The sequence below is a fragment of the Rutilus rutilus genome, assembly GCF_951802725.1.
Source record: "Rutilus rutilus genome assembly, chromosome: 22".
In the NCBI taxonomy this organism is placed as follows: Eukaryota; Metazoa; Chordata; class Actinopteri; order Cypriniformes; family Leuciscidae; genus Rutilus; species Rutilus rutilus.
The window spans coordinates 17,383,437-17,596,449 of NC_140227.1; the positions used below are offsets into that span (position 1 = coordinate 17,383,437).

At 37.8% G+C, this 213,013-nt stretch overlaps 5 protein-coding genes across 19 annotated transcripts; 2 read left to right on the forward strand and 3 right to left on the reverse strand.

The window, feature by feature from the left end:
• Positions 1 to 3,783: 3,783 nt before the first annotated feature.
• On the reverse strand, positions 3,784 to 17,370 carry pfkfb2b (6-phosphofructo-2-kinase/fructose-2,6-biphosphatase 2b). 4 transcript variants are annotated; one of them, XM_084396127.1, is made up of 16 exons: positions 16,569 to 17,370; positions 14,356 to 14,370; positions 14,109 to 14,234; positions 12,678 to 12,774; positions 12,253 to 12,319; positions 11,999 to 12,073; positions 11,841 to 11,897; positions 11,593 to 11,717; positions 10,810 to 11,017; positions 10,582 to 10,731; positions 10,391 to 10,495; positions 10,150 to 10,279; positions 9,805 to 9,867; positions 9,658 to 9,722; positions 5,735 to 5,757; positions 3,784 to 5,331 (listed from the first exon to the last, which is right to left on the reverse strand). In XM_084396127.1, the coding sequence occupies exons 1-16, from the start codon at positions 16,654 to 16,656 to the stop codon at positions 5,262 to 5,264; spliced, it is 1,464 nt and encodes a 487-aa protein (XP_084252253.1). In that variant the 5' UTR covers positions 16,657 to 17,370; the 3' UTR covers positions 3,784 to 5,261. The 4 variants fall into 4 exon arrangements, with proteins under 4 accessions (XP_084252253.1, XP_084252252.1, XP_084252254.1 ...); XM_084396126.1 differs by lacking the exon at positions 5,735 to 5,757 and adding an exon at positions 6,722 to 6,916; XM_084396128.1 differs by lacking the exon at positions 14,356 to 14,370 and having other exon boundaries at positions 16,569 to 16,715; positions 17,111 to 17,366.
• A 519-nt stretch (positions 17,371 to 17,889) lies between these two features.
• Positions 17,890 to 35,305, reverse strand: phtf1 (putative homeodomain transcription factor 1). Of its 3 annotated transcripts, XM_084396124.1 has the most exons (18): positions 34,935 to 35,284; positions 34,700 to 34,791; positions 34,558 to 34,614; positions 34,386 to 34,455; positions 32,042 to 32,200; positions 31,677 to 31,857; positions 29,344 to 29,467; positions 29,079 to 29,258; positions 28,751 to 28,999; positions 26,631 to 26,759; positions 26,121 to 26,390; positions 24,680 to 24,811; positions 24,011 to 24,097; positions 22,664 to 22,714; positions 19,615 to 19,770; positions 19,372 to 19,467; positions 19,164 to 19,289; positions 17,890 to 18,866 (listed from the first exon to the last, which is right to left on the reverse strand). In XM_084396124.1, exons 2-18 carry the CDS (start codon positions 34,727 to 34,729, stop codon positions 18,846 to 18,848), a joined length of 2,118 nt encoding a protein of 705 aa, XP_084252250.1. In that variant the 5' UTR covers positions 34,730 to 34,791; positions 34,935 to 35,284; the 3' UTR covers positions 17,890 to 18,845. The 3 variants fall into 3 exon arrangements, 2 of the variants coding, with proteins under 2 accessions (XP_084252250.1, XP_084252251.1); XM_084396125.1 differs by lacking the exon at positions 22,664 to 22,714 and having other exon boundaries at positions 34,935 to 35,305; XR_014625933.1 differs by lacking the exons at positions 17,890 to 18,866; positions 19,164 to 19,289; positions 19,372 to 19,467 and having other exon boundaries at positions 19,637 to 19,770; positions 21,758 to 22,714.
• Positions 35,306 to 50,335: 15,030 nt separating this feature from the next.
• Positions 50,336 to 187,702, forward strand: magi1b (membrane associated guanylate kinase, WW and PDZ domain containing 1b; the record flags this gene model as incomplete). 10 transcript variants are annotated; one of them, XR_014625932.1, is made up of 23 exons in its annotated part: positions 50,336 to 51,158; positions 115,056 to 115,172; positions 141,644 to 141,763; positions 144,205 to 144,411; positions 146,532 to 146,748; positions 147,706 to 147,788; positions 148,465 to 148,500; positions 151,723 to 151,780; positions 152,550 to 152,653; positions 154,241 to 154,357; positions 156,082 to 156,267; positions 156,350 to 156,985; positions 166,401 to 166,432; positions 168,219 to 168,462; positions 171,394 to 171,485; positions 173,007 to 173,199; positions 174,940 to 175,242; positions 177,977 to 178,180; positions 181,363 to 181,456; positions 182,882 to 182,969; positions 183,385 to 183,528; positions 184,507 to 186,094; positions 187,660 to 187,702. XR_014625932.1 is itself a non-coding variant. In XM_084396112.1 (23 exons), the coding sequence occupies exons 1-23, from the start codon at positions 50,861 to 50,863 to the stop codon at positions 186,236 to 186,238; spliced, it is 3,936 nt and encodes a 1,311-aa protein (XP_084252238.1). In that variant the 5' UTR covers positions 50,336 to 50,860. The 10 variants fall into 10 exon arrangements, 9 of the variants coding, with proteins under 9 accessions (XP_084252238.1, XP_084252240.1, XP_084252244.1 ...); XM_084396112.1 differs by lacking the exon at positions 187,660 to 187,702 and having other exon boundaries at positions 184,507 to 184,645; positions 186,015 to 186,238; XM_084396114.1 differs by lacking the exon at positions 187,660 to 187,702 and having other exon boundaries at positions 184,507 to 186,148.
• LOC311282388 (uncharacterized protein) lies at positions 187,510 to 189,505 on the forward strand. Its single transcript, XM_084396130.1, has one exon. It carries the CDS (start codon positions 187,524 to 187,526, stop codon positions 188,838 to 188,840), a length of 1,317 nt encoding a protein of 438 aa, XP_084252256.1. The 5' UTR covers positions 187,510 to 187,523; the 3' UTR covers positions 188,841 to 189,505.
• Positions 189,506 to 191,056: 1,551 nt separating this feature from the next.
• Positions 191,057 to 194,222, reverse strand: rhol (rhodopsin, like). Its single transcript, XM_084396131.1, has one exon. It carries the CDS (start codon positions 194,173 to 194,175, stop codon positions 193,108 to 193,110), a length of 1,068 nt encoding a protein of 355 aa, XP_084252257.1. The 5' UTR covers positions 194,176 to 194,222; the 3' UTR covers positions 191,057 to 193,107.
• Positions 194,223 to 213,013: the final 18,791 nt, after the last annotated feature.

The following is a 213,013-nucleotide window of genomic DNA, read 5'->3' on the forward strand; positions in this document are numbered from 1 at the left end:
ACATACAAGATCCATTAAACTAACCCAGTGTGAGTCAAAGGTCACGTAAGAAAGTGTTTGACCAATCAGAATCAAGTATCCCAGAGAGCTGTGCAATAATAATAATTATTAGCGCCTTCTCTGAGGGTTGTGGCAATTCAGGTTCTTTCCCACCCTGCTTGCTTTCTCTTTCTTTGCTTTTTCTTTCAGTCTGACACACTGTGAGTGAAGGATATCAAATTCCCCAGAAAGCTCTCGGACAGGTGAGCGCTGCTTTGGGTGACCTCCATCTCTCACATTACGGTGCTAAACTGCAACTCCCTGGTGTTCTCGATTACATGCGTGCACACACACACACACGCACACAGGTGTGATCCTTACACATCATTCTGTTTTTGTTGTCACAGAGTATCATACATCACTAAGGTCAAGAGTATTAAATTCCAGTGCCTTATCATACAAAAGTGTTTATATATATCATGCCCGCCAAGTTAGCATTTATTTGATCATTAAAATACAGTAAAAACAGTAATATTGTGAAGAATTATTACAATTTAAAGGACCTGTTTTCTATTTTAATTTATTTTAAAATGTAATTTATTCCTGAATGACGGTAAAGCTGAATTTTCAGCATCATTACTCCAGTCTTCAGTGTCACATGATCCTTCAGAAATCACTCTAATATGATTTGCTGCTTTTCTAATAAGAAATAAGAAAAAAAAAACATTTCTTATTATTAGTGTTGTAAACAGTTGTGCTGAATAATATATAGATTTTTTTTGTGGAAACTTCTTTCTTAGGTGTATTTGATGGATAGAAAGTTTGAAAGAACACCATTAACCCCATGTAACCAATTTAATGCATACTTGCTAAACAAAAGTAGCCTACTAATTAATTTTAAACAAATCTGTATAATCTAAGCACTTTTGTAATATTATGTGTAAAAAAATTGTCAATGTTGTCACTCTCTGCGCATTTTATATTATTAATATAAAACTTAAAGACCTCGTGTTGCCAATATTTTGATCAATAATATTAAATATTTTCACTGACAATATCTTCACTCCTTATGCTTTTGTAGGAATTTGATACTTCATTGTGAGCCAATGTAAAGAGGTATTGCTATAATAATATTATTTTTATATCACATTAAAGGGATACTCCACTTTTTTGGGAAATAGGCTCATTTTACAACTCCCCCAGAGTTAAACAGTTGAGTTTTACCGTTTTCGAATCCATTCAGCCGAACTCCGGGTCTGGCAGTACCAAGCGGGAAGGAAGTCGACCGGAAGTTGAAGCCGGCCGCGTGCCACCATCTTGTAACAGAACTTCACCTGCTGTTAGCATTCCATCGACTCCCATTCATTTTGGCGTCACTTTGACAGCGAATAACTTTGCATCTGAGGTGTTTGAAGACTCCATTTGTCCATTATTTATTTCTAAAGAAACACGACAATGTATAAAATGCTCCATTACCTTGTATCTTACGTTACGGCCCCGTAGAAGCAGTTTTTGTAAAAGTAGGCTAAAGATTGCGTCATAACCACGTGACTCTCTGTCGCACAGTAGAGAGATTACCGTATGGACGGGAGGAGAAGCTCGTGGGCAATCGGGAAGACGTGGAGGCAAAATGACAAAATAATTAATCAGAATACCTAGCAACAGTTTCTCCTGCTCCTAGCTCATGGACACCTCCTACTCACACTCTCCGTCTCTGCAAGTTTCGTAAGGGAGTGATTCAGCCACTAGAAGACAGATGGGTTGCTCACGTCACATCTACGTCGTCAAGCTCTGTTTGAGTCGGTTTGAGTCTGCGCGTCTGGAACGGAAGTCCTAAAAAAAAAATGGGCTAAAAATGGGCTTCACTTGTCTCAATTGAGTTCCAATGAGATGGCTCTGTCCACTTCTTATACTGTCTATGGGCAGTACCACTTTTAGCATAGCTTAGCATAGATCATTGAATCGGACATGATCATTAGCATCTCTCTCAAAAAAATGACCAAAGAGTTTCGATATTTTTCCTATTTAAAACTTGACTCTTCTGTAGTTACATCGTGTACTAAGACCGACGGAAAATGAAAAGTTGCGATTTTCTAGGCTGATATGGCTAGGAACTATACTCTCATTCCTGCGTAATAATCAAGAAACTTTGCTGCCGTACCATGAGTCCAGCAGGCGTAATGATATGACGCAGCGCCTGAAAATAGTCCCCAGCTCGGTAACTTCCAACGTGACCGGGACTAAGTTTGTCTAACCTATTAGACCAATTTTCAGGCGCTGCATCATATCATTACGCCTGTTGGACAAGCAAAGTTTCTTGATTATTACGCAGGAATGAGAGTATAGTTCCTAGCCATATCAGCCTAGAAAATCGCAACTTTACATTTTCCGTCGGTCTTAGTACACGATGTAACTACAGAAGAGTCAAGTTTTAAATAGGAAAAATACTCGAATACTCGAAACTCTTTGGTCATTTTTTTGAGAGAGATGCTAATGGTCTTGTCCGATTCAATGATCTATGCTAAGCTATGCTAAAAGTGGTACCGCCAGACCCGGAGATCGGCTGAATGGATTTGAAAACGGTAAAACTCAACTGTTTAACTCTGGGGGAGTTGTAAAATGAGCCTATTTCCAAAAAAGTGGAGTATCCCTTTAATCTAATAGACACATTGAGCAAAACCAGTCCTGTTGGACTCTCGGTGGGTAGTTACTACACACAAAATACCAACAAAAGATTCTAATGTGCACCTCAAGGAGCCAGTATATAATTACCTGTCTGCAACAACCACACATTTGAAAGACAACAGCAGCTTTACAAAGTGATGGAAAAACAAATCAGAAGGAAAGCAGAGAAAGAGTAAGTGGGGGAAAAGAGAGGAAAAATAAATAACAGAAAGTTGATCTATGTAATCATCCCTAGATAGGACAACCGTGCTATTGTGGTCAGACTGGAACACTAGTGCTGAAGTGAAACCTCAAACAGTTTTCATGGGCTTTTTAACATGCTCTTATGAAGCACCTGCACTTTTCAGCTCTCACTGATGCATGAAATGAAACTGACACATTCATTTTAAAGAGAGACTAAGGATTTTTTTTTTTCAACACATTCAAAAGACAATACGTTTAGCATATAAACAGACAAATAAGAGGAAGAGTGTGTTGCATTCAGAAAAGGTGGCATTGTAATCATAGCACTTTTAGATATCAGAGATTAGATATTTCTTCCTTTACCTGCAGTGACTCAGAAGTTAATACTTCTCTTGTGGTTCTCCTCTATCAGGGTTATGTAACACCAAGAGGTCAGTGTGTGTGTGTGTGTGTTCCAGGTGCAAGCAACCATTCATTTCTGTCAGTCACACTATTGTGATAGGTGGAGTGCAATGGCCAGGCTGGATATCACTGGCAAATGTTATTTAGGACAGATAATTCACGACAAAAAAATTTAGTATAAAGGAACAACATTGTATTATGAACCGTGATGATAAAAATATTCGTCTATAATACAAAAGTTCCGGTCCTGGCTTCTGATTGTTCGTCACCTGTTTACATCGTTTAGCAACTTATTGCATAGATAATTGTGTAGTAGCGCCCTGGCCAGGGATTTGACTTGAAGGAGAATTCATTTTCTTCACAATATAGCACAGTTTCTAGTAGCCTAGCCTATCTCATTGCTTTAATATAAAGTAACACATCCTTATCCGTTTTTCATCAAGAGACCTCGTAAGTGAAGTGTTTTGGCGCCATCTGGAGGCTATGATGCAACACGCACGCACACAAAATAAGACTTGCACAACAATAGAAGTCTGACATAACAGGAGCTGTTTAATTGTGTGTATTTGAGAAAAGCATTGTTACAGGCAACATTCTAAGGTCTGAATATAATATATTGTTCTGTATATTGTGTGGCAATGCCATTGTAACAGCATGTATAATTTATAATCGTTGAGTCACACTGTGTGCAATACGTACCATGCCATCACAACAGCCATTAAGGGTAATGCATGCTTGGATACCTTAACTGCACCTTGATTTTTGCAAGTTTTATGCAGCAGCGTTGAACAAACATAACGGACATAAACAAGTGCTGATGGTGTAAATCTTCTGGACACTGATCATGGGTAGTTGACATGAAATTGAAAAGTTGACGTGAAGTTGTGACATGCTATGCTCCATTCTAACCATTTTGCTAATGTATTTGTAATTATTGTGCATGGATGCAGCATTTATAACCTTATTTCAGACCACATGGGATTAATTTTGAAAATACATTAGTCACACCTTCATTTCAAATGATGTAGTCAGGCAAAAATGTAATTAAACATGTAAAATAAAAATGGAAAGTAGTAGTGAACAGTACCATGACATTTTTTTGCCTCAACATTAAACCACCAAAAGTCTATAGGGATTTTATGCATCAATCAACTATTTTATCCAGTGTCATTGGTTGATGACATGCTGTTGAGAATAGTGCAGCTCCTCACACGGAAATATAAAACGACTTGTCAAGCTAGTGATTCCAGTTTTAACAAACGCATAACCAGAGAAAACATTCCTATCTTAAAGAGCACATATTACATTCAAAACCTTAATAAAAACAACTGTATTTGCTAGCATCATCAGCGGTGACCTTCCCTATAAAATATACCCATTTTACATACAGAATCCTACAAATCCCTGTCATTTTGACAATGCGCCACACAAATACATTTCTATAAAAATATCACACAAGTAGCTAACTTTGTACAATATCCCATAAATATCATTCTTATTAAGAAAATGTACAAGACTAAAGAATATTTCATTGTACTCTCAGTTAGTGCATTCCTTGAAGCCACAAAACAATCTGTCTTCCATTAATTCCCTGAATAAGGCTTGTTTTCTTTCTGATGACTGACTATGGTATATATGTTGTAATAGTTATGATTGTGAAAATGCTTTATTGCAAACAACATCGTGTTGCAACACAGACTCTGTGGGTCAGCATCAGTTGCACAACCCACGTTGTGTTCAAGTTCTATCAGAGAACATTCAAGAGGATCATTAGAGAGGATTCTTCCTTTGTTCAATCTTCAATAAGGCATCATCACTTAAAATAAATATTCTTTGTTGGGTCATAAATATATATATGTATATCATTCATATACATTCCATTATTCAGTGGGGATGTGTCATGCAGGGGGGTTGATGGGAAATGTAGTCCTAGCACTGATAAAGCAAGCAGGAGGTTGGGAATCTAAAAGCAAAGTTTCAGTGTCATGCAGGATTTTGGAAATTCTCCCATCTCATTCAGAAGCGGAAACAGTCATTAGCTTCGTCTGGGCAGTCAAAGTTGATTCCTTCACACAAGGAGTCCTCAAAAAAAAAGTGAGAGAGAGATAGAGGTAAAGTTAAACTTCAATATAAGGAGTATCAGTATCAGTATCGTTAAGTATTAAGTATCGTAAAAAATACTGTCACTGTCTTGAGAAAATATATAGGCCCCTTTAGATTTCCATTTAAAAGACAATTCAAACTACTTTTTTTATAAATAAAAAAAAGAAATGTGCTTGCATTGTAACTTATTTAAGCATTTGAAAAGGTAAACAGAATTCTCTACAAAGACATTGACCTGATATAACAAACACGCATATAAAAACATGATTGTGATTGAATCTTCCAACATAAATGCAGGTTATAAGAAAGCTGGTAGAAAAGACAACCAAGAATCAACATAAATGTTTGTGACATCACGCATATATCGATTAAATTTACTTACAGATGACTGCCAACCACACGAGACTGTGAGAACAGAGAGAAGGATGAAGGATGAAGGGGGAAGAGGAGAGACAAATATGGAGAAGACAACTGAAGCGCAAGGACAAATTTGCATGTTCAGAGTAAAACATGGACATGGAGGCACAACATCAGTTTGAAGAGACCGTTCACCCAAAAATGAAAATTAGGTCATCATTTACTCACCCTCATGTCATTCCAAACCCATAAGACTTTTGTTTTTCTGCATGAAATAAAACGTGTTGCTCCGCTCGCTTCCATACAATGAAAGCTAATGAGTAAGAATCCTATCTTTTTATTAAGCATGGTAATTTCACACGCAAATAGAACTTGAGAAGTAGAGAATTAAGGAAGTTTCTGTAATACAGCCTCAAATCTTTTTTGCAATTTGAATATGCAGTACTGTATGATTTAAAAATGACTTTTTACTCATGTCATTTTTGGTCACCATTCACTTTCATTGTGTGGAAAAGAGCAGCTAAAATTCTCATTTTTTGATGACAAAGGATGAGTAAATGATGACACAATTTCTAATTTTGGGAAAACTATTCCTGTAAGCACATTAAATATATTGGCAACAACTGACTGATTTTCTTAGGGAGAAATAATCCGGAAAAAGAACACAATATTTTGTTGTTGCTATAAAGATATGTAGGATAATGCCAATTAGAACTGTTAGCTGGTAAGTTATGGATATTGTATGGCCTGTGGCATTTACCCATACAGCAAAACAAAAAAAAGAAGCTCAAGCTGAACAAGGAGTTAAGAACATGCTCTTACATAAAAAAACAAGGAACAAAATAGAGGAGACTGCCAAACTGAAATTATTGCATGCATTTAGCACAATCAGTACTGGGTGTGACATTCACAGGTGATTCAGAACACCAGGGTGAGGGTGGGTTCATGTCAGGACATCACTGGGTCAACCGAGTCCATTTAATATCCCAGGGCTTCAGATTCTGACACTAACTTGGCTTTGCTGAAGCAGCAGCGCCCCGTCTGGTGTGTCAGGGAAGTGCAGGGCGGTGGGGGAGGGGGTGAGGGGCAGCCAGGACCGGTTGCCAGCGCTGTAGAGACGGGGCCGCTTAACCTGGTCATGACTGGAAAGTGGGGTGTAACTATTCCGCCTTAGCAGCAGAGGGGCAGAGTCTCGTCTGACTTTCCCCTGGTTTGAGATGGGAGAGACTGGCTGGGTTAAAAAGAGAGACCGCCTACACCAGGGGTGTCCAATCCTGCTCCTGGAGGGCCACTGTCCTGAAGAGCTCAGCTCCAACCCCAATTAAACACACCCGAGTCTTACTAGGCAGACTAGAAGCTTCCAGGCAGGTGTGTTGAGGCAAGTTGGAGCTAAACTCTGCGGGACAGCGTCCCTCCAGGTCCGAGTGTGGACATCGCTGGCCTACACATATAGCTCATCTTTAAAGACCTTTAGCACACATCTCAATAGCGTCTTCACATCTTCAGTCTCCACAGCTCCAAGTATTCCCAAAGATAATCCACATTAATCAATATATACAGACTAAAAAGTATGATAAATTACTTCAGGTTACTATTCTAAAACATCAAACGTGTCTACAGCGATGAAGAATACATCACTAAAGCACAATGTGGTTCAATGGAGCGCCGTTCGACACATGGATAAGCATTTAACTCACAACACAAACGCAGAGTTACATTACATCCACAGGCTGCTGAGACATCATAACTGTGATGTACACACAAAACTCTAGGCTATATCACAACTGTTCAAATAATCTTGTTAATCAACAACATACACAGGGGAAGGCTGAACCTCACTCTGATGAGGTGAATAAGCACGAGAGGAAGAAGATTTTTAATCAAACTATTTGACTGACAGTTTGATTAAACAACAGAGAACATAGCTTAAAGAGTGTTATGGGTTAACAAGTTACCACAGACAACAATTTTGACCCATCATTCAGTTAGAAATAACAAAAAATACAGTGTTTTTACAGTGACGCACTTAGAATCATTGTCCTTTAAAGGGGTCATATAATGGTACATGCACTTTTACAAGTTGATTGTACTGAAGTGTGTGTTGGCAGTGCCTGTACACAACCATCATTTTATGATAAAAATCCATCCAGTGTTTTTTTTTAAATCTCCTTATATGTTTTCCCGTCTCAAATCGAGCCGTCTGACCGTGTGACGTCACACGGTCGGACGCCCCTCCCACGATTGTTAATTGACAGCAGCGTTTCAACACAGCCCCGCCCTGAGCGAGCTGTCATCATAGTCTGCACGGACATTGTTGATACGCTGGAGCAGAATGGCGTCTAAGCGATTGTGGTGTTCTGTTCTTGGGTGTAATAACGAACACAGCAGTCATTTTGATGTTCCTAAATCCGAACCACTGAAGACGCAGTGGCTGAGTTTTGTTTTCAATGCTTTCATGTTTGCGCGAATCATTTCTTACCAGACTGCTTTATAAATGAGGGTCAGTATAAAGCTGGTTTTGCTAAGAAACATTCCTGCTGTGACCTCATGTCAGTGCTTCAGCCCTGACAGTAACAATGCATAGATAACGTTACGCATCACTGGCAAGCCTACATTTACCGAAAAAAAGTTTTTCATGACCATTAGCTGTAACATCAATCTGTCAATGAACTAACGTATACATCAGTAAACACATAGCGTTCGTACCTCACTACTCTACCCTGCCAGTACATACAAAGATAGATCAAAGTTACATTACGTTAACCAACCATTCAGAAACGTCCTGTTCGAGCCTTAATTGTCGAACTTTTTCGGGGCCGTCATTTTGTTCCGGGTCCGACTCCGGTTCAAATTGATACGGTTGCACAGATGTGTCCTCAGAGACTCCCGCTGCCATTCTTTCTCCAAAATATACCCTCAACTGTTGTCAAGGCAACACTCCACGTGTGTTGTGTCAGGTCAAAACGCCCACAGAACAGAGGGGCGGGGTGAGCAAAGCTCATTATCATTTAAAGACACATGCACTTAAACGGCCTGCTGAAAACAGAGCTGTTTTTGACCAGGTAAAATGAGTGTTTTCTTACAATACTAATGAGAATTTTTTATTAAAGTATATTACAAACTTTTCATTTAGACCCTAAAGAATCATATTAACTTGTACAAAAATGGCATTATATGACCCCTTTAAGTATTCATATTTTGAATCAACTTTTTTAATATATATTTTCAGTCTTCAATCTGATTTTAGTTTAAGTAATTTTGCCATGTGCTTTTGTCATTTTAATAGTTTATAGATAATATTTATAATTCAATAATGTTTGTTATTTTAGCATCTTATTTCAGTTAATTGCAGAGGCAATTCATATGATATTTAATTTTATTTCAGCTTTTTTATTTTTTTTAAATGAACGAAAACAATTTTTTTTAAAATGTACACTGCTTAGAGTAGAAGTCTATTATACATGGTTAAAAACACATGTGTTGTTAAAGAACTTGTAGTAGTTTTTCTACAAACATATTATTTGAGCTGTAAAGTTGGAGTAGAGGTGGGACTATTGCTCCAGGAGGATAAATTAGTGTTTGAAATGAGTCAAAATTATTTCCGTTGGTAATTGACAGCACATCACAGATGCTGTAGATAGAGATTAAGTTATATTGAACCCAGAAAAATGCTTTAACCAAGGTTCTCTAAGAAAAACAAGCATCAAAGACAGCACACATGCAGTGATGAAATTGTAATTCCCAATCAATAGAAAGCCTATAAGATATCAAAAGCTGTACCATAAGAAACATAGCATGTTTGTTTTGAAGTTTCAAAAACATTACTGAAGAAAAATTCTAATCTGAGAGATAAATGTGGCACCAATTATTTTAAAATGAATATTTAATAACCTCCATTAATATTTCATACTGAAAGAGAGAACACCACAGAGACAGATGTGGACTCACCAGTGGTCGGTCCCGATGTGTATTCACTGCCTCCACATTCAGATAAAACATTTCCACTTTGCAACCTAAAACATCATCCAAATTCGTTTGTGAACAGAATTTCCATGTGTATGTTTGTAAAAGTGAAGAAACAACTGTCCAACCCACCATAGGCAACAGGAGTGAGCTTCATGACAGTGTGAAGGGGACATTTCAAATAGGGGAGATCATCTGAGACAAAATATAAAAATAGGTTTCAGTTGATGTACATTTCTGTGATGCTGTTGTTGCATATTATGATATATATGGTCTTGAATAAATGTATATATATAATGGTCTTATTGAAATTATATGGTCTTGTTGAAATTGTGGTTTAAGGTGAGATAAAAATATAACTATGTGTTTGTATGTATATATATATATATATGTATGTATAAAGCCAGGGACACTTGCAAAGATTAGGCAGTTTTTGGAGTGTTTTAGTATTCTTTTCAAAATGCAAATGCATCTTGCCTGCACTCTTGTCCAAGAAATAAGCTAGTAGGCAGCGCATAACCGCCTGATGGCAGACAACTAGTACATTGCCTTGTCTCTCAAGCTCCATAATCACAGGTTCCAGTCGCTGAACCAGGTCCATATATGACTACAAGAAAAGAGAGCATTTTGATACACTCTGAAATACTTTTGAAATATGTCTCAGAGAGACATACTCTGAAGAACTTTAACAAAGTGAGAAGTTCATGACATGCTGTACCTCTCCTCCTGGATATCTGTAGTGGTACTTGTCCTGATCCCTTAAAGCAAACTCTTCTGGGAATGTGTTCTGGATCATTTCATAGGTCATCTCCTCACATACACCCTGTTTCAGAGAAAAAATTGATAATGAATGAACATACAATACATCTAAACTGCATGTAATCTCCACTGGGACCTGGGCATACTAACGGCATCTATCTCATTGAGGATTTTCCACTGCTCATAGGGAACTCCCAGCTCCTCAGCTGTCTGGATGGTTCTCCTTAACTGGCTGGTCCAAACCTTCAAGTCAGAGAGCTTAATATGCTCCTTAATGAACCCACGCAGGGCACTCGCAAACTACACGCAAAGGAGAGAGAAAGTTAAGCATCTTCTGATGAATAACTACTATAAAGGCAGCAATGGAAGAGTTCAGACCTGTCTCCCCCGGGAGGAGAGTTCAGCGTCTCCTCCGATGCGGCCCTGGACGTTGTGCTCGCTTTCTCCGTGCCTGCAGAGGTAGATGGAGTGGGAGTGTACGTGGATGTTCATGAGGTAGTAGACAATCTTGCTCTGGATGTAGTCCTGAACACGGTTTACCAGGAACCGACGGCCCACGTTCATCACCTTAATGAAGGACAGGTCTCTGGAGAAAAAAAAAGTACATTTTAAGATCGTCTTTTCCTGATCATAACGTTCAAAGTGCCCCTGTTATGCTTTTTTGGATATTACCTTCCATTTAGTGTGTAATACAGCTGTTTGTGAATGTAAAAGGTCTGCAAAGTTTCAAACATCTAAGTGTTTTTTTGTTTCCCAAACGAAAGAACCGATTCTGAACTGCCTGAAATGAGTCGTCAGTAACTCCAGTCTTACTTCCTGCACAAACCTATGTAGGTTTGTAACAAATTTGCATACTGCCAGCCTATGGTCTTCATTGGCTGCCCACAAACAACATCTACTTGACCTAGAGGAGACCTGGAAGAGTTTGGTTTGTGTTGTCGACATGTCGAGAAGACGCTGTTTTCTGCTATGCGAAAGCAAATCCACTTTGCATGCACTTCCAAAGGATGAGGACTCGTATTGATACGGTAAAGACCTCCAAAAACAAAATTAGGAACCTTTAAAATAGCGAAATTGTGGCAATTTGAAGGAAAAATAGATAGAAAATGTATGTACATTCAGATATGCCAAAATAATGTTTGATTTTCAAATCATTCTTACTTCTCATATTCATCAGGATCTAGTTGTTGGTAAGTGACTTTATAACATTCGATGCGTTTCAGGAAATCATCCATGACCCTCTCTCTGTGTCTTTCTGGATAATCTGGACTTGAAACCTTGACTTCCTGAAGATACAAAAGGCACATAAGAGACAACTGTTGAGAAGATAATGAACAATAATACTGCTATGTTGCTGTACTCATTATACCATCAGTTTAACGAAATGCAAACCAAACCAAACAACATACCAGGATGTTTGCAGCAATAACCTCTGGATCATCACATACTGACTCCACAAAAAACACCTGCAAATGTAAACACACAGAAATAGGAAAATGATAATCACATATCACTTCCACAAAAAGATAACTTATCTTATGAACGTTTAAATTGCGCATTTGGCTACCTTGAATGCATTTTCCTGTACAAAATTTAATATAAGATCCCGCCTCTCCCGGGTTGTGTTTGTGGCATCAAATACCTAAAAAAAAAGAAAGAAAAAAAGATTGATGACCATGTAACATGATTATCTATGTATTAATCAAACATATATATTTAAAAAAAAAATCTGAATCTTATTAATATTCTTAAAATTAATAACACTCCACACTACATTATAGTAAATAATTGATGTGAACACAGAAAAAGGTAAAACCTTACAGCTATTTGTCCACCTTCCTCATTAAAGTAGGTCTTGACATCTTGCAGGGCCACCAAGGCACATTGTCTATTGGGGATGCAAATATAGTCATGACTTTTTTTTTTTTAAATTCACAAACTGTCCTGTCGAAAATGCACTGATGTAACCTTCAGGAAATGTCTTAATCCTTCTGCCATCATATTAGTCTAACAGGCTTACTTTAGTCACATTAGTTTCTTGGTTTACTGAAAAAATATATATTATTATTACATATACACTATTAACACACAGGACATTGTATGAAAGTCTCTTCTCTTTTCATGTTCCACAGAAGAAAGAAAGTCTAACAGGTTCGGAACAACATGAGGGTGAGTAAACAGTGACACAACTTTCATTTGTGGGGGGAACTCTTTCATTAAATCACACACAAAAGATATAATCCTACTTCCGTATCTTCATGGCTTCCTCATTGTCATGTCTGAAGAAATCATATGACTTGTATGCTTTAACTGCTTCCCTCCGGTACACACCAAGGTTAAACACTGCACAATAAACCAATAAACAAGGAATGATGGTTAATCTCCACATTGTCACATTCTTGACCAGTTTTAGCACAACTGTAATGCATCATGGTGATATCACTCTGTATGTAAAGATGTAAAGTAAGTTACAGAGTGACACTGAGTCATGATGCACTTGAGAGATTGAGTTGAAAGAAGCCATATTATGCCCTTTTTACCATGTCTTGGTTTTGTTTTTGGGGTCTACTAGAATAGGTTTTCACGATTGAATGTTCAAAAAACACATTGTTATTTATATATATTACATTGTTACAGCACCCCTCCTCCCAGTCTGTCATTAACGCTGTTTATTTCCCGTCTCTATGAAGCCCTCCTACCAAAAAGCACAATGTGCTCTGATTGGTCGGCTGGACAAGTTTATTGTGATTGGTCAACCGCTTCGAGTGTGTTTTGGAAATGTCACGCCCTTTAACATAACCGCAAGTTTCAGCTTCTCGGGTGTAAGCACTAACACTTGGGCTGAATCCTAAATCGCATACTTCCCTACTATGTAGAAGGCGAAAAAACAGTATGTGACAAAAGTAGTATGTCCGAATTCACAGTACTCATAAAAGAGTAGGCAAAAAGTACCTGGATAACCTACTCTTCCGACGAGATTCTGAAGTGTGCATACGATGGACCCCATGAGGCCACGGGAGAGAATTTGTGAATGGCAATGAAGCGACGTAACTGACGCTGGTAGGTCACATGATAATGACAACATGGCGAATGTAGTATGTCCAGATTACATTCATACTACACCAGACATACTATATAAAACATACGTTTTAGCGGTCGTGGAGTAATTCAAAATAAGTACCTACTCAAGAGATAATGTGATTTCGGACGCAGCCCTGGACATAGCGAAAACACACTATTAAAGCAACTCAACCAGGCCTCGCCCTTTTTTGCGTATGCCTTGGATGGGAACTATTTAAATGAGGGATAAATTGTGATGTGTACATTCCTAGAAGTAACCTCAAGATTACAATCGAGGCGTTTCAGGGAGGTCAGAATCACTGCTTACTGATCTGAGAATAACTCCTTTTGCAGTGACTTTGTAACTTTGCAGACCTTATTCATGCTCAAACAGCAACATTACACACTAAAGAAAGTTTAAAATGTAAAAAAAGCATAATAGGTCCTCTTAAAATGTGTTGGTTGCCAATGCAAGTTCAAATTTAACCTCTTAATAGACTATTGATAGAAATGATCAGCTGAGAGCTAAATGGAGCATTTAAAATAGGAGACAGATGATATTTATAGTGAGTGTCATTTGACATGTTGCAACTGTCTAAATCCAGCTGCCCGCTCACCCTTTGTGGGAACTCCTATCCAGTTGAGGTAGCGTGTGAGCTTCTTCGACATGTACGTTTTGCCTCTGGCAGGGAGGCCGATCATGACAATTAATGTGGGGGAGTTTGTCATGTAAGACGCCCATGCTGTGGTCAGACAAAAAACAGACAGACATTGTCAACAGCACATCATGGACTGGAGGAAGTTATGGTCTTCAGTACTATCAATTATAATCTGCCAAATATAAAATACTAAAATTTCACATACCAACACCAACTGCATCTGCACCAAAAATTACATAAAATCAAACAACACAATTACTTTATGCCTGATGCATGTCAGAATGTATGAGTTTATGTTTGCACGTTTGTGGTTTATGGTACTTTCCACTACTTATAGGACCTGAATCTCTGAGACTTTTGACACCTTGTATCAAGGTCGTAATTTGTTTCTTGGCTGTTTTTTTATTTATTGTTAAATATACAGTAAAAACAAAAATATAATGTAAAATAATATTACAATTTGAAAAATTAATATTTTAATATTTTATTTAAACTGTAACTTATTCCTGTAATGGCAAAGCTGATTTTTCAGCATCATTACTCCAGTCTTCAGTGTCACATGATCCTTCAGAAATTATTTTAATATGCTGATTTGCTGCACAAGAAACATTTCTTATTATTACCAATGTTGAAAACAGTTGTGCTGCTTAATATTTTTGTGGAAACTGTGACAGATTACATTTTTCAGAATTATTTGGTGAATAGAAAGTTCAATAAAATGGCAATTATTGGAAATAGAAATCTTTTGTAACATTTTAAATGTCTTTACTGTCACATTTGATCAATTTGAATGGGTCCTTTTTTTAAGAATATAGAATATATATCTTCTGCCAAGATCTAGGTATGTTTTTTTCTTTCTCAAAGGATAAAAAAAAAAAGAATACCACATGCAAATAAAATCCCTGGATTTTTTGTTTAATAATGAACATATTAGGTATGAAGAAAACATTACCAGTGTTGGGGAAAGTTACTTTTAAAAGTAATGCATTACAATACTGCATTACTCCCAAAAAAGTAACAAATTCCGTTACTTAGTTACTTTTTATGAAAAGTAATGCGTTACATTACTTTTGCGTTACTTTTTCTCACCTGGGCTGGGCTTGCTTGTTTAATAACAACAAAATATTTTATATTAAATAATAAACAACAAAAATTTATATTTTTGGCAAGATGTTAAAGGTGCATTGTGTAATACTTAGGAGGATCGGTTGACAGAAATGCAATATCATGTACATAACTATGTTTTCAGTGGTGTATAAATACCTTCCTTAATGAACCGTTATGTTTTAATTACCTTAGAATGAGCCATTTCTATCTACATACTTACACTGAAATGTGCCGACATGTTTCTATAGTAGCCCTAAACGGACAAACGCGTTTCCTTACCATGTTGTTCTTCATGCAAAGAAGCTTTCTAAAGTCAGCGAATAAAAACACTGACACAATGATGAACAAGTAACAATAATATTCGCAATAACATATCGTTTTGCTGAATAATAAAGTAAACAAAATGTCTTAATTTATCTTTATAGAAAAACCTCATTGCTGAACTGGCTACTCTCTACTGTCTCAGACGACGACATCTTTTCCTGTCGGCAACCGTAACTTTTGTTGGTTAATAAAGTGAGATTAAATACATAAAGTATATTTGTGTAATTTAATATAGTTAATTGTAAAAGTTTTGCATACAATTCTGAGATTGCATTTTACTGTTTTTACTCGTTTTGAGGAATACTGAAGTTCTACAAGTATGCATGTTAATTTAGTCTAGAACTAAAATAACCATCATATTTACACAGCGCACACAACACCTCACTTTATTTCTCTCAACATGGGGACAGTAGAGCTGTCAGTCAATAAATGTGAAAGTAACTAGTGTTACTTATTTGAAAAAGTAACAGATATTTTGTTGTAAATTGAAAAAGTAATGAAGTACTTTAATAGTTACATGAAAAAGTAATCTGATTATGTAACTCAAGTTACTTGTAATGAGTTACCCCCAACAATGAACATTACTACCTCATGTCAGCAGTTTGATGACTGGGAAAAAAAAAAACCCTAAACGAATGTGCACCTTGATCTGCAATTTGAAACCAACATAACAGAGAATGCATATCTAAATAAAGGGAAGCACATCAGGTATTTTTCTAATCTAGACTGACAGTGAACTTCTGTTTTGCAGCCTCAATGACAGCTGCCATTATAAGAAGGGCAACTGTGATATGATTCATGCTGTCGATTACATTTACTGGGCCAGGGACAAAACTGTTATGGGAAACATTCTCATCAGCTGAAAAGTACCTTAAACCCAACTAAAACAGACCAGCCTAACCAGCTGACCACGTTAGGCTGTTTTAAACTGGGATTCAAAACAACATCTTGTGGAATGTGAAAGCATATTCATGTTGTGTAACTTACAGCATTTCTTCTCTTGGCCTCTGGGCTCTGATTTCCTGGCTTCAGCAGAACTGGTTGAACCAGCCTCCTGCTGCAGCCACGCAGACATACTGAATCTGACAGACTCAATCACTCGCTTGCTCTTCCTGCTGTAAAAACACAGTGCACCTGCAGAGAGAAGGGGGGAAAACTGCGAAATAAAGACATTATACGCAACCTACGTTAGTGAAAAACGACGTTAAGGGTTTATTCAAATGAAAACTAATAAAAATTGAAAACATTCCACCTATACAATTATGCTCTACTCAGGGACATGCATTTTTTTTACTCTCGCCACATCGTCATTTTCTCAGTCATCCGCAGCGCAGTAACAACAAATGTCGCGCCATAACAAAGAGGATGCTGAGGACACGTTACGTCATAAACGTAAACAGAGGGTTTGTCAACAATCAGTCACTGATGGTCTAATCCACACGTGTATTACATCGTAGAATCAAAATATTAAACAGACACATTTAAAGCACTATGACTATTCACGTGACACGTAAAACGTGTGACCTTACTGCGTCCTAATAAGTTAGTCACCCCTTCAACCTCGGGGGTCCGTATTTTATCCTGTATCCGCCGGTCCGACCGGCAGGTTCAGTGTCTTTGCGCAGGCCGCAGGGTGTCTTTGCCTCCCAGCCGGTTTCGCACTTGATAACCTTCCATGGCAACCAGCGCCAAGCGCGTGAGTGAAGGTGTGTCTCTACGTCACCTTTTACTTACCGTAATACCTGCAAAAGAATGACAGAACGTCCGTCTATGTGGACTGAAGCTCAGTTGACTTTAAAGGGAAAGTTTACCCAAAAATTAAAATTGTCATCATTTCCTCACCCTTATTTTGTTCCAAACCTGTACGAGTTTCTTTTTTCTGTTGAACACAAAAGAAGATATTTTAAAGAACGTTTGTAACCAGACAGTTGACGACACCCGTTGACTTCCATAGTAGGAAAAAAAAATACTATGGATGTCGATCAATTGTTTGATTACCAACATTCTTTAAAATATCTTCTTTAGTGTTCAACAGAAGAAAGAAACTCGTACATGTTTGGAACAAAATGAGGGTGAGGAAATTATGACAAAATTTTCATTTTAGGGTGAACTATCCCTTTAACCAAACATTACCGCGTGCTCTGATGGTGATTTTGATTCCTCTCAGTGACTCGACTCATTTGAATCACCCATTTGTTCATAGGTGAACTAATTTGTCCAGTCAGTTTCCCCTTTTTCGATACTTTCCTATAACGTTAAAGTCACAAGAGGCTTATAATAATATAGAAAAAGACAGCTTAAATAAATATAAGAATTAAAAATGTTTTAATAACGCTCATTCGTAATTTACATATTAATCATCATTAGTATTGCTTGTATAATTGATTCATTCAAAAGATTCGTTCACAAACGAAATACATAATATACAACGCTTGCCAATGATTGCAGTATAAAAAGTACAGCAGTAAAATCACTGAATCCACACTTTTCCATTAATGATAATTCAATGAAAACAATATAAAACATTATTTTTGGGGGGCATATTTAATGGCCAGGAATCAAGATTTTCTTTGAGTCGTCAGAAACACATTATGATTCAATGGTATTGAAGTTTTATATGTGCCCTCCCCAACCACAAACTCAAATATTTGGTAAAGGATTAATGATTACAGATGACTTTCAGAGAAAGGTTTATTTTAATACAATGCCAATAAAAAGTGCTTCCTCCAAGAGCTTCAGTGTGCAAGTTTTTCAGTACCCTTTTCTAAAAAGTCAAGACTTTCATTTAATTGCCCATTCACAGCAGTTGACAAATCCATGTCTCATAAATAGCTTATCTAAAAGTACTGTTATATGCAACTATCCACAAGGCACATAGTGGTTCTGATTTAAGTGGTTGCTTCCAGACCAGATAATACACTTGCAGAGGATACATTTATGAAAAACAGCGAGCACTGGTTGGAATACAACAGCAAGCTGTTAAGTAGTTACCGTAAGCAAGTGCATCAAGAAAACCCACTGCAGTCCGGCTGTGCTTAATGATTCTACAATTCAAATGAGGAAAACTCAACAACAAGGTTGAGCTGAACACAGGTTTACTCGGTCTGGCCGAAGGCACAGAGTATTGAGGAAATGCATAAGTTTGGTCAGTAGATTTGCACAGTTTTTAATAGATAACTTGGTCATTTAGTAGGTTGTGCACAAGCACACTTAAGAGTCTGTATGGCCCCAGTGTTAAGACGCTGGCAGTGTAAAGGCATCACATCAAGGTTTAATCTTCCAGAGCTGTTAAAAAAAAAACACATGACAGACATTGTTAAACCTGTTAGTTAAAGATTGCTTGTATATTTTGTACTGCTTAAACACCGGTATGATAAAAGTCAAACACTATAAAGAGTGAGCAACTCTAACTGTGTCCTGATAACAGGAAGAAGTACAAATGCATTTATGACTTGAGTCATAAAAAAACAGATCATCAAGTTCAATAATTACAGACATCTGCATTTCAGCGGGGCAATAAAACAGACCCAGGAAAAAGGTGCAGATAACCACTGTACTTAAGAGCGCAAATGTTCCCCTCACCCGGATGTTGAACCCTAGTAAATCGCTGACAGCAGCTGAGATGGCTGACAGGATGACCACTCTTGTGATATTGTAGACGAGCGGATTCACCGTCAGACCCAGCAGGCGAAAAGGAGTGTCCAATTCCTGAAAACAGCAAATGATGGTCAATGCAAAGCAAAGCATGTGTTATTGTTCTCAATGAATGCTGCTTTTCTAATGGTCTCACTTTTAATAATTTCGTGGCCAGCCTCAGTACGTTGTTCACTATGTTCAGCTGGTCCTTTTTGTTTGGTTTCTTCTCCATCTTTAGATACAAGTTTATCTGAAGCAGAAACACACAGCTCAGCCGTAAGCAATGTTGACCGTATTTATTTGCGCCCTGTGAATGGCCTCTCGTACGTGTGAATGGTTCACTTGTTTCTGAACAATACTGCCTCTTTGTTCTGTGCAGCTGAGATTTTTATCTCACCTGTTCAGTCAGAAGCACAGAAGCGTTGCTATATTTTCGGTTGGTCTCTGCTCCGAGGGTAGCGAGGCGTAGGAGGAAGACCGTGAGAGCAGCACACCAGACCATCAACTCCCAGTTGGTCTCAGAGTCCAGAAAAGTGTGATGACTGTGCAAAAGCTGAAACACAACAAGAGTTATCTTCCCGTTTCCTTTGCTATATAAGACAATATAAAACTGTGAGAAGATTTAACAAGCACAGTAATATGATACTTAACCTTTTATAAACACCTGAAATAACTTTTATGTCTCTGAAGATGACTTTATGGCACACAATATATATATATATATATATATATATATATATATATATATATATATATATATATATATATATATATATATATATATATATATATATATACACTCATCTAAAGGATTATTAGGAACACCATACTAATACTGTGTTTGACCCCCTTTCGCCTTCAGAACTGCCTTAATTCTACGTGGCATTGATTCAACAAGGTGCTGAAAGCATTCTTTAGAAATGTTGGCCCATATTGATAGGATAGCATCTTGCAGTTGATGGAGATTTGTGGGATGCACATCCAGAGCACGAAGCTCCCGTTCCACCACATCCCAAAGATGCTCTATTGGGTTGAGATCTGGTGACTGTGGGGGCCATTTTAGTACAGTGAACTCATTGTCATGTTCAAGAAACCAATTTGAAATGATTCGAGCTTTGTGACATGGTGCATTATCCTGCTGGAAGTAGCCATCAGAGGATGGGTACATGGTGGTCATAAAGGGATGGACATGGTCAGAAACAATGCTCAGGTAGGCCGTGGCATTTAAACGATGCCCAATTGGCACTAAGGGGCCTAAAGTGTGCCAAGAAAACATCCCCCACACCATTACACCACCACCACCAGCCTGCACAGTGGTAACAAGGCATGATGGATCCATGTTCTCATTCTGTTTACGCCAAATTCTGACTCTACCATCTGAATGTCTCAACAGAAATCGAGACTCATCAGACCAGGCAACATTTTTCCAGTCTTCAACTGTCCAATTTTGGTGAGCTCGTGCAAATTGTAGCCTCTTTTTCCTATTTGTAGTGGAGATGAGTGGTACCCGGTGGGGTCTTCTGCTGTTGTAGCCCATCCGCCTCAAGGTTGTGCGTGTTGTGGCTTCACAAATGCTTTGCTGCATACCTCGGTTGTAACGAGTGGTTATTTCAGTCAAAGTTGCTCTTCTATCAGCTTGAATCAGTCGGCCCATTCTCCTCTGACCTCTAGCATCAACAAGGCATTTTCGCCCACAGGACTGCCGCATACTGGATGTTTTTCCCTTTTCACACCATTCTTTGTAAACCCTAGAAATGGTTGTGCGTGAAAATCCCAGTAACTGAGCAGATTGTGAAATACTCAGACCGGCCCGTCTGGCACCAACAATCATGCCACACTCAAAATTGCTTAATCACCTTTCTTTCCCATTCTGACATTCAGTTTGGAGTTCAGGAGATTGTCTTGACCAGGACCACACCTCTAAATGCATTGAAGCAACTGCCATGTGATTGGTTGATTAGATAATTGCATTAATGAGAAATTGAACAGGTGTTCCTAATAATCCTTTAGGTGAGTGTATATATATATATATATATATATATATATATATATATATATACTATATATTAAATTTGAGAACCTGAGTGACAGTGTTATATTATTATTTATATACTATTATAGTATTTATAAATATTTTGAGTTAGCTTTTATTTATATATTTTCATTTAAAAACATTTTGTTGTGCTTTTGTCATTAAATATTACTATTTAGCTATCATTTATTTTTATTTCGGGTTTTAGTTTTAGTCATTTTAATACTTCAGCTTAAACTTATTTTAAGTTTTTTTTCCCCATTTAAGTTTTTTTTTTCTTTACATTTTTATATTTTATTTTAACTTTAATCCAATGAACAAAATTAAAATGATTTTTAATAGTTTTAGTTAACAGCCTGAAAACTTCAGATTAGGATGAAGATGTCCAAATTTCTTATTTTAAATTTGATTTTAAATATGATTTATTTTTATTTTTATTATAACTGCCCTTCAGAAGCAACAGAAGATACTTACACATTTCCCGGAAGACAAATAAAGTACAATTTACCTTAATCTTCAAATTCAAGATCGTTTTCAACCCCGGCTCTTAATGAATTGTGTTTTCCTCTGGATCATCAGTGGATGTTTGAACCTTTTTTAATAGTTGTGTTTGAGTCTCTAAATTGTCCTCAGTGTGAAAAGATGGATCACAAATTCATACAGTCACTGTTGGAAAGGGTTCAAATATGCAAAAGATGCTGGAAAACTGAAAAATTTGCTGGACCTGAAGGATTTTTCAGAAGAACACTGGGCAGTTTAACTGCTCAGGACAAACAAGAGACTCAAGAACAACCATCACAAAAAAACAACAACAACCCAAAACAGATGTCGATCATCCATAACGACACACTTTTGAACAGGGTCATTTTTAAAATTCAGCTATTTTTTTGTCTTGTGGACTATATGTAAACATATTTTATCTAAAGTATCTTACTCAGGACAGTACTAAAGAAAAATATATAACATGCATTTTGTATGATCCCTTTTATTTTGTCAAAATAACATTAACTTTCTGCAGATTCTGCAAGGTGTATGTAAACTTATGAGCACGATTGTATGTATAAATTTCACATTTGATGTCAAGGAAAACTTAAGCGACATAATCTCTGGGAAAACACAAAGGGCCTGTTTACACCCGGTCACTTCATGCGTTTTCTCTGGATAGCTATCCGATCGTGAATAGACCAGGTGTAAATGCCCCTCGAAATGCTTCCAAGACGGATTTAAATCCGATCACACAAACCACTTCAGGAGGTTGCCCGAGACACATTCCAAACAAAACTGGACAAGTGTAAATCGCCACAAATGAGTAGCCGAGGCAATGGACAAACTGCCGCAAATGAAACTGAAAGCAAGTCGCAGACGGTCAACACACAATCATCTTCATTAAAGTAGTGAGACTAAATTATCTTACCAGTGCTGATGGCGCTCTCTCTCCTATTGCTGTCTCTGATCTTGAAATTCGCTGATGATAAATAAAATGCAGCTCATATCTGTTACTTTAGATTTGCATGTAGCGAGGGAATTGAACATCGGATTTTGTGGAGACGCAATTTACATGGCCAAGTGTAAATGGAACCGTTTTAACAAATCAGATCATGCTATCCGATCAGTAAAAACACATGAAGTGACCAGGTGTAAACAGGCCCAAAGAAATTTACAATATAATAGAAGGCTCGACAATAAGGGCCCGGGACAGCTTTATCATGCATTTGCACAGGTATTGCCAATTAAAATTTTTAAACTATTTAAGAGCAAGGCGACGCGAAAGAGAACTCAATTCGGGACGGTTTTCATGAAGCGCGCACACCGAAAGCCACCTCTCACAGCATACCAGTGCTGAATTGAGTTCTCTTTCACATGATAGGATAAATACACACAAAAAAATATATCAAACTGCCCCGTTTTGGTGAGTATTAATTTAAACAGTCGGTTATTTCTTGTACACTGAAAGTAAATAGTTGGGAGAAAATCACATTTCGATCCGTGCATTAGTTCTTAAAGTGACAGTAGCCTAAACTTGCTGCTGTCTGAGTCCTTAATGTTAATTCAAACAACAAAAGATACAGAGAAAATCACTGACTGCTCTTGACTGAGTAACTTTAGCAGCTTTAATAAGGGTTTATAAAAGGAAGACGATGCACTGTTATTTTACATTTGATTACTTTATTCAATTTCTGTAGGTGGTATTTCTTACCCAAACACTACTGTTAGACCTCCCTTAACAACTCAAAGCACTTTTTATCTGTGTTCTACTTGAAATGGCCCAGCATTTTATTGCAGAGCAAATACGGTGTGCAAATATTAGTGTCACTGTCTCTTGATGGTGGATCTGGTGAAGAAGCTGCCAGCGATGACAATATTGATTTTGAAGATGTTGAAAATGATAGCTTTGAGAATATGTTTGAGAATACAGTGCTCCAGAGCTCTGCTTGTGACAGTGATGATGGTAACAATTATCTGCTCAAACTGAACTCGTCTTAGTTCCAAAAGCTAATGAAATATGCTTAATTTATTCTTTTTTAATTTGTTATTCAAATATCAGGAGTTTTTTTTATTGCAGCAGTTAGAGAGCCATCTGCAATAGATATAGATCCGGGTCGGTAAAGACCCGAATATGTAATAATGATTGGCGAAACATTCATGCATTAAGGGGTTGAAGGTAGAGATGGAACAGGAATAGTATTTTTTTGAAGGCAAAGCTTAAAAAATATGTCTAAAGGGTGTGTCAAAAACATTGTGGAGTAGAACAATAGCTGACCTGGGCACAGATGATAAAGGCAATAGACAAAGCCAGGAGGAAAATCGATGACACAATGACATCAACAGAGCGCTGAGGGCCTCGTCTCTGTTAAATAGAACAAAGAAATTATTAAATTGATCTTCATATAATGTGAAGTAGGTATCTGTAAACTGTACTACACAAATGTCACAGCCAGCAGAAACACACATTCACTGTCATTTGTGCTTATACAAACAGACTGGTTAAGCAAGTTGGCTTAATATGTAAAAGCAAACAAAAAGCTTTTACCCCTAAGTCTATAAAGGACAAAAATTATTTTCATGTTTTGGCTGAAATAAAAATTCTATACTATTTTGTCTAAATAAATGAAAACTTAAAACACTAACAACTCAAATCAGTCATTTTTAGTCATGTAGGCATAACAACATTATACTGTATACACAAACAAAGATTTTTATTTTGATATTTATTAATAAAAATTACATTTAAAGGGGTTAATACATTATTATTAATAGATTTACATTATGTGAGCATTAGATGACAGGTAAGGTAATGTAAATGTAAAAATGTAACCGTTTCTTCTGTAATATGTTTGATAAATAAAAGAAATATTGCTAATATCAACACATGATATAGTACTGATATACTGAGCATCCCTACATGTAAACTGTAGTAGGAAGAGGATACCTTCAGGAATGATCGAAGTGAAAGCCACATCTTGATATTCTGTACTTTCTTCAGCCGAAAGTGAGGAATCTCAGATTTTTTGGCTTTGCGTGCAGATGTGAGATGGCTGAAAAGTTTCGCAAATAAAAGGCGCTGTGGATGACATCACATTTGTTGAGAACAAAAATCCTGACTGGCGTTATACAGATTTTGTGGCACTAAAGGGGTGTTTACACGACACCATTGTCAACTAAAAATGGAAAACTTTATGTGATTTGGCTGTTCATTTAGGCCACAAAGGTGTTTTTGGGGCCTAAAAATGCAAACTTTGATACCGCTATCGTCTTCGTGCAAACTACAAAAACGCAAATTTGTGAAAGCTGACGCCATGCACAAGCGCGTTACATTTTCAGTCTAAAGGCATGTAGTGTTTATTTACAAAGTGACATCGCCAACTACTGGCCTGTCATGCATATTACAGAATTTGTAGTTGTTTTCACAGATCCGTGTGAACGGGGAACGTTTTGACAACGTTGTCGCTAAAAAAAACGCGAAGAAAAACGTTTCCTTGTTTAGTACATTGCTGTCGTGTAAACATACTAGAGCTGCACAATTAATCGTTAAAAGATTGCAATCTCGATTCAAACACCCACGTGACCTTTTTCCTAATTTACAACGATTCTCCAGTGTCTATTAAAGCTTTGACAAAAGCTCACCAGAACATTCAGATCTACGCGTGGCGCTGCCACTAATCAGAAGTACTGGGATAAAAATGTATAGTTCGCATATAAACACTAATGCCTATGGTTAAAAATAGAGCAAATCGACTTTTAAAAGTAACTTGTCGCTTCAAATAACGGTTCTATCGATTGCATAGTTACGCCACTAGGTGGCGACAAATGAATGAGATTTTCTTTGTTGTCATAAAATCATTCACTCAAGAGATTCGTTCAAAAAAGCTGATTCATTCGGTAATGAAACAAGTGAAGTCTTTATGAGCGAGTAATTGAATCATTCTTTCAAACCGATTCTTTTAAAATAAAAAATAATTAATTAAACATTTTTAAATATACAATTTTAACATTTTGTCAGAACCTCTAGTAAATTACATGTTAGTTGTCTTTTCAGAATTGTGGGAGAATCGTGATCTCTATTTGGAACAAATAAATTGTGATTCTCAATTTATCCAGAATCGTGCAGCTCTAAAACTAAGGCTCAGCACACTTTACAATAAAGTTCAATTTGTTATCATTAGTTAATGCATGTTAGCTCAAAATGCATCAGCTAATGCCCATTTATATAACTTGAAATGTAAAAAATGTATTAGAATATAGACCTGAATATAATGTAACATTACGGAAATTAGCGCTTAAGTCAAATGGTGGCCTCAAACGTAGCATTAATAATGCAAACACTCCAGAGTGCAACATACAAATTGAAGAGAATTCATTTTTATCTTCACCTGTTTATACGTCCTCTCAGCCACACACATCATGAAGAAGAAAAGTCCAGAGAGGAAAACTCTTTCCATTGTGGTGATGATGAAGAACGCATAAGACAAGGCACAAGGCGGCCCGATGGCCACTGCTGGAAGTTCCTCGAGGGAAACATAATTGAGATTGGCAACATCCAGTTTCTGTGCCAGTCTGAAGCAGTATGGCAGCAGAGCCAGCGAGGCCGTGACCAAGCTGCCGAAAATAAGATAACCCATCCCTTGCTCAACCACCTTCACCTGGAAACAGAAATCATTCACCGTAAGTTAACAGCAACACTGACCTGTTACGTCTGAAATGCAAATACCAATGCAAATCTCTAAAACAGTCAGTGTTTAAAGGCTTACATGGAGATGTTTACATTGAATTTGAATAACATGCACTTTAAAAGAGAAAGTCAACAGTTCTCTTCTCGTTCCAGGCAATTTAAACTGCTTAAGAAGAAATAAACAAGGCAGAGAGTTAAAGAAGGACTTTACTCGTGTTAGAATGATACCACTGATCTCCAGGACGGACATATCAGCTTTTTTACACTCTCCTTGCTCCCAGATTATGGCACTGACGCGGTCTTTGGAGGGGTGGCAAGCCTGCAGCCATGAGAACTGGTGCTAAAGGGAGATCCAATTAAGAACAAAATTAATAATGTAGTCAGAGTCCTTTCTATGCCACCTATATGCTGTTCGATGAGGTTGTTAACCCTAGAAAATGAAAGGAATTAAGGCCAGTTATGAATTCCACACTTTAACCCCCGGTTTCACAGACAAGGCTTAAGTCTAGTCCTAGACTAAAATGTAAATCTGAGCTATTTCAACTGAAAGAAACTTGCACTGACTGATCTTAAAACATGTCAGTGCATTTGTTTTGTCTTAAGATGCACACCAGTAATGCCTTTTTCTAAGGCATGTTTATAAAAATTACTTAAACGCCTAATTGAACTATGACCTAATCCTGGCTTAATCTAAGCCCTGTCTGTGAAACCAGGCCTATATGGTTATTCTATGATAAGCATGGTTGTAATTTTTTTTAAATAAAATTCATTTTGACATTTTTTGGGGGACATCAAGTTAAGTATGTCAAGGTGGTGCAATTGTCGTGATATCATAATGAATAATAAAAAAAAAAAATTATTGAAAAACTACAGCAACAGTATACAGTATTTTTTACTGTATATTAATATAAAATAAAAATAAAAAAACGTATAGAGCACCAGTAATGTGGCCCAATCAACATGCAGAAGCAAAAAAAAAAGGAATAAAAAAAGAAAAGGAAATTATATCATGACCTAATGACTGTCAAGTTCAATAAGTTTCTTGAAATATCAGATTATTTGACCTTTTTGTAACATGGCGAGGCCAGTTCAGGTTGTATAATGTCATGTGGCGTGAAAAACTTTTTACCTTGAAAAATATTTATTTTTTGCCCTGGATTAAGCTAATGGGCAGTTAGATTTACAAATTTCACACTATACATTAATAAACCCTGGGTTAACATTATTATTGGCATATTCATGAGGTTGTGCTCATAATTGCTGGTCTATCTATGGAAATTAAATGCACTTGCTGTTGTGGTTCGACATTTGAATCGTTGCCTTCAGACAGACACTAAACTTAAAGATGCATGAAAGTATCTTTACAAACTGTACACAGAACATGAATAATTAATTAGGTAATTATTGTTTAGTATGTGATTTGTTGCCTGTCTAAACAACTTACTTGTATATTCTAAAGGGGTGGTCACACTACACTTCCAGATCCATTGACTTCCATTCATACTCATACGAATGCGGGAGACAGGAAACGCAAGCTCATGCGAAGAAGTTTCACATTCACCATAATCCATACAACCCCAGTGGATAAATGAATGGCTTCTGAAGTGAAGTGATAGGTGTGTGTAAGAAGTTTTTTTTTAATAATAAATCATTGTTTGCAATCTGCTGTCATACGAATGATCACGAGAGGGACGTAACTTGTGACACGTGACATAAGTGTGTTGTGTAGCTCACACAAGAAGTGGCTCTGTGCTTCGGCGTTACTTCTAGCGTGAACTTCACAATGTAAAAATGTATTACCGCTAAACAGTTCACAGCATAATCTTAATTTGCACTGGAGGGGTTAAAAATCCTCTCACGAGGGGTTAAAAAGATGTTAAACCAGGGTTTAAGGAATAGTTCACCCAAAAATGAAAATTCTGTCATCATTTACTCACCCCTTTTTTTCCAAACCCTTAAGATTATCGTTCATCTCCAAAACACAAATTAAGATATTTTTTAATCAAATCTGAGCCAGTTCTGTACTCTCCATTGACAGCTATGCAACTACCACTTTGATGCTTAAAAAAGTTTGTAAAACTAATCCATATGAATCGAGCGGTTTTCTAAAGGGACACAGTCACTTACATGATGAACAGATTTATAGTTTTATTCACAACATTGATCAGCGAACATACCGAACCTGCTTGACGCGCGGGAACAAACCTCACTGGTTCTTGCGGAAGCTCAAACGCGCTGCGTAACACATGAGAATGAACCTCATTGGATAATTTTTGGGTGAACTATTCCTTTAAGCTTTAAACATTTTTTTACAGTAAAACAGCAGCCCACCTGCGGTAAGGCCTCATCCTCATCACTAGTCAGAGTGATGCTGGGCAGAGGGAGGGAGTGGCTATGACTGTGATGCTCCTCCTCCCCACTGTCACTGCTTCCAGTGGAGGCGGAGTCAGGATCATGCAGAAGCTCCTCCCATAACATATCATCTGTGTCGGAGGCTGGACGCGAGCCCTGTGAAGGCCGCAGAAGCTCAACTTCAGGTGGCATAGCTGGGGTATCTTTTGGCATCCCATTACTGTCTCCCTGTATGCAATCACACAATGGTAATGAATATCTGAACTATTTTACAGACTTTTGCTTTTGGTTTTAGTCAGATACCCACCTGAGTCTGTGGTGGCGAATTGTTCTTGGGGACTTTGTGAAGTCTATTCCTGAGCGCTCTGGCATATTTTGGAGGTGCTGATGAGAAGAGTCTCTCTCTTTGCAGCTCTGCTTCATCTGCCTCCTCTTCCTCACTAGAGAGATCTTCAGAAGCCCCATACGGAGGCCTCCTCAGGGAGTTCTGCAAAGCCCACAGGATCTCAATCAACACAAACATGAATGTTCATGACTCTTCAAAAAGTGCAGTTCAAAGGAAAGTGTTTTACCAGTCTCTTCTCTGATCTGTAGAGCTGGTTGTTGTCTTCAAGTTGCTGGGGTTTGAGTTCTACTATCCGTCTCTCTCTGCTGCCCTCATCCTCAGACCTCTTTGCTTTTCTACTCTTCCTCTGTCTATGAATAAACAACAACAAAAATGAAAACACGACACAAATTGAATTAGATCAAAAGAATACAGTATTGACCAAACAGAAGCCAGAATCTGTTTTATAATATATCATATTAATAGTATGATGTATTAAATTTGGTGCCTGTTTTGACACTAGGGTCAATGACATCAGTGCAATTTGTTAGATCAATTAATTTATTCAAAAATAAATAAAAATGTAATCCATTCATACAATGACTTGAGAACTTGTATTATGTGCATGTTTTTATTTTTTTTTAAATGAAAATATTAATTTTTATATATTTTTTGTCCTGATATTACAAAAAACAAACAGAAAAACAAAAACAATTGTTCTTAAAAACAAAAATAGAAAAGTAGTGTTATCTAATCGTTTCACTGTTTATATATATATATATATATTTATATATATATATATATACAGTGCTATGCATAAGTTAATACAACCATGCTAAAGTTGACTAAAAAGAGGAATAAAAAATCATATTTTGGAAATTGAACTTAATGCCTTAATTTAAAAAAATTGGAAAAATCCAACCTTTAAGGACACCAATTTTCTTTGTGAATGAATAATGTATTGTAAATAAATAAATGTTCTTCCTTAAAATACATGGTGCATAAGTCTGGACACCCCTATGTTAAATTCCCATTGAGGGCGGCAGATTTTTATTTTTAAGTATTTAAAAAAAAAATGTTTTAGGATACTATGCATCCTGATAAAGTTCCCTTGGCCTTTGGAATTAAAATAGCCCCACATCATCACATAGCATTCACCATACCTAGAGATTGGCATGGTTTTATTTCAGTTAGCCTAATAGCTAGTTTGATTTGCATTGAGAGATTATCTTATGGAAAGTACCCCATGCCAATCTCTAGGTATGGTGAAGGCTATGTGATGATGTGGGGCTATTTTAATTCCAAAGGCCAAGGGAACTTTATCAGGATGCATAGTATCCTAAAACATTTTTTTTTTAAATACTTAAAAATAAAAATCTGCCGGCCTCAATGGGAATTTAACATAGGGGTGTACACACTTATGCACCATGTATTTTAAGGAAGAACATTTATTTATTTACGATACATTATTCATTCACAAAGACAATTGGTGTCCTTAAAGGTTTAATTTTTCCAAATTTTTTAAATTAAGGCATTAAGTTCAATTTCCAAAATATGATTTTTTATTCCTCTTTTTAGTCAACTTTAGCATGGGTGTATTAACTTATGCATTGCACTGTATATATATATATATATATATATACATTTGTCTGCAAAACTAAAGTCCAACAAACATGCAGAAACAAAGAAAAAACAGGATATGATGTCATAGAGAGGAACCCTGCAGATACTCATGACTGTGTGTCAGGGTCAATGGGTGCTTCTCAATACTCAAATTGATGCTTCCTCGTTTCCTCGCTCCTCCGTCCTCCAGCCCGTGACCCGGAAACAGATCGTCTCTCTGAAGGACATCTCAATTCTCTAATTGCCTCGAGAGGAATGCGAGGAGCGAGGACGGCACAGGTGTATCCTTCCCTCGCATCCTAAGGGGGTGGAGCTAAGATGCAACGAAAGGAAACGAGGATGCAAAAATAAAAAATGAGAAGCGCCCAATAAGTCTCTTAAAATATATGATAATTTGATGACATGAGAGGTTGTAAAATTTAAATTGGTGCAACTCTAAAAAAAAAACTAGTCATATTTATGAATTAATAATTCTTGACACTTATAAAATATAACTTTTTACCTTGAAAAATATATTTCAAATGTATTATATATTTTAAAATATTTTAATATTTTTTTAAATAAAGATTTTAAGCTGTAAGAAAAACGTGTTATTACTTTTTACTTAATGATGACTCCACAACATTTTTTAGAGCAATTAAATGTAACTTTTTCATGAAAATGGTATAAAGTTTTCCAAAACCACATGACATCAACATGAATACAACGAGTACATTTCTAAGAACTTGGCACATGGGTTTTAAACTAGATTTTTTCTTTTCTTTATTGTGGACACTCTTATTTGTCATTGACCCACTAGTGTCAGCTGAACACTGGCACTGCTGATTAAACTGCCAGCCTTGCAGAAGATTAGATGTATTGGCCATTTGATGAGAAAAAACAAAAAAACAAAAAAACACTTGGTCCTTTATGGCTCAGAGTCAGTCTCTCACAAATCTGACACATCAGTAGCTTAACCTTTTCCTGCGAACAGGGCTGGCTGTCCGGCTGGGGACAGGGCTGTTGTCCGGGCTTCTGGAGGTTTCTGTGGATACTATTTGGCAGTGTACTGTACCCAACAACAGCATGAGACATAATGGACCCACAACCTCACTGGCACAGGCTGCTGGTACCTCAAAATACAACACAGCTCCTGCCACTGAAATGAACACAAATCCATCAGATCATGACATCATATTGAGAATTTTAAGTTGAGTTCATTTCCAATTGACTTCGAATGTATTATCATTAACCTACATGTACAGTCTCTCAACGACATCTGAAATATCCAATGAATGATTAAGGAAACGTGATTTTTTTTGCTGAAAAGAAGAACTGCATACCTTGAAGGAAATACAGAACCAAGATGAGGGTGGAGATGCATTTAGATGTGACTTGGATCCACCACTGAAAGAAGAAAGGAAAGAAGAGGACCCTGACCAAGCCTTTACGAGTCAGAGCGGTCCAAGGGCTCTCCGGTTTGGCCTTGCTAAACGTGGAACCTGCAGTTGTAAAGACACTAGTTCAAAAACAGCATCATAACGTAAAAACTGTAGTCATTTTTAATTAGGAAAAGAATGCAACAATGTAAAAGTAAAACCCTATTAATTATTTACCTGTTAGTTGCCGTAATCTATACAGTGACATTTTTTAAACATTCAAAAGTTTGCGGATGGTAGGATTTTTTACGTTTCTGAAAGGCATCGCTTATGCTCACAAAGACAGCGTGTATTTGATAAAAAATACAGTAATATCATTACAATTTAAAATAGATGTTTTCTTTTTGAATATATTTTTTAAAATGTAATTTTCATTTATTCCTGTGATGGCAAAACTGAATTTTCAGCATCATTACTCCAGTCTTCAGTGTCACATGATCTTTCAGAAATTATTCTAATATGCTGATGGAAATCGTGATACTTTTTTAAGGACTGTTTGATAGGATAGAAAGTTCAAAAGAACAGCATTTATTTGAAAAATAATTATTTTGTAACATTATAAATGTATTTTCTGACAGTTTTAATCAATTGAATGTGTTATTGCTGAATAAAAGTATTAATTTCTTCCAAAAAATTCTTCCTGACCCCAAACTTTTAACGGTAGTGTAATTTTACAGTAAATTAAAAAATATATATTCCTTTATAATTTATGGACAATTTATACTTGACATTAATATACAGGGTGGGCCATTTATATGGATACACCGTAATAACATGGGAATGGTTGGTGATATTAAAGTCCTGTTTGTGGCACATTAGTATATGTGAGGGGGCAAACTCCTCAAGATGGGTGGTGACCATGGTGGCCATTTAGAAGTCGGCCATCTTGGATACAACTTTTGTTTTTTCAATAGGAAGAGGGCCATGTGACACATCAAACTTATTGGTAATGTCACAAGAAAAACAATGGTGTGCTTGGTTTCAACGTAACTTTATTCGTTCATGAGTTATTTACAAGTTTCTGACCACTTATAAAATGTGTTCAATGTGCTGCCCATTGTGTTGGATTGTCAATGCAACCCTGTTCTCCCACTCTTCACACACTGATAGCAACACCGCAGGAGAAATGCCAGCACAGGCATCCAGTATCCGTAGTTTCAGGTGCTGCACATTGCTGTTTGGTGTGGTATATGGGGTACAACGATAGTGGGTCCATTCTTCATCAATGGAAACCTCAAGGCCACTGGATATTTGAAATTGCTACATGATGATGTGTTTCCCTCTTTATGCACTGAAGCTGGCACGTTCCCTGAGTTTTTCCAGCAAGATGGTGCACCACCACATTATGGGTGCCAGGTCCGAGCATTCCTAGATGAACAGTTTCCTGGAAAGTGGATTGGTTGTCGTGGGCCAGTTGAATGACCCCCAAGGTCTCCCGATCTGACCCCCTTAGACTTTTATCTTTGGGGTCATCTGAAGGCAATTGTCTATGGTGTGAAGATACGAGATGTGCAGCACCTGAAACTACGGATACTGGATGCCTGTGCTGGCATTTCTCCTGCGGTGTTGCTATCAGTGTGTGAAGAGTGGGAGAACAGGGTTGCATTGACAATCCAACACAATGGGCAGCACATTGAACACATTTTATAAGTGGTCAGAAACTTGTAAATAACTCATGAACGAATAAAGTTACGTTGAAACCAAGCACACCATTGTTTTTCTTGTGACATTACCAATAAGTTTGATGTGTCACATGGCCCTCTTCCTATTGAAAAAACAAAAGTTGTATCCAAGATGGCCGACTTCTAAATGGCCACCATGGTCACCACCCATCTTGAGGAGTTTGCCCCCTCACATATACTAATGTGCCACAAACAGGACTTTAATATCACCAACCATTCCCATGTTATTACGGTATATCCATATAAATGGCCCACCCTGTACTATTAGTTAGTTAAAACTATGTATTTTCAGTGAAAATTGAAACAGGGTGTTCCCAGAAGCCCCTGTATGATACATTACACTTGATTATCTTTAGTTAACCAAGTAGTTGAAATAAGTTGATATTTTAATATTGTATATTTTAATTATAATATCTGGTTTTAAACTGTAAATATCTGTCACTTTTACAGTGAATTTCTGGCAACCATTGCTGCCCGTACATTTTTACAGTAGAGGTATGATCTGACAGCCTATAACAATTATCGATACGTAATATATTCAGATGCAAAACTTGATAGTAATTCACCTCTCACTAAGTCAACATCAATGAGGTCTGGCTTGATATGGCCAGTCTTCTTAGGTTTGCTTCCAAAGCCCTGCTCAAAAAAAGGAACAGAGTTTCACACATCTGATTGCATTACATTTTACACAATATTCAAGAACCACATCTATGCTGCAAACACAAACTGCCACATTACCTTGAGCTCATTCTGTTCCAATGATTTTTCCCAAATCTGCTGATCATATGCCCCAATCTTTGACAGAAGATCATTAGAGAACTTTTAACCACATTCCACTCACAATCTGTATTTACTGTAAGACAGATGTAGAAAGGCTCACCTTTTTCTGATACCATGCTATTCCTGCCATGTTTGAAATACATTAGGTCAGGTCATCTCAGGCAGTAATGTCAATCACAGAATATTTCATTCCTCGAAAGAATCAGATATGCGAATTATGTCATCGCTTACAGTAAAAAAGGAAACTCCTGCTCGCAGTTGAAGGCAAAACAAACATAGGAAGCGACTCAAGTTGCTGGCTAAGTTCAAGGAAAATTATAGAATATTAAACTTACCTGGAGGCCAACATTCGGTATCTGCCTGTGATTCCTCAGCAGCGCGTGTCGAGTCTTGTCAACATTTTCAGATGTTTATGTTGTGTAGATGAAACAAACCTCGCCCCCTACTAACTTAACGTTACAGCAAAACTATCTGACGCTACATCATAAACATCTCATTAAAATGCAAAAACAGCCGTCTAAAGTTGTGAGATAACTTTGTTTACTGTCAAACCACCCTGGCATCAATTCGGTTAAATCTGATCGACGATAGAAATATCTTCTTGAAAAAGAGAAGTGATTGTTAAAGTTCTCACTCTCATCAGCGCCTGAAAGTTTGTGTGAAGCAAGCGACGACAACCAGCGTCACATCAGATGTGAATGGCGGAACTGTATTTTGTACAAAATAAACTTTAGTAATAAGTCTAATAAAATAAAATAAAATAAAATAAAATAAAATAAAATAAAATAAAATAAAATAAAATAAAATAAAATAAAATAAAATAAAATAAAATAAAATAAAATAAAATAAAATAAAATTAAATTAAATTAAATTAAATTAAATTAAATTAAATTAAATTAAATAATTATCAGTGAAAATGCTTCATTTCTGTTTTAAGGTCCAATGTTTTTTTTTTGTTTTTTGTTTTTTTTTTATTATTATTAAACATTACAAAGCATTAAGCAATACAGATAAACATGGAAAAAAACAAAACAAACAAAAAAGATACACAGACACAAATAATTTGCCAGGGTAACAAAAAAACAAAACAAAAACAAGACCAATGCTATGCATTTACCTTAAGAGGACAAAAAGGATGAATATAGAGATACAGTTTTCATTGCTTTGGGATTAACAGAGCTTTGGATAGTTTCCATGTATTTGTCTAGATCAAAGATCTAAGAGAAAAAGAGAAAAGAGAGGTTTAGAGCCAGTAAATTTTTGCTTATGTATGTGAAATTTTAGGAAGCACAAATTAATTATGTAATATTGTCCTGTTTTCTCTTTTGAGTTGTCAAACAAACCAAAGAAAACATCTTTAAAACAGAAAGAAAAGTCACTTACAAAATAAGATTGGATAAAAATGAACAAATCTGACCAAAATTTCTCAGTGTGGGTACATTGCCAAAACAAGTGAGTGACATCTTCCTCAGGAGAGTGACAAAAACAGCAATTCACTTCAATGTCTGACTTATATTTCCTAAGAAAGGCTTTGGATGGGTAACATTTGTGGATTAATTTAAATGTTATTTCTTTTACTTTATTGGTAAGCAGATACTTATGAGGCAAAGACCATACTTTTTCCCATGGTAAATTCTCTACAATATTATTCCAATATGGTATTACATAAGGAATTGTAATTATTTCTTTCTGGAAGAGAGCTCTGATTTTATAATTTCTTTTTTGTTGCTCTACAGAAAAGCATACATTTCCAATCATTGTGTCAGTTAGGTTCAAAGAGTAAGTACATGGCCATGGAAATGTAGAACCTTGCAACAGAAAAGACACTCCAGAGGGAATAGCATTGAAAACAATAGCATATTCATTAGCAGTTATAGGAATTTTATATTTCTGTAAATTTAAGGTCCAATGTTTATAGAACTCATACACAATGTGAACGTGTGAGTCGAATCTTTACCATGAATCAGTCTTAATCGGTCTTAATCGGTCCTCGAGTCATCGAGTCAACATTGAACTAATAATAGCCTGCCCCACTTAATTTTTTTCATGTGAGCATACATAATTTTAAACTTTTTTTTCTTCAAAAAAGTGCTATTGAATTCTTTATGTGTAGTGGGCTACTTGAAAAAAAGAAAAAGAAAATACGGTTTCATCCTTAGCAGAAAGTTACAGATTGTTGGCGACGAGACTACGACGTGCATTTTCAACAATGCAGAGTGTGTTTAACTCTTAACCCTGTGTTATTTTTGGGCCGTTTTTAACGTTAATAAAAAAATAAAAATTATATACAAACATTTAACGACATATAAATGGAAATTCTCGTTAGATGTCTCTGTAAAATAACTAAATAACATGCCTTGTCAGTAATCACAAATGGCTGTGATTGATCCATTGTGATCCGCGCTGAGAACAGTAACAGTAGGCCTACCACTGCCACAATAACAAAGTCTCACGAGAATGTACTGCCAGATTTTCACCATTAGATGTCAGCATTTTAATTAAATTAGATTACATCACAAATGAGAATATTCATTTGGCTTTGTCTATTTTCATCTGAGATCAAGAAGAGTAGATCACTTTTTAAACTTCAACCTGGCTCTTCATTCCCTTTTTATATAATATCTGTTGTCACTTGTCACTATTCAAGCAAAAAACGAACTGAATTCATATATGCTTGCTCCTCTCTGACAAAATAAAATCATCGCAGTAATCAAACGCAATATTTTGACCCTAACTAACAGCATAAATCGTAAGATGGGTGACTTTTATTTGAATAATATTTGTGCATTGACAAAAATTCGAGTCATATGTCTGTAATCAAGACGATCATGCTGTTCACAGGCTTTTCCACTCTGATCTTGAACTTATGAACTTGAATTTTATGATATTATTGTTAGTTACTACTTGCAGTTCCGCGTTACTGTGATGACTGTCTACAGAACTGTTGATATAAATATACTCCTACACCCACATTCTTTTGGATGGGTTATGTCACTTTCCTTGAACAATGCTTTGAATAGTTTCACAGCAACTTATAATGAAGGACATGCAGAATAATCACAGTAATCAGCACAATAACTAGTTTGACACCATGATGTCACATGAACAAAAAGAAATTACATGAAGCAGTTATGACAGAGACAAATTGCTGACAGTGATTATTATCTGGACCATGCTACAAGTCTGCAGTGCCTATATGCTAATGTTTAAGGATTAACCAAATGGGCGAAATACATAAACAGAAATGGCTTTTTCACTTACCAAATCATGGATGTGTGGTTGCATGGAGTCAGTATAACAATAAGAATGGATATTAACTATCTATATGTCTATATATAATCATAGACCCATGTCTGTACATTCTTCAGAAAGTACTTTGCACATTCAGATGTTTTTTATTACCAAGAAAAATGGTTAATATATCAGTTTTTAATCCTTAATTAGTTTAAATTGTACAACATTTGTATGTGGCTTTGATTGATCATTTTGAGACTATTTAATCTTTTAAACATAATCATCACAAACATCTTTTAACATAATATTATAGAGAATTTACAGTTTTATTAGCCTATATTTTATTGTGTTAAATGTTTTGTTATTTTATTTATTAGAATATTAAAACATGCAGTAATAGTAGTAAATGCATGCCATTTATTGGTATTATTATGATTATAAGAATTATTTTATATATAAATATTAATGTTATTTTTTTTTTTATTTATTAGCAGTAGTATTAATACTTTAATTAACCATTTATTGCCATTTATCAGCAGAACCCTCCCCAATATGAAAGACATAAAAACTTACAAGTATGATTATTGTTAAAAAAAATTTTTTTACCATGAATGCAGTATAATGAACTTGATGACATGCGGTTCTTCCATCTGTGTAATTTGAATCGAGCAATGGATGTTTGACCATAAAATTACAGTGAAAGGTCTTAGTGGGAAATCTCGGATTGTTTACATGTGTTTTCTCATTTGAATGCACTAATGGTTTCTTGCCTACAATATGCCCATAGATCACCTGCTATTTTGTCCAGGAGTAATTACCCATTGCTCCGTGGGAGCGTACGTGAGCGCAGTGTATACTGCTTATAGATTTCATTTTGTGAGGTTTCTCTCTGATTTCCCTTGCCTCAGTAAGGTTGTTATTGACTAGTATTATATGAAATGTCTCAGTCGATTTTTCAGTCCACTAATACTGGGACCTGGGGAACTCCATATGTCCTGCGAGACCCCTCTTAATGAGACTCATATGCAAGCCAGATCTCACCTCCAGCAGTTGGAAAAGTTTTGATTTTACTGTATTTCCTAGTTGTCATGTAGGCTATATCTGTCCAGTGCTTAGACCTCATCATACAAAAGGGTTTTTTATTATTCATGGCACGGTGAAGTTAGAGGTGGGAATAGCAATTTTTAAACTCTGTGTTTTTCTTACATTAATTAAACATGACCGTCAGTTGTGGGTCGACCACAGGTCTGGTCATCTCATCAGTGTGTTACATACACACCTAAGCTTTCTTTCATCCCAGTCCAAGCCAAGTAACCGTGTAGCCAAAAATACTGAGGCTGGAGACTGGAGTTTTCATTGAACAGAAATAATGATATGATTTGTTTACATGCTTTTACAAATTTGACAAGCTGGCTATGAATGTTTATTTAGTGCATTTCACCTCCCTAATCTTAGTAGTTTCTACATCTGCTTCTCAGGCACAGCTTGCCTCGGGCACATACATACATACACACATACAGACACCTATTCACAGATGATACAGAGGAGATGACAGGAAAACAGAATATTCTGCCACCCTTTGCTCTCTTTCTCTCTTACACATGATCCAACGCAGAAGAAGCACAGAGTGTTTTGTGCTCTCAACACCCTGGCCCACAAAGTTATATAACTAGAAGTGTGTGCACATGTGTATTTGCACAAAATAATGAATAATAGAATATAATAAAAATATACACAGTTACAAGATTGAGATTAAAGTCACAATGAAATCAAAATGGACAATTCTTGTAGCCTAGAAATCTAGACGCACCCTAGCGGCAGCAAATTTTATTTTGCAGCCAGTGTCGTCTAGCAACTCTCCGTTGGCTTGCGAGCTGGAAAAACCAAACTTTAGTCAGGCCAATCACATCGTGTATAGAGTCGGTGGGCGGGCTTAACATAATGACGGCAGAGTTGTGATGGTTCCGCGTGAATTCCCTGCTACTTGAAAACAAAGAATATGGCTGCTGCTGCTGGCGAACAGCGATCTTTCGAATCGGCTTTGGCCGCGACTCTGGAAGACTTGGAGTTAAGCTTTTCTTTGAGAAAAGAACAAAGAACGGATACGGCAAAAGTTTTAATCTATCAACAAACGCCCCTCGGATTGAGCCCTGCCAATGGTGTGTTCCCAGACCCAACATCTTGATGTGGGTCTGGCTTGTCAGGCTACAATTCTTGTTTTTTTTTAATGGAATATTGCAGTACTTATTACAAATAATTGACTCTTGCACATCATTATTTATTTTTTATTCATGCACTATAGTAATCTTTAAAGGGATACTCCACTTTTTTTGGAAATAGGCTCATTTTACAACTCCCCCAGAGTTAAACAGTTGAGTTTTATCATTTTGGAATCCATTCAGCCGATCTCCGGGTCTGAGGGTCCCACTTTTAGCATAGCTTAGCATAGTGAATTGAACCGGACAAGACCATTAGCATCTCTCTCAAAAAAATGAACAAAGAGTTTCGATATTTTTCCTATTTAAAACTTGACTCTTCTGTAGTTACATCGTGTACTAAGACCGACGGAAAATGTAAAGTTGTGATTTTCTAGGCTGATATGGCTAGGAACTATACTCTCATTCCTGCGTAATAATCAAGAAACTTTGCTGCCGTACCATGAGTCCAGCAGGCGTAATGATATGACGCAGCGCCTGAAAATAGTCCCCAGCTCGGTAGCCTATTATCAGGCGGCATGCGCTGCGTCATATCATTACGCCTGCTTCACCCATGGTACTGCTGCAAAGTTTCTTGATTATTACGCAGGAATGAGAGTATAGTTCCTAGCCATATCAGCCTAGAAAATCGCAACTTTACATTTTCCGGTAAACGGTAAAACTCAACTGTTTAACTCTGGGGGAGTTGTAAAATGAGCCTATTTCCAAAAAAAGTGGAGTATCCCTTTAAAGGCTCACTGAAGTGCCTTGATGATGCGTTGAAGTAATTTCCACTGAAACAGGAAGCTAAATTGAATGGCTCCCCCTCAAATAGCCATTAGCATTTAGTTTACCTCACAGACTGCAAGTCGTACTTGACAGCACCATGGAAGCGAATCCAAGTGCTGATGATATGTTAAATTGGATTTTTCTCTGCCACATTCTCCTGCAGTAACGGATTTAGCAGAATCGTCTACTGATGACGAGGACGAAAATGAACCAACCGTCTTTGGAGCCAGACCGTGTCAGTTTGAGCCAAGTAATTTTGTGGGGCGTCGCCCCAACTTCCATTTCATGCCAACTTTAAAGGTGAAGTCTGTGTTTTATCCGCCACTAGTGGCACCAAACGGAATTGTGCTGGAGCGTTGAAAATCGAGCGAATTCACAACCACAATTTTATTTCCATAATAATACAGTATTTTTTTAAATCCTATTTTTGAGTGAAATAAGATAGTCAATACAAGAAACAGGATTGCACCAATTAATTGTTAACTATAAAACATCAAATAGGTTTATTTTGTTTTCATGTTGACTTTAACTGTCTTCATAAGTAAAAGAACAGGTCCATATGGAAATTTTCCATGTATTATAAAAACGAATGGTGTCCATTTACATTTAGTCTGTGTCTATGCATATTTACAGCCTACATTTCCCCCTTTACTCCTCATCATATCACAGTATGAACAGAAACTGACGTATTGTGGACTAAGAGATGTAATTGAATGTGCCATGTTAAGCCTGAGGTAGAGAGTAAATGTAGCAAAGCAGAGCAAGAGAGGGAGAGAGAGAGAAAGAGAAAGAGCAAGGCTCTAAAAAGACTTCAACAATATTTTCCTTGTGAGTAGGCCTATATAGCCAAATTCCGGTAACACATGCATCTTCTGAAAGTTATTTTGGAAATATGCTGTTTTGAATTATTCTGGTCTTGCACTGACACTTTATACGTTTTGAATTGACCTATATACTCGTAGGCACTGTAACAATTAGCTATATGGCCCCTTTTTCCTGGCATATATGTTTGATACATGCTTACTTTCCTTATTTTCATCTGGATTTCAGCCAACACTGCATTATAGCTCACACATAAAGAAACGTAAAGACTTTCTGCCACACAGAGCCTCAAAGTGCACTTTAACACATGCAAGAGACATTAGCATAAATTATGTGCTAGCGTTAGCCGGCTAATCCTTTATCCGGAATTAGCGCTTATAATGGCTCTGTCTCTGTTGTAGGAAGACCTAATAAATGTGGGCCAGCAATTAGAGGTTATCTCCAAAAGTTACGAAAAAAGTTTAAAGCTTATTCTCTTGAGGAAAACCGAACCTTTAATGGTTTGTGAACAGCGCACCTAGCTCTATTCATCTCTATTTTCATGGTATTTGGTAGGCCATATTCTATTCTATTCTATTCTATTCTATTCTATTCTATTCTATTCTATTCTATTCTATTCTATTCTATTCTATTCTATTCTATTCAAAAGTTTGGTGATTTTTTTAAATGTTTTTGACTGTCTTAGCATTCATTACTCCAGTCTTCTTCAGTGTCACACAATCCGGCAGAAATCATTATGCTGATTTACTGCTAAAGAAACATTTCTTATTATCAAGTTTAAAACATAAATTCTGCTTAGAATTTTTGTGGAAACCGTGATGCATATTTTTCAGGTTTCTATGATAAATAGAACGTTAAAATGAACAGAATTCACTTTTGTAACATTATAAATCTTTTTTTTAATGTCACTTTTGATCAATTTAATGTGTCCTTGCTGAATAAAAATATTAATTTCTTTCAAAAAAATGTATTGACCCAAATTGTTGAACAATATAATATAATATTATATTATATTTAGCGCTGTCAAATCAATTAATCGCGATTAATTGAATCTAACATAAAAGTTTGTATGTGTTTATATTATATATATATTATATATACTGTATGTATATGTGTGTGTGCCTGTCTGTATATATATATATATATATATATATATATATGCATACATATGTGTACACACATACATACGTTAGATGCGATTAATCACGATCAATTAATTTGACAGCATATTATATTATGTTATAAAAAGCACTGCTGAAAAACTACTTTAAACAAACAAACAAATAAATAACAACAACAAAAGAATCATAATTTTGGAAAATAATGACACAGTTTGTAAGTCCGGGGGTCTTTGAAAGCCTGGAATACCGCAGATATCTCAGATATTTTTCCTCTTTCCTTTGCTCCACTATTTATAAAAGCTATCAAACATACTGTCCTGTTTTTTATTTCACTGAGCCTTAAAGCCTGTTCAATCCATTTTGACCTTTAGTTGCTATATACAGTGTGTCAGGAACAATATCATAATTTCAAATGATAAAATCCAGATACAGAATCAATGAGCACGAGCGGAAACCGTTGGTGCACAGTGCAATCTTAAAGGAGGGCTCTGACTTGACAAACTGAACATCAGGGCCACACTTAGAAGATTATTTGTCATCTAATGTTAGTCTACCCTTAACAATTACCTTTTTTTTTTAAACAAATCACCATTGGTGTTTAATGTAGACTAAGGTATCTGCCACTAGAGGCAGCAGTGTGGAGAGGGAGTGATCTGGACCTTGATCAAAGTTACTTTTTCTCTTTTCCACAAATGTGCTTCTTTATAGACACATTTGCTTCAATGATATATAAATATATAAATGTATAAATTGTGTGTGTGTGTGTGTGTGTGTGTGTGTGTGTGTGTGTGTGAAATCTCCCTTTTAAGGTTGCAAAATTTACTTTTAAGGGTACACAGTCCTCATCTTGCATAATCACATTCAGCATATTGTGTCTAACTCATGGGCCAGTCGAGGTTATGTGCTTGCTGTAACTCACTCACCACTCATGCTCCAAAAAAGGAGGAAAGGATAAAAAAGGCAATGTAATTTGTAGGTAACATTGTTATTGAAACTGATCACACCAGAATGAATATCATCCTTCCACATCACTTTCAAAGCATTCCTGCAGTCTCAGAGGAAGCTGAAACTGGAACCATATAAAGAGATACTGGGGCCAAGCAGCATGGTATGTTTTGGAGCTGTTCCAGGGTTCTTCCTAGACACACAGACATACAACACACATAAGAGAGCAGGAGGTGCTCTTACAAAGCTGCGGTTCACTGAATCTGTACAAGCCCCACAAAGTGGGTGGTGAGGAGCAAAAGCCAAAGCTGAATTGAAGCATTGATATAAGCAGATATACACTTAAAGGGACAGTTCACCCCAAAATGTAAAGTTTTTTGGATATTACCTTTCATGGAGTGTAATACAACTGTTTGAAAATCAAGTTTCAAGTATAAAGTTTCAAAGATCATATACTATGATTTTGATTCAAGTGATTCATTACGATTCATAGTGCAAGATAAATGGAGTTATTGTCTCCCAAATGAAAGAACTGATTCGACTCGTCAGTAATTCCAGCCTTAATTCCTGCATGAATCTACATTTGTAACAAATTTGCATAATGCCAGTCTATGGTCTTCATTTGCTGCCTGCAAACAACACCTACTTTGACTCGCCCTCAAACACTGGTTGTAGCTGGGGCCTGGAGGACTTTGGTTCGTGTCGCCGACATTTTAGTTTTTTTGCGCTGCAACAGCAAATCCACTTTACATGCACTTCCAATGGATGAGGACTCAGGCTCGAATTGGTATGGTGAAGCTTAAACCTTCGTTACTGTTTGTTTCGCTGTGTATCAAGTGCTGAGGAAGCCTCTGGAGCTGAAATTCAGAAATGGTAATCAACATTTCATTTCCGCACTGTAAGCTGTAGACCAGTCAACAGATTGGGCCATTTGACCAATCAGAGCAGAGTTGACTCTCGGAAAGACGGGGTTTAGAGAGACATAAACCTTTATCGAACCATTTTAGACACTGAGAAAAGAGGTGATGCTGCAATGTATGAGAAAAAGTGTTTTTGACCTTGGATGCATGTTAACCAACAGACAGAAGAAACACACACAAAAAAAGAAAAACATAATATGAGCACTTTAAATCCTGTCAACATTTACATGCACAGGAACAAATTTCACCTGTTCATTTAATTTGTCATTGATACTGATGACAAAAAGTACAAAGCATGAATAAATGAATACATGAATGACATAAAAACACCTGAGTTGATTATCAAAGAAATATGGTGAACAGAGAATGTCACATGATTGAGTTGTACAGACCCACAAAATATTTTCTCATCTGTGCACATAAACACACTCCCAAGGTCAAAGTCTAAGCAAGGTCACAAAGTTCCCATCCAGGCATTTAACATTCCTCTTCAAACAGTCAACCAGATCAAACATGTTCACAAGGACAGAGGTTCAGTTAAAGCAGAACAAAAGCCTTTTATTCATCTTGTATAAGCCTATCAAGGCTGAATCCAATGTCCATCCTTGCTTCGAGTGACAATTTATTTAGAATACCCAATCGCACATCGCTGTGAAGGGACCATTTGGTTTTAATAGAGAAGTTTTCCACGTGCCTCTTTTCATCCAGTAGCCAATGAATTCCAATACGTTTTTTTTTAGGTTTAACTGTGTTTTGAAAATGACTTTCAAAGAAGGATACAGTGAAACATTTCAAGCTAATCCAAAAATCAAACTGGATTTACAAATAAGATTCTTTTAATCCACCCACTGAAGAGTTTTAAGGGATCATATTCTGACCAAAGGATGTTTGAAGTGTTTTATGGTACTTTCCAGCAATTGGATAGCACTCAGAGTGCATTCATATTAAGCTAATGAACAGGATTGCAGCCACAGAGAAAGAAAGACAAAGGATAAGACAGGAGGAAGAGCAAAGAAAGAGAGATCTGAGCATTCGGTCACAGCTGGTTTAGTTAATAAAGATTATGCAGCAAGAGTGATGCTGACATCACTGAATTAATGCGTTTACTTGGACACTGTAAATACATAATATCACTTTAATGTTCATTTAGCTATATTACTTAAATTCACTGTATTACTTCATGGTTATATATATATAACCACACGAAATAATAACTGACAATAATCATTGTTGCCTGTTTCCGGTAAAAAGTGATTTTCAAAACCTTTGCATTTTTGTTAAAATATGTTGTTAAATTATTTTATTTTATTTGTTGTAACATATGGCACCTAATGGTGTGGATTCTGCCTCATTGAACACGATATCAGTGTCATTGTGTATTAGCAGTCAGCCATTATTCATTTATTCAGTGAGCAAAAGATACTGAGATAAAACAACTTTTCGTAAGGTCGTGTGATCTCAACAAGAGGTGATCCGCTCCATGTAAAATAAAACTTAAATGTTAAATAAACACAAAATAAAGCTATTTAGGGGGTTAAAATCCTTCAGTGTGTCTTTAATAGTAGCAAACATGTGAAAAGAGGCGTAAATTAACAGTCATGATTTCGGCTTTAGCTAAAAAGCTCTACTTTAGTCAAAAATGTGTAATATTTATTTCCTTATTATGAGTATGAGAGATTTACTGAGTCAAGGGAAAAGGTGATTACACAGAATCGGGATGTCTTTATGTTTGTTTTCCCTCTTTATCTCTCTCTCCCTGCAAAAAGAGGTTAATAGGTCACATGGGATTATAGATCAGGACATACTGCTCGCAATGGCAAAAACCTAAGCAATGACTAAACAGCACTGAACTAGTGAAAATCATGGCATGTGCTACAAAATCTGTAAACGCTATATGCAAGTTTCTTGTCTTGAGATTTGTGAAAAGCTTAAATGGATAGTTTGCCCATAAATGAAAATCACTTGTGAAGCAAACACAGTTGAGCTTCTGTTTACCATATTTAATGTACTTTATGTATGCGCGTTTATATATGAATTAAAGCTTGAATTAAATCTGTTGATCATATAAAGTGACTGAGTCTTTTCAGAAGACTTGGATTAAATTGCTCGATTCATATTAATAATTTTCACAATGTCTTTATGAACTTATTGAAGCCTAAACATTTTGGTAGCGTGCACTTTCAAAAAATTATGAGAGAATATTTAAAATTTGTGTTCCGGAGATGAACAAAAGGCAGTGAAGTGAGTAAATGATGAGAGAATTTAGATTTTTGAGTGAATTATTCCTTTAAAGAAGCACATGTACAACCTAAAAATCAAATAAAAACTTTACTTGAAGCATGGAGAGTTGTTTTTACACCTGCCTGCTGGAGTACCCATGATAAACACCAGCGGGAACTCCATTTCCCATAACCCATTGCCTGGGCTGATTACTGCCACCTGTTTTGTCATTATCTCATTTATTTTTGCCTATTTAAACCCTGTGTGTTCATTCACTCATTGCAAAGTGTTTGTGTTATTTATGTTACACTGCATTCTTGGTCTTGGTCTTGGTCTTGGTCTTGGTCTTGGTCTTGGTCTTGGTCTTGGTCTTGGTCTTGGTCTTGGTCTTGGTCTTGGTCTTGGTCTTGGTCTTGGTCTTGGTCTTGGTCTTGGTCTTGGTCTTGGTCTTGGTCTTGGTCTTGGTCTTGGTCTTGGTCTTGGATTTCACTGCTTGCTTGTGCCTGGGACCTTTGTTATTCTCTGGATAGTTTTCTCAGTGGGTTTGACCTTATGCTGTTTTATTACGATTATGGATTCCTCCTAATAAAGCTGCATTTGGATCTTCCACCCGTGTTTCAGCGCAGTACGTAACAGTTGTCTTATTAGGATGACTAATTCATTAACATGCAGTCTATAATGAATTGATCAGGGAAATAAAGAGAGAAATATTTGACAATGATTTCAATGAACATGAAAGATCATTCCTTGTTTTCAATGAACATGAAAGTAAAAGAGACAAGTTTATTGCAAAGCCATAAAGAGATTTATTATGTTGCAGAATTAAAACGCTTGTCACTTTCTAAGCTGCATTACACTGAAATGAAGCTGAATAGTCTTTTTTTCTGAGACAATGACCTTTATCAGTGTCATCTGTTCGGTCAGACAATATATCACACAATATATCCATTAAGTTCAATGTTGACAGCAATGCTTGCCACTAACCAATTGCAACAAGTACAATTACAATTAATAGTCATTTGTCAATTAGAGACTAAAAAGAATAAACAAGCAGAAACCAAAATTGAAAGTTCATCAGAGTCTATTAAAATACAATAGTATTTTGTGGAGAAGTAATGCTGTAATGTAAATTGTATTGTAGGTCAGTTGATAAACGTATTTCTCATGTGTTCATCGACTGAGAGCAACGAGGGGGTTGGGAGAAAAAAATACAGATAGTTCACACAGTGCAATAGGGGCTGCTTGCTGGAAGAAACGGAAAGACAGATGGAATCAAATGAAAAAGGAGAAACAGGGGTCATAGTCACTGTGCATCAGCCTCTGACTTAAATGACGTGTTCTGTCAGGGAGGTTTGTGGTAGAAGGCCAGCGGTGAGAAAGTCCTCTCTCAGGTCATAGGGGATTTGACTGGCAAAATGAGAGAGATGTTGCTTAGTTGCACTCTCAAATATACAAATCTACTTCCACATCAGGTGAATGCCATGTTCCTCACTTCCTTTCAGAATCAGGAAGTCTCAATACGGCATTGAAGCGCTTTTAACATGCGAGCGAATTGAGGTTTAAGTCTCAGCTGGCGCAGGCCGGCGACTTCAATGAGAGGGACATCAGGTTTTAGCTGTGCCTTTGGAGCCAAACATCGTTTAGTTACCACTTCAAATTTGCTCATGATTATTTCAGGAGTGAAATCGGGTTAGACGAGTTACATCATCATTCAAAGATCCCAGATGCAGCAGGCATGAACGCAGCAGCGTGCGTCTGATAGCTCCGCTGATGATTGGAGGAGAAGTTACACGGTTTAAGCTTAAAAGCACTCTGTTTCCTGTCCCATCCAGGCCAATGGTTGGCGTCTCCAGGGAGAAGGAGTACTTTGAATGTTATTTTTAGGATCAGAGAGCTCATTTGCTTTTCCCAAGGTGAACAGCGAAGCCCATCTGATCCCGACGACGGCCCTTCACGTGTCTGGCTGTGACTTGGTGTCAGACAAACACATGCAGGAAAAATATACTGACTGCTGACATATATGAGAAAGGGACAGAGATGAAGAAAATACAGAGTGTGATTTAAAAGGGACTTTCAATATGTGGAAACATAGCCTACATTTACAGATAAAAAGTTAGAGAATGATTCATCAAGGTAATCATTTTGGTACAGGCCAATGACTGGATGGCCACTTTTTCATATCCGATACAAATACCCATATTGCAGCCTTGCAGATAATGATGCCAATCCAATACTGGGTATATTGGTTTTCTTTGATCAGTTTCGAATTTCTATACCCCATTAACTTGCCAGTGCCACCCACTTCTTCGTTATACATAACGAGGACATAAAAACAAAACAGAAAACACATAGAATACACATAGAATATTATAGTTTATAAAATTCATTCACTTATAATATATATATATATTATAAGTGAATGAATTTTATAATCTATATATTAATATTTATCATATATTATGCTAAATAATGTTGTATTGTAAATATATATTATAAATAATATTGTGGATACAGCAAATTTACAGTAATTCCACTGAAAATCTTAAATCCAATAATAATTTGGTAAAACTGACTGCTCTTACTATAATAATCTGGTAAAATCAAATTACTATTTGTGTTACAAGAGTGTCAATGTTCTTAAAATCTTATGATTAATTGTGATTGTGATTTATTAATATGTTTGTGAGTTATTATTATACATGATGCTATTATGTGTTATTTTTAGTACATAGTAGCCTATACAATCAACTTGGTTGTTTAAGTAATTTCAATTTATATTACATTAAACTGACTTAAAAAAATGAGTTGAATGTTGTATAACATAAAAAGTAGAAAATTGCTTAACTCATTTTATTGAATTAAAGAAATGTAAAAACATAAGTTGTCATAATGTATGTATAGATAGATAGATAGATAGATAGATAGATAGATAGATAGACAGACAATTCTTTCAGTACAATAGACATGATAGGCAGGTTGAACCTGATTAAAAAGATTCATGGGATGAACCATTCAATTTCTACACAAACCGACACTTTGGGCAAACCGACAAAACTTGTTGTGCAAGAGTGTAAGCAATAATTAAACAATTCCTGTCTTTATAAACAGCAAGTTTTAAACATAACAAAGACAAAACTACGTTTGAAAATCTTTCATGATTTATGGCTAAGGGCAGGCCCAGTAGGCCTACTTTGATTCTGGAGATGTTATCAATTCATCTCATTAACCAACTTTATATGCTGCTGATTATAGCCTTGAATACAGTCCAGGTACGATTATTTATAAATGTTGATGCTTGTATTTATTTATTGTCGGCACTTGTACGATTTATAATGTGAGAGACATTTAATCAAGAGTTTACAGAAATCGGCATAGGTTCGTAAATATACATTTTTTTCTTAGACGGGCTTTAGGACCTGGTGACGGGCGCAGAGAGGATTCCCTTCAAGAGTCCGAAGGGAAATAGTGCGCACGCGCGCAAGTTACGCTTAGTTACAGGCAGAACAGGACAGGAGAAATGTATGACAACAGACGTCAACGCTGTACCTGTTTAAAGGAGCCGTGAACTAGGAGGAAACGCTCACCAACACAGTCTGTGTACCAAGGAAAGCTGCGGGAATTGTACTTAGAAGTGTTTTAGAATATATTAAACTAAGCGTAAGACTTAAAGAAGTGTAGTTAAAGAGGTTTATGAAATTAAAACACAAGCAGATGAGCGCAACCAAGAGGATTAAAGGGGGAAGGATGTTAAGAAGATGAGGAAAACAATACAGGCTAATTAGGGAAGCGGTCGGACCGGGAATTTCATTTAGTGAACAGCCGGACAATGGCTTGATTTTGTTTTTTTTTCTTTCTTTTTCTTTTTTTGGGCTGCGAGGAAGCTGCATTCATGACCGAGGGGACGGAAAAGAAACTTTACAGCGCGTGCGAGGGATATTTCATTCTATGAAACTATTTCGTTTTCTCGTCTGTCAGCGGAACCACCTGTTTCTGGACGGATTTTGATTGATTCATCATGTCCAAAGTGGTACAGAAAAAGAATCACTGGACCACCAAAGTTAACGAGTGCACGGTTTCTAAGGACGCCCGTGGCGAGCTGAACGTGCAGCTGCTCGGCGGTGCGGAGAATGGGGAGTTCGCCTATATCGGACACGTTAACGGGAATGCCGTACAGTACAGAAATGGGAAAGTGTCCGAGGGGGAATTAGTTCTGGAAGTGGAGACGCTCTCTGTCTCTGGATTGCCTCTATATGATGTGCTGACAGTGATCAAGAACTGCAAGGGACCTATTAGGTTGAAAACTGTGAGGCAAGGTAAGAAGAGTGCTTTGATCTCACTTTTGTTTTTTTCCCATGTGATGCATTTCCTGTAAACAAATCATCAAGGAATCAACCAATCAACGAATTGCTTTCCAATAACCAATGGGTTTATTTCTTTTTTGAAACTATACTAAATAACTACACTGCAACAATTATAATAACTACATTATATATCTTAGTTGTTGCTAAAATTCACTGGTCAAGTCCATTTTTTTTACATTCCTCCCTAAGGAAAGCCCTGAGCTACAGCAACATTAGTAGTAGAAGTGTTTTTATTTATTTATGCCATTACATTTATGCATTTTGCACATTCATTTTCATCTTTGTTTTCGACATTATGTAGCCTAATCTCTATTCTTAAGCATGGTGAAACTTTTTGCCCCAGTTTAAGTTGCAATAAGTGTAACTTGACAAAATCCATTTCACACAAGGTCAGATAATGCTGAACACCCTTTGTAGCTTTGATAAGTTTAAAGCACGACTCATTAAATAAAATCACATGTGATGCAGTTCTTCACATTTCTAAGCCAATTCGTAATTTTTTTTCCACTTGACTCCTTTATGAGGAGTTGATGAGTGAACCGTGATTCCCAGGTAAAGGCACTACAGACTGTCTATTGTGCTGAAGCGGTGGTGACTCCCCACAGGGCTCTGCCTCATCACATGGTTTGAGTTATGCTTCTGCCTATTTCACCAAATGACTTCAGACAATATCAGGAAACCAGCCAATCAACTCGGACTGCATTCCCAGAGCACCACTGGGCCAGGCTCCAGCTCTCTCTCTCACTCTCTCTCATACACATTCTCCTCATATACATTCTGGTGTTGAGTTTCACTGTTTATAATCTATCATGCTGTCTGGGAATTCTTTGTTGTATCCAGCCTTAATTATGAAAATGTTTTTGGCAACAAATGCCATCTGTGTTTCAGTGAGTTTGTGAACAAAAAGTCATTTTTTTTTGTCTCAACAAGCTGATGATCTCAAACTCTCCCATTCTTCAGACTTGCAGGATGAATAATTGATATGAAATGCATTAAGCTGAGCTTGAAGTGCATTTCTTGTGGACCAAGACTCTTGTTCATGTAAGCACCTGTGGGTCTTCATCACGTGGCCTTGTTCATTTGTGTGGGACATTATTATATACAGTGTCTAATCATGAGCACACAGCCCATCTATAACCTTCGGCACAGTTAATGCAGCGCTCAACAAATTCACTCATTAATCTTCATTGATTTTTACATTAAGACTCTCAGTCCTGTGGTGACCTCACTAACGGTCTGTGCCCCGGCAGCTCTCTCTGGAGGTAATATGTAATAGCAATACCTTTCAACGCTGTTGTATTGATTGATGGAACAAGCCTCTTCAGCTGAGAACATAGCAGCGACTCAGTGGAGTTGAGCTGAAAGTTACATGGGATGGCAGTCATGGACGTCTTAAAGTGGGGAAAACGTAAAAAGATTCATGGGTCATTGTATGGGTCATGAAATGCAATTTGTATATACAATGACTTGAATAGATGGGCTCTTCTATGATGGGCGTGTTTTGCTATTCTGAATTAAAATATTTGAAACGGTTTTATCCGCCAAATTAAAGTTATAAGGCAAGGTTAGTTCAGGTTGTAAAATATCATGTAGTGTGACTTCCCAAAAACATAAATAATGCCATATTTTTCACATTCTGAAATGTTTCGAAAAATTTATTTTGAAAATATTAGGGATGCACCCAAATGAAAACTTTGTCCGATACCAATGACCAATAATTCTTTATATTTGAAAGCCGATAACCGATATATTGGCAGATAAATTTAAATCCAATTTTTTAAATAACTTTTGAGAGCCTGAATACAAAAACAAAAGTCTCACCATTAAAAGTCATGTCCCAAGCACACAATTATGATGTTCTCATTATAATTTGATGTAGCTTATGACAGACTTGTGCTGCACATGTTGCGCTTAACTGTATTTTTCTTTTTTTGAAGTGGCAAACAGTGCTCATCTGAAGCGTCTCAGCTGAAGGAAGTAATCCATTATTTATCGGCTTTAATATATCAGTATTATCGGCCAAATTTTCTTATTGGACCGATAACGATAACATTAAAAATTGACATATATCGGACAATACCGATATAAAGCAGATATATCGTGCATCTCTAGAATATATTGATTAAGATGTGTGCATGTGTTCAAGTTTCAAGGAAAACTATAACTTTTTGATGGTTATACTTATACCACATGACATTTTTAGAGTAATTTGAAACTGAAAATAGTATTATCATTTTTCAGGCCATATGAAACAAACATGAATACAAATAGTACATTTATAAGAATAGGCTATGTATTTTAAATTATATTTTCAAATCAAAAGATTTTTCTCTTTCTATTTTTTTTGTGAAAACTCTTACATGGCAAATTTTTGTCGTGCTGTAAATGTGTGCATACAACGTCCGTCCAGACTCCAGACCGTTGACTTGTTATCATGATGCATTTCACAGTAGGACAATTTATCCTGTATCAGATTTCTCCCATGTCTGTTCTCATTGTAAACAAATGCTGATCCTAGATCTGAAGGGGAGAATGACACACTGCTCTACATCCCTCTGTCTGGGTGCTTCTGTGTGGGATTTGACATCGAGCTGGATTAGGCAGTGCCTGGGGAGAAAACGCATGTGTGCGTGTAATGTATTTAGCATGTTCACAGCCTCAGTTTGCACATGGATCATGCTAATCTACCCTGAACCATTAGAAAGAGGACTGTGAAATGCCATTAAGCCAGTGGTCAAGAGGTTACCAGCATGAAGTTATTCAGTATCTGGATCACATCAGGCTGTCGAGGCTGTCGAGGCTGTTGCCCTTACGTTCCGCATCCATTTTTATTGTTTACACAGTCAAATATCAGTCCTGATGCTTTTCACATATATCAAACACAATTCCATTTCATATATACATATTGTAGGTTTTTATATGGCCGGCTGATAGATTTACGGCAGTGTAAATTAGCTTAAGGGAGGGGTGGAGGCCTCAGTGGGTAGATTTCATGTGGAAGTGTTTATTTCCTTTTCCTGAGTTCAGTTTAAACATCTGTGTTCTTCAGGAGAAAGAGAGGAACCCACATGCTTCCTATCGCAGTCGGTGAGCCGGAACAACTTAAAACAATAAGGAAAGCTAGCCATTCTTTCAGTGCCTCAAAAAGAGGAAGGGACAATAAAGGAGTGAATGAATAACCAAATGATCTCAACCGCACGTTTGTGCATCCACCTATGGTTATGCAACAGCAGTTTATGTACATTACGATTAAGGCAGGGTTGCCTAATCCTGTTCCTGGGGATCTACCTTCCTGGAAACCTGATCAAACACAACTGAAACAGTTCTGATATAGTTCAGATCGTGCCACTTTTGAGGAACTGTGAATTTGAGCTCAGGAAGGTGTTTTTGTGTTTCTTATAACAAGACCCTGGACAAGGAGTTGTACACCATGCGTGGATAGGAAAGGACTGCTTTCTTGACGTTGTGGAGCACAAATCTTTATGACCGAGCGTCTTTTTTTTTGCGATGTGCTCGGTTTAAGTTCATTGATGCCAATATCATTGATAAGCACAAGTCCTTACATGAATCAACAGGGGCTTGGGCTTCTTCTCACTCAATCATTGACATTTTTTTAATAATATAAGTTAGTAAGTGGAATTGGTTACACTAGTGTTTGTACAGAATGACCATTCCAGGGTAAAAGTGCTTTTTCCCCCCTCATGTATCCACAGGGAAAACTTCAGTCCAACTGGGCTAATGGGGTCTTGTGACTGACCTGTGGAGGATGCCGTAAAGAATTTCTTATTCACAGATCAAATTGGATTTTACTGTATCAGTATCAGAGAGCTATTTTTATTTTTTTACAAGGGGACACATACTCATGTGAGGTGAGGTGTTTATCTGAGATCTCCCCCTCTGCTCTCAGACTCACAAAACTGTTGCTTTCTCTGTTTGAAAAGACACTCATTGTGTGATGCATGACATGAAGCAAATTGTGTTGTTAATTGTGACTTTCTCAGAATTGTGACTTTATTTCATGCAATTCTAACAGTTTCATTCCGTTTGGACTTTATATCGCACAATTGTGACATTATATTGCACAGTTCTTAATTCTTTTCAAGTTTTTCATAGAATTGCGAATATTTTTTTCCGATATGTGACTTCTGTAGTGCAGCGTAGTTTTTTGTAGTTAACTTTATTTCTTTATATCTTGCAGTTGACTGTTATCTCACAATTACAGCTATATGTCTCACAATTGGGACTTTATATCTCACATTTGTGATGTTTTTTTTTTTTTTTTCTCACATCTGTATCTTTATATCTTTACATTTCACATGTGACACTACCTAAGTTTTGTGTGTGAGTGTTGGAGGTCATAGTGATTACTTCCATTCATCTGAAGCCCCGGTTACCAAAGAGATGAGCAAACATTCAGCAGAATGTCAGATACTTGGGGCTGGTGTGTGCTCAGTGATGTGTCAACAGCTTACCTGTCTCAATAGAGGTTTCTGGGGAAAGCTTGGGGTGGTTCTTAGATAAAACTCTTTCGTCTTTGTTTTGCCTGTCACATTTCTCAAGATATCGCATTTACATACTCAAACATACTGATTCAAAACAACTTAAAACCTATGAAATCTGATATCTTCTTTTTCCTCTCATTCTTATCTGGTCCCTTTCTCTATGTTAGGATGTTGTTTTTTCTTTCAGTTTAATCTGAGCTTAAATAGAACTTTTGTTTATTGTTAAAGCAATCATTGCAATCCTCTTAAAGCTTTTGTCACCTTTCAGTCAGTGATGCTGCCCCACATGTTTCACAACGTCACGGTCGAGGCATCCAGCAAGCCATGCAAGTTTGGTTACTGCTTATGAAAGATTTTGTTTGTTTTTTTGCTCCAATTTTCCATTAGTTAGGCACTTAATTGTCACAGTTGGTCTCTCTTCGGCCAGCGAAGATCTCCTAGTCAGACAAGAACTGAAAGAATGTGATTTCTGAATAAGCAGATAAGCTTGTAGTGAGTGATGGCTGTTAGAACATTACTCTTTTGCTGGATGGCTGAATAAATTCTGATCTGTCAGTTGTTAATCTGGGAATCAAAAGTTTCAAAAGTTTAGTTACTGGAGTAGGATTTTTCTCCATCTCTGGTCCTGTTTGCTTTGGGCTTGAACGGACACATATACATACATACATACAAAAGTCTCTGCAAGTATTCTCCCGGTTATGTCATAAGTGATCAGTTGAGAAAGAAACCGGATGTGTGTCAGTATTCGGTCCGTGCATTCGGCCTTAAAGTGACAGCAGCCTAATATTCCAGCTGTTGTCAGTGTCGTTAATGTAAAAAAAAAAAAAAAAAAACCTTCATCATCATTTACCATGTTCGAGAGAATAAGATAGTGAGGACAGCAGAAAGTGATGACTACAGCTTGTAGGATAAGTGTGCCGCGTAAAGTGGGAGTAACAAGCAGAATCTCTAAGTGCTCCATTGAGAACCAGACCCAGTTATGTGCACCCCTGTTTATAGCTGAAATCCGGCCTATCTTGCAATAATAAAACTCTTGTTTAAGGATGGGAATTATAAGAAATTAATGATTCGGATTCGATGAATGTTTCTTTTTCTAATTTTGAGGAAGAAAAACATTTCCCAACCCTGCTTTTAAATCACACACTACAGACTTGGACATTGATGAAAGTTGGAAAAACCTGGAGAATATATCCTTCAGATAATATTATGTTTAAGTGACGTCTGTGAGAGACTATGGTTAGTGCAGGGAAGCACGATTTGATAGCTTCTCCTGCAGGGAGAAACGTTGCAGAAACATACTTGCGCACATCAGATGTTCTGATCAGCCATGCATAGCCACGGCTCTGCTGTCGTTGCCCTCTTTTCTTGATGATTTTCAGAGCAGTCTCTCACACAGGCACTAAAATGAACTTAACCTCGGGATAGTCCTGTGTGAATAGTCAATCATTCCCTATATCCCAGAAGTCACCAATTACCGTTTTGTGGTTCATGAACACTCATCTTATTAATTCTTTAGAAACTGCCATTGTTTGGAGTATTGGGAGAATGCTATTGCTTTTTACAATAAGTATTCCTACAGTGCACATTGCTTATAGCATACAAGCCATATGGCTACTGAAACTCTGTTAGATTTGATTGTCTGTACTATAAAGAAATGTGTACTGGAACTTTTAAACGAATACCCTGTTATATTCAGTTGGATTATGCTTCATCATCCCAGGGTCTCTGGAGAGGTTGCTGTGTGTGTCCAGCACGATGTGTTTTTACAGCACGGTTCCGTTCAGCCAAAGCCCAGGGGTCTGAATACACAGATCTCATTAAAGAAGAGGCCTTTTCTTTCTCTGCCTCTTCTGGTACGGCCTTATTACTGAAAGAGAGACGGCAAGAAAAAGAGTATGGGGTGTCTGGCAGAGAGTTCGGAGGGGGTCAGACTAGTTCAAGAGGATTTAGACAGGCTTTTGTTGTCAACAATAGCAGACAGACAACACACTGTGCCACTCCGGCGTCCGATATGGTCGGCGGCTGCCCATGGATCCTTCTTTGGTGCCTTCTTTTATTGTGCTTTTCATGTAAGAGAGCCATGCATGAGCTAATCACTTTGCTCCTGCTCTTTTCAAGTACGTTTTCTTCCAAAATGCTCAATTCCAGAGATTTAAAATGTAAATTAATGCAACCTACATGTATGCATTAAGTTTTGTTCTCTGATTTTCTATAGACATTCCCAAAATATATCAAAATATCTCCTCAGGGTCCATCAGAATAGTGTCTTGATGCACATGAATGTCATATAGATTTCAAAAGCTCCCTTTAGCTTCGTACAATCAGTATACTACTCTCAAAATTAGGAACTGCTGTGTCTGGCAGTGTTATTGTTAACTTAAAAAAAATTAAAAACTTGCTTGAAAAGGAGTTTGGTTCGGAGACAGAGACTGATGTTTCAACAGGAGGCACATAAACACCAACCCAACCGCACACACACCCACCCGTGGAAGGATGCACCCCACTTTCGGAAGGGAAAACACATCAAGCTATTGAATATAATAACCATGTGTTAGTATTTACAGAAGGAAGTCGGAATCTCTCCCACAACAAACTCTCCCGGAACATTCCGCCTCCGATATAAATAACCATTTCTGCATTTCAGTTATCAAATCAAAGAAATTTAGCTGTGATCGCTTCTTGTCAGTAATTGTTTTTAATTCACTTCTCACACAGTAACACGCCGTTCTTGATTTCCAAACAAATCAGATCTTCAATTTGAATTGCGAAAGCCTACATCTGCTACGTTTCCAGCGTGATTCGAAACACTTGTGGTGCCGAATGTAATGACTGGAGCGTGTCGATTGTCTAAACCGTCCTGATGCCTTTTGTTAGCATGTTTATGGTGGGACGGAGGAGGGGTGTGTGTGTGTGTGTGTTTGACAGAACGCAGCTGTGGAGGTGAGGCTGCCATATGTTTACATTAGGATTTTTCCTGACAGCCACTGTACAGGGCATCTGTCATTATCCCCATTTGTGTGCAATCTTGTACTAATTTATTGGGTTGGATTCTGTGCAGTATTTTCCTTGTTTGTGTCTTTTATTGCTGTGTAAGTGTGAGAAAGAGACATTGTACCTCTTATCAACACCCTTTTAATTGCTTTCTTTCGCTGTTCATCTTCATTAATTAGACTTTACATGCTCTTCCGTTGTGTCTCTGGCTGTCTCTCTCGCCATGGTAACTGAAGTCATGGTGTTGTGATTTGAGTGGCGTTTATGTGACCGCGTGAGCACAGCGCCGGCCCAATTGACAGGGTCAGAGGCGCGTGCTCACACGCACGCACACATGCACACATTGTCTGTTGAGATCCATCATATTCTGCCTGCAGTAAGTCAGCAGGGTAATTTCTCTCTCTTCTTTGTCATGTACTCATACACTCATTGGTCCGATTTGTCATATCTTATCTCTGTTCATTTAATTTTAATTTAATTTTAAGCCTCGGCATGAGTAATTTTATACTATGTGACGGGATCACAATGCCATTGAATTAACCGTAACCATTTCGAATATTCTGGTGAAATAAATATTTTATTTTGGAACTTAGGAGCTGCAAATTAAAAAATAATATTATTTCTAAAAAATAAACATGTTTGGCAAGGTAACATAATTTTTTTTTTTTTAAACAAAGAATCAAAATGTTAATCTAATGTAATAAAATAGATAATTCTGATGCTAAATTCAGATTAGATATATTTTTTAAAATATATTCTTAAAATGTAGGACATAAATATAAACGATAAACAAACAAATAAATAAATATACAGCAAACTGAAACAAATATCAGCGCAAACATAATCAGGCCGACGTACAAGTCTTAATGTCGAACGAAAACTCAAAATTGCTTCAAATATTGTTGTACCACCAGTCCTTCTGCGTTCTCACTTCTACTTTATCCATCTCTCTTCCTCAAACTTCGTGGCAGAAAAGCGTGAAGACGAGGGTGGTGCATTTAACGTTTGATGCTATTCTTAACCCTTTAATATAGCAGCGTCAGTTTAAATTAGGCTGTATGGCACTGATTTACTGGCATGCCCTGTAATTGCACCGACAGCTTTAAAGGAGGCCATTCCTGGAGTCTGGTAGCCATTTTTTGAATCTGCACCTCTTTTGCTCTCTGTGGATAGTTGGGCGGGAATAATTTATGCTAAGCTAAAGGGCTAAAGTTGCCTTGCGGTGCAGTTTTTTTTTTTTCTTTTTCTGTCTGTTTTTCATTTAGGAAGGTTTTTTTTCCTCTTTAGCGTCATGCTTTAGACCTCTTCTCCTTCATTACAGATGGAAGGAAAACAAAGTTGTCTTCAGCACCTCTGAGAGGAAGGGAGGAAGAGGCATGACGAACCAATTCTCTCCATCTGTCGCTTTTTTGTGGTGGAAAAAATAGTTCAGACTTTGAAGTTTTTTTTCTTCTTAGGTCAATTACAAAGACGGAGACAAGTTCTGATTCTTAGGAGTCACTCGGATTAGGGAGGAGAATTTGAGTAGTTCTTTCTCACATTTGCACATTTCTCAGATCCTTTAGGGGTCATTCTCAAAATAGGTTTTGAGACATGACTTTCAAAATGTGTAATTTTTTTTTTTTTTAAACAGCTGACATTTGACCTTTTTACTAATCAACTGGGTAAGTGCTTCTTCCTATGAACTAGTTCACATATCCGATTAATTCAGCCATGCGATTCTGGTCTGTTTCTCATAAGTTATCGTATAATTTCAGAACACTTGACATTTATAGTTATGTTTTTTTTTGTCCACTTTAGAGCTTCACAAAGGTGATCGTTATGAACTGTATTGTATGTCATTGTAAGGGAAAAGGTAACTGCATACTGTTTTGGAACGACATGAGCAAGAAATGACAGAATATTCATTTTTGAGTAAACTATATTTTCATTTTATGAAGGCTTTCTGCTGCTTATATTTTACCCTCTCTCAGCATGTTTTGTTTGGAGAAGTTTACATTGACCTCATCTCATCGGTGGGCTCATATACACACGCAGACTCTTTCCTACATTACCTAATTGAATAAGTCCTGTTGCCAGGTATTGCAATTAGATGTCTCTGTGGAGCGCATTGTCCTCATTTGAAAAGTGCAGACTGCAGCATCTCTCCTTCACTCTTTCTTTTCAGCGCTTCATTTTCTCTGTCCCCATCGCATATCCTCCTTTTTTCCCTTTTTCATTTAACTTTATCCCTCCATCCCCTCTTGCACACTGGGATCCTATTTTTAGTGTGTCAGTAAACATCCAGTTTCACGCATTACCTCATCTGTTCGTACATAGGCCTCTGTTGGAGCCTAGTGGTTAGCCACATATGTGCTCCAGTCACGTTGAGCCTTGGTGCGCATATGGGAAATTTAGGTTTGAGTCCTGCCGCATATGTGTAAAAAATATAATTCTCTGTTGGAGCTCTGGCCTAGTTGTTTATTACTATAATTAGTATCATTGAGGAGTATCCTTAGTATCATTCTGTGGGGAGTTTGCGTTTTCTTTCCCCACACAGGCCAAAGACATGCAGGCTAGGTGGACTGGATTTAATTTAACTATAAAAATCCTGGTCACGTTGAGCTTTGGTGCTCATATGAGAAATTCTGGTTTGAGTCTGGCCTGCATTGTGTCCAAATCCCATTATTGGTCTCCCCTGTAATTTCCTGTCCCTTAAATAGCGCTAATAATCAATAAATATTAGTGCTGTCAAATCAATTAATCGTGAATAATCGCATCTAACATAAAAATTTGTTCATATAATATATGTGTGTGTATATAATGAAATGTGTGTGTGTGTGTAATATATATATATATATATATATATATATATATATATATATATATATTACACACACACACACACAGACACACACAAACACACACACACAGACGCATATTTGATATAAATTTAATAATATATATACAGACACACATATATTATGTAAACACAAACTTTTTATGGTAGATTCAAATAATCACAACGATTAATCGATTTGACAGCACTAAAATAATAGCTTCATAATTGTTTTTAAAATGTTAGTTATTAATTTATTTATCCATTTATGCTTTTTCCGTCAGTTGATTTCATTTATTTTTCTGTAATATTGTTCTGCAACTCATAAATAACTGTAGATAAATTTTTGATGTGCAAAAATGTAAAAATCCATATATAGAGCATAATGAATAATGTAGAGGCTTTTAGATATTTAAAGGGCTTTAACTAAGTCTCTGATGGTATTGTAAGTCAATTTGTTAGTACTTTGCTGAAATACACCCTGACTAAAGTTCAAGAGCTGAGGTGGGGAAAATGTTTGGCATAAGTTGCATTCAATTTAATACTGTTTGCTGACTCAGATACTGCAGCGCTTGTGAAACACAGATGCTGGGAAAGTTTTAAGTCCAGTCAAAGACAACATGATGAGCCCTTTCTGCTGTTTAGCCCTGACCAATGTCACTTCCTCAGTATCATTTCCTGATTCCATTACTTCCTACCGTTTTGTGTTTGTCATATGGTTTCCTCTTCACTTTTTGCTGTGCGTGTCCTAGACTTTGTTTCTGGAAAAATCTTAGCGTGGTTTATTTCTTTGAGTTGACACCTGATTCTGAAGTTTGGCTTCTTAAAGCAACTAAATGAGAAATGGCTGACTAAAATATCCACAGTGCCAGAAACTTCACCTGTTTGCGTAACACAGTAAAACAGCTCTAGAATGTTCTGTTGGATGTTTATGCGTCTCCATGGCCTCTGTTTGCGCTACGCGCTCTGGAACTTCAGGAATCTCGTCTGACCAGTCTCTTCTGATGTTATCTCTGGTTTTCTGTCCTAGCTTTGTCTCTTGTGCTTAATAGTTCACATATATTGTACTGGAAGCTGCACTCTACAAAATGGCTTTGAAGCAGATACACTTTGCTAAGATGTTGTACTTAAACATTTAAATATAAACCACTGAATTCCACTGGCTCATCCTTTAATCTTAAGCCTCAAATGGAGGTAATGGGGAGTAGATTGTGACGTTGCACTGGCTCTGACCAGCACTACTGTAAATTCAATCCTGAAAACCAGAGATTACAAAACTGTTCCACCAGCAAACTGTGGACTGACTGTGTATGTAACACACCTGCTCTCTGGGCGGGACCTGTCAGACAGGTTGGGGTGAAACCGACACATATCTTCATTCCACCTGTTTACAGGTGCAAGTAAGTTCAGGAAGCGAACCGTTTTTGTTTAAGTGTCATAATGACAGCTTCAATTCAACATATCCGTTGCTGCACAATCTATTGCACCATATGTAGATCTTTGTGGGTTAGATGACCATGTAAGATTGGATGCGATACACTTTGACCTGAAATGTAATTAAATTTTAATAATTAAATTACATTTTAATAATATAAATTGAATTATAATAATTTAATCAAATTTTAATAATTAAATTAAATTAAATTGTAATTTATTTTAATAATTTAATTGTAATAATTGAAATGAATTATTTAATTTGAATAATTTTAATTTCATATTTAATATTAATGATTATTTAATTTCATATTAATACTTTTATTTAATTGTAATAATTACATTTAATTTAAATTTTAAGATTAATTTCAAGTTACATTTTTAAGATCATTTGAAGATTTAAAATCAATAGATAAAATGACATCTAGATAACACTAAATGTGGCTGATTTGAACTCAACTGAATAAAATCATCTTGATGTTATTATTCATTAAAACTACCATAAAACACGAGCATGCGGCCATAGTAGTTTTGTAAATCTTTACACTAGTTTGCATTTGAAGATCTTTTTTATCAAGAAACTTATAGTCCTGCATTTGAATTGCCTAAATGACTATTTCACCCTTTTTAAATCATTAGATTGGAGACTGAAATGTACGCCAGACGAATGTAGTGACTGTATCACATTTATGTGTTTTGTAAGTCACTCCGGTCCCCATAATAGGGTCAAGCGTAATTAAAGGGTCAATTCACCCAAAAATGAAAATTCTGTCATTAATTGCTCACCCTCGTTCCAAACTCGTAAGACCTTAGTTCATCTTCGGAACACAAATTAAGATATTTTTGATGAAATCCGAGAGGTTTCTGAACTACCCACAAAAAGTGTTCTCGTCGCTTCATAATATATACACTGTTCAAAAATATCTTAATTTGTGTTCCGAAGATGAACTAAGGTCTTACGAGTTTGGAACGACATGATGGTAATTAATTAATTAATGACAGAATTTTCATTTCTGGGTGAACTAACCCTTTAAAATCACTGAAATATTAATGAGGGCTTTTGTTAATACTCTAGAGGGGGAGAAGCAGGTTCGGGACATTAGCATATACACTGCATAATTTCTGATAAAGATATTTTTCGTTCTTAATAATTTCTCCTAAGTAATTATATAACAGAAGAACATCTCTACTTCTAGAATCCAGAAGGTTGGAGAAGGTAAAAGACAACGGCGCAACCATTACATCAGCGCACAATTTCTTTGTAAAACCACCCGACTGGAGGCTCATATATTGATGTGAGGAGTCGACAGTCATTGGTCACATGATTTGAGGCTTTATGGCCCACCAGAGGGTCTTAATGGACTCATACACTGATTGATGTCAAACAGCCTTTCCTTTAGTAAGCCTTGGCCAGCGATTCTCAATGTTGTACAATGACTCATGTATTAACACAGAATACAAAGAACATTATGAAAAATTATCATTTTTAGTTATAATAAAATAAAAAATATCTATAAAAGTAAAACAAAATGATATATAAACTGTATATATACTGTATACACATACACTCACCTAAAGGATTATTAGGAACACCTGTTCAATTTCTCATTAATGCAATTATCTAATCAACCAATCACATGGCAGTTGCTTCAATGCATTTAGGGGTGTGGTCCTGGTCAAGACAATCTCCTGAACTCCAAACTGAATGTCAGAATGGGAAAGAAAGGTGATTTAAGCAATTTTGAGCGTGGCATGGTTGTTTGTGCCAGACAGGCCGGTCTGAGTATTTCACAATCTGCTCAGTTACTGGGATTTTCACGCACAACCATTTCTAGGGTTTACAAAGAATGGTGTGAAAAGGGAAAAACATCCAGTATGCGGCAGTCCTGTGGGCGAAAATGCCTTGTTGATGCTAGAGGTCAGAGGAGAATGGGCCGACTGATTCAAGCTGATAGAAGAGCAACTTTGACTGAAATAACCACTCGTTACAACCGAGGTATGCAGCAAAGCATTTGTGAAGCCACAACACGCACAACCTTGAGGCGGATGGGCTACAACAGCAGAAGACCCCACCGGGTACCACTCATCTCCACTACAAATAGGAAAAAGAGGCTACAATTTGCACGAGCTCACCAAAATTGGACAGTTGAAGACTGGAAAAATGTTGCCTGGTCTGATGAGTCTCGATTTCTGTTGAGACATTCAGATGGTAGAGTCAGAATTTGGCGTAAACAGAATGAGAACATGGATCCATCATGCCTTGTTACCACTGTGCAGGCTGGTGGTGGTGGTGTAATGGTGTGGAGGATGTTTTCTTGGCACACTTTAGGCCCCTTAGTGCCAATTGGGCATCGTTTAAATGCCACGGCCTACCTGAGCATTGTTTCTGACCATGTCCATCCCTTTATGACCACCATGTACCCATCCTCTGATGGCTACTTCCAGCAGGATAATGCACCATGTCACAAAGCTCGAATCATTTCAAATTGGTTTCTTGAACATGACAATGAGTTCACTGTACTAAAATGGCCCCCACAGTCACCAGATCTCAACCCAATAGAGCATCTTTGGGATGTGGTGGAACGGGAGCTTCGTGCCCTGGATGTGCATCTCACAAATCTCCATCAACTGCAAGATGCTATCCTATCAATATGGGCCAACATTTCTAAAGAATGCTTTCAGCACCTTGTTGAATCAATGCCACGTAGAATTAAGGCAGTTCTGAAGGCGAAAGGGGGTCAAACACAGTATTAGTATGGTGTTCCTAATTATCCTTTAGGTGAGTGTATATATGCATATACATGGACTACAGCATGGATTTTAATGTGTGGATAGATCAATTTACTTGTTTTGAAACCAAAAATAATGGGCATGCAGGTTTGGAAAGGACACCGCTGGAGGCGTCTTCCATTTTGTGCAGCAACCGCTGCTGTGGATCCAGTGGTGGACTGTGTGATGTCATGCCTTTCAAACACACACAGACAGCCCTATTGTAAAGCAGAGTTGAGAAAATTATATTATGTTGAACTTCCTTTCTCATGTCTCCAGCCATGAATTTGTGGTGCTTTTTAATTGTGAGTTTTGCTTTGTAAGTTCCATGCATGAACATTTTTAATGAGCGAGATGGTCAAGCAGGAACATCTCTGTAGAGGTTTTATTTCATTTTAAATGAAGAACTAGCATCCAAACACACACACTGATTTTTCTGCTATAAGGTATGAGGCCATTGTTTGCAAGACTGTTTTGACCTTTAGATGTTGTTGTAGTATTTACTCAATGCAGATGCCCTCCGGTAGGCCAGTGTAACGCAGACAGCTGAACCGGAGGAGGTGTGTGTTTCGTCTCTCTGATACAACAGCAGGATGTGTGCTGTCTTTTGATCCCTTCACTGGACTCGTCTGTCTCCCTGCCGCCCGCTCTGTCGGCTCTCTGAAGCATGAATCAAATATGTGCAGTCATCGTGTGTGTTGTGAGCCACGCTGGTTGTGAGCCACGCTGGGCGGCTTTTCCCTGGAATACCAGAGGCAGAAACGTTTAGTTTACCTGTCCCACTGTGGTTTCCTTCCCCAAATGTCTGTGTTTATTGACCTGAGTTCATTTAGATCTGTTCTGTGCTTCACTAGAGCTGTGTTTGTTTTCATATGGTGACTTTGTAACAGGAAGACAAGGCTCTTTTCCAGCCTCTGTCTGTAATGAGTCACATGCTGCTGTCTGCCTGGAGATACCCATGTGTCCATCCCCTCATTATACGAGTCTCTCTCTCTCTCTCTCTCTCTCTCTCTCTCTCTCTCTCTCTCTCTCTCTCTCTCTCTCTCTCTCTCTCTCTCTCTCTCTCTCTCTCTCTCTCTCTCTCTCTCTCTCTCGCTGTTGTTTTGCATACATACCCTCTTTCGCTTGTAAATTTGATATTTCTTTCTTTTTTCCTTTTCTTTCGCTCTTTCATTCTTGCACGCTTTTTTCTTTCGCACTTTTCTTTCGCACAGTCTTTATTTCTTTTTCACTTTCTTTCACTTTCTTTTGCAGTTTATTTTTCTCACCCAGCACATGCTGTTTTTCTTTCTCGCTTTCTTTTTTAGTGATTATTTTTTGCGTTTTTTTCGCTCGCCCTTTCTTTCTCTTGGGCATTCTTCCGTGCTTTCTCTTTGTTCTGTCTTTGCACTTTCTTTCCCTCTTTTTTTATTTTTTCCCTCTTTTTCGCTCATTTTCTGTCACTTTTCTCATTTTTTTCATTTCTTTTGGCCTTCCTTTGCTTTTCCTTTCCCTCCTGTTCTTTTGTTTTCTCTCTTTTCCAGTTTACTTATCTTTCACTATTTCTTTTCTTGCTTTTGTCTTGCTTATGTGCTTCGTTTTGCTTCTCTTTGTGCTTTTTTAGGCCTCTTCACATCAAGGACGGAATATTAGCTAGAATATTTTTCGAACTAATATTCAGCTAGAATAGAATATTAATAGAATATTAAACCGTGAAAGGGCTAGTATCCACACAAGCGAACGATATAGTTCTTTTCATTCCTAGTGCACGCTGCCGTTTTATCGTCTTCCACTTTAAATGCTCAAGCTCCGGAAAAAAACTGGAAGTTAGAAACTGGAAAAATCACTCTGAATGTGATTCCAATGATATTGTTTCTCTGTGCTGTTATCATTATAGTTGTGGTGTGGACTCTGCTATTCTTTTATATTTAAAACTATATATTTATTGTTATCGTTATATAGTTAATATAAAATCTTTATATAGTTTTAGAGTTATTATCCTTGGTGTGAACAGGCCAAGATTTTTTCCATTCTTTTCTTTCACCCTTTCTTTCTTTGCTCTTGTCACTCATGTATTTTTAAGTGTGTGTGCTGTGGTGTACAGTAACAGTAGAGTGACTCTTTGTTTTTACTATCGGGCATATGTCATAGAGCTTATTGGAAATGGATACTTTATGAGCGAGGAGGGGATGGCATCACGATTGCTCTTTGTGGTGTGTAGTGTAATTGACGTGTGCGCATGAAATGCAGTGTGTGTGTGTGTGTGTGTGTGTGTGTGTAAAACGTGAGTGGGAGAGATCATTAAGCTGTCAGGCCCTTGAGCAGAAGGCAGTAGATATTGCCGCCATAATTCACTGGGGTTGTGGATTGGTCTACTCTGTAGGTTCCCAGTGGGAATGCCCCTTAAAGCAGCATGCAGGCTCTAGTTTAAGTGTATGTATGGGTTTGTATGGTAAGAGGTTGCGTTCAACAGAAAAGTCATTCATTGCTGTGCTTTGTCTCACTGCTGACATATCAAATGCTGTCCTCTTTCTAGTGTGTTTGGGTGTTTCATCATGGTTTTTGTGTCTGTTAAGTGAGTGTATTCTCTTTCTGGTGTGTTTGGGTGTTTCGTCATGTTGTGCGTGTGTATGAGAGCGTCTGCTGTTGTCGGTGTGCGTGCTGTGTGATTGATGTGCTGCATTCTCAGTAGTGTCTTCTGAAGCTATTTGTCTGTATAATCTTTTCCTCCCGCTGCCTCTCCCTCTCTCTCTCTCTCTCTCTCTCTCTCTCTCTCTCTCTCTCTCTCTCTCTCTCTCTCTCTCTCTGAGACCCAAATAACACTCAACATCAGCATAAGAGTAGGCCTACATCATGCTTTGAGACTGGCTTACCACAACAGTACAGCAGAGTTTATTGTGTTCTGTATGAATGCACAAATGTGTGAAATCTGTGCTTGAAATCCATTCTGCACAATCCTCTTGTTCGTTAACATTGTCAGGGTCTGAATCGGGCTCGAAGTGGTTTAAAGCTGCCGTCGGCAACATTTTTTCGACACTACAATCCGACAGAACAACATAAATAAGGTGGTTTTAGAAAAAAACCCGAGCTTCTAACTCCACCTGGAGTGTGTTATTTGTTTTGCAAAAATCCACCGCTCCCGGATCATCGGGTCCAATCAGCGCAGGGGGGTGTGAGATCTGACTGTCAATCACAGGTCGTGCACACGCCACAGATCCCCCCTCCCTCGCGCACGTTACAATATCACATGCACACGACATCCCTGAAGTTCGCCTGAAGATTGTACGAAGCGTGATGGCGGAGAGAAACTCTACTAACAAGCTTCCAATTCCTCGGTTATTGCTATCTATGGGTAGATTAGCCAGGGCAGCCTACCTCCGAGTCCATGGTGTTGATCGATGCTGAAGAGACGGACGCGTTCACAGAAAATCTGGTGCACACGCACTGACGAGCACGACCTCGATGGGAGGGTGCTCGCTGGTAGTGGGGGAGGGGCTTGAGAGTTGTAAACATTCAAAATTTGGGCTAAGTCACCCCAATCTGCCAGACTTGCCGACTGCAGCTTTAAAATTGACGGCATTGTTAATATTTACATCTGAGTAGAGCTATCGGTTATGAAGGGCCGTGGCATTTTCCGAACACGCACTAATCGCTGCCAATTTACACCGAGCCAGCTAACCAATCTCAGCACATTTAGTTTTTCGGAAGGAGGGGCTTCATCGAAAACGACGCGTTCAACCAGACTGGGGAGAGAGGAGCTGTAATAATGTAAAATATGGGAAAAATAATGTTTTTATATCTTAGTCTCTAATCTTAATTTTTTTTTATAATAATCTTATGTGTGGGAGAAAATCTTTTTTTCTTATTCTTGTTTGTGTGGTTCTTTAACTTTATCTGTTCTTTCTTAAAGTTAAAGTTTCGTATTAACTTCATCTTGCACTTTTTTGTCTTTTTATATACTTTTGTTTTCTTGTCTTGTTCTGTCTCTGTTTTTCTGTCTTTCTCTCAACTGGCCAGTCCAAGAACACATGGGGATCTGAAAACAGGACGAGGTCCGGGGTTTTTTTTTTTTTTTTTTTAAGGTATAATTTTAGAATGTGGGCTGTAAACAACTAATTAGTGGGCACAAACTGGCATCAGAACCTGCCTGTGCCAGATGGGACATACATCCCTCCAGTCGGGACGGTGTGCTTGAGACGGTCACCACCCACTGAGGGATTCTTACCCGCACACCTGTGCTTCCAACAGCAGCGTGAGCTTGATACCTGAAATCAGATTATTTCACGTTTTTTTTTTACATAGTGAATTAAGCTCCACTTAGTCACAAAATGAAGGCAATGTGATATAACATAGTTTCTTAATGGGTAATCTGATCTAAAAAGTATTCAGTATAAATTTTTTCACAAACAAAAGAAGAAAAATGTCTTTAAAAATGACCATAAATTGAAAGTTAATGCTACAAAAAGTCTCCTTTTGTTTCAAGTCATACAGGTTTGGAACAACATAAGAGCGAGTAAATGAAGACATCATTTTCTTTTTTTTGTGTGTGAACTAGATGGCGACTAGATTAGACTGGCGAAATATGCATTGCAAACTCTAAGTAAAAAAAAAAAAGTTATTTATCTTTTTTATTGGATAAATATATAGAGTACAGATAAACTCAACAGAAATTAAATCTGAAGATCCTCCGTATTTTCATTACGCAGACAAAAAACGAACAAAAGTTATAATTCTGCAGTTATTTACTAAATATACATATTATACATATGCATACACAATATACAGATAACTTTACATTCCTATGTATGCACATGCCCTAAGTTTGTTTTTAATGGATATTTCACTCATCTAATCTGCCATCTTGGATTTTGGTTTCATTGAGCTTGTTGCAGTGCATTCTGGGATAGATGTTGGCCACTGGTCATTTTACTTTCTTCTGCCTTTGAAAAAAGGGTGCCGTACTACAGATGCTGTAGATCATACAACCTCAAATGTGCATGTCCTGCTTGCTACGGTTACCTCTAGACAGAGAAATGTAATTATTTTTACTTTTTGATCTTCTGTGTATTATCTCTATTATCTTCCTGCCTGATTGAGAAAGAATGAGAAAGCGAGCGGAAAAACTATCACTCTGAAGGAATGACAAGTTAGAATGGAGGAGAGCAAAATACGTTGCTGAAGGAATGTCAGTGTGTTTTCAGAGCTAATGATCTTCTAGCTGATCTCCTATAGACTTAGCAGACAGTATTGATATTATCTTCTGTTCACAAATGTCATGAGCTTGGGCTTTTTAAATCATTCCGGCTGTGAGGGAATACCAAGTTGCATGCTTGAATATTAATGGGTTATTTAAGACAAAAATGACAATTCTGTTTTTAATATTAAGTATTTATGTTAATTAACTATGAACAATTGTCTGTAACGTTAAAGGCCCTTGCACACTGAGTCTGAAATTCGCATCCGAAATTTTCGCACGTTAAAAAATAAATACGACCTCATGTTTTGTCAATCAAAAAACGAAACTTTCGTCCGTCATAAAAAAATTCAGATCAGGTTCGATTTTATGCGTTTTTCGCATCGCATTTTGAATGGTGTTTTGACAATTCAGAGCCACTGAATCACGTATACGAAAAAACGCATGTGAAAATTTCGTACTCAGTGTGCAAGGACCTTAAGAGTTAAAAAAACACTCTGTGTCCTAACTATATACACTACCATTTAAAAGTTTGGGGTCTGCGAGATTTTTAAAATAATTTTAAAAGAAGCCTCTAATGCTCAGCAAGGCTGCATTTATTTGATAAAAAATACAGTAATATTTTAAAGTAATATTTAACATATAAAGTCTTAGTGATCCCAAACTTTTGAACGGTAGTGCATGATTGTTGTAGTTATAAATCATTCTTCTGTGCTTTCTGATTGGCTGTGATTTTTGTTGCTTCCCGCAGTATTTCGCTTTCAATGTGTTGCGTCATGAAAGTTAAGAAAAAGTGTTATACCTATTTAGTGTAATCTTACTTTAGTCGTTTTCAGTTTTATGCAGATTCAGTCCAGAATCTCCTTCTCAAATTAATAGAAAAGTGAGACTGAGGGAATGAATACTGATAGATTACATGTGACATGCTCTCTTTCTTCACACACTGCCCTTCTCTTCCTACTGTCAATTCTGCTGACCAGGCGTGGCAGATATTTCCCTTTACGATTTGCAAGATATTTTCCTTTTTTTTTTCCTTTTTTTTTTTTTTTTTTTACCGCCAATCCTTGTTATTAAGAGTGTAATGTCTGGCTTTTAGTGGCCTAAAAGCTTTTCCTTTGTCAGGGAATGGGTTTAACTTCCATTTATGGGAAGTTATGGCTTTGTTGGTATTTCAGGTCAGATGTAATGTATATCCTCCGTTTATCTAGCTTGGAAAGCTAGTAAGAGTTTAGGGGGAAGCCCTTTTCAAACCGTATGCCAAATAAACTAAAAAGAGCTTGATACGAGAAACCTTTTAGTATTAGTCTAGTTCCGTGTTATGAAATCCTAACAATATCCATGAGCTGAAAAGACACAAGTCAACATTAAATGGCCTATGCATGAAATTTATTTCCGTGATCTGATGTATTTCCAATTAAAACGAGTTATTCAATGAGATAAAAGTGAAATTAAAAGGTGACAAGCTGAAAAGGAAAGTTGTTTTAGAGGTAGAGGCTGATAAATAAGGTGCCTTGAGTCATGCACAATGTTGAGTTTAAAATCATAAGCAGAAGTGAATTATGAAGGAGGTGTGATGAAGAATGAGTTGGCAAATCCGGTATGGAGAGGGATTAAACCATAAAGAGTTGTTTGCGAGCTTTGATGTGGTGCTACAGTAAGAGTACGAGAGCTAAAGTGAGTGGAGGGAAAGAGAAAAGTGAAAGAATGCCACACATGTCGATGAACCTGCTGCAGGGGAATGTGTGTGTGGTCTGATGTCATGATTCACAAATTCAGTCTGTCAGTTTCTGGCCCGTCTGACTTCTCTACAGCCGGTTTCTGTCTGCGCTCCAGTTTCTACAGTTACGATACATCAGCCTTCAATTTCATCTGACTCTTATCGTTAAATCACTGCAGTTCTCTTCTAATAATAACTCTGTTTTGCTTTATTTTCACGTTCTTTGAAATATTCCGACGTGGTTCAGCAGATTGACTTGTTCTTTTATTCATATTTTCTTTCTGGTTCATGGTCGTGCAGAAACACGTGCTTACTAACAATCCTTATGAAATAAGTAAAACCACTCAGACCGCTGGAGTTTGTTGAACATTTATTGTATTTATATTGCTCTGACATTTTGGAGGGGTGAGGACATAACCCCGGGCTTGCTTATTATCTCTGTGTGTATGTGCAGTACAGGAAATGTGAAGTGAGTCAGAGCTTGTGTTTATCACTGGTTTTGTCTCTCTTTTTTCTAAAAAAAGACAACATAAAATAAACATTTAACTCACACAGCTCTTATGACGCTCAAAAATGTCACCTGTCAAAGCATATGGTGAGCTTACTATATCAGAACGGTGTGTAGTGTGAACAGATGTACATAAAGCTTATGCAAAATAGGATTCATAGTTCAAAGTTAGCTTGAGGATAGTGGACGGAGCTGACAAGCTTCATTATTGTGCTTTGCTTTGGCTCTGCTTTGGATTTGAGGGTTTAAGTCAGAATTCACAATCGTGCCGTTGTCCATGTACCGTAGGTGGTGGGAAACAAAACATAGCCTATTTGTAATGGCTTTTGGAGGGTCACATAAAGGGTGTCCTGAAGGCAAGGAACATTTTCTCTCTTTAACTCTAGGGTCTTTACATGATGCATGAATCATAACTGCTCCCATGTTTTATTATTAGGAGGGTAAAAAAAATTGCTCGTTGTAGATCTTTAGCCTTGTATATGATACTGTTTAAACATTACATTTACATGTGCACCAATAATGTGATTATTTCCAGTAAGGACTTAATAAATTATCACAGTAAGATGTCTACATTACACGAGCAAACCTCTTCACTCCCATTTACATGCAGTATTCTGATTATTCACTAAGAATTATAGTTATTTTTATAGTCATTATTCACATACCCCAATGCACAGGACAAATGATGAACTCGCTTACATTGTGTTACTGGCAACTGTTTTAATCTACTTGCGTCAAATTCAAAACACATTTCTATGGACAGGTAGGATTTTTTTCTGTTATGTGCCTAAAAAATTCTTCATTTCAATGTTTTCGACCATCAATACTGCAATATATTCATGTCGCACAATGTTGTCAACATGAACTCAGTTTCTTCAACATTTACCATTTACTTATTCTTTACTTCTATGTTTATGAATCTGTGGATAACAACGTTGTCACAAGTACATGCACACTTTGGTCGAAGTGAAAGAGATGCTATTATAGATATTCTAGATATTTCAAAGACATGACATTATTGTGACAGACAAGTCAAGCATCGATTAGAAAAATACCATATGTTGTTTATGCCCATATCATTGACAATAAGCATACCACTGGCCTGCACTCTTTCATTTTACAATCAGTTTGTCATTGTCAGTCGTGTTGTCAAAAATTCCTCATTAGTGAATTTACATACGGGTTAAGGGGCATGGTTAATTATGTAAATTTTTATTGCATATTTTTATAAAATAATTAATCGCACCAGATTAAAATGTTAAATTGGCATCCCTAATTAAAATAGGTATTAATATTAATGTTGTATTTGCATATTTCAAGGCTTTGACATTTCATGATATTTGCATCAAAATATGCTCCTAATAAAGACAGTCAGTGAGCTTTTTATTCTCTCATTTGAGTGAAAATTCTGATGGGAAAAAGTTAGTATGGCATTAAAACATTGCAAAAAAGATTTTGGAGTGAGCCATACAGTTTTTGAAAAGAAAACTTAGTCAAGCCTGTAAAAATAGTAATATTGTCAAATTATTTTCTATTGTTTACTGTCTTCAGTGTCACATGATCCTTCAGAAATCATTCCAATATGCTGATTTGTATATAATATAATATAATATAATACTCACATATACGATTTGGTTTGAATAGTTTAACCACAGATTTGCAATATGTATTGTACCCTCTTTTGACCTCTGTATTGTGGGATCCTTGGTAATTCTTAGCCCTTTTAAATAATTCGGTAGCAATGTAAATTCTAAATTGATGGTCAACTTTAATAGTGAGAGAGTGATTTAAACCAGCTGAACGGCTTCCTTGCCCAACAGAGGTGTAGATGGGGCTAAGTGGCCTGCTCCAGATGGGCTTGTGGAGAAAGACTGATGAAGCATCTCCAAATAGTTTATTTTTGGGTTGTAAAAATGATTAACATCCACTTCCTTTAGTGATATAAATGATTGTAGGTGGGGAGGTTTAGGTTGTGCTGTTGTCGGATTGGCTGTTTGTGTGAGTTTGAGAGATGAGGGGGCGGGGCAGTTCGCTCATTTCTCCAAATTCTCCTGGGGGTCTCAGTCAGATCAGCGCCCTGTCCCGTAGCCCCGCCCCCAGAAGTCTGCTGTCGTTATGATACACTTCACTGGGACCGGAATTAATGTTAATGATCTTAAAGGTGTCAAGGCACTTAATTGATCACCATGACAACGTTTGTGTGGCTGGCAGTTCATATCAGCACATGCAAGGTAAAGACAAAGGATATCTGTGAATTTTTATGTCACAGCGCATTGTGAGCACAACAAATCAATTTGCACTCAAGACCCCCTCTGTCATCTCTGAGGGACGGAGTCTTGATTTGTGGGCAAAGTTATTTGCATTTAGTAATGGCTCTGAAAACCCCAAAAAGCAATTAGTGATATATTTAGTCCGCAAATGTCAAGCCAGCTAATAGACCAACCCCGAACAAACAGCGTCAGCCATCCTGGATGTTACATTGGCAATTAATGGGACATTTTTAGCATTGGGTGCATGTCTTTAGGGTGGATTGTGGACATCTGTCCAATAGTAAGTCATTACGGTTGAAATCAGTAATGTGCTTGTTATGAGTGCTGTGCACTTAATTGCAGAAGGTTAAATGTGCTCATCTATTTTTTTCTCTGAAGTTAACGGCTTTTCACTGAACATAGTTATATATACAGTATCTCACAAAAGTGAGTACACCCCTCACATTTCAGCAAATATTTTAGTATAACTTCTCAAGGGACAATACTATAGAAATTAAACTTGGATATATTTTAGAGTAGTCAATGCGCTGCTTGTATAGCAGTATATATTTACTGTCCTCTGAAAATAACTCAACATACAGCCATTATTGTCAAAATAGCTGGCAACAAAAGTGAGTACACCCTAAGTGATAATAGCAGTATGTCGTTTCATTTGTGCTTTGAGTACAATTCTCTCATACTGACCACTGGATGTTCAACATGGCACCTGATGGCAAAGAACTCTCTAAGGATTTGAGAATTAGAATTGTTGCTCTCCACAAAGATGGCCTAGGCTATAAGAAGATTGGTAAACACCCTGAAACTGAGTTACAGTACAGTGGGCAGGGTCATATAGAGGTTTTCCAAGACGGGTTCTACTCGTAACAGGCCTCGCAAGGGTCAGTCAAAGAAGTCGAGTCCTCGTGTTGTGCGTCAGGTGCAGAAGCTGGCTTCAAAAAACAGACGCATGACATCATTGCTTTAGAGGTTGCAGAAGCGGGAGGTCAGCTTGTTAGTGCTCATACGCCGCACTCTGCAACAAGTCAGTTTGCATGGCCGTCGTCCCAGAAGGAAGCCTCTTCTGAAGCTGGCTCGCAAAAAAGCCCGCAAACAGTTTGCTGAAAGCAACCTGTCCAAGAGCAAGAATTACTGGAACCATGTCCTGTGGTCTGATGAGACTAAGGTAAACTTGTTTGGCTCAGTTGGTGTCCAGCATGTGTGGCGACACCCTGGTGAGGAGTACGAAGAAAATTGTATCTTGCCTACAGTCAAGCAATGGTGGTGGTAGCATCATGGTCTGGGGCTGCATCAGTGCTGCTGGTACTGGGGAGCTGAGCTTCATTGAGGGAAACATGGATTCCAACATGTACCGTGACATTCTGAAGCAGAACATGATGCCCTACCTTCAGAAACTGGGCCGAACGGCATGATAACGACCCCAAACACACCGCCAAGATGACAACTGCCTTGCAGAGGAAGCTGAAGGTGATGGAGTGGCCAAGTATTTCTCCAGACCTGAGACCTATTGAGCACCTGTGGGGCGTCCTCAAGCAGAAGGTGGAGAAGAACCATGTGTCTACATCTAGGTGCTCCGTGATGTCATTATGGATGTTGAGTTATTTTCAAAGGACAGTAAATACTGCTATACAAGCAGCACAATGATTACTCTAAAATATATCCAAGTTTCATTTCTATAGTATTGTCCCTTGAGAAGATATAGCCTACTATAATGTTTGCTGAAATGTGAGGGGTGTAAGCTTTTTTACTTTAACTTTAAAATCAAGTGTTCACAGTTTCCAAAAAAAGGGTTTTCATTTTTTTCTCAAAACAGCATTCTCTCTAACTAATTTTAAGCATTTAATACCCCACTTTTACCTCTTGTCCAATGGTGCTCTTTGTTTGTGTCTTGTCTTTTTATATCAAGTTGTTTATCCAGAAGTTTCAGACACTTCCAGGAAATGGCGCTGCAGCTCAGGACAATTTGAATAGTTACCTTAATGATTTGTTTGCCAAGCTGTTTGAATTTTTCACTTATAGCTGATAACTTTCTGTTTATTTAAGGCATTAGAGATTTGTGAAGTCATGGTTAATTAATTGGCAAACATATATAATATACAGTGAGGAAAATAAGTATTTGAACACCCTGCTATTTTGCAAGTTCTCCCACTTAGAAATCATGGAGGGGTCTGAAATTGTCATCGTAGGTGCATGTCCACTGTGAGAGACATAATCTAAAAAAAAAAAATCCAGAAATCACAATGTATGATTTTTTAACTATTTATTTGTATGATACAGCTGCAAATAAGTATTTGAACACCTGAGAAAATCAATGTTAATATTTGGTACAGTAGCCTTTGTTTGCAATTACAGAGGTCAAACGTTTCCTGTAGTTTTTCACCAGGTTGAACACACTGCAGGAGGGATTTTGGCCCACTCCTCCACACAGATCTTCTCTAGATCAGTCAGGTTTCTGGGCTGTCGCTGAGAAACACAGAGTTTGAGCTCCCTCCAAAGATTCTCTATTGGGTTTAGGTCTGGAGACTGGCTAGGCCACGCCAGAACCTTGATATGCTTCTTACAGAGCCACTCCTTGGTTATCCTGGCTGTGTGCTTCGGGTCATTGTCATGTTGGAAGACCCAGCCTCGACCCATCTTCAATGCTCTAACTGAGGGAAGGAGGTTGTTCCCCAAAATCTCGCAATACATGGCCCCGGTCATCCTCTCCTTAATACAGTGCAGTCGCCCTGTCCCATGTGCAGAAAAACACCCCCAAAGCATGATGCTACCACCCCCATGCTTCACAGTAGGGATGGTGTTCTTGGGATGGTACTCATCATTCTTCTTCCTCCAAACACGTTTAGTGGAATTATGACCAAAAAGTTCTATTTTGGTCTCATCTGACCACATGACTTTCTCCCATGACTCCTCTGGATCATCCAAATGGTCATTGGCAAACTTAAGACGGGCCTTGACATGTGCTGGTTTAAGCAGGGGAACCTTCCATGCCATGCATGATTTCAAACCATGACGTCTTAGTGTATTACCAACAGTAACCTTGGAAACGGTGGTCCCAGCTCTTTTCAGGTCATTGACCAGCTCCTCCCGTGTAGTTCTGGGCTGATTTCTCACCTTTCTTAGGATCATTGAGACCCCACGAGGTGAGATCTTGCATGGAGCCCCAGTCCGAGGGAGATGACAGTCATGTTTAGCTTCTTCCATTTTCTAATGATTGCTCCAACAGTGGACCTTTTTTCACCAAGCTGCTTGGCAATTTCCCCGTAGCCCTTTCCAGCCTTGTGGAGGTGTACAATTTTGTCTCTAGTGTCTTTGGACAGCTCTTTGGTCTTGGCCATGTTAGTAGTTGGATTCTTACTGATTGTATGGGGTGGACAGGTGTCTTTATGCAGCTAACGACCTCAAACAGGTGCATCTAATTTAGGATAATAAATGGAGTGGAGGTGGACATTTTAAAGGCAGACTAACAGGTCTTTGAGGGTCAGAATTCTAGCTGATAGACAGGTGTTCAAATACTTATTTGCAGCTGTATCATACAAATAAATAGTTTAAAAAATCATATATTGTGATTTCTGGTTTTTTTTTTTTTTGAGTATGTCTCTCACAGTGGACATGCACCTACGATGACAATTTCAGACCCCTCCATGATTTCCAAGTGGGAGAACTTGCAAAATAGCAGGGTGTTCAAATACTTATTTTCCTCACTGTAATTCTGTGTTCAACAGGTATTTGTTGAAGCTATTTTTCAAGAAATGGTCCATCTGTAACTATATTTGTCTGTCGGCTGGTAAACGCATAGCAGATGATTTTGTTGGGTATTTGGAATGTGTCCTGCAGCTGAAGTATTCCAAAGAATGTCCATCACGAGGTTGCACACACACAAAGACACTCTATCTTTTGTGCCAGGTTTAGGCTTGTAACGGAGAACAGAGTGCTAGCAGGACTCAAATGAACTGAGAGCAGCTGAGATGGAGGAAGATTCATGCTTGACTTCTTTCTCCATTTGTTTGCCTCTTTATTTCATGTCAAGTGACACGAATCTCCACAGTCAGACATGTGATGTGTTCGCTGGAACAGACATGGACAGCAGAGCAGTGTGGGTTTATGCTGAAGGCAGTGACACACATTCACACTTTATTTTGCTCATGTAAATGCTTATACAATGTATTTGCACTGAGACTAAAGCATACAATATGTTAAAGGCCCATTCACACCAAGAACGATTACTATTAGCGTAAACGATTACACACCAGCGGACAATATCATTCTGTTTATTCTAAGTTTTGTTGTCTGTCGCTTTAAATGCTCGAGCTCTTTAAAGCAGGGTGGATAGTGATTAGCTGTAACTTAAATTTTTTAATTTGTATAGCTCAGCTGGAAAAACAACAACTATGTTGTTTCTCTGTGCTATTCTTATATATTTAGAATGCTTTTTAGAACTATATCTTTATTGTTATTATTAAAATTATTGTCCTTGGTGTGAACATGCATTTATGAATGTCTTTCATTCCTTCTATCGGTCAAGTCTTCTTAGAAAATATAAAGTAGAACTTTAGATGGCTTAGAAATACTTCACTAATAATTTCTTATTTTTTGTGTTTTCCCCGAAAACATTGTGTACTCACTCAGGACAGACTATAATGTTTGCAGTTCTGTTTGTAAGCTAAAATATTGATCTTTGATTTAAAATGTCTAATTGTGGAGGGCACACAATTAGAAGTTGTCAGTTAAACTGCTTTTCTTCAAGTGGCTCAAGGTGTAGATGTCATGTTGAATTGATTACAGTATTACAGTCTATTGGATAAAAGGCTTTATTGATCTTTAATCACAGATTGCATCAAATAGCCTGAGATTCATGTTTAGGGGGAAGATTTGCGATGAACCATCTGTGAGATTAGTTGAATGCACCAGTAATTAACTGAGATAATTAAAAATTAAATCCTGAACTCTAGAACTCATTTTGACTGATTTAAGAAAATAAAAGCATCTAAGTCTCTGATAGTTGCATTTTGCTTTCCTCTGGATAATGATTCTGAAAGGATTTGTCCCAGTATCTGTGACAGGTGGCACAATTCTCATAATGAGACTCGCAGTTTAAATATCTAAGCACGGAATAACTTATCCAATTAATTAATGGTTTAATCAATGAAACGTTCAAATGGATACCTAAAGCTGAATGTGTAAAAAAATTAATGTTTTTGTTAACATACTTTCTCCTTTTCTTGGTTAATATTATATAATTACATATAATATAGAGACAATACTGTAATAATAATAATAAAGAGGCAACTAATAAACAAGCTAACCAACACCGCCTCAACCCATGGCATGAGTTTGGGGTGAGGCTATCTATTTGTTTAAGCAATGGTGTGCCATGAGAACACGTTTGCTAACAGTTACGATTTAACAAGCTCTCTTTAGTGATGCCAGTGGTGCAGAAACAAGATACTTCAATTTAAATCTGTAACTAAACTTAAACTGTATATTTGGACCATCCCTGTTGATTTATTGAATCCATCGCATGTTCAGGATTGCACTCTTTGGTCTTTTGTTTCCCAACACAATTAAAACTCTTTTGTCTTTGTTTAAGACTCTGTCTGTCCACTCCCTGGTTGGCGTTTCCATCCAATATTCACTGTTGAAAGAGTTTACAGCCACACAAGCTTAGTCAGCACCGCTAATGGAGAAAGTACATGGAGGACTGCCCAGCCTTATCAGCTCTTGACCAGCGTGATGGTGTTAAGCTCATGCTGCTCCAGTTGTCCGACCACTGGGACGTCTCTCCATGCATCTATCATTAATAACTCTGACTCAGGAACAAGGAAAGCTCCACATGCCTGCTGCGTGACCAGCAGTTGGCCTTCTGTATCCTGCAAGAGCCGCACCAGGCACTGATTGTTGCTTGTGGGATGCTTTATCTCCAGCACACATGGCTAGGGGTTACTTTGACTATCACAGGTTGAAACAAGATCATTCCACATAGACGACACCCTATCTGTAAGTTTTCGTAATTCATACACCCACAAAATCCTTCCTCATGAATTCCCTTGACCTCTTGACATCGCAACTTTAAGCTTCACATTTCGCAAAACTCAATATCCAATTGTACCACAAAAGTTAAAGCACTAATGATTCCTATACAGCCAACATGCTCTTGATGTAAGCCTCCTTCATAATGTTTGATGGCTGATAGAAAGGGCTTTCTGTTAGAAATCTCTCCAAAGTTCTGGATTATGAATTGAATTATGAGTCGAGTAGGAGGAAGCAGCATTTTTCAATCCATTAATGTTTGGTTTGGATACAGAAGAAGGTCAGACTCTGGGCACTGATACCAAGACTGGAAATCTTCCCGTTGACTCAAGATAAACAGCTTATCTCAACTGTACTGTTTCTCATTCCACTTGTCAAGGTTAATGATTTGTAAATGTAGAATACACACCAGGGGCCTCATGTATGAAACCTGATGTGGATTTTATCTGAAATGGTTTCAGGTTTAGAAATCTGTACACATGCCTGAAACTGTGCTGTGTTCCCCTAGATAGCATTTTCTGGTAGTAACAACTAGGAAAATAGGAAATGATACCGATTTAAATTGTATTGAAATTGTCTGAAAAATATTTAAATGTCTTTGAAATTAAATAAATGTGTTCATGAGAATTTTTTTTTTACAAAATGTCCAGCGCTTACTATATGGGACATAACAATACAGGATTATCAGATTTGCTATTGAAAATGCAATAGAAGTATGCTGTCTATTTTGAATTTCGAATTAAATTAATCCACTTGTGGGTAGCGCATGGTTTAGTGCTAACAATCTGGCACAGGAGGGAGAGCTTTAAGCTCTGTTTACTCAACTGGAGCTTTGTCGCTTGCTTCCACAAAAGCTTGAGTGGAAAATTCCTGTTTGAGGGTTTTCACACAAAGCCAGAGCCTCTTGGTTCTCTTAAGTCCAGTGTTAGACACTTCATCAAGGAGTTTAATTCTTCAGAACATGGATCTCAAGTGGTGCAGTCCGGAATATGCAGTTCTGGAGCAGGATGTAGATGCACACATGTAAATTCCCATTATGCGTGGTTTAAAAAAGGGTTTAAGAATAGATAAAGACTTATGTACTCTTTAATTGCCTTTTGCAAAATACACTTCTGTTCAAAAGTTTGGGATTTTTAAAAATGTTTTAGAAAGAAGTCTCTTATGCTCACCAAGGTTGCATTTATTTAATGTAAATAAAATGTATTCTTGTGATCAAAGCTGAATTTACAGCATCATTACTTCAGACTTAAGTATCACATGATCCTTTCGAAATCATTCTAATATGCTGATTTGCTGCTCAAGAAACATTTCTTATTAATGAGAAAACATGGAAACTTTTTCTTTTATGAATAGAACATTCAAAAGAACAGCATTTACTTCTTTTGTAACATCAGAAACGTCTTTACTGTCACTTTTGATCATTTTAATGCGTCCTTGTTGAATAAAAGTAGAAATTTCTTAAAATAAATCACACCGACTCCCACACCTTTTAACGGTAGTGTAGATGTACGTTGTTCATTAAATTAATCCCACAACCTCTAAATGTAGCTTTTAGCATCTGGGCATCTTAAAGGGATTTGGCAGTGGAGCATGTTTACAGTGCAGGAAGTGGATTAGTCAGTGTGTTGTAGTACTCGAGTCCATTCCTGAGACATCTGACTCGAGTCCAGCTCCCTGCGGAGTGATCAGTGTTGTTACTTACCTGCTTTAGCACTATCACTGATAATCCGGTCTGTATACAGTCACACACTGAGAAACAGGCTCAGAGCTGTTCTTTAGTATCTACTCAACCATCACGGCTAGAGCCCCCCCGTCTGCTCTCAGTCTCTTGCTGCCTCTCACTCTTTCCTACGGTAACTGTGCCAGCAGACACACAAAGAGCGGTTATTAACGCGAGTGACAACTGCTTTCAGACCAAATTTACTCAGCGATTTCATCAGTATAGTGTACAGAACCAAAGTGAACAACTGTTAATGCAAAAACAATTGCTGTTGGCTGATTCGTTTTGGTCTCTAACCAAAAAGAGACCACCTAGAACGAACACCCATAATAACTGCATAGCAATATTCACTAACAACACTTTAGCATTGTTTTTTTTTATGCAAGCACTACTCAAAATTCTTTTATAAAATGTAAAAATCTGGGCTTGGATTGGCAGAAGTCTTGACATTCTTAAAGGCACAGTATGTAAGATTTTTGTATTAAAATATCCAAAAACCACTAGAACAGTGTTAAATATATTTAGCTGACTTTAAATTATCCCAAATGTTTCCAACAATGTTTAACCATTGTAACGGCCCGTGTCACTGCGTCGCCTGTCAGTGACATCACATCCGCGTTACCCTCGATTTCCAGTTTTACTTCCACAGAAACCATGGAAGTACCAAAGACGCTTTGATAAATTGTGTTTTATTAGACAGGTGAGCAACTGTTTAAATACCTTTATTGACAGAAAACTAATCATTGTTATATAGCTCAACGCGGTTAGTCTAATTGTTTGAATCTCTTGTTTTCTCAGAGACAGTGGTAATGTCAAATGGCTAACATGGCAAAATCAGAAAGATGGAAAGAAAAGTGCTGAATTACTACAACTACTACTACTACATATATAATATATAACTTCTAAACTATATATTTTGTTTTACTGTTGATACATTTTTCAGGATAACATTTTTGCTCTTGTTTTGCTTACTCGTATTCTGATAATTCTTGAAATCCCCACACAATTTCTGTTATGATTTATTGAGTGCATATGGGTTTGTTAAGGTCTTAATATAATAAAAAAATACATTATAACTGTGGTTTTAATGACTTTATTGCAGCCAGAGAGAGTACAGAACACTAGTGATCATGAAATGGTGCATGGGGGACTCCGTCTGGCCCTCAGTATTGTTCATTTCATTTATCAGGATTCCTAAGGTTTGAGATGTTGGACAGAAGACTGTGAAGAGAAAATATTCTCAGGTTTTCCCCTCACGGCACCTCAAGAGACAAATGTACACAACGCTTGCCTCCGCAGTTTATTTTACTGTTCTTCTGAGAGCAGGCCAGACTGGGGCTTTTGTTTCCATTGACACCTTTGCTGTTATGAGTTCAAACAGAGCCAGAGAGACCGGCACACCCTGGCATTCCTCAAGCTGACTGTTCGCAGACATTTCAGTAAAGGACAGCTCATGGAAATATTCTTTTTTTTATGGAGGCAGTGGAACTTTTGGCTGCGTTTTATTAACCGTTTGAACCTTCTCTTGCTCTTTCTTTTCTTTCTGCTCTTTCTCTCTGGGCCAAGTATATTTAAACACTGCTATCTGTGCCTGAAAATAATTAGCTGAAACGGGTCACAGAAAATAGCCTCTACCGCTTTCAGCAGTTCTGTCACGGTCAAACAGAGGGAACGAATGAACAGATTCTGGGCTGTGCAATGGTTAAAGTGGAGGTTTTGTCATCTGAGGGGTGTTTTCAGTGGTTTTGTGCTTGGACCACCCTCAGGGAACTGGAAGTTTGGTCTAATTTACTAATTGCTATAATGTGCTGCTTTCGGAATGTATGTTCTCTCTTGCTCTCAGCAATATAAAATAGTTCTCATTACATCTTATTAATATCAAACCAATATAATCTCTTCATGTGGTTATACATGACATCACTACATGTAAACAAAGAATACGTGCAAGCATACACAAACGTTTAGAAAAGTTTAGAAACTTTTAGAAATAAGAATCTTTTAATGGCAATGTCACTATGATCACATCAATCAATGTTCTGTAAATAATAATAATAATAATAATAATAATAATTGAACGGTTTACTGAACACTGACAATACTGATGTGCAACCATTTGAAAAAAATGCTTTTTTTTATATAGGCTATATAAATTATTATTATTATTTTTTTTTTTACTGGTTGGAATAATTTATTATTATTATTATTAATAATCATCATCATCATCATCATAATTTAACTATTTAATTATTTACTGATCATTGAAGATAATTTTGGTGTTGCAACTATTTAAATAAAACTTAATTGGTAGTATTTGAAATCTTTATTGTTGTTGTTTTTTTATTATTATATTAATAATAACAATAATTAAAATAATAATAATAATCAATTGACTATTTCATTATTTACTGATCATTGAAGATCATTTTGGTGTTGCAACCATTTGAATAAAACTAGTAATTGGTAGAATTTGAAACCTGTCTTGTTGTGATTATTATTATTATTATTTTTATTTTTTATAATAATAATAATAATAATAATAATAATAATAATAATAATTGAACATTTTACTGAACATGGACAATATTGATGTATGACAATTAAAAAAAAATTACTGTACATTTTTGTTATTAATAATAAATATTATACAGTTTATTAGCTTAACTGTAGGCTATTTACGGGTACTATGTAACTTGCCGCATTAAAATAAAGTGTGTAAAGTGGCTAATTTACATTGCCTTTGAACATGGCTCATCCACTCAGAACTGAGAGTTGGAACCCATGTCTTCTATAATGTTACAATTATAAAGTAAAGATTTAGTGTTTTGAAGGCGCTGGATCTTGTTCTCATGGGATGGGTTAAGGTGGGTCAAGCTGGAGACAATACTAGCACTGAAAGATGTCCCTCAGGCTGTGGCATACTGCCATGTATTGTACCGAAACATCTGCAGTCTCTCTCTCTACCGGATGAGTTGAAGAGTTTCTCAGTGGTTAAAAAGAACGGCAGGCCATGCTTGCTTTTACAGAACAGTGTCTGTATTTTTGACCCTGTTCCCTAAATGCTTTTTATCCTGCTGCCCTCCATATTTATTTGTTTTTCTGTAAGGTTTTAGCTGCAGTCTCTGAGGACGATGTCGGGCATGAACTGGCCCATCCCTGCAGCTCTCCTCTCCAAAATCTTTTTGTCAGTCAGAGTGGATTCACATCTAATGCCCCTCAAAACCTCCTTTAGTTGTACTTCAAGAGAGCTGTTGTCGTTATCCATTTATTTTTATCTGTCAGCTCATGAAGGAAACAGATATATTTATTATATATTTATATATTTATATTTATATAAATAAATAAAATTTTACTGTCAGAAATAGGGGTACAGCAGGAGTCCATTTCTGTCCCCCAAGGTACAATCTACACTAACGTACCCCATAGGGCTTATTATTGGACCTCAAGTACATATATGTACCTTTTTGAGGGTCAAAAAGCATTAAAAGGTACATATATGTACCGTTTCTTTTAAAGGTTTAGGTACAATAATGTACCCTTGAGGGTACAGCCCCAGTGACAAGCCATTGTACCCCTAAAGGTACAATTATGTACTTTATATATATATATATATATATATATATATATATATATATATATACAGTATATATATACAGTATATATATTTATATATATATATATACAGTATATATATATATATATATATATATATATATATATATATACAGTATATATATATATATATAAAACATCTGCCATCTAATGCTAAATTAGTGGTCAGGTTGGCAACAATAACCCGTAAAATATAACGGTCAATTTTACTGCTCCAGTAGCATTTCCAGTTCGAAGAACTTAGTCAGCACTGTGCTAAATTATCTGCTGCCTCTTTAAAAGCCCTCATTGCATATGGTGCTCTAACATAGTTTATGCAAGTCTGATGGGGCAATATTCCCACCCACTACTAATTCATGTGAATTTCAGATACATTGAGTAGTATGTCACTTGTAAAACCATTTTTGCACTCTCAGCACTTCTCAGGAGTCGCGCCTTCATCAAAAAAAAAAAAAAAGAGTCAGTGAAAATGTTGTTGGAAAAGGTCCTTTGATGAATTGCTAATGGCTTCTATTAATGGTGCTCCTGTTCCCTATGTTGATGGTAATTTTAAAGAAAAGCTTTTATATATAATTGTTTTCCTCTCAGCTGTTTAATGTTACTGAAATGAATCAAAAAGTGAAACTAAATTTGCATTTTGAGTGATGACATTTGAAAAAAAGTGAAGGAAAGGAAACAAAACTGCAGAGTCACTGCATTAACTCAAGAAAAGTCTTAATGCTCTGTCACACTACACTGTAAAAAATAAGTCATGGCAACATATTTTTTAACATTAATTTAAGCAATTTCAACTTTTCTTTAAAATAAGTTATATGACATTGAACCTGATTTTTGAAAAGTTGAAATGACTTGGACAGTCATATTGTTCAAGGCAGAAACTGAACTTAAATTTTTAAGTTGAAATAGGTGGAACTTTTCTTCTTTTTTTTTTACAGTGGTGTAGTATTTATTCATATTTTGAATTAGCTTTTATTTTTATACTTTACGTCGTTAAACGTAGTCATTTTGTAATGTGTTTTTGTCATTTTTATTAGTTTTTGATTTTTAATATTTCTATTCAGCTTTAATTTATTTTTATTTCAGTTTTAGACATTGTATTATTTCAACGTAAACTTGTTTTATTTCAGTTAGTCACCAAGGCAACCTTTCTTCAAATGTCTTCAAATTAATTTTTCAACAAAATTTTTTTTTCATTTATTACATTTTTTTTTTATAGGTTTAGTTTTACTTACCCATAGCAACACTGCATGGTCATACAACATAACACATACATTGTAATGCATAAGAATTTTCTTTTTAACTATTGTAAACGTGCTAATGGACAAACTTATATGAAATGTGCTAGTTTTTCCTAAAGGGCTCTGTTTTCCCCTGTGCACCTACTCTACTCAGGAGAATTCTTTGAAACGGATAGCTCATAAGGGTAACATGTTTTTGTAATAACTTTTTTTTGACCCATTTATAGATGTTTCATCTTTATTTTCACAGTACCTGGTTATTTTAACTCTCTGAATTTCTACCTGTAGTGGGCAGTTTCTTTTAAAGTCACCATGAAATCAAAATTGACCATTCTTATGTTTATGGAGTGCAGAATTTATTATGAATGATTTATCCATACACATCATAATCTTTAATCAAAATAACTTCCCGTCCCTCTTGCAGCGACATCTCTTCTCTGAAGCCGTTTCACTCAGATATACGTCACATTAGACCTTATGTAGCCCCGCCCCTTTTCATCGCTGTGCTCTTTGTGTCCCGTCCTCCGGTTTGTATCTCCTCAGTCTTCTGACATTTGTTATGACATACGCTTCAAACATTACAATACTCGTCATAACTTTAGTTAACTTTACAATAAGTCAATCTACTTCAGCTAATTACTCTATGCCATAGAAATATACAGAGCGACCGCAAAAACGGAAGTTCAGACTCAAAATTCTAAAGATGGATATTTCTCTGGTGCATAAGCTCTATGAGACTATTAGAAAAGACTACTGCAACTTCCGCTTAAAACCGACTTTAAAAGTGTGGAAATTTCAGTCTTCATTTGAATTGGTGTGTAAATGCTATAACTCTTCGTTCACTATCTGATGTGATTGGTCCGTTCTTTAGGCCGGACGATCATCCCTGCCGGTCATTACAGCATGCTGTCTTCCTAATCAGACCGAAAGGAAAAAGCTCTCATCTGATTGGGAGATAGATGGCCTTCCAATCAAAACTAAGGGTCATAGTTTTTGTCTCGCTCACTCTCTCTCTTTTAGTCTCTTAGCATAATTAGAAGTGAAGGTTAAGGACATAAGACAGCGCAGGAGATCGGCCCGAGAGATAACCCTCTATTTCCTCCCTCTGCACGTCTGATAGGCGGGGTCGGATCCTGGCATGTGAGGCATGTGTTGTTGGAGAGGGGAGGGCGGTTATATAAACTCAGGATCGCAGCCCTGGGTCTCAGCTGCCCTGCTTGAGCAAATGGGTATGACATTACCACAGCCCCCTTGTCTCTCTGACTTAGAAATGTTTTCGTGTGTGTTTGTGTATGTACGGCCCTCCCGTGCCCTGCTAACACGCCATGCGGAACGTCACCCAGTGTAGTCAGATGGTATACATGACATCACAGAGCAAAAGCTATAGCCCAGAAAATACTCCTCAGAGCATGAGACGGTGATTCTTTTTCTTCATTTGAGATTAATCTCGTTGTATTCCTCATTTGTAAGTCGTTTTGGATGAATGCATCTGCTAAATGAATAAATGTAAATGTAAATATGACCGATGTATTGAAAACATACTGCATCTTCTAGGAAAGAATAAACTTTAAAAAAAATAACTTGACAAAAACAGTTTTCTTTCCTGTGTTGACATATTTCCGACGGCACATATCGAGAGATATAGACAATAGACAGTGATGCTATTTGAGTAGTACTATAATTGTGTATATATGTGTGTGTATATATTTTATAATTATATTTACAATATTATCTTTCTTTTTTAATTTTCTTATAGAATTCTCATTCTAAAAATGTACCCAAGATTTAGGGCTTGAGGTTTGAGTGCCAGCTTGCTATTCCTGTATTGCCTGAATTAAAAACCCTGATTAGGTTATGAGTTTTTCTTGAAATGATTTGGAATGTTGTGACATGTGCGGACAAGCAGGCCATCTATCAGGCCGTTGAATGTTGATTGGTGTGATCCCCCCCCCCCCCTTCATTCTCATGTTGACGAGGAAATATTAATATTATTGTAATGTTCTGACACATGTCCATTCTTGAATAAAGCTAATAGGCTATCTTTCTTTAGGGTTTTTATTGCATTTCGATGGCAGTCCCCCTCCCAGGGTCCCTTCAGGGTGTTTGTTCGGATCATAGGAACGCTGTCAGGCACTGGGGCTCGTTCGCTGTTTGCATGACAGATTCATTTCCTCAGCCTCCGCTCCGCTGCGCTGTCGCCACAGTGATCTTTCCGTGCTTTTTCACATCCGTGTGATCAACCGCCATGTCCCTCACACTTAACGTATTCTGCATGCTGATTAAAAATGAAAAGAACACAATAATATTGTAAAAGTTCATGTTAACAGTGTGCATGAAAGCTTTTGTAAGAGAACAGATGGATGCCATTGGAGAGCCTGGCTAATATTACACCTCTCACTTTAAGTTACATGAAATATTAGACTCTGAGTGTGTGTGCTCTGCTTTGTTTTCTGACGGGACTGTCGGTCTTTCGCTCTATCACACGCAGGCACACATGGTTTCGATTGAAGTTGACATTTCAGGTCATCATTGAGCAAGAATTGTAAATGGAGTTGATAAGCCATGAAATTATCCTCTGTAGAGACCTCACTTCCATGGGATCAAAGAAAACACACTGTCAAACCTCTTTCTCACACACACTCTCTCTCTCTCACTCACTCACTCACTCACTCACTCACTCACTCACTCACTCACTCACTCACTCACTCACTCACTCACTCACTCACTCACACACACACACACACACACACACACACACACACACACACACACACACACACACACACACACACACACACACACACACACACACACACACACACACACACACACACACACAGACACAGACACAGAGACACAGACAGGGTTCACTCTGAGTTCACAGGTACTAGTGTTCAAACGTCACGTCACTTCCCATTGATCTGTGAATCTTTCAGTGATTTTTCTCCTTATGGAATGAATAAACACTTTCTTCTTCTAATTTTAAAGGGGGTCATATCATACTTTTTTCTTCACTAATAATGTTTACCAAGTATATTTTCATTATAAACAGTATTTTTGTTTTGTTGTACATGACAATCTTCCTCTCTCTCTCTCTTTTTCTCTGATTAAATAGGTTTTTTTTTTTTCTGCTGCATGTCCTTTTGGACTTGAGTACAGTAAATGCCCTCTTTGACTATGAGGATTCAAATTCTTCAAATTCTTAAAAGTTTTTAGAGTACAGACAGAGAACTCTAACTCAAAAGATCAAGGAAAAGTCCAGTTATTTTGACATGCCCCTTTAAACAACAGAGCATGGGAGTGTTAGAGCACAGCCAGATGTTTGTGCGTGAGCTTGTGTGAACATACACCATTGTTCAAAAGAATGTAATACTTTTCTTCAGCAAGGATTCTGAATGATTCTAAGCGACAGTAAATAATTTGACATTGTTATAAAAGATTTCTAGTTAAAAAAATGCTCCTCAAACGTCCTGAAAAAAAGTAGCACAGTTTCCACAAAAATATAGCCGTATTATATTTCACAGTATTACAGTTTTTTACTGTATTTTTTATCAAATAAATGCGGCCTTGGTGAGCTACTTAAAAAGAAGAAATGGTAACACTTTACAATAAGGCCCCATTAGTTTTTTTTTGTTTTGTTTTTTAAACAAAGGTGCAACATAATCCAAATGAAACTGTTCAAATTCAAATATATCTTGCAAATATGTCTTGAAGGGTGTTGGTGGTGAGGAGAGGTTGTGGTTCCCGGAGGCTCAAAAAAAGGTATAGAGATCTCAAGTGTGCCAAAGTGCTGACAGTGTGGAATGAGAGAGACCTGGAAAGTTTGTCTTTCCTTCCCTCAGTCCCAGCCCCATCTCCCTGTAATCTCTCTCACAGCTGTGTCAATGCTGTAAAAAAAAATCCCATTCTTCCCAATTAGATCTTTGTCTGGTTTACCAACCCATTTCTTCTGTGTTCACCTCAGATGGCTCTCAGTGGAATTACACGTTCTGTAAGTTTGCCACACAACTGGGGAGGTCTAACTCCATTTTTATCCACAAACACACAGAGGGCTGGGGCGGTGGATGAGATGGAGTGCTGAAAAATATATGTTCTGGCAAGAGAGATTTTATTTGGAACGATCTGGATTGAAAACAAGATTAAAGTTGCACCTGCTTGAGGCTACGGCTACATTTATCCGGATACATTTGAAAACGGCGTTTTTGTATCAAAATGCTCTCTGTGCACACTTAAGTTACTCGTCCATATGGAAATGTCAGAAAACACTAAAATAATCTTACTGTGCATGCATAAAAGAAAAGAAAAGCTCCCTGAGATGAAACAGAGAGATTAGACATAATAAAGTTCTCATGTTGTTCTTCTGGCATGATCATTTTATTAGCAAAATATCTCACCACGTATTGGTGTGTCCAAGTTGCACTCAATCGCCATTCCATGTCTGGTCTGAAACGCAATTGCCCATGTTTGCCACAGGACAGCAAATGTGGGTAATTTTTCTGTCATCTTTGAAGGAGTATAATATGGAGATACAAAGTAACAGTTATATTTAGCAACAGTGTGACAGTGAATAGCACATAACAGCCACATAACGGTTTTAACAGAGATATCTATCGGTATCGGTACATTTATATGTCATATAACTGAAGCGTCAGTTTTCAAATACCTCAATTTTCACAGTCCACACTACAAAAACGGCATTTTAATGTTTATCAACTTGAGAGAACATCTTCAAAAAGCTACAAACGCCATCTCAGGCTACAGCTACTCAAATCCGGATACAATTGCAAACATCTTTTTCTCTACATTGTGGCCTTCCGCCCACCGAGACTGCGTTATTGTCCTGTGAAAACGGAGGATGAACTTCAAAATGGCTTTTTTTCACGTTGTGGCATTGACTGTGAAAACTGAGGTATTTAACGATGACGCATGTTTAGTCATGTGATGCATATTGTACCAATAGATATCTATGTTTATACAATTATGTGCCTGCTATGTGCTATTCACTGTCACAGTTTGCTAAAGATCCATGTTACTTTGTACTATTTTCATATTAAATTCCTGCAGAGATGGCATAAAATGTACCCGCAAATGCTGTCTTGTGGAAAATCATGAGGGTCGATTGAGTGCGACCTGAACGCACCAGGTGAGAGATTTAGTTAATAAAATGATTGTGCCAGACAGGACCGGAGTGGGGCCACTTTTCAGCCCGGGAGTTTCAGGCCCAAGACCGGCCCACTTTTTCCATGGTGGAATTCCAAATGAGCACTTTTTTACAAATTGGATAAATGAAGCAACAGTTCAGCTCTTACTATTGTGTAGTTTGTATTAATACCATGGTTCAACAAATAATGTAAAGGTTAAATAATAATTCACTTAGACTTTATAAGAAGCAATTGCGACTTTATTTCAAGCAATTCTGACTTTATATCTTGCAATTCTGACTTTATAACACGCAATTGTGACTTTATTTCACGCAATTCTGACTTTATAACATGCAATTGCGACTTTATTTCACGCAATTCTGACTTTATATCTCACAATTCTGAGAAATAATGAGTCGCAATTATCTTTTAAAATGTTTTATTCTGTGGCGGAAACAAGCTTCCATACCTCCTGGCCTCTTCCTCCCATCCATCCTCCCTGACGCGTACCGTTACGGTAGGGCCGGCCCAGCTATCGGTAGGCGGTGCCGTGGTAGCCTACCTGAGAAAACGTTTTGGAAAAGATGGGTTATGGACCCAAACAACTCTATAGGAGGGGAGGGGAGAACTCCCTCACATGGTACAACCCATGCAGAGGCTGCACGCTGCGGTGTCAGAATGCGAAACGTGTGTAGCCTAATGTAACTAACGTGACAAATGTGAAAAAATTATAATAATCCTCGACCGGCCCAAAAGTGAAGCGGCCCACCGGGAATTCTCCCGATTCTCCCGATTACCCACCCCGGGCCTGGTGCCAGAAGAAAAGCATGTGAAGAATAGTTAGTATCTCAATGAGCTTTTACTACTTGTTTAGACCATAGACTGTAAAAAAGATGGACTATGCAGCTTCACTCTCTTCCATTGTAGATAAGAGAAGCCGGCAATGTCCTAATATGGCGCTGACATCTTGTGCTGATTCGGGACTTGAGTCTGCGCAGAAGTGAACATGAAGGCCGAGTCTGCGCAGAAGTGAACATGAAGCCCGAGTCTGCGCAGAAGTGAACATGAAGCCCGAGTCTGCGCAGAAGTGAACATGAAGCCCGAGTCTGCGCAGAAGTGAACATGAAGCCCGAGTCTGCGCAGAAGTGAACATGAAGCCCGAGTCTGCGCAGAAGTGAACATGAAGCCCGAGTCTGCGCAGAAGTGAACATGAAGCCCGAGTCTGCGCAGAAGTGAACATGAAGCCCGAGTCTGCGCAGAAGTGAACATGAAGCCCGAGTCTGCGCAGAAGTGAACATGAAGCCCGAGTCTGCGCAGAAGTGAACATGAAGCCCGAGTCTGCGCAGAAGTGAACATGAAGCCCGAGTCTGCGCAGTAGTGAACATGAAGCCCGAGTCTGCGCAGTAGTGAACATGAAGCCCGAGTCTGCGCAGTAGTGAACATGAAGCCCGAGTCTGCGCAGTAGTGAACATGAAGCCCGAGTCTGCGCAGAAGTGAACATGAAGCCCGAGTCTGCGCAGAAGTGAACATGAAGCCCGAGTCTGCGCAGAAGTGAACATGAAGCCCGAGTCTGCGCAGAAGTGAACATGAAGCCCGAGTCTGCGCAGAAGTGAACATGAAGCCCGAGTCTGCGCAGAAGTGAACATGAAGCCCGAGTCTGCGCAGAAGTGAACATGAAGCCCGAGTCTGCGCAGAAGTGAACATGAAGCCCGAGTCTGCGCAGTAGTGAACATGAAGCCCGAGTCTGCGCAGTAGTGAACATGAAGCCCGAGTCTGCGCAGTAGTGAACATGAAGCCCGAGTCTGCGCAGTAGTGAACATGAAGCCCGAGTCTGCGCAGTAGTGAACATGAAGCCCGAGTCTGCGCAGAAGTGAACATGAAGCCCGAGTCTGCGCAGTAGTGAACATGAAGCCCGAGTCTGCGCAGTAGTGAACATGAAGCCCGAGTCTGCGCAGTAGTGAACATGAAGCCCGAGTCTGCGCAGTAGTGAACATGAAGCCCGAGTCTGCGCAGAAGTGAACATGAAGCCCGAGTCTGCGCAGTAGTGAACATGAAGCCCGAGTCTGCGCAGAAGTGAACATGAAGCCCGAGTCTGCGCAGAAGTGAACATGAAGCCCGAGTCTGCGCAGAAGTGAACATGAAGCCCGAGTCTGCACAGTAGTGAACATGAAGTGGAGCCGCGGTATCAAGGCCCTGCCACACTCCCGCAGAATTGTACACTTAGTACAGTTTACTGCAGAACAACTCATGTCGGTGTGAAATCAACAGTTATGGAAATGTAGAAATGAAATCCCCAATCTCTTCCCAAAAATCCTGAAAAAAGTCTGTTGGCGCCTCAGTAACTACTTCCCTCAGAGAAGCTGTGAATCTCAGCTATCAATCATGATGTCACACTCCCATTTTTATAGCATCAAATAACTAACTAGAACCAAACTGATAAAAAAAAAAAAACACTTGAACTTAAAGCAGTGTGATAAAAGCGACCTAAAATGACAGAAACCATCTTTTTTTGAAACCATCAAAAAAAGTGTAATTTGATTGTTTAGTTTGTTTTACGTACCATTAGATTACATAAAGAGGGTTGGGTTTGTGACCTATACTGCATCCAGCCACCTTGGGGAGATCGAAACGTTTTGGCTTCACTTTTCCGGACTTGTGCGGCACTTGGTTTATACGAATGCGCAGCATCTTCTGAAGTTTCAGTGTGGATGATAATCTTTTGGAAAATGCTTTAAATCGCTAGTGTGGATGGAGAGCATTTTAAAACGAAAAAACGCCATTTTCAAATGTATGCTAATTAGTATTGACGTAGCCTCAGAGCGGACGGAAGGCGAAAACGTGTTTTCAAATGTATCTGGATTAGTGTCGATGTAGCCTAAGATGCCTTTTAATCCCAAACCAACTCCCAAAATTGATTCCTAAGCATTTGTGTTGGAAGCCTTGTATAAAGTTCTGCTATTTGGCACTGGTTGGGCATTGTGTGGTGGTTGTAGGTGGTCCGGGGTGGGGGCGAATTGACGGAATAGTCCTTTTTTTTTTTTTACTGATTCAGCACATTGCACGCCTGTGCACATCTGGAGAAAGGGGAGGGGAGGTCTACCTTCTTGTATTCCCTTTTTGGCATCTGGGAAACGCAGTCACTTTGGAAGTACTTGGATGTGTTTAGCGTGTGAGCCTCTGAGAAATGCTGATCTGCTGTGACATGTTAACATAGCATGTGATCACACATGGCGTACGAGCGTACGTGTCAGAGACTCTGCAGGAGGTAAAGTAGTAAGCGACGGTTTAAGATTCAACGTCTTAATGTGGCGTAAAGCACTTCTGCTAAAGAGCTTACAGCTTAGTTAGGATCTCATCTTTATCTGCAGAGAGGGAGAAAGAAGAGGCATTAAAGTGAGGGATGGTTGTAGCTCTTCTCTAGAGGAAGGGAGGGATCTGGTGTTCTTATGTTGCCATGATGTTACCGTGGAACTACAGAGTCATTCGCTGTTATGAAACTGTTTCTCAGAGTTAAGGCCTTATGCATATGTATCTACAGCAATATGTCTGATCACAAATTTATATAAATTACCGTACAAAAGTTTGTGTTCGGTATGTTTGCTTTTACGTTTTTGAAAGAAGTCTCTCTTGCTCACCAAGCCGTTTATTTGATCAGAGAGACAGTAAAAATTGTATTTTTTTGAAACAAATAATTGTTTAATGTATTTTAAAATGTATTCCTGTGATGACGAAGCTGCATTTTCAGCAGTCATGATTTTAGTGTCACATGATCCTTCAGGAATCATAAGAAAACATTTCTTATTATTATCAATGTTGAAAACAGTTGTGCTGCTTAATATTTGGTTGGAAACCATAATGTTCGATTGCTTTAACATTAATAGCAGACTTGAGGCTTCATTTATGTGTATAGAAGATACAGGACAATATCTTACATTTAAGGTTGTGGGTTTATTCTCTGACCCTAAATAAACAGAAGAAATAGTTCTTGCAAAAACGGTTCATCAAACACATATGGTCCTCATGTGTTTATTAATGCTATTCTGCTCTTTATTGTGACCATCTTTTTCCACTGTTTCCTGTAGAAAGCTGTGTTCATTTGAATGTTTAGTCTTTTTTCCATTATCCAATGTGTGGAGGCTCAGACTGCTTTGTGGCTGCAGGGCTAAAGGCATGGAGGGCAGGATGGAGGAGTGACTGAAAAGGTTTTGTTAGCATGTGGGAGGGACAGTGGAGCTTGGGGTTGAGTCTGGATGTTCTGGAGCGCTGCCAGGTGGAGTTGTTGGATAATTGCATCATTATCTCTGGTTCTCTGTGCATGAGCTCCTTCATCTCATTAGACGGCAGTAAAGTGGCTATACAATGGCCCCACCGCATGCTTCCATGACAAAGCTTGTGCTCTTTAGCACTATTAGCTGCGGTATGAAATTAATCATGGATTTATTTGTGTTCCGTACACGTGTTGCCTTTCAGCTGAAGTGTAATCTAACATCACATCAGTGTTGCAATTAGAGGTGGGGGAAATTATTACTGTACTGTGTCAATATAAACATGGCCTTTTTTTTCTTTTCTTTTTTTACAAAAAAGGTTAAGTTCAGGGTTCACTATACTTGTTAAAATAATGTTTTGCTTTGTTTTTTGTTTTGTTTAGTTTGTGTGTTCTGTTTGTTTTATGTTCTGTTTTTTGTTTTGTTTTGTTCTGTTTTTATTTTGTCTTTTATTTTGTTTTAGTAAATTCAGTTGTTCGTTTAGCTTTGTTTTTAATTTAATTTAAATTCTGTTCTGTTTTCTTTTGTTGTGTTTTTTGTTTTCTGATTTTTTTTAAATTATTTTATTATTTTGTTTTAAAATATTTCGTTTTTCTTTGTTTTGTTCAATTTTATTACATTTAATATCATTTAATATAATTTTAAATTTAATTAAGTCTAGTCCCTAGTGATTCCCACATGCTACTTGCATTGTGATGTTACAAGAGCCCCTTTCACACAGCGATTCCGGAAAATACACAGATAATGTGTCCCGGGATTTGTCCCGGGATCGTTTGATTTTGTTTAATTCACACTGCCAGTGATATTCCAGAATCTGTGAGTGCGTTCACACACATCTCGTAAAGATCCCGTAAAGACATGACGTTGGGTGGCCATTTCCATAACACCAAAAAGGAGGACACTTTGCGGCATTTAGTGAGGCAAGAATAATTGCATAGGACTCTGGTTTACTCGCACCTACAATACAATTTTGTCCATCATATCGATGGAGACAGTGATTCTGAAATAGCCTACTCTATTCATTGCCAGACAATTTGATGTAGACCTATGTGTAACAGAAGAGGCAAAAAAGTGTTTGTTCACAGTATTTGTATTTATTCAAGACATTGTGATGTCTGTTTCAAAAACTGACCACTGAGATGAACCTGTCTTGCAAATTGCACAGTGCCTGAAAACACAACATTTCTGGACTTCTGGAAATAACATAAATACATTAATAGACAAATAATGAATGCGAAAAATAAATAAATAAATAAATGCACATTTCAGTTCTTAACAAAGAAGTTCACCCTCTGCAGCAGCTCAGGCGACAACAGCACCTCTAGGGTCATCATGGCCAAATTCGTGCTCTTTTGTCCATTCCGGATTAGGTCTGACGTTTCGGCATGTTAACGTTATGATATGACGTAGCCAGCAAGTGGACTCCACGTTGTGGAGGCTTGTTTACGTTTTTTAACCAATGATATATCAGATATTTATTTGACACCGCTTTCAGCCAATCATCGAAAACGTGGCTCGTTCCCCATATGCTGTAGTATAGGTTGTCATCACATCCCTTACGGCATTGGTCCTGGCTTTTGTTCACACAGGGCGCGTTCCGTGACTGATCCCGGCAATGTTACTAGGTCCCCATCCCGGCATCGATCCCGGCATCAATCCCGGGACGTGTTTGCATTCACACAGAGGGCACTCTAGCAATTTTACGGCAATTTCCTGGGAGGAAAATTGGGATGAAAATTCACAATGCGCCGTGTGAAAGGACCTTATAGTGTGTGTCGATATCTCAGAGTGAGAAGGGCATAATAAAGTGCTGAAGATTAACTAGTATCAATGAAGCCTTTAGATTTAAATTCCATCTCTATTGGTTCATTATGTTCTGGCCCCTCTCTATGCAAACCAGTGCAGAAAGGTCACTGATTGGTTTTGCCTAGTGAAATATGGCCTGCGCTGGCTGGATCACCTCCCACTCAGTGCTTTATTTCCATAGCACTCCCTGAACATGTGAATATTGTTTAGGACAGGTGGGGAAGAGGAAGTGATATTTTCCAGAGAAGAAAAGATAAAACGACGAGGCTCTTGTAATGAGGGGAGATGGGACTGAAATGGAAATGATGTTGTGAGGAACCTATTGTTGCGGGTCCTGCTTTCATAAAGAGGTTGATGACATGTAGCATGAAAGCGTTTAGTCACAGTGCACTGGAAAGAAGGAATGAAGGAGCCTGCACTGCAGAAAGCTGTCACTATACCAGCTTCATGATTAATTCCCTCACAGTACAAGAGAGTCTGCAGCCACTACAGCATAGATAATCCTGTAAACGTCTGCTTTTACTTGCACTATTTTAGAGAATTCGTAGAAACTTCTCAAAATATGCCCTGATGTTGGATATGAAAAAGAACTATGAACTCCAAATGCAGTGTCTGATGTGACGCAGGTGATCAGCGCAGTCATGCATCAGGCCTTTGTTTGTATCAGTGCGGGTTGGTCGGCCTGACAGATTGCGAAGCCCCTCGGGGTGTACATTTACAGACTCTGCACATATGGGCGCTTGATATTTTAAGCATGAAAATTTCGGAACAAAATAAATCTGGAAGGCTAGGCATTAAAATTGCATGTGCTTCACATTCCCTTGGCTACTCAATGAGTATGTTTTGAATGTTTTTGTATGCTAACCAAATTTTAGCTGTTGTTTTTTTTCTAGGGTAACCTTGAATGTGTTTTTATGGAACAATGATGCAATGCTATTTTTTGGTCTGATCTTTTAATTTATGCAAAAATGCATTACAAATGCAATACATCTTTAGTGATGTGCATGTCTCTTAAAATATCAGATCATTTGACTTTTTATGACAAGGCAAGGTTAGTTCATTTATTAATAATTCATGATGTTTTTAAAAAAATACTTGAGGTCAGTAAGATAAATGTTTTTGAAAGAGCTCTCTTATTCTCTTATGTATTTCATTAAAAATACAGTCAAATCAATAATGTGAAATATTCTTTTAATTTGCAGTAACTGTTTTTTGTTTGAATATATTTTCAAATTTATTCATGCAATGGCGAAGCTGAATTTTCAGCAGCCATTTTTGATGCATAGAAAGTTAAATAGAACAGCATTTATTTGGAATAGAAATATTTTGTTACATTATATACGTCTTTACTGTCACTTATGATACATTTAATTTATCCTTGCGGAATGAAAGTATTAATTTCTTTCAATAAAATCTTTGAACAATAGTGTACTCAAAAATATAACTGATTAAGATGTGTACACTAACATGTATTCAAGGTATAAGGAAAAACAAACTAATTACAATTTTTATTTGTTTACACCACACTGCATTGTTATTATAAAATGTATTATTTTTCATTATTAATGCAATTAGATTTGAGCTTTTCCTGAAAATAGTATGAACATTTTTCAAACCTTATCAAACCTAAAAACTTATCTTAATTGTGGAAACTCTTTAGACTGTTTACAACTTTTATTTATGTATGATATTTTACAGTATGCATGTAAAAAGCACTTTACAAGAGCTACCATATTCAAACACACATTAATGTGCCACAGTTCAAGAGAGGCTTAAGACTAGATTTTATACTGATCTAGGATTTGAAGCTCTCTTTTATAGCTCATGCGATTTGGGTTAAATTTGCTTTTGGGATAATTTTGTTTGTTTATGGAGTCATTTATTTCATTTAAAATTCATTTTGCAGCACAACAAAACATAAGTGCAGTGGAATGGTGTAAAAGTTGTGTATGGTCTAGTTAGTATGCAAATCGCCACAGTATGCACTGTTGTAGAGGGTTGGATCAAAGCTGCATTTGGGACACTGTTAGATTAGTGTGCCAAAGACTTGTTTGGGAAGGTGCCTAAGCCTGTGTTTATGATGTACATGTATGTATGCAATCAGTCTCTCTCTCTCCCTCTCTCTCTGAGTGTAGATAAATGTAGTAGACCGGGGCAGTTGAGTGAGTGCGCTTCTGCTGCTAAATATAGATGGAGTCAGTGTGGCGTGTGGAGGGAGGCCCTGATGTGGATAACTTCACCTTGCCTGCCTCTCTGACGTTTGTAACATCCTGCTGGCCTGTGACTCAGCATCACCGCTGCAGAAACTAGGCCATGGCCATCTGCTCAAGGGTCAACGCCAACCCGCGGATGAGAGAATGACAGGAAAAGAGTAGGATGGAGAGAGGAAAAGTCTGGATGTTGAATAAGAGTGATAGTAAAAGGTTGTGGGTTAAATTGTAGCACGGTTAGGGGGAGCCGTAGGGAATGACAACAGTGAGGGTAAAATAAAGTGTTGGGATGAATTAGCTGGTGTCCAGCGTGTTTCACTCACAGGTTATGGTTTATTCGCTTTCCACTGTACAAAGCCTGAAAATGACTTTTGAGCAACATTCCACGTGGAGTTTATTTCTAAATGAATGACCCTTTAAGAAGGCCTTTCATTATCACTTACTGATAATGACCATTAACGTTTTAATTTGATTACATATTAAAAAGCTATAGATTGTAAAAATTAATTTTAGTTAAAAATAAAATAAAATGCTAGCTTAGTATATACCTTATGTAAATAGTCAATTATGCATTTTTTTATACTATATTTATTTTATTATCTGGCATTTCATACAGCTCCCCCTGGGGTCCTATAGGTGGAATCAACTCAAACTGCCGGACAAAATTGTTCATTGATGATAATTCCATCTAAGTTCCATGCCATTTTAATTTATTTTTCAATTTATTCTACATTATTCAGGGGCAAAAGCATCCCTTTTTTATTTTATGTGTAATTTTATACATTTATTTTGATTTTATTTGGTTTTCAATTTTACTTTATTTGTGTTTATTTATTTATTTTCCAGGTGTTGTAGACCTCTTTGTATTGAACACAGATTATTTATATATACTATATAATTATATCAGAATTATTCTCAGAAGAGAATACATTAACTAGCCCTGTTAATAAATAAATTTGCCATTTCAACTTTGGACCATATTCACACACGCCCCCTAGTGCCAATCTTGGAAAGATCTAAGATGGTGTCTGTGGTCTTGGCTCAGCTGGCTGCCGTTTGCTTAGTCACAGAGCTGTTCTCCTTGAGGGCTCCGAGAGGACGCCACGTGCTTTTAGTTATTGTGTTGCATCAGCAAAATGAAAAATCATTGTGACTGAGTGAGAGCGAGACAGGTTGGTAGTGTTCTTGTTATCATGGCTGGCGTGGTGCCTCACCTCTGAAGTCTGTGTTGGTTGCGTGGAGGGGTGCCATATTGATTTATGAGTGCGCCCTGCTGCTGTTGTCCTGGCGTGGGGTGAGAGTGAGTTATATCACAGAGGCTTTAATCAAACCCAGTCGTGCGGCGACACCCAAACTGAGAGACACGGTGTGACGGAAGGTATAAGAAAGTGAGACATGCATCAATGTGATTTAAAAAAGGAAGACAAGGACACAAGAATAGATTGAGGGAACAATTAAAAAGAGGAGAAAGAAAGATGGCATGGGAGTTCAGAGGAAGGAAGGAGAGTGGCAGGAAGCAGGAGAGTGAGGAATAGGCCCTCAGCAGTGCAAACACAACACAATTTCATTAGAAATGGGGCCTGAAGTTTCTGTAAGCGGTATGTTAAAGTCCAGTAATTCTTTGTGCCATAGTTTGGCTGAAGCCTTTGGGTAGAGAAGGTGCAAAACGTGTAGTTTCTAGTCAGTCGCCTAAAGTCGCCTTTAAAATGTGTGACAGGAGCTCATTTAAATGGTAAATATCTATCCATCCATCCATCCTTCCATCTACCTACCTGTCTGTCTGTCTGCTTTCATTTTTCTGACATTTGCATCAGAATTTACTGGAAAGAGAATTTGGGTTAAAGAAGTTCTCAGATGGGCACATTTACTGTAAAATACAACCCAGGTCAATCCATTTCCATCTACTTATCCTGCCTCTCTTATAAATCTCCTTTTGTAATGTCCTGAAAGAGCCAGACTCCTGTAGACTTAAAGCACATGTAAGGTTTGCCCTAATGAGGAAATATTTTGTCGGCAGACAAACAATGATGCTAAGCTGCTTCAAAAGCCGTTCCCATCAAGCATAGAATGCAAGCTAGCCGTGTTAATAGACTGTGCTAATTAATTGTGTTACTTCGCACCGGGTGTTCAGAGTCTTAATGCTTTTCTCTTAATCCTATCAGAAGGGTCTGATTTGTTTGGTGGCGTGAAAGTTTAATTTGGTTGTCTGATGCTTGACTGGATTGAATACGAAAAAAATAAAAAATACACACACACATAATTTATCCCATTTAAATGTAGGTAACTGTTGAGTTAAACTATGTTATAAAGGGCTGAGGTAATTTAATGCCAAAATGCAATACGTAATTTAATTAATATTAAAGGTTAACCAAAGAAATAAAAATCTATAACCTATTTTCCATCATTATTTTAATATTAAAATATAATTAATATTATTTCAATTTCGGATGTTTTTTTGCTATTACATTGCAATGTAAAGAAGAGTGACAAAATTATTGAGATTATTTGAGACTGAAAAATGTACAAAAATAGTATGCATACTTGGTATTCTTGTCATTCCATTTACTATAGCACCCTTTTTTATTGCTACTGAAGACTGACCACTTCAAGAGTAAAACATTTATATAAAGTGTTATGATCTTTGACTTTCATTTCTTTGGATTTGCGCCATTCAGCACCTGCTGCAGAAACTCAGAGCTTTCTGGACAATGAAAGACTCGCATAAAGAAGTATTATCAGCCATGTCAAACTTATGTTACGTGTACGTCTTGTTTTTTTTTTCTTCTGTCGTGCATGCTGCGGTAACACACATCACCTTTCATAAGTTTGGGCATCTTATGCTCACCATGGCTGCATTTGTTAAATCAAAAATGTGTAAAGACTGTGAAATATTATTTCAATTTAAAACAACTGTTTTCTGGTTTAAAGGTGAACTAAGTAAATTTTTTTACCTTAACTGAACAGCTTCGGAGTCATTGGAATGGTTATATTACTTATTTCGGGTTGAATGGTGGTCGTTTCGCACCCCCCTGGTGCCCGTGAGCGGAAAATACGCACTTGCAACTTTGGGGCAGCGGGCCGCTGGCCGCCGCGTCAGGAAGTCTCGCGTGATATCAGGTCTCGCGATGTAAACAATTGCTTTACGGCCAAAAGAAATCTGCTAAAATGCCGTCGTTATTGCGCTCCCTCATGCTGTTCGAACCCGAATGAAGAAGACGTTTTAAAGAATGTCCCATCTCCTTTGATGTCGATGATCTACTAGCCTCTGGTGTCTGAGAATAGCCAACGAGTTTTTACAACAGTGTTGTCAAATATCTATTCCGAAGCTGTGGGGGGAGCTCTAGAGAGAAACCTGTGAGCAAAAAGCGAGAATACAGCGAAGAAATCCCGAAGTTACTGAATGCTGCTTTAATATGTATATTTTTATAGGCAAAGCTGAATTTTCAGCATCATTACACCAGTCTTCAGTGTCACATGATCCTTCATAAATAATTTTAAAATGATTTCTTCTTAGTATCAATGCTGTGTAAACAGTTGTGCTGCTTGATACTGTAATACATTATACATATCTTAAAGGGATACTCCACTTTTTTTGGAAATAGGCTCATTTTACAACTCCTCCAGAGTTAAACAGTTGAGTTTTATCATTTTGGAATCCATTCAGCCAATCTCCGGGTCTGGGGGTCCCACTTTTAGCATAGCTTAGCATAATGAATTGAACCGGACAAGACCATTAGCATCTCTCTCAAAAAAATGAACAAAGAGTTTCGATATTTTTCCTATTTAAAACTTGACTCTTCTGTAGTTACATCGTGTACTAAGACCGACGGAAAATGTAAAGTTGCGATTTTCTAGGCTGATATGGCTAGGAACTATACTCTCATTCCTGCGTAATAATCAAGAAACTTTGCTGCAGTACCGGTGAAGCAGGCGTAATGATATGACGCAGCGCATGCCGCCTGATAATAGGCTACCGAGCTGGGGACTATTATCAGACTACTATCATATCATTACGCCTGCTTCACCCATGGTACTGCAGCAAAGTTTCTTGATTATTACGCAGGAATGAGAGTATAGTTAATTTTTTTGAGAGAGATGCTAATGGTCTTGTCCGGTTCAATTCATTATGCTAAGCTATGCTAAAAGTGGGACCCCCAGACCCGGAGATCGGCTGAATGGATTCGAAAACGGTAAAACTCAACTGTTTAACTCTGGGGGAGTTGTAAAATGAGCCTATTTCCAAAAAAAGTGGAGTATCCCTTTAACTGTCACTTTTGATCAATTTAATGCATCCTTGCTGAATAAAAGTATTAATTTCATTTTTTTTTCATCTTAATACTTAAAACTTGTAATGAGCTGTTGTAATACTTCGGAGTTCAGTGCTTCTGTGTGATGTTAATGCATTTACATACCCATTCACACTCTCACCCAATCACACTGATAACCCCAACAGTAGTCAGACACAACCATAAAGGCCAGTCAAGTTAAAAAGCCTGTCTGATGCGATGCCTGCAGTCAGAGAGGATTAATATAAATGACAGCTCTATCTGATCAACACTGCATGTCTGAGATGAATCATTGGAGGCATATTTTCTGCCCAGAGTGCTGGGAATCAATAAAAGCAATCTGGAATGTGGTAAACAATTTCACTTGCTACTTGAAAGAGATGCGGCTGTAAAGTGTCCCTGTCTTTTTTATCTTTTTTTTTTTTATCTCGTATGGTCATTTAAAATCCTCCGGATGAATGGCGATAGGCTGTGATTGTCATAAATTACAGCGCAAAGCAGTGTGTTCCTCCTCATAAATGTGAGGTTAGTGTGACAATGTGACTGCACTTATATTAAATAGTACTGCTACATAAACACATTAAAGGATTCTTATTTAGTTTTTTCAATAATTAACGTAAAAAAAAAAAAAAAAAACTGGCTATTTTCTTCTTCCAAGTTTGGTATGTCTGGACAATAAGTAATTGCAATAATAGTAATGTTTAACCCAAAAATTCTAATTCTGTACCAAATTTGCCATGTCTTTAATATTAATTGTAATATTGTATGATATATATATATTTGTGAAGTATAATTGGGGTTATTTTGCTCATATATCAAGGGCGTTTTCAGGGTACAATGTCCAGTAAGAGCATCAGTAAGACCTTCTTTTTTTTCCTTAACTTTGGAATGAATCATAGCGCTCATAATTTGCTGTTTATTTTTTGCCTTTTAAGCTGTATGTGGCACCAAAAAGCTGAATGGTAAACCAAAGTTTACCCATCTGTTATTGTGTGTGCTTGTTACCATTAACCACCAGTAGGGGGCGGCACACTTAAACGTCAAGGCTGGATGAGTGCTGCTCTGACCAGCGTTGCCATGGTGACACGGCCCAGTGTGATGCAGGCCAGGCGTGATGGAGGGAAACAGAGAGGGCAGTGTAGAGCTGAGAAAGAAACGAGAGCAGAATACCAAACACACGCCTGTTTACAGACCTCATACCTGTTTTTCCACACAGAATCTTAGAGCAGCAGCACACTCTCTGGTTGTGTTTGTCCCACTGTATTCGTATGTCATCACCACTGGGTTTTTAACCTGTGAGACTCCATATTTTTCGCAATTGCTCAGATTTATGCTGAATATAATGCTTATAACCATACTTTTAATAGTTTAGATAGTGTTGAGTGTGAGTGGTGGGCTGAGGGTGTCAGCAGATTGATCTTGTATAGGGGATGGATGTCTAATAAGAGTAGACTCATTAGACAACACTTTCAGGCCTATGGTGTGACCGCAGGGTGCCTTTGAGCATGTTTTTAAATGATGGTTAACTATGATCAAGTCTCCTCTACAGTGTGGTTTGAATTATATATATATATATATATATATATGTATGTGTGTGTGTGTGTGTGTATATGTATATGTATATGTGTGTGTATATATATATATATATATATATATATATATATATATATATATATATATATGTATGTATATATATGTGTATATATGTATGTATATGTATATATGTATGTATATGTATATACATATGTATATGTATATATATGTATATTTTCATTTTCGTTTCTCCTGCCCCGCCTCCTCAGACTTGACGGCGCTCACACGGGTTGCCAGTTTGAGCACACGCTACAGGACAATGAAAATTGGCAACGTGCAGTATCACAGACCAAAACAATAACAAACATTCCAGCCTGGAAACGCACATTTCAAAGTAAAATAACTGGCTGTAGAAGTGTTTTTCAGAGAAACGAGTATGTGAACTTAATAGGTTTGCATATATTGAGGAAACATGCTATGGTATTTTTTTTTTTTTGCTTTACAGTAAGTTACATACAGCACCTTTAAGTAATGATCCATGCTCCTTTACGCTGAAAACTGTTCAAAAGTTTTATTGTTATTATTATGACAAATTATTAAATATTACACACTGTTATATGTTTTGTTAGTATTTTATTCTAATATACAGTATACAAAAATACAGCAACACATATTACAAAATGTTAGTATAAACATTCAAAAAATATATAGTTGAGTTTCTAAGTTAAACAGAACACTGTTCATGCGGAATTGAAAGTTGGAACATGAATTTACACTGGACCAAAAACACTCAAGTGCCTTTAGGCTTTGCTGGTTAGTCTGAGTGTGTCAGACACTTTCTTCACTTATCTGTCAGGCAGACGTTTTTTTTTTTCTATCCAAGAGCCTTTCTGAACAAAGTTCTATTTCCTGCTTTCATGCACAGGCAGAGGAAAACGTTCAGAAAATAGTTTGACTCCAAAGAAATTTGCAAATCTGACAGTTCTTTCATTTTCCATCTCCACAGCCAAGTGAGTAAAACAAGACTCTGTTCAGTTACTGGATTTCGTTTTTCAGAGAACTTAGGGCTGGCGTCAGCTGGCAGTGATGTTTCTGAGTGGCACCAGGTCCTGTATTCACACGCATGCACACTCGCTCACTCTCTCTCTCATCTCGCCGTTCTTAACGCCGGATGCTTTGTCTGATCCAGTAATCTCTTCTAAACACACCGTGCTTTAGTTTATTCTGATGGGCATTGAGATCCAGCAGGTAGCTGAAGATACACCCTGGCAACTGAGACAGTTGTATTACACACTTTCGTAAATGCAGATACACATAAATTCGATGGAATGAATCCAGCATGCTTTGGCTCTCTGTGTTAAGTGGGTGTTCGCATTGATATCAACACAAGCATTAATATACACAGACTTGTCTTTCCTTCTGAATTGCTAGCTCTTGGCCTGTGTTTGGAGAGTGGTTGAGACAAATACAGACTGTTAAAAAAAATAAAAATAAAGACAGTGCTGCTACTTGGTCATCTTCACACAAGGATTATGGACACACTAAGCAAGAAGAAACCAGTCAGCCTTGTAAGATAAGATGTGCACCATTTGGCTGTTGTATTTTCTGTCTAGAGGGCCTGCATAAATCAGCAGAGAGTCAGCGAAATGAAGCAGAACCGCCGGCCGCACAACAGATATCATACAGCACTTTGAAAGCTGCAAGATGAATTAGGTGCTCCAAAAACTGATTCGCTTAATAAACAATAAATAATCCACTTAGAAAACATCGTTCATTCCTTTATGTTTAGGAGTCAGTTTGTTGGCCTTTTTTTTTTTTTACGTTGATTTTTGTGGTTCTCTCTGTGCTTTTTGTGTGTGAGTAATGTGGTTATTATTGGTTTTAAGATATGCTGCACTCCCCGTTTAAAAAATATGCTGTAATCATATTTTCTTCACAAAACACTTGTTTCCTCGAAAAGGTGCTTTTAGACCCATTCTTTGCCCTGCACTAAAGCCTTTTCCATATCACTCACAATGCACATAATAAGATTATGTCTTGTGTAATCTACTCACTGTCTGTAAAAAGTGCATGGGTCTGTGTAAAAACACACCCTAAACACTTCAGTACACTGCATTATTATTTTTTTTACCCCTTTTGTATTTACCAGACCAAATAATGGCACAGTAATTAAAGGAGGCGATATTCCAGATCAGGGGTCTTTAAAGAGAGACAGTGGGCCTCCTCCTTCCTTACATCATGTTTTTGCTCTTTGGAACAGTTTGCCGATCTTTAACATTCAAATCATACCGAATTGACTTAGTGTTCTTCGAGTAATGGTCAAAAATAAAAATTTCAATTAAATGAATGCACTATAATATGATTTGATAATGTTTTTTCTTTAATATTTTGTATTTTTAGGGGATTTTATGGTACTACATTCTATTTATGCAGTAGTTATAATCCATTTATTCACTTTTTGAGCTGTCATAAATTTTAAGTGTGGTCTCCTTTGAAAGGCAACACTTGGCAGATTTTTGCTGACGTGAAAAAAGTTGAAAAAAGTAAACCTAAAATGTATTTTTATATATATATATATATATATATATATATATATATATATATATATATATATATATATATATATATATATATATATACACATACATACATACACATACATACATACATACATACATACATACATACATATATATATATATACAGGGCGTGCAGAATTATTAGGCACGTTGATTTTCTGATCATATTTTATTCCCAGGAACATTTCGCCAATTCCAAACCATATTCATCTTAATAACTACTATTAATTTTGTATTTAATCATTTATAAGTGATATATAATTGTTCATGAAGGCTGGAAATGAAAAATGTCTTATTTTCAGGTGTGCAGAATTATTAGGCAAGTTTTCTATTACAGATAAAATAAGCCAAAAAAGAGATTTAACAAAGAAGTTTGTATAAGTTTTGGGAGATCATTTTTAGTCCATCTCTGCAAAACGGACTTCAGGGTAGGAGATGGACTAAAAATAAACTCCAAAAACGTATTAAAACGTATTCTAGAAGATGGATTCTTCAAATAGTGGTAGAAGAGGATGTGGTGCTGGTCCTTCAAGAGTCACTCTCAATCTGTCTGTCTATAAAGCCTATAAAAAAACAGTCTTCATGTATTTTACAACACTTCAGCTTGTGATTCTTATTAAGAGGGGGGTAATTTTTTAGGATTCTTTACCTAACCTAAGTCTCTGAGACCCTGACACGTTGCACATCTGGAGACTCCAGGTAGGCTGCAGTTCTGGAAAATGGTGGCGCTGGAGACTAAAGGGTTCCTGATGGTTTCACACTTAATTCTTCACCATAATTCTTAATTATTTTGCAGTTAACATGTGTCTTTTCTTCTCCACCTGTTTTTGTCTGACCCTGCTGACCCAATGAGCATTTCACTGTCCAATGGTCATGCCTTAACTGCAATCTCTAATATTGCATTAGTATTGCATTCTTCTCATGGGGATTTAATAATTTTTGACTTTTCAGTCTTTGTTAAATCTCTTTTTTGGCTTATTTTATCTGTAAAAGAAAACTTGCCTAATAATTCTGCACACCTGAAAATAAGGCATTTTTCATTTCCAGCCTTCATGAACAATTATATATCACTTATAAATGATTAAATACAAAATTAATAGTAGTTATTAAGATTAATATGGTTTGGAATTGGCAAAATATTCCTGGAAATAAAATATGATCAGAAAATCAACGTGCCTAATAATTCTGCACGCACTGTGTATATATATATATATTCCAAAACATGTTTTACTCTTGAACTGTGAGAAAATCATAAAGCCATAAAAGTTGTGTTCCAAATTTAAGCTTAATATCTCAAAAAATGAGCTTTTAGTAATATTTTGTTTGGGCACAGTACAGAAGGTTCCACTAGATGAAATTAGTTTCCCATTCATTTCCAATGCAGTCCTTTTTGACCGTGAGTCCTTTTTTCAGGACCATTTAAGCTTTTCGAATCATGTCTATGATTTTTTTATTTGTGTGTGTGTTCACATAGCAAGTGCCAAAACCTTTACCAAGTTTACATTCCGATGAAGTAAAAAAATCGGTCAAAAATAACAGAGGGTTAAAGTTAACGTTTTATTCTTTATTTGAAGTTTTGTATATGTAAAAATATATCTTTCATAATACATATTGTCTTTATTATTTAATATATTGAAACATTTATTTTATTCCTTATTTATTTCTCTATTATTTCTCTATAGGAATGAATGCCTGTTTAGCTGAGAAATATGTGCCTATTGTAATTTTTCTCTTTGAATAAAACATTTGTATGCATTTGTTATTTATCTCATTTTAGTTTTGACTAACATATTTATGGCGGCCCCTTTTCAATTGGAGAACCACTGCTGTAGATTATAGACATGGGGATTGCGATAAAAAATGTCTCATACTAGTAAAATATTTTGTACTGATTAGTTGTGAATGTCCACTCAAACCAACAGATTTTACTGTCAGATTTTACAACAAAATTACTGTCTTTATAAAAAATTCGTAAAATAAGCCAAGCCTTTGTTTTATTATCCTTCACATCTCTCTGTCTTCACATCTCAGTCCGTGTGTCCTGAAGCTCAGATCTCGTCAGGTTTAACGCTGTTTGGCCAGGAGTCCACTGTTGGCGTTGAGTCAGAGTAAGCAGCTAATTGGAATAAAGTGAGTTTGTGATGATGGATGGGGGGTGGGTGTGTAGTCTGGCTGCCGTAGGTTTGAGTAATGACTCGCAACCTGTTGCAGGGATTAATTCACAGCGGTATGCCGTGGCGCTAACATCAACGCCAGACTGCACACACCAACTCAACAGGAAGTTTCACACTCGCATATAATTCCCGTTTTAGTTCTGAAAAAGCCGTCTTAATGGGTTTCGCATCAAAATGTATTTTTAGACTTGGATGTGGCTAGATTAAGAAACTATCCTCCAGAGGTTCAATTAGAAGAGAAGAGCTCTTTTCTGACCTTCTAGTTTGCACATTGCCTGGCAGAGCTGTTTCTACAGATAATTGTACAGCCTGCTCAACACGGCAATAACACGAGCTGTGTGCTAAAAGTACATTTTTACCTCACTGTGCATTTCAATTGAGAAACCAATGAGAAATGTTTGTGCATTTTACTGAATGATTTTATTAAACGATGTGTAGGCCACAATATTAAATACACTCACACTTAATTACTGAAAGCATTTCTGTGCCAATTAATTATTAAATATTCAATTATTGTAAAAGAAAACAATGCAGGGCAGGGATTTGGTTTTGTCTGTTGGTTGTTGATTGGATGGAGGCAGATCTAAATGCAAGCTTGCAGTCAATTGTAAGAAAGGGGCGGGGTTTAAATTGATAAAATGATTGGAGAAGTCCGGCACCAGAGAAAAAGTATATTGTTTCACTGGAAGATCCAGTTATGACATTTTGAATTAAATATTCGGTCAAAGTTAAAAAGCAAAATGTATGCATGGATGAATCACTCACAATAAGATCAATGACATGCATTTAGCAAACTGATAAGGTGAATTTATAATTCATGCTGACTTTAAAGATCCATAAAGGCTATGGATTTTGTGGGTTTTTTTTTTTTTTTTTTTTTGCAGAAACATTTTTTTGTCGTTATTATTATTTGTTTGAACACACTGATGAGAGTTAAAATGAAAGAGTATCAGTAGACCTAAAACACATCCTCCAATCATAAAATGAGAAAATGGTTTGACGTTTCTGCAAAATTATCTGTTTCAGGAAGGAAATTGCTGTAAGTGCCCATTTGTAAAATCATGTGTATGTTGATTTTGCTTTGTCCACATCGAACAGGCTGTTTTCATCCTGAGATGTAGACTTTTGAGTTGTTAAACTGTTGTGATCTCATAAGTAGTTAATTTGGACTTTTTGTTCCATTTAATTTTTAAATTTTTTAGCCAGAATTCAATCCAGAAGTGCTGCTGTGGTATCAGACTCCTCCGGTCTACACTTATCTTAGTCAGTGGGTTGTACAAAGGTAATCCCGTATTCCCAAAACACCCCACAGGAAGAACCGCATTGGAAATCACAGCGGTTTAGTGACTAGGCGCTGATTCTGAACATGTGTTTAGCTTCACATTTAGAAATTAGTGTGAAAAAATCTCCACATCTTGATCACGGCTTGTAGGTTTAACAAAATCGCAGAGTCTCTGTTCTTTTAGGATGCAAAATGCTGTTCATGAGTATTTGCCTCTTCTATGCACCCTCTATGAGCCCAGACTGGTGGAAACTTCACAGTGGACTATTACCAGACAGTCTATGCTTGTTTGTCATTTAGAACTTGCAGCGCTTAGTATCACCATTGCAATCAATTATGTATGTTCATAAAGTTTTAAAGTTTAAAAATGCAGTTTCGTTTGATCAACGACAGACTACAGAGCTGGCGAGAGAAAACTGAGAAACTGATTACATCATTAGGCCTTAATGAGACTATCCATTCAAAGAAATTCTCCAGAAATGCAATATTCCCATTAATCCGGTAAAGGGAAATCCCTGGAGTCACTTGTACATGTGAGAAATCGAGAGTTTGTCGGAAGGCAATGCCGGCGAGTGATCTGGCATTGGTGCGGGCACCCAGCGGAACCACATTAACACATAAACAGCTTTTGGCTATTGGCATCTCTTTGAAATGGTGCTGGGTAAGCGATCTGTGTCTTCTGAACAGATGGTGGAGCTGAGGGTGGGAAATGTTTCACATGGCCCACTCTATTGCTTGCACTGGGTTGAGGTGGCAGCCAGGTATCCCCATGAGTGTGAATGGAGGTGTGCTACTACGTGTTAATGTCTCACGGATTACAGATTCACACCCATGCTCTTCGATTAAAATGTTTACAAATGTTGTTTTTTTTTGTTACTAATTTATTATATTGAGAAACATACCAGACATACTTGATGCAAACATCCAACAACAATTGTAAACCATTATGGTTTATACACTACCAATCAAAAGTTTTTGAAAGAAGTTTCTTATGCTCACCAAGGCAATTATTTGATCAAAATACAGCAAAAACGGTAATATCGTGAAATATTATTATCATTTAAAATAACTTTTCAATTATAATCTACATTTTTAATTTTCTTTTTTTAATGTATTTTAAAATGTAATTTATTCCAGTGAATTTTCAGCATCATTACTCCAGTCTTCAGTGTCACATGATCCTTCAGAAATCATTCTAATATGCTGATTTGGTGCTCAAGAAAAGTTTCTTATTATTATCAGTGTTTGTAAACTGCTGTTTTTCAGGAATTTTTGATGAATGAAAAATTTAAAACAGCATTTATTGGAATTTGATTTTTTTTTTTTAAAGTCTTTACTTTCACTTTTGATCAATTTAATGCATCGTTACTGAATCTCTTATAGCTGTCCACTTCCTCCATTTTTGCTCTCAAAAACTTCCTAAAGTCCTACTATTTGGGACCATTGACAAGTTACGAGTTTGTTTTTCTCATGACCAATAATATTTTGAACAGAAATCTGTCTTTTTTTTTTGGAATTTCTCCTAAATACAATACAATAAATACAGGATACAAACCTGTGTTCTGAGTGTTGTTAACGCAATACTATAGGAATGCTGAGGAATCCTCTTTCGACAACAAATATGTACCTGCTACGATTATATTAGACAGTTTAGACACTGTTAGCAGCATTAGCCACTAGCAGGAACTTTTATCCAGTGGTAGTGAAACAATGAGTCAGAAGCAAACTGCACTACTACAGATTTCTTCTGAGTTTGCCTATGATTCAGCATCAACGTGTGTTTTCCCCTTTGTTTTGCAGGAAATAAACTCAATAAAGACCTGAAGCACTACCTGAGCCAGAGGTTTCCGAAATCCTCAGCCGACTACGAGCTTCAGCAAACCATACGAGACAACCTATACCGCCATGCTGTGCCTTGTGAGTATTTAAAATTTTCCCTATCTTTCAAAAGACTCAACTTCAGTGGACAGTCTATTCTCTGTACTGTATCCTTCTATATGTTGCTCTATTTCTCTCTATTATATTATTTTGCTAAACATCATATGCAGAAGCTGTGCACACAACAAAGTGATGGCTTGGACTGTTTGTACTGAGGCGGTGGAAATGAGGACGCTATCAATATTCACAGAAATCCTCCTTTCGATCGAGTAGGTGGCAGCCATGTTCTTGGAGAAGTGTGATTAAATAGTGTGTGTTTTTGTATTTGTGTAGAGGAAGAGAGTATTGGATACGTGCAGTCAAGTGGATGTGCTTCAGTTCTATAAAACAGATGTTTCTAGAAGTCCACATAGATTTTTCCCTTGTGCATTTCTGTCTGTTTAAACTGGCAGAGATTTGAATGTATTTTAAACCAGTAAGGGCTGGCTCACACAGAATGCGTTTTGGCTTTGAAAAACCCGAGACGCGGGCAGTGGAATGTGGAAAAAAACCTCAAGGTCTCGTTAAAGTTGAACTGATTTTAACCTGAGCGCTGTGATTTTAGAATGACGTGACATGCGCGAGGTGCTGCAAAAGATGCAAGACTCGAGCACAACGGTTATACACGTCCGTCTAGCACGTTCACAAAGAAAAACAATGGAAAAGTAGGCTAGTGCAATGGAAAAACGCGTTCTATGTGAACGGCCCCTAAAACTGTATCTTTGTGCAATTTACACAATTTGATGAACATGTATGTCTATATACACATTGAGTTTTTCATAAATACATGCTATGCTATCTGTTACATTTAAATGATTTGACACTAAAGCTCTGCTGAAAAACCTAGTGAGTAGCCTACCTAGACTGCATTTTAAGGAATCATAGATGACATTCTCATTAAAAAAAATAAACATTAAAGCTGTTCTAAAAAGTAGGCAGCAACATTGTTCTTTTGTTATTATCATATGTAAATCCCAGAATGCATTGCAAAGAAATACAATTCCAGTACTTTATGTTAACATCAGTTATTGGAACAGCTAACATGAAATAACACCCAATAATAGTTTAACAGCAATTATTATTATGCTTGGTTAATGTTAATTTTTACATAAACTACAGATCAAAAGTTTGGGGTCAGTAAGATTTTTTTATAAAATAAAGAAGTCAGTACTTTTATTCAGCAAGGATGCATTAAACTGATCAAAAGTGACAGTAAATACATTTTTAATGCTTTTAACATTCTATTTCAAATAAATGCTGTTCTTTTGAACTTTCTATTCATCAAAGAGTCCTGAAAAAATGTAGGCCTATCAGTTTTCACAAAAATATTAAGCAGCACAACTGTTTTCATCATTGATAATAATAAGAAATGTTTCAGTGAACGAAAATGTTCTGGAGAGTGATTTTGTGCCTCTCTTTGATGGTACCATGAGCCGTCGCTTATTTACCGATCATAGTCTTCTGGTAGGGATGCAGACTCATAAGAGCGGGTGGATTTGGATGGAGCTGAGACTGTGGTAGATCTGTAAGCAAGCGTCAATGCCTTGAACTTGATGCGAGCATCGAGTGGTAGCCAGTGCAGAGAGATGAAGAGAGGTGTGACGTGGGCCCTTTTGGGCTCATTGAAGACAAGACGTGCTGCAGCGATCTGAATCATTTGTAGAGGTTTGATTGCACATGATAAGTCCAGCTAGAAGAGCATTGCAGTAGTCAAGCCTAGAAATGACCAGGGCCTGGACGAGAAGTTGTGTTTCATGCTCAGTTAGGAAAGGCCTGATCTTCCTGATGTTGTGTAGTGCAAACCTGCATGACTGAGCTGTCTTTGCAATTTGGTCTTTGAAGGTCAGTTGGTCCTCAAAGATTACTCCAAGATTTCTAGCTGACCTTGATGGGGTTATAGATGATGAACCCAGCTGGATGGTGAAATCGTGCTGTAGAGATGGATTGGTGGGGAAGATGAGAACCTGGTTGAGCTGCAAATGATGTTCTTTCATCCATGCCGATATGTCCGCCAGACAGTTTGAGATTTGTACAGCTACTGTTGGATCATGGTTGAAATGAAAGCTGTGTGGTGCAGGGGTCCAATAACTAAACCCTGAGGAACCCCAGTGATCAGTTTATGTGTACTTTGTGTACCAGTTTACTTGGTTTGTACTTTTAATAAGTGCAAACCAAGTAAAATGACTATTTCAGCTATTATTTGTAAATGCTGTGTATATTTTATGTACAAAGTTGCGGCCTATGAGTTTGCTTGGTTAGCTTAGCAACATGCTAATGCCAAACTCTACTGCGCAGGAGACGTGATCATTTATTTCAGTGGAGTTTGATGTTAGCATGTCGCTAAGACAACAAAGCTACAAAGTTGTACGAGTATGCTTGGTTAGCTTAGCAGCAACATGCTAATGCCAAACTTACTCTACTGCGCAGGAGACATGACAATTTATTTCAATGTTTGATGTTAGCATGTCGCTAAGACAACAATACTAAACTCTATCATTGAGTAAGGCAAGAGACAGCAAGGCATCTCACTGGATTTTTGCTACAGCTTTGCTGACATACTTCTCTGTTCTCTGTGATAAGTCGTAATATTTGTAGCAGCACTCTCAATGTTGTCTAGTTGAAAGGAATCCACCGCTTAGCTTTAAACTGTTTGGATGGTGAATTTTGTGTCTTTCTCCATTTAACAAAGCTGTAGTAGACTGTCTCCGATTAAACACTCTGATCCATTAGCTGATGTGACAGAAATTGAGTGTGTGTTTGAGAGTGATTGATAGACATGAGACAGCTGGAGGGACAGATGGGAGGGAAGTACCGATCAAAGTAGTGGGCTCCATGTCTCTTCTCAACTTCATCATTGTTTCATGGATACAAATACACAGACATAGTCTCCCAGAAATCAAAGCCGCACATATGTGTGCAACTTGAAAGAGAAAAATCATTGGTTTAAATGTAAAATGTGACATTTCTGCCACTAGTGGCACCAAACAGAATTGGTTTGGTCGAACAATGGGAGACGGGGTGGGGGTTGAGTTTTGGATTGTTTTAGAAACCGATTGGTTTAGAAATTGCACGCTTCACCTTTAGGCATGCTGTGTAGATGGTTTAGAAATTGCACGCTTCACCTTTAGGCATGCTGTGTAGATTGTGGACATTGAGGACAGATGAGATGTGTGAAAGAGGCCATCTATGTGAAACTGGAGCGGCCACCTCTGAGCGGGGGGATGTGTCCAGATGCTCCAGAATCAACTTCTAAAGCAGTTTAGCATTTGGGACTATTCATATAATGGCAGCTCATGCTGATTTTGGATCAGTATTTATCTGTCGTAAGTTGATAAATAAGATTATAGGAGTGCCTGAAGTTAATTTTAGGTCATTATACTTTTATCTAGATCATGTTTAATGTACAAAATGTGAACAGGGCTTTTGGTCTTTTTACCTTCATATCAACTACTTCAGTGGGAAAACTCATCATAATCAGCTAGTTGCATACTGTATGATTTTACCACAAATTTTGCCTCTCAAGTACACAACTGTTGAAAAGTTTGGAGAATTTATTGAAATAGAAATCTTTTGCAAACATTATAAATTTATTTACTGTCACTTATCAATTAAATACATCCTTTCTGAATAAAATTATTTCTTTCTTTTCCAAAACTTTTATATATCAAGATCTAAAAGTCTGAAGACACTAAAAAGATGCACGTCTCACATGCTTCACGAACCCCAGTTTGGAGCAGTTGGTATCTTGCTGTCAATTACCTGGTAATTTTACATGACGTGGTGCTGGTGAACATGACAGCGAAGAGTCAAGATTGATCAGAACTTGTGAATGTGAGGATGTGTGAGGGTCAGTTGGTGCTTATACATGAGGAATGTGGTGGGGTGCAGCTGTCTCTTTTGTGCACTGATGGCCTGAGCAGCTAGTTGCCTCACCAGGTGGCCAGTGACGGGGAGTGTGTATAATGATGTGTGTGTATGTTTGTGTTGGGGGTGTAATGAACGGCTGGAGAAAAGTGACAATGAAGGCAAGTGACCGTGAGATAGGACTGTGTGCCACTAATACATTTAAAGATACAGAGGCAGATTCAGCTGTCATTATGTGCGTCTAGCCTGACCAAGGTCTATCACCTCACAAAGTTTGTCAGTTACTATGAACTGAATTACAGTGGTGTTGCTGGAGCAGATTATTTGATTCTCAAATAATTAATTAATGAAAATATTTTTGAATGAACATTATATATAATGAAAATATGAAATAATAATATTAATAAAAACAACAACAACAACGACAATAATACTAGTAATTTGTTTTATGTTTTTATTGAAATTTCTGTCTAGCCAATTGATGTATAAATAATGATTATTATTACTTCTTTTTTGATATGTATACAATAAAAATTATATGCCAAATTATTTATTAACAATAATAATAATGAAAAATATCATAATTGTTATTATTGTTTCTTTCATTATATAGGCTGTAATATAACATTCATGTACAAAAATGCAGTGTATTTACAAGCCTACAGACATGGCACCTGTGATAAAACATGAACAAATGTATCTTGTAACATTTCTTTATGAGAAAGCAGACAAATATCCATTTCGCTGAGACAGATGGAAGCAAAATGAACTGCATTTCATTCTGTATCTCAGAGTGTTTGTCTGAAGAAATTGCTGTTTTTCCCCTTTTGTTTTTCTCATATTTATTCCAAACCTTAACTATACAGCTAGAAACAGGTGCATATGAAGTATTTTTTTGTGGCAAATGCGTACATTTTATTTCTCTGATTGTTGTCCTGTGATGTAATAGTAAGGAACAAAAAGCTGTGTCCTTTGTCTTTTCCTCATTTCGCGCTCCAGCTTTTCACATCACTGACACCGTCAACATAACAGATGCCGCTGGAACGGCTCTCCCTCCCTTAGCGTTTTCACATTTCCTTCTCAGTCCCTCTGTTCGCGTCTTCATCTATCAGTCTATTTAAGCCTCCCTGTGGTTAGCCAGCCCCTGCTTGCCCTCTCTCGCTCCCCTCCTCTCTCCTGCATCCCCACACTCCCCCCCTCCACACCCCCTCTTTGGCTCTCTCACTCCCTCCATCCCTCCATTTGTTTTTCTGCTCGGTAGCAGACAGCAGGATTGCAGCTGAGGACAGGTTGCTGCTGCGTTTTCTCGCCAGAAAGAAAGAAAGGATTACCGTCTGGAGGCTGCACTGTGGCGAGGCAAGTCCGTCTTATTTTTCTGCATGCTTTCGGTCGCGTTTCGCGATATCTCCTGAGATGCGGGCAACGGATTAGAGGGTTTGTGGGTGATGTATGGGGCTTAGTGCGTGCGGTGGATGCCTCATATATAGGCTAAAGGGTTGGATTGGGGGTGGGGTTGTTGTGGGGGTGGGGTCGGGGTTGTAGTGGGGTTGAGTCAGGGGAAAGAATACGAAAAAAGAGCGCAAGATTGAACCCTTCAGTCACATCTCGTTCACAGGGACAGATGGCTCCTAGTTGAGGAACTTTCTCATCAATATGATTTATTTGCAAGCCATTGTCTGGAGTCCCTTTGGGGCAAGGAGCAAATTTTGCCTTAGTGAGCGTGTGTACGCGTGTGTACACATGTATATATGTGTGTGTGTGATGGAATGATGATGTGGCAGAGGGAGTACGGTACACTGAAGGGCCATCACCCTTGATGTAATGAGCAATGATCAACTCACCACCTGAACAAAAGCGCCCAGTGTTGAAGCGGTGCAGCGAAATTCAATTTGTCACTGCCCTTCGCACCACAGAGCGTGCTGTGGATCCCTCAAATGCTACCTCAGACAGGTTACTGCCCAGTCATATGCTGTCTTCTTATGTTAGGCATCACAAACATTGTTGCTAGGTAGATCTCTGCATCTAAGAGAATGTATTTATTGATTCTGTGGCTTGTTGCTTTCATTATTTCAATAAAAATCTGATGTTTTTCAGCCTAATATGCAAGAAAACAAACGCAGCTCGAAAATTTGCATCATTCAATTTAGCTAATTGTGTTAACATAGCATTCACAGCCACAGATGTCTGTGGGAGCTAGCTAATTAGCATTTAGCATGTGTACCACTCTGTCTGCAGACAAGCAAAGCGCTTCAACCACAGGCTCGGATACAGGGTAGATCTGAAGAGCGCCCCGGTCGCAAGTCAGCTACGATTAGCAGACAGAAGAGAGATAATACCTGCAGGGAGCCGAGGGCTCTCAGTAGGGAGGATCAACATTCGAGTGAGTTTTAGCAGACTGTCTGTGTCTGGATGGTATGATTTTTGCATAATGTCGCTAAGTTTAACACAAAATCCTTTTTAAAATGGGTTATTTGTAGGTCTAGTCCTCTCTGTTTGGGTTCGTCTTGAGTTTCCAGGCTCCATTTTGATATGTCAGCTCAAGCTTGATATCACTGAGCAAGCATATGTGGGCGGCATACTGAGAAATTTGTCAAAATCTGGGCATGTTCAGAATCTAAATCCCGTTCCACGTTTTCTTTGGCTAACACCTTGTTGAGCGTAGACGAGTCTTGTGAATTGGCTGTTCTTGGCCTGAAATGTCCATTTGCTCACAGCACTTGACATTCTGAATTCGAAAGCATTTTGTGAATTCATTTGCAAGTCAAAAGCACCCTCAGAAAGTGTTGATCACCGTGAGAGTGGACAAACTAGAGACCAGCATCAGGCCTATCCAGGGGGCACTACTATTTAAAAAGAGGTTGGAGGCACAAAAGGAAAAGAATGCCTCTTAAAATACCACTCCATTCATGTGCTGCTTCTGAACAAGAAAGACCAGGACAGAGGGATCTGCAGCAAGTTTCCCAGTTTTTTAGATGTCCTTCAGAATCAAAGGTTGGAATTACTCCAGGAATACTAAAGTATCTTCAACCTAGTGCTCAGTTGTCCCTCATCCACATGGACTAGCAGCGTCTGCACATACTTTCCTTCCTAAACACAATCATTAATACCTATTCTTTTCTAAATTAAAGGGATAGTTCATGTAAAAATGAATGTTCTGTCATCATTTACTCACCCTCATGCCATTTCAAACTCTTTTTTTATTATTCAGTGGAACACAAAAGATATTTTGAATAATGTTACTGTCCATCCATACAATGAAAGTTAGTGATGTCCAAAACAACTCTGAATACCACTGACTTTCATTTAAAGATATTCAAAATATCTTCTATTTTCCACAGATAAAAAAGGGTTTTGAACGACACAAGGGTAAGTAAATGAGGACAGAACATTGATTTTTAGGTAAACTATTCCTTTAATCATGTAGTCAATGCGTAAAAGCTCTAAAGATGGAAGTCTAGATGTAAGGCCTTCACCTCCAATTTTTTACTCAAGGCAATTCCGCTCTTTTTCAGTGGTTGAAAGTTTGATATTATGTAAAAGGTGAGCTTTAAATCCGAATCACTGCTCCACTGAGCTGAGATGATGATTCATGCTGAGCTCCACCCAGAAATAGAAGCTCCCACAGGCTACAAGATACACTATGTTTCTGTCATTACCTCTGGCCTATTTCCTCAGGGTTTTATCTGGAGATGCGTGTTTGTCATTTTGCCACTGTAATCATTCAACTTGAGGGTTAAGAAAGCAAGAGAGGGAGTTTGAGAGACTTGCTTGAGATGTATGGGACTTGTTTGATGGATGAGGGAAGTAATTTCATTGAGTGGCTGTTAGTGGTCAAAAGGCCATTCAAAATTAATTTGTATTTTTTACTTTAATTTAATTTAATTTAATTTCAAATTCACGCAAACATTTTCAGTTCAATTGAAAAATGGGGAACAAAATGTGGATTTTAGTCCAAGCTGATGAGATTCCACATGCCTGTAAAAGACACCAAAAATATTTAAAGGGATAGTTCACCCCAAAATGATCATTTACTAACCCTCATGTAATTACAAACCTGAATGACTTTATTTCTTCTGTGGGACACAACAGTTCAAGTTCGCATGTAAATTTTAAGCTCAAATGAAAGATGGAGAAATATATGTGTATTTTAGTCCAAGGAAAGACCGATATAATTTTTAAATTGGCAGTTCACCCAAAAATAAATTTCTTCTGTGGAACATAAAGATATTTAGATAAATGTCTCAGGCTTTTTGTCCATACAATAAAAGTCAGTCAGGTCCAGTGTTAGTTTCCTCGCCCACATGGCCATGATTACATCATCAGAAAAGTTGTTTTGGCTGCAAAACATTTTACATTTTGAATGCCCTATGAAAATAGGCATATGTTTTTTTTATTTTTTTTTTTATCAAACTGGTAAATTGTTCACATTAACACCAGTAACACCAGTGTAAAAAATCATTCAACTAGTGCTTTAAGACTAAAGAAAGTCCTCTTGTCATTGATCAATAATTTTGTCTGTTTTTTTCCCTTCCTTTTGTGGAGGCTTATTAAAAGGAGGGAATGACTTTGGCCAAAATGTGGTCACACACAAAAGCCCTTGTGGCCTGGCGGAGTTAAACAATGGTATTGTATGCATACACATGGCTGGCCTGACCAGCCTGATTTTTATCTGCTAAATCTCATTCAGCCTCTAATCCCCATCCTAGCCCACCATTTGATTGCCTTAGTCACGTTGTATTTGTGTATGTACTTGTGTGAGCTAGAGAGAGTGTGTCTTGTATGCAGCGGGTGCCATGTGTGTATCTGTCTGCAAGTGTGTGTTGGAGGAGGAGGAGGAGGAAGAGGAGGGGGGATGTGGAGAGAGAGAGAGAGAGAGAGAGAGAGAGAGAGAGGTGGGCGGGCGGAGGTGGATGAGTGTGAGCCTGAAGACGTTTAGCTCAGATGGTGTTTTCTGTGCGAGCCTCTCACATTGGCTGAGCTTCAACGCTGGGCTGGACGACCGCTTTACAGAGAAAGAGATCGCGAGGAAGAGGAGGAGGAGGAGGAACGACAGACTGGGCAGCGCTAGCTGAGATACAAGCACCTGATGTTCACCGGAACAGGATTCTGGGATTTTTCTGCTCTTTTCTATTGGATTTCGTCTGGTTGTGCAAGATCTTGAGTGGATTTCATGCATTGGAAGTAGCGGCAGCAAGGTTCTCCGCTAAGGTAATTTAGCATTTTTTCCCCCCTAAATATCACCTGGACTCTTCAGCTTCCGGGGTTTGACAATGGGGAGGTGGGGAATGAGGGATGGGAAAAGAGTGACAGAAAGCTGGGAGCAGCAACGCAGCGAACGCAGCTGAATATGTGACCGTCTTGAGGGATGTGAGAGGATGTGATTTGTTGAGGACGGTAAAATGGTGCACCAGAGATGCCGCGGTCCGTCTTAGCTGCTGGAGCGCGCGTGTACGTGCCTGTCTGCTTGAGCGAGTGGAGGTTGAATTAAGCTGTGGTCACTTGACGTGTTGGAGGCCATTATGTTTGGAGTTGAGCAGTGTGGCAGTCGTCTCTCTCCCAGCCCCCCTCCCATCCACACCAGCCCCATGTCTGTCTCTCCGCTGCAGCCGCTGTCTTCAGCCGTATTTGTGTCTGAAAGCCTTTCTCATGCTCTTTTTCTCTTGCCTTTTCATGTAAGCTCAGAAACGATGCCTATTTCGAAGGGTTCTCCGTATCTTAGTGGCGTTTATAGGTTAAATAGCTTAATTCTCTGGCTCACAAATGGCAGGCTGGTGCTTTATCGCTCTTATGTAGCTCTAGAATAGATGATTTGAAGATGAAGATTTGAGCCGTGTAAAACTGAAGCCGGGAACAGGCCGTGTGTAAGCTCGGTTTAGTGTGTTTAGACTCCATCAAATCAAATCTACTCAGCTCAGTAAAGCATTGATCAATATTTTCAGCAAAGCATTATTTGGCATGTCTTGATACATTGATCAGTCGTTTCGGCACTGACATCATCGGACTGAGTAGATTTGATTTGATTTGTGTTTTGAAGTGGATCTCCAACTGGAGGTCTTTTAGGGGGGATATGCTTTCAGAAAGCAACTCCATTTTGCTAATTGGAATATGTGGGTTGGAAAATGCTAGAATTTGGGATCTGTGTTGTGGATTAACCCTTTGGTGGGACAGATGGTTCTCTGTCCCACTGAGCCGAAAGGGCTGGCTGTCAACATCAACATGGGCGCACATCCCCAAGCCTTTCCCAATCATGAGTCTTCCTTTTCCCAGTTACTCCCGGTTCCAGATCTCCCAAAAACAGGGAACATGAGATGCCAAGTTTCTCCCTCTCTCACTCTCTTTCTCTCTCTTTTAAACCCTACTTTTCCTTGTAAAAATCATTCTGGCTAAAAATTGTTTACTGACATACTAACAAGATGTATTTTTCTGTGTTTGTTAAGAGGTTACATGTGTATATATATGTTACATAATGCGCCTTGGTCCAAGAAAAAAGAAAAAAAGAAAATGGGGCAGCTTATTACAAGATGAAGAATTTGTGGTTTTGTTCAGCTTTTTGAATTAGAGATGAAACTTTTTCAGTTATTCATGTATTTATTTAAGCATGTTGGGTTTCCGTGTTTTATGGGAGCTTTTCATATATAGTTAATGTATAGTTTGCCTATATATACAGTGCTATGCATAAGTTTAGACACCCATGCTAAAGTTGACTAAAAAGAGGAATAAAAAATCATCTTTTGGAAATTGAACTTAATGCCTTAATTAAATTTTTTTGGGAAAAATCCAACCTTAAAGGACACCAATTTTCTTTGTGAATGAATGATGTATCGTAAATAAATAAATGTTCTTCCTTAAAATACAGGGTGCATAAGTCTGGACACCCCTATGTTAAATTCCCATAGAGGCAGGCCATACCTACCTAGAGATTGGCATGGTTTTATTTCAGTTAGCCTAATAGCTGGTTTGATTTGCATTGAGAGATGATCTTATGGAAAGTACTCCATGTCAATCTCTAGGTATGGTGAAGGCTACAGTATGTGATGATGTGGGGCTATTTTAATTCCAAAGGCCAAGGGAACTTTATCAGGATACATAGTATCCTGGATCCATGAAGTAACTGGCCTTTAAAAATAAAAATCTGCCTGCCTCTATGGGAATTTAACATAGGGGTGTACTAACTTATGCACCCTGTATTTTAAGGAAGAACATTTATTTATTTACGATACATTATTCATTCACAAAGAAAATTGGTGTCCTTAAAGGTTGGATTTTTCCAAAAAATTTTAATTAAGGCATTAAGTTCAATTTCCAAAAGATGATTTTTTTTATTCCTCTTTTTAGTCAACTTTAGCATGGGTGTCTAAACTTATGCATATATATATATATATATATATTATGGTATTTCATATATAGTTCATTAATATAGTTTGTTAGCAGTTGCCATGCTTCTTTTCCAGAACATTTGCCTTGACAAGCTGTTTCGAACTCCCGAAGCAAACTCCAAACAGACTGTGTTTTGGCCTGATTTTGTTCGAAATGACATCACAACAGTTCGTTTTTCGATTTTGCTTTAAGCACACATTGTTGTTTTTTGCACTCTGGTTTGTGTTGTGCCTAAGAACATCCCTTTGCCATGGACAAATCACTGCAATTCAATGTCTCTTATTGCTTTGATATTCCTGATTGCATTGATAGCTTTAATTATGTCTTGGTTGTGCACATATAATTAACCAGTAAATAGTTTGTGTATGAATAATATGAACCGTTATTAGCACTATTGTGCCACTCAGTGTGTTTTGATAAATCTGTAGTGATCTGTCAACACTTTGCGGGCATCAGTCAAACAGAAGAGAAGGTAGAGGCTCTCAAACGCCTCTGCTGTGACAGGACTGTCAATATCTTATATCCCTTTGAACTCTACTGAGTACTGACGTCGCCTCCGGCCTGTACATGCCATTTATTGGTGCTTTGCCTTTTGATTAATGCCTCTGACAAAGTTTTTTTTTTTTTTTTTTGTATTTCAAAAATTCTTTCCTCTTGTCCATGTCAGTCAGGATAGGCTAAAGATGGTGAAAGAACTTTAGGGAGCTTGTCAAAGGTTAAAAATTGTCTCTTTTTTTTGCTTGTTTAGTCTAAGAGTTGTTTGTTATACTATTTTACAGAGAAAATACCACAAGGTATTTGGCGCCCTGCTCGTGGTTTCAGTCTTAGTGGAAACTGTGGCCTTGAAAAAATGCATCATGTAAACATGCTTTCTGCAATGTGAATCCAAAGCCACACTTCATTCTGGTGTGGGGGAAAACTGGTCTAGTCTTTCAGTTTGAACTGAAAGTTAGGTTACAGTGCTAGATGCTATTTATTTATTTTTTAAATTGGTTACACTTTATATTACAGTTCCCAAGTTACACATATTACATGTAAATATAGTTAACTGCGATAACAACAAGGTATGTTGAATTACAAACAGTGGCACATAATAATTTACACATTAAGTACACATTATTCACAAAGTTTACTTATACTTTATTACCCAAATTGGATTGATTTCCTTTCAGAAAGTGGATACAAGTCTCTCTTTGTTCAGAAAGATAGTACCATGGCTTTTGTGTGTGTGTAAAGTGAGTGTACTGTGGTGCAGTGGTTTATGTTGTCCTAAAACCAGAGACCCTTCTTTAGAAAACTGTGATGAAATCACTGGAGATACACCAATGATACATGTTTTACCAGGTGTAAATGACAATTTGTCCCAGCTGACCCCAGTCAGATCAGCTGAGACAGATGTTTATACTAGGTTTGATGTTAATAACATATATTTTACAATAAATAACATGTGTGTATAATTTGATATATGCATGTATGTATGTATGTAATTATTTTATTCTTTCTTTTTTGGAATCTTTTAAATCAAATGGCTCCTCTCCTTTTTTTAATGGCCAATTATTTTATGTCACAGCTGTGAAACATGATTTGCTTATATTGTAAATGTTAATCAAAAGTAAGTGGTGAATGGGGAGAGAAATTCTCATTTTAGAGAGCATTTAATTGGACAAAAATGTTTTATACAATTGTAACTAAGAGTAGTAAATATTGTACAAATATCTGTTTTTCTACAGGAGAAAGAATGTTTTATATTTTTATTGTAATTCTTAAATGTGTATGTCTACTTAAAGACCAACTTTTATCAGTACGCTAGAATATGGTGTACAGTGTTTGATATGGTCTCAAAGCCAACATGCACTGGCAAGTTTGAAGTTTTGCCACTTATTTGATATGTTTAATCTTTTATTTTCATTCATGTCATTGCCTTTTTCATTTATAGATTATAGAGAGAAGCACATGCAGAAAAAAAAGGGATGACAAGTGCGCAAAAAGAAGGAAGAAGGAGAAGAACGACAGAGAAAGAGAGAGAGAGCAGCCTGTATTACTCACTGGGTCAGGCTCATGAAAAATTTAATCAAGCCATGCAGATAACAGCTTCAGCTCAGAACAAATACATCCCAGTGTACAAGAGCATTTTTCAATTAGTTTTTATGTATTTAACTGGGAGGGCATCAGAAAAGGCATGAAATTGCTTCTGTGAGAAGAGCGCTGAAGATTTAGCATCTCAAACGAACCCAGTTTTTGTTGTAGAAATTGTAATCATGCTTTTATTTCAAGCCAAAAACCACAAGGCCCTTTAATAACTTTGGAAATGCGCAAACATCCGAATGCTGGTATAGTGAGAGTCTTGACTATTATTAGAATGATGATAATGAGTCGTTTCCAAATGCTTTAACAACAGCCTACGCTACACCGCTAACTGAATCACGGCGGTGAGGCTCAGAGTCACTTAAAGTGTTGCGTCTGATTGATTGCCTCTCCAGTTACTGCAGTATTGCTCTCCAGGAATGCAATACGTCCACTCGATCCGCTTTATAACTGGACTATATGTTGCTATGTCCGATTTCACAATGCCAGGTAACATTTGTGGTGTTGTGGCTGTGAGAGGTGAAGCTGACCTAGTAAGATAACAAAGAAGCTATGAAACTTCTTTGTGTCTATAAGGGGAAGTAACTTTTGTGGGTAAATAGGGCACCTTGTTATTTAAGAAACAGCATTAACATTTAATCTTTACTGTATATGAATTATTATGTGTTTAGGTTTCTTTTTATTGGTGTGGGATTGGTTTTTGTTGGCCATTTGAACAAATGCAAGATACAGTTAAGAAGTATTTAATGCACCATGGCTTCTGATGTGGTGCTGGTTTTCAATGTGAGGCACACCTTTCCTTGACCTTTAAGGATTTGAATATGGATACATGCTAATTTTATTACTTATTATGCACAAGAGTCATCAGACACTGCTGAATCATACAGGCTTACTATTTTTGTCCACTTTGTAACTGTGATTTTTCTTCATTGAGAGATTAGTATGCGCATACACACATGCAGAGCATTAAGTTGGCTCAGAGACCAGCATCTTGAAGTCAAAGCCTTGTTACACTTAGGTGAAACTAAAGCCGACATCCGGGTTTAAAGCTGCCTGCTTTTTTTGTGTGTGCATTGTGCCATTGTGTCTCTGCCAGTGCTATTTGCCAATGTTTTACACTGAAGCGTTACTATTTCTTTCGCTCATACTCCGGTTTAGAGTTTTGAACAAACTCCTAACAGGGTTTCGAAGTTTTAAAACCATGATTAGCGTTTTGTTCATTCTAATCAGAACTCGTTGGTAAATGGGGAGAGATATTCTTATAGTAGAGGACATTTAATTAGACCATTGTTTATACAGCTGTGAGAGCAAAATATCCAATATATCCGTCAAAATTTGGATCTGTTTTTCCATGAATCTTGCAGCTTGTTGAAGAGAGCTGTGCTCTTACTTTTCTAAGCAATTGGATCTCTGCCTGCTGGACAAAAAAAAAAAAACATGCAGGAATCCCATAGACCAGTGGGACAAGATTACTTAAATTAATACATTTAAATTAATAAATTGTTAGTAATATTATAACTCAAATATAAATTAAAATGTTAAAAACACAAAAATCAAGATGTAACTGAAATCATATTTCTTTTTTCCCCCTTTAATAGTTATTGTTGTTATATTGAACATTGTTATTGTTATATTGGACATTGTTTTGTTTTTATTGGACAACGTACAGTTCTTGAAATTTCTGGAGCCAAAAAATGTATTGGGCTTAATACCAGAAAATATCTACAAGTAACGGAAATTTCTTAGCCTATATGGAGGGCCTTCGAATATTGTGTTGGACAATTAGGGCCTTCGAGTCTAAAAGGTTGAGAAAATCTGCCATAGACTAACATTATTAAAAATGTGTGTTCTTCTCACTACAGGCCCATAAGAAACCAACTAGCAACCACAGAGAACACCCTGGTAATCTCATAAAAACAATGTATTAAAATTAAAAATATTTCAGGACACTTTAGCTATTGCTTGGCAACATTGATGCTCTGACTTTTGCATGGGCAAAAAGTGTTTCCCCCTCAAAAAAAATTCTAGTTTTTTCAAAGGGCAACCTGTTAAGCTATTTGTTTTGCGACAACAAAGCTCAGGGAATGTTTCCTATGTGGGTCAGTGAAGCTGGATGCTTAAAGGGGTCCTATTATGCCCTTTTTACGAAGTCTTGATTTTGTTTTTGGGGTGTACCATAATATATTTTCATGCTTGATTGTTCAAAAAACATTTTACATTACCTCCACAGTCTGGCTCGAACATGCCGATTTTGATGAAGCCCCTCCTTCCAAATACAAAATGTGCTGTGATTGGTTAGCTGGCATTCTGGAAATGTCCTGCCCCTCCATAACTGCGAGTTCTTCTCTAGCGTAAACATTGAGGATGCCGTCAATTTCAAACCAATTTGAGCTAGATTCAGACCCTGACAATGTTAACGAACAAGAAGACTGTGCAGAATGGATTTCATGCTCAGACTTTGCTAGCACAGATTTCGCAGGATTGTTCAGAGTGGTGTTTTTTTCTCTTCTCTTCTTTAATTCTCTTATACATTATAGATACGTTTTTTTTATCCACCATTTAATCTTAATATTTGTCTGAAAACTAAGGTGATACAAACAGTAATCGATCACAAAACCATGGTTAATTTTCCTAAGGAGCGGTGAACCGTCTTACAAAAGCAACAGAAAACAAGCTGTTCTCCATAAACGTTGGGGTTATAATGTTCAGGAACAGTGTTTAGAATAAGTTAATCAGCCTTAGGAAGGTTAAAAAAAAATTGTTTTGGAAATGTTGTGGAGAAACAGTCTCTCTTTGACATAGAGACAACATTCTAATTCAGCTCAACCTGGCCTCGTCCCCTTTTTTGCTATTCTGTGGGCGGGGATTATTTAAATGAGTACCATTGTGACTTCATAAGATCTGGAAAAATCATGTTGTAGTTTAAACGAGCCATTCGTTGTAGTTCTTGGAAAGTGGATTCTGTTAAATAAAATATCTCCCTTTGGAGTGGACTTTGAGCTTTGAAACCTTGCAGATCTTTTTTATGCTCAAACAGCAACATTACACAAAAACTAAAGTTGAAAAAGTGGAAAAGCATAATAGGACACCTTTAAGGGCCGTGACACACCAAGCCGACGGTCGGCCGTCGAGCAACGTCGGGCTATAGGTGAATGTATGTTGGTATAGTTTCTGCTTTGTGTTTCCATGTGTTCCACACCTCGGCTCTAGTCTGGCTTATGTTGGAGGCAGTTTGCCCGATTCAACATGTTGAATTCAGACAGATCGCTCTGATTGGCTGTTGAGTTTAGCAAAGAAATCAAGACGGCACAGACAGAAGGCTGTTCTAATATTTTGTCATTTTACCTGTGCATTCCAATACGTGAATATTTTCACAACATCATGAGCCACCTGGAATGAAGAAATTGATCGGCATGATTGATATTCCAAATGGTAAGCAAGCACTGCTTTGTTTACAGTTTGTTTATCTGCAGTCCTAGTTTCGGTTTCCCTTTTTGAATGACGAAAATAGACTATTGATACCTGCTGATATAGATGGATATTTCCTTACACACTGACACAGAACGCACATGCTAGTTGGCAGTCAGCTGTAGTCTTTGCCGTGTGTTTAAAGCACATCTTTTTGGCCGAGACGCAGCCGAAGCAAGGTGACAACACAGTCAGCTTTCGTTGCCATTAGTTATTTGATGTTGACTTGGTGTGTCACGGCCTTAAGAGATGTTAAAATGAAGTTGAAGCTTGGGTGAGCAGAACTCTTAAGGTTCTTTTCTTGTCGCATTTGTTTTTAGGTTACCCAAAAATGAAAATTTTGTCATCATTCACTCATCCTCATGTCGTTCCAAACCAGTATGATCTCCTTGCTCTCCAGGCAGTGAAGTTCGAATGTAGGTCATATCAGAAACCTGAACTTCAGGAACACCTCGCTGGGTGCATCAGTGCTCTTGCAACCTCAGCCGCGAAAATAAACTGATTTATCAGACACGGCTATTTTTAGAGCCTGTTTGTGTGCTGGATGTGCACATGGCATTGCTGTTTTTCTGATGTATTTTAGAATGTGTGATGTTAAATATGTCTGCCTTTGGTGTTTTCAAGTTCCTTGCTGGCTTTGCACTTCACAATGCAGCTATTTTTTACCCACAGAATGTATTTATGTCATATGCAAAGATGTGTAGAGAGATCAGGCTCCATTTTGTGGAAAATAAGACACAGAGCTGGCATGGAAACAACTGAATTGTAATATTACCCTTTTCAGCAATGTGGCACACCGTGGAATGAATTATATACTTTTTTAAATGTACTTTTTGGGGCATAAAAATCTTGAAACTTTGTCATTTGAGACACTTGAGGAGAAATGCCTTAAAATAGGGACCGGTCTTTCATTAAGAATGAATGCGCCTCTATTTTTGCTGCCAAATCACTGCACTCATTTCTATTCCGTTCACAGCTCTCAGAATCTGTCCTTGTCCTTAACTACATGCTCACTTAAATGATTAAATCACCCCCAAAATTAAAATTCTGTTATGATATACTCACCCTCATGTCGTTCCAAATCCATATGACTTTGGTTCTTCCGTGGAATACATAAGATGTAATTTTAAAGAATGTGCTTGTTCAAAAGCAAAGGCTTTGATGCAAAAGCACCATAAAAGTATTATAAAATTAGTCTAGAATTATATTCCAGGTCTTCTCAAGTCATTTGACAGACTGAACAAGATTTTCAATTAATAATTTTGGTGCATTCAATGAATCAAAGGAATGTTGGACCTGGTTCACAAAACTGGTCTGAGTTATTTGTTCACGAATCATACTGAACCTGTTCGACTCACTTTACAGTAGTTCGTCACAAAAAACTATGGCTTCAGAACACTTGGAATAAAGTGCATGGGAACCACTTTTATGATACTTTAATTATACCTATGTGTCCTTTTTGAAGCTTGAATGATTCAGTCCCCGTCCATTGTAACTAGGAATGCACAAAGCTGTATATTGGTACCTTATGGATTATCTGCCTATTTTAGAGATTCTTTTCTAGTTTATCACTTAATGTGGGTTATATATCAGTCGGTATTGGATAGTTAATTTTCTATGCTTGTTTCCTTTATTTTTGCATGTATATTAACTTTCTTATCATCTAATGCTCACTTAAAGTTTAAAACAATTGATTTTATTTTATTTAGACAAAATAGTATAGAATTTTTGTAAAATATTTCGTAAAAAGTAAATTATTTCGACAAATAATTATAATTTTATCGTATCACCCAGAATTTTAATATGGGTATATCCCCAATTGTAATTGCAAAGCAATATTTTTGTGTCTTCCACAAAAGGGGAAAAAATAGTTGGGGTGAGTAAACAATGAAATTTAAATTTCTACATATTCAAACCGGAGAGAATATTTAATTTTAAGATACCTACTGTTTTGAATCCCCATGCAGACAAAAAGGAAGCTGTATATTTACCCAAATGTCCTTCTGTAGAGAGGACAGACTGATGTTAGCTCAAAGTGAGGTCGAAATGCCATTGAGCATGACAGACCGATCCAGAATCGGTCATAAGCAGAGTCAACAGCCCAGCCAGGTTTAAGCTACATGGAGTCTAAAGGGGATTACTGTCTGACAGACTGATCCAAAATCAGGCCGCATGTCAACATCTCAGCCAGACCTGCCAGACCTTGACACCTAAAACAAGAATAGACTGCCTTTCTTTCTCTGAAAACCACAGAAAAAGAGTTGCAGTTAATTTCATCTTTATTGTATATTATTTGCTCACATCCTCTTATAATGTTAGCCAAAGATTTAGCACCAAAACAGTTTGAATTTTACTTTACCTGCCCAATTTAAACACTCTCTGTGACCTTTAGAATTAAAACAGGCTGTTTTATATAAGACATTTAAATGTAAATGACCTTTGTTATGATTGGCTAACTTCTTTGCATATGAAAACTACTAGCGTAGTTCACACTGCATTCATCAGGACAGGCCATGTTGTTGAATACTGAATAGCCGTTGATGTGTAAATGTGGCGGTAATATGTTAATGCTCTCATAGTTGTTTAATACTGTGACAGTTACAGAATGACCTGTTTTTGCTATTTCGTTTTTGGGGGTTTTGAATGCTTTAGTCTATCGAGGTCTCTTTTTTTGATTAAAAGAGCATGCAGGAAAAATCCTGTTTTCCATGAAATGACCCCTTTGAGGATGCTTTACCATCACCTCTATAAGACAAGAATTTGAAACATGTGAAATCTGAAGGATTGTTAAGATTTCCCTGTTGAAATGTATTCGCAATCACAAAATGTAAAGTTTCAGTAGAGAATCAAGTGCAGATTTGTGTTAGGAGTTAGGTGCAGATTTGTTAGTTGAGCGTGTGTCCATGTATTGCATGTATGCATGTGTTGCATGTTCCCAGGCTGCATTGTGGGAACTCCTGATGCTGATTCATTGTGAGGCACCACTGTTCTTTTCCGGAGAGAGAATGTGCCCAGTCGCACATACACATACACATACTGCTTGGAAATACAGCGACCAGCCAATGTAGTAGCAGCTACAGCCTGTGATGCAGCTGTGTGTGTGTGTGTGTGTGTGTGTGTGTCAGTGAGGGGGTTATCATTTAGCTGAGGGTTGTAAACCCCCATTAGGTAATTGTTTCTCTTTTGGGCCCTGGATCATGCAATTTGGCGACAGTAACCCCTTCTGTTCACAGTCACTGACCCACAACTGATGAGTGTGTGTAGGCCGGGATCGAACAGCTGCAGATTGTGATGTTTGTTGTCAGAGCTCCTCACCTTTGGTTCATTTAGCACTTGGGCACCCAGTGAGCTTTCAGTTGTTTAGCTTAAGTACATTAACAGCAGCATCAAGGTGTGTTGTCGTATTTGTTTAATAAAAAATAAAAAAAGGCTGTAAAGAGAAGTGTACTGGACTCCTTATGTCACATGTACACCCAGGGATATTTAAGGCCATTCACAGCTGAAATCAAGGTTTCCACAGTCATGGAAAATCTGGAAATATCAAGGAATTTACATTTGTGTGCAAGTCATGTAGATAGATATAAAATATTAATAACATGATATAAAATTGTGGAAATTTCTGTAGTAAAAAATGCAGTACCATGCACAAGTTTTGGGGTCAGTAAGATATTAAAATAAATGTATACCTTTATTTAGCAGCGATGCATTCAACTGATGAAAAGTGACAGTGAAGACATAGGGCCCTATTTTAACGATCTGAAACGCAAGTGTCAAAGCGCAAAGCGCAAGTAACTTTGTGGGCGGGTCTCGGCGCTGTTGCTATTTTCCCGGCGGGATAAATGACTCTTGCGCCGGGCGCAAATCTAAAAGGGGTTGGTCTGAAGTAGCTTCATTATTCATAGGTGTGGTTTGGGCGTAACGTGAAATAAACCAATCAGAGCATCATCTCACATTCCCTTTAAGAGCAGACGCACTTTTTCCTTGGCGTATTGCTATTATAACGGCGGATTTGCCAGGCGCGCGTCAAGAGCGGTTCACAGCCGAGGAGAGCAACGCTCTCGTCACGGCCGTAAAAGAGAGAGAAGTGACATTGGGGATGGGAGAAACACACCCAAATTAGCTTCGGCTAAACAGGCATATAATAATGTGGGTAAATGTGTAAGCTAGATGTATGCTTTTATAATAAATTATTATATTTATAATAAATTATCTATCTATCTATCTATCTATCTATCTATCTATCTATCTATCTATCTATCTATCTATCTATCTATCTATCTATCTATCTATCTATCTATCTATCTATCTATCTATCTATCTATCTATCTATCTATCTATCTATCTATCTATCTATCTATCTATCTATCTATCTATCTATCTATCTATCTATCTATCTATCTATCTATCTATCTATCTATCTATCTATCTATCTATCTATCTATCTATCTATCTATCTATCGTTTGTAATAATATGATTTGCAAAAATGAAAACTGCTGCTTCTGTGTAGATTGGAGAATCACAGTGTATGAGCGTTTGTGCACTCTATACATTATGGTCAAGCATGCGCCCTTAAAATAGCATAATGAACAACGCGCAACGCGCCACTGACTTTAGACTAGGTTTTTTCTGGCCAGTGGCGCAATTGTTTTATGGAACAGTAAAATAGCACCAGGGAACGTTTGCGCCAAAACACGCCTCCTTTTTTGCGCTGAACCGCCCAGAGAGCGCAAGTTCATTCCCTAGTTTAGCGACGTGCTTCTGTGGAGGGAAAAGCGCGCTTTGCGCGGGTGCAAAATAGGAATGAAACATGCGTCGGTGTACAAAGTCAATTGCGCTGGGTGCAAGATAGGGCCCACTATGTTATAAAATATTTATATTTCCTGAAAAAAATGCACCGTGGTTTCCACACACACAAAAAAAGAAAAGTTGAGCAGCACAACTGTTTTAAACATTGATAAGATGTTTCTTGAGCACCAAATCTGCATTTTAGAATGATTTCTGAAGGATCATGTGACACTGAAGACTGGAGTAATGATGCTGAAAATTCAGCTTTACCGTCACATGAATATATTCAAATAGAAGACAGCTATTTTAAATTGTAATAATATTTCACAATATTACTGTTTATATTGTAATTTTGATCAAAATTCAGCTTTGGTGAGCATAAGAGACTTTCAAAAACATGGAAAAAAATCTTACCGACCCTAAACTTTTGAACATTAGTGTACATTTTTGTAGTTTTGTTTTTGTAATATAATACATAGTTTTTTTTTTTATTATGTGAGATAGACAACATTGTTTGATTTGTATGAAAAAATGTTTTTTTTTGAGTAGATTCTTTTTTTTTTTTTTTATGTGTCAATTTTATTTAAATGATTGAAAAAATAATAATTACTAGAAAAGTCATGGAACTGAGGTACCAAACAGGATGTCGAATTGATGATATTAAAATTCCACAGAAAAAGCCACATTCTGTCAATATTAGTGAAGTCAAAGTTTTTATTAATTGGCTGGTGTTAGAAATATGGAACTCAGATTTAGCAGAAAATGAAGTGCATTTTGTTTCAATCATGGCATGCAGGGAGATGTACACATTTAAAGGGACAGTTCATCCAAAACATAAAAGATGATACATGTTGTAATGTTCCACTGAAGAGAAAGTCATACATGTTTGGTACGACTTGAGGCAGAGTAAATGATGACAGTTAGGTCCGATCATGATTTTTCATGGCAGATTCCGATCGTAGATTCCGATCACGGTTGCAGATTTTTGTTTCAAAATGTTTTTGTTGTTTATTTGCACTATCATTTTCAACATCTTCAAAATCGCTGACAGCCTCTTTACCATCAAGTGACAGTGACACTAATATTTGCGCACAGTACTTGCTCTGCAGTAAATCACTGAGGCATTTCAAGTTTTGCTGATGATTCTTCCTATTCTTTTGTTTTCTGCCTATGGTAACTATCAGTGAAACATCCCTTCAGGTGAATTGCACTTATTCAGTCATCAAAGATTCAGTTATTGTTGTGCAGAAAAAATATACTTCTTTTATAATATTATTCGTTTTTTCTTGTTATATTGTATATAATGAATCGATTGAGGAATACTAAGATGGTTGATGTCTAACTTTAAAAAAATAAATGATGAGGAGGGTAGTGAAAGACGTCCTGTCACTAAAGAGCTGAGATATGCGTTTAAGGGTTAAAGCAAGTAGCTTTACAGTATCAAACATGAAAAGTTGTCAGTGTCGCTTTTAATTAGAAGTACAACTTCAATTTCTACAATGAATCAACTCTCCAGTGTGTTCATGTTTTTTCTCACGTCTGACCTCAACGGACTGAACACAAGAAATGAACCGAAGAAGATTTCCATAGGCATAGTATGTGATATGAAATTGTTTGATCGGCTCAGAAATCAGAGATGAGGCTCTCAGGGATTGAATCATTCAAGGGTTGTCCCTAGCAACAAGAAAATATATCATCATGTGACACCCATGCTATTTATATATTTGTGGATATATTTTTTTCCCTCCTTGCAGTAGTGACATTGGTTTATGTTTGTGCATGTTGTGTATATACAGTGCTGTGATTCCTGTTTATTGTTCTGAGGAGCAGGGTGTATCATTGCATGCTTCAAATAGTGAAGTGAAGGTTAACATGAATATATATATCATCTATCATCAATACTGTGATTGAGTCATTGCATAAAGGTGATGTGTGATGCTCTAAGCATTTAGCTATAAGTAATCCATTGGTTAGTGCATCTGGCTCAGCCAATAGCACGTAGGATCATCTGTTTGTCATACAAGGGACGGAGGGACTATATTGTATTGTTGGTTCCAAGACACACAGAGTCAATTGGCCCAAGATCGTTCAAAATTTTCAATGACTTTTTAGGTCAGTGTTAGCATTAATATAAATACACACTACCATTCAAAAGCTTGGGGTTGGTAAGATTTTGTAATGTTTTTTTAAAAGTCTCTTATGCTGACCAAGGCTGTATTTATGTCTAAAATACAGTAAAACATTAATATTGTGAAATATTATTACAATATAAAATAATTGTTTTCTATTTTAATATATTTTGAAATGTAATTTATTCCTGTGATGGCTACACTGAATTTTCAGCATCATTACTCCAGTCTTCAGTGTCACATGATCCTTCAGAAATCATTCTAATATTCTGATTTGCTCCTCAAGAAATATTGTTATCAATGTTGAAAACAGTTCTGCTGCTTAACATTTTTATAGAAACTGTGATATTTATTTTTTAGGACTCTTTGATGAATAGGAAGTTCAAAAGAACAGCATTTATGTGAGATTTTTGTATCATTCTAAATGTCTTTACTGTCATTTTTGATCAATTTAAAGTCCACATGAATTCAAAATTGACCATATTTACTTTTTTTGCCTAAATTGTTAGTTTTGTGGTGAACAATTCATCCATGCAAGTCAATCCACATAAAAAATTTTTTTGGCTTTGTAATCTTTAATCAAAATCTGAAAATGCCCCTCCCCTCTGCATTGGAGGACCTTCCCTGATGACGTATGTTTGACGGCTTGGTTTGGGAAACGCTTAACCACTCCCCTCAAACCGTTAGTCTGCTATGAGCGAGAGATGGAGAGGAGGAGCGCTAGAGTAAAACCCTGCCCTCTGTTCAATATTCCTTTTCACTGGGAAATACGTCACAACACTGGAGAAAAGTCGTTTGCAACTTCCGGTTCACGCGGACTTTAATGAATCCTTGCTGAATAAAAGTATTAATTTCTTTTAAAAAAACGTACTAATCCAAACTTTTGAATGGTAGTGTACGTAAATGACATTCTGTGACTGCTGGAGAAATGAAACTGACAAATATACTCAAACATTTATAGGCTGTTTTTGAAGAACTAAGAATCATCTCCGAATTTTTGTGATCCTGTAAATCACACGAAAATACATTTTATTGATGTTTGCATCTAAATGAAATGGCTAAAAAGACCTGCTTCCTTTTTAAAGTGACACACAGGCTTTGAACAGCATCCATTTTCGGGCTTGTGTTTTACTCTATACTCACTGCAGACGCGGCCTGTAAACCAAAGAGAATATTACATAGCAAGGTTGTTAAGAAAACGGAGTTATCATCACATCTTTGATTTATCACCAGTGTCACTAAGATGGCTGCCTAAGAACATCTCCCATCGCGGGGTGCTATTTATATCAGCTATTCATCAGCTCCATCAAGTGATGGGGAGATACAGCACACAGCAGGACGAACGTGCGAGACACGCGTTGACTGTCAGGCCACCGTCTTAACCTTCAGCATCACGAATAGCTGCAGAAGACCCCAGTGTCCAAGTGCAAACAAATACAGTTGTGTTGATAAAGATGTGCTTTATGACAGCTGAGATATTGATTACAGGTTCAATGCAAGGGGCAAATGCACTTCACATCTGTAAAAGCGTTGTGTGTGTGTGTGTGGATGATATTATGATTGATCATGATGTCTAATAAACATGCTCTAAGGTTATCAGAGTCCATTCAAATAGAATGTGTGGAGAAAAATGAAAAGGAAACACGTCTTGCAAGGCCCCGTTTACACTTAGTATTAGGTTCAGTGACATGATGCTCTCTTGTTTTGTACTTGAACATACCTCTTCTATGATGAGCATGTTTTTAATTTCTGTTTTAAAATTCATTTAGATATTTTTGAAATAAATCAGAAATGTTAGGGTGATACAAATGACGTGATATTATGGGTGAAAAAAGCCTCATTAAAAGAATACATTTTTTGAAAAGAAAACCTTAATAATCCTTTATTATTATTTCATACAATAAAAGTACAAAACCTTTTCAAAAAAAAATATTAATAGGCAAAATTAAGAGTCTCTTAAAATACCAGATCGTTTGTCATTTTTATGACATAAATTTGTATGTATTTTTTTTATGCTAGTCCAGGTTGTAAATGGTCATTAAAATAGTAATTTTTTTTAATAGTCATTAAAATGAAACTTTTCTTGAAATTCATAAAATGTTTTTAAATAACATGAAACCAACACGGCGGATACAGCAAGATTACAGTTCAGAAGATCTTGGCACATGTTTTGAAGTTGTTTTTAATTTATGTTTTTTTTTTTTTATGAACATTTCCATTCATAATTGATCCATTAAAATCTGCCTTACTTAAAACTCTTGTTTAAGTGCATGGTTGATTGATAGATCAGTAGCTGGTCGTTTACCATTCTCTGGGATGCATTTGGACCCTATTTACACCTGTATTTATTACTGACCACTTGTGATCGCATTCCCCGAGACGTATTTTAATATGTGTAAACGGGGTCTAAGGGAATGTGGTAGAGGAGGCAGAGCAGCCGTATGGAATCTTTGATCCCTAAAGCTACTTTAATCTAATATGTAGTTAGAGCAATACAGTGGGGGTTGGGGGCACACTTTGCTCTCCTACAACCAATTATCATCAAGGTGTTACAACATCTTCACTTTTAGCTTCTCTCTCACGGTTTAATTCACACCCAGCGATTGGCTTCCAGGAGCCTGTAGACTGTAGCATGTGGTTGTTGTTGGCCCTGATGTAGGTGGTAATCATAGACATGGTGGTATATGTGGTTTTGGGCATAAATTAGCAGTTTCATGTTGTCGGTATCTTATGTGTTATCTTTCCTTTTTTGCTTGTCACAGGTACGACCCGCAGTCCTCGTGACGGAGAGGTGCCAGGAGTAGATTATAATTTTTTGTCAGTGGAGGACTTTCTAAAGCTTGAACAGAGTGGGACACTGTTGGAGATTGGATCTTATGAAGGTAAATGGCAATCTATAGAGTTTTAACACATGCTTTTTGCTTGGCCTTTATATACAATGTTTTTTTTTTATACAAATATCATAATAAAAAAATAACGATATACACTCCTTGAAGTTCTGTTGACAGTGTTTCTGTGATCATGGGAAATCTGGAATTAACATGGAATTAAAAATGTGTGATTTCTGAGCACAGGTCATGGAAATTATATTTAATTTTTTTAAGAAAAGTTTGTTTATTAGTGCACAGAAATGTCATTGACATTAGCCGCTTTCCGCCCGGAGGAACCTTTTCACAGTTCCTGGAACTATTGGCTAAAGTACCCGGATGTCGGCGTGTTCCCACCGCAGGAACTAGGAACGATTTTAGTTCTAGGAACTCCATTTGGAGGAACTAATTTAGGTCCTACTTCAGAGTAGGGTCTAAACCAGCACTATAGGAACTACCCGTGACGTTAGTGTACGCTGATGACCGAACGCACGCGGAGCACCAGCACCCGCCATTTTTAAAACAGCTAGAATGTAAACACACAGATTATAGCCTTTATATTTACTCCAGAAACTAACTATACAAACATGGAAAACAGTGATAGATGGGTCTCTAAACCTTTATGCTGAAGAGAAAATCCAACGCAACTTTGAGGGGACCAAGCCAAACATGATTATGTTTATCTGCCCCGCTAGCAACACTGGACATCAACCACACGGCATAGGCTAATAACCTTTTTTTCATATACTGTCTACTTTCTATAACAGTTCTATCTAATAACATATTAAACAGTACTGTTAGACAGATCGCTAACTAATAAACACAGAGAATGCGAGCATTGTTCGCTCTGGCGTTCTCAGCGCCGCCAAAATAAAGGTCCGTCGCGCCGTCAAAATAAAAGTCACCGTGCCTGCGTCACTCCCTTACTCCTCCTACCAGTTCCTATGGCCGCTTGGCCAGTGCGAACGCAAACAGCAAAACTGAGTTTGGGGGAGAGTAGTTCTTAGAACTGTTTAGAAGTAGACAGTTCCTAGAACTAAGTTTCTGTAACTACTTGGTCGGAAAGCGGCTATTATTATCTTTAATATCTAATCATAGGATTCATTATATCAAAGAAACATTGTTAATATGAATTGTTCTACTTTTACATTGCGCTCAAAAATATAAGTTAGAAATCGCTTTTCATGAGTGGATTTTATTTTATTTTATTTTGTATCCTTACCCAATAAAAGTAAATTATTGGAAAAGATTATGGAATGTCATTGAAGGTGTTGGAAACCTTTGATCAGCAATGCATTATGGGATGCAAATTCTTATTGAGTCCTTCCCATGAAGACAAACACCAAACTGATTTTCTCATTTAAAAACAGAGTAGGAAATTGTATTTATTGCATACATTTTTGGATTTGGTTTTGTAAGTCATACAAATGATATAAAGGTTTAGTCATGTTAAACCAAGGCAGTGCTCATAGATCAAGGTCAGCTCACAATACATGAGGATTGTGGGATGGTAAAAAACTGTCCTTTTTACACAGTCACGTGATCAAATTTACTTATTTGATTAGTGACCTATGAATAGTGTGAATTTATTTTACATCATAACATTTGTTTTACACTTTTTTTTTATTCTAAAACATTATTTATTAACATGTTTAAAAGACATTCAATCAGAATTTTGAATCCCAGATTTTTCAGATTGTTAATGTCACAAATGTATTTGTTTGATCAGTGACTAGCGAAATAGTGCAGAACCTTAATTCTTATTTATTTTACACCATAAATGTATCTATATATACACACACACACACACACACACACACACACACACACACACACACGCACACGCATACCGGTACATACAGAGTATAAAACTGACTTTTTTTATTTTATACATTTTTAATCCTAGATATATTTTCAGATATGTACGTAACAAAATACATTCTTGTTAATAGTTACAAAATGTACCTATTAACTATAATATTTTTAATATTATGAATTTTTAATCCCAGATTTTCAGATATACGTAACATATATGCTATGTTATGTATGTACGTAACAAAATACATTCTTGTTAATAGTTAACATCTTTCTTTTTTTTAATTTCTACTCTGTGCAGCTGTTGTTTATAATCAAAATGAATCTTTTAATTAATATTAAGGTTGATCACTCGTCCTGACGTGAGTGAATTCTAAATTTATCACTCTCATTTAATGATGTGGAGTGCTTTTGTTCAGACAGACAGCTCTGTCCATTGTGCACGCTCATTACCCTTAAACAATACTGCCTGATTGTCCAGACACACTGATACCATTATCTCCCATTAAAGTTGCATCAACTTCATGAAGACAAGCAGTCATTTTCATAATAGAGCATTTGCAAAAAACCCACATCATCATGTCTTGCATTTCCTTTAACCCTCCTGTTCTGAATGCTGGTAATATCCTCTTGTTGCCTAGGTAACTATTATGGAACACCCAAGCCGCCCAGCCAGCCCCCTAGTGGGACAGTGATTACTGGCGATGCTCTGCAAGACAGCCTTCCTGGTTCCCAGCAGTCAACCCCACGACGCACCAAGTCTTACAATGAGATGCAAAATGCTGGAATAGTGCCTACAGAGACTGAGGATGATGATGAGGTTCCTGAAATGAACAGTAGCTTCACAGGTCAGCAGTGAGCCGATGTGTTTGCGTTTCCGTCTGGCACATGGGAGAAGGGAAGAGTGATGCCTCTTTGTTGCTTTCCTCTTCCTTCGCCATCACGATTCAGGGAGGAAGGGGGAAAGAGCGCCATCTGGCTGTGGCAGAGGGGTTTTGTTTGTGTTAGAAAGCACCAAGATGGACTCTCCCTGTCTTTATTTATTGATCCTACAGTTATGCGCTGCCAACTTTCGCACTCTGTATCAGAGTATTGAATGGGTTGCATTTTGTGTTGTTCTTAAAAGCCATCTGTCTATGAAATGGATTGCTGCACGCAATAGCTGCTGCTGGTCGATCAGAGGTATTGATATTCTTGTGATCTGATCACAAGTGGGCAGCATTAAGTACAGGTTTCAACGCTTTTGTGATACGATTCGATTGCTGTAAACATGTTTGGTGATAGTCGGAAATGCAAATGTACACATTGCATTGTATTATAAATGCAGATCTATCCTGTTGTGTACTGGATAACAGTGAGCACCGCCTATTCATCTGTCAATCAACAGTTATGCTAAAACAAGGGTTTAAAACTACTTCAGAGACATTTTCCCACCCAAGTTGGAGGTTTACACATCTAAAGTTCAGTTAATACAGCTGCACAACTACAGTTATATTGTGAATTCCTTTCTAAATGTCATGTTTGCTGTGAGATTGGGAGTATTATGTGGAAGCAGCCGCTTTTGTGCCAACATTTTTTTTTCTTTGTGCTTTATTAACATGCAGTAAGATTCATTTCAAAAGTTTGGGTTCTGTAATTTTTTTTAAAAGAAGTCTCTGCTCACTGCATTTGTTTGATCAAAAATACATTAAAATCAGTAGTAGATCAGACACATTTTATTGCAATTTAATGAACTGTTTTCTATTGTAATATATTTTAAAATGTAATTTATTGCTGTGATAGCAAAGCTGAATTTTCAGCATGATTACTCCAGTCTTCAGTGTCACATGATCCTTCAGAAATCATTCTAATATGCTGTAAAAAAAAAAAGAAAAGAAAAAAAAGTTGCTGGCTTAAATTCTTTAAGTACAATCAACTTGGATGTTTAAGTCATTTCAACTTAAATTACATTAAACTGACTTAAAAAAAAGCAATGTAAATGTAAAAAGAGTTATTGATCATATACATTTTTACATTGTATGCTTATTTGGTGCTCATGAAACATTTCTGATTATTTGTTGAAACCAAATAATATTTTTGTGGAATCCATAAACCATTTCTTTCAGGATTCTACAGGATTCTTTCAGGATTAAACACGTTTATTTGAATTCAATAAATGTCTTTACTGTCGTTAAATTATAAATCATATAAATTAATTTATTAATTTATTAGCAAATAATTAAAAAATCTTACTGACCCCAAACTTTTTGAAAGATTGTGTAGTCGCATAATCGCAGCACATAGTTTGAGACGCGTTACAACCAGGTGTAAACAGCAGACGGTCTGGTCTGTGATCGAATCACTCTAGATGAATGTAAAAACCATTACGTTTCTGCTCCTGATCCCACAAGCTGGTTTGTGTAAGCATTATGACATTTTTCCAATCCACACTTCAGGCTGTAATCACATATTTTACTTCAAGGGAATTATAATATTTTATATTGCATGTTTTGTTCAATATCTAAGTTAATTCTAGGGCACTTCATTTAAAATAGGCAATAAGCTGTCCTATTCATACAGGTTCACGCCTTTAAATTTGGAAGAGTGGTTTAATTTAAAGCAGCTATTTCAGTCAGGCGGGCCATGCAATTTAGCTGAGAGTCGTTTTGTTAAGAAGGTTAAGTGTTTAATTGTTTACACTCTTACTGATTTGAGGGGATGTTTGTGATGTTCATTTTTTGGTGTGGGTGGGAAAGTGTCAGACAACCATGTGTCGGTATGTGTATTTGTGTATAGTATAGTGTGAATGGTGTTTGATCACTGCAGAGTTTACAGGAAGTGAGAGGGAGGGGGCCTGGTGCCACTCTCCAAAGCATTAGCATTAGCAAAAGTACATTGCCACATTTATTTGGGATGCATTTCTCATCCAGAGCCTCATGTTGAATTGAGTGGGTCTGTCTTTGTGTACTAATTTTATGTGTGCATGCAGGAGACTCGAGTGAACCGGACGACCACCCCTCCGTGCGGCCCTACGCCCGCGATCACGTTCAACCCTACGGGCTCAACAACACCTCGGCGTCAACCACGGAGAGCTCTCAGAATACACACACACACCCCGGCTATCCCACGGAAGAGGACCCTCTGGGGCCTCTGCCTGGAAACTGGGAGATGGCCTACACTGAGAACGGAGAGGTCTACTTTATAGAGTAAGAACCAACTACTATCTTCATGACACTTTTATTTTTACAGTGGCCTTGAAAAGTTTTTGGACGCTGCACACATTAAAAATGCACGAATGCTTGCTTTATATAACAAAATATCAAGTAGCAATGATATTTTATATGTCCTCCTGAAAGGCAATTATATTGGCATAATATTAATGAATAAATAATTTAAAAAAATAGTAAAATCAATTTTAAAATCAATTAAAAACATAAATGAATAAGAAAAAGACAAAAATAAATGAGAAAAAAAGTTTAAATTAAAAATGCATTAAACCAATTCAAATTATTGGTTTAAATTCATTTTAAAAAATCATTAATAGAGAAATGTATCTTAATTTAAAAAAATTTGACTAACTATATTTTAATTTTTTTATCATTATTTCTACATTAATAATTAGTGAACGTATTATTATTATTTTTTAAGCTGTGAGTTCTTTAATATATTTATCAGAATTTTTATAATTGATTGCTTGATAGTTTATCAGTTGATTTTTTAACATAGATTTACTGATTTATTAAATGAGTGTCACATTTTGGCCTCCATACAGAAGTGAAATTAGATCTGAGAAAAGTTTGAAGATCAGTTGTTTGCAGATGCCACATCTAATGCAATGAAATACATACATTTTTAAGTGTAACCTAATTGTCTTTTTCAAATACTTCTTGGGACCATTTTTAGTATATTTAGATAGGTTTATGTATAGACAAAGGTTGCACTATAAATATCTTAGGTTGCAGTGGTTTTATGTTTCTTATTTTAAGTTTAGAAATTGCTTCTGGCGGTTTTTCAGATATCAAGGCAGGAAGTATCAAACATTGTGATATCTTTAGTATATGTTTTCCTGCCTTCTGGGATGCAGAAAAGAGGCCACAGGATGTTGTTCTGAAGGCATCTCTTAGAACAATGCCTCACTGTCTGCGTTCTGCATCTATTCTTAGCCACAACACAAAGACAACATCCTGGATAGACCCCCGATGCCTGGACAAACCTCAAAAGCCCCTGGAGGAATGTGAAGATGATGGTACGGACGTGTGGTTGAGTTTTTGTCCGGTTTGCTTGTGCAAATATCAGTTTCATGGTGTGCTTTTTAGATTATGCATTCATAACGCTTGCTTGTGAGGGTTTTTCGGGTGTTGTTCATATGCTTTTAATGTAGAAAATCTAACATTTTAAATAATATCTGTCACATTCAGTTTTATTAATCAGGCTCATGCACAAAAGTGCCTCATATTGTCCATTGTAATCTCGTGATGGCCTGTAGATGGCGTTCTTGAGCTGTCATATGTCTTACAGACACTCTCACCATGTGACAGGCAGCTGATATAATACAAGGAGTGTCTGTCTGGATTGTGTTGAATCTCCTCACACAAACAAATAACCTCTAAAGCCAATTTCCCTGTGTGGTGGAATCTGGAATGATTTCCAGAGCGGTTTTATGATTATGCCAAATAAGATTTCAGATCTCACACAATAATTCACAATGATTCTCACACAATCCAGATCAGTTTGCTATTAATAAATGGCACTAATGAAACATTTCCACTGCTTATGTAATATGGTGGCTTAATTGTAAGACTTTGAGCTGTAATTTTGCTTTGTATTATCAACTAACCCTCTCTGCCTCTCTGACACCCTTCCCCTCTTTCTCTCGCCCCACTTTGTGCACACCTGCTCCCCTTTTACTCCCTCTCGTGCAGAAGGGGTACATACAGAGGAGCTGGACAATGAGCTAGGTAGGCCACAATTCCATAGGGAACATTTCTTTTTAAACCTGTAGACATATGCATGTTGCAAGACATATGCAAGCTGCATGGTCGTGGGGTAGATCGATCCTTCTGTGCTGCTTTGGGACGAGGTTTTTTTTCCGCTCAAATCCTGGAACTGATTATGAAAACGGACCTCACAGTTGATCAGTGCAAAGGGCAACGTTTACCCACAATGCACCACCATGTTTAAGTACTGCTGTCATCTAGTTCTTTGGTATTCATTTTGGAATGACCGTAAAAAAACATTTCATTACTTTTTAAACAAGGTTCATTTGTGTTGTCATTGGCACTGCATGATATGAAATATTCATTGTTACTATTTCTACCGTTGAAGCGTTTGGAGTTTAACTCAGGACTCTCGCAGCTGGGAGTGGTTCCGTTTTCATTATGCATGCAAAATAGCTCAAGAGATCCGAAACTATTATGTCGAGCTAACAGTGGCAGTCAAATCATTGAATAATTTGTTGCTTTAATCAGTTTTACCATCGCCAGAGCACGCAGCACGCAGAGCTCTCTCTGCTGTTCAGTGTGCCTTTGTAATTGAAGGGCTGATTCATCATTAGTAACGGATTGGGTGATGCAGGCAGTGGCCTTGAGGAGGTCTGTGTTTGTGTCCGGGCTGATTGGAAGAGCACGGTCAATAGCTATTGATTTGAGAAATCGGAGCCATTAAATTGATGCCTTGACTGCGGGATGTGGGCAGTAGGTACGAGAGTATCCAGTCACACAGTAGAGACTTGATCCTGTAGAGAGGGACGATGGGATGCAAACAGATTAATGGCCAATTTGTCAGTAGAGTCGCAGTAATGATGTGGGGGAAGGACAGGACGCACCATTGAGCAGTTGCTATTGGTAGGCGTTTAGGCTTTCTTCTTCACAAAAAAAAAAAAAAAAAAAAAAAATATATATATATATATATATATATATATATATATATATATATAGTAATAATTTGTAAATTATGTATTGTTGGGTGAAATTTAAATTTCTCATAACAAATTATATAAAAAAGTAACACTTTACAATAAGGTTTCATTTGTTAACATTGGTTAACCACATTAGTTACCTTTTGTATCTGTTAATATTATTTAATGAACTTGAGCTAACATGAATTAACAGTTACCTTTAATAAATGTACTGCTCATTGTTTGTTAATTCATTAACTAACGTTAAGTAACGGGACCTTATTTTAAAGTCTAGTTGCAAAAATAATAATGGTTTCAAACAGGTTTCCACAAACACACCCCCTTGCTGCTATTGGCCAGACAAACACATAACCACGCCCCCAAATCATACCATTGGTTGCCTCTGTTGTTATGCTAGTCTGGTCTGAACCTCCAAATGATCAGATCAATAGGCGTGTCCCAGTTTGCATATTTACACACTATTCTATGCCGTTTTGTAGTAAAAAATAGTGAGTAGTTAGTTAACACTGCAAATTTTGCAATGTTGGATGACAAATATAAACTTTTAACATTTATACACTAGATAATAGAGTACATAGTGCGTAGTGTGTAGTATGTCATTCAGGACAAAGCTAATGTTTTGAAAGCACCAGAGAATCCCAGTGCTTACACATTTTGGGTAAATCAAGCTACAAAATAGATTAGTTATATTCATTTTCTAAGCCTTTTCAATTATTTTGACAATGGAAAAATTGCACGCTTCACCTTTATCCAGCATAGCAATGATTTTGTGACAGCTTGTCTATTACACAGCTGCACAAAATGGCGTAAATTTCACCCAACACCCAAAAACACTCGTTGATTAATTATGGGAAACTCATGAAGATATATGAGACAGAGGCTGCTGAGAGAATCGCTCACCGTTAGATCGTTATTTGTAAGTAATTAGTGTTTGTTGACATTTATAATTTCATTAGGACAGTACAGGAGACAGTCTTATTTGCTGCTGCTGCTTGGGAAAGATAATGAGTTCTTGCTTTGTTGCGCACACACACACACGCACAATATAGAACTTTTCTATGGTGGGTGTGATGACGAGTTTCCTGTGTGCTGCAGGCACTATGCTAATACAGCTCTGTGTCCCTGGTACTTCGACATTTCTGCCTAAATAGGGGTTGCTATGGTAAAAAAAGCAATATTTTCAAATGCATGAAAGCACATTTCAATGTCAAATGCAACAGAGCCTTTTTATGATTATTCCGTTATTCTAGAGAAGACATGGAGTGTATCTTTTAACAGCGTCACGATCAAATCTCTGAATATCTTCTGTTGTTTTTGTACACTTGTCAACCTTTGCCTGAAATTTCCAGAGCTGTTCGCATTTTTGTTGTTTGCAGGGCAAGAGATTTGGAAATGATGGGGAATGCATTGCTTTTTATGTAAATATCACAGGGAATATTTTTGTCAGGGCCTGTGCCTGAAGACAAATGGCAGACCTGTATACAAACTTCATCCTGTTAACAGCGTATTCTGCGTCTTTAGTCTGATGTTTCAGTTAATACGGATTCTCGGATATGAAGCAATGTTTTTATTACATTGAGATTGGAATCATCTCTTTTGAATTATTGAAAATGGTGGTAGTGCTTCCGCAGCAAGCAGAATGTGCATTACTTTCAAAAAGTATGTGTTCCATTTATCAATTATTCTTCATTTTACCATGGATTTCCTCATGTACATGTGCTTCTTAAACATTTTTTTTATGCAAAATCCTTTAATGCATTTGAGTGTAGAACACTGATTCAGCATCAAGCCATTATTACTAGTTTGAATGAGTCAACCAAGTCTCTTACTGATTCAGAAGCATCACTTTAACAGCGGGGGGTTGTTCTCAAGCCATTATTGGAAACAGAGACAGAGAAATCGTTTTTTATAGTTCTTTTATATTGTTGTGGTAGACAATACGGCTCTTTTACATCGCTGAAATTGTTCAGTGTATGACAGTAACCAATAACTTAGAACATCTGGCAACCAATCAGAATCATACATTTTGTAGTGCAGTTGTGTAAATGTAAAAAAAAACAACAACAGACAAATAATGCAGTTAAGATTAAATTTGCATGCTATAATGATATAATCTGCTCGACATGGTCATTATAGTTTTAAAATATCCGGCTTGTTAGTTTGGTCGAAAAATCAAGACATCAAATGACAAAGTATTTGATAAAAGCCTTATTAAATGAGTTATAATGAGCTGAACATTTCTTCTGTTTTGCTCCGTTTCCAGAGCTGCCAACAGGCTGGGAGAAGATCGATGATCCAGTGTATGGGGTGTATTATGTTGAGTAAGTGACTCATCAATATTACCTTCAAATCATCTTTAATATATGACATCACCCTGAAGCATAAAAGAGACTGCTGCCATCCCTCCGATTGTGCCTGTTCCATTTCGGCTGTACACACCCTTTGTTACTGTTACCATTTTGAAATCTTGTTCTCTCTCTCTCTCTCTGTCTCTCTCTCCCTCTCTCTATCGCTCCCTCCCCTTCAGGGGGACCCTTGGGTTTGTAGTGCATAAATATGAATGCATTCATATGTTTTGATGTTGTTTCAAAGCAATACCTCCGAGGCAGGAAACCTTTCGGTTTTTGTCTTTGGAAATGTTTATGTATGTTTTGAGCAGTATTTGCCTAGTAAATTGCACAGGCCTTTTGGAAAGTAGCCTGGATCGCAGCTGGGTGCGATCTGTATTTTTTTTGGTAAATGTGGTGATGGGGTTTTATTTTTGGCTTTTGATTCATGTTTGTTGAGCTTGCCTAGTGTAGTAGACAGATTTTGCTCTTAAGCACATAAGATGAGAGAGAATAGCATACTTTTTTGCTCAATTTTAAATGAATGCAGAGGCCTTCAGCCATAGTTTAAGCCATCTTTATTGCCTTTTCTCTGAATTAATTCACTTTATTTCTCGTCCACTTACCTGCTCTCCTTCTGCTCAACCTTTACCTGCCCTCTCATTCTAATTCCTATTTCTCCCTCTGGCTCTGTTATTGACTGTGTCCTCTGCTAACTCATCTACATCACCTCTCTCTACCTCTCTCTCTCTCTACCTCCCAGCCATATTAACAGGAAGACGCAGTATGAGAACCCAATTCTGGAGGCTAAAAGGAAGAAGCAACTGGAGCAGTCTCAGCCCGCTGAAGGTGAGCGGTATATCCAAGGTTCGTTTAAGGCCCAACATGCCGCCATTTCTTTCTTTTCCTATAAGTTTGTGATTGTCCATGTTTGTCATTTAGAGTTTTGTTGATGCTTTGGTTTTGGAACTGTTAATCATCACATGACTTAAGTTTTTAATGTTTTCAATTTAGCTATTTCACAGATTCATTACTGCTGAAATAACTGCTTTAGTTTTTTTTTTGTAAAAAGATTTTTTTTTGAAGAGAAGTCGACAAATGACTATTTGTTGTGGTCCTTTTTGTAATATATATATATATCTTGTTTTGTATTTTGTATATAAATCAGGATTTTCCCAGTTAATTACCAGGAGCAAATGGTATTAAAGTCAATATGAAATGCTAATTGCAACCCATTTTACTTCCATAATATGACATTTTTCGATTGAAACTGAATTTTCTCAAAAAGAAAAGAAAAAAAGAAGTAGCCTTTAAAGTCAACATGAACTCATAATCAACCCCACATTGTAAAAAATGATAAGATCAATAAGTTATGACATATGTTTTTACATTGCTTTCACTCATCAAAATAAGTTAAGCAACTTATTTTAATATTTTTTTTATATATCTTTATACGTTATACAAGATAACGGCTCATTTGTTTAAGTCAGTTTAATGTAATTTAAGTTGAAAAGACTTAAACATCCAAGTTGATTGAACTTAAAATGTTTTCCTTTCTTTCTTTCTTTTTCTTTCTTTCTTTCTTTCTTATTTAAAGGGATAGTTCACCCAATGTTTTTTAATTCTGTCTTCATTTACTTATTACCCTCATGTCTTTCCAAACAAAAAGAAGATATTTTGAAGAATATTGGTAACCATACAGTTTTGGTGACCATTGACTTCCACAAAAGGAAAATAAGGAAAAAAATCGGTTACACTTTATTTTAAGGTGTCATTGTGTTACAGTGTAATTATATATTTAAGTACTGAGTAATATTAGGCAACTACGTGTAATTACTATAGGATTAGGGTAGGGTCAATTATGCATGATTTACTGTTATTACTATGGTAAGTACATGTAACATACGTAACAAGGACACTGTAAAATAAAGTGTTACCAAAAAATCTTCTTTAATGTTCCACAGAAGAAAGACATTTCCTCTACCCCAACAAATTCCTTGTGTGCGTGCACGTAACACTTGGCCAATAAACTGATTCTGATTCTGAAAATCATACAGGTTTGTTGCTTTCTCTTTATGAAAGGGAATAGGGTTGACTATGAGCTCATGTTGACTTTCAAGGCTGCTTGAGTCTCACCTCATTCTATAAACGGTCTAGAAAGTTCTACTGAAATGCAGGTTGCCTTGGTCTTGTTCCCAGCCAACTCAGCTGAAAATTGCTTTCTTGATTACCTAATAACTTCTTCACCCTCAAGTTCAAGTATCTCATTCTGCCACTGATTGTGATACAGTACTGACAATATGCAAGTTTTACACAGAGAAAGTTAGGACACCGTAGGGGGCTGTAAAGGTCTAAAGCTGGTGGTTGCACAGCCTCAGTATTAGTCTGAATAGGCAGGAAGTGCGACTGACTTGAGAAACACACAAAAAGGAAGTGCATCCTTCACTCTTTCAGAATGGATAGAGGAGCATTCTTCAGGACCACCGCTAGCGAGCTATGCTGCTAACCACCAAGAGACTTACAGAGACCCCGGCACCGCCCCTCCACTGCCACCCCAACTGGTGGCTAAACGTATGTGTTGCCTCCTTTTTTGTTTGTAACACAAACACATACACACCCGTACGTGGCGTATTCCTCTGTGGACATTCACTATTCACTCACTTTTTCCAAATCTTCCTTCCCTCAGCTCTATGTCTTTTCCGTCCCTGTATTGTTTGAACACCCAATGATAGGCTACTTGTTTAAAGATTAGCAAACACTCTTTTTAAGTGAAGAATTTTGCGTTATCCCTCACACCATTTGCCATGTCTCTTGCGTCTTAATGTGGGCACTCATTCAATTTCTGTGGTGCTTTCTAGGATCACATACAAAATATGCTTTATGGTCAAAGTCAAGGATGTGTTGAATTAATGAAGAGAAATGGTGTCGTTTCAAAATATTCTGAATGATTTGACGCATTAAATTCCAACCAAGGCTTATGTACTAAAGAACAAGTATGTTGGGAAAAAAATGATCTTGGATCAAATATGTTTAGGATACATATGGATACGTTCAGGATTAAATACTGTGGGGTTATAAAAGTCCATTTTGAAAGTGTGGGATTCAAAATTGAAATCTTTTGCATTTTTTCTGTTCTAAGACTTTCTGAAATTAGTGTTATTTGTTCTGTTCTTTTCACTCAATATTTATGTTAATATAATTTGTAATGAAAATTTTCAACAAATAGAAATATGTGCATTTTCACTAGTGGTCTCAGACTTTTGGACCCCATTGCATATGCAGTTTTGTGTGCTTGTGTGCATTTAGATTTTACTGTTATGGACAGCTCTGTTGCTCTGTCTATCATTTATTCCCTCTCTCATATATATCTTTATCATGTCCAGCCATTTGCATTCAGTGTGCAGTGTGTCTCTCCTCAGGGTATCTCTGCAGCTTTCTCTGATCCTTCTGACATGACAGACCATCATGAACAGATCACACATCATCTCTCTAGCCGATCACACCATTCTTCTCTGCTCACTCCTCTATTCTCTCCTCTCATTCTCTCTTGTATCTTGTACTAACGCCACTTTTGCTCTGATCTAGGACTGATAACCAGCTGATCCATCTACTAACATTCATTTGACCATTTACCTGAATAACTATAATAATGCACAACGTGATTATTTAACAAAAATATCCTGAGAAGTACACACTGTTAATTTCTTTTCTGACAGAGCAATGCTAAAATGTAAAAAAAGGAAGGTTTGTCAACACAAACTTGGATGTTGGCTTGACAGATAAACATTTTAAAAGGTGGTTTAGACCCTGTGTAGTTAAGGCCTATAAAGCGTTAAGATGGATAGACAGTTAGTTAGTTGACTGACAAAGAACGATGGATGGATGGATAGACAGACAGACAGATAGATAGATAGATAGATAGATAGATAGATAGATAGACAGACAGACAGACAGACAGACAGACAGACAGACAGATAGATAGATAGATAGATAGATAGATAGATAGATAGATAGATAGATAGATAGATAGATAGATAGATAGATAGATAGATAGATAGATAGACAGACAATCCGAGTTTGTACAACAACAGTATCTTGCTTTTTTTTAGCCTACTTAATTACCCTATGGTTGGTAAGTTAACTTTGTAGTGCAGCTTCTTCTTGAAACTTAAAATGTTCTTGAGATTTGCTGTTTTAACACACAGAGGTATAATCATCTCATGCCGAGGGGCCAACAGATTTACCTTCACCTTTTCCCATAGCTCACAAATTGTGCAATGCTTTTCTTATTGCAGGAGGGAAGCCATTTTTCACAAGGAACCCTGCAGAACTGAAGGGAACATTCATTAACACCAAGCTGAAGAAGAGCAGACGTGGCTTCGGCTTCACCGTAGTAGGAGGAGATGAACCGGATGAGTTCCTGCAGATTAAGAGTCTGGTGCTCGATGGACCAGCTGCCCTGGACGGAAAGATGGAAACAGGTAAATCTGAAACTGTGGTCTCATAACACATCTTTGTGCTGTAATCTTTGTTCTTAGGCCAACACGTGTTTTGCTTTTTCAGGTGACGTTATCGTGAGTGTGAACGACACCTGCGTGTTGGGTTACACACACGCCCAGGTTGTGAAGATCTTCCAGTCCATCCCTATCGGCTCTATGGTCGACCTTGAACTCTGCCGTGGCTACCCATTACCCTTTGACCCTGATGACCCCAACACTAGCCTGGTGACTTCTGTGGCCATTCTGGACAAGGAACCCATCATCGTCAATGGAAAAGAAAGCTATGACTCGCCCTCCAGCCACGGGAGCGAAACTACAGGTGGCGGTGGTAGTTTGAACGGCTCCAGCGACCCACCTCGCCCCCATAGCCCTTCAGCGGAGGTGGCTTCCAATGGCTCTCACGGTTATTCCAGTGACGTGGTGACATTGGCATCTTCGATTGCAACCCAGCCCGAGCTTATTACTGTCCATATGGAGAAGGGCGATAAAGGATTTGGCTTCACAATAGCGGACAGCCCTTCTGGGGGAGGCCAGCGAGTGAAGCAGATAGTGGATTACCCACGATGCAGAGGCCTGAGGGAGGGGGACATCATCATGGAGGTGAACAAGAGGAACGTGCAGAACCTGACTCACAATCAGGTGGTCGATTTGCTCAGCAAGTGCCCCAAAGGCAGTGAGGTGACCATGCTGGTACAAAGAGGTGAGCTCACAAGTTTTTTTTTATTGTTTTAATTTAATTTTGTTTAGTTTTAGTTTAGTTTAATTCTATTTGTCGAAGTCAACAGGGTTTATGGCTTCATTAAAGGTTTACTATCAAAAAAATAATCCATACGACTCCAGGGGATAATAAAGGCCTTCTTAAGTGAAGCGATGCATTTTTGTACAAAAAATATCCATATTGCACACTATAATCACTTGCTTTCGGGGATCAGCCGTATGCGAGTCGAGTTCGGACCGAAGAGTGAACTCTGACCCGAGCTGTATGGATTATGATGGATGGATGCGCTTTTTTGGGCTTCAAAATCTCAGTTACTATTCACTCCCAGAATATTTTTTAAATATATCTCCAATTGTGTTTGGCTGACAGAAGAAAGTCATGTACACCCAGGATGGCTTGAGGGTGAGTAAATTATGGGATAATTTTCTTTTTGGGCAAACTAACCCTTTAAGGTTGCACCGATAATACAATTCTGACCAGTACAATTAAATGATCATAATGACTGATAACCCACAAATAGCTGATATTAAAATGTAATGCTATTTCGTTAAATGGATTGAAAATAAAAATAAAAAAATAACAAAAAAGATCAAAATCCAATCTGGTACTGATATACTAGTGTTCAAAAGTTTGGGGTCGAAAAAGGTTTTGTAATGTTTTTGAAAGAAGTCTCTCTCTTATGCTCACTGAGGCTGCATTTATTAGATAAACTAATATTTGATCAATGTAATGTGTCTTTGCTGATTAAAACTATTAGTTTATTTAAAAAACAAAATAACAATTGTACTGACCCCAAACCTTTGAATGGTATAGTATATATTAAGCAGCGTCCCTATCAAGAAAACTGTCTATTCCTCGAGATGTATTCCATTTTAAATTCTCTCACTCCTAAATGTAAAATAATGAACTGTGATTGGTTGGTTTAAAAGTCAGCCAGATGGTTGTATCCTGTTTAAGTGGGTGCTTTTTGGCCCTTTTTGATTACATATTTCTGCTTTTATAAATCTAGTACACTTTCTTTCTCACTTTTTCTTACTGTGGTACTGGTTTCTTTTGGTGTTCCAAGCCTGGGAATGTGAAAAGGGTCTTGCAATGTGGACCTGACTTTATGGAGATTGTTAAAGGGGTCATATAATGCCATTTTTGTACAAGCTAATATGATTCTTTAGAGTCTAAATTAAAAGTTTGTAATATACTTTAATTAAAAATTCTCATTAGTATTGTAAGAAAACACTCATTTTACTCAGTTCAGATTTAGGAACATCAAAATGACTGCTGTGTTCCTTATTGCACCCAAGAACAGAACACCACAATCGCTTAGACGCCATTCTGCTCATAGACAGTGCTCCAGCGTATCAACAATGACCGCGCCGGCGGGTCTGTGTTGAAACGCTGCTGTCAATCAACAATCGTGGGAGGGGCGTCCGACCGTGTGACGTCACAAGATCGAACGGCTTGATTTGAAATGGGGGAAAACATATAAGAAGATTTAATAAAAAACACTGGATGGATTTTTATAATTTTATGATGGTTGTGTACAGGCACTGCCAACACACATTTCAGTACAATCAACTTGTAAAAGTGCATGTACCATTATATGACCCCTTTAAAAGTCTTACTACTTGAGTGTAAAGCAAGGGAAGAGTGAGAGAATAGGCTGTTCAGTCAGTGTTCCTGAATGAGAGCTTGTGCACTTGAGATGAAGAGAGAATGACAGGAATGTGTCCAGACAGAGACAGTCTCGGGTGAGAGGTCTGTGTCGATCATGAATATGAAGTCTGTGACATCTGCTTTTCCCTCAAGGGCCACCAAAATCAGCTGTCTGTTAACCCTCATCTGACACTTCCACTCAGCTTTTTCTCTCTGTCTTGAATTTTGGAAGAGGAAGTTGAGATAGAAATGTCAAGGTTACCTGCTTTTGGTGGAAAACCGCTGTCTCTACAGTCCAGAGACAGCAAAAGTGAATGAAAGAAACAAAGAGAGACAGACTTAAGAGGAATGGAGAGACTCGCGTGTGTGCATGTGTGAAATGAGAGAAAGCATTAAATACCAGCCTATGACTGTTAAAGAAAGAAGTTCCTCCTCATAGAAAGTTACAGTTTGAGAGAGTTTTGCACACAAATCCCTTTCAGAACCTCAGAGCTTCAAATTCCGGTTTTGCCTGTACACAGGGCATTCAGTCAGAGCCTAGCACTCGGATTATTAATTTGATGAATTGAAAGCGCTTTTATCTGTCTTGTGTAAATGCTTTTAACAGGGCCATGAAATTGCTGCATGCCAATTGCAAGGCCAGAGCCTGTTGTATTAAAAATGTCCCCATTTGTCATTTGGGACAGTTACCAGCAGGTAAACAAAAGAGTATGCACTGCTTATTTGTTTATGACTCATCAATAGAACTGCCGCCTAGCTGTTTTCAGTAAAGCAAAAAAAGTTGTCCGCTAGGATTTGATGGCCTACTGAACTGACGTCACATAACTTATATGCGCAAACTGCAGGAAGCAAAATAAGATGGCAGGACAGAAATGGCCTGTTTTATATCTGGCTTATATGTGGCTTAGGCCTACTGCAATGCATTTTTAAAGCACAACCAGAGATCAATAGTAAGTATTTTATTCTGCTATAGTTCAGATTTTTACTTGCCCTGCCAACATTTATATTTACAGAAAAAACTGCATGTTTAATTCTAAGGTTCAAAGAAAGGGTGGGAAATGAACACTTAATGCTAAACTTTGACTGTTTTTTGGTGCAAAATACCTTGACTAACATTATATGGTGGTAAGGGTAAAAAGATTTAAAAAAAAAAACATTTAAAACCGCTTTAATTATCATTGGAGTAATCCAAGTTCAGTGGTTCATGCTGGTGCACACCAAAGACATTCTCTAATGCCTGTGAAATGTGTCTGGAATGTTTTAAGTATTCTCTGTGCTCACACCTCACCTTTAATTGCTGGCCTTGATGTCAGGCAACAAATCCCACCACACACACACACCATTCCTTTTCATCAGCACTCACCCATCACTGGCCTACTAATTAGAGTAGAGTCCGAAGAAAGATCTAATGGGTAGAATTAAACATGATATACATTTCTTCATTCCTTTAAAACATATATACTGTACGCACACATACTCACATCTTAAAATTGCAGAATGTTTGGCCTATTAAAACACATTTCTTATTGCAGGAGATGCACTGCTGGCTCTACTGGTTTTCTGGAAAATTGATGTGTATGTGTATATATATGTGTATATATATCACAACTTGATTTTTTGTGGTAAATTATATAAAAAAAAAATTTATATATATAAAAAAAAATATATATATATATATATATATATATATATATATATATAAATAATAATAATAATAATAATAATTATTATTATTATTTTATCTATATATATATATATATATATATATATATATATATATATAATTTTTTTTTTTTTTACAAATAATTTACCACAAAAAGTCACGTTGAGACTCCTTTAAGAACCAAACGTAATGAAATTATCTGATGCTCGAGAGAGAATAAAACCTGTGGTTGTCATCGTTTTTCCCCCCATGAGGCTTGACCAATATCTGTTTTTTCTCTAGATGCTTCTCAGCTGTTCAGGTCTAAATGTCACGTTCGCAAACACTCAGTATAAAGTAGATTCATGCATCTGTAATGCTTGGAGTAATCAATTCAACACAATGTGCGTTTGCAAGCTGAATAGATCATGGCTTTGAGTTAGTGGCCAAAAGGTCCATTCTGTCTCCCTGAAGTGTGTGTGTGTGTTTATGTATTTACGTCAGTGTGGAATTACTAGCGCTGCGACATATAGAAGGCCATTTCTTGCCTCATTGCAATTCTTCCTGATGGTATTTATTAGAATCTGAAGCTTTGAGAAAGAAAGTGAGGGATGCTCCAGCTATGGATTGCGTGATGAAATGAAAAGGTGCGTTCTACTATCTGATCCGCTCCCTTTATGAGACATCAATCATGACAGCACACATCTTGATTTCCCCAGCAGTAATGAAACCGCTTCTACACAGGCATCAACTAGTCTGGTCTCATTAGCTGCTATACTCTAAGAATCCAAATAAGTGTGTTAAGGCTTAATTACACACTAAGATAAGAAAATACCAAAATATGTTGTGTTTTGGATGCTGATTCCCAACTGTCATCTTAACTAGCTTAACCAGTAGGACATTATTGGTCAGCTTCTTAAGAAATCTCATGCTTGCACCCTAAGATAACTATAACCATAACTTTATTACGCTGTAAAAAAAAAAAAAAAAAAGGCATAAAAACAATTTTTACTCAGAAATTGCTAGTACATTTCACAATTACAATGAAACGGCAAGTAACACATTTATTTAAACATGTAATTTTGAAGTATAAAGACTGAAATGGTATGTTCTTGTAAAATGTTCTCCAATAATTTTTGTTTTATTTTCAACTTCAAAAAATCATTTATTACAGTGTCCACACCACTGACGATAACGTTCTGTTTAATATATGTGCATGCTGTGTTCACGGTGCATGTCGTTTTAAATGCTTGAGCTCTTTAAAATCAGTGGCTTTCAAAGTTTTTTATCATTCATCATCTGGAAAAGATCATTCTGAAAGTGATTCCAACAATATATTTTCTCTTTCGTTATTGTTATAGTTGTGGTGTGGACTGCCCTATTCCTACAGAATTAGAGCGATTATTAAAACTTTACAGTTATTGTTGGCGTTATATTTATCGTTCTTGATGTGAACGGCCCTTAAATCAGCAGGGAAATGAATCGAAGCTTGTCTTTTCAGCATGGAACAGCATTGCAGTCTCGTTTCTCTTTTCTGGCTGGACAAATACATAGAGAGAAAGATAAACAACCATGATTGGTGGTGTGCGCCAAAGTAACTTGATTTAATGTTTTAAAAGGAAGGATTCCAGCAAAGTTTCTTTTTTGCACTTTTTGCATTATTTTTTTGATGATTTGTCCAACAGCAAAAATGAATGGTGTTGCAGACAAATACTCGGGATAGCAACAGTCCAAAAGAAGTGGTTGTCTGGCTCTAAATCAAACCAAGAGATTTTTTGTGAAAAATATGTTTAGGTAATGGTTGTGGGGAGCGTTTTCTCCCTGACTGCTCACCCTTTGGTTTGCTAAAAGGGGGAAGCATAGAACCCACCAATCGCATGATTTCACACCTTGTTTCCATGACGATGCTCTGCTGCACTTTGCGGTGGGGTTTCCTGTTAAAATGATGAAGCGGAGGGGTCTGTCTTGCACACAACATGCAGGCGCATCACATTCTGGAACAAATGCCAGCAGGCAGTGAGGACAGACAGACAGACAGACAGACAGGTGTTTTCAAGTCCACTCTGCATCTTATTCTTTCATTATGTGTTACCCTTGAATGATTTTTGATTGACATGTTTGTGTGGACCTTCTGAATCCACACAAGCAATGGAGGGGAAGTTGTGCAATAGCCATCAGAGCTGTGTGTGTGTGTGTGCGCGTGTGCATCGGTGTATGCACAGGGCTATTTTAACATCACTCCATGGCCTGTCACCTCCAATTGAAGGCCATGTCATGTTAAGACTATTCCAGTGTACACACAACAACCGTACACACATAAGCTGTGTTCTCTAGTGAGCAGCCTACATAGGCAGCTGTAATAGTCCATTTTGTAAAACACAAGGAATGTCATGAGAACAATTTGAAACGCTCTATATTGGCAGCAACTGCACACAAATAACGCTTCACATTGGAGGCTGAACTAACAATTGATCAGAATTTATTTCTTTTCAGTAACGAGTGCAGTATAGTTATTGTAAGTTAACCAAAATGTATCTTGGTCCACCGTCTTACACTTTTATTACTGCTACTTAACAGTATTTTTTAACATCTCTCTTAACATCTTAACTTAACATCTCTCTCACTTTCTTCCATCTTGGATTTATCTCAAAGTGTGTCAAAATACAATATTGGATAAAATAATATATTTTAATTATACTTGAAGGTTTTTTATTGATACTTTTCAGTACTGAATTAAGTTTAAGTGTATTTATAATCAACATCTACATAAATATAAAGTTCCACCGGTGGTGTGGACACTAATATAATTATCGTTGTTAACTTTATAGTTAACATTCTTGGTGTGAATGGGCCTTTACACTGAACAATTTTTATTGATATTTTTCAGTATTGACGAAAGTGTGGTTATAATCTCTCACGCTTTGTCCGCCATCTTGAAATGATGACAGAACTTGTTAAAGTTCACCCAAAAATGAAAATTCTGTCATCATTTACTCACCCTCATGTTGTTACAAACATGACTTTCTTTCCGCTGTCGAACACAAAATATATTTTGAAGAATGTTGGTAATCAAACAGTTGTGAGACACCATTGACTTCCATAGTATTTTTCTTAATATGGAAGTCAATGGGGACCAGAAACTGTTTAGTTACCCATATTCTCCAAAATATCTTCTTTTGTGTTCAACATAGGGAAGAAATTCATACAGGTTTGGAACAACTCAAGGGTGATTAAATTATGACAGAATTTTCATTTCTGGGTGAATTATCCCTTCTCCATAAATGTAATGCTGCAATTTTGCAGCAGGCAGCTTAATTAAATTGCCTACCTTTTTTAACAGACTTCACTGTTTGTGATGCCCTAGAATGCTGCCAAATAGGGATCTGACGAGTTTTTGGAACTGCACAATAGTCTTGCATGAAAATGGTTTTGTGTCTGCTGTCACACTCTCCGCACTAGATTCATCCTGCGGCCGCTCCTGGGAGACTGTCTCTCATTCCTCTGTGTGTCAGACTACATCATTGACAGATGGTCCTGACCGTCAGAATCTGTTCCTATCATCCTGGCAGAGGAAAATGGTTCCAGTACAAACCCTTCGCTCTCTTCATGCCCTTATGCACATGCATGTGCGCATGCAGTGCACCATAATCTTCTCCTGCTAAACCTTCTTATTAGCCTCCTCTGTGCCTGACGTGATTCCCACTGACCTGTCACCTCTAGTCCTGCTGATTAACTCCTGCATGTTCAACATACAGTAGTTATGGAGGGAGCTCACATGCCACTTGGGTTTTATTAACTGGCTTAGTTTCTCACACCAACAATAATGTTCATTTGAGTTTGATTTTGGACATGAGCTGAATTACTTAACCCAGTTTTCTTGACGACTTTGTGCAGAACTGAAATATAGCTAATCTCAGTCAGTTGTCGTTTCTTTGATGTTCTGCTCAAACCTCTAAATAAATGATGAATTGGTGGAGATGTTGAGCTGATATGGTATCAGTCCTGCACAAAGGAAGGAGGAGCGAAATGGCAAGGGTCTTGAAACTACCTCAAAGTGCTTGACTAGGATTTGAAACAGGTTTAAGAGTTAAGCAGCAATCACAATAAGAGTCATCCACTTTTAATGCATTGGTCACTTTGTTTGCTTTTCATTCAGCAAGCAGCACTGGTTTATGGGATTCAGATAAAGCCATTATGTGCCCGGTAAAGCGAAATGGATTGATTGATTACAAGGTATTAGGCAGCATCTCTCCTCTATAAGCAACGACCTCCAGACACTCAACTGGGTTATAAAATAAGACCAGCACAGATCTACTCTTAATCTCATAAAATAGCATAGATTCATTCGTTTTCTTTAATGCATTCTTGTTGCTGTGCCACTGTGGAATAGTTTGTCTGAGCAGGGAGAATATTATAGAAATTACACTTGAGGTCATCATAAGAATTATCAACGTTTAGCCAAATCAATATTACAATTACCATTGTCAGAAGTTTCAGAAAAATTGCTCTACCAAACAAACCATTGTGTGAGATTTAAAGTGAATACATACAGAGAAAAATGAAGAGAGTGTGTTAGCAAAGAGGGAGTGTAGCAATGCTGCAGAAACTTTTAACAATTAATGGAGTGTAGTGGAGACTGGCATAGAGAAGAGAGGGAGGCGGAAGACTGCAGAGGACGATTGTGTTTGTTTTGGGGATAATGAGTCAGGTTGGGGGCAAGGCTTTATGGGGCAGGTCAATTTGCAATGGAAAGGACGATTGAATACCTGAAGTTGTATCAGAATAAAGAGTAGAAGCGTTTTGTTGAAAGAGAGAACTATGTGCTCAGGACAGACTGGACGCTTAAATGGCGCAAGTGCGCATGTGTGTTATCGTGGGCGCGCTCACACGCAGACGACTTGCTCTCAAGGGAACGGCTTCATAGTAAGCAGCCTTATTTCCAGGCCAGACTGGAATCAGAGGACCGATCAGGATCCCAGGTGCGAAATCACAACTTATGATCACACTAATGAATCTTACCGACATTAGTTTTTCATCTATTTCCTTTTTTTTTTTTTTTATGCAATAAATGACGTTCACATCTATTTATGTATGAATGCATAATTTATGCATGGCCTGTCATACCCAGCGTTTCTGATGGAGGCGTGGGAGGGGGCGATGGCACATCAGCGCATGTAGAAGTGGGAGGGAATCAGTGTTCGGAGGAGGGAGTACGATGGTAAAGCGAGCACGAGAACGGTCGTATCGGGGAGAGAGTAGCAGAGAGAAGCAGCAAACACATGAAGACGGAGCGAGGGTGATGCACATCGAAACAAGGAGGGGGAGGGCAAAAAAGAAGGAAGGAGAGAGAGAGGGAGAGAAAAAAGAGAAGCTCAAAAGACAGGAGAATCAAGGACTGGCTCTAGATGCAGGATCCTTCGGCAACAACATCGCGAGGGGCAGGGACGCTGGAAAATGGTTTCAGTAAGAGGGGAACTGACCGTTGCCTATAATTTAATGTTCAGTATCTTGGACTCCTTCTCCATGGGTAATAGCTTAGCACCTGTCTGGGCATAAGCCCCTCTCTGTTTCTCTTCCTGTGTCTCATTCGTTCTCTCTATCTTTCGCTCTCCTCTTTTTCTGTCTTCATCTCTCGCGCAGTGTCTGGTAGGTTTGAAGGGATTTTTCTCCCTGGATTGAAATGTCTGGAATCATGTCATTCCAAATCTTTCGTAGACATAAAAGGAAATATTTTGCAGAATGCCCATACAATGGAAGTGACTTTCATGATATGGAAAATGGCAGCTGGGACATTCTGTTAGATATCTTCTTTTGTGTTTTACATAAGAAAGACCAAACTGTTCCTTTAAGTTCATGGGGTCTGCTTAGCATTTAATCAGGGTAATGGGGGTCGGTCCTCTGATGCGGATAGTCCGCGCTGCCCTCTTTATGGTTTGTGCTGTCGGAGTAAAGGAACGAGAGAAGAAACGGAAAGAGAGACGGGGCTACGCGCCCTGATTGGAGTCATCCATCTGTCTTGGGATTACTTTCAGATTTGTGCCTGTGGGGAAGGTGAAATCTTTGTGTGCGTACAATTAATATTTCTGTCTCTTTCGCTTTCTGTAGGGGTGGCACCTGCGAAGAAGAGCCCCAAACTGGTGAGTACAGATGTTTCATTCTCAGTCTGTTCTTTCCTCTTCACCACCTTTTTTTTTTTTAATTATTAATCTTCTCCACATTGTTTCTGATTGCTTTTGCTCATTGTCTGTGGCATTGGTCTAGTGTTCAAAAGAGGTTTTACAATGTCACTGCTCAGGCAGAGAGAATCTGATATGCACTTCAATGCAAACACTCTGTCAGTGGACGGTGAAACCATGTGGTCGGGGTTGGGAGGATGGTGTTCACCCCTGGGAGGAGGGCTGATTTTATTGGTCACATGGGCATCCTGTAATAGCCCTCTAATGATTTACAGAAAACAGCGAAACCAGCAGGTCCATCCTTGGAGCTTCAGGGGCAGAATAGCAAAAAAATGTGCTTAATGTTTTGTGTTCACCAGCCTGTTGATGGTCTGAGGGTTTGAGCTCGAGTTTGTGGACAGTAGAAACAATAATCAGTGTTCTTCTGTTAAAATGGCAGCCTTGTTTTTTTGGTTTTTTTTTTTCAAGTCCATGCTTGTATGAGTCCTCAATGCCAGACAAGCGTCTCTCAAATCTCAAATGGCCTCTGTTTTATTTGGATGGATTTATTAGCTACTTATTGAATTGTGGTTTGAATATTTTTTTTATTTTTTTTATTATTGCTGAATTTCTGGTTGTCTGCTGTACAGATTCATAGGTTGTGCTGGGATGCAAAAGGATGTAGAGCTGTATGCGTGGGTTTAAAAAAGAAGACTTAGTGGAGGAGAGAACATTAAAAAACCCAACCCTTCTGGAAGCATGTCATTGTTAAATAATGATTTATTACTTGGAATAAACATTTTAAATTAAAACATGGTTTGAAAATATTTATAGAATAATTAGTATATACAATGGGGTGAAAATGCTTCTATTTTGCATTTTATCATTTAATTGTGCAGATTTTACAAATTAAACTGTCAGCATGACAGTTTGGGTGACAACTATCACAGCACTCAAGCTGTAAGTTTGTGTAAAACACGATAATCATGTTATCCAGCTTAATTTGACCATGATTCAAAGAGCATCTGACCATCTGTACAAAGGAGTCACATGATCAGACACTGTCATTTGCTTATTCGATTAGTGACCTAGTAACAGTGCAGAATTATATTTCTTATTCATTTTAATGTTGTATTGTTGACAGTTTTCTAAGTATGGTTACTAAGTATGGTCACTAAAATATGGTTGATTTGCATATGCATAGTTTTAGTGTCTGAGACTTTTAGACCCCACTTTTTAATATGTGTATTATAGTCATTTCAGTGTTAATTTTCATTTTGAAGCCTATTATATTAATATTATTGAAAAGAATTGTATGCGCTCAAAAAAAGAAGAGCCAGTGAGTTCTCAGGTGCATAGAACAAAAGATGTTATGTCAATCAAGCAGCTGAAGTTGCCTGCACACTGAAAAAATGCAATCAGACCAAGAAAGGTCTATACAAAATGTATAAAAGTAAAAAGCTTAAAATGTGATAACTGAAGCAAAAATACTGAGTTGAGTTGCTTGGAGGGTATTTGTTGAGAGGGTGAGGTTGAATGATAGTTGAATGCGTTGATTTAATTCTTGGCTTGAATGAATCCTGACAGAATTGTTATAGAGAGTTTTGCGTCATTCTGTCCTTCAACTCTTCTACTCGTTTCTTTTTTTTTTTTTTACTTGCCTTCTCCCCATTTATTCAATTCTTGCACTCCATCTTAAAGACGATGTTGTGGTGCTTTTGTTTTCTTCTCTATTCATGTTTCCTCTCATTTTTTTCCCCCCACACAGCAACAGTTGGAGCGCAAGGACAGTCAGGGCAGCTCCCAGCACAGCGTGTCCAGTCAGCGCAGCATCCACACCGACTCTCCCCTCCACGCCTCCCAGGCCCTGCTCAACGAGTCAGCCGCACCACCTCCACCCTCCCAGCCCCTGCCAAGCCTGCCCCAGGACCCTCCAGTAGACGGAACTCTCCAGAAGAAACCAGATCCCTTTAAAATCTGGGCCCAATCCAGGAGCATGTATGAAAGTAGGCGTAAGTAATATGGGATTCTGGTGGCGGGTGCATTGGCAGCGGATCACTGGGTTTATGTTTGGTTGGTATTGGGATATCAAGTTTGGTTAGTTGGTTGGGAACAGGCTGTATTTCTTGTTTGATTGTTCTGCTTTGCCATTAAGCTAAATATTAACATCTAGATCAACATTTTGGGGATTGAAAATGTTTGTTGGTGAAAAAATTATCTAACCTTGGTGTAAACAAAAATAATGCATGGTTGGTTTGGTCTAAAATTAAGGCAGTTGTCTTTATATATCAATGTGATTTTAACAGTTGATGCAAATTTTAACAGTCAATCTATACACCAACAAAATTCACATTTTTATCCAAACATTATATTAATGGTTTCTCAATATTAAGTATATTAAATAGTGACGTTAGGTAATTTGTGCGTTTCAAATGTGGCGAGACCGCTAAAAATTCCATTTACATCAAACATCCTTTTGAACACGGCTGTAGTCTTTCAGGATCCAAATAGCTGTCCAAGCCTAATGTAAAGCATTAGCCGTCAGTTCGAATCCCCTGTGTTTGTTGTGATCAGAGAGCTGTGTTCAGATGAACCTGTCATCTGTATTTCCAAAGCTATTCATTAGCCTTTCCCATTCCTTCTTTCCTTCACTTTGCTTTTGCCTACTCACTCACCGCCAGTGAGAAGCCAACATGAACACTGAGGCACTTCTGACCAATTACACTTCTCCCTGCCATCAGTGCGTTCACACGCTCCAGCGCGCTCTAGAACACATCTTTTTGACAAATGTGCATATAATTGGTAGTGGTGGAAGACAGTGAATCCAATACTACTTTCATGTGCGCCAGAGAGCAGAGGGGCTAATTAACAAGAATATCTTTCAGCGGATGTTAAGAGGCTGTGGAATGGAGCACTCCAATGTTTGGGTTGGAAAAATTGTGCTAACTTGGAGTGTCTTCATTATCTCTGTTTTTGTTAGGGTTTCTCATTATTAAGTCTCTTAAGGAGGAGGATGTAGGGACTATATGGATGGGAATCATTCAGAATTGGGTTCGGACATCTCTTAACTATTACAGTTCTTTAAAGGGGTCATCGGATGCAAAATTCACTTTTATATGGTGTCTGCATATAAATTGTGTATTTGCAGTGTGTGGACACAAAATTGAGGATTTTTTTAATCCTCAAAAAGCCTAAACACACTCAATAATCAGGCCGTTTGAATTTTCTGAGCACTATGATGTCATTATGCTCATGCTTCGCCCTCGACCACTGACGGACTGTCCCGTATTAGCATATTTCTGCCCTCAGCCATTCGACACCCCCATGGAAGAAAGGGGTGGGTTGAGCAATTGCTCATTATCATTTAAAGAGACATGCACCGAAACAGGTCACTGTGAACAAAGCTTTTTTTGAGGAGTTAAAAAGGGTGTTGTTTTACACAACCATTGAGGAATTTTAACCAAAGTATATTACAAACTTTACATGAACACCCTAAAGAATCATACCAACTTGTGGAAAATGGGTATCCGAATGACCCCTTTAAGTGTTCCATTAACAATTATTTTAACTACTCTTCCTTAATGGGAAATTTTTTTATTTAGTAGACAAAAGATATAATTTCAATAATAAAGTTAAAACTATAATATACTAAAAATAATTTACTCTTTAGAGTCATTCATTTGGGAATTGGTCTAATTCGCCATATGTTTTTTTGATTCTCTAAAAACTCATTGAAATAATTAATTTGGGAGTTGATTGACTAAAAAGAACCAAATCATTAGAATCATTTGTTTGAAAATCAGGCTTCACTGGTTGAAGTGTATGTTTTTGAGTCACTTTACAGAACCGGCTAATGGGAGCCCGTTCCATAATCAGACTGTTGCGGTCCTTGAACGGATTGAGAAATAAATCATTGACGTTTGATTGGGTTTTTTGGACCAGCTTGAAAACATTCAGTTCAATAAACTCAATGAGCAGCTGCATTGAGAGGCTTTAACACAAATGAATGTAAGGTCTATGCCATAATGCACAATTTGCAGAGTCTGACACAACCGTCCTTGCTTCTTAATGGAGATCGAACGGTGTGGGAAAATTGCCCATGCAAGCAGCCATTTTGAATGGCTCTGGAGCCATTCTACTTCCTGTCTCTGTTACAGTAAATTGCTGTACATCTGGTTAGACTGGAGACGGAGGTCATTGTGTCTGGCAGCTGCTCCACACGTCCAGTTGCATTTCAATAGCTTTGCAGCAGAATCACGAATCCAGAGCATTTGTTGTTAGCTTACGTTAACCGAAGCCCATTCTTAAAGGTAAGCACATTTAAAAAAAGATCTCCGGTAAAAGCTGCCTAGAGCCACGGTTTCCAGCTCTCTCTGCTTAACAGGCATAAGCGTCCCCTGACAGAACATCATGTGATGCATTGGAGAGCTACAGGGTCAATAATGTAAAACCTGACAGATTGCTGATGTCTGCAGGACTTTAAGTCTAAATGAGGGGGAAGCTCTGCTGGTGCTTGTCCTGACTGATTTGACATGGAAGTGCTGTGGTGGAGACGGCACACAGGCGTTGGTGTAAGCTCAAGGGCACATCTGCTTCAAAAGACCTCTGGATTCTCTCTTCTGCTTCACTTGATCTGTAATATAGATTTAAGCACGTGTGTCAGTGCTTATAATTTTCTCAGATGGAAATTCCTGATAAACGGATTGTAATATGTGAATTAATTGGAGCTGAGTAGTCTTCATATTACATCTTCATTGGTGTGAACCAATTAGAAAAAAATCCAGATGTGTGAGAACTAGATGCAATCATGAAAGCGACATTGTTCGCTTTTCCTTGAACCAGCAGCCATTCTTGAAAGAGGCAGGATCGGGATAATCAAAAGCTTGTGCGTCATTCTGCAGGTGAATTGATCTCGGTCTCAAGCTATTTTTCTTCCTTTTCAGTACCTGATTACCAGGAGCAGGATATTTTCCTGTGGAGAAAAGATACCGGCTTTGGATTCAGGATCCTGGGAGGCAATGAACCTGGCGAGCCGGTAAGTTCAAAGAAATGAGTGCAGGCCTCATTTGTGCAGTTCTGCTGTGGTTATGGGTAGATGACATAAAGTTATTTCCTGTGGTTTGACGTTGTAGGCCATCTAAACCAATTTTAAATATAATTTAGCTAAATATTTTATAATTATTTTACATGCTGCTGTCACACTGCCTACATGGATTTTTTTTAAACACATTTGTCTTACCGCAGGGCCATTTAAAATGAAATGATGAAGGCAAACAGTTTTAAAATTGGTTAAAAAAAAAAACACGTACCACTTACAGGACCTAAAATATATATTATATTATATTATATTATATTATATTATATTATATTATATTATATTATATTATATTATATTATATTATATTATATTATATTATATTATATTATTCTAACTCAACACCATTATTTGTTTAAATTAAAAAAACATTACTACTACTATTTATTGTCTTGTATGGATTTGTCCATTTGTCATAAATATAGTATAGTATTAATAATAAATATACAATAAATATAGTATTTATATTATTTAAAAAAAACTATTTTATTTTTATATTTTTAGTTTTCATTTTAGTTTTCGTAATTTTGTTGTACTTTTGCCATTATTTGATTTTATTAGATTTTTGAATATTTAATTTAGCTTTATTTATTTTTATTTCAGTTTTAGTAATTTTAATACTTCAACTTATTTCAGTTAGTTGTCAAGGCTGTTGTTAGTTGTCGTCTTATTTAATCAAATATTCATCTTTTTAAGGTTATTTCAATTAATTAAAACAATTTTAATAGTTACTTTTCAAAAATATTTTATAAAAACGTAACAACATTAATTATTAATTGGTTTATATTAATTAGTTATAATACCAGACAGATTCTTTTTTATTTTTTTTAATGCCTGTGTATAAAAACACTCACACTCTTTGACTTTTCCAAAGTCACCCAACAAATATAGACCCTTTGAAGATTTTCCAAATGTAATAGTCCAAGCATAACCAAGATCTCACAATCAGTCTTCACATCTTGTGCATGATACCCATTCCTATGTGAAATGTGCACATTACAAACACTCCGCTTTTGGCAAAACTTGTTCCCAGTGAAAGCATCTGCCCTGTGTGTGTAGGTTGACAAAGGCTTTGATGTGTGCAGCACAGCCTCGATCAGTCAGAATATATCTCAGACCACCAGTTCTTCCCTTTAATGAGGCCACGTTGCATCTTTGAACTGATGAGCCGGTTTCTCGGACTCTAGTCCTTGTAGAATGAAAAACGAGCTGTCCACAATACTGCTCCTTTCGGCTGGCATAAGGGATGAAAAAAATTCCATAGAGGTTTTACTATTTGGAGAACATTTCACAAACATTAGACTTAAAATAATCAACATTTCAGTGTTTCAGTGAAGTTAAACCCCTTGACACGACACTGACACAGACCTCGAAAAGTGGTCAAGGGTTGAAGTTCAGTTTGGCCAAGGCAGATTTGTTTCAGAACTCTTGTTAACTCTCTTTTTGTGTCTGTTTGTACAGATTTATATTGGCCACATTGTGAAATATGGAGCTGCCGATGAAGATGGGCGTCTGCGATCAGGAGATGAGCTAATTTGTGTGGATGGAACGGCTGTTGTGGGAAAATCCCATCAGCTAGTCGTTCAACTCATGCAACAAGCCGCAAAACAGGGTCACGTCAACCTGACTGTGAGACGCAAGACTGGATATGGATGTAAGCAGGCTCCAAAATAATATTATTGTTGAGACAAATTACGGGCCATAAATATTTATTACTAGTCATGAAACTGCATTTTACATTTTTATTGAAAAATATATTTTGTCCCTGTGACAACAGAATTATGTTAGCTGTTTTTCTTTATTTTATACTTCATTATTTTGCAAAACCGGTCAATGGGTCACCTGCAGAGATGATGATAAGCCAGTGTCAGTCACTGTCACAAAAACGTTAAACCACATTTAGTTGCTCATATTTCCGTTTCGATGGCTTAATGCAGGAAATCTGCAACGTGTGTTAAACGTGGAGAAATGCATTTGAACCGTAGATGTCACTTACATTTGCAAAGTTTAAACTATTATTCTTGGATGTAATCTAACCATACATTCCTTATAAAGTTACTGACTGACTATTTGTTCATTTATTTTGTTTTATACACTACTGTTCAAAAGTTTATTTTTTTTTCAGCATCATTACTCCAGTCTTCAGTGTCACACGATCCTTAAGAAATCATTCTAATATGCTGATTTGGTGCTCAAGAAACATTTCGTATTATTATTAGTATTACAGCTGAAATAGAAATCCTTTGTAACATTCTTCGCGAATAACAGTATTTAAAAAAATAAATAAAAATCTCTTACTGACCCCGAACCTTTGAACAACATTGTACATTTTATGTATTAATAATTCAGAGTCATTGCCCCCCAGAGTCATTGCAGTATTTCATGACCAGAAAAGATAATCTGTACCTGAAGTACAGTATAATATGTCATTCATATCAGTATGTTAATTCCAGAGGAAGTGTTAATTCCAGCTTACATGTTGCACTCTACATCCCTTACGTAATGACCAGCATGACTAGTGGAATTGTGAATTATGCAGGATTTTGCGGCCTGATTATCCATTCCTATCAGACAGAGTTTATTTAAATGAGAGTTCATGGCATTAATGAGGGTACGCCTGCTGACTCTGGCTAATTAATCTATGCGGGGCTCTGAGTCCCATATGTCAGGTTTCAAAGTATAAGTTAACCTTGTTCACTTATCCAGGATCACCTACCTAAATACAAGAGCAGAGCAAAGATATTTTATACATCCAGGGAAATTTTGCTTTTATCTAATTACATGTCCTAATTACTGTAGCTTGTTTCCACCATGGAATAAAAAATAAATACGATAATTGCAACTTTTTAGCTCACAGGTCTCATTTTTTTTCTGGCAACTGCGAGATTATACATCACAATTCAGACTTTGTTTCAAGTTTATATCTCGCAATCCAGACTTTAAAACTCCAATTCGGACTTTATATCTCCAGTATTCGGAGAAAAAGTCACAATTGCGAGAAATAAAGTCAGAATTGTGAGATATAAACTTGTAATTGCGCGAAAAAAATTCGCCACCTCTCACCTTCTCACCTGAATTGAGTTTATATTCAGATTTTCTCACAATTGTGTGATATAAACTCGCAATTACAATTATAGATCTCACAATTGCACGAAAAAGTCAGAATTGCGAGATAAAAAGTCACAATTACCTTTATAAAAATATAATTATGTGGCAAAAATAAGTTTACATATTTAACCAACTTATGCCGTTCAGAAGCATGTTTGGTGCATAGATTATAAACGTGATTGAGTTCCAGCCTTTGCCTGTCCTGAAGTGGTTTCTCCTTGACTTGCAGAACATAAATCTCTCAGATTGACCTTCCTAACCCTCCCCCAACCCTCTTCCTCCTCAGTGGCAAAGGTGGATGGTGAGATGCCTCCTTCTCCAGCCTCCTCTCACCACAGCAGCACACAAGCCCCGTCTCTAACCGAGGAGAAGCGCACGCCACAGGGCAGCCAGAACTCCCTCAACACGGTCAGCTCCGGGTCGGGCTCCACTAGCGGCATCGGCAGCGGAGGTGGAGGCGGCAGCAACAATACGGTGGTCCCCAATGCCATCCAGCCCTACGATGTGGAGATCCAACGAGGAGAGAACGAAGGATTCGGATTTGTTATTGTGTCGTCAGTGTCGAGGCCTGAAGCGGGAACCACTTTCGGTAAGTTTGTTGAATTGTTAAACTCTCATTAATGTATTTGGTTACACTTTATTTTAAGGTGTCCGTGTTACAGTGTAATTATATATTTAAGTACTGGGTAATAATAATTAACTACATGTGCTTACTATAGGGTTAGGGTAGGATTAGGTTTTGGTTGAGGGTTAATTGAATGTAATTATGCATAATTTACTCTTATTGCTATGGTAAATACATGTAACATATGTAACAAGGACACTGTAAAATAAAGTGTTACCATGTATTTTTTTTTAAATTAAATATCCAGACAGAATACATTTAATCTGCCTATAATTTTAGTTAACAAAAAACTAGTGTTCCTGTTGCTCAGCTGATGGGACCATGGTGCTAGCAATGCCGATGTCTTGAGTTTGATTCCCAGAAAGCACTAAAATGACTAAATGAATAGCTTGAATACACTGTGCATCACTTTGGATAAAATCGCCTGCCAAATGCATAAATGGGAACAAGCAATCACATATTTACATATTTGCATATTCGAGAGGAAAGGAGAGAAAGAGATTCACATTCTTCTGGGAGCTTTTTGCCTCTGAATGGTGCTTTGGTTGTGGTTTTCACTTTTTTTCACTTTTTGGTGGGTGTGGGTTCTTCGTATTTTCCTTACGCCAATCTGCATGTCCTGTGATTTTCTTATTTCGAAAGGCAGTGTGTTCGCAATGAAGCGGGGCCGATATCCACCCTCTCTTCTTGAGGCTGTATTTCCGCTCTACTTCCCAAAGCCAGACAAGTCTCCATTACACAAGATGGCTGTAGAGTTAGTGAAACAGCATTTACATTGTCCAAATCTCACTATTTAATCACAGCAGTTGCCAACAGCATTTGCCATCATTTTTCTTAACAATTGTAATTGATAGAGAGATCAAGTTAGTGAAAAGGCAAATGAAGTACGACATCCCATGTTTACAAACTCAGATCCTCCTTCGTCGTATTCACTCTTTAAACTCACAATAGCGCCGTTGGCAGCCTTCACGTAAGTGTACACTGGATCCAGCAGGCTCGATGATGACTCCACGTGGGAGTTTTGTTCAGAGCGTTGTGATGGAAGAGAGGAATGACAGATCCATGTTTGAGAGGAATAAAAGAGAGGGAGCAGTGCTTGGCACTCGTTTGCTACAGTAATGAAACGAGTTCCTAAGCCAAAGTCACTGTGAACGAGAACCTCAGAGCAAGCCTAGTTCCAGTCATTAGTATTACAATCAAACTACGAATCATCTTCATAGCAGTGTGACAAGCGTGACAGGCTCAATTTGATAGTTGTACTAAAAATCCTCTCCATCGCAGCATTTAAACGTGCAAGGTAAGACCACAATAAATGGGGATCAAACAATAGGGGCTTTCGCACCGGAGGACCCTTTTCATATTAGCGGAAGTACTCACTTTTTGTTGTGTTCACACCGCAGGAACTGGGAATGATTTGAGCTTTAGGAACGCTTTTTTGGGGGAACTAAATTAGCTCCTTCTTCAGAGTATGGTCTAAACCAGCACTATACAGTAGGAACTAACAGTGACGTAAATGTACACTGATTGACCGGACGCATGCGAAACCCTATTTAGAAAAACCCGCCATTTTTAAAAAAGCTGTGTAAACACACAGATTATAACCCATATATTTACTCCATGAACTAACTCTACGAACATGGAAAACAGTGACAAGTGGACCCCTCAACCTTTACACTAAGGAGAAAATCCAACGCAACTTTGAGGGGACCAAGCAAAACATGATAATGTATTTCTGCTCAGCTAGCGACATTGGGCATCAACTATAAAAACGCAGTGTTCAAGTAAAAAAAAAAATATATATTTTTTTTTAAACTAGACCTTAGACCTTACTTTTTTTTGCCATTTCACTGGCCTGCATCTAATGTTTCCATTCACACAGAAAATGCCTTCTGTGTGAATGGCACCTTAAGCTATTTTTGTTGCCATAAGTATACATATAACCTAGCAGATTTCCTGAGATATCACATAAACAGGCAAAGAAACGAGCCTTTTTTTTTGGCATCAGAAAACTAGCCAATCAGAAATGTGTCTTCTGACTGGAAAAAAATGTATGCATTTGCGAACCTTGAAAGGTGTTTTTTTTGAATGGAGGTCATTGTGGTTAAATTCAGCAAAATGGCAGAAATGAGCAAAACTGCTAACGGCACCTTTAGGGGTGCACTGCAGTAAGTAAACCACAAAAGGCAAATTTGAATAATCCTAATCCAGTCATTTTTCATAATTCATCACACAGGCAGTTATAGTACAATGCGGTTCTCTTAGGGAATTTCAAGAGTTTACACCTTTTTTTGCATAATGAATAATTCAAAAGCGGTGGTAATTATTCAAAGGATCTGAAGAGCGCTACAGAAATGATGCTCAGGGTGATCTAGCATGCATCCGAAAGTCTTTAATAACCCCCCCCCCCCCCCCCCCCCCCCCCCCCCCCCATACCTTTGCTGTCCATTCAGTAACATGCTTTTATCTGTCACAAGTTTCTTTTGAGGTGTATTTTGCTTGCAGGGCATAATCTGTGGGCATTCTATGAAAATGTTGGCACTTTAGCTTGGTGGCTTGATGTATTAACCCCTACACATTCTCTCTTTCTCTTTTCTCTCTTTCTGTTTCTCTTTCTCCATCCCCACCAAAAAATAAATAAAAAACAAACATAACCATCTTAATTCAAACTCATACATGCTCAATCACTGTTGGCCAAAAGTTGGAAACGCATGTGTGGCAATGCCTCATAAAATAGGTCGCATCATCGAGGGAAGCCCAGCCGACCGTTGCGGGAAACTAAAAGTTGGAGACCGGATCCTGGCTGTAAACGCCTGCTCCATCACCAATAAGTCCCACTCGGATATCGTCAACCTGATCAAAGAGGCTGGAAACACGGTGACGCTGCGGATCATTCCAGGAGACGGTGAGTTTCTCTCTCTCATTCTCTTTCCCTTCGCTCAACAGCATAGCTGAGATGAGAACATATTGGACATGTGGGTGTGCGCAATATGTGTAATAGCACGGTATCTCAGCACACTGCTCTCGTGTGTCTCACAGTAATAATGTAGACGGTACATTCAGCCTTATTAGAAGAAGAATAATGAACAGGAACCTGTGAGGGGATCAACACAATGAATATGCAACACACGCTCTTATAACCTGAGAGGCAGAACTCCTTCGTATTGTGCTGTTGTAATATTGACAGATGGCACACCAACAAGGTTGGTTGCGGAACAAAGACACAGCCGTGCATAAGTGTCATGCACATTTCAATGTTTCCCCAGAGATTTTAGTAGTGACACCATTGGTTGCACTTGCAGCAGGATCTATGTGCTGCATACTTTATTATAACAAAAATCAAAATAGCCAAACTTTCAGATTACTCTGAACGTCTCAAAAACCAATGTATATTGACGATAACGGACGGAGACCCACTGAAAATAAGGGCTGTAAATACACAGGGAAACACTAGGGACTAGATAATTAACAAGACACAGGTGAGACGCATGAGGGCAAATTGAAAACCATGGCAACAGAAGAGCGTAAACAAAGAAAACACAGGAAACTGAACTGAGAACCGTGCAAAACTATCTCAAAGTCCAACTGAAGCAAAACATAGACCAGACATGATAAGTAGCAAGTGTTTTTTTTTTTTTTTATGCAGCTTTTAAGAAAAATTACATCTTTGGAAATTAAGTCAGAAGTGAAGAGTAAGGATTGTTTTAGGAACATATTTTATTTGCGAGAAAAATATGTTTGTTTATAGAAAAATATATATTCATAGAATATAAAATGTATTTATGTATAGACTTTTTTTCTTTTTTTTTCCGCTTTTAATGCTAAACAAAAACTCTTCCTCTGACCTATATCTAAGTACTAATTAGTTGTACTAAGTGTTTTATTTTCTTTGATTAAGTCTCATCTCACCTAGGGCACCAAGTGAGCCAGAACTGACACTGGTTCCCCCTCAAAAACGTGAGTTTTGGCCAATGGTGTAAGAGCTCATGGTATATGCGTGCATGCATGTGCCAGTGTGTCTGTTCACAATCCTGAGTGTTTTCCTCAGAGGGAAGGCGGCATGCAATCATAAAAAAAGTGAAGTTTCCAGTGAAGTTTCGGCTCTGCTGTAATATGTGATGCCAAATACACTGGAGTCTGTCTGAGTTCTTCATACTCTTTAATCGGAGAGCGCTGGCATACTATGGGAATTTCCAAAATTGACAGAATGTGGATGTGTACGTCTGGTTGTGTTTACAGGAGAGCGAAGACGGTTCGTTGTGGGCAGTTTTTCTTTTTTGCTTCCCTGAATGTTACTTGACTGCAGTTACTAAACTGTAGTCTTTTGGTTTCTTACTGGTTTCTGCGCTTAATTTATGCATCATTTATAGTTTATGCATTTTTTTTGTGCTTTCTGAGTGGAGAAAAGAGGAAGGAAAAAAAAAACAAGATAAAACCATGAGATGAGGAAAGAGAGAGAACGCCAAAGTCTGTTCCCAGCAGAGTGATGGGGAAAGGCTATTTTAAGACGGTGGGATTCACGGGCTGTGCACTCATCAAAGTCCCCTCTCGCCCCCAAAGTGACTGCCCAGTGGGGCGGAATTAAAGCAGCTTTGAGCGCAAGCAACAGCAGTCCGCGTTTCATTGGTGACAGCTGATTTAAGAGTTAGGCCGATGCAGTCGAAGCAAACGATCCAAGATCAATTAAACTGGTACAGTGGTTCACCCACAAACGAATAAAAGGAGAAGTTTTGAAGAATGTTTAAGCTGCTTTTTTCCTATTGACAAAAGCACACAATGACTACAGTCTGTCAAGCTCCAAAAATATCTATATATATTATGTTGTTAAACATTCAGTCTCTTATCCTCACCAAGACTGTATTTATTTGATCAAATATACAGTAAAAACAGTAAAATTGTTAAAAATAAATAAAAATTATTACAATTTAAAATAACACTTCTATTTTAATATTTTTTTTTTTAATGTAATGTATTCCTGGAATTTTCAGCAGCCATTACTTCAGTCTTCAGTCTCACATGATTCTTCAGAAATCATAATAATATGCGATATGGTGCTCAAGATATTTATTATAACCAATTTTGAAAACTTTTGTGCTGTTAATATTTTTGTGGAAACCACTACCTTTCAAAAATGTAGGGTAAGTATGATTTTTATTTTGAAGGGCGCACTAATTTTACTTTCGACAGTAAAGACATTTATAATGTTACAAAAGATTTGTATTTCAAATGAATGCTGTTTTTAACTTTCAATTAATCATGAGAATAAATGATCATGCTTTCCACAAAATCAACATTGATAATAAGAACCATTATTAGCAAGTGAGCACCAACAGTAATTTATAATCAGCAAATCAGCATATTAGAATGATTTCTGAAGGATCATGTGACACTGAAGCTGAAAATTCAGCATTTTGAATTGTAATAATATCTTATCAAATAAATGCAGCCTTGGTGAGCATAAGAGACTTCTTTCAAAAACATTAGAAAATCAGTAGTTTATGAGATATGACTTGTGCAATACTTTCCAAGACCGAAAATGTTGTCATTATTCACGATAAATCTGATCTTCTTTATTAGGTTTTTCAATTTTATTCAAACTTGCTCTAACTCTAACCACAGCATGAACACTATTCAGGATATCTTAATTTACTGTATGTTCCATTGAAAGAATAAAATCATACAGGTTTGGAACTGCATGAAAGTAAATAAATGATACAGAATATCTATTTTTAGGTGAACTATCCCTTCAATACATGCTGTTGTAATTGTTAATGCGAGGGTAGATCGTGATATGAGATTACAGACAAAAGAGGAAAATTGGGTGTTCGGCTTTGCATGGTATTCGGTCATTAGGCTGTAATGTAATCTGTGATGAGAAAGCTACAGCCAGAATGATAAATGTGCCGGTGTTCCTGCTGCCCAGCTGGAGTGCGCTTGCACAGTGCACTAGTGCTAATGTTTTGTTGTATGGAAAATGGGCCTCTGATACTTGGTCCACAGGGTACGCTTACACACTGCACATGCATTATGGGTAATGATGTGGAGGCTTCTGTATCTTCCTTACCATTTCTGATGTTCCTCCCGCAGAGTCCTCCAATGCATCACTGCTGACCAACGCTGAGAAGATTGCAACCATAACTACCACACACAACCCTCAGCAGCAAACTGCACCTGAGCCAAGGTACGTGCCACACACCTCAACTTAATAATAAACAGCCATTTTGAGTTGGGAAAAAAAGAGGAATTTGAAGTAATTTAAGTAAAGTATAAATTTCTTGATGGTTGCTCATTATTTATTTATGAAAGAAAATCACATCAGGCCACTCCATTAAAAATGTAATGTGGCTCCAAAATGTATTTGAACACTTAAGTCATATTTAAAAATGAATGAACTTCATTGCATTTGGTGATAATAAATTAAAAGTTGGTATCAGCGCTTTTCTGAAAGCTAACTAGTTTGGGGTCCGTATTTTTAATGAAATTAAAGGGATACTCCACTTTTTTTGGAAATAGGCTCATTTTACAACTCCCCCAGAGTTAAACAGTTGAGTTTTACCGTTTTCGAATCCATTCAGCCGATCTCCGGGTCTGGCGGTACCACTTTTAGCATAGCTTAGCATAGATCATTGAATCGGACAAGACCATTAGCATCTCTCTCAAAAAAATGACCAAAGAGTTTCAATATTTTTCCTATTTAAAACTTGACTCTTCTGTAGTTACATCGTGTACTAAGACCGATGGAAAATGAAAAGTTGCGATTTTCTAGGCTGATATGGCTAGGAACTATACTCTCATTCCTGCGTAATAATCAAGAAACTTTGCTTGTCCAGCAGGCGTAATGATATGATGCAGCGCCTGAAAATAGGTCTAATAGGTTAGACAAACTTAGTCCCGGTCACGTTGGAAGTTACTGAGCTGGGGACTATTTTCAGGCGCTGCATCATATCATTACGCCTGCTGGACTCATGGTACGGCAGCAAAGTTTCTTGATTATTACGCAGGAATGAGAGTATAGTTCCTAGCCATATCAGCCTAGAAAAGCGCAACTTTTAATTTTCCGTCGGTCTTAGTACACGATGTAACTACAGAAGAGTCAAGTTTTAAATAGGAAAAATATTGAAACTCTTTGGTCATTTTTTTGAGAGAGATGCTAATGGTCTTGTCCGATTCAATGATCTATGCTAAGCTATGCTAAAAGTGGTACCGCCAGACCCGGAGATCGGCTGAATGGATTCGAAAACGGTAAAACTCAACTGTTTAACTCTGGAGGAGTTGTAAAATGAGCCTATTTCCAAAAAAAGTGGAGTATCCCTTTAATACTTTTATTCTGTAATGATGCATTGAATTAACTGTTTTCGACATTGTTAATAATAAGAAATGTTTCTTAAGCACCAAATCAGCATATTAGAATGATTTCTGAAGGATCATGTGACTCTTAAGCTCGGAGTAATGATGCTGAAAATTCAGCTCAGGAATAAATTGCATTTTAAAATGTATTCAAATAGAAAACAGCTAGCTTAAGAGTGTCCAAAGGCTTTTTGGGGGCTGCGATGTATCAGTGCTCATTATTTCACAAAAGGTTTGTCTTTTTTTTTTTTTTTTTCAGAAACAACACCAAACCAAAACAGGAGTCTTATGAGTTCAAAGCCCCACAAGCTCCGCCTCCTCCAGCTCCGACACAACCTTCAAATCAGGTACTTCGCTCACTCCATTCCCTACACTGCCGTCTCCTTCAGATGTTCTGCCCTCTGAGAGAAGACATGCCAGTAGTTTGATGGACTGTCAAAAACAAGAGACCGTAAAATGTTTGAACCACCAAAGCGAATTTATGACTAATTTTACACTAGAGATTCTTTTATTCTATGTTTGTATGGTGACATTTTGGACTTTGAATGTGTTCATTGGTGTCTCTTGATGGACCTTTGCACTAAAATGCCATCAGAGCCAGATCAATTATTTAAGATATTCTACGGATGATGTTACTATCAAATACATTTTAGTTTCCTGCTGGTGGCTTATGTTCCCTTTGTTGAAATGGGAGCCTTGATGAAAAAAATGCACAATTACAGATTCATCACTGACCTTGGCGTGTACGTGTTTGTGTTTTAGGATGCTGAATTCTACTCTGTTGATCTGGAGAGGGACAATAAAGGCTTTGGCTTCAGCCTCCGAGGGGGTCGAGAGTACAACATGGACCTGTATGTGCTGAGACTAGCAGAGGACGGAGCAGCCGTGCGAAACGGAAAGATGAGGGTGCGTGCAGCTAACCCTGAACATGAATCAGGATACACATATTAGGATTTGATCATACTTGAATTAGATTCAGCATCTGAATATGAGTAATCTGAACTTAGATTCATTAAATCACCTAACAAGATGCCCCAGGATAAGTTATGATAGATAATTAATAAATGAATAAATATAGATGAATAAATATTCATTTGATTGAGATTATTATATTATATTATTTCTGTTGAAGTTTGATTGGATACAATGCCTTTCTCACATACAAAGATAAGCACTTTATTCTTCTTTTTAAAAGTTGGTAATTTAATGTTCATTATATTATATTATATGATTTTCTAAAGTGATGGATACATTTCCTACTGAAGTTTGATTACACACAATGCCTTGTCAACAACAAATAATATATCAAGCAGTGTCTTTTTATTCCTTTCTAAAACTTTTATTTTTCTCCCCTAACTATGCACGATAATACAGTTAGTTGCATTTAATCTGATTTACTATTGCTTCCACAGTTAGAACCACCCACAACAACATCTGTTAGCATCTGTATAACACATTGTCCGACTCAGGACCCAGTCTTGCATCGGACTAGCACTTTTTATTTCTATCCCCATTGTCATCTTAGAAGTGATGTTGAAATGTGGCTTTTTAAAGTAAATGAGAAATAGAGAGATTAACTGTCCATTAGCATCAATGCAAACAAATGAATTGCACAGCCAGTGAGCTAGATGAGAGGAAAGCAACACATAGCGACTCTGTGAAGCGCAGCGAGTTGTCAGCCGAAGACCCACTTATGTGGAGACGGTATTCCCTTGATGGTAAGCGCTGACAGATAACCAGAGGCAGAGAGGAAAAATAGAACAAAGGAAATTCTACCTTCCTCTTCATCTTTAGCTTTCTATATGCATGACGATGTTTACTGGATGTCACAGCTAAATATAGGTACCATTGCCTCACTTTTATCCTCTCTTCATTTCTTCATAGGTTGGAGATGAGATCCTGGAGATCAATGGGGAGAGCACCAAGGGCATGAAGCACGCCCGTGCCATTGAACTGATCAAAAGCGGTGGCCGAAAAGTCCACCTGGTCCTAAGGAGGGGGGACGGCTCGGTGCCAGAATATGGTGGGTCAATCTACGAGAACATCCCCTTCTCCCCTGTCTTCACACCTTGAGGAGTTTCCCCCGCGGGGGTCGACAACACCACCACCTCTTCTTTTCTGCGCACTCTGACCTCCTGCTGGGTGATGGGCCTTCCTCTTGCTGCTGTTGCCCCCCTTGCCTCTGTGCACTGGGCTAGCCTAGGGGACTATGGGATATGTGGCTTTTGGGTGGTGGTTGTGGCACATGCTTTTCGTAATACTTCACAAGAATTAAAAACAAGCAAAGCGAGGAGGCAGAAATATTAACGTTTCTAAAACTGGATATACGTTTATTGTTTTTCAGAGAAAAAAAAAATATGATAAACTCCTTCATGCCCTCCATTGAGGTGGCATGACCATGTCAGTGAGTTGTAACATATTTATGATATTTATTGAAGGTGAATGTAAGCTACTGAGAAAGGGTCTTTAAAGAGACTCCATGACTACAAACGCATTCTGGTATCATTAGCCGTTTCGGTGAAAACTCACAATACTGTATTCCACATATTCACCGATCGTTTTGCACGTTGTACATGTCAACTGCTTCTTTGCAAACATTGCAGATGGTTCTTAAACTCCACATTCCATTATCAAATTTATTTTGTGTATCTAACGGATTGTTATCGGACGTTACATCCTTTCATTTACAGACAGAAAGCAACTCACTTATTGAGCATAATGTCAGTGCCGCATGATGTCAGTGAATATCTAAATGTGTTTTTTTTTCTTGTCAATTTCCATAATATTTATGGAAAATTCATGTACTAATTTGCCACAATTATTTTTTATGTTTTTTTTTGTTGTTGTTTTCGGTCTTGACCATTTAAAGATGCTCATTCATGTATTTTGTCAAGTTCAGAATGTGATATAATGTGTCCTTTCCTGCACCAACATGATATCTCTGTGAGGTTGTATATTTTTATACCATTTTGTACTTGTTTTTCTCATTTTTCTCTTCCATGTCTCACCACTTTTGTTTTCTTTCTGTTTGCAATGTAAACTGCTTCATATGGTGTGTGTGTGTTTGTGCACATAAGCTTGTTACGGCATCCACATCTCACTGTCTTTGGGTTGATTTTGCAGCTGGGCGAGGATGTGTGTGTGTGTGTGTGTGTGTGTGTGCGCGCGCGCTTGGTTCCGGCTCTCTCTGTTACTGTTGATTTTTCACTCAAGGGTGGGGGCGTTTTATGGACAATCTCTATCTTTGACTAATTGATAAAATAAACACTGTTTCCATTGCAAAAGAGCATAACTCTCTCACGACTGTTGTTTCAGGGATCTAAATACTCTGCTTCTCTCTCCTTTTTTATCTACTCTTTTCTGTTGTTCTGGGCTCTTCCTTCCACCCATAGCGATGGTTGCTCCCCAAGCCGCTGCTTGTATGAGATCTGAAAAGACAGGAGAGCCTGCTTTCTACCAAAATCAGACCACGGTTTGTAGATCCCGTGTTCCGTCTCATCACATCTCTGGCAGTTTTCTGTGCTGTGGCTTCCACTCAACTGTACTGTCCCTTGCAAGTTCATTTACACAAGAATGCATTGCCAGTGCTCTGGCCATTCCTGACATTGTGACCTGAATGAGTGGGTTCATTCTTGCATTTAGGTTTGCCGACATCACCACAGACAAAATGAAAACCTCATCAATGAATGCATTTTTTTGTTGTTATTACTGGGTGTTTTTTTTGTTTGTTTTTTTGTCATGCGTTTCTTTTTTTTGTCGACGTTTGCCACCCACCAAAGCCATTACCTGGTACAGGTAAATTTTCTTTGACTCTTTGGATCCTTGTCTATCTTAGGCATGTAGAAAATATGTAGCCCGAAAGCGCTTCTACATGTAGAATCTTAGTGTTAAACTGCTTCAGAAAAGAGTTGTGGGAACAAAAATGTTTGCCTGCAAGGTTTGTTACATCCATTTTTTTCTAATCATATAGACATGTCTATCAAAAACCAGTCCGTTATGTTTGGAGTTAAATAATTCAAAATCAATTTGGACAGAAGCAGCAAATGCATGAGTTTGTGTCAGATGAGAATCATCATCTGCATCAACACTAAAACTTTTCTTAATTGTTGCTTCAGAGTAGAATCAGAATCACCAAGTACGTTAACATGCGCAGAGACAACAGGCTTTTTCATAGCCGAGTTCCAGTCATCATCTGTCTGTCCAAGTATATATGGCAAAGCATAATCAAATGTTTAGAAAAAAGGTCTCGCTTCACTTCTGTCTTACAATGCAGAGGCCAATTGTAGTAACCACTTGTACATTAACATGTACACATGCTGGGCAAAGCTGAACTCTAATCGCATATTTCGGTTTGTTCGTCCGACTTCACAAGACTAAAGGCTGGAATACACTGCACAACTTTTTAAACTCTGAACAGATTTTATACACAAGGCATCATTCTCTAATTGCCAACTGTGAAAATGGTTACAAACAAAAAGTGGGCATCACACATTAAATGACTGAAGTTCACACTAACAGACTTTCTTGTCATTCCAAACAAAACAAATCCATGCGGATACATGCTCCTTGTTGCTAGGAGATGCATGAGAAATGAAAACACTGTGTTCTAAAATCGGCTCCAAATATCAAATACTGTATGTTTGATTTCCTCTGACTGGAATTAATCATAGTCTGAAGTTAGCGAATCAGACTCTGTGCCCCTCATACACTATATGAGTTTCTTTGAAGTCCAACTGACCAAAATGTCACCTGACTTTCGGTGACAAGCATTGCCTCCAGACTGCAAATCTGGGCAAAAGTCATGTAGTGGATTCCAGCCTTGATTTATTGTTTTAGTTCAACTGATATCAAACTTTTAAAGTGCATGCAAACGTACTTAATGGGGGCACTGTTGTCTAGTCATGGTAACAGCCAAACCAATATCAGCGTTTCATGGAAATAAAGTAAGGATAAAGACACATTCACAATCCATCACATACAGTAACATGATATTTGTTCAAATAACTGAGTTCACCCATAATTACTCATATCTTACAGACGGCATCAACGACGGCAACGGCCTCAGCGCCGGTGCACAAACTGTTTCGGAAGTGAACGCAGCTCCTCCCGAAAGTCGGCCCCACCCACCATCGGAGTCCAGCTATCCACCAGACCTTCACAAATCATCACGTAATGACGACAGGAGAGGGCAGGAGTCTGGCCAACGGGAGCACGGCCACCGGTCAAATCACCGTCACAACAACCACAGACACCGCTCCCCCGAAAAGAAAAGCAGGAGCAAGGGTCACGGAAAGGACAGCGGAACTTCAAAGCCTCACAAGAGGAAGGGCGACAAGAAGAGGTCCGGCACGGATGACTCACAGCATCACCACCACCACCACCACCGCAGCCACAACCAGAACCACCCTCACCACCGGAAGCACCGCTCCCCAGACAGGCGCAGAGCTCGGAGTGCCGAAAACACCTTGGACAGTCGATACAACCAGAGACAAGGCCGCTCGCCAGATAGACGGCATCATCGCGACTCGTCCCCTCGCAGACACAGTTCCCCTCAGCGTTCACCCCACCGATCTGGTCATCGCCGCAGTTCTCCTTACCGCCGTAGATCTCCCTACCGCTCCCCTCAACGCTCCAGATACCAGTCTCCCTCGAGACGCCCTACGGCTTCTTCAGATAAACCCTACAACGATGAGTTCGACGATGTGCTGGATGTGACCTTAAAGGAACCTCCTCCTCCGAAGCCTCCATCCCGCTCCGAGAGCATTCCACTTTTGGCGACATCCCTGGACCGGCTCAGTCTGGGTAACACCCTACAGAGAGAGCCGCCCAGCTACCTTGAATCCTATCGCGATTCGACCCTTCTCCGTGGGGCTTCTCGTGACGGCACCTTTCCCCGCGTTCGGACGCCCAACTCGGTTTCGGCCTTCCAGAACTACAACTCTTTATTGAGGGGCCGTTCCCCTGTGAGAAGTGGGGGAAGACAGGATGGAGACCGTAGAGTCGAGTCACCAGTTTCATACTCATACCGGACGAGGAGTCTAAGTCGAGACCTGTCTCCCATCGGAGGGTACCGCGATGAGGAGGAGGAAGAAGACGACGCCTCTCAGCTGAGTGGGTATTATAGCACGCTCAGATCCAATTACAGTAGAGCTAACAACAACGTACCTGAGCCGAGGAGGAAGGCCTACAAAGAGAGCTCCAAAGACCTCAGCATCTGATGGGTCGACTAGGAAGGACACCATACCCAGAGCCCACTGTCCACACGAGCCTTCATCCAAGGACTGCGCAGACCCTGGATACTAAATTATTGATTTGAAAACTGGTGTTTTCTCATGGTTGAACATCTTTACAACTCTCAACAGCAGAAGAATGATTTCTTTTCTTTCCATCGAAGTGTCATTTTGGTTTCTTTTATGACCCTTTTTATAAATCTGCTAGCAGTTCTACAGAGTTTGACAACTATGTATAAAGAAAACGATTATGTGCCTAACAGTACCATTATTGGTGTTTTCTTTTTGTTTTTGTTTTGTTTTGTTTTGTTTTCTAAAGGACAGCCTTTTGGACTACTGTCCGATTCTGAAACCTTCTGTTACAGAGAGCCCTCTCATGCACCGAGCAGCTCAGTCAATGTGGTGCTCAGACATATACTGTGCATGTCTTTACACTTTCAATGTCTTTTCTCTCTTTTATTTTCTTTCTCTTCCCCAGTGCCACTGTTTTTTAGACATTTGACCAGAGTATAGCACAAGCCTGCATTCGTTTGTATATTTTTGACAGTTTGCAGTATGTGTACATTCAGAGGTGATCATTTTAAAAGAATGAAGGGATAATGAAATAAAAACTATGATGATAATGTTCAAAAAATAAAAACAGTATATATACACATCTTGATGGTCTTTCTTATAATTCTCATGCTCACAAAGAGGAAATGGGCAAGTTAGCTGATCGAGCGGAGGATGACTTGGACAGTGAAATGTATTCAAGATGGATGCGTGTGGGAGGTATAGAGATGGTGTTTAACTGCACTGGGTTCTTCAACACTTTGCCAACATGTCTGGAAAATAAAGAGGAGGAGAGAACAAAGACTTCTTTATCTTCTTGGCAGTTCAAAAGGTGAAGGAAAAGAGATTCAATACACTACCCACGGAGTCTACAGCTTTTTAAAAATCCAGTGAGAATGACTCCTCTCGGCTTATCAGATGAATAAGAGACTGAGTGTTTCTCGGCTTAAAGAGAATGATGTGAATGCATAAAAAGAGAAGCCCTTCAGGTGTACTTTGTTCTCTACTACAGCCCTGGTAGGGATAGGCTTGTTAGGGATAAGAGTGAATTAGTATGTCCTAACTTGAACAACACAACTTTACAGAATGATCATAACAATTACAGATCCAGAAAAGTGTTTTTACTAAACTTTCAGTTAATTTAAGTTTGCCCAACAAAATCTAGGCCTTAAAACTATTTAGTTAATGCTGGCACAGTTTGGTCTATACCTAAATATTTAAAAAGGTAGAAATGATTTTTTAACAGATGAAAAGATGACTCTGCAGAAGAACTATGTGTGATTGAGAGTTCTCTAATATCTGGCACAAGACAAAAGTGTTTGATTCATTCCTGGAATGACATAGTGTTAGTTGAGCTACCTGGTGTTATTTTGACCTCATTTTAGTCCCACTGCTGCATCCAAGAATAGAAGGCCTACATTTTGGAGAATGAAAAAAGAATTGGAGTGACGTAAGCTACAGACACTGTTGCTTTCCAGCCGTGCAAAGTATGCTGACTTCCCAACATCTCGATCCAAGCAAAGAAATCTGTCTGTCTTAACTATTGTTCTTGATCTATCTATCTATCTGTCTGTCTATCTATCTATCTATCTATCTATCTATCTATCTATCTATCTATCTATCTATCTATCTATCTATCTATCTATCTATCTATCTATCTATCTATCTATCTATCTATCTATCTATCTATCTATCTATCTATCTATCTATCTATCTATCTATCTATCTATCTATCTATCTGTCTGTCTGTCTGTCTGTCTGTCTGTCTGTCTGTCTGTCTGCACTGTAAATTATTTTTTAAGTATTTTAGTAAATTAAGTACAATCAACTTAGCTATTTAAGTCATTTCAACTTAAATTGCATTAAACTGATTTTAAAAAATGGAAGAAAAAAGTTGACAAAGATATTTTTTACAGTCTTTCTATCTGTCTATCTATCCATCCATCTAGCATTTGTGCCCTTCTCTTCTTTTTATGCAGGTTTGAATTTGTATTCTGTTGTTCATCAGGGGGAGGGTATGAGGTTTCTGGGTTGCTATAGTTACCTCAAGGTCATTTTTACAGAGTTTCATAGACATTTGTTTGCAGAGAGCATGGCTCAAAAAGCATATAACGGTGATATAAAAAATGATCATGGAAACATTGATTGGACTTTAAATGTTTAATTTTCCATGCTCACATACATGACACAAAATGCATGCATTTGTTTATAGTTGACTTGGCAGTCAATGTCATTGTGTCAATGGTGCTTTGATCATTGTTTGGTCAAGTTTTGCTACAAACTGTTCTCTATTGTAGTCTAGTTACGTTTAACATTAAGTATAAAACCAACATTGCCAGTTACATTTAATATGAAAGGGATTATTTAATTCATTCTCTGAAAACCTTTGTATTAATCTTGATCCTGTTTAGCACACATTGTTTTGCAGCTGGTAAAAGATAACATTGAGACTGAATTTTTGCAGTGATCAGTACATCTCAGATAATGTTTGCATTTACTTGATTGATATTCTGGTGCTGCGTAGCCGGTTTATTCTGCTCAAATTAATTAAAACGAAATGATTTTGATTGATTCGTTCATGTTGATATATAACATTGATTAAATATGTGGGTTATATAAAAAAAATTGAAATAATATGTATAATCTTATGCCTACCGAGCCTGCATTTGTTGGATCAAAAAATTTGATGATATTAGTATATTTTTATTACATATTATTACATGTATGTATTATGAAATATTATTACAATGTTAATGCAATTTAAATTTGTTTTCTATTTTAATATATTTTAAAATGTAATTTATTCCCGTTATGGCTAAACTGAATTTTCAGCATCATTACTCCAGTCTTCCGTGTCACATGATCCTTCAGAAATCATTCTAATATGCTGATTTGCTGCTCAAGAAACGTTTCTGATTATTATCAATGTTGAAAACAGTTGTGCTGCTTATATTTTTGTAGAAACTATGATGCTTTTTTTTTTTAAGATATCTTGTAACAATGTAGAAGTCTTTACTGTCACATTTGATCAATTTGATGCATCCTTGCTAAATCCCATATATAAAATCCCAATTATGAATATAATGTATAAAATCAGGATTTAAACCCAGGTCCTCTTGCACACTAAGGGCCCTATTTTAACAATCTAAGCGCATGGTCTAAAGCGCAGGGCGCAAGTGCACTTAGGGCGTGTCCGAATCCACTTTTGCCAGTCTAACGATGGGAAAAATGGTCGGCGCACCCGGTGCATGGTCTTAAAGGATTGTCCCTGTTCTCTTAATGAGTAATGGGTGTGTTTTGGGCGTAACGTGCAATAAACCAATCAGAGTCTCATCTCCCATTCCCTTCAAAAGCCAGTTGCGCTCGCGCCATGGCGGATTCGCCTTTTACATGGCGGAATTTGCAAGCGGAAAAAACTGACCGCTTCTCTAGCAAGGAAACAGATTTGCTTGTGTGCGAGGTTAAAGCGCGCAAGCAGACCATCTACTGGACAAGCCGTATTCCACCATATCTTTATGTACACATTAATAATGTTTTACATTGTAATCCTTTTATTTTTAATATTTGGAATGTTTTGTGTGCTGCTGCGCGTCCCTGTGTGTGTAATAAGCAGAATGCGTGCGCGTTGTGCACTCGCCTATAGGCGCATATTATTAATGTGCCTTTTAAATAACAAAAAAATAAATACTGCGCCATTGACTTTAGACCAGGTTTTTGTTGGTCAGTAGCGCAATCTATTTCAGTTGCCTCAAAATAGTAACGTTTTGCAACCTCGTTTTCAGACCAGCGCGCCGCACAAATAGGCGCAAATGCGTTTGCTATTTAAACAATGTGGCGCAGGACATAAAAATGATAACTGCGTCGGGCTGAAACTAGCAAAAAACACTTGTGTAGTGCCTGGCGCTGCATTGCGCCGTGTGTATGATTGGAACCTAAGAGTTGGAAGCAAAAATACTAGGTGCGTGATGCGTCTCTTGAAGTGCTCTTGTCATGCTATGATAATAATAATAATAATAATTGCACATATTATCATTTTTTATCCCATTCACAGTCTGAGCTTTATTGAAACGCCTGTGTACTGATATATTAGTATATAACTCCATCTGCCGTTTCAGAATTTTCCATATGTCCTTACAGGGAAGTTGCTGCCATAGGTAGCAGGCAGTTGAATTGTGTATTCCACAAATAACCTTGAGCGTGACCCTCAGGCAGAAGATGCAGAGCTGGAGGAGACGGATGAGGTCGCTGTCTTGGACACTGAGGTGGAACTTGCTTCCTCCTCGTCGTGGAATGGATCGTTTCCACAGAACAATATTAACATCACGGAGTGACGGAACTGCTTATTCATCATGATGTAAATGAGCGGGTTGTAGAGCGCTGAGCTCTTGGCAAAGAATGCCGGGATGGTCATGAAAATGGGGCTGAACTGACTCCCCTGGTGGGTGAAGATATACCAGGCGACGCTGGCGTAGGGGACCCAACATATTAGGAAAGCGATGACCATGAGGATTACCATTCGGTTAACTTCTCTCTCGGCCCTCTGGGTAGTCTCGGATTCCTGCTGCTGGGCGGCTGCTACCTTGACAGCGCAGAGCAGACGGCCGTAGCAGAAACAAATGACGATGAGAGGGATCGAGAAGTGCACGACGAACATGTAGATAACAAAAGACTCGTTTTCAGTCTCAGGATTCAACGTGTAATAATCCACTCCGCACGAACACTGCAAGCCCTCAGGAATGTAGCGGGACCATCCGAGTAGAGGCGGTATGGCACACGAACTGGCCATCGTCCAAGAGAAGGCAACACCGAAGGTGGCGTGGAGTTGCGTGAAGCGAAATTTGGCGAAGGGCTTGCAAACGACCACCCATCTCTCAAAAGCCAAGACAACCAGAGACCAGAGCGCGATCTCACCGCCAAGCGTAGCGAACAGGCCCTCCAAGTTGCAGCCGGCACGTCCCAGGACAAAATATCCATGTAAGGAGGTGTAGAAGGTGGTCGTGAATCCCCCAAACACCATAAAGAGGTCAGCCACGGCTAAGTTCAGAAGGATGTAGTTCAGGGGGGTTCGAAGTTTCGTGTTTTCAACGGTCACATACAGTGTGAGGCCGTTGATGATGGTGCAGGTAATGATGAGGAAGAACATGTACGCGGCGACACAGTAATACGCCCCTTCCGATGCCAGGTAGTATTGTGGGTACTCGTATGGGCTGCGCACCACGCCAGTCTCATTAGACATGGGGATGTAAAAGTCCGGTCCCTCCGTGCCATTCATGATCGCTGGTTTGTTTCTCCACCCCTCGCTGTTGGTTTGTTTGGTCTGGGAAAGTGAGCACACTCCGTTTAGGTGCCTTTATAGGACAGATTATAGATTAGCATATTTGACTGCTCAGCAGAATATGGTTTAGATAATGCTTATGTTAATCTCTGCCTGCACTGACACTCATCGTGTGATCAGGTTATGTGGATTTAAGCTGTCTACATCAATTGGGGTAAACGGATCAGTTGTTGTGTAGAGCAACACACCTCGTGTTGTCTTCTTATTCACTGTATCTTTAACATATTCATTCATTAATAATTTTACTCCACAACTAAAGAGTCTAAGAGTAGACAATGAACTTTTTTCTGCATAAAGATTTTAGGTTAGAAATAAAAGTGAAAGTTTTATTATATCGATTTTTTTTATTATTATTATATTATAGGATTTTTTTCTATATTTGATGTTGCTTTTTTTGCAAGTTATTCACTAGTGTTAATACGCTTTTTGTTTTAATTTCTATTTCGTAGATTTAATGCTAATAATTAATATTTGACCCTAAAGTGCCTTGATGTATTATAAAGTTAAATTCAAAACAAAAGCTGTCATAATAGCTGCTGAACACTTGAATAGTATGAGAGGAATTCATTCATTCATTCAGTTTCAAATTTTCAGGATTGTCCTTAAATTCTAGTTGTGGTCAAAATAGTCTAGAAATTAGACTTTGTAGACATTTTATTTAAGGAAACTGGGGGAATTTTTTTATTTATTATTAGAATATATACCTAGTTATATTCTTATAGCATATTTTAGAGCCTATTTTATGCATATGTAAATCAAGTTATATTTTATAGCATATTTCTTTTTTGAGAAACATCCATTTTTTAAGACAGAAGATCACTATGATATAATGTCTGATGTTTTATTATTTCATTATTTGACTTTAACAGTTAATTTAGTCAGGTTCTACTTGATATTCATCCCTGGGGACACATGAAGGCTATAATTTCAGATTTCTTTCAAAAAGAAATTCTAAATATACTTATTTCATATGGTTTAATATCTTTTCCATGAAGGGACAGTGTCACGTCAATAGAAATAAAGAGATGAGTTGGAAAAAATGTTTAACGTCGTCAGGAGACAGCATGAACTTGGGCAACAACTTCCCATGCGCCATCTTGTGGTGAATATTTGAAATGGCAGTTTGTCTACACGGCGAACCCATTTATTTATTTGTTTGTTTGTTCTTTATTATTATTATTATGTAATGAGCATATCTAAAATCCAGAAACTGTTGAAGTCATCATGTAAAATATTGATTATATTGACAGTTTATAATTGTCTGTGGATATCTGTCTTGACAATTTATGTTATTGATAGCTACAGTACATAAATGTGAAGTATGATCAAAACAGAATTTTACAGATTACAGCAGTGTTATATTTAGTTTAATGGGCTTTTTGAATGGACAACAATGGGGCCCATATAGGGGTCCTTCACTGGCACATTGTAGTTACGCCCTCTACTGCTGACACGCAACCCTGCATGCAACCCTGCAGAAAAAAGTGTGCAGAAAACTTCCATCCCTTTCCACCAGACATGAACTCATCATTATGTAATTTCTGTAATATTGTCACAATTCTGAACTGGTATGATTCAGTACTTGGATTTATTGCTTTCAAAGAAGGATGCACCAAGTCCACTTCTCAATGGTGTCTTATTGTAAAATTACATATTTGTTTAGTTTGCTACTTCACTTTCTACTCTTCTATTCTATTCTTTTCTAAATTCACCTTTTTCTAATTGGTTAAATTTAGGCCTACAGTTTTATCTAATTGTTGATGAGCATTGCTACATTTACTTTTATTCCAAATGCAGAGACAATGAAACTGCAGCACTGGAGTGTGAGCCATTGCACTCACAGGTTTCTTTGAAATGAATGCTGTATTTTCTCAAACATCAATCTTTTACTCTCCTGGAGCTTTTGGAGGACTGGCTGTTTATTAGCATCGGTTCTTGACTTTGACGAGAGATCTGGCCTGGGGAGTTGAATTATTTCATTCCAGTAGTGTATTAAATTATCTGTGCCTGTGACACAGAAAGACCAAACAAAGCTCTTCTCACATCAGCAGAACTTCCTGTGTGTCTTAAACCACTCTTATCTCTCTCTCTGGTCCTTTAGTGCTGGTTCTCTGGATAAAACTTACGGCTGTATATTATCCTGTTATTAATAACTTGGGATCAAAAGCTTTTTGTGCTAACTGATGGTAACAGTCTGTTTCTTTGACACATTCTGGGTTGTACCTTTTCCAAAGAAGGGAGAAGCCTCTGGAAGAAGTTATTTCTCATGCATGTATATGACACCATTCATGTCCCTTTTGATGGCAGTAAGCTTTCCACTTCCTCCCGCTGAAAGCCCAGAACATGTTTCTGCCACACTAGATAGCAATTGTGGTACTTCGGTGTCAGCCTATGTTTGGTTTGTGCCAGACATAACATTTGGCTTTCAGCTCAGCTTTAGTGTTGTCAGACTACAATATTTTCTTCTGAAAGGTTTTAGTCTAGTCACCCTCCCAAAGAGCAGTGTTAAAGAAACTACTGATGTCTGGATAGTGTCTCCAGTTTTAGCCAGAGCGTTGAAACTCTGTTAATGTTGCAACTGACCTCTTGGTCTGACAATTGGTCTTCTTGTCCAGTTGCTCAATTTGTCTGAATTTTTTTGCCACAGTGGACTTCAAAAACACTCCTTTCAAGGTTTTCCAGGATTTCGCCTATAATAACATCTTTACATTAATTTCTGCTTTGGGTCACGGGTTGGTTGTATAAACCGCACAAAGACGAAGGAGAATCAGTATAATAGTATATATTATCAAAAGCTCAACCTAACACAACGTAACACTGACGAGAACGGACAGAGAATGAAGGAGAACTCAGCGTGTAAATACATGGACCAAACAAAGGGAACTAATGATAAAATTTATGAGACGACAGGTGAACATAATGACTAATCAAACACAGAGCCAAAACACAATGAAACAGACTAGAACTGTAACAGTAGCTCCCCCTCCCGGAAGGTGAGTCCTCACACCATAAAGAGTTCATTTGAGGACGAGGGAGGGGGCTCTGGATGAGGGTGAGGAACAAAACAAAAACAGTCCAGGTCAATCACTACTGTCCATGGGGAAGTGGAGGGTGGGAGGAGCAAGGGGGAAGCCAGGAGCAGGAGGAGTCTGGTAGTCCAGAGTTCAGCCAGGATGATGTCCTACGGCGGAGTTGAGGGAGGAGCAATGGTGTAAATCTCCTCAAAGGCGAGGCGATGTCTGACCGAGGTGGAGCCGTAAGGCTGATGGTCTCAGGTGGAGCCGAGGGAGGGAGGAGGTATCTGGATGATGGGCCGAGGTGGAGTGACGGGATCAGTGGCTGGAGGCTGAGCCAGGGATTCCATACATCCAGATGGCGTTGTTAAACAGCTAGCCCGAGGTGCATCCACACAACAGAGGGATGGTAGAGGAGGAACCGAGGGGCTGAAGGGAGACAGTGGCAACTGGGCAGAGGAACTGGTAGACGTCTGAAGAGGAGGTGGGCGAGGAAGGCTGGGAGGGCATGCTGGAAGCACAGGAGAAGTTTTGCTGGGGGGAACCAGCGGAGACACAGGGAAACTAATGCTGGGTGGAATAAGAGGAGGCAGGGGATCATACTCTTCAAAGCAATCATCAAAATAACAAAAACCAAAGTCCAGCGGCAGCTCGCCCTCTGTGCCGGGAGTGTGTGCCGGGGTCCACTCAGTTCCCTCGAACTCTACGAGGACTCTCATGATGGCGCACGGTGTTGCTGGCTCTCACACCTGGTCAGACGATCGTCGAGGGTCAGGCTCGGGAGCGCTGTCAAGCTCTGTCCTTTTTGTTGGCTCCGGCTCATTCCTTGCGGCAGATTGAATACCTCCATCTGCGGTGGGCTTTGGCTCATTGTCCTTGCAGCTGGGTGATGACAGGCTGGTCTCTGGATTAGGAGTGGGGTTGGTGAATTCCGTGTATGCTGATGGTCTGTGGCGAATCACAGTTCATCAGGATCCACTCCACGTAATCTGCGAAATGCCCCCAAGGACCCACACCAGGCAGGTGTGCCTTCATTTCTACACTGAGGTTTGAATGGTAAAAGGCGCTCAGCACTTCACCCAGGAAGTTGCACGCTTGCACGCTTTTAGAGGATCCGTTCTTCTGTCATGGGTTGGTTGTATAAACAGCACGAAGATGAAGGAGAATCAATAACAAAAGCTCTGTATTATTTATTAAAAGTTTATATATTATAGTATTTATATTTTGAGTTAGTTTTTATTTTTATATTTTTTGTTTTAATTAAATTTTTGGTATAAGTTGAATTTTATGGGCTTTTATTTTTGTTAGCTTTAAAAATATATATATTTCTATTAAGCATTCATTTATATGTATTTCAGTTGACTGCCAAACGTTTCTTTTTATATATATAAAATTAACTTTAATAGTTTTTTTTTAAGTTTTTTTTTTTAACAATAACAGCACGGATTGTATGATAATAATAAGGGGTAAATACACTCTAAAGTCACTATATAGTATGTTGTCAGAGAGATTATTTATCATCACCAAATCCCATTTGTGCATCGAAGGTTGAAAACTGTTGACTATAACTGGAATCAATACTAGTTTATCTTTTCTATGTCTGTATCCACTCACTTACTGTAAGACATACTGAAATAAGTGGAATGCTGGAATAAAATGCTGTGCATGTTGTGATTGCAACAGGGCTCTAGTACAGATTGTGAGCCTGAGTCTGGGTTCAAAAAGCTAAAAAAGCACCATGGGGCAATGCACATGAGAAACACAATCACGAATCAAGCTGCCCTCTGCCAAGGAAAATACACAAATGAGACAGACACCTACTGCTAGAAGTCCCTATGGTGTGTACAGTTGAGAAATACTAATATAAGAAACAGATTTGCCCATTTTGAAATAGCAATCAAACAAACCAAGACTTGTGTCTTCTGACATTGTAAGCATATTCCGTCAACATTAGTTTATGTGATAAGTACGTTGATTTAATTTCCAAACTTATTGTGCAGTTTCTGTGCTGGTAAAGAATAACTGCATAATTTTTGCAAACATGGTGAAATCTGTTCAATCAGTTCATTCATTCTAATATGCTTTTTTAACTTTATAAATGTCACTTTTAATGCAGCCTTTAATGATGGGGACGAGGCCGCCTATGCCGAGTCCGAGTCAAGACCGAGTCTTTGAAGGGTCGAGTCCGAGTCGAGACCGAGTCCGTTGGTTTTCAAATTCAGTCGAGTCCGAGTCGAGACCGAGTCTTTAGGAGTCGAGACCAAGACCATAAAAACATGTCAGTTTTCATATTCATGATTTAATATCACCCCAGTTAATAATCAACAGTTAGGCCTACAGACTAAGCTAGATTGGGAATTGTTTAGAGGAGCAGTCTATAGGAGACCGCCTATGCCAAGTCCGAGTCAAGACAGAGTCTTTGAAGGGTCGAGTCCGAGTCAAGACCGAGAAAGCAGAAATCGGTCTCGAGACCGGACTCGAGTACTACATCACTAGCAGCCTTACTGAATACAAGTATTTACTTATTTTGATGAGTTAACACAAAAACATACACTCACCTAAAGGATTATTAGGAACACCATACTAATACTGTGTTTGACCCCCTTTTGCCTTCAGAACTGCCTTAATTCTACGTGGCATTGATTCAACAAAGTGCTGAAAGCATTCTTTAGAAATGTTGGCCCATATTGATAGGATAGCATCTTGCAGTTGATGGAGATTTGTGGGATGCACATCCAGGGCACGAAGCTCCCGTTCCACCACATCCTAAAGATGCTCTATTGGGTTGAGATCTGGTGACTGTGGGGGCCATTTTAGTACAGTGAACTCATTGTCATGTTCAAGAAACCAATTTGAAATGATTCGAGCTTTGTGACATGGTGCATTATCCTGCTGGAAGTAGCCATCAGAGGATGGTGGTCATAAAGGGATGGACATGGTCAGAAACAATGCTCAGGTAGGCCGTGGCATTTAAACGATGCCCAATTGGCACTAAGGGGCCTAAAGTGTGCCAAGAAAACATCCCCCACACCATTACACCACCACCACCAGCCTGCACAGTGGTAACAAAGCATGATGGATTCATGTTCTCATTCTGTTTACGCCAAATTCTGACTCTACCATCTGAATGTCTCAACAGAAATCGAGACTCATCAGACCAGGCAACATTTTTCCAGTCTTCAACTGTCCAATTTTGGTGAGCTCGTGCAAATTGTAGCCTCTTTTTCCTATTTGTAGTGGAGATGAGTGGTACCCGATGGGGTCTTCTGCTGTTGTAGCCCATCCGCCTCAAGGTTGTGCATGTTGTGCCTTCACAAATGCTTTGCTGCATACCTCGGTTGTAACGAGTGGTTATTTCAGTCAAAGTTGCTCTTCTATCAGCTTGAATCAGTCGGCCCATTCTCCTCTGACCTCTAGCATCAACGACGCATTTTCGCCCACAGGACTGCCGCATACTGGATGTTTTTCCCTTTTCACACCATTCTTTGTAAACCCTAGAAATGGTTGTGCGTGAAAATCCCAGTAACTGAGCAGATTGAGAAATACTCAGACCGGCCCGTCTGGCACCAACAACCATGCCACGCTCAAAATTGCTTAAATCACCTTTCTTTCCCATTCTGACATTCAGTTTGGAGTTCAGGAGATTGTCTTGACCAGGACCACACCCCTAAATGCATTGAAGCAACTGCCATGTGATTGGTTGATTAGATAATTGCATTAATGAGAAATTGAACAGGTGTTCCTAATAATCCTTTAGGTGAGTGTATGTTGTCATAACTTATTGATCATAGAAGATTTTTTACAGTGTATTACATAAAACATTTTTTTTTAACATTAGTGTATATTGGTTGCTGAAATCGAAATCAAATTAGCCAAGAATAAACTGCACATGAGAAGGGCATGATGGGTAGAACTTTGTTAATATCAGGTGTTTCAGCAGAGCTTTCTCCAGTGTTCCTTTAATTAGTTCTGAACATTGTCACCACGCAAAAAAACAACAACAACAACACCGTCTACTTACAATTGCTTTCTTAGCTTGGGGGATTCTGGGAATGATTTTTAAGTTTTGGGGTGAGATCACTTTCGCAGTCATTCTTACCCTAGATGTGGTTAGAAGTTGGCACTGAACATACAAAAACTAAAAAGTACAGTGTAGGCATAAATTAGACTAAAATGGTCAGATTTAATAATCTAGAGTCTTTTTTTAGTCAGTAACATTTAAATTGATTGACTTAACCAAGCTAACATTGCCTTAGCTGGAATCTGCTGACTAGAAGTGTTTGTTTACAACCTTTGACGTATAACAGACTACGGGGTTGATAAAAGAGGTGTAAGCCTGGAGTCTGCAGTCAATCCTCAGTATGCTGGCATTTGAACAGACTCACTTCTCTATCAGGCAGACTGCTTTCACTGTACATATCATATAACACTGGCCTGACTGTAGGGGTCATTTGAACTGGTTTCTCTAATGCTTATTAATCAGTCACAGTGAAACGGTTACGATCTGTTTGGACCCTGAAAAAGTGATAAGCAAGCAAAATATAAGCAGAACAGAGCAAAATGTCTTGGCAGTGAAGAACAAAAATGATATCTGGAGACTGTCATTAGATAAGTTAGATAAGAAGATATTTGTCTCAGCTGTCAACTGAATTCTCACTTCCAGGGACATTATCCTTGTCATTTACTAACATCTTATTAATAATAAATTCAATGTGCAGTGAGGCAATGTTTGAGAGATATGCTATCATTCAGATTCAGCTAATGAGCTTGAAATAGTGCAGGATTTATTTATTACTCAGCACACTGGAATACTTGATTCTGATTGGTCAAACTCTGGAAATCCGTCATGTATGTAGACAAGTGCATAGACAGCAAGTCTGGGTATTGAGACAAGCCCTGTAAGTGAATCCCTCTTTTGGAACCCACAGTAAATGTTCTTTAACACACTTCCTATTTGGTAGATCTATGACTGCACACAATTGAAAGTCAGGTATCAAAGTGATGTTATCAACCAGGGTTGCGTTTCTCAAAACCACTGTGAGCTAAGTTGATCGTATAGACCATGGGTAGGCCTACGATACTTTTAAGAAACACAGCCCAGCTTGTTAAGTTTTTCAGTAAGGTATACGTCTTCACACAAGATTGAGAGGTGAAGATAACATTTTTGGAAAGGTAATATCCTCCAGAAGACGCACCATTTACGTGCTTCATCCCTTGATCTAATCTTCCACTTTATTCTTCAACACTATCAAACATGGTCAGCTCCTCTTCTTTCCTGCTTCGAGACATTTGGCAAGGCAGCTTGTCTCTCCCTTTCGGATCTTTCTTTTCTCCACGTCTGCCAGGACTTCCTTCCACAAATTCATCTCAAAGCCTGCCTACATGTTTCAGCTAATGGATCTGGTTTATGTTTCAGCTATTACAGTAAGGAGAACTAGTAGGGAGGAGGTTGCATCCTCCCAGGATGATTACGCCTCTGATATGACAATGCTGGACTGCCGGGAGAGGCGTGTGGAATAAGGTCTGCACAATGAAAGTGAGGTGGGGTCACTTGTGCTAGGATGGCACTGTCATATCCCATTCGTGACCTGTGGACACATTGTTAAACCTAAGAGGTAGGACGTGATGCTGGATATGGAGGTGTTCACAGGATGTCCTGAACAATAATAGGTTAGGGATGACAGAAGGAAGTGACAGGGCTAAATGCTTCTGACGTTGCACATGAGGGGAGGGGAGCCGGTGTGAATGTAATGAGGGCCGAATCGGCCCAGTTCTGTGGGAAAAACCAAGTGAGCGTGCTCAGCTTCCTTGCAGAACAAAGGCCATTGGTTGCGCCTCTCGGGACAAGCAGCAGATCTCATTCAGCATGCCTGCTGTGAGAGCAAAAAATAGAACGATTACACACTTGTTAATACACACAAACCGTGGCTAAAATACACTGAGCATTTCTGAGTAGACCATGATTTCAGGAGTAAAGCCAAAAATTGTGAACTAAAAAGGGGAGACCAGGGATGACTGTGACGTCTTGTTTCAATGTCTGTTTTAAATATGTGTTAAACATTTATTTCAAACTTTGATATAATGTTTCCATATTTGATTGCTACAAATTAAAGCTGTTTTTGAAATCTACAAACTGGGTAAATTCTTTTACACTTGTATGTCAACCCCTTCCCCCATCCCATTTAAGAAAAAAAGAAAAAAAAAATTTTTTATCAAACAAGTGTGAAAAAATATTGCAAAATACATAAAACAACCCTCTCGTCTGCTCACATATGATATATAAACCTTATATGAACCTTATTTAAACCTTATTTGAACATACACCACCGTCTTATGCTCACCAAGGCTGCATTTATTTGATAAAGAAAAACAGTAAAGAACGATTTACAATTTAAAATACACTGTAAAACTTTGTAATAACATTTAAATGTATATAATATTGTAATATTTAAATTTATATAATTTAATACAATTATATTTAAATTAGTGCTGTCAAATTGATTAATCGTGATGAATCTAATCTAACCTTACATAATAGGTGTATGTATATATGTATGTATGTATATGTATATGTATATGTATATGTATATATATATATACACATATATACACACACACACACACAAGCATATATAGACATGTGTATATACACACAAACACGTGTACACACGGACGTGTATTATTTATAATAATAATATAAACACACAAATATTATGTAAACAAAACCTTTTATGTTAGATGCAATTAATCGATTTGACAGCACTAATTTAAATATTTAAATTTGAAGTTAAGTAAAAGTCTTTTTACTATCACTTTCTCATCTTATTCACCTTTGCTATATAGAATTATTAATTTTGTTCAAAATATAAAAATCTTACTGACCCCATATCTTTTGAACATTGGTGTAATTCCTAAGAGATGGCAGTGTTACGACACACCCAATGTTACAACCAGCCCAGTCTCCTATTTTAGTTGACACACTCAATTTATGGCTGTTATTTCTAACATTTATATTATTAATTATTATTTTTGCTTTCATTTTGCAACTTTGTTCTATTTTGCTATTAATTTGTGCAGTGGGTTCAGTGTAATTGTTTCCTCACCAATGCACAGAAGTACATATAGCTACTATAAAACACATCTTTACTGAACAAATATTGTTTTAGACTGATGCTACACAGAATATTGTAAAATCCACATTGTTCGTTGAGTTATAGCCAATGCCTTGAAAGAACACTCAAGCGGCGTCGTTTCCCAGATGCAGAGGAGCCCAATGACGTAGTCCTCTCATATCTCTGTGCATGTGTGTGAGCACAGTGACGTCTGCAGCTACTGAGTGTGTTTGGAACTGACCAGCGAGTAGAGAAGGGGAAGATGGCAAAGGAAAGGGATGTGAAGGGAGCAGTTCTGGGAAGACAACGTAGAGGGGCTTGAGAAAAGGTTGCATAAATCCCTACTCACTTTTCTGAATCTTGCACATAAAATCTGATGAGCATTACCATTTAATAACAGCTTTGTGTGAAATACTTTGCTAAAAGTCTATTAAAATACTTTCTCCGGTCTCAGTTTACTATGCAGAGACAGCAAGTAATCCATTCATAGGTTGATTTCCCTGAAAAGTGTAAACATTTTGACTCTATGGAACTATCATTGCTCTGTTTGTTTGAGCATCACGACCAGCCCGACAACAGCAACACTGGCTTAACCAATGGCACGAGTTTCAGGCGGTGCTGTCTGTTTGTTTGACCAATGACAGACAGGGGAGTGTTTAGGGAAAGCTTTTTGATAACAATCATTGGTTTTGCAATTCTGTTTGGTGTTTCAGTTGTTCTGATACACTCCAAAAGACTTTTAAAAGTATAGCATTAGCATTCAAGAACAGGACAAACTCAATACAATATTTCTCAACAGATTGCATTCTGTTTTAGAATATTTTTCTTTTCTTTCTTTGTGTAATTTTTTTTTAATCTGTATTGCTCCCAAAGGAATAGAGAGATTCCTGTAAAATGATAATGGGGACAATGCACCAAAACATATGGTGTTTAAAAACAACGACAGAGAGGATCATTTCAATGTGTCTGAGAAAAATTAATAAATGAATAAACTAACACATTAACGTCGCGTGGGAGGTCTGTGCTGTTTATATGCACAAGTGGTTAATCTCTTCAACACACTTGGCCTCTTTATAAAGTCTATTCAACTACAGCCAGGAGTGCTTCTACTTTTGTCTCCTTTAAGCACACTGGCCTAACAATTTCTTATAGCTCACAATAAGCACTAGTTTAATCATAGTTTTGCTGTTGCATTTGAGCAGATGTGAGACAGTGGCTTTTGCAGATAATCAGCTGGAATGTCTGTTTTGAGTTGTGGTCTGTGTGTGAGCTTGTGTTTGAGGTTTTGTAAGAGGGTAGGTGTCATGATGAGTGTCTCAAAGTGATCTATAACTGTGAGCATAGCCTGGAGGATTGTCTTCCAGACTGTTGTAGTACACCACAAACCACTTTAAACATTACCAAAGAACAAATGATAAAAATAAATGCCCATAAAGCTTTGAATTGGCTCGTTTATCTTCGTGTTTTCTTCAATGCCATCCTGATTCTGAAGACATTGGTGTGTAACATGAGACTTTTTATAACCTGACGTAAATACCTGAAATAGAAGAACGGTTGATGAACAGATTATACATAGACTTTTAGCAATCAAATTTTTTTTCATTACTTATTTTCAATGATACTCTTTCTGTTTATTCCTCCAAACACCTGCATCTTCTACAAAGGGGGGGGAGACTGAGAAGAAAGGGATGAGTAAAACGAAAGGACATGTGAAGGAAGAGAAACAGATATGTTGTACAACCCCATGTTCTTGCTTTTGCCATTAGGTAAGTGCAAGGGAGACTGTTGTTGTAAAAGCACATTCCCTGGATGTTAGTGCTATCAGCCTGTACGATGGAGTGAATAGCACAGACGTACTATATCTGTTTGTGTGTATAAGCATAGAGCTGAGTGGAGACAGATATGCCAGCCCAGCTGGAAAGAGCCGTTTCAAAGAAGCAGAAGACAGTTTATGTTACAGAGAATACTCTGACATTACAGGTGCACAGTAAAAAATATGGTACTGCTATTCTTTATACACAGTACTCTATATACAATGTTCAAGTGGAAACTATCACTCTGTTCCAAAACATAGCAAAATGTCTTCTCTAGTAGCCATTCCTGCAGTATCAAGTGGTAGATCACTGTCGACACATCACAGCACATTTGCATAAAGTTGAGCTTTGTTCAACTTTGTTTGTCACTTGTGTATTCGTAAAGTTCTTCAAAATACTGCACATGTGCAATATGGCGGAATAAGTCCTGCCATATTACAACCAGTTGTGGGGAAAGTTACTTTTGAAAATAGTAATGCATTACAATATTGAGTTACTCTCTAAAAAGTAACTAATTGTAATAGTTACTTTTTATGGAAAGTAATGCACTACATTACTTTTGTGTTAGTTTTTCTCATCTGGGCTTGCTTGTTCAATAACAAAAAACAACTGAAAGTTTCATTTTTGCAAGCTGTAAAGGCCCTTTCACATCAAAAGTGAAATGAATAAGCCTCAGGCTGAAGGAAATGCATAGAGGGTGTAGCTCAAACAAACACAACGCCTCTGCACTTCTCTCAACATGGGGACAGGTGAGGTGTCAGTCAATAAATGGGAAAACAAAGTAACTTGTGTTACTTATTTGAAAAAGTATTTTCTTGTAAATTTCAAAGTAGTGCGATAGTTACTAGAAAAGGTAATCTGATTACATAACTCACGTTACTTGTAATGCGTTACCCCCAACACTGATTACAACCCAGGCTCATTGGAAACACATGTGTTTATCAAAATTGTACCCATTCATTTCACTGTAGTTTCCAGCTTAAATGGCAGTATAATACCAACAACGTTAATTCCTGTTCACACAAATTATGATTAGCTACTGGGTCAAATGATCAATTAAACGTATCTTTGTGCGATTCATTACACAATAGTCCTATTATGACTTCAAAATACTTTTACCATACTGCATGATTTGTAAACTAGTAAATTTTTACAGTTGCATTACGTAAGCAGCTCCATATGGCTTTTCTGACGTACTAAGCTTGCTCTACTTGTACAGCATTGCACTTGTTACAGCATTGCACTTGTTATAACAGAGCAGTTGAGACCAATAAAAGTCACAATAAAACAGATCAAAGACTTGTAGAAGTAAGCTTAAATGACATGGCAGCTTCAGCAAATGCGTTTTATCTTACGTTTGCTTTTGTTCGTTAGGTTTAGGGTATGGTTTAGTACGTTATTTTCACATGCGACAGAGCACACTCACAGGACATCTCCTTTCCAAACTGCCGTGATACGTACAACAACCAACATAATAAAACGTTGCCAGATTAACATTCATCTGTTTTGGATAAAACTAAACTCGATTTTAGCTTCACTCACTGGACATTTCACTTTGAAAGAGCAATGTAATATCATTTCAGAGAGATTTCGCCCCAGACAAATTTTTCCAGTCGTCCCTCATTAATTTAAAACTGAAAATTATATTTAAAAAGTATCATAGTTCACTGTAGTTTTACGCAGAATTTTCTATTTGCTGTGCATTTGCTTATTCGACTATCATTAGCTTAGCTATCATTAGCTTAGCAAAATGGCATTAGCTTAAAATTCTAATGTCAAACTTTGCTGGAAACAACTGTCAGCCAAGTCTCCTGTGTGGAGCGCTATTTGCGTGACATGCAATGTTATTGCTATGTAGAGCACGTCAAACCACTTATGAGTGATGATTTATGAGCTTCTGTTTTAGTTAGAATGCTACCTCGAAGGCAGCTGCCTATTTAGCTAGTAGATAGCGGTGCAGCTCACTAGGTTTTGGAACAGAGCGACTATGTTGAAATTCCCTGTGAGGCATCTGGCTGCTCTTATCAGTTTCTTTTGCTTCTTTTCATCCCCTCCTATTCTGTTTCTTTCTCTCTCCATCTGTCTCTTTTTTTCCTTCAAAGATTTTTGTAAATAATCATCTTCATACCACGCAGAGAAGCATTAACACACTGCCATCGTGGTCTGAGAGACAAACACGCTCAGCTCTTACACTGATATTACCATAGCACTGGTGTAGTTTCATTTCTGATTATTTATGCTAAATTATGATGTAATTAACCATCTTTACAGGCACGAACCAATAAATAAGTGCGGAATTTTTGACGATAAACCTCTATGAAGCATTTGCAACTTTGCATGTCAAGACTTAATGAGATGTGGTTAATTTTTCAGTATGTGTCTAAAAGTTTAAGCTACAGTGCTATGCATAAGTTTAGACACCCATACTAAAGTTGACTAAAAAGAGGAATAAAAAATCATCTTTTGGAAACTGAACTTAATGCCTTAATTTAAAAAATTAGGAAAAATCCAACCTTTAAGGACACCAATTTTCTTTGTGAATGAATAATGCATCGTAAATAAATAAATGTTCTTCCTTAAAATACAGGGTGCATAAGTTTGGACACCCCTATGTTAAATTCCCATAGAGGCAGGCAGATTTTTATTTTTAAGTATTTTTTTACATTTTTTTTTTAGGATACTATGCATCCTGATAAAGTTCCCTTGGCCTTTGGAATTAAAATAGCCCCACATCATCACATAGCCTTCACCATACCTAGAGATTGGCATGGTTTTATTTCAGTTAGCCTAATAGCTAGTTTGATTTGCATTGAGAGATGATCTTATGGAAAGTACCCCATGCCAATCTCTAGGTATGGTGAAGGCTATGTGATGATGTGGGGCTATTTTAATTCCAAAGGCCAAGGGAACTTTATCAGGATGCATAGTATCCTAAACAAAAATTTTTTTTAAATACTTACAAATAAAAATCTGCCTGCCTCTATGGGAATTTAACATAGGGGTGTCCAAACTTATGCACCCTGTATTTTAAGGAAGAACATTTATTTATTTACGATACATTATTCATTCACAAAGAAAATTGGTGTCCTTAAAGGTTGGATTTTTCCTAATTTTTTAAATTAAGGCATTAAGTTCAATTTCCAAAAGATGATTTTTTATTCCTCTTTTTTGTCAACTTTAGCATGGGTGTCTAAACTTATGCATAGCACTGTAACTGTTTGTAGGTTTTACCAGAGACGCTGTCACGTACTTACAGATGCCAGTGAGATATTCCAAGAGTTTGCCACCTCAACAATGCCAGCTGTTGGAGGCCCACTCAGCATATCACACACACACACACACACACTCTTCTTTCAGCTCTCTAGACACCTCATTCTCATCATTCTTAACAAAGAACATAATTCAGTGGTGTTGAATGACATATAGCAGCCCCAAAAAGATGCTTTGAGAAGAGTGGGCTTCTCCACAGGCCTTTTTCTCCAAAAGTGTACCTGTCTATCTGGGATCCTGCTTCCTGTTGGTTTGTGTCTGTGTGATCCCTGCTAAACTTGTTATTTATTTTTTCTCAACCAGTTGAGCGCAAACCCTGTCCCACAGTCGATTTTGTTGGTCAACTCAGTCACAAAACCACCTGTCAAGAAAAGGTCAGGCTTCAGAAAATTTGTGGATGGATTTTTTTTTTTAGAAATGTCTCAGTTTGTTCACACAAAATGATCAAATGATCACAGAATTTTCATTCTTGGACGGACAATCTCTTTTACTGATTTGGTAAAAAAAAAAAAAAAAACATACTAAAAGCTCTTGATGTGACTGCGTATCCTCCTATCGACTCTTTCTTTCTTTAATCTTCCATTCTTCCATTCTGTCCTCTCTTCATCCATAAATCTGAATCATTTTCTCTAACATTTGCTACAGGGAATTGTAATCTGGCCACAAATTGGATATGTAATCTTTAGTTTGTGGTTTGTCTCCTTCCCTGATGAGTGAAGTACACTTGTGTATGTGTGTCACTTCTTTTGACTTCCCACTTCTTGACATGAAAAGTGGCTGCGTTCTGACATCACCCTTCTGCAAAGTAACACGTGTGCTCATGTTTTACCAACCGCACCAGCAGTTCTGAATCGCACTAACCTCAAACTTGCTTTTATTGCTCATCTCTTCCCCCACAATAAATTCTGCAGTTCACACTATAAACACACACAAGGTATTATTGTCTCCAAAATGCAGCCTAACATCTGCTATTTTTAATACAACGGAACAAAAACTACCACCTTTAAACCATCTTACTGTGCCAGAAAATCATTTATCATAACCTAGCTAAGGGTAAAAGCATGTGAATCAAGTGTGATTTTGAAAGTGCATTCAGAGTGGATCGATATTTTAGCCGGAAAAGAAAAGACCTGATCTCTTGAGACAGCTCTGGTATTCCTGTGGCCTTCCCAAATGAACCAAAAATATTCAATGAATTCTTGAGAAAACCGGTATGTGGCTCCTTATCGCTTAGAAACTAATGCAAGCTTTTATGATGCCATGGGAACTCAACATGCCCCTTACAGTGTTTTGTAAGGAAAAGTAATGTCTTACTTTTCAGAAATTCAGCAAGAACAACAGCCCACAGCAAAGGCTTTTTGAACCTTCTGCATGTCAGCTGATTTAAAGTTGTTAACCAGCACACCGAATGACCCAGGCAACCCGCCTTGAACCTGAGCCAGTGCTGGTGAACACTCACTGAATCACCACCTTCATGCACCCCTGTGGGTCGAGTCCTGTTGATTAGGAGAACTTTCACACAATGCAAGCGGAGAACAGGAAACGGCAGGAAGGAAGAATTAATATTCAAGAACACATAGCTGGGAGCCAATCAGTATGCATTGCAAACACATCCGTTTATTCAAATCCCCTTACTTTATTCATCAGGCTGTGTCAGTTCACGCTGCTTTCTCGTTCTCAAAAGTGGTTCCTGAATGTTTATTAATCACAGCCCAGTAAAATAGACTGTAATGGTTTCAACTCTAGACTAGTAATCTGATATTTCCCAAAAGTTCTGGACTAAGACTGCTTGGGTGTTGCAGACAGATTATCTGTTGTAGTGAGTGAGGAGTTGATGATTCCTTCACATTCTGGAGAGTTCAAGGGCTGTTTGGCTGTCTGGGTGTTTGAGGGTTGCGGTCACTCACTGTGAGATTAAGGGTGGCTTATAATTAAAACTCTTAATTACAAAACAGGATGAAGAAGAATATGAGAAATGGCTCTGAAGCAATTTTCAAGCCATGAAATGCACTCCTCAGCAACACACATCCTGGAACATTTTGTTCATCTAAGATGATTGGATCTTTGTTTGTGTGTTTTCTTCAATAAAACGATCTCTCCTCGTCCCTGCAACCCCGTGACAGATTCAGAATGATGACAAAACATTACTGGCATACAAATACATACTTTTGAAGTACAAAATATAACAGCTTTAGAGCAGATGTTTTCAAACTTTTTAATTTCCTAAAATATAAATTGTGAGAAAAAAGTTAGTATTTTATCCGTCAATAAAATAATTTCTGTCAAATAATAATTTAATCAAATTCTATACGTTTAAGTTTAATTCAATATAATTATAGATTGTTTTTTTTGTTTTTTTTAAACAGTTCCTTTCCTTTTACTGATCACTGGTGATATATATTATATATTTTATGCACTATATATATATATATATATATATATATATTTTTTTTTTTTTTTTTATAGCGCTGCAGGAGGGATGCATTACGGAGACAAACTATCTGTGCTTCATGGATTATTTTTTTTGAAGTGTCTCTATCTGAAGTTCAAAATGAGGTGCTGTTGCACTGAGCTTTGTGTGCGGTACGCTGGGAATCTGGTCAGGGCTATCAAGGTGAAGATAGCATCTGTAAATGTTTTGGTTTTGATTTTCTTTGTTCCTCTTCATCCCCTCTCTCTGATATTGAGAATGAAATACAGATCATCTGTATTTCATTAATGCTAAAAAAGCAAAAATCATTCAAAAAGACAGTATTGAGTAAAGTGAGAAACTTTGTTGACTCACATCCATCATAGACTGTGTTGCATAAATGACCTTTCAAAATGGCTTTTGATCACTCACTTACATAATGATCCTACCAGAGTTAGCATAAATGATAACGGATTGGTATTTAAAAGCGTTTTTCTGATTTTTGGGCAGAAGTTTGGAATCTATACTTAGCAAGCAAGGAAACTGAAGCGAGGCCTCACAGTTTCAGCAAATCTTTTAGCGTGAGAGAGTAGATGAGCAGCATGGGTGTACTGTATATAATATTCACTAACACTAATTGCTTCTTGTCATTGAAATAATAGTTAATGGGGAAATGAATAAAGCAGGCAACTGTGACTGAATTTCACATTGTTTTTTTGCATTTTCATTTACGGATGATTGATGCCTCGCAGTGACAGTGTTGCAATTAGCAGAAGTGTTAAAACGAATCATTTTTTGAGCTTATGCACCAAAGTTTTTTCCATTTACAAACTTCTTCAGTATTTGGCGTGGACGTTTCATGTTTTCTTTTGCTAGTCTGAATTAATCAGCAACTGGAATATAATAAAAAGTTCTTTATGATTAATATAGTGTATAAATAAAATAGCTTTAACACCTCTGCTAATTGCAACACTGTCGCTGCGAGGCATCAATCATCATCAAACATCCCACATCATGCAATTTTCTTCTTTGCAAAACCTTAGGAAATTTATTTTCATTTTGTACACGCTAATCAACTGTGGTTGAATCCCTAATTACCACATATGGTTTTAGACACTGATTAAACATTTCCCAATGTCACAAAACATTCAGCAG

Bases quoted from the DNA above. Each gene is read 5' to 3' on its own strand.
- pfkfb2b (XM_084396126.1), bottom strand. From the start codon at position 16,656: ATGTCTGCGTGGCTGCAGCAGGAGGCTGGTTCAACCAGTTCTGCTGAA. The intron at 12,074-12,252 runs GTAAGGTTTTAC...CTTTTTTTTTAG, and splicing joins AGGAAGGTGGACAAATAGCT to GTATTTGATGCCACAAACAC. The intron at 11,018-11,592 runs GTAAGAATGATT...TTTTTTCTCCAG, and splicing joins GATCCTGATGAATATGAGAA to AGACCTGTCCTTCATTAAGG.
- phtf1 (XM_084396124.1), bottom strand. From the start codon at position 34,729: ATGGCAGGAATAGCATGGTATCAGAAAAAG. The intron at 29,259-29,343 runs GTAAAACACTTT...TGGGCTTTGCAG, and splicing joins ACAGATCAGAGAAGAGACTG to AACTCCCTGAGGAGGCCTCC. The intron at 24,812-26,120 runs GTGAAGATAAAA...TGTCATCCACAG, and splicing joins CTGAGAGGACGTATAAACAG to CGCCTTTTATTTGCGAAACT.
- LOC311282388 (XM_084396130.1), top strand. From the start codon at position 187,524: ATGGTAACAGCCAAACCAATATCAGCGTTTCATGGAAATAAAGTAAGG.
- rhol (XM_084396131.1), bottom strand. From the start codon at position 194,175: ATGAATGGCACGGAGGGACCGGACTTTTACATCCCCATGTCTAATGAG.